At 48.7% G+C, this 204,330-nt stretch overlaps 3 protein-coding genes and 2 long non-coding RNA genes across 18 annotated transcripts; 3 read left to right on the top strand and 2 right to left on the bottom strand.

Annotated features, from left to right (window-relative positions):
- The first annotated feature begins 2,088 nt into the window (after positions 1-2,088).
- LOC141571377 (uncharacterized) lies at positions 2,089-16,950 on the top strand. Its single transcript, XR_012496128.2, has 3 exons — positions 2,089-2,588; positions 2,694-2,797; positions 14,910-16,950. It is a non-coding gene; the product is annotated as an uncharacterized LOC141571377 (long non-coding RNA).
- An 18,831-nt stretch (positions 16,951-35,781) lies between these two features.
- NTNG2 (netrin G2) lies at positions 35,782-104,354 on the top strand. 5 transcript variants are annotated; one of them, XM_088793649.1, is made up of 10 exons: positions 35,782-36,836; positions 40,412-41,474; positions 66,873-67,516; positions 89,505-89,677; positions 93,600-93,626; positions 97,797-97,871; positions 99,339-99,437; positions 100,899-101,066; positions 102,580-102,714; positions 103,343-104,354. In XM_088793649.1, the coding sequence occupies exons 2-10, from the start codon at positions 41,262-41,264 to the stop codon at positions 103,576-103,578; spliced, it is 1,770 nt and encodes a 589-aa protein (XP_088649775.1). In that variant the 5' UTR covers positions 35,782-36,836; positions 40,412-41,261; the 3' UTR covers positions 103,579-104,354. The 5 variants fall into 5 exon arrangements, with proteins under 5 accessions (XP_088649775.1, XP_088649774.1, XP_088649773.1 ...); XM_088793648.1 differs by lacking the exons at positions 97,797-97,871; positions 99,339-99,437 and having other exon boundaries at positions 35,787-36,836; positions 40,412-40,538; positions 41,041-41,474; XM_088793647.1 differs by lacking the exons at positions 97,797-97,871; positions 99,339-99,437 and having other exon boundaries at positions 35,787-36,836; positions 40,412-40,538; positions 40,777-41,474.
- A 5,665-nt stretch (positions 104,355-110,019) lies between these two features.
- Positions 110,020-116,122, top strand: LOC148754937 (uncharacterized). Its single transcript, XR_016019380.1, has 2 exons — positions 110,020-110,161; positions 112,844-116,122. It is a non-coding gene; the product is annotated as an uncharacterized LOC148754937 (long non-coding RNA).
- Positions 115,443-175,336, bottom strand: SETX (senataxin). Of its 8 annotated transcripts, none has more exons than XM_088793272.1 (27): positions 175,078-175,336; positions 174,055-174,151; positions 168,650-168,833; positions 167,454-167,664; positions 165,460-165,569; positions 163,984-164,203; positions 162,445-162,564; positions 160,095-160,266; positions 159,874-159,961; positions 156,561-159,371; positions 155,214-156,203; positions 148,134-148,233; positions 143,624-143,797; positions 142,817-143,049; positions 141,743-141,910; positions 141,051-141,207; positions 135,884-135,985; positions 135,577-135,692; positions 133,813-133,884; positions 131,962-132,111; positions 130,741-130,848; positions 128,874-129,064; positions 128,034-128,126; positions 125,821-125,985; positions 124,686-124,787; positions 123,605-123,692; positions 115,443-118,446 (listed from the first exon to the last, which is right to left on the bottom strand). In XM_088793272.1, the coding sequence occupies exons 3-27, from the start codon at positions 168,824-168,826 to the stop codon at positions 117,712-117,714; spliced, it is 7,653 nt and encodes a 2,550-aa protein (XP_088649398.1). In that variant the 5' UTR covers positions 168,827-168,833; positions 174,055-174,151; positions 175,078-175,336; the 3' UTR covers positions 115,443-117,711. The 8 variants fall into 8 exon arrangements, with proteins under 8 accessions (XP_088649398.1, XP_088649399.1, XP_088649390.1 ...); XM_088793273.1 differs by having other exon boundaries at positions 156,996-159,371; XM_088793264.1 differs by having other exon boundaries at positions 155,214-159,371.
- Positions 175,337-180,142: 4,806 nt separating this feature from the next.
- On the bottom strand, positions 180,143-204,036 carry TTF1 (transcription termination factor 1). 3 transcript variants are annotated; one of them, XR_012495989.2, is made up of 11 exons: positions 203,891-204,036; positions 197,907-198,940; positions 196,467-196,690; positions 194,946-195,131; positions 193,948-194,026; positions 191,656-191,786; positions 189,896-190,123; positions 188,367-188,456; positions 187,140-187,205; positions 183,803-183,888; positions 180,143-182,337 (listed from the first exon to the last, which is right to left on the bottom strand). XR_012495989.2 is itself a non-coding variant. In XM_019728900.3 (11 exons), exons 2-11 carry the CDS (start codon positions 198,920-198,922, stop codon positions 182,156-182,158), a joined length of 2,295 nt encoding a protein of 764 aa, XP_019584459.3. In that variant the 5' UTR covers positions 198,923-198,940; positions 203,891-204,035; the 3' UTR covers positions 180,143-182,155. The 3 variants fall into 3 exon arrangements, 2 of the variants coding, with proteins under 2 accessions (XP_019584459.3, XP_019584462.3); XM_019728900.3 differs by having other exon boundaries at positions 189,889-190,123; positions 203,891-204,035; XM_019728903.3 differs by lacking the exon at positions 203,891-204,036 and adding an exon at positions 203,555-203,876 and having other exon boundaries at positions 189,889-190,123.
- Between the last annotated feature and the right edge of the window lie 294 nt (positions 204,037-204,330).

The following is a 204,330-nucleotide window of genomic DNA, read 5'->3' as shown; positions in this document are numbered from 1 at the left end:
CTTTTGGAGATGGGAGGGATCTTAGAGATTACTGAGCCCCCAGCCCTCTTATTTTACAGCTGGGGAAACTGAGGCCCAGAGAAGGGACGACTTCAACCAACTTGCAAGATCAATGTTTTCCAGATAGTTTGGTCTTTTGGATGTAAGTAAATATAAAATTAAACAAAATGAAGTAAGTCATTAAATTTTATTGGATAGAATAATGCATATTACTTTCACAGTTACGGTCATTTGACAAGAGCTATTAGCTTAACCCATACAGCATAATTCATACATAATACACTGAGCACTTCCCACCAATCAGGAAAAGGGCTTCCCAAGGCAGGTGATTTAACTTATTCAATCCTCACAGCAATCCCTGGAGCACTATTATCCCCATTTCCTGCCTGAGAGGACTGAGGCTCAGAAATGTTAAGTAATTTCTCCACGGTCACACAGCAAACTAGAGGCAGAGCTGGATTTCAAGTCCAGGTCTTTCTAACTCAAATCCCATTACTTCAATCTTGATAATACTTGAGATTGGAAGTCAGGAGAGTGGCAATAAAGCATGAAAAGGCTCAACTTTCAAAGACGGAAGAAGGAAGGCTCAGTGTGGTCTTTGGGGACCAAGCTTCCCGGCCCAGGTCCGAAGGAAATAAAGGGTACAGCAGTTTGTTGTTTCTTTTGCACCAGGAGCATCCTGGGCACAGAGATGTGTCTTATTTATGTCTGTGTCCACAGAGCCTGGCACAGAGAAGGTGCTCAATAAATGTTTGGTGAGTAATAAATGAAGAGTGTGGAAAACGACCTTAGCAAAGGGAAGATTGGGAAAGAAAAGTGCCATACAGAAAACGTACTATATAGTCCATGCCCCTTCGATATAACACACCAGGGAGGATAAGAGTGTGTTGACATCAGCCCAGACAGGCAGAAGCATAAACAAACGGCCGAGATTCTTCCTCCAGACGCTCAGGAAATGCTGGTGTTGCCAATTGTCTTGTGCATAGTAATGAGGCCATAAGAGTTATATTTACTGAATGCTTACCAAGGGACAAACAGAGCACTAAGCACTTAAGTGCATTGTGTCACTTATGCCTCACACCAGCTCCCAAAAATAGATGCTGTTGATATTCCCACTTCACAGGGGAGAAAACTGAGTCTTACAGAGGTTAAGTGATTTGCCAAAGTCACATAACTAGTAAGAGTTGCTGCTTGAACTTGAAACTCGGGCTGCTAACTCCAAACGTCTGTTAACTCAAAGTTAACCCGTTAGCTCAAAATTATTAGCTGGTTGTCCTCACTGAATTGTAGATTTGAGACCCAAACAGCCATCAGCCTGGGAGCCACCACTTAAAAAATACTGTTGTAGCATCAGTGTATCAGAACTTGACAATGATCCGCATCTTCCTCTCTTGTTCTTGTTATTTACCTTCATCTTTGCAGTTCCCTCTCCCCACTTCTTTAATCACTGCTTGTCACCTGATGATCTCCTGGAGTTTCGGGGGGTGGGAGTTGGGCGGAGGTGTTGTGCAATCATCTGGAGGACCCTATCATCCTAGAAAAAACTATAAGCACATTGCCACCATCTTCTCAATCCCTTTAGAGGCAGGAGGCCACGAAACACCAATATAACATTCACCAGCGTCTGAGCTCCAGGAGGTCACGGGCCATGTGTGTTTGGCTGCCTGGCACTGTGGTAGGTACTCACAAAATATTTGTTGAGCAAATGAATTTTATCTCTCTGTTGAGCAGAAATGACACTGGTATCTTCAAGCAGAATAAGATGCCTCTGCAATACACAGCAATCCAACCTCCTACTCCCCAGTCTCTGGGATGGATTTCCAGATGCTGCAATTTCTCTTTCTTTGGTCCAGAAAACCACAAAGAGCTGCCTGCTGGGTCAGCCTTGCTGGCCAGAGTCCACTGGCCTTCCAGGGGCCAAACTTTCCTGGCCCAATGTGCCTTCCCAGAGAATGAAGCTTCTGGGAAACGTGCCTCTCTCGCCTCCATGGAGCCAGGATGACTTCATAATGGAAATTCCCTACAGCCCTGTAAGGACAATTTCTCAAGTAGAGGGGCTGGGGCCCAGTGACCTGTGTGGCCCTGGGTGGAGTCTCTGGGATCTACTACGCTCTGGGGCAGTGGGGGGTATGGAGCTGGGGCTCCCACCATTGCCTCATATATCTCAGTTTTGAATGTCCTCTATAATCTTGACCATTTTTTCCAGCTAAGGTTGCTCTCTGCCTGAACCTCTTTCAGCATTATTCTTGCCTTTTTCTTCTCTCCAGGGAATATCCTGTTTTAGATTTTCCTCCCAATTGAATTTGTCTTTCTCCCTCTGAGCCAAATCTTATTTTGTTATTTTCCATCTACGTCTGTAACCCCCTTCGAGGCATCTGCATTACTTCTCTGCCCTTCCTGGCGTTTGTGACACCTCCCAATTAAGAATCTTATGCAAATTTCATTAGTGCGCTGTTTACTCCATCTTCTAGATCGTTATTAAGGATGTTGAATAAAAGCAGAACAAACGGCAGGTCCACACACCTTCAGCGAGGCTGTGCTCTGTCATTTGTCTTTGCTTTGTGTGTGAGCACTATTCCACGTCCAAGGTAAGGGTTTTCTCCATCCCGGTTTGAGTTTATTTCCTAAGGGACGTTTTCATAATAAATTATGGCAAATGTTTTAATAAGATCTAATCGTGTAACTATCCACAGTACCCCTGCAGATGTGGTCCCAGCAGAAGAATGAATGCTCTTAGAAGAATGGATGACCTTCTTGCTTTCAGTTGCCAGGAAGTCCTTGCTCTTCAGGATGTTAGGTGAGTTTTCCCGAATATCTCTGTATCCCTTGGCCGATCAGCCAAGAACATGGATTCAACACCTACTGGATTCAGCTTCTACCTGTGCTGGGAAACAATAACAAATGGAGGCGGGGTCCTTGTCCTCAGGAATCGTACAGTCTAGCTGAGCGGAGACCTTTCCCACACTGTATCCCCCGCACAGGGAGACCTGAACAGATTAGATTCTGATAAAAGCAACATGCCACCAGGTAGGCTGCGTTTTAAAATCTTTGAGGGTGGCATGTGTTTAAAACTTTAACTTTTTGTTGTGGAACATTTGAAACATGTGCAAGAAGCAAAATGAATATGAGACCCCCCCATGCGCCCACCATCCAGTTTCAACAGCTGCAACATTATGCCGTTCCATCTCTTTGCTCCATTTCTTCTTCCTTCTTTCCTTTCTTCTTTCCTTCCTTCCTTCCTTCCTTCCTTCCTTCCTTCCTTCCTTCCTTTCTTTCTTCTTCCTTTTTCCTTTCTCTCTCTCTCTCTCTCTCACAGACACACGCACACACACACACACACACACACACACACACACACACACTTTAAAGCAAATCCCAGACATCATATCATTGCACCACTAATTACTTCAGAATGCATTTCCAACAGATAAGGATTTAAAAAAACACACATAACCACAACACCATTATCACATCTAACACAATGGAAGATAGTTCCTTATAACATATCATCTAATACCTGCTCCTTGTTCAATTTTGTCCCTAGTTGTCTGAAAAATGTCTTTTTACAGTCGGTTCATTTGAATCAGGACCCAAATAAGGATGATATATTGTATGTGGTGGGCATGCTTCTGAAGTTTCTTAACCTACAACATTTTAAAATGTCATTTATTTGTTGAAGAGACTAAGTCATGTATCTTGCAGAATTCCAAATGTAGTCAGTCTTAAAGGACATATGTTATGTGAAATAGAAACACAGAGAATGATAAACCAGGAGGTAATCTAAGGTGAACGAAAGATAAACCAAGAATGCCAAAGCATATGCAACATGGACCCTCAGAGTTGGAAGGAAGTCTCGCTGTCGCTCGCTCGCACTAACCCAGACCCCACTTATTGGCAATGACCTTGACAGATATCCACCCTCTTCACTCTGCACGGGAATTCACTTTGGGGTTCTTTTGTATGGCAAATCATTCCTCGGCATATAAAAAAATACTATTCAGCTTAGCAACAGTTACAAAATATATTTATATAAATATATCTATTGATCCAAAGGTGCTGGGAGAGGGAGAAAAGGGAATGCAAGGCACAAACGAAAGAAAACAGGGGGCTAGAGATACAAGGAAATCACAGCCAGAAATAGAGATTTTTAGAGGGCTGAGGGTGGGGGATGGTTGGTTAAAAGCAAAAGATGGCTGGAGTGTTGAACTAGAACGTGGCCCTGCTACCTCTAAACTCTTCTGAGACTTGATGGCTTGCTGGGATGGAGAGGGAAGTAAGGCCCCGTGTGTAATGCCCAACCAAGATGGACGGCTGCATACCTGTTATCTGGGCGGGAGTCCTGCCTGGATTTGGAGCAAAGCCTTCAAATTTCTGAGCCCCAGTCTCCTCCTCAGTGACCTGGCTTGACAACTCTCATCTCGGGGGTCGTGCACATGAAGCCAAAGGATGTATGGGGACAGCTGGGCTACCAGGCTCTGGCCCGTGGCCGCCTCCATGGGGGGGGTCTGCGTGTGTGCCTGGCCCGCTCAGCTCAGTCTGTCCCACACCAGCCAGACAACCTGTTCACTTTGCTCAACCATAGGTCGTTGCCTGGGGAAAATCATGTTGATTGGCTCTAGTAACAGGTTGGTTGGGGGCGTAGGGATAACACATTCAGCGAAGGAGAGAAAGGGAGCCGTTCGTCTGTGTGTCTGTGGGGCGATGGCCACGGCTGGCATTCCGAGTTGGGGTGAGGAACTGGGGACCATCCCTCTGACTTTTCTGAGATATTTGTTCCACGCGCTGATCACCCCGCATTTCCGGTCTCTGCTTTATTCTGTATAATTTTCCCAAAATACTAAGTAGGTTAGGTAATTCCTCCAGGGCCCTTGGACGCTCACCTTCCTGATGTGCTGATGGAGCATTTGTTTACCCAGAGGGATCCAGGTGAGGGAGAGCCTGGGCCCCTCCTGCCTCTCAGAACACAGGTACCCCACACCCACAGCACCTTGTGCCTTGCGAACAGGGAAGAGGCCCTCAGCCTGCCCCTCTCACCCCCTCCCGCCCCTCCACAAAGGGATTTGGAGGGAAAGGTTGAAAGTCTGAAGAGAGGATTTGGGGCTGTCACAAGAGAAATACAAGCTGTTATTGGCATCATCTCAGTATTGATCAGGGCTCATAATGCTTAATTCCTCATTTTTATCCAGTCCTTTTTAACTCCCAACACTCTTCAGTCCTTGTTAATTTCAGCCTTCTGTTGAAACGAGGTCAGCGCAGCAGCTGGGCATGAGGGGGGGGGGGTGTCACGTCCCCTCCTCCTTCATTAGCAGACTCTCCACCTCCCTGGTCTTCCCTTCTTAATCGCCAGCCCCCAGCAGATGGTTTGGTTTCTGGAGACCACCAGAGACACAACAAAGCTTTTCTAAGTCCATTAGAAACCCATTCTTTAGGGCGGCCGCCCCTACTTCCTCCCCAATCCCTTTTCCCTGACCGCTAAGATCCCGTATCAGGAAAGTTGGTGTTTGGTTTCCTGAGGGAAAAAGCCCATTTGAATCCAGAAAATGACTCTGTGTGCCGTCCAATGTCAGAGTGAAGGCCGTCCTGTCTGGATGCGGGAGAGCAAGCTGCCGCTTGCACTAGGCACCGTCTCAACTCAAAACTTGCCTGCCTGCCTGCCTGCCTGCCGGCCCAGAGCGCGCCAAACCTTGGCAGGGAAAGCAAGCGAGGAAGGAAGCGATTCCTGAGTCCTCCAAAGCCAGCCATTCAGACAGAACTCTTTACTGTTATCAATTTCCAGCAATCAATAATTTCTTTTCAATAAGCAAGTCTCGCATTCCACCCTGCTCTCCACAGGCCCCCAAAATAAACCCAGCCAGTTATTGCAGAGCCCCCTGCCCCCAGCCTCTTCTCAGTGTTGACTCGAGTTTCTTTTTTAAAGTGGGGATTTCCTCCGTCCTCTGCCAGCGAGCCCCTGTTACTGAAAATATAAAACAGAGAGCAGTAGCAGAGAGCTGATACCTTTGCAATGAATAAAAGCAGGGACAGCCAGCCAGCCCAGGCCCACTGCCTCGCTCAAGGTTTGCAAGTGTGTGTGCTTTCTCTCACAGCAAGGCCCACGGTGGGACTCATTCTAGCTTCTCCAATCACATTGTCATTTTATTAATAATTTAGCCCCCGGATGGGGTTGTCTCTGCTGGTGAGTGGCGTCGGGGCCTCAAGTTATCAAAATACTAATGCTCCCAATTTATCAGCCTAGCGGATGAGGCGTCAGGTTGCTGGTAGTTGTGGGGGAGGGGCACCTGGAATACCAGGGAAGACCGCGGCTGCCAGAAATCTCTGGCCTGTCCTATGCCCCTGGTTTTCCTGGGAGCCTTCAGAGAAGACTGGCTCAGATCATGCTGTCAATTAGAACGCCTGAGACCAAACGCAAAGGGGGGATGGATGGTATAGCAAATCTGGTGGTTTGGAATCCTAAAATCTGGCACAGGGACCCCCAGTGGAGTCTCCTTATGGATTATTTCACCGCCTGCCAACACGTGGGTTGCTGGCCCTGGTGCTAAGTGGAAGGGCTTCAGCGGAACCCGCACGAGGTTGAGTAACGTTAAATCACAGCGAGAATTTCTCCCTTTCCAATTCTCTCCACCTTCACATCACTTAAAGGAAGGTTTCTGACTCCTGCGTCCACCCCAATACCTGCTAACCTCCCTCAACAAGGAGAGCTGTCCTCAGGCTCCCTGGCCTCCAGGGACAGAACCTCTAGAAGTTGACAGCATTGTTTGGCTTTTATTATATTTATTTTTATAGTTACCTTATGTTCACAGCAAGTTGTACTGACTTTCCATTTACCCTCATGATATAAAGTTTCCATTTAAAGCACATACATTGAAGATAAACATCAGATGATTCAAAACAAAAAAAAAATAAATCAGTAATAGTCTGGTTGGTATATGGATATAGCAATACATGTGAAGGTGACATGGGGATGCTTGGAGTTTAGGAAACCTGGGTCTGTTTGCGCTGTCATAGGAGAGAAGGCCCTTGAAAACTGCCCCTAGAGTGGTCCTAGGAGAAGGAATGGTTGTGGGGGGGGGGGGGGGGGCACTGCTCAGGGAGACTGAAAATCACAAGTTATGCCTCCTCTTCGGCTGTTGTTGCCTTCCTTGCTTCCCCTCCCATCACAAGTGTGCGTGGTCGTACTGGACACACAGTACATACTTCTCATCTACCCAGCGCCCTCCTCCTATTCTCCTGGTATCAAAAATTCACATTCCGGGATATAAATGATAAACGTCTAAGTATTACTTTGTTTTGTGCACCTGAAACTAATTAAAAAAAATTCACATTCCCTCAGGGAACAGCAATGATTGGTCCATAAGTGGGCGTGTGACTCAAGCCAGGCCAATAGAAGTCCTTCCCTAAAAGTTTTCTTACTGAATGCAGGGGGAAAGTCCTATTTTTCCCCTTGGTAAAGGATTATAAGAGAAGACATGGCTCCCCCACAGAGAAGAGTTGAGGTGAGAGAGGAAGAGACAGAAAGATCCCTGATCCCGTTTGAGTCCTGGGATCCTGGGAACTCTTCCATCAACCTTTCTTTTTGTGGTTTGCTCACCTAAACCAGTCTGCCAGCTGTTGGTCCTTGACCTAATAGAGGACACTCCAAGACCTCACAGGACATGGCTACCTGGGGTATGGAACCTGGTGACTGTTACCCTTTTGACACAGGTCTTTTATTTTGCATATAATTTAAATATGCAGATTGGGGAAAGGAAGGAAGGGCATCCTAGGCAGGGGGAACAGAACAAGCAAAGGCAGAGAGGCGGGACTTGTGGCTCGTGTACAGAAATAGCAGGCAGTTGAGTTTGGAGTGAGGGGTCTATGGGGGGGGGGCTCCCCAGGGGCAAGGGAGCTACCTTTCTTTTGAGCTCCCCCGCGGCATTCAGCTCATGAAAGTCCTGAGTAGGAACGCGTGGTCATGTCCCAGGGTCTAAATTTAACTCCTAGCAAGACTGGAGTTTTAGCCAGTTGTCCTGCCACCTCTTCTTGTGTCCCCATAAGGAAGCAGAATGGAGTCTCCGTGGGGCTGTGCCTGCGTGCTGCCAACACGTGGGCTGATGTGGTTGACCTAGCAAAAAAAAGAAAACCCTGTTAGATAAACAGAGTCCGACTAGCTGCCTCATTAACTAATAAGAATAATAATTAATAGCTGACATTTATAGGTCCCTCATAATGTGACAGGCTCTCTGCCTCACACACGTACATGCCTCATCTCATTGAATCCCCATACCAACCTATGAGGTGGCAATGATCCTTATTTTATAGATGAGGAAACTGAGGCACAGAGAATTTAAATAAGTCAATTATTAATATGTTAACAGATATATTAATTCTAAACCATCTGCTTGGTGGTCCACTTGTAGGCAGTTTAAACAGAAGGTCGATATGTTGTGTCACTTCCTGTAGAACGCAGATGACAGAGTAGGAAATAATCACAGCTTACCGTTTACTGAGGGCCAGGCACGGTTCCAAGTGCTTCATATGTGTTACCTGGAGGAGTCCTTTGGAGAGGGCTGTGAGGTGGGTTTTCTTACCCACATTTTGCAAATGAAGGATGTGAAACACAATTGAAGCCAGTCCACTGACATGCCTAAGGTCACTGGAAAGCGGCAGGACAAGGGCCAAACCCAGGGCCGTGTAATTCCAGGTTCTACCTCCCTGTGTTGGGCTGCGTGGCACACGGGGCTGCCCACTGCTGACAGTCAGGCACAACTCCTGTGGCCCCTGAACTACCCCGGGCATTGCCCCTGGAGCCTCCTGCAGCTCTCGGTTTCTCCCGCCAGCCTGCGTCTCCATCCCTTTCTTTCCTTGGCACAGAGCAGCACTCTGCCTGCCGGGAGCATGACCACTGCTGGGCTGGGCACAAATCGAGGCCTGGCTTCCCGTGATGCAAGGCCGAGGTGGGGCGGGGTGGGGGGCACAGCACAGGGACCTCCTCACTGGGCGTGCCTACCTAGAAACGGGGTATTTTAGTTACTTCAAGAGCAAATGAGGAAAGCTGGGGGAGTTCTCATAAATGGGGAAAGTACTATAAAAATGTACAGAATGGCTGCGGTTAATGATATCATATACCACATATTCTTTTACAAAATGGCCACACGCACCCCTCTCCCCCAGACCCAACTTCCTCCTAGATGACTGAGATTTAGGAGCAAAGCCCAGCGGGCTAACATTTGTGCCAGGCTCTGTGAAAAAACGACTTTGGACACGTACTCACCTTCTTAGCAACCTGGAAATGAGGGCGGACACTCTCATTCTCAGACGAAGGTAGAGGCTTAGATGGGGAGGTAACTCACCAGGGCTCAGGGCGGTCAGGTAGGGGAGCCCAGCTCCCAGCCCGGGAATCTGACACTGAATCTGCCCTGCCACCCCAACACCCTCCTGCCTGAGCTGAAAACCACACAGGAAGGTACACACTGAGAAGTCTGGCTTCCACCTGCCATCTCCCCCCACCTCCCCAGCACTGCAGGTAAACATCTTATTACCTTCTTTTTTATACTTCTAGGTTTTACACGCAAACACAAACAAATAGGAAGATATATGTTATATATGTATATATTCTAAATATGTATATTCTTTTCTGACTCTCCTTTTCTTATATAAAAGGTAGCATACTATAAGCATTGGCCTATTGGTAATGTTATTGTTTTACCGAGCGATATATCCTGGGGAGGGCCCCATCGTAGTCAATACATGTAGATTGTTCTCCGTTTTCATAGCTGCATAGTATTCCATTGGGTGGGTATAGCATAGTTTATCCAACCAGACACTCACTACTGAACACTAGTCATGTCTGATCTTGTGCTCTTACGAATAGTACAAGGCAAGATGTTTCACCTCATTTCTGACTTGTGCAGCTGGACCTGCAGATAGATTTCCAGATGGGGGGTTTCGGGTCAAAGGGTACATTACTGATGGTGGCAGGATGGCTCAGATCAGTTGTTCTCACATTTGCCTGGGCATCCGAGTTTCCTGTGGGACTTGGTAACAATACAGATTTCAGGGCCCCGCCCCAGGCTACCTGAGGCAGAATCTCCAGAGTTGGAGCCTGGAAACCAGTATTTTCTATGAGGGCATTATCGCAAGCAGTCATGATGTTGTTTATTTGTTTGTGGCTGTATTTTCTGCCTCTCCCCACGGGATGTAAGCTCCCTGTCGCAGGAGCCACATCTGTCTTGTTCACAGCTGGATCCCCAGCACTTAACACAGTGTCTGGCTCATCAACGCTGAATAAATGAGTGGGTGAATGAAGGGCTTTCGAAATGCCCAGCCAGGCCAGGGAACCCCTGGATTTGACTGTGCCCTCCCCCCCAGTAGAAAGGGTCACCTGTGTGGCACCAAGATGTCCAGTTTCTGACAGCAACAGGGGGTGTTGGAGGGAGCTAGGGAGGCAGGGAAAGCACAGCAGTGCTTTGTGTGGTGTGCTCTGGGGTTGGCTGAATGTGGAGAGTCGAGGTCAGCGCCCCAGCATCTGGAAAAGGCTGGGTGAGATGACACCCGCCTGGTGTCTCAATTAAGCCATCCTGCCTGGCCTGTCAAAGTCCTGCATGCAGTGGAGACACCGCTCAATGCCCACGGCCACTCCCAGCTCCCCCCCCACCCTCAGCTGGGAGCCCGGTGGCCTTTCTGACAGCCCACCTCAGGAGCTAAACCAGCCTTAACGTGATAGTGACAGTGAGAGGAACTGCAGTCCCCAATGCTCGCCATGCTGCCCCAAGGTCAATGCTGCACTTGAGCTGACTTTTCCCCACTTTGAGTAGGGAAAGTGGGTTTGCATGGACTCATCCTCAGAAGTGCCCATGTTTCAGGGGGGCTGCCTGGGTTTGGGGTGCAGCTGTAGCCACAGTGCGGTGGAGCAGCATGAGTTAGAGCTTGTGTTTAATCTGCTTGTGACCGTGTGCTGTGACTTAGCCATGCTGGCCCTTTTACAGAAAGTCACAGCGCCCACTGTCGTGGCTGAAGCAGGACAAAGAGCAGAGAAAGAGGTGGGTGGGGCTGGAGGCTGGGTGGGCTGTGGGCTTGTTCAGGACGCCCACTGCAGACTTTGAGAATCTGGGGCAGGTCCTTAACGCACCCCAAACAGCCCAGGAAGAAGTAAGAGTGTGGGAGGGCACGTGACGGGCGCCAGGACAATGCAAAGGGCAGTATTTCCCTGTGCTGGGGGAGGGGCCCTCCCATCCTGCGGCCGCCCTCACTTCTGGGCTTCAGAGCCTTCTAGTGGTTTCAAGGAGCAGAAGGAGCCCTTTGGGCCTTGGAATGGGGTGAATTTATGGGGTGAATTATGTCCCCCACAAATTCATATGTTGAAGTCCTAACCCCCAGGACCTCGGAATGTGACTGTATTTGGAGATAGGATCTTTAAGGAGGTAATCAAGTTAAAATGAGGTCTTTCAGGGTGGCCCTAATCCAATATGGCTGGTGTCTTTGTAAGGAGAGATTAGGACAGCGACATCCCCAGGAAGAAGACACTGGAAAGAGAAGACGGCCATCTACAAGACAAGGAGAGAGGCCTCAGAGGACACCAGCCCTGCCGACACCTTGGTCTTGGACTTCTAGCCTCCGGAACTATGAAACAAAAACATTTCTGTTGTTTGAGCCACTCGGTCTGTGGGACTTGGTTACGGCCGCCCTGGCAGACCGATGTAGGTACTGTCGTGCAGGGTGAGCCAGGCTCGCTGGAGGCGGGGAGATGGTCAAGCTGGGGGGGCACGTGGGAGATTCTGAGCAGAGAGACCCTCCGCAGAAGACACAGCTTCGAGAAGCAGCGCGCTTTCCTTCGAGCCAGCCTGGGAACAGCACTCCACCCTGCTCTCACCCCAGTGGCAGTGGTTTGTGCTAATGTGGCCGGCCTCTGCTCCCTGCTGTCACCCACGCCAACCCGCTCTCTTGCCCCACCCTGGGCATCCACCTCCCCCACTCTTTCCCCACTTTGGGTATTTTTGATCTGCCTTTGGTGATCAAGATGGGCTCACGTCCATCAGTCCTACTTTACTAGAGAGGATGGTGTTTGGGGCACAGACAGACTCGGATTTGCTCAGTCGCTGGTGACCTCAGACGAGTTTCTCAGCCTCTCTGAGTCTTGCTTGCTCATCCGGATCGGGGCTGTGGCAGGGGACGCAGGATTGCTGTGATGATGAAACAAAATGATGTAGGTGGCGTTCCCATAACATGAACTTAACCGTTTTTAAGTGGCATTCAGTGGCTTGTGGTACACCCTCAGTGTTGTGCAGCTACCGCCCTGTCTAGTTGCAAAACACTTTTGTCACTGCAAGGTACAGCTCCTCACCCATTATGCAGTCACTCCCTGTCCCTCGCCCCTCCCCCCAGCCCCCGGCTACTGCCAATCTGTGATCTATTTCTATGAATTTGACTACACCAAGCACCTCTTACAAGCGGAGTCATACAATATTTTTCCTTCTGTGACTGGCTTCTTTCCCTTTTCGTAGTGTTTTCAAGGTTCGTACATATTATAGCGTGTGTCAGCATTCTGTTCCTTTTTAGGGCTGAATAACATTCCATCATGTGCATGGACCACATTTCTCTCCATTCATATTGGTAGACATTGGGGCTGATTCCACCTTTTGGCAGTTGCAAAGAGTGTTGCAGGGAGCATGTATGTACATGGATTTGTTTCATATCTGTTTTCAGTGCCTTTGGGTCTATACCTAGGAGTGCAATTCCTGAGTCATGTGGTTATTCTATGTTTAAGTTTTTGAAAAACCACGCATCCCCACACCTATTCCTGCCTGGTGATACTGAAAACAGAAAATTCCTTGAGTGGCCTCTTCAGTCACATTCCTCGAGTTACACAGATCTGGGTCCTGCCACTTACTGGTATGAAACCCTGAGCTATTCTTTAACTCTGCTGAGCCTCAGTCTGCCCCCCTATAAAATGGGAATAATAATGGAACTTACCTCGTAGGGAGGTAGGGATATGATACATGTCAAGTTCTTTGTCCAGGGCTTGGCCCACGACGCGTTTCCCATAAATGGTCATGGTGGTCACGTGATAATGTTGACAACAGGCCAAAACTGAGAATGGCAGAGCTCGGAGAACTTTGAAGACTATTTCATCCAATGGGGACACAAAGGCTGGAGAAGGCGTCCTATGTGTCAGCGGCAGCACAGGTCTTACTTGCCTCCTTTCCTAGTGGCCTTGACGCAGTGAGGTTCTGGCCAGAAAGAGAGGGTGATGTTGGCGAGAGAGCCTCCCTCCTCCGTTGATCCCAGGAATCCATTTGGGGTGAACCAGCCCTTCTCAGCCACACACACCGTCCACCAGCAGGAGAGGCAGTCGAATTGGGGGGTGGCTGAATTAACTGACCTTGAAAACCCTGAAGCCACAGGAAGAATCGGAAGGCCCCTGCCGCACGACTCCCAAGGACCACACCATGTGCAGCACCTAGGAGCTGGGGCACTGGAGTCTGGGGTGCAGATTGGCCCCAAGGGGCATGACCTTGGGCAGGTCATGAGTACTCTAGGTCTGTTTCCTCCTCTCCAAAATGGGGTGATACTGAGACCAACTTCCTAGTGTCTGGCAGGCTCCCTCCTCGTTGCAGTCACATCAACTCACATAATTCACATAAAATGATAAGCAGCCTGCCAGCCAGAGCAAGCACCCAGGCAATGGTGGGTTTGAGCAGTTAATGGTGGGTTTTAAGATCGCTGGCCTCATTATGGTAATGAAGAAAAGTGAGAGGGATGGGGTTCTTAAGCCATCAAGTGCAAAGTCACCTGTGCTGGGAGACAGAGGCGCAGAACCCTGGGAGGGCAGGATCCTGAGGAGATCTCCAAGGTCCCATCCAGCACTGTGATGTGAAGATCCTAGGATGGGCTCCCATGGACTGTGTGTCCCCAAGTCCCCCAGGGGCGGCTGACCCACCACTTCCGCCCGCCGTGCAAGCTGTGACTCAGGCCCCGAGCCCCAGGCTCTCCTTCTGGTTGGAGAACGTGCTGCTTCCATACTAGGGTCCACACACTCTCTTGCCACTGCTCCCCACTGACAGGGCGCGGGCTTTGTGGAGAGGCTTTTAAACCTTCCTTGTTGTTGCTAGTATTGATTAGCCTTGTTCCTTTAATGGGATTCTTCTGTGCTCTCCGCCCGCCTCCCCTCCTCCAGCCCCCATTACTCTGGGCCATCTCTGCTTCAGACCTTCTCAGCCCTCCACTCTGAGCAACACTCCTCAAAGGAGAGGGGGACCGAGGAGACAAACAAGCCAGACGTTCCTGGGAGGCTGCAAGCCCTGAGCCTCTGCCTGTCATAAAGGATGGCTGATGCTGAGCCCTCTGTCCCTGTCCGAGAAGCTGCTGGCTATTTGGTGGCTGCCCACGTCAAGGTCAAGCCCTGTCCTGAGCCCGGCTAAGCCTCAGCCCCTGAGAGAAGGTTCCTGTCCCCCTTCTTCCTTCTGCCTGGGTCTGACACACCTGGACCTTCGTGTGTGGGTGGTCTTACCACAGTACCTGCGTTTTCCTTCCCTGTTGCCAAAGAACCCCCAGAAATGTCACTTGTGAGCATTCTGCCATTCCTTCCTGGGCTCCTTAGGGTAACGAGGGTGGTTTCGGGCCGTCTGTTGCTATGGAACTCAAACTCAGGCACCTTGATGCCGTTTTCTTGGCCGCCTGCCTTTGGTTCCCTGACTTTCTTTACAATCAAGTCAATAAAAACATCACCTTGCCCTCCTCTCTTTAGCATCTATATTTCAGATCGATGTGAGGCCCGAAGCCCGTCGAATACCCTCCAGTGGGTAGCAAAATGGTACAGTACTGAAAAGGACTCATTTTGAGATGGGTCCAGGACCGTCACTGGCAAACGAGTCGTCTTTTTCACATACAGCGATCTTTTATTTATACGACTGCAATGTCTGCCTTTGTTTTAGCCCTGTTACTTCCCCGTGACGTTAGAGGACTGCATTTCCACGCCTCAGTGCTCTGAGTCCTGACAATTTTGTACCCGTTTGTCACAAGCTCTCCACAGCAGCCTCCGGGCTCCGCCGGGAAACCAGCCCTGAAGAGCAGTGATACCTTCTGCGTAGCACCTTCTGTAACCACCCAGAAGGGGCATCTTGGCAAAAGAGACGGCTTCTGGCAGGTGGTACACAAAGGAAGCTGAAATCACCTGTTCCTGGCCAGTCTGGGATGGGAACATGCTTTAGCTGGGGACATGTAATACTCCTGATGGCCAATCAATACTGAAGTTGCAAGTTACAATGTCAACTGCCTTCGCTCACATTTTCCAATAGCCCGCAGCTCCAGCCATCAATAAAGTGGTAACGATGGTCACCTCCAACTTCGTACTGGCCCCAGGGTTGCTTCCAAGGCTGCCGGCACATCTCCTCCAGGCCCGGAAGGGGACATGCTGTCTGTGAGCTGGACTTACACGTCATCCACACACAGAACACGGCGACGGGGTCCCTGTCGCTGCTCTCGTCCATGTTGTCGGAGGAAGTTGCAATGGGGATAAAATAGATGACCGTCCCAGCTTTCAAAGCAGAGACAAAAGCATCATGAGGACATGGCAAAGGGGGCAGAGTGGGGTCAGGAAAGGAGTCAGGTTTTTTTTTAATCGTTTATAATTTAGGAAGCCACCAAGCATAATGGTTAAGAGCACAGACTTTGGAGCTGAACATGCCTGAATTCAGGCCCTGGTCAGCTACTTCTCAGCTGCGTGATTTTGGGCAAATGACATTTCTGAGCCATTGGTTTCCTTCTCTGTAAATTGGGGATCATACTAGTGCCTGGTTGATAGGCTGGTGGGAGGTTAAATGGGATAATACAGGCAGAATCTGGCCCATGCATCTGGGCCATACAAAGCACATATCCGCCCCTCGGTCCGTGCGAGGCACTTTTCAGCACTTTTCTGTACATTAGCTCAGTGGATCCTCTATAATGGGATAGCTAGCCAGTCCTCACAACAGTTTCTAGAAAATTCCGTGCAAATATGAGAATTGACCAGTATCAATGCTGGGTTTAGAGGCATTTCTCTAAGAGGCAGGTGGGGCAGGGTTATGCCGGTGAGCAGTACTCCTTGCTGGGGGCCACCTGACAGAGACAGGCCAGGCACAGCTTGTGTCTTCTTGCCTGGCTTCTCACACTCTTTTTCTCCCCCTCACTTTTTTTTTTTTTTTTGAGGTGAAATTCACATAACATAAATTAATCATCTTAAAGTGAACAATTCGGAGGCATTTAGCATATTCACAATGTTATCCAACCACCATTCTCTGTAGTTTCCAAACATTTTCACCACTCCAAGGTTAAACCCCAAACCCATCAGCAGCCGTTCCCTACTTCCCCTCCCCCAAGCCCCTGGCAACCACCTTCCGCTCTGTCTCTCTGGGTTTGCCTATTCTGGACATTTCTTTTAAGTGGGATCATGTAATATGTGGCCTTTTGTGTCTGGCTTCTTGCATTTAGCATAATGATGTTGAAGTTCCTCCATGTTGTAGCAGGTAACAGTACTTCATTCCTTTTCGTGGCTGGGTAATATTCCGTCGCACAGATCTAACATATTTCGTTTACCCATCACCCATTGATGGACACTTGGGTGGCTTCCACTTTGACGGCTGTGAATCAGGCTGCTGTGGACATGGGTGTGCAACTCACAAACCTCTGATCTGCACTACAAACAGACGTGCTAGTCTCACACCTGTCACTTGGCAATTCCTGCCTCTGGGACTTTGCATATGCTTGTCATCCCTGGTGTCCCCCTCCCCTCTGTTGACCCCTACCCACCTCAGGGCTCAGCTGCATGCCACTTCCACTTCCTCCAGGAAGCCTCCCTGCTACGCTTGAACAGACTGGTGGTCCCCTTCCTGGAAGATTTCCATAGCACCCAGCCATCTCTAGGTAAGGCCTTCTACATGTGGTTATAATTGCTCCTGCGTCTGTCTTCCTGGATAAAGATGGGGCTGTGTTTGCTGTGACCACCACTGCATCCTCAGAGCCTAGTGAAGGACTGGGTGCACAGTAGGTACTTCTAACATGTTTGTTGAATGAATGCATGACCATCATCTCTGCAATTGCCGTGTCGTTGTGGCAGCCTCATGGGTTTTCTGCTCTGGAAGCAATTGCCAGATTACCAGTTGGACTGGGATTCCTTTGGGGGAGGGAGCTGCCACCTCCAGTCAATATTCTGTGGCGAAAGGCCCTTGGGAGACTTGTTGATTAAAAATACAGTATAAGAATGAGAGCAAAGCTGCCCTTAAAAATGATTAATTAGAGTCCTGCTTATTATTCTATTTGGAATGATGCTTTTAATATTAATGACCCTGAAAAATACTTCACACACAGGCTCTTACTCTATTTCTACACTTCCTACAGTGTGGTCCCATCTTTTATCCAAGCTCTCCAAGGCTTGGATTCTTTCCCAATAGTCCCCTCTGGAGGATACCAGGCCAGAGCCTCTGCCACTCGCTAGTGTCAGGGATTGTCACCATTGTTTTTCCACACCTGGCCACATGTGCCAGGCAGCTCAGAAAGGTCCAAGCCCTCCCACTCCAGCCAGGAAGCAGGTAATAGGTACCTTTTTATGGTTTTATTTTGTAGTGAAGCGCCATGGTGGTTTCTGGGAAGAGGACAATATCTGACCCTGGGGGAGAGAGCTAAGCTTTCCCTAATAAGATGGCAGCCGAGAGATGACACAGACTTCATGAAAGGATGGCTTCAATAGGGGAGCTGAAAGAGAATCATTCACAGGAGGGCAGAGTAAAAAGCCTGTGGGGCAGACCCCTGGGAGCCCGGCTGCTCAACTGGCAGCTCCAGCTGGGGACACTCCACCCCAACCCGAGGGAGCTCCAATTAAAAATATTACTCCGGCCACAGGGCCTGGTCATGGCGGGAGCAGTAGCTTTGTTCTTTGAGGAAGGTTTGCGGGGACATCCTGCAAGAAGTTGGGGGAGGAAGTGGCGAGAACTCAGTCTTGCTCATTGTATTGCCTGTCCTGGTGGAAGCAAAAAATCACTCACTCCCTTGCACTTTGTGCCTGTTTCCTGCCCTGATGAAACCTTTCCCAGCCACCTGCCACGTAGGGCCTCCTCCCCCCGAGACTGAAGGCAAGGGGATGGCATGGACCCGACTGATATGTCTGGAGGGCGAGGTCCCTGCCCACCTTGCTCCCTGGTGCCCAGCACGGAGCCTGCACACAGCCGGTGCTCCATAAATGCTCACTGAATGAGAAAGATAACATTATCACTGGCTGACTTGCCCCTAATTCATTATGAGCAACTCTCAAGTGTCTTCAAAAATGATCAGGAGGAGGGGCAGGGACCATTTAAACATCTATATTTGTCACGGGAGGGTGTTTCTTGAGCTGACATTTCATAATAAATGTATATATGTCAGGAATTTTCTTCTCCTGGTCCAAGATATATTAATTGCTTTTTTTCTTTGCAGACGACTGATGTTCCCTGGGTGCTGGGCATGCACTGGGCCTGTCCTGAGGGCTTCCATGCATGAGTTCCCTAACCTCACACGCGGGGCAGGGAGCATGACGGCGCCCTCCCCCACAGCTAGCTCAGCACACCTTAATCAGTATGTCCCAAAGAACAGTCGGACCCGCTTCCCATGAACACACACACACACAGCATCGTGGCTACTATTAGTAATTGGCTAGTATACAAAGGTTTTACAAAGCATCAAATGTTAAAAGAATCTGTGGGGACAGAGCCCCAGAGAGCAGTTTCCAGGCTCTCGGCCTCATGTGGAAAGGTGCTGGCTCGGTTATTAGATGGCCATTAGCTGTAATCAGATGGACATCCACTGTGCCTGGGTGGCCATCAGCTGTTACCGGTTAGCCATTAGCCACTAATATAACTGCCATGGCTGAGCTAGCAGGCACGGATTGCAGTTAGCAAAGGGTTAGTTGGTTGGTTGGCAGAGAAGCGGAGGGTGAATTGCGGCTAGCAAGTGTGGTTAACAAGTGGATTACATTGCGGATCGTGTGGATACTACTTCCTGTGTCTCGCCCAGCCGCCAGAGATACTGGGGTGCAGGAAGACCCCTCGTTGGGTACTGGTGGATGTTTGCTTTTGTGTCTCGACCAGCCGCCATTGAGAACATAGTGGTATGACTTCCCTATCTATGGCTCCGTGGGTGTTCCTTTTTGGCCTCAGCATATCCTGTGTTCTTGTGTGGGGAGCGAAAGCTGTACCCTGCATGACAGAACCCTTCACTTTACCCAACAGGTACATTCCTCACCTGTGACTGTGATCAAGAGACTGAAGCTCAGAGAGGTTAAGCCACTTCCTGAGGTCACATGTCTAGAAACTGGCAGACTATAGGATACTGTGTTTATTCAAATGCAAATTTATTCAAAATCCAGGCTAAGGATTGTGTTTTGATTTGCTGTGATATGACACACCCCCAGCCCTTCCATGAAGCAAGCTGGTGTTCTCCCCACCCCTGCCCCTTACTCTGGCAGCCACTGTGCTGCCCCTTGGCAGTGTCTGTGTGTGGTCAGAGCTCCTGCGCTCCTCACCTTGTCAGATTGCTGCAGTCTCTCTTGATGATCAGGCTGGTCTTCCCCAGACTCCTAGTTCTGTCTTCAGTCCTCTTTAATTAAACGGCAGCTCTCCCTGGAAAGCAATTGAATTATCCAATTATGTGCTTCTAACCTGATTGTTATCATTAACACAAGGGACTTGGCGACTCAGGTGTGGATGGGGCTCAAACAGGAACCTGTGTGGATAAGCAGCTCTGATGGATGTGACCTCAACAGCCCTTTCCCTCCCCCACTCCCCCACCCCCGCCTCGCTCCACCCTGCTTACCAAGGGTGCCATACGGGGCTGATCAGACATTCTCCTAAATAGTGACCTGTCCAGACCCTATGGCCTCAGCTGCCATTAAACTCTTTCGAGTAGCTGCTTCCCCATTTGTCAATGGCTGCAAAGGACAGGTGGGGTGGCACAGCCCTCCTGGAGTCCCCATCCCTCAGACTGGGCTCCTTGGAACTGCCTGTGGCACTGACAATATTTGGCTCCAGTATCTGTTGATCCCTTTTGTATACTCACCCTGCAGCTCTCCAGCGGGCATGTCCTGTGTGTGTGTGTGTTGGGGGGCACTACTGGGAGCCTGGCAGAGGAGATGAAGCCTGCTGTCCCCCAGCCAGTCCCCAGCGAGGAGAGACTGGGCACCGTCTGATTCACCCCACCTCTGCCAGGGCCCAGCTCAGATCTCCACTCAGAGGAGGGTTCAATAAATAATAACTATTAAGATACAATTCTAGTATTGTGTGCATATATAATAACTCTTTTATTGAATGAGTTTTTTATGTAGTGAACATTAGGTTCTTTTAAATTAAATGTAACTTTTTAATTTTTGCTTTTTGCCCCCCTTCCAACCAGGTTCTGATTCACAGGTTATTTCATTTCTTTAATTAAAAATATTGGGGTGACATTGGTTAATAACTGTATATAAAGTTTCAGGTGTATAATTCTATAATACATCATCTGTCTATTGCATTGTATGTTCACCACCCAAAGTCTAGTATCTTTCTGTCACCATATATTTGACCCCCTTTACCCTCTTCATCCTCCCCATCCCCGTTTTTTGCTTTTTAATTTGAAAAAAGTTTTCAAACCTACGCAAACGTGGTAAAATTAATTCCTGTATACCCTTCACCCAGATCTGCCAGTTGCTAGTTTTGCCACATGCTGTATCTCTTTCTTTCTATACATATGTAATCTATATTATTGTTCTCACTGCTTTGCTGAGTCATTTTAGAGTAACAGAGACGTTTCCTTCCTTCCTTCCTTCCTTCCTTCCTTCCTTCCTTCATTTCTTCCTTCCTTCCTTCCTTCATTTCTTCCTTCCTTCCTTTTAATATATTTTAATATTCATCGATATGAAATTCACATACTATTATAAATTAGCCATTTTAAAGTAAACAATTCAGTGGCATTCAGTACATTCACCACATTGTTTAACCACCTCAATCTTGTTCCAAGCGTTTCCATCATCCTGAAATAAAGGCCATTGCCAGTGAGCAGTTGCTCCCAGCCCCTGGCAACCACCCATCCTCACTCTGATGGACATTCTCTTTCAGGCTTCAGGACAGAGATCAGATTCAAAAATTTAATATTGATATAATATTACCCTATATATAGCCCATGTGCATGTTTTGCTAATTGTCCCAATACTATTCTTTTTGGCAATTTTGTTTTTTCTCTTAACCAGAATCCAGTCCAACACCCCACATCAAATCGAGTTATTCTGCCTCTTTATGGCCCTTTAGTCTGCAACAGTTCCTCTGTCCTTTTCAAATCTGTATATTTATAATTTATAATATAATCGTATTTATTAAAATCTACATAATTTAACATTACTACTTAATTAAATCTAAAAATTAGTAAGAAATTATAAAATTATAATTTATATATATTTATAGTATTTATTATATATAAACCTTTCATTTTGGAAAATTTTTAGGTTTATAGAAGTCGCCGAGAGTACGACGAGTTCTCTATACCCTTCACCCAGTTCTCCCGGCTGTTATCAGCCCATGTAACCATGATACGTGAATCAAAACTAAGAAAGGAACATTAATACAGCACTGTGAACTGAACTGCACGCTTTGGAGTGCATCTGCTTTTCCGTTAGTGTCCTTTTGCTCTTCGAGGACCGCACTCTGCATTTCGCCGTGGCCGTTGCTAGTCTTTCCCGAGGCTGATCGACGTCAGGTTCCTTGTGCGCAGGTGTCATTTTAATTTCCTCAACAGCTCCGTGATGCAGTGCCTCGTCACTGTTCCGGAGAGGAGAGGACACAGGTCGGGGCCAAGTGACTTGGCCAAGGTCATTCCATAAACGAGGAGGCAGAACGCATACCCATCAGTCTGGCTCCAAGTTTATTCTCTGTCATCTGCATCATGAATGTCACATACACATTCTCTGTCACACACAAGCTCACACCCACATCACACTCAACACACAGCTTTATGGCCATATTTAGCAATTGGCTAGTATAGAAAGTTTTCACAAAGCGTCAAATGTTAAAAGAAGCTCTCACTTTACCCAACAGGTGCGTTCCTGAAAAGTTAACTGTAGTTCTCTAGAAGGATGCACTCGAAAGTTGGCAGTATTGATTGCTATCTAAGTGCCAAGTACTTTTCATGTATTTCTTCATTGGCTCAGTATACAGCCCTTGGTGGGATGTTGTACCCATTTTATAGATGTGGAAATTGAGTCATGGAGAGAAGTGACTCGTGCCAGGTCTTAGCAGAGCTGGGATTCGAATACAGTTCTTTTTGCCCCCATTACCCCAGTCCTTAACCACCAGGCTTGACTCACTTTCAGGTCCTGTGCATCCTACTCCACAGAAAAGAATGCTGAGTGGGATGGCCAGAGAAGTTCTGGAGTCTGGTGGAGCCAGGCTGCTCCCTATTCCACCTCTGGTGCTCCTGTGCCTCAAGAAGCGGGTGCCACTTTGTCACTCACATAGAATATGCTAATTCTGGGGCTCCACTTTAATAACGGGTCCAGCTGGTAGGAGCTTTTATCTCAGCGAAGTGTGAATGCTGTTGCCATGGAATGCAGCCTTATACCCAGGGAGCAGGAATTGCCGACAGGAGAAGCCGCCCTGGGTTGTTTTTCCCTTTATCCAAATTTCATTTTCCTCTGTGTGTTTCACCACTGATTTTCATTTTAGTCTGCATGGAAAACTGGCACACAAATGATAATTTGAATCAAGGCGCTCACTGCTTTATCTTCCCCAGTCCCCATATGTTTACAAGCCACCTTTTCTGGGATGGGTGGGGGAATGAAATAGTTATTTTTTCCCACCATGTGTAAAAATAGGATCTGAGTAGAGAGTGGAACAGGATTGGTCCAACACGCCAAACATCCACGCCTCCTTTTCAATAGGATGGTGGTAACAAACTGCTCCTCTGCCACCCCTTAGTTCCTGTTAAAACTTGGTTTTAAAAGTCACTTACACGAAAGATGGGTTGGGGTCCCCAGTGGTGTTTGGCTGGCGTGTGCACGTAGGAGTGTCCCTCTCTAACCGCGCTCTGGGCTTGAGCCCTGCCTCACACTCAGCAGTCCTAGGTTCGCCTCCCACTAGCTGGGTGACCTTGGGCCAGTGACTTACCTACTCTGAACCTCAGTTTTCTCATTTGTAAACAAGGGGGAACAAATGGTGACAGCACAGAGCAGGGGGTATAAAAATGATGGTTGTAAAGCATGGTGCCTGGCGCAAACCAACTGCTTGGTGATGGGGTTGGTAATAGTATCACCTTTTCTTTCTATCTTCCTTCCTTCCTCCTCCCTTCCCCCATTTCTCCTTCCCTTCCTTCCTTGACAAAGGGGTGAGGTATGAGGTTGGGGAGGTAGGGGATGGAATAAAAGACTAAAATGAGTCATAAGGGGTCCCTGCTTTCAAGTTCTTCACAGCCTAGGAGAGGACTCGAGCCATATGTCCAAACAGTGACAATGCAAGTCAGACTGTGATCGTGACACTCGGGGCCAGTGTTCACTGAGCACATACGATATGTTATATACAGTTTTAAAGTGTGTTTTGTACATGATCTCTTCTAATCCTCAGAGCAATCCCCTGGGGGAGGAGCGATTCTTATTCCCATTTTGCAGATGAGGAGACTGAGGTTCAGGGAGATTAGTTAACATGTCCAAAGTCATGCATCTCCCCAGGGCAGGGCGCCGGTCATCTGCAGAGCCATGGGTTTCATCACCACACTGTGCTATGTCCCCACAGGAGCGGTGTGGGGGCCTCGGGGTTCTTCCAGACGGAAGGTCAGCGACAGCTTCTCAGAGGAGAGTGTGACAGTGCCAGCCTCTAAAGCCATGTGAGACATCCTGGAGACTGGTAGAGGCAGAAGACCTGGGCTCGAGGCTCAAATCCGTCATTTAAGTCCCACAACTTTGTTCCCCATGGAAGACAGATCTGGGCAGAGGATATTTCAGGCATGTTTGGGGAACAGCCTGGCTCCCACTCACTGAAGCGAGTGGGGCAAGTGGGGTGCCATGAAAGGGACGATGGAGGTAAGCTGGGCTAGCATTTAAGTGTCACTTTGATCCCTTATTTCCTAGGTGGTGAGAAGCTCAGTGTGGCCAGCTAAGCAATACAAGGCTGAAGGCGGGGCCTGGGGTGACTGTGTCAAAGGTAGGTGTCAGGAATCACCTGTCTTCAGAAGGTCTTTGCACGCAGCACCAATTTACTTCTCACAGGCATCCTGGAACTGTTCAGTTCTCTTGTTACCTCCCCAACCAAAATATAAGTACACTGAGGTCAAGTGAAGGAACATATTTCTTGGGTCTTATGGAGTCACAATATCCAATGATTAGGGACTATTTGGTGGTGTCAGTACCTCCTGCTGTCCATCAGCTGGCCCTCTGGCCTCCAGCCATTGCTTTTCCTCTTCCTCTTCCTCACCCTCCTGCTGTGCATGTGAAATCACCAGGAATGTCTGGAGGTGAGGAAACCGGGGCTGGGTGGTGGGCAATCAACATGGGCCGTGTGTGGCGGTGTGTTATCTTCTCCATGGTGGGGGTCCTTGGTGTCCGTGATCTGCTGTGGGAATTCCAGCCAGGGTGGGAGAACTCAGACAGGCTGTTTTGATTAGTGTGATGCGAGTAACACACATAGCGATCTCTCTTCTCCATTTCTTCTCAGAACACTGAGAAGACCTTTCAGAGTTGTGGTCGTCAGGGCCTAGTATGTACCTTGGCAGAGCTGACAGTTGAGACAATTCTATTCAGGAGAGAGAGAGAGAGAGAGAGAGAGAGAGAGAGAGAGAGAGAGAGAGAGAGAGAGAGAGAGAGAGACTGAGTGAGGGCACCATCAAGATCTAGGAGAAAATTTGATTTTAATATTCCAGTTAGCAACTATGCTATTAATCCACTAATTACTCAGCTTTACCTGTGTACACAAGAGTCATTTAAATCAACAGCATCACACCCCTCTTCTTACTTGTTGCTTGTCCATTCATTTAGCTACCAAATATTTATTGAGCACCTACTATGGGGCTAGACACTGGGAAGTCTCTGTTGACTCTGACAGCAAAGCCTTCCCAAGTGGAACTTAGAGTCCATGAGGGTGTGGGGTAGAGCACTGGTGACAGGAAATCACAGTACCGTGTGGGAGGGCTCCGTATGACGGGCAGCATAGGGTCTGGTGGAAGCTGCAGGGTCGTGGGTCCCCCATCACAGGCCCCACATGACCTCTGCTTCCCAACCCGCCTGAGTTTCATGAGGATAGGACTGCACCATTCGGGTTCTTGGTCATTCCCCAGACAAGGCACAAGGAATGGTCCCAGTGGCTACTTGGATGAACAGCCATCACCTTTAACACCTACTAGGGGCAGCCCCTGGCATTCACAGCTGGCTTAAGCTTAATGCTACAGCTCCTGTCTGATCTCCTTCGTGCAGATGAGGGGACTTAGAGAGGTGACATTCCTCACCGTGGGCTAATGAGTGGCCAAGTAGGGATTTGAACCTGGTCTCTCCCAGGGTCTTATTTCCCCCCACAGACACCTCTTTCTTCCTAAACCAGACCTCTTTTTATCAGCACCTTCTGCCTTCTTGACAGCCTGGGGCCGGTAGAGGCTGGGGAAGGCAGGGCCAGGGGGAAGGAGGAGGAGGGAGAGGGCAGTTAGGAGTCAAGAATATCTAACATCTTGTGATGCTGAAACTCAAGAGCCCCCTGACTCAGCAGGATATTAATAACCTAGCTGGTCCTCGGAGGGCAGCTCTGCCAGGGAGAACAGCAGGGCCGTCTCTATCCACGCCCCGCTGCCTATGGCAGCACACGCACCACCTGTGCTCACCTTGTCTGTCTCCTCACACCGGGATGGAACCTTCCTACAGCAGATGCTCGTCTGCCCCCCCAGCCCCAACACAGAGCTTGGCATGCAGTAGGCACTCAATAAATAACTGGGGGAGAACTAATGAATGGATGGACAGGCACATAAGTTGACCCTCGAATATCCCAGAAACATTGCTCCCTACTCTATCATCTGGGTAACTGCTTGTAGTACGTGTTCAATAATGTGGGTCCCTTGGTTCTTGTTTAACATCACCCTCAATTAGAAGCAGTTCCCAAGCACCTATTTGTGTCTGGTATGATTCTGGGCTCTCGATGGGGCAGACAGAAACTTATCCCCACCCTCTAGAACGGGGGAAACAAGGAGAGGTCCACCATGGCTTTCCCCTGTCCTAGACAGACATGATGAATCTATTGCCAGACAGGCCTGACTAATCAACAGTGGCACTGTGTCCTGATAACCCGGGATCCACTCAGCCCAGCCCTCTGGAACCGGTCCCTTCTCTCTTCCCCCTACACTTCTCCATCCCAGCTCTGTTTAAGAGAGCACTGCTAGGGCAGCCACTAGTTGTGGCTAAGAACTCCCTCCTCCGTAAACAGAAGCCACTAGTTTCTTTAGTTATAAAATGTGGGGTGGTAGGTGGGCTTGGCTGGGTAAAGGCTTATGGTGACAGGAAATCCCAAGTCTTGGGAGGCCACCGCAACTCAGTGGGTGGGTGCTGCCCTCTGAGGCACCTGTAGGACCTTCCTACCCTGCTGTGGAGAGACCCCAAGGAGACCAAGACAATGAGCTGGTTCCTGACGAATGCCTGGGAGTGGGGTTTCCCTGAAGCAACAACACATAGGGGACAATATGGGACACACATAACCCCACTACCCCAAACTCTGGGCTCCATGTGTATGCAGCGGTGTGTGTGCTATCAGCAGTGGTGATTAGAATAATTAGCATAATAACCTGTGGACATGGGCTGACCAATCCACGCCGGTGCCAGGTGAGTGCAGGGGTGAGGCCTGGAGCTGCTGTGCCAGGTGCTAGCCCAAGCAGCTGCTGGGTTGTCAAGGTCTGGAGGGTCCCAAGGAAGGGTCCTGGGTAGCTCGGGAAACGGGGTGGTGAGGATCCTCTGGGGGCTCAGGGAGGTGGCTCCTTAGTAACCATAAATGCATGAAGCATTTCACTATTTCAACAAACAGGGGGGCGTGATACTTGTACAGACCAGTGGAATAGGGGCCGCCCTGCATGTGAATGCCTCATGCCAAGAGGTCCTTTCTGGAAAGGGTCCCATGCATTTGGCTAAGGAGTGGCAGTCTCACTCTCAGTGCCCCCGACCCCACAGGCACGCAGTAGTCTTTCGGTGCACATTAGGCCACGTAACTACAAAAGGCGAGCTCCCGCTGTGTGCTGTGAAGGCATTTCTGGAACCATTTCAGGCCTGTTTACACGGCTGCTGCGTCTGCATGCCCCATGGCCATGCTGCCGCTGCTCAGGGTCTCACCTGTGCGTGCGTGTGGCGTGTTAATGTCAGGCTTGTAATAAGCCTGCTCTCGACACGTGTCTCTCTTCTCCTTAGGGAGTTGTCATCCTGTTGATCGTTCAAAGAAACATTTGTTCTGGGCGAGCTCAGATGCCGGCATCAGGAGAGGACCTGGGAGGCCGGCAGTTCATCTGGAAATGTTCCCATTTGAAGGACCCTCAGGAAGCTCCAGCTCAGCCCACTCACATGGCGGATGAGATCCTGCGGCCTGAAGAGTGGGATGCAGGGCTCAGTCAGGGCCCCAAAGCTCACAGGGGACAGAACTGGGGTGAGAATCTCTGAGCCTGCGAGGTGGGGGTCAAGGGCACTGGCTTGGGTCAGGCAGGTCTGGGACTGCCTCCTGGTGTAGGACTTGCAGAAAGTCATTCCAGTTCTCTGAGCCTCGGTGGCGTCCTCATCTGCAAAGCAGAGCCTCATAAGGACACCTCCCCCAGGCTCTGGCACAGGGTCTGTTACCCGTGTATACTGAACTCTGTGGTCGAGAGTCAGGCTGCTTGTAAGGGCCGACAGCAAGCCCAGGTAATCATGGGGAGGGGTTGGAAGAGAGAGGGGCCGTGCTTCTGCTTCACAGAGGACGGTAATGCAAGCTGGCCTCGGAGAATGAATTACTTTGGATAGGAGCACAGGGGTACATCACCCAACATGACCTGAAATTATACTCCTTTTGGCTTCTGGCGGCATTTTCCCTTTCAGACAGGCTGAGCACATCCTGTTGCCAGAGGCCCAAAGGGCTTCTCTAGGGTCAAAGGTTACCCTGCTCTTGGCAGCCTGATCACACCGGGGGCTCCTCTCACCCCTCTGAGCACCCTGCAGCCATGATTTCATTATTAAATCCTCACAACAACAACCCTGAGAGGTGGGTACTATTATTGTCCCCATTGTACAGATGGAAAATTGAGGTGTAGAGAAGGGCCCAAGGAAACAAGTGGCAGCGTGGGTATTCTAACACGAGCTGTCAGGTTTGGCGTCCCCTGCTCGTCAACGCCAGGCTAACTGCAAATGTGGCCAAAGACACTCAGGCAGGGTCCAAAGACGGCCCGGTGTGGGGGAGGGGGGGCATGACCACTTTCTCAGCAACCTCCCCACAGACACCTGGCCCAGGACCCTGTGGCCCCCACAGAGCTGTGCGGGGTGACAGGGTGGAGGGGGTCTCGGATGAGACACTAGGCAGGGGCACAGACGGGGTGAGTCCCGATTCACTCAAAGTGCCACGTGCCGGCAAATTCAGATTTGGGAATTAGCAGCGTCGAGACAAGAGGAAGTTGGAGCCAGAGCATTTGTTTTCCAGATTTCAAAAACACCTCTGTGAGTACTCCATTGGGTGGGAGGTCAGAAGCCATGTCCCTCGGACTCTCAGATGACACGCAAAGCAAAGCACGAGGTGAGACAGGCAGCTGGCTCACCCTTCTCAGTCCTGCACACCTGCATTTACTGGACCCATAGTGAAGAAGGGGTGAGGGGTGAGCCCAGCATGAAAACAGAGGCTCATTAGGACCCTGGGGAGCTGGAGGAACCCCTGGGAGCGGGGGCAGCATGGGGTAAGCCCTGACATCCTAGAGGTCGTGGTGACAGTCAGCAAAGTCAATTGAGCAGAGAGAGTGGCAGCCGTGAGCTGTCTCCATCCATTAGGCCAAGGGGGTTCCGTGAGAAACCAACGTGGGTTCCCAAGATGAAGAGATGAACTTCATGAGCGATGGTATCTGCAATGTTCTAGGGCCCCTGATTCTGAGACCCTCCTTTGGGCAGAAAGTAACCAGGAGTAAGGGGGAGAGAGGGGCGTAGTCTTACACCCAGGAGTGCCTGAAAGCACAGAGGTGGGTTTCGGAGCAGCGTCCCTGTGTGCCCTTGGGCAGGACCCCGGACAGGGGCCAGGGGCCAGGAGCAGGGCTCTTAGAATCCAGCGATTTGACCGCGAGGAGTTTTCCGGGCAGCCTCGAAATCCATTATTTAATGAGGAAATTGTTGCATATACCATGACATGTATGACCAGGAACAGGCGAGTCAGAGGGAATGGCTTTCTGTTTACTTATTTCTCTCACTGTGGGTTGTCCTGCAGAATATCCAGCTGCCTCTGGTGACAGGGGCTCTTGCTCTCAGCCTGCCCACGCCAGGACACTCTGCCCAGGAATTCGCATGGCTGCACGTGGGTGCCTTTGGGTGGGGGCCACGGGGGGCTCTTTTCACATGATGCTAATGAGCAGGGGACCATGAGTGGGGGCCTGAGTGGTGGTGCGTGCTCAGAGGCCACCCTATCCCTTAGCTCACCGGGGGGCAGGAGGGCAAGGGCAGACGTGGTGGAGCGGTATTTCTCTAACTGGCTGAATTGTTTTGTGATTAGCACACGGCAGAGAGGAAGACCACATCTCAGGCGCCAAGCCGGAGGCCCAGATCATCTGCTCGGTGGGGAAGACAAGCGTTTGCCCCTGGATGAGGAGTCACGGGGTGGGAGCGGGCTGCAGGAACAGAGGCAGCTGTCTTCTCCCTTCAGATTGCTACCTTTCCTCACCTGCCCCCCACCCCAGCCCCTTTAGCAGCCTGCACACCTGGCTGGCAGATAGGGAAGACGAAGGTGAAGGTTTCCACGTGTGAGGGTGAGTGTGACTCCTTCCACAGCTCCCCCAACACAGCTGCCCCCCATGGTGAGACCTGGGAGAAACATTCCCCAAATTCCGAGAGGAATGGGTGGGGCTGGGGCGGTTCACCCTCCCAGGAGTGAATTCCCAGTTGGTGTTTTGTGAGAGGAGACATCTCAGCCCGGAGGACAGCTGGGGCTGTACCCCGTGTTTCCCAGATGTGATGAACCCCATTATTCTTCTGACACAGAGCAGTCTGCTCTGCTGGGCCACAGGCCTTTGGAGCGTCCCTGGTCGTGGAATGGAGGGCCACCCCAGAGGAGACACTCAGCCGGGGCAATTAACCAGGGCTGATGAATCAAGCCAACATTTACTGAGAGCTTCCTATCTGCCGATGGGGAATAACCCCTACACGGGTCTCCATGGATCCTCCCAACAACCCCAGGAAGTAGGTGCTATAATTATCCCCATTTAACAGATGAGGAAACTGAGGCTCAGAGAGATGGCAGTCGAAGTCTGGGTCTTCATGGAGCCTGGATTTTATTGTTCTTGGCTCTCATCGTTTGAACTTTCCTCTCTCCCATCCTGAGAGTTAGGACTTACCTCTGCAGTTGACTTTGAGGCATCCAGTGTTTTTTTGCAATGCTGCCAAGCTGACATACTCACCCTGGCCCTGCACACGTGTGTGTGTACATGTACATGCAGGTGCACGCACACACACACACACACACACACACACACACACACACACACGCTCGTACTTCCCCAGACTCAGCCGCCTCCCTCGCTTGGCCTGACAGTGTCTGGCACATAGTAGGTGCTTAGTAAATCTTGGTGAGGTGCACCGGCAACTTGGTGCCTGTGGCATGGATTATCCTGATCGATTTGCCGCACTCTGAGGCAGGACCCAGTTGATTTCTTGTCATTTGCATCCCCCGGGCCCACACAGTAGGTGCACAGTGGGTAACCCAGAGTGTCCTGCAGGGAGATATCCCCTGAGATCTAAGCTGGCAGGGCTCCCGCTGAGAGAGGGAGGCAATTGCTCCTTTGCATCCCCCAGCTCCCAGGCCTGAGGGACCCCAGAGACTCTGAATCCACGGACGTGAGCAACAGTTACTTCTGCTTGTGGGACCTTTGGATCAGGGACCAGCTGTCTGCCGAACGCACTCTGGGCACCCACTGGGCTAAAACCCCAACTGTCTGCTGATCCCCTGGGGACTGGGGCTTCCTCCTGGCAGCAGCCACCCTTCCCAAAGGAGAAGAACTACTTTGTCAGGAGGAGCCCAGCTCTTCCTGGGCTGAGCCCTCTCCCTGCCGTGCTGCCTGGGGCTCAGGAACAGGGCAGTCCCATGTGGAGAGGGAAGGAAATACAGCTGGCTTGGGGGTGGGGCTGGGGGTGGGCGGAGACTCAGCAGGCAAAGGCAGGTGGCCCAGTGGCACTTCCACTTGTTCCACAGAACCCATTCTGATGCCTCAGGCGATCACCTGCTGTGTGTCCTAGAGAAGGCAGCAAACTGCTCAGGGTCCCCAGGTTTTCTGCTAACAAGTGGGAATTGCATTGCCAGTTCCCTCCCAAAATCGTTGGGATGAAAACAACCTTGAAATAATAAGCTTAGTTCAGGGAGCATATACATCAATGATCCCAGCCGTGAGGCCTGGGTCTAAATACTGACCCTGCCCTAACCCCTAACTGAATCATCCAGGACCGACTCCACCTCAGTAGTCTCATCTGAACAGTGGGGATGATAATAGCGTCTTTCACAGGATGGTGGTAAAGCAGAAATGTGAGAACATCCATACACTGCTGTGCGTCATGCCTGGTATGGAATACCGGAGCCACCTGGTGTCAAGCATGTTCTAGAGCCAAACAGGTTTCCAGCATTAGCTCATTAAATTCTTACACCCAGCCTAGGCATTGGACACTGTTGTTATCCCCATTTTCCAGAGGTGTCAACTGAGGCTTGGCAAGGTGAGTCCTTTGCCCAAAGTCACACAACTAGGAAATGGTGAGCAGGAGTGTGAGCCCAGGGCTGCTTGACTCTGAAGCCCCAAATCCCAACCATCACTATAGGAAGCACTCGTTTAAGATCTGGAAGGAATCCTTGAAGTTGATCAGTCATCCCATTTTACAGCTGAGAAAATTGAGGCCCAGACATGGGAAGCGATTAGCATAGTCATCACAGATTAGCTGCTGTTGCTGCTGGAACCAAGCCTCCGACTCCCACAGTTGCTGCTCACATTTACTGAGCACTTACTATATGCCAGATTTGAAGCTCTTTATGTGCATCATTGCATGTAAATTTTACAACAACCCTAGGAAGAGAGAGACTTTTATTAGTCCCATTTTTCATTTGGGTAAACTGAGGCAGAAAGGGACAGCAGCTTACTCATGTTCACATAGCCAATGAACAGGAGAGGTAGGACTCACGCCCAGAAAGTCAAGTTCTAGAGCCCTGGTCCAGTGCCACCTGTGGCACTGCCTCCTGGCAGAGCCCAAGCTGGCCTTGCCCAGCAGCCAGGAAGACTTGCCTGCCAAGGAAATGGAGTCTGCAGGGTTCCCAGGGCACGGCCACCACCAGGCAGGGCAGGCACAGCGGGAGCCCCTGGCTGGGTAGGTGCTGCCTGAGCCGCACCACCCAGGGAGACGGGCACAGAGCTGGGGCTGGCAAGCCCAGTCTGCCCGAAAACCATTAGCCCCCTGCCTTTGTGAAGGGAAGTTTATCCAACAAAATGCAGGCGAGCAAAGAACACGTCTTGCTGTATGTCTCTTGTTGTAGGCAGTGCACATCTTGGGAGATGCGTGGATGAAAGGCGCCATATAAAATGCAATCAATTATGAATCACCATTACTGAATTAATTACATGTATGATTAATATAGTAATAATAATTAATGGGGGTATGGTCTGGAGATTAGAATGAAGAACTGGCAGGGAGGAGTTGGGGTGCTTCCTGCAGCCTCTGCCACTGACTGGAGATGTCACCTTGGGGAAAGCCTGGGGCTTGGGGCTTGGCCTCTCGCCCCATGCCCCTGCCTTGGCTGTGGAAGTAAGGGACCCAGGGATGCCTGGAGACCCCTAGATGGTCCTGGACTAGTTCCCAGGATCTTACCACCTACTTACAGCTGCATCTCAACTGCTCAAGGTCAAGGGGACAAATCAAAATCTTGGTCTGGCATAACAGAACGGAGCGAACAAAGCGAAGGATGAGAATATGTAAGGGGTGGGTTTTGAGCTTGCACTTGACTTTCATCAGGGATATGAACTCATTTTGTCTGTCTGTCCTTATGTCTGTCTGCATCAGGATTTTCCGTCTCTCAGAAATTCCCAGAGGGCCTGGACCTCATCTGTTACCTCTCATTGCAAAACTAGTGGATCATTTTTGTGTGTGACTTTATAATTTCCTGTTACTCGTTTGTCCCATTTATGCATATTTCCTCATTGTAAAGGAGTCAAGCAACACAGAAATAATATAGATGTATATACAGAGGGTACCCAAAAAAATGTATACACATTTTAAGAAAGGAAAAAACTGTATTAAAATTCTAATACTCAACATATACAGATAACAAAAGATAAATACCAGTCATGTGTATACATTTTTTTGGCACCCCCAGTATATAAAAGCAAGCATGTCATTGACCCCATTTCCACTGTTCATACTTTGGTGTATATATCTTTTTACATATATATACATGTATATATACACATATAGCTCCTTTTTAAAAACACAGGTGAAATAGAATTCAATGCATTGTTCTGCAGATGCTTTTTGATAGTAGATTCCACATACACCATTCAAATTAAAACTGTGCAGTGGAGCTAAAATCCCACCAATGATGAGAATGATTAGGCTGCTTGTGAGAGGGGGGCCAAAGATTGTTTTTTGGGAGAGTCATTAACACTTTCCTGCCCCCAGTGCACAGCTTCTTTTCATTGCTGGGAAAGGCTATTTGTCATAAGGTACCATAATGAAATTTAAAAATGAAGTTCTCTTGACCACCTGGTCCCTATATAGCTGGAATCTTATTTGTTTCCCATCCTGGAAAATAAGCACTTTATTGTTCACTTGAGAAGAATGCAGTCTCCTGGAAGCGGCGATGGCCTGCGTTCAACCCAGGACCTTCACACAGAGACCCCCTTCCTGGGTAAATCCCCTCCTTATGTGGATGGCGAAAGAGCAGGGAAGTGATGACCCCAGGCCACAAAGCTAGTCAGGGGCCGAACCGAACAAACTCCATTATCCTGACTTTCGGGTCAGTGCTCTTCCACTAACTATCCCATAATTCTCAGGGTCTGGAAATGGGAAGACGGAAGACGGACGGGTTCTGGAATGGGTCCCCGAAAACGCCTGTTGGCTGCAGCTTGTTGGAGGGCAGGGAGTACTGGGCAGAGGGCTGGAGAGGTGTTGTAAACATTGTTTCCAGAGACACACAGCTTTCATACGGGTCACTTAAACCAGCTGGACAATAACGGGAGGAACTTCCACCGTGTTTAGATGAACCACAAATAAGAAGCATCCTTCTCCATGTCTTGTTGGTTGTCCTGGCAGCATCCAGTCTCGGTGATGAGGGAAGAGAAGGGTGTTTCCCAGGGGGACAGCAGGCTGAGGGCTGACCGGGTCATCACTCACCCTGCTGGCGTGGTAGCCCCACCCAGTGCCTGCCACTGCTGCTTGCAGGCCAAATGCTTAAACATCAAATTGAGATGTGTTCTCCTTGGTGGAGGAGCTTCCTCCTGCTGGACGCCTTGAGGCCTGGGAGCAGGTGACCAGGGGCTGGCGTCCACCTGTTCTCCAGGACAGCTCTGTGGGGTGGGACCCACCCCGGTGCATGGGATCTGAGCCCACACACAGGAGGAGGCACTGGACAGCCTTGTTTTGACCTTCCTTGGAAAAGGAAAGACTCACGATTCACATCTCACAGATGAGGAAACTGAGGCCCAGAAGTACTCTGAGTCATGCCCCAAGTTAACCAGCCAGTCAGGCAGTGGCAGAGTACCACCTGGGGGCCTGAGAACCCTGCCCCCCAGGCCAGAGACTTAAGCTGTGTGACCCTGGGCAACTTACTTAACATCTCTAAGCTTCTTCTGTACCTTGGGACTTGGCTAATAGGAGTTAAGTCACAGCGCTGTTGGGAAGAATCAGTGGATGATGCATACGCTGGTTTGCATAGTCTGGCATAAAGCAGGTGTGCAATAAATGTCATTACTATTATTAATATTATTAAAGCACATGACAGTCTTTAATTCTGCATCCTCTGTCTGCTCTGTGACAACAGTCTAAACGTTATTCAGCAGTTCAGGCCGCTCTCCAAGCTTGGAGGAGCCAAGAGCAGGGAAGGGTTAAGGCGGAGGTAGGGGAGGGCAGAGGGGTGGAGCCCTGAGGGGCCACCTCTGGCTCCTAGTCCTGACACCCTTTGTGACCTTGGACCAGTTCCTCGCTTTCTCTCTTTCCCTGTCCTCAGGCTCTTTGTTCTTGATGCATCCTGCTTGTGCGCTGCAGTGAGAACCCACCCTGGAGGGGGCCAGCAGCTCCTGAAAACCACTTGTGCCCCTGGGAGAAGAGGAAGCTCTCCCACCGCCCAGGGAGCCAGCCTGGCAGGAACTCTCCAGGGGGTGGGCGAGCCCAAGGCTGCCCAGTGTTGCCAAGTCCGTGGCCTCTGCCCTGGCCCCTGCAGGAGCCCTCCCACACCCTCCTGCCCAGCTTACCACCGAGTGAGGCCCCTCCTGCCCCGTCTGCACTCCCTTCAGAGCCGGCTTGGCTTCGTCAAAAGCAGGGCCCATCAGGGTGGAGGCGGCGATGTGTCAGCTGGTATTCAGGCTCTGGTTGTGAGCTCAGATCGCTCCCCCTCCCCATCTCCCCAAATCCACCCACCCACACCCCTTTACCCACTGCTTGGGGCCTTCTGGGTGGCAGCACTTCACAGAGGGAGACAGAGCAGAAGCCTTGAGCCCTTGGCTGTTGGGGTGGGCGGACTGACTCACTTAGCCCCCTCCCTAGTACCGATGGGGCAGCCCCCACGCCCATGGGCGCTGGCACCCGGTCAGGCCCCTGGGTTTCGGGAAAGGAAGCTGCAGCCTCGCGGCGCCTGACCTGAGCTGGCTGAGGATGCGCTCTGCGCGCTGGGACCCGCTGGCCCCGGGGCGGGGAGGAGATGTTTAGGCAGCGAGCCCCCAGAGCAGGCTTGCTCCCGCGGCCGCCTGCTGGGGCCACCCTGACCGCGGGCCCGCCAGGACGCCCCTGTTCGCGGCGCCCCTCCCCGGGCGGTGGCGCGTCCCCCGAGTCTCGCAATATTTCCTTCCTGCACCTTTAAGAAGACCGTTGCTCCGTGGTGGGATGGTGTGTTAAAGCCACACAGAGGAAGTTACGCAGCCCGGATCAGACCGAGAGATAAAAGCCCCGATGGTGATCGTGAGTGATGGCAAGAGGATTTGGCCTCGGCATTAACTTGGAGCTGAGTGCAGGGGGGCAGTGAAGCGCCCAGCCATCTGGCCCGCGCCGCGCGGGGGGATGCCCCGGCGCCCCGACGAGCAGCCGCGAAGCCCACCCAGGCCGGGGGCTGCCCGGTGCCCGAGCACGGGTCCTCTCCGAGCCGCCCAGGGGGGCCAAAAAGTTTGCACTTGTTAGCGCCGACCTCCCGCTCGCCCGCGGCGGGCGATGCAGGCGGTGCGGGTGGCCCCCTCCCCCTGCCCGTGTCTCCGGGACGGCTGCGGGCGGCCCCCCCGGCGGCCGGAGGGCTCCCCAACCCCACTCTGACGGCCGCAGCGGCGGCGGCCACAGCGGCGGCGGGAGCGGCGCGAGGAGGGAGCACCGGCTCGCAGCCCTCCGGCCCTCGCCCCCACCCAGCGCCAGCCCGAGGGGGAAGGCGGAGCGCCAGAGGGTGGCGGTTCTCGGCCTCCCAGGTCCCCGCTCCGGGAAGCTGCTCCGAGCCGGGGTAAGGCGGACGGGGAGAGCCCGGGAGGCGAGCGGGGGGAGAGATGCTGCAGCTTTGCCAGCTTGGTTTCATTTTTAAAGGGCTTCGGTGACCATGCAGGCTTTCCCGGGCCCAGGAGCCACTTAAAGCAGCCCAGCAAAGGCTTGGATGCAAAAGTTATTTGGTAGCGTCTGTTACTAGCGGAGGACTGGAGTCGCCAGAGAGGGGTGTGTGTGTGTGCATTTGTAGCAGCATCTTAAAGGAGTAGCTTGTCTTTCTGGCTGGCTTTTTCCCACCAGGGTCTTTTTCCATCGCGTATGTGGTGGGGATGGATGTTGCAAGAATGCCTGGATGTGTTTGTGAAAAGGAAATTAACCCTTCTCTCGCGCCACTTTCCCACCCTAATTTAATTGCTACCATCTGGAGCCCCTCCCCCACCCCTGCCCATCTCTCCGAAAAGTGGGTATGTGCGAGTTGCACAGAGAAACTCTTGGCCAGCCGGGACTGGAACATTTCTTTCGGTGCTGCGGAGGGGTGGGCTAGTGGGAAGGGAGGTTGCGCAGGGACCGGCTTGGGGCCAATGTGGAGTCGAACCTCGACCTGCGTGGCTCACAGATGGGGGAGCAGAAGCGGCAGGAAGGCGGGAAGAGGACCGTAGGCTCGTAGGGTCGCCCGCTCCGGAGTAAGTTGTCTGCCTGGGCGGGGGACGGCGGCAGGGTCGCTGCTGGCAGCAGCCCTGGGAAAAAGGATGCAACTAATTTCTGGCTCTTCGCTCGGTGTCTTCTAATTAAGAGAGGCAGTGCCAAATGAGGGGGCACCCTCGGTGCCGGCCAGGCCTTTATTAAAGGCGTGATTATTAATTGCTCCGGTGGCTTGCACTCAACTTCGGAAGACAAAAAGCAGCTGCGGGATTGCCCGGCCAGTCCACGTGCTGCGCACGCCGTCTGCGGCCCACCCCGAGCCGGACTCGACCCGGACCCCTGGGCGCGCTCGCGGAGCCGAGGCCTCTTCCTTGCGCCCCACCCCCGCGCTCAACTTTTCTGGGCTCTCTGGCCGCGCAGAGGGCGTGGGGGTTGCCGAGAGCTGGAGAAGGCTCCTGTTCCGGGGCTGGGGCACGAGAGCCGCCAGAACCCGGATGCTCGCTAAGCCGGCGGTGAGCCGGGCACCTACTGGACCCGGCCCGGGGCCAGGTGGGGAGATGGGGTGGGGGGGACGGGAAGGTGACCTCGGCGGGAGCTGCTCCCCTTTCTTTCCTGGCCACTGGCACCACCCTCTGCAGGCAGCTTCACCTTTTTCGGCTGCGTCTGCTGGGAAGGAACAGGGGACCTCGGGGTGCGCTGGGCTCCAGGAGAAGCCCCCAGCACCCCCCTCCAGTGAGCCCAGGGGCTCCGCGCCCTCGGCGGCAAGTTTCCCACGAGGCGAGGGCACAGCGGCAAGTCCGGGGGGAGCCAGCTCCGAGAAGCGCTAATTCAATAAGACAGAGAAATCTGAGTTCAGAAATCCTGGTAAAATCTAATTTTCGGGTTTTAATACCCTGGCCATCAGCCCCCCTCGGCTCCTCAGGACTCTTAAAAGAAAATAAAGCGCATCGATCCCATTTGTTTCGGGAGCTGCAGTTTCTTAATAATATCAGGTGAAGATTTATTTTCCAGGGAGAAAACGACCCACGGGATGCAACCTTACTCTGAAATTTCCCTGCTGGCTTCGCCCTCCCTCCGCTTTCCGCCTCCTTATTCCAGGGACTCTCGCGTCTCTCCCCGGCCTCCTTTTTTTCCTTTTTGGCAAAAACCGACTGTAATATTCGCATGCTGAGTTTACAATTCCCCTACGACGGCAGCAGCAACGCCCAATTGATTGATTAGTTGTAAACACATTTATTACCCTCCTGCCGGATTTTGTTGTTGCTGCTCCCCCCCCTCCCCATTTTCCAGGGAATGCGTGGCACTTAAGCCAACAGAGCTGCAAAGCAATTAATAGATTTGCGAGTGTCCCCGAGCGCCGCTCGCGCCGGCCTCCCGGCCTCCGGGCCTCGCTGCCTCCCCGCGCCGGCAGATCCAGCGCCCCGAGCAGCCGCCGGTCCTGCAGACGAAGGAAGCCCGCAGCCCGGCGCCCTGGTGCCCCCGCCGTCAGGAATGCCCTGTTAGTGAACAGTTGGGACTCAGCGGCTGGAAGAATTAATTAGGGACCTGCTGTTTTTCTGGGCCGCACGAAGCTCGCTCGGGTAGAGGCATCCAAACCTTTGCCGGCCGCGCTATTTTATTTTTACTACATTTTCTCAGGTTGTAAAAATAGTCGCCAGGCGGGTTCTTTCTGAGAGTTTTCTAGCCAGGAGCGCATTCAAGGCCGGGCAGACTCTATAACAGGTTTCTCTTTAAACAGCCAGAGGTGAGACGTGAAAATGTGGTGCCCTTGCTTCTCATTCATCTCCATCAAGAGCCCTTCAGCCAGAGAGAGGGGCAGGGGCCTCTTTAATGCAGATTTACAATTCAGGCCTGGAGCGCAGGGCACTGGGGGGACTTCTCCTGGGGGGTGCTGGGCCACCAGCCGCCTCTGGACTACCAGCACCCCTCCCCTCCGATGTGTCATTTTTGGCAGGAGGGTTTGTGTCTGGGTGGAGAATGGGGTTTCATGGAAATACAGCCAACTGTTCAGGGTCCTTCTATGTGCAGTGGCGGAAGAGGATGTCAGGTGAGTCAGGGTGAGGTGAGCACCCAGCCCGCTGCGGTTGGGGAATTGAGATGCTATCACAGGCATGATACCCAGAGTAATTAATAACAGACACTGCTACTGTGACTCATTGCGGTAACCTTTGCCCTATTGGCTAATATTTTTGGCCGGGATCCCACACTGGCTGGACTCAGATTCTCCTAGTGGTGTATCCAGTGTCTGGGGGGACACAACACATGACTGGAGTTGTGTTTTTCACAATATAACATTCGTCTTAGTTATATCTCTTTGGGCTTTTAAATAATTACCAGTAGCTTAAAATAGTAAAGCAATAACCATAATAGCGATCCATTTATAAACATACCCTTTAAAAGATGATTGCAAAATTTGGCCTTGATCAGAAAATCTAATATGACAAATCATTGTCACTTCTGTCGAAGTCTCAGCATCCCTAGTTTCTTAGAATTAAACATTAAATTCAGTGTTTCAGAGTTTGGAGAACTATTTATCAGCATCTGGCTCCTAACTACCAGCGCCTGTGTGGACCCCTCTTTCCCTGTACCTGTGACACAGCCTCACCTACGCCTACAGTTACCATCTCGGGTCTGCCATTCACAGCTGACATTTGGACTTGTTAGTCGTGGTATTTTCAAGCAACCATTCGATCTTGGCTGCTGGGGATGTTTTAGAGAGTCACCGACCCCAAGCAGGGGCACTTCTGCTGACCTAGCACCCCCATTAGTGGGGAGAAAATGCACCACCTTTTTACTAATGTGCCCAATCTCCAAATGTGCAACTCCAATATTAATAAAAATAACCCAGTTTTCTCGGGAGACCTCGCTAATGCGGCCTCAATTTTTGCACATTTTGCCAGAGAGCTTTTGTTCTTACACATCTTTATCCCCCCTTCTCTTTTTAATTTGTTGCAGGTGTTGTTGCTAATGAGCTCCCCTCCCTTCTTACAATGAAAGGCAAGCCAGACCCCGGGTATCTGGATGGATGGAGAGCTGAAGTCCCAGAAACTTCACAATAAGTTGCTGATGGCTACCAGCCAAGGTCAGCTGGCCCCCATTAGTGCCTGTCCCCACCAAAACAGAGCCAAATAAGCTTCTCCCCAGTTAACACCTCAGTAGCTTTTTATGTTTTGGTCCAGCCACACAATTGTTGTCACTTTAAGCCCATATGAAAAGAAATCTCTTTTATGGGTCTGAGATGCCAAGTCCGGTCCCAGAGAGGGAACATGTTTCCAGCTAACACATCCACCTCCTGGTTTTATTCTATCTTTACAACGCAGGCCAGAGGCTTGTTTTGCAGTAGTGGTGAGCACATCACACACGAAGGGCCTTTTAAAGACCTGGATTGATTGGAAGGACAAAAATTACAGGCAATGTGATCCGGCCCCATGCCAGAGCCCTGTGGATTTCCTCCCTATCCCATTTCCACCCACTGTCACAATTTGAGAGTCTGCCTGATTTGATCAGATTCACCTCTGGGAGAGGTACAATGCCAAGGTCAGGAGGACGCCAAGTTATGGGCAACTTTTTGATCTGCCTATCAGCAGTCTGAGAAACGCTGGCTCTGAGTTTTCCATCTTGGCCTTTTGGAAAAAACAAGTTCCTCGCCGTCTGCAACCCGGTGGTACTCGAGTCCCTGGGACATCCGGCCTCCGTCGCCTGGTAGATGTGGCATTTCCATGCTGAGGCTGAGAGCCCCGCCTGACCCCGTCGTCGCTGACTGCCCTGGGCCCCTCTGGGCTGCGCCCCTGCAGACCGCACAGCCATGCTGCACCTCCTGGCACTTTTCCTGCACTGCCTCCCACTGGCTGCTGGGGACTATGACATCTGCAAATCCTGGGTGACCTCAGACGAGGGCCCCACCTGGGAGTTCTATGCCTGCCAGCCCAAGGTGATGCGCCTGAAGGACTATGTCAAGGTGAAGATGGAGCCCCCGGGCATCACATGCGGAGACCCCCCTGAGAGATTCTGCTCCCACGTAAGTCCGCCCACTGCTGTTCTCTTGGCTCAGGCCAAGTGGGAGGGGTTCTGGGACAGACCCTTGGGATGGGTGAGCAGAGTGGGAGGACTAAGATACCAGGTTTGATTCTCCTGCATCTGGGATTGGGACCAAGTCACTGTCCCACCTTGGAAATGTGCCAAAGCAAAGCTACCCTGAGAACTCTGGGGTCACGTGACATTGTTCTCTGGGGTGGGGAAATTCTTGGCAAGCTGGCCGCCAGATCATTTCTTCTCAGTAGTCATAATTCCAGCCTTGAAAATAAGCCCCGCCTCCATTGTAGGAAGTCAGCATGCTGGGCGAGTGAGTGTGGTACTATTTGCAAATGCTACAGTCTGACCAGCTGCTGCTCATCCTTTCAGCCTCGAAACCTCCTAGCCCACCCCATCCAATCCAGCAAACAGTTTACCAGGCCAGGGTATGCCACACACTGAGCTCGCACTTTGCAGGGGAAGGTCTGATGGAAGTGCAGAGGGTATTCGTAAGGGAGGAAGGAGGTCGACCAGGATGGATCGTGTGGCTGGCGCCTTTTCCAGTTCCATCCCTGTGTTCCACGGAGTACTTCAGTACTCGAGTAATGTCAACAACAACAAGAGTACCAGCAGGGATCATTTATGCGAGCTCCTTGAGTGAGTGGGCTAAGAGCTTGATCTGTGATATTCCATGGAGTCCTCCCCTCAGCTCAGCATGGGTGATTCTGCGTTGTATAAAGTAGGAGTTTTAGGGAATGGGCTCTGGACCAGTGGCATCTCTGGGCCTCTGCTCCATCATCTGTAAAATGGGCACATAATAAGCTGTTGTAAGGAGTGAGCGGATGCATATGTATGAAGTGCTCAGAATAGAGTCTGGCACAGAGCAAGTGTCCCTAAATGTTAGCTGTCGTCATTCCCATGGTACAGATGGAGAAACTGAGGTCCAAAGTCACATACCAGGAAGTGGTAAAGCTGTGATTCAATGTCTAGCTCCAAAGTCACTGAGCTGAGAGGTATCTTCTCTCCTGGGCCATGCTCTGGAGACCCCGTGCCTGTCAGGAGGTTAGGCAGGGCAGCCAGGCTGCAGGAGCTGACGGGAAGGTCTCGGTGTCATCTCGGGTGGCTGCTGCCTCTGTGTCCTTCAGGGAGCCTCTGGGTCTCTGGGTTTATGGCTGGACTGAGCAGGTATCCCCACTGGGCTCCTGAAGAAGCCTCAATCCATGGGACACTTGAGTCCTATCACAGAGCAGTCAGCCCAGGAAGGTAGGTTCCCACTTGGATAGTCAGCTGTCCTGAGGCTGTCACTGTGGATGGTGGCTGGGCTGAGAGAGAGGGAGGGAGGGCAGGAGAAAGCAGCACAGGGTTGGGAGCCAGGGGCTGGGCACTCTGTGGGGACCACTGCACAGAACTTCACTGGCTCAGGGATAGGCAAGGGGGCCAGGCCCTGCAGATCAAGGGCAAAGCCAAGGGGAAGCCCAGCTCTGAGTCCACATCTCCGTCTGGCTGCCCCTCCCCCGCTCTGCCCCCTCAGCTCATGTGAGGACGTCTCCACACACTCCCTGAGCAGAGTCAACCGCTGTCTCTCATGTTAGAGTCTTGACTATATTTCTTCTCTTAAATATTAATCATCGCCTTAATGTGCTGGGGGTGGGGCCATGGGGCAGGGAAGCTAAATCATAATTCACTGCACCAGCTTCCAGTCAAGGTCTGGAGGGGTGGAAATGACCATCAGACACAAGTCCAAGGCCCTCTCCTGGCCAACACCGGCTCAGGAAGCCCTTGGCCTTGGACCTTTGCCCTGCCCCCACTCTCACACAGACAACCCATTGCAGCTTCCAGGGTGGGCTCGTCTGGTCACCCCCATAGTCCTAATGCCACCCAGCCTGAGCCCAGGCAGGTGTTCTCGACCCTTCAGCTCTGGAACAGGCTTTTGTCCCCTCCTTCTCCTCTCCTGGGAAGACAGGTGAGAAGGCAGGGGAAGAAGATGAGTGTCTCTACCAACTCCCACATAGGTGGGTCCTCAGTGTCTTGACACCTGTCTGATGGAATTAAATATTTCATTATGGGCTGCCATCCGGCTCTGCCTTTGATTACAAATGTGCGGCTGACGAGGCTGGGGGCACTGCCTTGACAGGCGGAGGGCGGCCTTTCTTGGGTGGCGGGGCTGGCTTCTGTGGGGAGGAAGGGGTCACATCCAGATAGCTTCAAACCCCACGCCACCATTTATGGCAGTTTCACCTGAGCAGGTCCTGTGAGTGTCTCACTGAATCATCTCTAAGATGCTCTGAGGAGGGTGCCATTCTAATCTGGGTTCGGGATTAGCAGGTGCTGCCTAAATCCTGCCAGGGTCACTCGGTCTGGAAGGCAGGCTGGGAACTTACTCATCGGGCAGCTCGGCCTCCTCACTCTGAGCTTCAGTGTCTTCCTCTGTAAAGTAGAGATAATGCTGTCACAGTGCTGGTGGGAGGATGCACCCACGCGGTGCTGACACATAGTAGGTGCTCTGTGAGTGGTAGCTGTTATTCGCTTATTATTGCTGTTATTACGCCCTCGATGGTGTCCCTGCCTTTCCTTCTTTGCCTCTCTCCAGCCTTAAAGACGCCACGCCCTGTATTTGTAGTCTCAGGGCTGCAGGCAGACGACAATTCGTGCTCAGGCAGCTTCAACTCCTCCAGCCACGTCAGGTGGTAACTGGCCACGAGGGGGCGCCCTAACGGCAGCCGGCGGCTCACTTTCCCTGTAGCCTAGCAATCGCCAAGTGGGTCCCTATTCCGGGCACCCCTCCTGCAGCAGGTGCTGGGCTGTCCCAACATCCAACCAACTGGAGCGTGAGCCCAGGAGCACCCTGACGGTGCAAGCGGGACTAAGGGGTGGTTGCCCTTGTCAGGGTTCATGGTGCAGACCCCTTCTCCCCCCAAGCTTCTGTCCTTCAGCAAGACCACCTGAGAATTGTAAATTCCACCCTGGTGAGGAGGGGGAGGGGAAGGAAGACCAAGATAAATGAATAAATAAAAACCTATTCGCTCTAAATGCACACTGAGAATTAATAGGGATGAGCTCTCAACCGAGGACTCTTGGGCAAGGACAGAATTTCAGCGAGGGCTGGAGGAGAAGAGGGGCGCCCCTCCACCCCTCTATTTCCAGGGCCTGGTCCCGGAGGGCCAGCCTGGTGAGGTTGCAGGGCCAAGGACGAGGAGGGAAAGGCAGTGCCCAGAAAAGCTTCTCAGTCGCTTGCAGGGCAACTGCCACTCCCAGGATCCCTTGTGATGGGGGAGGGGGCCACCGCTAGGTATAAGGAGCAGACTGGTAGTGCTCCAGGAGGGAGGTGGCAGCTGCCGTGAACCATGGACCGAAGGGGAAACCCTTTCCTTGTGCCTCTGAGACAAAAGCTCACCCTGGAGCTTCAGGAGAGATGGTGAAGAAGGAGAGAAGAGTGAGAGAGAGAGAGAGAGAGAGAGAGAGAGAGAGAGAGAGAGAGAGAGCGCCAGCACCAGGCAGGTGGTGTTCGCAGCGATCCTACAGCTACCCACTTGCTACCCAAGGAGCACAGCCTCACCTTGTTAGAAATGCAGAGTGCCAGGCCCCGCCCCAGACCTGCTGAGCCAGAAGCTGCATTTTCACCAGAAAACCAGGGGATGTGGATGCAGGCAGGGTATGGTCTGAGAACGCTGCTTCACCTAATGCTCAGTGGTGGTGATCCCTATTGTTGATGTTCCCAGGGGGTCTTTGCAGACTAAGGGGGGGATGGGTTGCTGCTGAGGGAGAAAGAGAGCAGGAGGCGTGCAGGGGTCCTGAGAGTGAGGGGATGGAGCTGGGGGCTGAGATCCCTAAATGTGGGCCTCGTGGGGCAAGGTTCCAGAGAGAAGAGGCACGATAGACCAGCAAGAGCCACAGGCCTGGGACCTGAAGACCTGAGCTCGCATCCCAGCTTTGCCACTCCACTCACGGGCTTGGTGATCTGGGCAAGTCTTTAAACTGTCTGAGCCTCAGTTTCCCCATCTGTAGTGGGGGATGATGGTGACTGCCTTGCCTACCCCACCACCTGGAAGAAATGGAAATGCCTCTCTCTTAATACACCCTGTGCTTAAAGATAGTAAGCTCTGTTCTGGCGTGAGGCTGTGGGACTAGCGTTTATCCACTCTTGATAATCTTGCTTTTCCCACAGTGAAATAGATGAATGTTAAATGTATCTAGGACACTTTAGCTCACAGGTCCTTGGTCTTGGTAGATAGGAAAATCAAGAGAAGGCCGTGAAAGGAAGATGTGTGCATCTTTAAGCACACGTCTTCCTTAGAAGCCGCTTTACCTTCTCTGTGCCTCAGTTTATCCAGATGCAGAGCAAATGGCCCCATCCCTTCCCCACGGGGTCTGCCCAGCTGATTAATACAAATGGCAGGTGGGTCCTGGAGCCCTCAAGCCCCTCCCCTCCATGACATTGACAACCTCGTCACAGATGCCCTACCTCCTGCTAGACTTCCATGTTCAGAAAATGTTTCCATCCAGCTGCACTGAGCTGACCAGCCCCCAGGCTCAGGGACCCTCCCCCCTCTGCGTTCTGGCCCCCAAACCCATAGAGGACAGCATGAGGACACGTCTCCCAGCCTCTCTCCTTTCTCCATTACACCCCTCCCATCTGACCTCATGCCAGGCACGGTTGGGATGGGACAGTAAGATAACTCTTGCAAATCCAGGTCGACAACAAGAGAAACACAACAGATGTTAAGGACCATATACAACTAACAAGTGTGTGTGACAGACCTGATGTGGCAGGAGCTCGAGAAGGTGAAGGCCCGTCTCTCCCCGTTAGTCCTCAGTGCTCCAGCTCACCCAACATTTCCCCCTCCTTGCCTGCGTCCATGCTCTCGCCTCTACCCACAATGCCTCCCTTTGCTCTCTTCATTTCTGAAGTTTTCACGTTTACCTGAATAACCCCAGCTCCTATTTTGAGGTTCAGGTTGGACCCCACCTTCTCCCGAAAGCTTTCCCTGACTCCCTAGCTCAGGTGGGTTACGACATCCCTGTCATTATGCTCATTGATGTGGCCTAATAGTTTGGAGCTGAGGCCTGGGGGTAGAGAGAGAGAGGATGACATCCCATGCTGTGTGACCTTTGGCATGAAGCTTAACCTCTCTGAGCCTTATTCCCCTAAATTGAGGCTATTACTAGAATCCACATCTGGGACTGTCATGAGCACAGTGCCTGGCACATAGCAGATGCTCAGTTCATGCTAGTTATTGTGCTCCTGGTGCTTGCTGCCTTCTTGGATTGTGAGCTCCTCAAAGGCAGGGCTCTCTTGTTCATCTTTGCATCCCCCCTTCTTGGCTCAGTCAGTGCTCACTCAGTGTTTAATGGATGGGTGGGTAGGAGAGTGTGATACAGGAAGGCTTCTCGGAGGAGGAGAGCTCAGGGCTGAGTCTTGTAGGAAGAACTAGGGTTTTGATCAGGACAGAGGAGGCGCCAAAGCCTCCGCTTCTCTCCATTAGCTCCCTGTGCTGTGGGGACTTGCGATCAGATGACACCCAGAGGTCTGCACAGCTCTGTCCTTAAGCAGGAAGTGATTTTGGAACTTGAGCTTCATCCAACCCTTCGTTAAAGCCGCTCAATCTCTTGAAACGCCTGAGGCAGGGCCCAGCCTAGGACAAGAATAGTTCACGCATGCCATCTTGTTGCACAGTGAAGTCTCCTTCCTGGGGAGCAGACAAGTGACAGGACGGAGGCAATGCTGCAGTGAGGTCTGGGGCTCACATGAGTGAAATCTTTGTCCCTTACTTTTCTTAAGAATGTGGGTTTGGGGCCAGACATCCCACGGAAGGTGGGGGGAGGGTACCTGGAGTGCAGTGGGGAACGGAAAGGGCCTGGAGGGGACATCTTCCCAAAGAATGTCAGAGACTTGGAGGTTCTAGAACTTTCCAGTTTACATAGCCCCGCTTCCCCAGGCTCATCTTCCTCTTCGTTCTCTACATGTCCCAGCCCTGATTTTTAATATATTTTCATTTTCTCCGCTATTGCATGTATTGTCACGGGCTGTCTCAAATCTTGCATGTGACGAGTCAGGGTTGGACAAGGGGGGCACAGGCAGGCTGCACCACCTGTGGACAAAAATGTGGGGCTTGGGATGAGGCTACCAGGGGCTCGTGCTTCTCTGGCCCTCTGGGTTTGGGACTTTGGATGAGTCCCTGAAGGTCCCCGAGCTTCAGTTTTCTGACCTGAACATGGGGATGAGATGACACAACCTCAAAGGACGGCGGTCTGAACAAGGCGAGATGGGCATGTAAAGGCTTCTGCTGGGTAACTGACACCAAGTGAATGTTCCAAAAAGGGGTTTTTTTTTTCATCCTAGAATTTGACTTGAGAGACAAAAGGAGTAAAAGTAGAAAATACAGACAGAACATGCTCCCATGGGCCAAGCATGTAACACGGGGTGTAGTCAGCGTGGGCTGTGGCAGTTCAGAGGGCTGGGTGCTGGGGTGGTTGCGTGTGGTCTGTGGCCGTGAAGGGTTAGAAGGATTCAGAGGAGGGATGGTAGGGGCCGAAGAAATGACATGTGCAAAGATGCAGAGGAAAGGGGTAGAGGTGACATGAGGGGACAGTGTGTGGGTGGCGGAGGGACAAGCCACTCCACCTCCTCGTTGCATTGAAGCCCCCAGAGGCCTGTGGGGCGGGGATGTTATTGTGCCATTTGATGGATGAATAAACGGAGGCTTCCCAAGGTCCACTAAATGGGGCAGCTGGGTCAACCTTGCTCTGGCCAAGGGTGTGGGGGGAGGGAGAGGAGGAGGGAACAGTGGGCAGGCAGAGGCCTGAGGGAGCCCACAGGGCATGGAAGGCCCAAGCCATGGGGCTGGAACAGAGGTTGGCAGGCTCAAAGGAGCAGGTGCCAAGCTGCGCCCCTCACCCTCACAGCAGGGCCCGGGCTGCAAAGCTCTGTTCCTGTCGCACAGCCTGTGACCCAGGCTCTCCTGCCTCGGACCTGGCCAGGGCCCATCGTGTCCACAAGGGCGCCCAGCTCCTTCCCAGAGTGACGAGGACAGTGGGAGATGGCAGACGAGGCAGAAACCCGTTCTGTTCGGCTTTGGTTTGCAGGTTCTGATTTGTTTTTCATCAGCAGCAGATTTGCTTAAATATATGAAAATGTGTTTCTAATTCCCTGAGCACACACCAACTGCTGGCGGGGGGCGGCGTGTTAGAGCAGAATGACCGCTGGCTGGGAGCCGGCAGCTCTGAGCCCCGGCAGAGTCTCCTCACTGCTGGCACACCATGCCAAGCCCCTTAGCCTCAGTTTCCCCAACTGTGCGACGATGGGGTTTGGCTCTATTAACCAGTTCATCCAGCATTCCTGGGTGATTGCCAGATACATGGAATTTGGGGAAATCTAGGTTGGGGTTCAGCCTTGGTCACAAACAGATAGCACAGGGGACTCCAGTGCAGAAAGAAGGGTTCCGGCGTGTATCCTATGCCCAACCCAGCACCAGGCTTTTTATTTTTTATTTTTTAAATTCTAATCCCTTTAGTATAGTAGTCTCATAAATTAAAATCAAAACAAAAACAAAGCCAAGAGCTAAAAATATAATGGTACACCACATAATTTGACTCTGGTTTCTGCTTTGAAATTATTTGTTTTAATTTTTAAATTGAGACATAATTGACATATAACATTGTATTCATTATAGGTGTTCAACATAATGATTTGATGTGTATGTAGCTATTATGAAAGGATTAGCATAAGAAGCTCAGTTAGCGTCCATCGCCACATGTAGTTACAATTTATTTTCTTGTGATGAGGGCATTTAAAACATTACTCTTCAATTGTTAAACTGAGGTGAAATTCATATAACATGAAATTAACCACTAAAAATTTTATCGTGGTAAAATATATACAACATTAAAATTTACTTCAGTGGCATTTAGCATATTCACAATGTGCAATCACCACCTCTATCCAGTGCCAATCATTTCATCCCCCCAAAAGGACACCCGGTACCATTAGCTGTCACTCCCCGTTCCTCCCTCCCCGTGATCCTTGGCAATCACTTGTCTGCCTTCTGTCTCGGTGGATTTGCTTATTCTGGACATTTCCTATAAATGGACTCGCACAATGTGTGACTTTCTGTATCTGGCTCCTTTCACTCTGCGTAATGTTTTCAGGGTCCATCCAGGCTGCAGTAGGTGCCCGTGCCTCATGCCTTTTTTATGGCTGAGTCATATTCCTTGGTGAGCTCTCCCACACTGTTTATCCGCTCATCAGTTGATGGATATTTGGGTTGTTTCCACTTTGGGGCTATTATGAATAATGCTGTTATGCAGATTTGTGTGCAAGTTGTTGTGTGGACATACGTTTTCATTTTTCCTGGGCACACCTAAGAGTGGATTGGCTGGGTCATATGGGCATTTTTATATTAAGTGTTTCAGGACCTGCCAAAATGTTTTCCACAGCAGCCGCACCATTTTACAATCTCATCAGCGCTGTACGAGGGTTCTAATTTCTCCACATCCTTGCCAACACTTGTTACTTTCCATTTTTGTTTTTATTATTATGGCCATCCTAGTGGGGTGAAGTTGTATCTCACTGTGGTTTTGATTGGCGTTTCCCTAATGACAAATGATGCTGGGCATCGTGTGCTTTATTGGCCATTTGTGTATCTTCTTTGGAGAAATGTCTGTTCAAATCCTTTGCCCGTGTTTAAATTGAGTTGTTTGTCTTTTCATTGTTGAGTCGTACATGTGTTTTATATATTCTGGATAGTAGATCCTTGTCAGATATACAATTTGAAAACATTGCCCCCATTCTATAGGTAGTCTTTTACTTTCTTGATTGTGTCTTTTGATGCACAAAACTTTTTTATTTTAGTAAAGTCTAATTTATCTATTTTGTTGTTGTTGTTTGTGCTTTTTTATTGTTATTTTCAGGTGTACAAAGCAACATACAAGTTAGACATTTATAACCCCCCTACCCCAAGCTACTACCCCTCTGCTATCTGACATCTTATATAGCAGTTACAATACCATTGACTATCTTCCTATGCTATATTCCACCTCCCGTGACTGCATATATACCATATATATATACTCTTTTTCTTATAGTTGACCTACAATTTTATTCTACTTCAGCTTCAGGTGTACAGTACATTGGTCAGGCATCTACACAGTCTATGAAGTGATCCCCTTGATAAGTCTAGTGCCCATCTGGCACCCTACATTATCTTTACAACATTGTTGATTATATTCCCCGTTCTGTATTTCATATCCCGTTGCTTGTGGTTTTGATGTCGCATCTAGGAATCCACTGCAAAATCCAAGGTTATAAATGTTTACCCCTATTTTTTCTTCTGAGACTTTTATATTTTCAGCTCTTATATTTAGGTCTTCCACCCGTTCCGAGTTAATTTTTGTATGTGGTGTAAGATAAGCGTCCAGCTTCATTCTTTTGCATGTGGGTCTCCATTTCCCCTGGGCACCACTTGTTGGAGAAACTGTCCTTTTCCCCATCAAATGTTCTTGGTACCCTTCTTGAAAATCAGTTGACCATAGATGTGAGGGTTTGTTTCTGGACTCTTAAAAATTATTCCACGGAGGCACTGAGCATGCCCTGTGCAGTACTTTGCCAAGTCCTCCCAAATATCCTGTGTGGTAGGAACTGCTTTTATCTTTTTATCTCCATTTCACAGAGAAGAAACGGAGACCCCAATGCTGAGTGGCAGAGTCTGGGCTCACACTTAAACCCTAGTCGTTTAACAACTCTGGCATGGTGAGGCCTGGGGAGGGGGAAAGCCCAAGTGCTCACCCCTTCCTCCCTCCCTCCCTCTCTCACCTCCCTTCTTTCCTCTTTTTCTCTAACATATATCTTTTAGGATGTTAACTTTGATTCTCACAGGAGGGTAATTGGAGAGGGGACGTTATCACCTGTGACTTCTCGCTGGTCTCCAAATACCTCCTCTTTAGCTTGCAGTTCACTTCCCACACTCCCAGGGTACCAGAGTCCGTGTCCCCACCTTTGCTATGCAGTAGCACAGGTGATAAAAAAATGCTGATGGTAATTATCCCACATCTCAAATAGAGAGTGCAATTTGGAAGGGCTCCTAGAGACTGCCTAAAACCAGAGAAACCCCAATATCTACAAGCACATTACAGAGAAACTAACTGCTCAAGGGAAAGTGGGTGCCTGGAACCTGCCCCTGAGCCCCCTCCCACACCCCACAGTCCTAGGGCTCTGTGAACACATATGCAACTGCCAGTGGAGACCAACCACCGCCCTCCATTTCCTACGTGGGGAAACAAAGGCCCAGCAGGATGGAATGACTTCCTTGGGCTCCCTGTGAGGGAGCAGCAGACCCAGGAGTTCCAGCTGTAGGCCATGGTCCTCCCAAAAGAGCCCTGGGGACAGGAGGCATTACACACCAGGTATCCATCCAGCCACTCATATGGCTTTGACCTCACATGGTGGCATTTGGCGGGGAAGTGGGATGCCTGTCTGAAAGCCACCTGTAGCTGGCAGGGTGCCTGCCAGAGCTGTGCCTTCAGGGTAGGTGTGGCCATAAGGTTAACACGGTTGCCCTCTGGCCTGCTCAGGTGAGCTCTCATACCTGCGCGGAGCCCTAGTGACTGGGCACTGCTCCTGAGTGTTCCAGCCCACCCATGACATGGTTCTTTCGGTGTGACAACGCCTTGAAAGGTGGGCAGGAAGGGGACGTTTGTGGCAGGCGGACAAGGCCAAGTGTGAGGCGCGATGGTGGGCAGAACGTTAGCAATCACTGCAAAGTCAGCATCCGTGAGGACCCTCCGATGTCGCGCGTGGGCTGCGTGCCGGTCCAACCCCAGCCCTCGGCTGGGAGCTTCCGGAAGTAGGAGCCAGGGGATTTCGCTCATGCGCACTGCCCAGCACTGGTGCTTCTTCACGGCCATTTCTCGGGATTCAGCTGGGGTTTCCCGAGGTCCCCTGCGACGCACTTTCTGTGCAGTTTTGTGTCCTCTCCCAACACTGAGGCAGCTAATATTACAGAATAGGAGAGGGAGGCTCAGAGAGGTGGAGAGACTTGCCCAGGTTTGCACAGCCAGGGACAAAGCCAGGATCTGTCTCTAGAGCCTTGACCACTGTCCCATCCTGCCTTGTTCTGTGACACCAAAGTCTGAATAGCTCTCCTGAGGTTGGCAGTTAGAAGGGACCCAGGATCTCAAGATGCAGCCACAGAGAAATCACCTCACCTCTCAACATCTTGTTGGTAGAAAGGAATTAAACTAATCCATGTTTATGGATCTGTCCAGACCTAAACTTGGGGGTGTCTAGAGATGCCCCTCCCGTGAAAGGGACCCAGGCCCCGTCTTCAAGGATCTGGCACCCTTCTCTCCCAGCAGTTTGTCCTGTGTGCTTTGGGACCGTGTGGACCCCCTCAGTCCCTCGTTCCAGCTCCTCCTGCTGCCCGAGTCATTTGTCCACTTGACTCCAAGCATCGACCAGGGAAATAAAAGGAAATGAAACACGACCAGAAGACTGTTGTTGGGCAAAAGGTGAAAAGGAGGCCAGTGACAGACGGAGCCAGCAGGTAACCCCAGAGCTCCCATCAGCTGAGGCACTGCCTCCCCTCTGCCTCCAGCCCACAGAAAGTGGACAGTGCCCACTGGGGGACCCCGATTCTTGGATTGTCCCCTCCGTCTGGGGAATCGAGATAGCGAAGGACAAGGCAGCTGTGCAAAGGGCATGTTGTTCTGTCCCTGTCGCCAGCCCAGGTGCCATCCGAAACCCTTGGCAGCAGCTCTGGAGCTGGCATTGTGCTGGGTCTTGGCTCCTGGGACCAAGCTCCCCACTGAATTGGCTGCTAGGAGCTGGTGACAGGGGCAAGTCTCACCTCCCTTTGGGATGTAGATTTCCTGCCTGGGCCCTGAGGGGATCTGTGTATTTAACCTCTGAACCCCACTGTACTCCCAGATTCTGCCTCTGGCTTTTGGGGCTTTCAAATTTGGAGGGAGAGGAGGAGGCCTGGAGAAGAGCAATAATCTCCCAGGCACCAGGAGGACCCCGCCCCCACATCTGCAGCAAGACCCCAGAGTAGGGCTCCACCTTTGGGGGGTGGGGTTCACGGTGCTCTCCTTAGAACAGCACACACGCACACACGCACACACAGGACTTCCCAGACCACCCTGAGTCTACCAGTGGGCCCCTATAGTCCTTAAGCTCAGAAAAATCCGCGTTTGTCTTCATGTAATTGACTGGTCCTACTGTCTGAGGATTTTCTTGATTCCACATCTTCAGCCTCCTCCTTCTGTTCCTCAGACCAACAACAGTTTACATTTATTGAGTGCCTACTGCATACCAAGCATTTGACCTAAACTAGCTCATTGAACTCTCACAGAACACTTATAATAGATTACATATTTATACCCATTTGAATATGAGGAACCTGAGGTTCAGAGAGGGTAAGCCACTTGCCAAAAGTCACATAGCTTCTAAGTAGTGGAGACTGGCACTTCCGTCCCGGGCTGCCTGGACCCAGGACCAGCTCCTAACCAAGCTGCATAGCTGACTTGAAGTGCTCCAAGTATCTCAGAAAATGCCTGGTAGATTGAGGCTGGGGTGTGTGTGTGTGCGCACGCATGTGTGTGCACACACACGCGGCCATTTGTGCTGAACAGCATACTGTTCTGTGAGCCTCTCCTCCCCCGAAACTCCCTGACAGCCCGAGGAAAGAGGGTGGGAGAGGAGTGACAGTGGCGTTTACCCACCCCCTCTGCCCTTTGAGACATGACAGAATCTGCTAATCTACTTATTTGATAATTCACTTATTTCATGTCTATTTGGCAGTGTGTGTGCTCCCACGCACCAGCTCTGGGAAGGCGAGATGGCTTTGCCTGGGGGAACCTGATCTGTTTTGCTGGGGAAGGAGTGGGGAAAAAATACACCAACAATGCACAATAATGGACCTAAAAATAGAGGGTGGAGGGAGCAGTGGGAAGGGGGTCCTGGTGTCTGCTTTCCATGGGCCTGTCTGCCTGGCCCCTCCCACTTGGGTTCCCCGAGGGTCTGGCTGCCTCGCAGCCTCAGGGAGAGACCTGGGAAAGGGGAGGAGTAGGAAAGGGCGCCAGGAGGCCAGGCGCCACCCCAAGATGGAGCGACCTACCCCAAGGGTCTGATGCAGTTGTCCTGGGGTGTCCTGCACTGACTCAAACATGAGAGCGCTGTAAGGGGTGTGTCGGCAGTGGGAAAGGGGGTTCACATTTTGTGGCTCTGTCCTCCATTAGCCCCACGTCTTCTAACTCTTGGGGCAGCCTTCTCCAAAGGCCCTAAACCCAGATGGCAAGTGGGATTCCAGAAAGAGCCGGGCAGGCAGGCCCTGCTGTGCAGACTCTTGAGTGTTTCTCAGCTGGGCTACACAGTGGAGTCACGGGGTGCTCCTAACTCCCCCATCCCAGACTGCAGCTCCCACCCGCTGCCTGCCGCAGGGTCTCAGGTGGGCCTGGGCATCAGGAGTTATTAAAGCTTCCCGGGTGATCCCAGGTAGCAGCCAAGTTTGAGAAGCATCATGCAGTCTTTCCCGGGATTGCACTGGGTCCCTCCCAGCCTTAAGCATGTTGTTTTTTAAATTCAAAGTCCAGACAGGGCGAGAATTTGCTCTTGGAACCTTCCTTATATCTGAGCTGCAGGCATTCCATCCTTGCTCTAGCTTCCTGGGGCCTGAGGGGTGCCAGCTCCCCACTCTTTTGTTCCCAGGTTCTTAACCTCTCTTCCTGGGAGGAGGCTGACTGGCCAGGATCAGGACCTTCCTGCAGCTGCTAAATGTCAAGGCTGCCGCCTGGCTCCAGACCTCTCCCGTGATCCCCACCAGGCTCCTGGCCCAGCCAAATGCATTAACCCCTCCCTCCCTGCAGCCTTTTGCAGGTCTGGTCTAGCCCTGCGCTTGGTCCCTCTACATGGGGAATCCTCCTCACCTGGTCAATCTCCCTCTTCCTGTCCACATCCAGATCACCCACCCTTCTGAGCCTGTCCTTCTGAAATCTCACCTCCTCCAGGAAGCCTTCCTGACCATCCCAGCCAGTTCCCCTCCAGGCTTGTCATCCCTGCCATTCACAGGACCAAGTCACGGGCGACTTCCTGGTGGTCACAACAGAGTGGCCAGCACTCCCATAAGGGGTCAATGTGCCCGGCTGACCAGAAGTGTGACTTTGAGTCAGTGCCTGGCCTCTGGGGGCCTCAGTTCCCTCACCTATAAAGTGGGGATGATGGGGATGGCAGGGTTGATGTCATGGCATGGTGCCCGTCCTTGGATCAGCCATACCAGGCTCCCAAACCTGGCCAAGTCACTACAGACGGTTCTGCTTGGTTGGTTGCTTTCAATCTGGAGCAGACTTTCTGGCCTCAGGGCCAGAAATGTTTTCATTCTGCTCCCCTTCCCAGGGACTTTGATGGGCAGGTCTGATTGTTGCTTCTCCGGTGCTATTTTGCACCCAGAGGACAATCAGAAATAAGTGACGAATAAGTAAATGAATGAATGAACGAGGCCTTACTCACTCAGCCTTGCCACTCCCACCCCCACCAAGGGCTTCGTTCACAGAATGATGCACCTGTCCAGGTGTGCCCAGGTGTGCCCAGGTGTGGGGCAGGCACAAGAACTTCTTCCTCTTCCTCTGCCCCACCACTTCTTACATCTCAGAAACCAACAAGAAGAAACCCTTGAAGGTCTTGGCTTGCGGCTGTTGGCATGGATACATCCCATCCGACTGGGTGCTATGTCCTGAGACCAACTTTCAAATGCAGAGAACCCAGAGAGGGGACCCACTGAAGAGGGGGAGTCACTCTGCAACCCTTAATTAAGCACCTTGCATGTGCCAGACTCTGCCCCTGCTTTCATGGAGCACTCAGTGTGGAGGGGACCTACACACGTAATTAAAAAGGAAGTCACTAAGGAAACTGATCAAATGCTCATCTGGGGGTGGGGGATAGGATGGCCAGGCACCTGCTCCTGGAGGAGGGAAGTTTAAGGTGACACCTCAAAAGGATGGAGGGGAGGAATTCCAGACAGACTGTGCCCCATCCTGAAAGCCCAGGGTGGGTTGAGGGCTGGGCATCAGGAAAGGGAGGAGAGACTAGAGTCGAAAACGAGGCAGGAAAATGTCTCCAATAGGATCATAAAATAATCTGCAAAACTTTTGTATATGTTGCAGAAAAAGACATCTGTGGCACAGAAATCCATTACGTTATCCCTGAAGCAAGGAATGACTGTACAGTAAGAGGCAGTGGGACCTGGTGGGCATGTACGAGGGTGCTTCTAGCACCTGTTCCACCCTTTGCTCAGCGAAGTGGTGGGCAAGGTGCCTCACCTGTGCCTCAGTCTCTCCATTTTCAAAATGAGATTAGGAGCTGTATCATACCTCACAGGACTGTTGTGAATAGAGAAAATGACATTTCACATGAAGAATCATCCTCTCAAGGTCTGATGCACGTAGAATTCTCAATGTGGAGGTTTGAGAAAAGAAAGGTGACAAGGCGTGAGGTGGGTGGGAGAGACGGGCAACACAAGGCTGGTTTGGGCTTGGCCTTTATCCAAAGGGGGGTGGCTCTGGGGTTCAGCAGGGGAGCTGGAAACACACTGGAGTTTTTATAAAGGGCGTCTGGTGGCAAGTGGGGGTGGGGAGGCTGGAGGGGTTGGTGGTGGCAGGGCAGGGGGTGGACAGGGGCCAAGGTTAGGGGAGGGGGCTGCTGGGATCACCTGCAACCTCACTCCCTCTTGGACCCTCCCCTTTTAGTGACCACCACCACCACCACCACCATCACCACCACCATCACCACCATCACCACCACCATCACCACCATCACCACCATCACCACCACCACCATCACCACCATCACCACCATCACCACCACCATCACCACCATCACCACCATCACCACCACCACCATCACCACCATCACCACCATCACCACCACCACCATCACCACCACCATCACCACCACCACAACCACCACCACCACCATCACCACCACCACCATCACCACCACCACCACCACCACCATCACCACCACCACCATCACCACCATCACCACCACCATCACCACCATCACCACCATCACCACCACCACCACCACCACCACCACCACCACCACCATCACCACCACCACCAGTCCTGTACCTCTTTCAGGACCCTGGGAGGCCCCAGTGTTCTGTAATACTGTAAGAAAGCCAGGTGCGCCTCTCAGAGAAAGGGAGGCAGGGCTCTGCAAAGGCCAGGATCTGGGGACAGGCAGCTGCCCTGAGTGCTCTAGCCAGACCCTTGGAGGGGGCCACTCACTGCCCTGCCCCTCCTCCCCACCCCACCCCAGCATTTAAATCCTCCAAGGCACTTTTTTTCCTCCATGATAAAATATTCATGTCAGCAGAGCAGGCCCTCTCTGGGAAGGCTGCATGTGTCTGGCTCATGCTTAGCACAAGCTTTTAAAGAGCAGGACGCTTTTCCTACTCTCTAAGCATTTTCTGAGTCCTGAATCAATAATGCACTTTACCGGGCTTCTCTGGATGTCGCTTTTCTCTTTCTCGGCACCCTTCCCCCACCCTGCTCTGTTTCTCTCTCTCCCTTTCTTTCCCTCCTTCTTTCTTCCATTCTCCTAATTTCTTTTATTTACTTTTCTAAAAAAAAGTAAATGAAAGTGTGGAGCTGGTTGAGTAGGGAGCCTCTAATGGGGGTGGGGAGGGGGTTGGGCTGGAAGGGAGAGGGAGGAGGCTGGGGCAGCTGCCAGGCAGGAGAGCTCCGGGTGAACAGGTTGAGTCTGTGGCTGGGAGGAGGTGGGCAGGCGGTGAGGAGGAGGGGCAGCTGAGCTTTCCCGCTGGCCTTTATCCAAAGGGGGGGTGGCTCTGGGGTTCAGCAGGGGAGCTGTGGCACAGGGGAGGAGGAGGTCTTGGGCTAACCCAGCCTCTCGCTCTCCTTTTTCTAATCAATTAGAAAATGTTTGCAGCACAACCAGAGAAAACTGGATCAACACGTAAAAGAAAGGGGGCCTCACGCAAAGAAAATATGTGGAGCGTGAGCCAAAATAGAGCACCAAACTTTCTAAGGCGTGAACAGTTCAGTTTGGCCTGTTTTTTTGTAGTAATGAATTCCCTGACACTGGGGGTATGTAAATAGAAGGGAAGCCATTCCTTCTCTGAGATGGATGCCCATGTGTGTCTGATCAGTTATGTGGTACTTAGTGAGGGGCTGGGGTGTGAAAGTCACCTGGGGGAGGACACATGATCAGCCAGGAGAGAATTTCCTACTGCGAACATTCCTAGAAATCTGGCTGTGGGAAGAATCCACATATGCCCAGGGCCAAACAGAATGTATCTTTTTTTTTTTTTAAGAAGAAAATTTTAAATTCTTGAAGAGAATAACCCTTGTCTAACCAGAGCCTTAGCAAGATCCCACCCCGCCTCCTTGGACTGTTCAGCTGATGGGGGAAATCAGCCATCCTGGGTGGTGGCAACCAGTGCTGGGCATTCTATTCTTGTCCCTCTGACCTCCACTCCCAGCCGTCCCTGCCCTGAACATCAGGGCATGGGAAAGACTTGCTGGCTGCCTCTGGTGGGGAAACTGGAGTTGGGGTGAGGTGGACTGAGGGTCCCTGCCCAATCTGCTGTTTCCCACTGCCCTCAGTAGCCACGTGGTCCTAAGGGTGATGCCAGGCAGGTCGCGGACCCTCTCTGAGCCGCAGCAGAGCAGTGAGATTCAGTGAGAGGAGCGGAAAGCACATGCTGAGTAGGTGGTCCACAAATGACCACTGGATCCGGTGGTTGAGGGGCCTCACTCAGTATGAAAATGTTGATCAAATGCCACCTATGTGCAAACAACTGTGGGGGGTGGGGGTAAGCGTGGGTCAGGCCTGGCCCTGCTGTCCTAGAGTTCAGCTCAGCCACAGAAGCTTCCGGAAGGAGGTAAATTGTGGGCAGGGTCGCAATGAAAGGCCTCCTTTTCCTGCCAAACAATTGGGGGAACTGGAGCAGAGCGGAAAGGTGCCATGGGCAACCAAAGAACTGAGAGGCATTTCCTAGAGTTATGACCAGGTCAGAAGAGGCCGTCTGAGATTGTGGGTCCCTTTTGGCAGGGGATGCCCACTGTGGCTGGGTCAGGGTCAGGGTCAGGGTCAGGGTCTAGGGGTAGGTTGGGGGCTGTCGCTGTGGCGTCTGGAGGCTCATCGCCAGAATGGATGGGTCCCAGGAAGACTGGCCTGGCTCCTGGCCCTTTCCGGCCTGAGCAATGGCTGGGCTGGGAAGACATGGCTCCAAAGAGAAACTAAATCCAAAACAAGAGAAGCTCCCTGGCCGGCAGCAGCTCCTGCCCTGAAATGCCATACGGGTTGGTTTCGCTGATTCACGGGCGGGGAGGGGTGACCTTGCTGCTGTCCAGAGCTTTTGCTAGAAAAGAAACTGAAAAGGGAAGGGGGGAGAAGCCTGTGGGTGGGGGAGGGAGTTAGAGGCCAGAGGGACTGGGATCAATAAAACCACAGAAGGAGAATATGGGGGAGGGAGGGAGAGAGAGAGAGAGAGAGAGAGAGAGAGAGAGAGAGAGAGAGAGAGAGAGAGAGAGAGAGACACTGTTAGGGGAGGGAGGAGAAAATTAGAGACAGAGACCGGCACATAGAATTAGAATCTGCTCCCAACAGAATCTCCGCCTCTGCTTGGTTAATAATTTGTCCCCATTGCAACTTTTCTTACCAATAAAAAGGAAATCATTTGTCAGGGAGAATTCCCCCCCCCCCCCCCCCGCCCCGCTCTTTCTTCCTGGATAGGGGAGGTAGGGATGTTTCTCAGCTCCCTTCCTCCCAAGTAAGTGGCCTGGGGGACTGAGGAACTTAGACTTTGGGATGTCAGTGTCAGAGATTGATCATTCCATGAATGGGGAAACTGAGGCACAGGTAGGGCAAAGCCCCGCCCAGGGTCACACATGGGGTTAGGGACAGTCTCTGAATGCCAACTCCACGCCCCCATGCGGCAAGTTTCTGATTATTGATTTACACTCCTGCCCAGGCTGGAAGAGTTTCCCCAAAGTTCCAGAAGCATCGTGCAGGGTGGAGGGGGGGCAAGCGGACTGCCTTGTGGCTTCCTCCCTCCCACCTATACTCCTCCCTAAATCCTGTTCTGTAAGATGGAACTGGTGCTGCCTCGGTGTCCCCCCCATCCCGGTGATGGCCATGCTCCCCGTCCCACCCCACCCTCTCCGCACCCCTCCCCAGGGCTGTCCTTGGCAGCCTCCCACCTCCCGCAAGGCAGATGCTTCCAGCCCAGTTGAGGTTGATGGGGCTGAGGGTGAGACGACAGACAGGTTCAAAAAAATCTGTCAGCTGCTAAACTGTTCCCTGCCCACACGCCTCGGTGGCAGAGCGATGGGCTGTCTGCCTCCTGGTGAAACGGAGTCTCAGGAGAGTGGCACAGGGTTGGGGGTGGCAGTGTCCTTTCCCTTCTGGGCGAAGGGCACCATTTCCTGACTCGTCTCTGAGCTTGACACCCTGGCATCTGGTCCCACCTCTGCCCTGGTGTGACCTTGAGAACCTGCTCAGCCTCCCCTCACTTGCAGGATGTAAATAAGAGGACCCCCCCCTCCAGGTAATGCAGTGCTTAGAACTGGCTAGGTCAGGACGCTCTCTGGACATATAGGTGCTGGCCGTGTGGCACCTGCTGTAATTCCCATGACTGCCCTATGAGGTCAGAGTTCTCCACCTCCCTCAACATCCAGTCCCCCCCAGAGTGCCAGGGTCTGGCTGGAAGGAGGCAGGTGAGGCCACTGGCCTCATGGTGCTTCCCCTCCAGGCGAGAGGCTGAGACTCAAGGAAGTGGAGTGACTCTCCCGGGCTCACCTGGCTGCAAATTGCAAAGCCCTCCCCACCACGCTCTGGCACGCTGCTGTGAGCGACTGTGAGATTTTGTCCCAAGGCAGGCTTAGATTGCAAGGCCAGTCTGCACAAAGGTGTTTATTCCTCTTCCTGAGACTTTGTTACAGTTCCGGTGACTGCCCCTCCATGGGCTCCTTGATCAGGGGTGCAGAGGTCCAAACAGCCAGACTTCCCTGGGGGACGGTTACCTCTGTCCCTGCTAGCACTTGGCTTCCCCACTCAATTATAGGTTTTGCCCGCAGCTCGCCTACAGTGTTTACAACCTCGCCTCTGACTCCAACTGTACCCTCTGCACAGAAAATAACATAAAAGCAAAAACATTTAAGAGACCGTTGCAAGGTTTGAAAGACGTGGTTGTTATGAAATGATTTCTCCATAGAATTGCTCATGCCGGCGTCTCGGACTTTGTGTCCATGTAAGAGAGTTGTTCCCACCCCATTCTCGGGTGCTCTTGTGCAGGTTGGCTGCCTTCACCCCTCCCTCCAGCTGGGCTGCCTGACCTTCAGGGAGACTTGCCTTTGTATGTCTGTAGAGGCAGGAGGATCGCAGATGTGATGGGCTCGGTTTCCCCGAGACTTCCTTGGTGGGACCCGCAGAGACCAGAGGAAGTGAGGAGGGCCAGGAAGTTCTCAGTTTCTCCTCCGTGAAATGGGGGGACTCGAGCACCTCACTCCCTGGGGGCTGCTGGGAGAAGGCCCAGCCCAGCCCTGGCACGTGGCGGGCACTCAATAAATGTCATGCTCATCATTACGCTCTTGTGAGTCAGCAGTACAAGGCTCACTGGGCCATGTGTGAAGTCCCCAGCTTTCCTGTGAAGGAGGCTCAGCTAGTGTCTGTGAAGCTGCTGTTTAATAATCATTGCTACTGATTGGGGACATTTCCTGGGCATTTCATACACATTATCTCACAAGATATTGGACGAGGAAGTAAAGACTCAGAAAGATAAAGCAACTTTCTCAAGGGACAGAGCTGAGATTGAACCTAGGGCTCTCAGACCCCCAAACCAGTTTCCTTAATTGCTCCTGACTCCAGAACAGGGGTTCTCAACTGGGGAGATGGGGCTCCATGAACCCCCCAAATCTGCATGGAAAATATGGTATGTTACATTTTTCTTGAGAAAGTTCCAAGGCTTTTTAATCAAGAGTATGATTTTTTTGGGTAATATTCATGAAATGTCTAAAGAAACAGTTTCTGCTTTCGATAATGTCAAAGGCTGGCTTTGGTGTATCACCCTAACAGGTTAAAGGTGTGCCTCAAACGTCCCCAATTCTCTCCCTGGTGTCAGGTCACTTTTTTGGACTGTTTGTTTCATCATGAACCTGATCTCACAAAGACAAGTGGAAACGTGCAAACCAAGAAGATGGCCAAGGCTGGCCCTCCAGTTTGGCCCCCCCACACTCGCTCTCATCAGCCGTCAGATGCAGCAGCACTGGGCGCTGGGTGTGGGGGTGGCGGGTGAGCCCCGCTTCTAATCCCAGGCTCCCTTCTCAGAATCTTCCCCGGGGAAGAATGGAAAGGAAACGAGAGCCAGAGCCGGCCAGGGGTGTGTTTGGAGAGGATGGTGGGCTCAGCACTGACAGTGCGACAGTGTGCTCCTAAACGGTTAATGGAATCCCGAGATCGTGGAGGGGCTGGTCATGAAGGAAGAAGAGAAACAGGAGAGAGAGCGATGTTGGCAATGGCTTGGGATTTATTTATTGTACTCGCTGTTGATGAAGCCTGCTCTGCAGCAGGCGCGGGCTGTAAATACACAGGCTGATTCATTAGTTTCTGACCATCTGCTTCCCGGGTCGGGGCGGGGGTGGGGGGCCAGCGGGCCCTGCAGGTTAGGACAGCACGGCTGGCAGCCAGGTTGGAGCCCCCGTCCCCTGGCAGAGCCAGCTGTGTCAGTCTTCCTGATGACAGACAGGCTGGGAGAAGCTGGGGGCTGTGAGGGATCCAGCGTTCCCCCTTCTCGCCCCCGCCCCTCTGTGGGGCCCACCAGGAGGCTGGGCGGGGTGAGGGAAGGTAAGGCAGGGGACGAAGAAGGACCAGGGAAAAATGATGAGGTGTGGGTGCCACATAGCAGTTGGGGCTTGATGGGAATGATATCAACACTCAATATGAGATATATTAATATTAACCTAATTATTATTATATTAAAAGCTAATACGACAATAATAACTACAATTTAGTGAGCGGTTACTGAAATCCAGCCCATCTATGAAAGCTTTACTGCACTGTCCCAGATAAGCACACTAACAACCCCACGATGGATGACGAGGGAACTGGCTTCAAATACTGAGTCAGGCATGGAGGGCTGCCTGGAAGAGGTGCATGAAAGAGGGCTCTGAAAACCGGAAGGAGGGAGAGTGGCTGCAGGAACACAAGCCCAGAGGTGAAAGGGGACAGGCAGCCAGGGAACAGGCACAGCCTTCAGGGCTGTGTTGCTACAGAGCTTTCCAGGTGGACAAAGAAGAATGACGCCACCTGGTGCCAGTGTGCTGAGAAATTATACTTATGGAGGAGGGTCCTAGAAAGAGCTTCTACGGAAATCATCAAACACTCACAATTCAGTCCCGCCCCTCTGAGCCATCCTTTCCACCCTGACCCTCTTTTGCTTACTTGGAATGAGGCATGTATTAGTTTGCTAGGGCCTGGCTGGCTTAAACAACAGAAATGAGTTTTCTCAGGTTCTGGAGGCTTGCAGTCCAACATTAAGGTTTGTTTGACCTTTAAGATCAAAGCAGGGTTGGTTTCTCCTGAGGCCTCTTCTCGGCTTGCAGATGACCCAGGAGCACCTGCATGCTGCCTCTTCACGTGGTCTTTTCTCCGGGCACAGGTACCTCTGATGTGTCTCTGTGTGTCCAGATTCCCTCTTCTTATAAGGACACCAGTCAGATTGGATCAGGGCCCACCGTAAGGGCCCCGTGTTAATTTGATAACCTCTTTAAAGGCTCTATCTCCAAATACAGTCACATTCTGAGGAACTGGGGTTAGGGCTTCCACCTGTGGATTTTGAGGGAGACACAATTTAGCCCTTGACAAGGTGCCAGGGGCAGTAGGAAAAGGAAGAACTGGGGCGGAGGAAAGAAGGCAATGGCTGGGTGTGGGGACAAAAGGGGAAGACGCTGACCTGCTTGCAAACTGTATCCTCCTGCCCCTGATGTCCGGGTGTGAACTCTGGGGCATCTGTCACTGCTCTCCGCCCCAAACGGTACAACCAGAGTCCATTCTGCCTGTGGGCTCAGCGCTCCTTGCCCTGTGTGGGCCGGCCAAATGATGGGGAGGGGGTGCGCCCTCACAGGCAGACTGCCTCCCCCAGCCCAGTTGAGGCCTTGCCTCCATAGGCCATTGAGCCACCCCCACGGGGCCTCTCAGCCTCCCCCTGCCCCATTCAGGGCGACAGCCCAAGGCCACCTAGCTGGTGCCTGAGGAAGCACAGGCCTCCAGGAGCTGAACCTGTCCCCGTCCTGCTGTGTTGCATGTGAGGACACAAGCGTTTCAGGACACCCCTGAGCTTGTCCAGGACAGGAGCAGGCTCATCCCCCAAAACACTGCCCATTCTCAAGGAGGCCTGGGTCAGTCCTGCTCTGCACTGGGCCTCAGTTTCCCCATCTGCTCAATGAGGGGTTGGACTCAATAGTGCACCCCTTCCACCCCGGGGTTTGCAGGTCCCATGAATCAGCATGGCTGGCCAGGGCGGGTGGACAGTGGCAGCACAGGGGGCACCAAGCACAGAGCTATTTTGGTCAAGGAGGTCTTTGTGGAACCTGCCTCAGTAAACCCCAGGGCTAGCATGCCCACCGAGGAACCCTGGGTGGCCTGAGAACTCATCCTTCTCTAAAGGGGATCAAAAGTGATAGCCTGAGGCCACTGCAGTGATGGGGGTGCCGGCTCTGCCCTTCAGGAGGCAGCGCCCCACTCCCCCATGGGAGCTGAATGGCTCACTAGAGTGAGAGGCTTTAACACAGATCCAAGCCATTTGTCACAGAGCAAACGAGAAAACTGAAATATTCATCAAAAAGGGCTGCAAGTGGTCTGGCCACTGTGCGGTTCTTAGTGACAGTTGTTTTGTTTTTTTAAAATTAATACATTTTATTTGTTAGAGCAGATTTAGGTTTACAGAAAAGTATAGAAGACAGTATAGAAAGTTCCTAACACCCGGTATCTTGTACGCAGCTTCCCCTCCCGTGAACATCTCGCGTTAGTTGGGACATTTGTTACAGTTGAGGACCCAACACTGACTGATACATTATTAACTAAAGCCCACAGTTGACATTGGGGTTCACTGCTGGTGCTGTGCATTCTGTGGGTTTGGACAAATGCATAATGTCACATGTCCACCACGACAGTGTCATACAGAATCGCTTTCCTGCCCTAAAACTCCCGTGCCCCACCTATGCGTCCCTCTGATCCTGGTCAACCACTATGTTAGTGGCATTTTCTGACCTCCCCGGGTGAGTTCACACAGTAGACCAGACACGGGGAATGGCTTTGAGCTGCCATGGAAGGGAGCCACAGCTGGTACCTGCTGGGCCCAGGAGTGGGCTGCCAGCCTTCCGGAGGCAGAGTGGGAGGAGAGTAAGCGAGTAGGGGCCGTGCCCTACCTTTCTCAGCCAGTGTCCGCCTCTGGGCCTGCCGGGCACGTGCCAAGGACCTGGAAACGACTTGCCACAAAGATGCACCCCCTTGAGAGGAACCCATAAATACTCAGCATCCTTTCTGTGTGCCCAGGATGTGCATGTGTTAGACACATGCTGCGCCAGAGACAGCCGTGACTGCCATATTCTGACCCACAGCCCAGGGTATGGCTCCTAGCCCTTCCTGGCAGGGGCCTTGGGCAAGAGGCACCACCTTCCCGAGGCCAGGTTTCTTCCTCCGGGGCACGAAGATAATACTCCCATTCTGAGTTTGGAGGTGAGACATTAAACAGGAGAGGAACGGGATGGCCCTGTACATGAGATAGTGTGTCTGGCACTGAACTGCAGTTCAACAAATGTTTGCAATGAGTTTGACTTTTCTCACTGCCACCCCTGTTGCAGCTACCAATTGTAGTTTAAAGGGTCAGGAAGGCGTCTCATGTAGGATGTGTTGAAAGCGTCAAGAATGTGGGTAGGAGTTTTCGAGGCAGAGAGTGGAATGCCATTGCAAAGGCTCAGAGGTCCAGACAAGAGGGGCTTGGAGGACAGGGGCGCTTAGTGGGCTGAGCCTCAGGACGTGGGGGCCAGTGGCTCCAGGTGGAAGGAGGTCAGGGGCCAATGTGTTAAAGAGTCAGAACTTTATCCTCTATGTAAGGGGGAGCCATGGGGGACCTCGGAGCAGGTGACTACACCCACCCTTCTAGATTGTCTGTACTGAGAGTAGGAATAGTGTGCGTTTTCTTGGGCAGCCCATAGAGTTGCATGCCTTTAAGAGCTTTGGGGAAATGGGTACAGATTACCCACCCAGGAGATGCTCCCTGGTGCCTGGACGTGGGAAGAAACACAGGCTCTGTGACCTCCCGGCAGAGGCCTGGGCACGCGCGGGGGCCCCGCTGAGCAGCCAGCGCCCACCCTCGCCTCTCCTCTCCCCCTGCAGGAGAACCCCTACCTGTGCAGCAACGAGTGTGACGCCTCCAACCCAGACCTGGCGCACCCGCCGCGGCTCATGCTCGACAAGGAGGAGGAGGGGCTGGCCACGTACTGGCAGAGCGTCACGTGGAGCCGCTACCCGAGCCCGCTGGAAGCCAACATCACCCTCTCGTGGAACAAGAGTGTGGAGCTGACGGACGACGTGGTGGTGACCTTCGAATACGGCCGGCCCACGGTCATGGTCCTCGAGAAGTCCCTGGACAACGGGCGCACGTGGCAGCCCTACCAGTTCTACGCGGAGGACTGCGTGGAGGCCTTCGGCATGCCCGCGCGCCGCGCCCGCGACCTGGCGGCGTCCGGCGCCCACCGCGTGCTGTGCACCGAGGAGTACTCGCGCTGGGCGGGCTCCAAGAAGGAGAAGCACGTGCGCTTCGAGGTGCGGGACCGCTTCGCCATCTTCGCGGGCCCCGACATGCGCAACATGGACAACCTGTACACGCGGATGGAGAGCGCCAAGGGCCTCAAGGAGTTCTTCACCCTCACCGACCTGCGCATGCGGCTGCTGCGCCCCGCGCTGGGCGGCACCTACGTGCAGCGGGAGAACCTGTACAAGTACTTCTACGCCATCTCCAACATCGAGGTCGTCGGCAGGTAAGACCTGGGGGGCACCGGGATGTTACCTGGTTCCTCAGATGGTACCTGATTCCTGGGATGTTACCTGGTTCCTGAGATGGTATCTAGTTCCTGGAATGTTACCTGGTACCAAGGATGTTACTTGGTTCCTAGGACATTATCTTGTTCCCAGGACATTGCCTGGTTCTTGGGAAGGTACCTAGTATCCAGGATGTTACCTAGTTCCTGGGATGTTACCTGGTACCTGGGATATTACCTGGTTTCTGGAATGTTACTTGGTACCCAGGATGTTACCTAGTATCCAGGATGTTACCTGATACCTGGACTCTTACCTGGTACTCAGGATGTCACTTGGTTTCTGGGACATTACCTGATACCTGGGATGTTACCTGCTTCCTGGGATGTTACCTGGTGTTACGTCAAAGGAACTGCCTGTGATGGGCAGGGCTACACAGACAACATGCCTGGGTTTTTCCATGGAGGGATGTGAATGGTGGATGGTAAAGGTCCTATGTCGAGCCCAGGCCACTTCTGATGATGGGGTTGGGAGGTCTGGAGAGGATGAATGGAGCTGGGCAGTGTGGGCACGGCTTGGGCTAAAGCTGGGGCCTCAGAAGGTGCTCCGTAACTGTCCACTGACGCAACGAGTGGGTGCTTGTGTCTTGGAGTCCTCAAGACCACCCTCAGGCTCCATGATTTGCTAGAAGGACTCACAGAACCAAGCAAAGCTATTACACCAGCGATTACACTTTAAGATAATGAAAAGATACAGATTAAAATCAGCAACAGAAAAAGGTGCACATGCAGGCCCCAGGAGACACCAGTGCGAGCTCCCAGTTTCCTCTCCTGGTGCCGTCGTGCCGTCAGCACTTGGTTCTCCCAGCAACGATGTGTGACAACGTGTGTGGAGCAGTGCCAGCCAGGGAAGCTTGCCCAAGCCTGGCATCCAGGGTTTTTATTGGGAATTGATCATGTAGGCATGGCTGACTGGCCCCGCAGTTAACCTTCGTCTCCAGTCCCTTGACCCAGAGGTCAAGCTGATACTATGTGGCCCAAGGCCCCAGGTAAACAAAGACACTCTTACCAGGGAAAAGGAGCCAGTCAAGGGCCAAACTTTTCTTTACAAAATACAGAGTGTGGGCAACCCAGACTTGAGGGGTTCATCCTTTATTCACAGCTTTGGAGAGAATGTGTTTGGAGGACACATGGGGGGGAGGTACAGACCTCCGTCGGAGGTAAAAGCAGCCTTTGATTGCCAGGAACTGTTTACATTGTGCATGATTAAGTGGTGCCGGATAACGTGCTGGTGTGTCCGGGCCAGGACTTTATCTCAGAACCAACTTGGTCTGCACTCAGGAGAGAGGCATGGAGGCCCCATCTCTGGGTACCAAGGGGCAGCAGTGTGGAATGCAGAACCCCATGCCAGACCTGCTAAATCATGAACTCCAGGAGTGGGCCCAGCAATCTGGGTTTTTCACAAGCCCCCGGGGGTTCTGGTGCACCCTCGAGTCTGAGAACTGCTGGTGTGTATGGACCCTTGAGCCAGAAGGCCTGGGTTGGATCCCTGGGTCTGCCATTCACTGGCTGTGAGACGCTGGAGAAGGGCCACTCTGTGCCTCAGTTTCCCCGTAGAATGGGGATAACAAGCATGCTTCTCTCATTGAGTCGTGGTGAGAGTTAAATGAGTTAAAGTTGATGGAACTTTCGGAACCATTATGTGCCTCACACATAATGCATGCTAAAAAATTTTTATTTTGTTTGTTGAATAAAATCAACAGTGATCAAAATAATGGTGTCAGAGAGCTGGGGCAGGCAGAGGAAGGCCTAAATTGAGACCCAGTGGTACTGGGACAGATCAGGGCAGAAGCATGGCTCAGGCCAGTGCGGGCAGGGCTGCCCCAGAACCCAGCTGGGACAATATACCTGGCATCATTCCACGGCAGGCTCTGAAGGCTGCCCAAGTGTGTAATCACTGATAAGTGGAACAGGCAATTTGCCACGTGGTGTGTATAGTATAATCCCGTTTTTGTAAAACGTACAATATGCCTGTACGCATCATTTCTGTCTCCTGAGTAGACAATGGAAAGCTGTCCGGCAGGCACAGGAAGACCTCACGGATCCGGGGAAAGGCTGGAAGCGACCGCTGTGGTTCCACCTGCCGAGTGGGGCTGGGCAGGGGCTGTGTGGGGCTTGTGTTTCAGCTTGTGTTTGCACTTTATTTTGCTTTGACTGTGTGTGGATTCCAGGTGGGCCAAGGGAAGGTGCGGTCAGGTTCAAGGCCGGCAGGTGGGCGTGAGGCAGCTGCACAGGCAGGGGCCTGTGGTTCTGACACCCTGACCTCTAACATCTCTGCCCCCCCCCCCCCCGAGCTGGATATTTTACATCAGAAATGTTCTGGAAACCTGCTGTGGATACCGGGGGTCACGGATCAAGCTCTGTGTCCATTTCTCGGGTCCGTGTCCAGCTTTGGGTCTCTGCTCATCTCGGTGACCTCTGCCTGCCCTCGGGATGCAATGATCTGCTTTGTTTAAGACCCTCTTCACCCACAGTCCCCCAGGCTTAGCAGCTTGGAGGTGGGAACCAGATCCCCATGCCTTTTGGGGGTTGTGGCCCCTTTCCTGACCTGCCTTGGGCTGGTACAGGGGTACCCCCCTCTTCAGGAGTCTGGTCAAGGGCCCACCTGCCACTTTATTAGGTGGCTCAGGCAGGGTGCTGATGTCTGGGCAGGTTGCAGGGTCCAGACTAGAGGGTAACAGTCAGGGCCTGTGGTGCCCCCGTAAGCCCTAGGAAGTGAAGGTCGTCTCTCTTGTTGGAGGGACGCTGAGATGCAGAAGTGGGGCTGAGCGTACGCAAGAGAGTCCAGAGGGGCAAGAAAGGGCCTCAGTCCTTCAGCCCCATTCAAATTAAGAGCACCCTGCTCGTGCTGGGTGACCTGGGGGCTGGGCGAGCTGGGTGCCAGCCCTGCCCCTCAGCACCCCTCTCTGTGCCTTGGTTTGTAACATGAGGACCAGGGCCTCTAGAGCCCACATCTCCCTGGCAAGGTGGCAGGGTGGTCCCTGCCCGGCGGCTCCCAGCTCCCCTTGGCACCCAGCCTCTGCGGGCGGCAGGCATTAGCCATAGTGGTGGCGAAAGTACGGTAATCAATTCACAGATAGAGTAAGTACTCTTCAGGTGGCTGGTTGGCAGGAAAGCAGCAGCTTGGCTTATCGATTAATTAGGTCTGGTTAGACGGTTCAGCAAAGGGCTGTGACTTCCTCTGCTTTTCCCTTTTAAATTCCTGGTGGGAAAGGTCCGCTGGGCCAGGGAGCCAGAGAGGCCCAGAGAGATAGGATGAAGTGCCAAACGCAGACATAGGGCCTGCTCGGATGATGCCCTTGATATTCCTGAGTGGGTATCAGGGGGTACTCAGGTTCTGGGATCCTTCAGACATTCATGACCCCGAGTTATCGGTGCCTCCCTGTGGCCTGCTAACAATAGCAGCTGACATTTATTAAGCATCTGCTACAGGCTCATTTCCTATTGAGCACTGAGCTAAGGGCTTCATGTACATTTTCTTATGTAATCAATAGTCATTCAATTCCCCCATGGTTCCTGAATCCCCAAGACCCCACAAGCTGAGGATATGGCATTGAGCAAGCCGGACCTGATTCCTGCCCCATGGAGCTTTCCCCACGGGGATAGTGTTCCCCTCCACCTCGTGTTTCCAGATGGGGAAGCTGAGGTCAGGGTGTGTAAGGAGGTCACACAGCTAAGCTACACACCAGATCACAAGACCCAACCCACGCATGTCCAAGCTGAAGTCCATCTCTATATGGTACCATGTCACCCGCTTCCCTTTCGAGTCCAAAGGTCTTTGATACTATAGCTGTTCCCAGCCCTGTCACTAATGTCAGCTATTTCCAACTTCAAGGGGGACCCAGCTGGGATGGGGAGGCAGAAGACAGAGGGCAGAGGCACCTGGCTCTAGGGGGGAGGGGGGAGCTGGAGAAGCCCAGAGCTCTGGGTAACGAGGAACTAGTACAAATCAGGGGTGAGTACAAATCAAGGGTTGCATCCTTGCCGCCTTTTTGCCAAGCAGCAGGATGGAGCCCTTGGAGAGAGAGGAGACCTGCTAGGTCCCAGAGGCCCATGGGCCTGGGCGGGCATATCTGACCCGGGCTGGCCGAGCCGGCCACTTCCCCAGATTCTGCTGGGGTCCAGCGCCTCTTCCGAGTGGGTGGCTCCTCCGACCCTGCCTGGGTTTCTCTTTCCTTGACCCCGCCCCCTTCCTTGACTTCTTGTCTTCTTCCCTAAACATCCTGTTCCTATTGGTCACCCGTAACTGGAGATGGACAGAACTTGGGACAAGAATAGAAACCGCAGGAGGGAAGAAGACCTTGGCTTTGTGCACATGTGTGGAGGGCAGGAGGGGGGAATCAGAGAGGAGATGCCTTCTCACTTACTGTATGTGCCCAGCCCTCCTCCTAGTCTCCTCCTCAGCCGTTTGACAGGGAAAACGGGCAAGAAGGGAGCGTGCGATATTATTCTGCCTGTACTGATTCCTCTGTGATCCCCTCTCGAGGTTGGAGAGGGCAGGGCTTCCTCCGTCAGTAATATTAACTGTCATTTACTCAACAATTCTTATGGGCTAAATGGCATTCTAAGTCCTCTTTGTGTGTTTCCTCATTGAGTCCTGCCCTGTGACAATCATTGTCCCCAGTACACAGATGAGGAAACTGAGGCTTAGAGGTTAAGAAAAGGGTGGATGTATCCATTAGGATGGCTATTGTCAGAAAAACAGAAGATAAAAGGTGTTGGCGAGGATGTGGAGAAATTGGAACCCTTGTGCCCTGTAGTGGGAATGTAAAGTGGTACAGCCCCTGTGGAAAGGCGTTTGTTAGCTCCTCAAAAACAAAATACAGCATTACTATATGATCCAGTGATTCCTTTCCTGGGTATGTACCCCAAAGACCTGAACGCAGGGACTTGAGCAAAGGTTTGCACACCCATGTTCCCAGCAGCTTTACTCACTGTAGCCAAAGGCAGAAGCCACCCAAGTGTCCATCAATGGATGACAACTAGACCAAACGTGGTCCATCCACACCACGGAATATTATTCAGCCCTAACAAGGCAGGAAAATCCTGCTATAACATGGATGGACCTTGAAGACATGCGGAGTGAAATAAGGCAGTCACAAAAGGACAGATACTCTGTGATCCCACCAGTATGAAATACCTAAGAGTAATCAAATTCATTCCTTGGCTATAGAGACAGAAAGTATTAGGTTGGTGCAAAAGTGATCGTGATTTAAAAGGTTAAAAATAACGGCAAAAACCGCAATTACTTTTGCACCAACCTTACCAGGGCCTGGGGGGCAGGGAGAATAGAGAGCTGTTGTTTAGTGGGTATGAAAGCTTCTGTTTGGGATCATGTAAAAGCTCTGGACATGGGTAATTATGGTGGGTGTACAATAACGTGAATATACTTAATGTCACTGAACTATACCCTTAAAATGGTAAATAGTAAGACTTATGCTATGTGCATTTTATTACAATTTAAAAAAAAGAAAGAAGAAATAGATGGGTAGATGGTTTCCATGTCAGACTGTCCAGGTGTAAATCCTGGCTCAGGTGTGACCCTGGGCAAGTCACTTAACCTGTCTTTGGCTCCTTTCCTACCGTGTTTCCCTGAAAATAAGACCTAGCCAGACAATCAGCTCTAATGCATCTTTTGGAGCAAAAATTAATATAAGACCCAGTCTTATAGTAAAATAAGACCAGATATTATTTTATATTATATTATACTATACTATATTATATTATGTTATGTTATGTTAAAGTATATTATATTATATTAAAGACCCAGTCTTATAGTAAAGTAAGACTGTGTCTTATATTAATTTTTGCTCCAAAAGACGCATTAGAGCTGATTGTCCAGCTAGGTCTTCTTTTGAGGGAAACACGGTAGCTCCAACAAAATTGAGATGATAACCATGGATTTAAATGAGATAATCCACAAAGAGTGTTGGGAGCTGTGGCTGGGCCTTCGTAAGCATGCAGCAAGCACTAGTGTCACCATTGAGTCAATAAAACACCAGGATCGCAGGGTCCATCCTGGAGGTCCTTCTATCAGCCTTTTAGAATCCTGGGCTCCCCGAGATCTGTGCTAAGTGTTGTGTGTGGTGTGAGTAGTCGGTCGGGGGTGGCGGTGAAGGCAGGGAGGGAAGGGCCAGTTTTCATTCCATTCCTAAAGGGGGCCCATGATCTCAAAACATTTGGGGTCAGTTTTGCGATCTGCTTTTTATTTTTTCAACCCAACATGTATGAGCCGAGCTTGTTGGGGACAGAGTTTTCATTAGGTGCAGCTCACAACCCATTAACCGTCAAGCTTGCTGAACCATTGCTCCCCACCAAAGAGCAGACGTGCTCAATGACAAACAATGCTGTCATCTGCTGAGAAATGGAGGTGGGGAGGGCAGAGCTGTGCTGAGGTGGAGGGGATCTGCTGCCCAGTGTGCCCCAGGGTGCCTCACCCAGGAGGTGTTGCCCTACCCTTCAAGGGAGGGGGCAGGAGGCGGGTCCTGGGTTGGCCAGGTCCCAGATGTGGGGAGCCCTGCTGGTGAGTGGAGATGGTACTAATAGTAGTGCTTTCCCCACGGTGCAGGGGAGAGTCTGTGCCCCCGTTTCTCTTGCTGAGTGAGAAGGATTTCCCTCTGAGAGTTTTCTCACTATTGCATGAATTCATTCAAAAGTATTTTTAGTAATAGGCACTTGTATTAGTTTCCTAGGGCTGCCATAGCAAAGTCCCATAAACTAGGTGGGCTTGAAACAGCCCAAGTTGATTTTCTTACAGTTCTGGAGGCTTGGAGTCTGACCTCACGGCGTGGGCTGGGCTGTGCTCGCTCTGAAGCTTGGAGCGAGTCTCCATTCCATGCCTCTCCCAGCTCCTGGCGGTGCCCGGGGGGCGTGGCATTCCATGGCAGTAGACCATCAGCCATCTCTGCTTCTGGCTTCTCCTGGCGGTCTTCTCTCTGTTCTTCTGTCTCTGTTTGGTCTTTTCTTGAAAAGACAGCGGTCATTGGATTAGGGCCTGTCCTACCAAGGCAGGACCTCATCTTTACTTTTATCTTAGTCACATTTGCAAAGACCTCCTTCCATGCAAAGTCAGTGTTGTGCGGGGAGTCATGCGGGAAACCCTGCTCGTCCCCTCTGACTGGGTACCTTGGCCCCACCCCTAATCGAGCTGAAAGGAGTCGCATGAAGTCCTGGAGGGACACAGGTCACGCTTTCCCAGACTTCTCCTTTAGGCTTCTCGTGAATTGCTGTTCCGGACGCAACTGTTTCCAAAGTTCCAACAACAGTGCATTGGGTTGTCGGTCTATTATTTCCCTATCAACCCCTGCTGCCACGAGATCACGCCACATCTGTGCGTGTGTTACTCTCTGAGGCCCGCGACCTTGCCCCTTTACTTTTGATTTGGGTTTCCAAGTTTCAACTGCGCAGACGTCCTGTCTTAACTTCCTTTGCCTCCGGCTTTCAACATCCCCTAGGGTGGCCATTGCAGTTGTAACTTCATGGATCCGTCGCCTACATAGGGTGTAAGAATAGCAACCAAGGATCCAAAAGCACTCACAGATGCAGTATCCAAAACCAGATCTCTCATGCTGGCAGTAAAAAGCTCGTCATCTGGGCCCTGCATGTTGAGGTTAAAAATAGCATGTCTCATACCCATTTCACGGATTATTTGCATAAGTTCTGTATATGACTGCCATTGACTCACAGTGTCTGGCAGCTCGCCAGCCTGTTCCCATACGGTGCGTACCGCAGCCGTGAGCCACGCCATTAGAGAATGGTTGCCCTGGTTGTTGGCCAACCTATGGCAGTTTTGTAACCTTTGTCGCAGGGACGGATGCACTGTCACGAAGGCTAGCTTTTCCATCTCGCCTGGGGAGCAGAGAATGCTGTCTGCTCCCTCATCCCATAAACGTAATAGCCAAGCCGAGACTGGCTCTCCAGGGCGCTGTCTGTACTGCCTCCCTAGCTCCTGCAACTCAGTGGGAGTGTAAGGGGTGTAGGTTGTGAACTCAGTCACAGCTGGGTTGCCTGCAGCAACGTCCCTGGGGCCCAAATGTTGCTCACGTTTTACCCTTTGCTCCAAGATTGGCTGGGCTTGGGGGTTGGGAGCTACATTGTCTCCACTCGCTTCCTCCGCCTCTGCCTCAGAGTCTTCACTGTGGGGCCCCTCTTCCAACAGGCGGACCCGAGCTTCCAGCGCCTCCAACGGGGACACTTGGTCTGGCACCTGGGCCATTTCATTAAGTGCACTTTCCGTGTTGCGACTCAAGGCCGTGAGGAACATCCAGCCCACACGGCCGGCTGTAGCCTTCGCCTCCTCCGGCAACCGCTCAGCCAGAGCCTGCAGGGCCCTCTCCACACTGGCCAGAGAGCCGTCCATGTGCTCCCACCCCTCCTTGGGGGTCCAACTCCTGAGAACAGTGGCCACCGAACACCATATATTGTGTGGGGGCCACACGTCCTTCTGCCCAGAGTCAGACTCCATTCCTACCTGGCCGGAATCTTGCTCACTGTGCCAGGTGTCTGAGTGGGTGGAGGCCTCAGTGCAAGATGTCCGCAAGCCTCGGACCCTACAGCAGCAGCACATAACTAAAAGGAAGGTGACGCCTTCTATGGCCAGGAGGGAGGTGTACCATCGGGAGGTTCGAGTCTTCCAGGCAGACCGCACCTCCCATTCGTGGCGCAACTATTCTCGGGCCTCCCGAAGCTGGGCTCTCACACGCACAAACCGCTCCACCATGCTTCGGTAGGTTTTGGCCGGCACATACCCTGCACACTGCACCATTTGTCTTGCGGGGCGGCCTGCAGGGTCTCAGCTCCCGCTCCCCACATAAGAACGCAGGATATGGTGAGGCCAAAAAGGAACACCCACTGAGCCATAGGTAGGGGAGTCATACCACTATATTCTCTCCAGTGGCTGGGCGAGACACACGCAGTAGTAGCCACACGATCCACAGTCTGCCATTCACTTCTCTGCCTGCCAACCAACCACCCAATCAACGCAGCCCCGCAGTTACATCAGTAGCCAATTGGCTAACCAGTTACAGCTGATGGCCAACCAATCACAGCTGATGGCCATTCACTACCTGAGCCAGCACCTCCCCACGCGAGGCCGAGAGCCTGGAAACTGCTCTCTGGGACTCTGTTCCCACAGTCAGTCACAGGACCAGGAGTTAGAACTTCAATGTATCTTTTCGGGAGACACAATTCAACCCCTACTAAGCACCTACTATGTGCCCGACACAGCTAGGTGCTACCACATCCAAAAGCCTCCTGGGGAGATAGGAACAAACCTATAGGAATAAACAAATGACTAAAAGTATCAGGGAGGAAGCCCACCAAGGGGAACTGGAGGGGGTGCTGGGAGGACCAACCGACACTGGGACCCAGGTGGTCCGGGAAGGTCCTTGGAGGATGCAGCTGTGAAGGTGAAACCTGAAGGGTGAATGGGAGCAGGCGTGTTGCATTCTGGGCAGGGGAACAGCAGGTATAAAGGCCCTGGGATCAACACCCGTGGGTCCCTCTAAGAACTTAACGTGGCTGACCTGGGTGTGGTGTGCAGACAAAGCAGAGTGGTCGGCCCGCGGCCAAGGGCGGGAGCTGACTTTAATCTACGTCCAGGGACAGTCACGGCAGGATTTTAGGCAGGGAAGTGACATGGTCTGATTTCTGATGCTTGGAAATTGGAGTTGGGAGGGTTCTTCCAGGACCAGCAAGGCCTGGACGGGGTTCTGGTGGTGGTCACCTGGGGACGGCCTTAGGCAGGAGGGTTGGCAGAGTGGCTGGTGGGCAGGGAGCAGGCGGCATCCAGGGGACTCCCAGGGTTCTGGCTTGAGACACTGGATGGATGGAGATTTTCCCTGGTCACATGGGGACAACCGTGGGGAAAGAAGTTTCTGGAAGACTTATTTTTTTTACATTTAAAAATGTTATATATTATCCTACAGTAAAATTGACCGTCAGGGGTGTAATTCTGTGAAGTTTAACAAAGTGTAGGTTCATATAACCATTGCTACACAGACACAGAACAGTTTCATCTCCCGTAAAACTCCCTCCCTAACCCCAGCTCCCAGGCGACCACCTCTCTGCTCTCTGTCACTACAGTTTTGTCTTTTTGAAAATGTCCCATAAATGGAGTCGTCGAGCCGATAAGTGTGTAGACTGGCTTCTTTCACTCACTGAGCGCCTCTGAGGTTCGGCATTTTGTTGCCCGTCCAGCGCCGTCCTTTTCATCCCTGAGTGGTGACCCATGTGTGGCTGGTGTGCCCAGGTGTGTGTCCATTCATCAGAGGGAATTTCAGTTGCTTCCAGTTTGGGGCACTTACGAATAGAGCTGCTGTGAACATTTGTGTTAAGGTTTTGGGGTGAAATAAGCTCTCTTTTCTCCTGAGTAAATACCTGGGTGTGGGATGCAGGGGCCACATGAAAGTGTGTTTAACTTTGTAAGAAACTGCAGAACCGTTTTCTAGAGCGGCTGTCCGCTGGAGGAAGAAGGAGTTATTTTGTACCTGTTGTTCTGATGCGCTTGAGGCATTGGGGCATTTGGACATCTAAGTCCAAAGTGCAGGAGAGACTGGGCACCAGGGATTCCTGGGCTTGGAGATGACCCTTAATGCCACGGGAGTGTGGGAGACCCCCTGAGAAGGAGGGGAGATGGAGGCCGCACTGAGCCCTGGATGGAGCCGGAGAAGTGGGATTGTGACTGCAGGACACAGAGGAGCAGCCAGTGAGGGGAGAAAAGCCAGGACAGTGCCCCAAAGCCAAGCGGAAGGAGTATGTCCAGGGGCAGCGGGCACCTGTGTTCCGGGGGAGCGGGCATCTGTGTCCAGGGGCAGCGGGCACCTCTGTCCAGGGGAAGTGGGCCCTGTGTCCGATACTGCTGGGGGGTCCAGACAGAGGAGGGCAAGGCAGGGCCATGCACTTAGCTACGTGGAGTTCAAAGGCGACCTCCTCAAGGGCCGATTTGGGAGAGTCAGGGACGAAGGCGGTCTTGGGGTGGATTCCAGGGTGAATGCAAAACAAAATTTTAAAGAATAACGGGTGAGAAAGAGGGGGCATAGATAAGGCTTTTAGGAAGTTTGACTCTAAAAGGGAGCAGGGACACCAGGCATGAGATGGTGGGGCGTGTAGGGGGAGAAGAGGATTCTTCCTGAAAAGGAGGAGGCACCACAGCACCGGAATAATCTGGAAGGACTGAGATGTAGAGAGCAGAAAGTGCTGGACGGAGCCGTCAGGGTGGGATGGAGCGTGTGAGAGGACGGAGGGCGACCTCCCCGATGTGTAAGGAGAACAGAACAGATTTAATCTGTAGGTCAGAAACTCTACTTCTCAGGACTCCCCCCCCCCCATCAGTCCTGGCTCCAAGAGGTCTCTCTGTAATGAGTCAGTAGCCCCAAGTCTTGGTGTCAAAAAGAAGCCTGCGTTTGAATTCTGATTCTTTCATTTGCTAGCTTACGGCCCAGAGCAAGTCTCTTCAAGTTCCCCAGCCTCAGTTTCCCCACCTGTAAAATGGGGTCCCATTATGAGGACTGCCTGAGAACTTGCAGGTCAGCTCAAGGCCCGACATACAGTAAGTAGGTGCTCAGGAGATGGGAGCCCTTGTTACTTGTGAGGAGTCGGCATTGAGGCACCTGAACACACACACCATTTCCGGGGGTGTGACTGCCCACGTGGACCACAGGCTTTGCCTCCCACCTCCCTCGGCAGCCTCCCTGAGTCCTCACAGACCAGCTATCCTGACGGTGGGTCCCTCTGACTTGCCTTTGGTTTGCCCCTTCTGCCTGGTACAACCCAGCCTTGCTGTCTGGCAAACCCCTCGTTCCCCAGGGCTTGGCGCAGACAGCCCCTCTCAGGGGCTCCCGAAGGCTGGACACCTGGGCAGCCATACCACTGTCCCCTTCTGTGGCCTTCAAGGAGAGTAACACTGACAGTTGCGTTGTGATGGTTACGGTAGCCACATACGTACACGTCTGACCCCACCCCCACCTCACCCCAGGCTCTGAGCTCTGAGCCAGCAGGGTCTGGGTCTGGCTTGTTCGCCCTGTAGAGCCAGCACCAGGAACCAGGTGGGCAGGCTGTGTATTTCTTGAATTCGTTCACTCATTCATTCATGAACAAATGAACTTACATGAATGAATGAGTCTTAACTGCTAGTAAGGGGCTAGACTGTAGGAGCTGGGAGGCAGGGAGGAAAAATCAGCCAGGCTTGCTAACACCCACGCCCACTGCTGCCCACGCTTCCACCGTCACACCCAGCAACTCCTCACGTTTTCCCTGGCCCATCACCTGGGCCCATCACCTGGGCCCGTCATCTGGGCCTGTCACCTGGGCCCGTCACCTAGGCCTGGCCCTTCCCTCAAGGGTGTTGGGACCTCCCACAGGGGAAGAAGTGATTCTGCTTAAGTTAGTCAGCCTGGTCACACCTGTCATGTCACACCGGAGCCACATTCCAAGCCCACCAGCCCCCGCACCCCCAATCAGGCTCTCTCCTGTTCACTGGGAAGCCGCCTCTGGCTTTGTAATGGGTAATAGGATTTATCAATAGACTGGAGGAGGTGATGTATGTTAAAGCACTTAATATAAAAGGACTTCGCACAGCAGCCCAAATCTGATTTGGCCAATGAACTCAATTGCCGGCCTGATTACGTGCCGGGAGGAGCCCCAGCCAGCATTTTTCCACATTACCCTGGAAAAGCCAGGTCGCATCAGGCCTCCCAGACCCTGCCCCCTAACAGCTCTGCTCTTAGTGCCCCCATCTCGGGAAAGCAGGCCTTGCTTGCTGGTTCAAGTTCTCCGGCACCCACGTGGAATGCCCATCTCTTCCCTCTAATACCCAGCCCTGCCACCATGCCACTAATTAGCTGGAAGTCCATTTTTATTACGAGGTTCCCCTTACCGTGATCCCCAGCTGTGTTCCTTTGGCCCTTTGTCACCTCTTGATCCAGCCAGGCTTTTCTCCTGACCATTGCTTGGTTCTCTGACTGCTGCCGGTATCTCCACACGGCTGTGCCCCAGCCAAGGACACAGTCTCTCCATTAACCCCCCAGAGAAGCTCTCGGACCCTCAGGCCATGGTGTTCTATCATAACTTGCCTCAGGCCTGGAGACAGTGGATGGGAATTATCCCAGAGGGTGGCCATTAGCCAGCACTGACCTTGAGATCCAGCCAATGGCTGCGGCCACCGTTGGACTGGCAGTGGAAGCCCCTACGCCACCTCTCCCTGCAGCCCTCAGCCCCCTCCTTTGCCACATCCTTCCTCCTTGGAGCCCAAGCCCCCAACCCCAGGTGCACAAGCCCCTCCAGGAAGGAGGTGCTGTTAGTGACCTCACCCCTCTCCCTCATCCTGCAGAGCATATCCATACTCGTGTGCAAACGTGTCCAGACCAGCGTAGGTTTGGGGTTTGCTGACCCATAACCTAAAAGTCCATTAAAAAGCTTTTCCCAAAACAAAAGAACAGTCTTTACCCAAAGATAAATGCTCTATCTGGCAAGAGAAATGGGAAGACACTGCTGGCTGCTTTAAAATAGTCTGTTTCTAACAACTCTAGCCTCCGAGGTGTCAGAAATATGCATTCTGCTCTCAGCGTGCCTATGCGTAATACTGTACAGACAACGGTGGAAGAAGTGGGGAGACACCAGACAGAGATGACCAATTACCAAGAGCCCCCAGGGTCCTGGACTGTCCCCTGAACCCAGCTGTGCACCCCATGTCTGAGGGTGGGTGTCAGTACCCTGAAGTCCTGGCGGGGAGCCAGCCTGGCCCCCTCCTCCCCGGCACCGGCTCCCTGTTTACCCAGCGCACCCCTCCCTCGCTTCCCTGGTTTTCCCCCACGGAGGGAATGACATCACTCTTTCCGGCAGCCAGGAGTTGACCTACATCCCTCCCGCCCTCCTGTCTGGGAGGCGCTCCAAACACCCTCTCCTCTCACCCTGTGGAGGGAAGGGCCCCGCTCACGATTTTCACGGAGCTCTGGTGCCAGGCCCATGTCCAGATGGCGCTTCCACTGGCAGCTCCCAGGCACTGCCTGCCCCTCCCCGCTGGGCAGGGCACGCTCTGGCCTGGCACTGGCCGATGCCCCTGCCGTCCTGACGATGGCTTCGTGTGTCTGTTGGGCACCCCATCGGGCTTGGCGGGTGCACAGGATGGGGTGAAGTCAGCGTGGCCAGTCACCCCTGATGGGGCAGAGCAAGTATCCCGAGAACTTGGGGTGTCTGGGATGGCCTTCCCCTGGAGGTGAGGCCTGGGCTGCCTCCAAACTGTTGTGGTCTCCTGGGGCTCGCTAGGAACTCATCAATTTGAGAAAAAGGAACAACTGATTGGAGCGCATGGCTGCGGCCATCTGCCAGGTAGGCAGTCAGCAGGGCCAGCTTGCAGTGGGGAGTGGGTGCACCCCATGCCAAGCCTCGTGAGAGGTCAGGGGTTGGGCCAAGGGCCTTGACTCAGCCACGTGGGTGAGCAGGAATGGCAGGTGGGGCTGCCAGATCAAATGCAGAATGCATTTAATTTTGTATCTCAGATAAAGAACACATGATTTTTTTAAGTATAAGTATGTCCCAAATATTTCATGGGATGTACTTATCCTAAAAATAGTATTCGCTGTTTACCTGAAACTCAAACTTAACCAGGCATCCTATATTTTTGTTTGCTCAACCTGGCAACCATAGTGGCAGGAGACTCTTCAGGGAAGTGAACTTAAGTACCAGCGAGTGTGTCCTCCTTGTGGGGTCCCCTGGGGCCTAGAGAACATGTCAGTCGTGTCTGCTTTAGATGTTTCTGGCTGCTGAGAGAGGGGACAAGGGGACATATCCCTTGGGGCTGGGCACCTGGGCGCTGCCCTCTAAGGCCAATCTTTTTCCTAGGAACCCCCACACTCCCACCGTTGTCACTTGCTGGCCATTAACAGTTGTGACAGTGATAATGGCTGGCATGTATGGAAGGCTCGCTATGTGCCAGGCTTTGTGTGAAGCACTCCCCACGTAACAGCTCATCTCAGCCTCCCAATAGCCCTATTTCCCTGTTTTACAGGCCAGGAGACATAGACCCTGAGGCTGGTCAGCAGCCAGCACGCGCTGCCCCAGCCCCGCCTTGACCCTCACTGGCCTTTAACCGAGCATTTGTGCTGTGCAGAAACCTTCTGTGCATCGTCGCACAAACTAAGAGCCCACTGTGTGCCAGGCAGTATGGTACGCACTTACGAACAAGTAAATAACTAAGGTGAAAATCTGGTGTAATTCAACCCTTCCAATTTGCAAATGAAAGGTGTGAGACCCAGAGAAGTGACTTGCTCAAGGTCACCCAGCAAATCAGTAGTAGGACCTGGGCAAGGGTCTGGCTGCTGACTCAGCACCCCCTCAGCCTCCCCTTTCTCTCTCTCCTCCCCCCTTTCCTTTCTCTCTCTCTCCCTTCCTCTCTCTTTCTCCCAGCCTCCCCCCTGTAGAGCTACTGCTATTGCCTTCCAAAGAGTTAAAGGAGGGGTGGCGAGCGGGTAGGCAGCAGGGCTGGTGGGCTGGCAGGCCTCGCACTGTCCCTCTGTTCATTATTAAATAATGCTTCCTGATGGATGAGCCGAAAAGTGCTGTGTCGCGGGGTCAGGCGGCTCAGGTGATGGTTTTCTGGTGAGATTGATGGTTCTCGAAGGTCAAATTCAGAAAGCAATTCCTTGGGAAAATTGATCCCATGGATGCAGGGGAGAGATTTGAGCTCGAGGTGGAGCCGGGAGTCTGGACCACCCCCCAGGTCTGGAAGTGGGCAGAAGCTGGTGTTGGGAGGGAAGGTGGGAAAGGGGGCCTCTTTCTTCTGTGGCTGCATTTCCTTGGCCAAGGCCAGGCCTCAGAATTGGTAAGCAGGGCCGTAGGCAGCGGGCATGGAGAAGGTCCGGCCTCAGTGCCCCGACCCGGTCTTCATTATCAGCGTAAGGTAAGGGGAGTACCTTACGCCAAGAGCGACGCGGGTGGTAGAGTGGCCATGAGGTCCCACTCTAGCACCCGACATCCCTGGGTGAAACCCCACCTCTTCCACCCACAGCCTGGCTGTGAGTTACTGGCACTTGACCTACCAGAATCTTTCATCCTCACCTGTAAAATGGGGAGAGAGGTGCCTTCTGGGTTTTCACAGGGATCTCATTAATTATGCACGTTGCATAGCACCTGCCCAGTAAGTTATTTTATATTCTTGCTCATTTATATTATTTATTCTATCTCCCAAGGGCCTCCTAGAAATATAGACGAGAAATCACAGGCTAGCAACCTGAAGGAGGGAAGGGGAGAACGGTGTTTGGGGGAACCGTGGGCTGGTTGGGCTTTCTGAGCCTATGTCCTTCTGAGAACCAGCCCTGAGGGCTCTCCAGGCCTCTGCCCAGCTGCCTGCTTGAGACGCTTCCTAACGTGGGGTCCAGCAGCTGTGTGGCCTCGGGCAACTTAACATCTCTGTGCCTTGTTTCCTTGTCTGTGCAGTGGAAATGACATATACTCTTCATAAGGCTCTTGTGAAGAATTGATGCATTCATTCAGGGAAAGCTCAGGACCCCCCTACACCCTCCATCTCTAGAAGCTCTAAGTATGAGAAATGAGCAAACCCACGAGAGCCTAACAATTGTCAAGCACTCACACACTCTAAGCAAGTGCTTTGCTGGCTGTGTCTCCCTTGCTCCTTACAAGCCTGTGACGTAGGTGCCACTGCCATCCCTAGTGTGTAGGTTAGGAAACTGAGGCCGAGGGCGGTCCAGCAGTCAGTGGCCGAACACCTCAGGCTGGTGGGACCAGGGGCCAGGGCTCCCATCTCACAGTCACCAGAAAAGGCAAAAGGAGGGGCCACAAGCCCTGAGTAGACGCAGGGGCTTTGTCTCATCTCAGCCCTATGTGTGTGGTGGGTGACCTGGCCTTGAGCCTGACACTTCCTCTAGGTGTTAGCTTTAGCAGGAGTGGGCAGAGCCTGGCAGCATGTTCCAGGCACAGGAAACAGCATGTGCAAAGGTCCAGAGGAAAGCAAGGGCAGAACACATGCTGGACCAAACCAGGAGAGGGAGAGACACACACACAGAGACATCGAGAGACACAGAGAGAGGGACACAAAGAGAGACCCAGAACGGTCAGGCCCCGTTCACAAACACCACACACACACACACACACACACTCACACACACACACACTCACACACGCACACACACACACACCACACACAGACATGCACACACTGACAGCATCACCCAAAGCTTCCTGCAAAAGTCAGGAAGACAAAGAAGCACCTCCACTGAGTGAGTTGTTTCTGTGCCAGCCCCCGCCAGGCTTCCCTATCCTGTGGGTCCTCCTGGCAGCCCTGCCTGGCAGGGAAGGTCTCCTTGGTAGAGGAGGTTTCATGCTGTGCTCATGGCTGGGCTCAGCCAGGGAGGCTGGAGAAGCACCTGGGGCTGGTGGGCGGGGCTGGCCAGCAGGGGGCGGGGCAGCCAGGGTTAGGGCGGGGCATCTGGATTTGGGTCAGGAGCAGCCGACCGCGTGACCTTGGGCAGGCATCGCCCCCACCTGTACCACAGGGCCTGTCCAGCTCTGACATCCTGTGACTCCCTACTATCAGCATTACAATATGCTTCTCAGATTCAGCTGGTCTTTTGCGCATTTTTAACAAGCCAAGGTCAACGTTATCACCCAAAGTTGAGAGGCGATCTTTTCTTTATGTAGCTGATATCTAAAAATATCCCGTCCTCAGGCCAGAGGCATGGAGTACATTCCTGGTTCCGCACAGCTGGATGTTCCTCCCTAGCTAGCTCAGTGGGATATTAAATAGGAACTGAGAAGAAGAAGAAAAAAATTAAAACCTTTCACGGTCAATACATTTTGCAAACTGTTGTTAAAGTCAGACAGGTTTCTTTCCTGCAGGACTCGTCAGAGCCTTTAATATGCTAATGTGCGCTGTGACACTGGGTGTAGGGGGAGGCCAGGGTGCAGGGTGTGAGGGCATTAGTAGAGCATCGTCTGTGTCAACCAGTAAGGTTTAAGCAGGACCTTTCTTTGCCAAGGACCATCTCTGGGGTACCGAGAAAAAAGAGTCCCCACTGCCAACAGGCGCCTGTCCAGCCCCCTCTGTTCCTTTCCCAGAGCAGATCACATAGTAGGCCCACAGTCTATATGTGGTCGTGGATTGGAACTCTAGAGAAACAGTGAACTGGCTTTCTCAAGTGCCACTAATTTCAGCTCTGTGTCACAGTGAAATCTTCACCGGGCAGCATCCAGGCTGTAGGCGGAAACTGGAGTTAAAATAACACCGACTTCAGCACCGGCTAACGCGGAGAGCAGGGCCTTTGCTCTGCGTAGAATTCTGTTCCAGAGAATTCAGGAGACATCCTTGGACCAGGGACTTGAGAGCAGGTGGTATGTACATGGAGCAGTGGTTTCCCAAACAGCTCCCCACCCAGGCCTGAAGGACACTCTCCTCCTCAGACAGGAGGTGTGCATGAGCTGCCCAGCCAGTCGCCTTCCCCACCCAGGCCTGACTTTATTTCTAAAAAGCAGTTTTTATCTGCTTATAAAAGTGATAGCTGCTCACTACAGAGAACGTAGAAAACATGAAGTGACCGAGAAGACCGTACTCGGTCAGCATGGTCTTTCACACTTGTACTAACACTCCCCAGGGCTTGAAGTAGCCTCTGACAACGTCATACTAGCTTTATAATATTCCATCGCACGGATGTACCTGATTTCCGTAGCCATTCTGCACGGTAATCTGAGGGCAGAGAGAAACTCCGGGAAGAACAGCAGGCCTGGCGATTCTGAAGCCAGCAGGCAGTGGGGTAGCTCAGACCCACAGACCTCCTGGAAATGGGCAGCCAGTGTCTCTGGCTGGGATCCTTGTCCTGGAAAGTCCTGCAGGGTGCTGCCATCAGAAGGAGACAGAGGGCACAAAAGAGGTAGCCAGAGCCAAGGGGAAGGGTCCGCAGGCCTGATGAACCAACGAGGAGGCAACATCATGACTTAAAGGGTCCTTGTATGGCTGAGACCAGGCTAAGGGAGAGGAGGGTTTCAGGACTGGAAGGGGGGAGACTGAAAAGCAAACCTCAGCCCAGTGGAAGGTGGGGGATGAAGGTGGGGGAAATTCAGAGCTAGAGAAGAAATGCTGGGAACAATGAGGGGGAAATGCCACACACACCAGGCGTCACTGGTGGCCGTCGCTGACTCCCCCCTAGTCCAGGCCATTGTCCTCTGTAGTTGGCCAGGGCACAGCTTTCTCACTGCTCTCCCTACCCTGGCTCTTGTCCCCCAGATGAACCATTCTCCATGGGGCAGCCACACTGATATAAAATGTGAGCCAGAGCAGGACATGTGCCACCTCCATCCTGTGTCAGTCTGTGCTCTTCCGAGACTCAGACCTCACAGGGTGAGCTCTTCTTAGCCCTGGTGTCCTCCCTCATGCTCCCACCTCCTTCCAGAAGGTCCTCCCCTCCTTGCCTGAGTAACTCTTGATCCTCCTTCAGGTCAGAGCTTAAAGCTGTTCTTCCTGGAAGCTTATCCTGCTCCCCTGTGACTAAGTTAGGATGCCCAGCGTACCCTCTCCTTTGTATAACACTGGGCACCCATAACAGTCGACATTAATTAAAGATTTGCTTGATTATTGTTACAAAATGAATCGTCTTTATTCATTTTTAGGTTTTATGTTTACAGAAAATTGGGCAGATTATACAGAGAATTCCCAATACCCCGTATGCTATACACAGCTTCCCCTCCCGTGAACATCTCTCGTTACTTGGTACATTTGTTACAGTTGAGGGCGCAACACTGATAACGTTGTTATTAACTAAAGCCCACAGTTGACTTTAGGGTTCACTGTTGGTGCTGTGCATTCTGTGGGTTTGGACAAATGCATAATGTCACGTGTCCACCACGACAGTGTCGTACAGAATCGCTTTCCTGCCCTAAAACTCCCCTGTGCCCCCAGCTATGCGTCTCGCCTACCCTCCTCCAATCACTGATTTTTTTAAATATACTTTTTTTAACTTTTTATTTATTTTCAGTGTATTTTTCCAGGACCCATCAGCTCCAAGTCAAGTAGTTGTTTCAATCTAGTTGTGAAGGGCGCAGCTCACAGTGGCCCATGTGGGGCTCGAACCGGCAACCTTGTTGTTAAGAGCACCGCGCTCTAACCGACTGAGATAACTGGCTGCCCCCAATCACTGATTGTTTTTCATTGTCACTCTGCTAGACCCTATACCTCATCAGAGTAGGGACCCGTCTCCTTTGTTGACCATTATACTCACTGTCCCCAGCTCAGAGCCTGGCCATAACAGGTACCCTATAAATATTTCTCTTTGCATATTTTAATAAAAATAGGGTTCTATTAAACACATCATTCTGCAATTTGCTTTTGACTAATATTGACAGTATATCTTGGAAGTCTTCCGTATCAGAATATACAGCTCTCTCTCTCCTTAACTTTTTATTATGGAAGATTTCCAACATACACACAAAAAATAGAATCTACTGCAATGAGAAACCATATATCTGTCACCCAACTTCGGCAGTTATCAACAATTACCAACCTTTCTTGTTTCATGTGCCCATGTTCTCCCTTTTTGTGTTATTCTGAAGCAAATCCCAGACGTCAGATTGCATCTGTAAATATTTCAGTGTGTATCTATCTCTAAAACACAAGGACCTTTAAAAACATAACCTTGATCCCATCACCGCACCCAATAAATGTTCATTTGATTCGTCAAATAGAGTCAGTGTTCACATTTCCAGCTTTCTCATGAATATACATTCCGTTTGTGTCGTTGAGTGTAGAGGTTGTTTGACTCGAGATGCAGATGAGGCCCACACCCTGCAATTGGTTGATTTGCCTTTGAGGTTTCTCTGGAGCTGGGTCCCTCCTCCGTCCATAGCAAATTTTGTCCCTTGCTGGTCATCTGTTAAAGAAACTGGGTCAGCGCTTCTGGAGTGTCCCTCAGTCTGGATTTTGCTGATTGTGTCCCCCTGGTGTTGTTTAGTATGTGTCTCTGTCCTCTGTAGTTCCTGTAAATTCGTATCTGGATCCAGAGGCTTGATCATGTTCAAGTTCAGTTTGTTTTGACCACACTGCTTCGGTGGGGGGGGTGGTGTGTCTTTCTCTGGTCTGTCTCAGGGATGTTCCAGGTTGTTGATACTCAGAGCCCAGAGCAGTTCATTCAGTGGGGGCTGCTCAATGGAGACCTTCTAATTCTATCATTCCTTCAATTATTAGCTGGACTGTGTCTATAAAAAGAAACATCCCCTCGGGGAACATTTGGAGTTGCTCCCTGCCTCAAATAAACTTATAAAAATTCAAAAAAGAAAATAAACATCCCTTCATCAACTATTGGTTACCCAGAGGTACAGTTTATACAGCACGGGCAGGAAATGCTGGATTCTTTCTCTTTATTTACCGGTTTTCAGAATAATGAGTTGCCTATAAATATTTGAATGAATGAATGAATAATGCACGTGTGGATGAATTGACAGGCGTTTGGGAGTCAGGGTTCTTTCCGTTGCCTTCAAGGGCGTGGGCGTGGCCACAGCTGTGAGCAGAGGGGCAGCCTGGGGCTGGGCCAGTCTACACAGCACAGCGCTGGGGAGCAACTCTTGACATCTATCGACCCACCCTGGTCAAGAGCAAAGGTGATCAGAAGCTGCGTTGCTACAAATACAGCATCTGGGACAAGGGCACCTTGTCACCATGCACCCCCAACCGAGATGTAGGAAACTCTTGAAACCATGATCAAAAAGGAGAGTAGACCAGCAGCAGCGAGTCCAGGGGAAAGGACTGAAATGGGGTTCCCTTGATGGGAGGGAGATAGGGGATTTTTTTGTCCTGAAGGAGGATTGTGGCAGGCTGGACTGGGGGCCTCTTGGGTCCCTTCCAGGCCAGCCCCAACACCCTCCCAGGCCCTTCCCTCAGGGACCCAGCCGGCTGCCCAAAGATGCTGATGTCTCTGACCCTGTGTCCCCATAGGTGCAAGTGCAACCTGCACGCCAACCTGTGCTCTGTGCGTGAGGGCAGCCTGCAGTGCGAGTGTGAGCACAACACCACCGGCCCCGACTGTGGCAAGTGCAAGAAGAACTTCCGTGCCCGGTCCTGGCGGGCCGGCTCCTACCTGCCGCTGCCCCACGGCTCTCCCAACGCGTGTACGTATGGCAGAGGGGCCGCTGTGTCCTGGCCACTGTGTCCTGGCCACTGTGCCCCATCCCCCCAGCAGGGCTATGGTCTCCCCCACCCTTCAACCCTAGGAGTTGTGGATCACACACACATACCATACACACATGCATGCACGCACTCACACAGAACATGTGCACACACACAAGCAAACATGCACGCATAAACACATACACACAAGCACACGTGCACACATGTGCAAACATGCATGCACACAAACATACATGCATGCACACATGCACAAACACATGCTCACACACACACAAATACACACATACATGTGCACACACACACTCACACCCCTTGTTAGGCAGTTCCCAAGCGCCAGTCTCATAATAAGACCCTCTGGCACACCTGCATTCTGCCAAAAGCTTCCGGATGGGGGGACCAAGCTGAGCTGCTCAGCATCTTCTCTGCTGTCCCCCCTTCTCCACCCCAAGGCTGGAGAGAAGGCCCCGCGGATTAGCTGCAGCCTCCCTCACAACCAGCGTTTCTGGGGCATTTACAGCCTGCCACGTGCAGCTAAGAGCTGCTGCTCACCACCCCGTCGACCCTCAGAGGGCCCTTGGAAGCAAGTGTCCTGTTATCCCATTTACAGAGGGGTCCTCAGAGGCCCTCGCCCGTGTCCCCTGCCCCCCAAGTCCCTGCTGTGCTCTCCACACAGCCTTCTCCTCTTGGACTCCACCCAGCCTTCCCACACCAGAGAAACAACCTTGAGGTGTGCCTACATACCGTGTTTCCCCCAAAATAAGACCTAGTCGGACAATCAGCTCTAATGCGTCTTTTGGAGCAAAACTTAATATAAGACCCAGTCTTATTTTACTATAATATAAGACCGGGTCTTTATAATATAATATAATTAATATAATATAATACCGGGTATAATATATATAATATAATATAATATAATATAATATAATATAATATAATATAATACTAGGTCATATTAATTTTTGCTCCAAAAGACGCATTAGAGCTGATTGTCTGGCTAGGTCTTATTTTCGAGGAAACAGCATTTGCCTGAATACCCATTCATGGAGACCCCCAGCATGGTCCACAGTGTCTCCCAGGGTGTCCCGAGCTGCAGGGAAGGGCCTGGGCTGGCTCTAGGGTGGGCTCTTCCAGACCCACCCCGAGTGATTTCAGGGATGTCTGACATTTGCCGAGTGCTGTGACAGAGGCTGCAGCTGGCCCTTCATGCAGAGCTTCTCACGGAGCCCTCACAGCGACCCCACAGGGTGGGGTCATTATTACCACCCCACTCCAGACGAGCAAACTGAGGCCTGGCACCGCACTGCCCTCCTAGGTTTAACTGCGAGTAATGTGGCAGCACTGGCACTCAGGGCCAGTCACTGTTCCTGGTTCCAAAGCCCAGCTGGGCAGTGGCTTTCTGCACCCACCCGCCCCGCCCACCTGAGCACAGTGGCAGGAGCCCCTCCATCGGCGCCGCCCCCTCCACCGACTAACCAGTGAAAGATTTATGTGACTTTAGCTGATCAAAGCTGAAAGCCTCACAGCGAGGCACTTCCTGCGTGTGCTGGGCTGCTCTGTGACAGGCCTTTGAAGGGGTGACTTGCCAGGCCTTCAAAGGCACAGAGAAGCTCTGGGCGTGACAAGCCGCCCCTCCTGCTCCCTCCGCCCCAGGTGCCCATCCTGATCTCTTTGTTTCCTGAACCATCTCTTGAACCCTTTCTTTAGTCCCTGTCATTTCCCTCTCTGACTGGCAGGCTCGCCTCCCTTCACCTGTCCTGCTGGCCTCCCCCCTCCGTCCCTCCTCCATGCCTCCTCTCCTTCTCTCTGGGCCCCATTCTCCTCCTGGAAGGATCCTGCAAGGTCTCAGGCACCCACAGACAGAGACCCCGACCTGCAGGTCACACACCGTGGGGACCCAGGCTAGAGGCCATGTCCTGTCAACCAGCGGCAGACAGACAGGCCAGGCCATTGCCTCTGACACTCTCCTCCCCTCCATCCTGTAGGGGCACCTGGAGGTTCCTTGTTTGGGGGAGCTTCACCCCCCATCTCCCTGCTTCCCCAGAGTCTCCGAGCCCTGGGAGTAGGGGTGAGGCTGGCAGTGCTACGTGTCCTTAGCCTAAAGCTTTCTCACCCAGGCCCCCACCTGCTCTGGGACAACCAGGAGAAAGGAGCCCAGAGACATGGAGTGAAACAAGCCAGGTTCATATTGCCCCGCCCCCATGTGCCCGTCTCAGCCAGTGGTACCAGCACCCTGGGAGCCAACCTGCAAGTCTGGGAGTGACTGTCCAGTCCAGCCCCATCACCACCTGTTCCCATCTCTTCCCTCAGCCCTGCGGTGGCAACCTCCCCTCGGGGGGCCCTTCAGCCTCTCCTCCCCTGAGGGGGTGGCCTTCGGCCTCTCCTCCCCTCTATAAACAAGGTCTTTCCTCACCTGGGTGCTCATGGCTTCAGAACCTTTGGTGCCCGCTCCCCACCTGTGCCCTCAGAATGAAATCTAACTCATCAAGCACCCCCCCACACAAGGCCCTCATTCACCCCCACATACTTCCCACCACTTCCCACCTCCACCTCTGAATCCAACTCCCCCAGGTCCCCTTTCCTGAAACCCGCTCCCCACCCCAAATGTCTCTGCGCCTGGATCTTCATGGTGCGGTGGCTTGGGACACTCCCCTCACCCCTCTGATCCTCTCCTGGCCTGTTCCCTCACCCTTGAGGTGCAGCTTAGAGGTCACCTTGGCCCTGTGTGCCTGCCCCCAGCCTTCTGCCTGCCCCCCACCCCCAGCCGTCACCCCACACCCTTCCTTGGTAACGTAACTGTCGTGTCTTTGCCTGCCCCTCCCTCACGGGTCAGTTCTGAGCGTCAGCCTCCCCTGGGGACCTGTGTCTAACCAGTACCCTCCCTGAAGGCTGGAGGGAGTGTCCGGTGGGCTCATCCTCCCAGGGGAGGTCCATGCACCACATGTCCCCCTGCCCACACCAGTGTCCCCAAGGGCCTCCCGGACGTGAAGGGTATCCTCACTCCCACCCTTCCTTAGGAACACCTGGAGGGAAGGCCATGACCTGGGCTCCTTGCTTCAGGGACGGTGCCATTTCTTACCCTGGTAAGAGGGTAAGAACCACGAGACCTGGCCAAACCACAGCCTTAGGCCTCCCGTGGCCCCCAGTGGACACACACAGATAGAAAGTCCAGATTGGAGTCAGGCCTCTGCCACTCACAGCTATGTGGCCCTGGACAGGCCATTTCTTTCCCAGAGCTGTTTCCTCGCCTGTAGAAGCAGGAGCACACTGCCACTGTGGGGTTGTTGTGTGGACTGAATGGCTCGCGTGGGACCAGTGCTTGGTGAGCACAGTGCCTGGCATGTGAACACTCAACGTGGGGTGGCCACTGCGATAATGTTTCAGTGACTTATCGAGCCGTCCCTGCATTTCCCCAGATGAGAACACACGCGTGGTTTCTCTGTGGTGGCAACTTCCATCAGAGCCTCCGGTAGACTAGTCTGTCCCGTGGCTGTGACCTTCATGTTCTCGGACATCCTATTGCCCCCTCCCACGCCCAGAACAGCCTCCCTCCTTTGTCCTGCCCCGGAGGACTGGAGAGTCTAAAATCAAACAAGAGGGGCATGTGTGAAGCCCCAGCGAGTGTTTGATACGTTTCGGCAGGTCCCCTGATAGCATAAGTCATGGCTCTGAGACTCAGTTTCTCCATCTACAAAATGGGTTAATAGTGGCCCCTCCCTGTCAGGGCGGTGGTGACATGCATCCCAGTCCCTGCACAGTGAGGGCTCAGAATTGCCCGTGACATCCAAGTTTCCTTCTCCCCACCCCCACCCCCTGGCCCTGCCCACCCCTCTGCAGAGAGGTGGTGACTAGGGCTCCTTGCTCCTCTGGCCACCACTCTGTGACCCTAATCTCTTCCCACAGGTGCCGCTGCAGGCTCCTCTGTCGGCAGTAAGTACACAGCTGAGTCCCTGCCCTGGGGAAGCTGCTGGGGCCCCCAATGCACGAGCCTCTTTGCATGTCCTGGAAGGAGCAGGAGAGAAAAGGAGGGGCTGTCCTGTCCCAGCTGGGCCCTCAACCGCCCCACTGCCCCTTCTAACTGTATCCACGTGCATCTCACCTTTCACTGCTCCTTCCCGTGTTTCCTGCCGCTGGCACCTGCAGCCCCCTCTCAGTTTCTCCCCCCTTTCAGCTGCTTGGTTACTGCTGCTTTGGAAAGGTCCCATTGGCCCCTGGGTGAATCCCGGCCCCCTTCCCTCTCCTGCTAGGCAAGAGTGGGAGTCACCTTCTCCCCCCTCCCAGCCCTTCCGCAGGGTTCTGCCTCCCTCCTGGCAGCCTGCAGCTATCATCTCTGGGGACGCTGGGGGAGGTAAGCCCGGAACCTGGTGCATCCAGGTCAACTCAGGCCCCAGAGCAGTCAGACCATCTGAAGGAGGGTCAGGGAGTCCTGAGAACTCAGTGGGCACGGGTGCCCGGCTGACTATCATGATGCCATCGTCACGCCCTCGTGTTTCATGCACTCACAGAGGCAGGCAGCGGCGGAGCAGGACACTCAGTATCGTATTTAATCCTTGCACCCAGGTGGGTGTTGCCATCTGCTCTGAGAGTCATCAGGAGAGGACTTGCCAGTTCAAGCATCCAGCTGGTGGCAGATCCCAAATCTCGGACATGCTTTTGGGGGGCACTGCCTCCCTCTGCCAGGGCTCTTTGGGGCCACACCCCACCCCGGACTGTACCCTGCTGGGACACCAGTGAGCGGAGAGGGTGCCAAAGGGAGCTGGATCTGGAGAGGACTCAGGTCTACTCAGTGGGGTTCTAAGTAGCTGCTCTGCGTTGCCCCACACTCGCCAACTCCCCCACACTCTTGCTTGTCTCTTCTCTCACTAGGCATCAGCAGGTCCCGGAAGGACCCTGTCCCCAAAGCCCCGTGGTTACTGTGGCCACAAGGGGGGACCCCACCACTCCTGCCCCCTCTATATCCATTGCTGGGGCCCCCATGGCCTCCAGCACCCCACAGCCCACAGGTGGGTGCCCAGGTGCAGCCCTGGCCACCCCGCCCTCTCCCACTTCTTGCCAAGTCCCTGTGTGATGCTGTGGGGTGACAGCCCTGGGGAAGGCGGGGACTTGGCTCTTAGAGTAGAGAACGCTAGAACCCTAGAGCCACAGAGTGTGGGGCCAAGGGGCCTCCAAGTCATCTGGACCCACCTGTCACTAGGCCCCAGCCAGGGGATCCAGGGCTCCCTTCCAGCTGAAAACCCAGCTCAAAGGCTCCCTTCCCCGCCAAGGCACTGCTCGGGAGGGCACCGAGACCAGCATGGCCAGAAGGACAGGGTGAGCTAGGAGGAGGGGGCCTTGTGGCAGGGAGGCTACACAGAGTTCACCCAAAGACAGGGCCTGTGTCCCAGCGGGGCCCCTGCTTTGCCCCTAGCCCCTCAGCAGCCCACCCCTGGGAATGGACACTCGGGGTCAGCCAAGAAGGCCAGGACAGAAGGGAGCCTTTGAGCTGGGTTTTCAGAACGCAGACTGCTGGGCATTTGGGGCTGAGTGTGTGGGCAGGGCCAGGCCAGGAGCCCGCCTCCTGCCTGTGTCAATCAGGGTGGCCACTCCCAGGGGTCTGTAGCTACAGACAGGTGTGGAAACACCTGCCACTGCATCTTATTCCCCTCCAAAGCGGGACTGCTGTGTTCTCGAGGCTTGGGGTGCTGGAATGCCCCTCTAGACCCTGCCCACTGCAAGTGCCAGGTGTCCTAAAGGACCTGTCCTTCCCAGAAGGCGCCAGGAAGTTGTGGCCAAGGGAATTCTTCCTGGTCCCAGCCGGGACCCAGAGGATGGCACACCACAGCTCTTTTTCTTTCTGCCTTCCTCCTCCCCCACAGGAAGAATTTGCAGGAAGCAGGGGCTAGCCAGGAGATTCAAGGATTTCTGGGGATCCTCTTGATCCAGAAATCCTCTTTGGGGTGGAGAACAGGGGGTCACTCTGGGAATTCGGACACAAGTTGGCGCAGCTGCCTGAGATTTGTGCTCTTTTTGCTGAGCCTGTGATGGGCAGATGGGAACCAGAACAATCATGGTGGATGCTGTGTCTGCCTGCACTCGGTGGTCTATCTGGATGGGAGGCCAGACGCTCACACACACACACACACACACACACACTCTGAGGAACCTTGACTCCTTTTTCCAAGCTACTTCTGATTTCTGATCTAGAGCAAGGGGTGCAGGGCAAACTGCAAAGCTGAGAAGTCAGGAGACAGAGGCTGGGCAGTGAGCTGAGACGAGGTAAGGTTGGAATTGTGGGAGTCGTGAGGGTTCCCAGGACCTGAGTGCTGAGAAGGAGGCATGCCTGCTTCCGGGCTGGACTGTTCGATGAGCTCATGGTCGGCTTTGCATCCTGAGCCCAGCAAGGCAGTAGGCAAAAGGCAGTTCCAGGGTGACAGCCAATGACCTGAGGTGCTCATGTCCAGGGACATCATCGCTCCTCTTTAGCAACTGAAGCCCATGCTTGGGGCCCCCATTGTACCTGAACCCCGACTAATAACGACAATCACTACAGTTGGTGGAGAGTGGACTCCTGGGCTCACAGCTCTGACGTGAGGGCTGCTGTTTCCCCAATCCCACAGGTGAGGGTGTTAAGGCTGAGGAAGAGGCAGCTGGGTTTTATGGTATGTAAATTACACTTCAATGAAGGAAGAAACGGAAGGAGCCGCTGCTCAAGGTAACAGGATCGCCAGAGCAGGACTGGAACTCAGGGCTCACTGACTGCAGATGCTACCTGCCCACTCAGCCGCCCAGTGCTACCTCCCTGAGGCCTCGGGGGGTTGTGAGGTGCTGCCGTCTTTAAGACCTGGCTTGCACAGTTCCCTGATTCCGAAGGAACAGACGGGGCCTCCATCTGGTCTTGGCACAGGACACAGGCTGCCGTGAGAACGTTCTTCCCGCACACCTGAGCATGTCCCTGCAGAGCCCGGCGGGAGTGTTCCCTGCCCCCAGATCCCAGAACCCAGAAAGGTCCTGAGTCTTTCCAGGCACTCCCCCCAGGTGCTTTAGGCGCCTTGGCCAGAATCCAGCTGGGCCTGTGAAGCCCTGGCCCAGATGTTTCTCCCTCCTGCCAGTGTCAAGCTGTCTGAAGGGCAGGGGCTGCTGGGTGGGAAAAGCTGCTCAAGACCACTAATCCTGTCCCCTGCAGAGGGCGGTGGGAGGAAGGCTCCAGAGCCAAAAGCCTTCGGGCGAGTTTTAGTGCAGCTCTAATTAAGCCCTTGCCAATTTGGGCCTGGCAGCCTCTCATCATTGAACACCATGGTGATGTCAATTTGATGTCCAAAGGTTCCCAGCCAGAAAGTCTCCCACACTTTTTCAGCCGGTAGATTTTCTTTCCCCACCAACCAGCATCGTGTGTAATCCCTTTAGAAGCGGGAAGAATTACTTTCTCCTGTCCCTCTGGGTTTGTCCTTTGAAATTCGGTGCAGAGCGATGCCCTGTCTTTGGCAGCCTGCTGCCTCCCCAGCTGTGTGTTCAGTTGGTCTTGGAGACTGTGCTGTGGCATTTGGAGGTTGACTCGCATTGGAGTCTCTGGTGAAAATGGGCCCAAACCAGCGGTCGGGCAGGTGAGAATGGTGGTGGCCAGGGACGCAGGCCAGACGTTGGAGGGCGCCCCGTCCCTGCATTGGTTTGGACATGAAGCCTTCGAGGACCCTTCTAGACACGTTTGATGTCTTGGCCAGAACACCCCCCCCCCCTTTACAGCCATTAGCCAGAGACTTCAGCACAGAGAGGTCTGGACCCAGATTTGGGACTCGATTCAGTGGGAATAGAGTAGGAGAGGGGAGGGTAGAAGAGTTCCAAAATCAGTGTCCTCCTGAAGCAAGGACTGCCCGAAGCACGCAGATCCGCAGGCAAGGGGGCCCCTCTCCCATCTGGCTTCAAGTCCACGTGTGCCCTCCACAAGCTGCAGTAGTGTAGACGCTGCCTCTCCAGTAGATTTTGACCCAGTTCCATTTGGCCAGTGTAGACAGAGCCCCTTCTTACAGTGCTGCTTCCGATAAGGGGCCTGTGGGGAGTGATGCCTCAGTAGGTCCCAGCCCCACCCCCTTGCACGACTTAGTTTCTTCTCTTCTTTCCCCTAAGAGTGGATCAGACCATGTACAGCGGCCCCTCTCAGGGGGAGCCCCTCCTGGCGTCAGGTGTCCTCCAGTGCAGAAGGTATGGGGGAGGGGGAAGCTCCTTAGACCCACAGACCCCTCCCTCTTAGTGGAGATAGCAGGTGTACCTGGTGAGGTTCGGGGGTGGGAGGAGGCCCAAGGGAGCTGAGTGGGGGGGACTTGGAGCTCTACATGTCTCACCCCCACCTCTCACCTACTCAGGGCCAGTGTGACATCACCAAACCCAACCCCTTTTAATTCCCCCCAAGGGCTTCGGAGCCAGTGGACTCTGCCTTGATAACAGTGCTCTCTCTCCTGCCACTGGGGTTCACAGGGCACGCTGGGCAGTGATGGAGCTCAGAGACTGGGGGAGGGCGTCCTGCAGGGGGTGACTATGGTAGATGAAGGGAGAAGAAAGTGCGTTCCAGGCGGCAGGACCAGTGGGGCAAGGTCTTGGAGGTGGATGGCAGTGAGCAGCTGACCTGACAGAGGGAAGATGTATTGGTTAAAGGAGAGCTGGAAGGTGGTGAAGGCACTGAAACCCAGCTGAGAGCCTCATTCTCTGACACAGTGGGCTCATTTGTAGCCATAGGTTGACACACACAGGAGGCACACATGAGACCTGCCCATATCTCCAAGAAGGGAACTGTCCCCATCCCAGCTCACCTGTTCCCTGAACCTTAGGCCCTAATGGCCCGTTTAGGCAGCAACCCCACCCCTCCCATACCTCAATCCCCCTTCCAGAACCAGCTCTGGGCAGCAAGAAGGGCTTTGAGCGCCCTCTGCTGGCAGGAGGTTCCGAAGCCAGAACCACAACGGGTGAGGGAGGGTCTGCAGTTCCCAGCCACCTGGAGGTTCCTGAGCCTGGCATCCTCCCCAGTGACGGAGACAGGCTGGCTGGAGCCATCACTTCCTTGCCCTGGCCTGGCTGGGGCATCACAGACTCCCAGAGGGAAGCGAGGGGGTGATGCTCCCGGCACCCTGCAGGCTCACCCACAAATGTGGGGCGGGTTCTGGACAGCAGTGGAAGGCAGGTGCTGTCTGTGCTCGTGGCTCTACAACGCCAGCAAGTGGGAAGCCCGTGGGCAGTAAAGGACACACTCTGGCCGCAGCAGGGAGATTGCTTCAGGCAGGAAGGGAACTGCCAAAGTCTTGAATGCCTAGTTCAGACCCTGGATTTAGTGCTCAGGGGAGTTTGGAGAGGGGAGGGCAGGCAAGAGGAGAAGCAATGTTTTCAGTCACAGGATTGTCCAGCTCCAGCAAAGCGCCCGGCGTGGTGGGGGGTGCTGGAGGCAGGGGAGCGATTTGGGAGGATCAATCCAGCTGGATGTGTGGATGGTCTCCAACGGGGGGACCAACGGCAGGGCTGGTCCTGCATGTTCCTGGATGTGCTGTGTCACCTCAAACCTGAGGAGATGACAGAGCTGCCCCCGAGCTTGCCAGAGCCCCTTGGGAGCCTTTGTGGGCTTTTCCTGAGCTCCGACAGACCTCCCCAATTGTGGAAGAGTTTGTTTCTCATCTCTCCAAGCTATGGGCACCTCCACTGCTGCCCGTGCTCCCAAGGCCTCCAAACCTTTCCAGCTCAGGCCCAAATCTCTTCAAATGATACCTATTGAAAAATTCCAAAGTAAGAGAAAGGGCTGGGGACCAGGTCAGCCCTTCTCCAAAACCTCTCCCCCCACCTCCACTGGAAAAAGAACGATCCAGGATGAAGGCCAATACCAGGCTCAGAAAAGCCTCCTGGAGTAGCTGGGTCAAGGTGAAACTGAGTCTCTCGCCTGCAGCCCTCCCTCCCCAAGGGACCTGGGAGCCAGTGTGAGTCAGGCACAGTGGGCAGCACCCGGCAGGCAGAGCAGCTGCCAGAAATAGCCTGTCCCAGCTCCCCTGGGAGGCGTGGCCCAGGGGCTCATCTTGGTTGGAGCAAGATCTGGGACACAGGGGTCACTGACTCCTTGGGACACTAGGAGGACGCCTCACCCTCTCATCCCTGCACAGACAAGGTGAAGGGAACAGGCCCAGGAGGCCCATGGTGTGGGCATGCCCACTGTCTCCTCCTGGGCACATCCCAGAGGCTCATTTCTCCAAGGTCTCTCATGCCCTTGACCCCTGACACCCCGGTCAGTTCCTCCCTCTTCGATCACAGGAGGTTGGGTCCTTTAGAGACACACAGATGGTGTTTCAAAGAGTCTGGCTGGCACCCTTCCTTGTCCAGGGGTAGCCACAATGGCTTTCTTGTTCAAGGGGGTTGAGCCCCATAGGAGGGACACCAAGAAATGGTGTCAGGGAAGGTGACCCTTAGCAACCCCACCCCTTTCAGTCCCTGGGGCAGGGCCTTGCCCCAGGTGGTCACAGGGCTTTCTGGGCCCCTGGAGCAGACATAGGACTGGAGCAGGATGCTGTGGAGATGGCTGTCCTCCAGGTATAGTCAGAAGCCAGGCCAGGCCTAAGGGGAAGCAAAGTAACAAGGCCCTCTGGTGTCAATCAGATTTGCAGAATAGCTCAGGCTGCTAAGACAGGGCCCTGCAGGTGGCATTTTTCCTTCCAACCATCTTCCAAAGCAGCATGGGGAGGGAGCTCTGGCCCTTTCCATTCCATCCAGCGTTCATGCATGCACCTACATCGAATGGCTGGGGACACAGTGGTGAACACCATGAACCCAAGCATCGCCCTTCCTGAGCTCACAGTCTGGCGGCATGACCCATCCTCCCTGCATGAATCATTTCTAGTCACCCCGGCATCCCTTCCAAGAGCCCCTCGCCCTGGCACCCAGCCAGGCCTTAGGCAGGTGCTGCCCACTGGCCATCCCTGGATCCTGGCCATAGGGCCAGGTGGGAATTTGTGGGCTGGGCCTATACTGGTATTCCTCTGGGCCCAAAGCTGCCAGGCCCGTCTCTGCCTCAGTGGTACAGAAGTGTTGGGAGGCCCAGGTCACTTTCCCATGCCAGATCCTGCACCCCTGCGTGTCCTGGGGCCGGTCCTTCCTCTCCCTGTGCCTATTTTCCCGAACGCACAGGGGAGGGGGCAGCAGGAAGGCACAGTCTCCCTTTGCTCACTGACCTGTGGTGTTTCTCACGCTCGGCCGGCCCAGACTGCGAGTGCTATGGCCACTCCAATCGCTGCAGCTACATCGACTTCCTCAATGTGGTGACCTGCGTCAGCTGCAAGCACAACACGCGAGGCCAGCACTGCCAGCACTGCCGTCTGGGCTTCTACCGCAATGGCTCTGCCGAGCTGGACGATGAGAACGTGTGCATCGGTGAGCTGGGCACGGCGGGGCTGGCACGGCCGCGGGGATGTGCTGAGTGGGGTGCAGGGTGCATGGACAGTGAGGCAGTGTGCGGTGGCTCTGAAGACCCAAGCGTCGGAATGCCTTGGGGAGGCTGGGAAATTCCCATTCCAGGGCCCACTCCAGCTGGCCTCTCTAAAGACAAAAGCTTCCAGAATCTGCTCTATCAATTAGCTCCCCATGCGGTTCTCCCCTCGGGCAGTGGAATTTCAGACCCACTAGTTAGAGTCAAAGGCTGGTTCTCAGGCTTGCCTTGCTGTATGCGTTTGGGCAATTCCCTTCCCCTCTCTGGGCCTCAATTTCCCCGTCTGTAAAATCAGGAGGTGGATCAAATCAAAGGTTTTCAACCATTTTTTGTGGCTGAAGTCACAAAATTCTTCAAATGAGATTCTTCAAATGCTTTATAAGCAGAGCCCAGCTGATAAAGCTGCCCTCTACCTGCAGTGGGCACCTCGAGATAGAGACGTAACTCTGCTCCAGGACTGGCTTCGAGGTAGAGAAGGAAATCTGTAGGGACCCTGGGCCTGGGCGGGGACAGGCCATCCCAAAAGGCCAAGGCCATGGCCCCCAACCAACACCCACCAGCCTGGAAAGGCTGCTCACCACCCCTCCCCCTGTCTCCAGTAGAGGCCAGGTTTAGGCCCTGGTGCCCAACCCCCAAGGGACCCCATTGCCCATCCCCACCCACCAGGCCAGCTCTGGCTGCACAGAGGAGAAGCTGCCCACAACCTGGAGCTGTCAGCCTGAATTACAGCAGCAGCCTTCAGATAATTCCATCAACTCTAAAGTGATCCAAACAGAATTGTGCTGCCGATGTTACATAGCCAGCTGCAGGGACAAGCCTGGGCCTCTGGATCCGATTAGAGGCGCCCCTCCTCCCTCAGCCTCTGCCTCCACCCCCAGGCCCAGCACTGGGCTTCTTCAAGGACTCCCAGACTGGGGACGTTTGCAACCTCTCACAGAGCTTTGCCCAGGAAACCAACTGGGAGCGGCAGGGGGAGCCTGGGGGCCTCTGGGGCTGCGCCTCCACCCACCCTAGACAGGAACTACAGGTGCAGACTACACGACCCCCCCCCACACACACACCCACCATAGCCCCCAGGACAGAGGCCCCATGGCTTCCTCTGAGGCTGCTCCCACCTGTCAGTCATAGCTCTTTGGAGTTGGGAGGGATCGGCGCCTGCTCCAGTCACAGATGCAGAGACAGACCCAGAGAGGAAAAGGGGCTGGCCTAGGCCACACAGCACCAGGGCCAGAAAGGGGCAGGGGGTAATGAATGCCGGGGAACGGAGTCGGTCTTTCCTTGAGATTTGGACACCCCAGCGGCTCCGGTCGCCGTCCAGCCGCGCGCTCTCACGGACACGGTGTGGGGAGCATCACTTGGAGACCCGGCTAGGAAGGATATGGGGTCAGGAGAGGTGGGGTCCCTGCAGACAGCGCCTACATGTCTCCCTGACCGCACGCCGTGCACTTATCCGTCCAGAATGTAACTGCAACCAGATCGGCTCCGTGCACGATCGGTGCAACGAGACCGGTTTCTGCGAGTGCCGGGAGGGTGCGGCGGGGCCCAAGTGCGACGACTGCCTCCCCACACACTACTGGCGCCAGGGCTGCTACCGTGAGTGGGCGGGGCCTGGTGCTTTGGGGGCGGGGCTGAGACGGGGCGCGGGGCAGGCGGGTTGGCAGGGTTCATGCTGCCAAAGGTGGGTCTGGGGACCGTGGACGGGGCCAGGTGGGTGGGGTGGCCTTGATGCGACTGAGGAGAGTCAGTGTCAGGTGGGAACCACGAGAGGCCGGACTGGGAAAGGAGTTGGAGGCAAAGTGGAGCTGGGGTTTGGTTGGAGTTGGCTGCAGGATGGAGGGAATGAGGTTGTCCGTGGAAATGATGGCCTGGCAGAGACCCGCGTTAGAATAAGGAAGAGGTTGGAAGAGCACTCCAGGCACATGGAACAGCATGTGCAAAGCTCTGGAGGCAAAAGAGCAGGCGCGGCCGAAGCTCCGCACCAAGGCCAGTGCCCGGAGCGGGGAGAGCCAGGAACAGTGGTGGGAGAGAGGCAGGGGCCAGGTCTCGCCCAGCCATTGTTACCCTCCACGCAGGGTCGTTTTGCAGCAAGTGCTCCCTGAGCCTTCAACAGCCCCCTAGTCCAGGCCGCGCCCCCAGGGGTTCGCACATCCCAGTCGCAGAAGCTCCAACGTGGGGGGTGGACCGGGCCACCACCCGAGCTAACTGCCCCTCCGCCCCGCAGCCAACGTGTGCGACGACGACCAGCTTCTCTGCCAGAACGGCGGCACCTGCTTGCAGAACCAGCGCTGCGCCTGCCCGCGCGGCTACACCGGCGTGCACTGCGAGCAACCCCGCTGCGACTCCGCCGACGACGACGGCAGCCTGGACTGCGACCGCGCGCCGGGGGCCGCGCCGCACCCCGCCACCCTGCTCGGCTGCCTGCTGCTGCTGGGGCTGGCCGCCTGCCTAGGCTGCTGAGCCCTGCCGGAGGACCCGCGGCCGGTGAGAGCGGGTCCGCGCGCCCTGCGCCCTGCGCCCAGGGGCCCGAGGCTCCGGGGACCCGGGGGCCGGCCTCCGAGGCGGGGCGGCGAGAAGGGTGCAGCAGGAGCTGCTCCCAGGTGCTACTCAGCAGAATCCTCTGCCCTCCTCCCGCCCCGCTCCGTGGCACCTGCCCAGCCCTGGCTCTACAGCAGGGGGCGCTGTGGGGCCTGGGCCCCAGCGGCCTGCGATTTTTGGTCTTAGTTTTTCTATTATCCTTCGTCCTTTTCCTATTTTTTTTTATTTTTTGCTGGCGGTGAGACCGGGTGGGGAGAAACGCTGCTCACCCAACACCCCCAGTTTCACACACACACACACACACACACACACACACACACACACACACACACACACACTCACTCACTGTTGCAGACCCCCTGCGCCTATCCCTGGCTTACCATCAGCCAGCGGACTCGGAACTCCAGTTGCCTACAACTCTAGTCGCTGACTTGATTCTCTTTTATATTCTTTCTCAGTTTTATTTTGCAACCCACCAGACCTCAGGCCCCTCCAGAGGCTGGTGACCAAGGAACTCACCGTCTGGGGGAGGGAGTTAGGAAGGAGGGTTGGGAGGGCTGGAAACTTTGTTTTGTAGAGAACTATTTTTGTTTGTATTAACCATCCCCTGTAAGAAGGGACACGACTGGGACGCTGGTCACCACGGGGTGCTTGATGGTGTATAATCCGACGGAGTAAAACATCTGCTCACTGCTGCCTCCAGGGCCTGTTTTCTTTCTGTGTTCATTTGGGATTTAAAGAGGCGCCCCAATATCACCTTAAAGAAACTATTTCACTTTCAGACTACCATCCCCCAGGCTCTCTCACCACTCGTCCAGGTGTGGCCATGCCAGTGACCCACATGCTCCCCAAACTTGGGAGCCTGTCGCCCTCCTTTCCCAAAACAAACAAACAAACAAAAACAGAGTTTATTGCACTTTTCCTCAGCTGTCCTCAAATTTGAAAGCACTCGGTGGACACTAATATAGCTGCTGAGAAGTCCGAGGGATAGGACTGGCCTGCGTTCTGCTGGAGCGTGACTTCCAGGCCCCGGTTTCTAAATCAGAGGGGCTGTGTGGTCTCAGACCTGCCAGACTCCAGGCCTCAGGCCCAGTGTCTGCGGCCGCTGCCTCTTTCCAGAGGCCCCTGCTGGCCAGAGAGTCCCAAGGAGGTATGGCCAAGGCGACGCAGGGACAGCGTGGGAGTTGTGAGAGGACGCTCTGAAGAATGGGGCCCATCAGCTGAGGCCCTTGGCTAGGGAGGGTACCCTGGGTCTGTCCAGCCCTTGGGGGTTGTGCTCCGGGTTTCCCTCCCTACGTACGTATGTACTTCCTCAAAGCCTCAAAGACACCCAGGGCCACAGATCTGGTTCTGGTTCCTCGTTGCTCCTGTAGCCCCCACCTGTGGTCACCCTTTGACACCTGCTCTGCCAGCAACTGCCACTCGTTCCAGGCTGGGAAATTTAGACCTGCCACACTCCCTCAAGTCCCCAAGGCAATGCTAAGACTGAGTTTAACAAAACTTGACCTTGAGGATGAGATTACAATACAGCAAAGGAAGGGGAGCTACAACTCACATTAAATATGACTGACTAGCTGCATCTCAAGGCCAAACAACCCCAGCTCCCATCCCCAAAGCCAGGTTGCAGGGTCAGCTCCCAGGTCCCTGTGGCTTTATCACTTCCTTACTGACAGAACCCCACTCAGCCCCGCTGAACTAAAACGTCTCTGGGGCTCCTTGTGCTTGTGTGTAGGAGTGGCCATGTGACACAGTTCTGGCCAATGAGATGTAAGCAGGAGTGATGGGTGGGGCTTCCAGAAAGTTCCCTAGAAATCTCCCCTACCCCAACTCCCAACCAAGCCTCGGTTGGCCAAGTTTTGGGCCCTGGCTTTTGTCTCTCAAGTCTCCCCCATCCCCAGTGCTGAGTAAACAGGGCTGTAGGGAGAAAGGATGGTAGAGCCAAGAAGGTAGATGCTGCTTTTCTGAGGAACTGGCAGAGCCAGGGACCAGATTGCTGACCTCCACACTTCTTCTTTTTTTTAATTGATGTGTTAGAATTTCTTTTATTTATTTATTTATTTATTTATTTATTTATTTATTTATTTACTTATTTATTTAAATTTGGGGATGGGGAACAGGACTTTATTGGGGAACGGTGTGTAGTTCCAGGACTTTTTTCCAAGTCAAGTTGTTGTCCTTTCAGTCTTAGTTGCAGGGGGCACAGCCCAGCATCCCTTGCGGGAGTCAAACTGGCAACCTTGTGGTTGAGAGCCCACACTCCAACCAACTGAGCCATCCGGGAGCTCAGTGGCAGCTCAGCTCAAGGTGCCATGTTCAATCTTAGTTGCAGGGGCCGGAGCCCACCATCCCTTGCAGGAATCGAGCAGTCAAACCGGCAACCTTGGAACTGAGAGCCTGCGCTCCAACCACCTGAGCCACTGGGCTGGCCTCGCACTTCTTAATGTGTGAGAAAAAATAAAGCTTGATGTGCAAAACACTGGAATTTGGATTTTCTGTTACATGCAGGCTTACCAATTCCTAAATTATAGGCCCCTCCAGCCACTGCCCACTGCAAAGACGATGGCTTTCAGCAGCATTGGGCCAGGGAGTCAGGGCCTGGCCGTTTCCAGCCACTGTTTCCAGAACAGAGCTGCCTCTACCCTCCACCTGTAAATGAGTCCAGAGGGGCAGCTGACCAACATCTACTTTGAGGTAACCACCTATGCCGGCTGCAACTTGTAAACAACAATCGCCTTCCTCCTAATCATTACGGTATTACTACATAAGGGAAACACAATAATTTGTGTGCGTGGCGCACACACACACACACACACAGGCTTGGGGCCTGGTCCCTCCACAGATGCAGAACTTAGGGATGGGGTGCAGGGTTTGTTGAGGGAAGTAGGATGGGAGGGGGAGGGGGTCTGCTCCCCCCGCCCCCGCAGTGCTCTGGAGCATCAATCACATCTTGAGGTGGCTACTAGTTGTTGGCTTCGTGCTGGTGTGGGGGCCGCAGTGGAAACCCCCCAGTAGAGAAGGTGAGTGGCTGTGAGCTGTTAACAGGCCAACAGAGCAGTGGGGTGGGGGACTCCTACAGAGGGGCTCTGGGCCAGACCCCAACAGCTTCTGCACACACACACACACACACACACACCCCTTTGGGTCACTCTGGGTGTGTCCCCAGAAGACTCCAGAAGAGTCTGGGGGGAGAAGGGCCTCTGGGCGCTCTGCTCTGTCCTCCCAGACCTCTCTCAGCCAGACTAGCGCTGTGTCAGCTTCCCGGGGACTTGTCTTTGCGCCGCCAGGGCCGGGGAGGTGGAGCAGGTCATATATCAGAGTGGCAGCCCGTCCCTGAGGACGAGGCTCAGCCCTGACCTCTGCCGGAGGCTGGAGGGAAAGTTGCCAGTGGCCATTTGGAAAAATCTGACACCTTCCAGGCAGTGGGGAAAAGGAGAAAACAAGGTTAGCGGAGCCCAAAGTCATCGCCCAGCTTCTTAGACGGTGTATTCTTGTCCCCAGAGCCTGCTTTGACTTCCAGTTTTGAGAGGTGAAGAAGAGAAGGCGCCCATTTCACAGCTTGGATAACACAGCCGCTGTCCGCAGCTGCTGTGGATGCCTGGTTACACTTCACCTTCACCTTCACTCGCGGGCACGTTTCTCAGCCTTGGTGCCATCGGCATTTAGGGCTGGACAATTCTTGGGGGAGGGGCCTGTGGTGTGCATTGTAGGAGGTTGAGCAGCACCCCTGGCCTTGAGCTACTAGGTGCCAGGAGCACCTCCTTCCTTCCCCGTTGTGACAACCCAAAGTGCCCCCAGGCATTGCAAACTGGGGGCAAACTTGCCCCAGGCTGAGAACCACTGACCTCAGCCGAAGGGATGGCCATACTCTACAGAGGGGAAGTGGAGATTAAGAGTGTGGACAGAACTTGCTCGAAGTCACATTTGCTGAGAAGCAGGGGCAGGAGTTGACTCCAGAGCCCAGAATTTAACCAGATCATGGGCTCCAGGCAGGAGGCATCCACTCAGGGCTGGGCCGCAGCTGCTTCTACCCCCGTCCCCTTCCCCTTCTCCCCTCCCCACTGCTGCTTCTCCTCCCTTCTCCCCCCTCCCCACTGCAGCAAGGAGCCCTGGGGAGCCAGGCTTCATTCGAAAGGCTTTGCTGGCAGGGGAAATGCCCCCCACCCATCCACCCCTCTGGGCAGCTTCTGCCTCTGCCTCCACCTGTCCCCGCTAACACAGGACTGCTGTGTCGGTAGTTCCTGTGCCTGTGCCATGCGTTAGTGATGAGGCATTTATGGGCACCAGGGGAGCAGCTGTGGCCATCTCTCAGCAGGCCAGGCTGGAGCAGGCAAAGATGGGAGGGGGCTCACCCATGCCTGCACCCCTTCCCTGGGCCCCACACTTCCCTCCGGGCCAGTCTCCCCCAGTCATCCATCCAGGGACCCAAAGCACGTCCCAGAAAACTTTGGGCCAGATGAGTGTAGGCAAAAGGCCCAGGGAAGAAAAGCTTTACTTGCTAATTTTCCCTTTTTAAGACACAAATCACGACAGTAGGGAAGTTAGAAAAAACGGAATGATGGTAATTTTTAAATTAAAATCACCCACCATCCTCCATCCAGAGCTAATAACTGTTAATATTTTCTGATTTACACTTCTAGTACTTTTCCATAAAACAAGCCCACACGCAGACAATCTCCTCAGCATTTGTTAAACCCTGTGCTAAGCTCTGTGCTGAGGTTTGACATCTTTGTTTCAAGGATGCTGGCAGGGAGGTGGGAGTGACTCCATTCGTGTTGCTAAGAACTCGCTACTGCACAGCTGAGAACACTGAGGACCCAACAAGTTCCCGGTCAGAGCTTAGGCACGGCTGCAAAGGCAATGCTAGGTGATGTAAGCAGAAAAGGAGGTTATTGGGAAGCTTTCAGGACCCCAAACATACGTCAGAGGACCTAGATGCATGGGGAGGGCTCTTGAAGCCAGAGCAGTGCCCAGTATCTTGCCACAGTGGCCGGAGAGCCCTTGCTGCTGTGCCTGTGGGCCCAGATGCTGCCTCGGGCACTGCCCTCGTCCCCAGGCCTGCCTCCAGCTGGTAACTCCGCCTGGACACCCACCATGTGCCCACACTCCCGTGTCCAGCATTTCCTACTCCATCAAGGGAGGTGGACTGTCTTTCCCCAACCAGAGGAAGGACACAAAGAAGCAATGACATCCAGCACAGAGAGGGTGGGCAAGTTGCCCAAGGTCACACAGCCAGGAAGAAGTAGAGTCCAGATGCAAATCCCAAGCTTATAACATTGAGCTGCACAGCTGCCCCCTTTTCTCTCTATCTGATTGATTTTTAATAATGACCCCTTGTCTTATATACACCCTTCTTTGGCCTGCTTTATGACATTTAACAATACGTCCTGAATATCAAAGGAGGTCTTTTAAGATAAAAAAGAAATGCAACACCCCATCCCTTCACTTTCTGCCCCTCCTATTGTCCTCTTTCCCATCCAGAGCCTGGGGTCTGCTGGCAACAGGACTCCAGCTCCTGGCACAGTTGCCACTGCCTCGCCCATGCACCCCTCGGCGTGACAGGGTCTGGTCAGGCCCCCAGAGTCACCATGCCAGTGATCCTGGTGACACAGAAGAAGTTGCTGTCCTGCAAGCGTGGGCCCGAGGCTGGAAGGCCAGGTGGGTGCATGTCGGTGGCAGCTGCCTTCTGGCCAGAGGACTCCTCCTTTGCTGACTGAGCAGGTGGCCCTTGGGACCCAGCCAGGAGCTGGAATGGAGCCTGGAGTCTTGGGAGCTCCAGGAGGTGTGCCCTGAAGCTGATGCCGAAGGCCTGGGTCTGTCCTGCACTGCACATGTCACAGCTGACCAAGAGCGAACATTTCTGCCCTGAAGGGGAAGGTGGGTCCAAAGGCAGAAAGGCTGGTGGTTAAGGCCACAGACTCTGAAGTCCGACCACCTGGGTTTGAAGCTGTCCCTCCATCACCCGGATGACCTTGGGCAAGTTACTCAATCTCTCGGGGCCTCAGTCTCCTTGACTATGAAATGGGGGTGTTAAAAATAGTTAAAACATCAGAGGCTATTGTAAGGATTAAACATGTTAAAACAGGTAATGCCCAGAACAGTGCTTGGCACATAGTGTCAATAATGTCAGCTGTTATTATCCATTTCCTGCATCTCCCCTGTGGGGACAGAGCCAGGAGTGCAGTTTCCAGGCTCCCGGCCTCACCATTTATTACCCAAGGTGCTGGCTTGGGTAATAAATGGCTATCAACTGTGATCGGATGGCTATCAGCTGCGGCTAGTTGGCCGTCAGCTGTAACCAGTGAGCCATTGGCCACTAATGCAATTGCCGTGGTTACGCTTGCAGTGGATGGTGGGTGGCAAGTGTGGATTGGTTGGCACGGCGGACTGCAGTTAGCAAGGTGTTGGCTGGTTGGTTGTTGGTTGGCAGAGAAGCGGCCGGTGGATTGCTGATCATGTGGCTCCTGCTTCCTGCGTCTCCATCCCAGCCGCCAGCGAGACTATAGTGGTATGACTCCCCTATCTATGGCTCTGTGGGTGTTCCTTTTTGGCCTCACCATGTCCTGTGTTCTTATGCGGGGAGTGGGAGCTGAGACCCCGCATGACATCCCCCCATGGCCAAAAAAAAAACAACGCCCCTGCCAAGTGGGTACAGTATCCTTACTCTCTACAGAATTCAGGGTGGTGGTTACAACTACCAGGTGGGAGGGTGAGGGCGGAGTGTCAGCAAGAGGCACGACTGGCCTTTCCAGCCAGGCGCTAGTGAAGTCCCATTTCTCATGCCGGGTGGCGAGTGCACTGGTGTTGATTTCATGGTTAGCCTTCCATCCTGTACATTCTGATAGATATGACTTATTTCACTGGAAGTTTACGAGTTGGGTCCGTGCCCTCCAGGGACCTGAGGATCACTGTGGGCACACAGTCCTCGGGTCACAAACTGCTTGGGCTGCTAACTGTACCTTCATTCACTAGGGAAGAGCAGATCTTCCCCTAGTGGCTACTTTCTAACTTTGGGAAGGTTGAAAATTAAGCTTGAGATGATGTGGTAAGTTAAAACCATGTAAAGCACTCATGCTTTTATATCAAATTATATTTGTTAAAGAGCATTTGATAGTTAAGGTGTTTTTAACACCTTTTAAGAGGATGTGGCATATTAAGATTAGTTTTGTTGTTTCAATTTAAAACCTACTGAATAACTCGGTTTAGAATTCAACTAGAAAGTTTATTTCATTGAATGGGATTTTTACAAGAACTTGGGACTCAACATGTTTACAAGTTTAATTTATGAGATTGCCTAGAGCAGCTTAAAGACGAGAAGAGGTCAGACATTTGAAGGGTTTCAAAAGAAAATTAAATAGATTTCACGTATAAATGCAATTTTAAAAGGAAGAAGTGATATCCTGGCAAATGGCAGAGCAGGAAGCGCCAGGGGTCTGTCCCCAAGTGACGAGGAAAACACAGCATCAACTATGTCAGAATCTGCCGGTAACTGCTGTGCCCAGGGGTGTTTGGTAATGGACCCCAGGGGGGACCAGGAAGAGGCCCCTGTGAGCCGGGGCCTGGGGCTGGTGGGAGAATCCCTGCTTATTCGGCTGGTTTTCTTTTCTCCTTGAAGCCCCAAGGCCTGATGCAATCAGGGGGCTGCACTACGAGCTGACAGCAGCCTGGGGTCCCCAAAATCCTCAGAGGAAACCCATCCCCCAGCCAGAGGAAACAGGATGAGATGTTCCTGTGGTCTGAACAGTGATGGTGGCAGTGGAGGGAAAGTAGCCCTGTTCTTTTTTTTTTTAAATGAAACTTTTTTTTTTTAAACTTTTATTTATTTGTGTTTTTCCAGGACCCCTCAGCTCCAAGTCAAGTAGTTGTTTCAATCTACTGTATTTCCCCCCAAATAAGACCGGGTCTTATATTAATTTTTGCTCCAAAACACGCATTAGGGCTCATTTTCAGGGGACGTCTTATTTTTTTCATGTACAACAATCTACATTTATTCAAATACAGTCATGTCATCTTCTTCTGGAACATCGTCATAACCTACTAAATGCGTCTGTCTGGCTGACAATCTTAACTGGGGCTTATTTTCGGGGTAACACGGTAGTTTTGGAGGGCACAGCTCACAGTGGCCCATGTGGGAATCGAACTGGCAACCTTGTTATTAAGAGCACAGAGCTCTAACCAATTTAGTTACTGGCTGCCCCTGCCCTGTTCTTTTTTTTCCTCTTAAGCAGAACTCTGCTACAGAGCAGAGGACTCAAACGTAGGGTTGAAGAGCGAAGACCTGGGAACACGAGTTTTTGCACTATCTGTCGCTTGTCATCATCTAGTTATTATTATAGAACCCAAGTAACTGGAAATAAAACCTTTCATGACCTACGCCACCAAGACGGGGCAATGCAGGCGCAACCGCAATCTGCAGGCTCCTGTCCGGCTGTGTGTTTGGGTGATTCTGCGCCAACCCGATACGCAGGCAGCAGGGCCTCTGAGCAGCGCTGGAGGAGCTCAGAAACACCGGAGACCCTGGGCAGGGGGGCCCACTGGCCACTTCTCACATCCCCCGGCATATATTGGTCAACTACACTTGTCGCTGGGCTTTCAGTGCTCATTATGACTTTTGCTTGGAGTCTCAACCTCTTCTCTCTCTTGTTGGCACTTTCAGGGGCTCCCTACTGTCTTTAGGACAAGACTCCATTTCTGTCGAGCCTCAAAGGCGCTGCAGGATCTGCCTTCCTCAGCCACTGGCCTCGGCCTCATTTCTACCCCCACTAGTGGGTTCTCAGACTTAGCTGAGCTCTTTCTTCATCAGAGCTTCCAGGTTTTGTCTGAAATGCCAACTTCTGCTCCTCCCTACGCTCTCAGCCTCCTCTGACTCTCAGGCTAGAACGTCCACTTACGTGCCCAGCGTGGCACCTGTACAACCACCTGCACTGACCGGGTGGTCTTGGGCCCCATCATTTGCTCATGCGGGTTCTGTGCCAGGAATTGCAGTGCAGCTTAGCTCAGTGGTTCTGCCTTGGTCTCACAGTTCCAGTCAAGGTGTCGGCCGGGGCTGCAGCATCTGAAGGCTGGACTGGGGCCGGAGGGCCACTTCCAAGATGGCGCACGCACTGCCCATGCTGGTGCTGGCTGGCTGTTGGCGGGGGCCTCAGGCCGCCCCATGTGGATCTCTCCTTACACGGACCTCTCCCCACAGAGATTCCTGAGTGTCCTCCAGCGTGGCAGCTGGCTTCCTCAGAGCAAATGATCCGAGAGAGCACATCTGGCCTCCGCAATCACTCACGCCATCACCTCCACGCTACCCACATGGTCACATGTCGGCCCTGTTCACTGTAGGAGGGGACTACGTGAGTATGAGACTACTAGGAGGGACCAGTGTACCCCATGTCCGTGAGAGTTCGGTCAATGAAACAGAACCACTGCAAACAATAAATATATTGGTTTCGGGCAGTGGAGTTGGTTAAACGCCGGTAGTCTGTCATCGTCACGTCTCATGTTGGAGCTTGAAGTCGGCAGGCAGTTGGGGAAGGAAGATGGATGTAAAGAGGGAGAGCAGGGACAAGCTGGACCCTGTGGGGTGGCTGGAACCATGCCAGCCTGCCTGCACCTTTGCAGATGTGGGTGACCTGCCGTGAAGCCAAACATCCACTTGGCCAGGGCATGGGAGAAGCTGCAGAATGAGATGGGAAGGAGGCCCCTGCTGCGGGCCTGGCTGCAGCCCCACGCCAACAAGCAGCAGGGAAGTGACAACCGGCGTCAGCTCTAAGTACCTGGTGCCTCTGGCCCAACCTGCAGAGCCTGTGAACAATGGGGCTGCTGCTTTCGTTTCTGGCCTCCAAGTCTCAGTCTCTCTTATGGCCCATCCTGAAGAAAACACAAGGGAACTCTGGGAAGGCAGCCTACCCAAGGTGACAACTTACAAACTGCAATGGGACTGGATGTTTCTGTGTGTCCCCCGACCGTTTGGTATGTTGAAATCCTACCCCCCAAGGTGATGTTATTTGGGGCCTTCGAGAGGTGATGAGGGTGTAGCCCCATGAACGGGGTCAGTGCCCTCGTACAAGAGGCCCCCGAGAGCTCCCTCGCCCCTTCTGCCCTGTGAGCACACAGGAGACGTCTGTTAGCAGACGCTGAAGCTGCTGGCGCCCTGATCTGGGACTCCAGCCTCCAGAAGTGAGAGATAGGACTTGCCATTTATAAGCTGCTGTCTCTGGTCTTCTGTTGTAGCAGCCGGAACAGGTTAAGACTTGTAGCCTCTTCCTCTCCAGAACCTCAGGGATTGGGGCCTGGAATTTTAGAATTTATTGGTGGAATCAGAAGAGAATTCAAACCCCAAATAGGGTTTTCAGGAAAAGAAAGTGCGGCCGATAGGGGTTGTGAACTGTCCATGGCCAACAGCAAAGGCGGAGCTAAGGTGGACCTGCTTCCTTTCCGGTTAATACCAGCTCCCTCCCTTGTCCCATTTCTGCGGCTGCGTGGCTCTCGCTGGCACCTAGTGTAGTGGTTCTAAGCAGGGGTCTGGGTCACGAGAACTGCGCCTTTCCTAGTTCTTAGCTTCATCACCAGGGCAAGTCACGTCAGCGATACGTCCCTGTCTTCTAACATCTATACAATGGTGACGGTGCCCGTCTGTACATCATGGGCTTCGGGGGAGAACTCAAGACACCATGGATGGGAGTCCAGAGGCCAGCAGGTTCACACCAGGTATTGTGACGAACGCCAGCACGCACAGGGGACCGCCTCCCACGGCTGTGAACACCCCATTTGTGGGCACTGTATGCTATGTGACTTGGCAAGTGCCTTCTGCACAGGACAGCGACAGTAACTCAGGTCCTTGAAGAGTGATGGAGCTGTGCCCTGTGCACAGACTGTCTCTATGGTGCTGCACGACGCTGTCAATTCTTACACTGAAGCTAAATTTTAGTTTGCTCCTTGAATTATTTATTCTGCAAACAATGAATGGTGAAACCCAGGAGGGGGTGGTGGCTGCATGTGTTGAGTAGGTCAGCAGGGACTTAAAAAACCATTGCTACAGTGGCAGCAGCAGTGAATCCCACAGAGGAAACGGCCGTTGCAGAACACGCATCTCTCCTCAGGTCACCGGCGGATTTATCAGGCACCTAACTCCCGGACACGTCCTTTTACCCTCCCGGGACATTTGTGTCCGGAAAGAGCAAGCGTTCGGTGCTGTCTGCCCGCTCACCTGAGGCCTGCGAACATGCCAGCATGGCAAAGGTGCACGCCACCCTGGAGGCACTGCTTCCAGAGTCACCTTCCACATGTGTATCCATCAGCAGTTAGCCCGGCCCGGACATCTACACTCTGCCCCTGGGGGCTCCTTTCATGCGTCACCATTCACTTGTCCCTTCTCCGTCAGCCCTCCCCAGTTGCAGCCTAATGGTGAACACGTATTTCTGTTGGACCAAATTCCACCATCTAACACCACCATGGTTGGCAACAAAGCACCTGATTTACCTTATAGATAAGATTCCAAAGAGCTGGGAAGCAAGGAGAGGTGGGGTGGGGGCTGGATAGTAAGCCCGATAAAAGCAAACCCCCAAAACAAATCAAATGGCTGACAAAATGGGTAACCTGGTAAATATACTGCACCTTAGGTTTAATAACAGGACTCCGAACCCATGTCAGGTTTGTTTCCACTTTGTAGTTCTGCCATTTTTTCTTAAAATTTAGGTTTTAACAAAGACAATAGACCTACTGTTTGCCAAATCCCAGCTATGAATTATTCAGAGCATAGAAAGAGTCAAGCTACAGCAAAAAATTATCAATGTACACGATTAATTTTAGAAAATAGTTTAGTTATTTTTGTTACAAAACATTTGCAGAATGTTCACATGTATGTATCTAATGTGCTCCTGATTATACATGAAAACAGCTAAATAAACCGTACACAATAAATCCAAGGCAAATCATATACAAAGAAGCAAAAATAAGTAGAATATATTTGTGTTGGAAGAACTAATATTCAAAGAAGACAGGGCACTTTTCTCCAATGCCACGGCACGGATGAAGCCAACTGCCATTTGTCACCTTGCAGCAGGATTAACTACCAATCAACGACACTGCTATGACAGCCACGTCAAGAAATGCCACATTTATGTATGCAATGCTTTATGTAAATACTTTTACCAACCGGAACAACAGTTTCAAATGCAAGGTCAGATATGCCTGAATTCTATGGGAGAGGCTGTGGGGACAGGCCTGCGCCTGAGCAAGGGCTATGCAGGGCTCCTAATTCTTGCATAATCAGACCAGGTGAGCAGAACCAGTGAGAATGGGCATGGAACTTAACTGGCAACAGGACTGCGCGGGTGCTGTATGAGCAGAGTGGGAGGAAGGCCTGACTCCACTGCTTTTGTCACGCCTCCTTCACAGACTTAAGAGTTTTTAGACTACACTGTCACCACTCCAAGTATCTGCTAAACTGAGCATTTTACCGAGGGAGCAGGAAAGAAAACTGAAAGTAACAATGAATGAGCTTTCCTGCCCAAGGCACATGCAGGAAGCTTGTGGGACCTTGACCCCTGTACTTCCTCAGATAACGTGGCCAAGGACCAAGTCTCCACCCACCAACAGGAGTGACACACGTGTTCCCTCAGCGTCAGTGAGAGGGACGTGGGCACTGAAGAAGTAGGATGTTTAAACACTTGGCCACCAGACACTGTTTTCACGAGCTCTTCCTCATCCACTTCCATTAGGGTTTCTGACTAACACAAGCCCTTTTTGCTCAAAAAGCGAAGGACAAAGGAAATTTCAAATGGCGCATGTTCAGCTTCGGGGGAGCTCGTGGGCTGGGCTGCACAGCCTTCACCACAGAGCTGGTTCTGCCAACTGCCCCTCGCGTGCGTGCACACCCATCACCCCTGGCATACACTGTGCGCGCGTCTGGAGAACTGGACTCTGCGATGGCAGCGCCCCCCTTGTCCACATCTGAAAGCCGCGCTCAGCACCGTCGTGCTCCCTTCACACAAGCACAGGCCCCTCGAGAACAGCACTGTTCCCATCAGGTAAGATGGTTTCCAGATCACAGGGACCTGTCGGCTCTCTCCCAGGTGCTGAGCTCTAAGCGCTCGCCCTTCTCTTTTCCAAAGGTGTTTCTTTCCTGCCTATAATCCTACGTCCGCCTGCCCTCCTGGTTCCCAAGCTGCCTGGTGACCAGAATCCCTTGGGAAGGTGTTAACGTGGCACTGACCAGGCTCTACCTAGAACTAATGGATGAGCTGGGTCCCCCTGCCAGGGGGCAGCTTGCACAAGCAAACCGAGGTGGTTCGTACACAGCCAGCAGGGGCAACCGCTGGGCTGCTCAGTCACCCGCCAGTTACAGGAAGCTCCCAGCTTGCTGGGGGCATGAGTGAGAATTCAAGGGCTACTCCTTCATTTCACAGCCCCTGTTTTAAGAGGGAGAAGTGTAGCTAGAGAGCGACACGCTAGAGAACAGGTAGACGGACACGCTAGCCGTCGCCAAGGTGCCTTGTCTAACAGACCTGCAGAACTTGACCTAAACCTAACTGCTTCCTACTCCCCGGGACACTCCGTTGTTTTCTTAAATGGAAATAGAGACGTCTGAGCCGCCCGGTGACTGGGCTGTCAGAGATCTGTCTCGCCGTAACAATGGCTGGAAGGACCTGTCTTCCTCCTAGTTTTGTCTTTTTAAATATAAAGTTTGTTCTGGTGAAAGTGATTAATATTTTAAGGAGGGGAAAGAATAGCAGTTTACCAGATTAAATTTGAAAAGGATTTTGTTATGTGCTATACAAATATACACTCCAACTTTTAAACATTCACTTGGGTCTGATCTGCCACAGGAGAACGAGAGAGCCACAGCATTTGTCTGGCTCTCCAGGCCGTTATGCCCCTGAGTTTTTGCAACTGATTTAAGGGGAAAAAAATACTTAAGACGACCAACAGGCCCAGGGATTTGGACACATTTCCCATGTTTCCCAGCAGCACACAAACTCCTTTAAGAAGAAAATCATCTTATCTGGACAGTGCTAGTAGCCGGTCAGCTTCATTTGCACAATGCTTGTGGCTGACAGGCCACGTCACCTACAAAAGCTTTCTTTTCTTTGAACTACTGCTGTCCTCCTCGGCCGGAGCCTCGCTGTCCCAGCCCGAGTTCCTCTTGCGGGGCTGGCTCCACTGCTCCCGGTCCCCCTCACTGAGAGCCCTAGTGTCTCTTCGGTGGCTGAGCTCCCCTGCCTGGTCACATTTTCTTGGGTCTGTGGCGGCCTCCGTGCTAACAGCTGGAGGTTCACACGGCCCGGGAGGCCTGTGGCTGCTCCCTGGGGCAGGGGGCGGCTCCACGAGGCTGCCCAGAGCCTGGGGGCTCACGGGGAAGCCCGGCTCTCCCGAGGGCAGTGGTGCTGCGGGACACTGGGGGCTCGAGGGCTGTGGCTCCCGGAGGCACTTGGCTGGGGCTTCGAGGCTCAGGGCCAGCCTCCGCAGCAGCCGTGGGTCCCGGAGCTGGTCCTTCCCAGGAGGCCTTTCTGGGTCCTTTACAGCAGCAGTGACGGCGGCTTCCTTGAAGTCTGGGGGCGTGTGGCACAGGGAAGGAGTAACAGATGCCTTGGCAAGTTCGGCGTCTGGCTTGTTGCCGGGCAGGCCACCCGGGGACCTGGGCCCCCCTGGGGGCGTGGGTGGGGGGTGAGTCAGGCTCCTCTGCAGCGCGGGCTTCAGCTTCAGGATCTTCACCGCGTCGTGTTTATAGCTTTTGTCGCAGGTCCTGACGATGGCCCCGCGCCGCTGCGCGTCCTGAATCAGGTGGTTCCAATGCTGATTCTCCTTGGAACAAGAAGGGAGAAACAATTATACCCCACAGAAACACTCGGGTGCTTGGGCAGCAGGAAGCTTCAGCTTCATTTCTGAACAAACGAGACACATACATTCACGAGTAGGTTCTCGAGAATCTGGTACCTCGTCAGGCCGGGCTGAGAGGAAAAGTAAGACAGAATGACAAAGCCACGGCACTAGGAAAGTCACCAGCTGTATGGAAGCCGCTGATGCAACCTCGTGTCACTCCTTACATTCCAATTAATAACAATGAAACAGAGTTAACAATTCAGTTGCACCAGCCACACCACACTGCTCAGCCACAGGTAACCGGAGGTGAGTGTCCTGGGCAGCACAGACCACAACAGCTCCGTCATCCCAGAACGTTCCCTGGGTGTCGCTCTTCTAGAGTCTTGCCTGTCTCTTGGAAGTCTAACCTTCTGGAACAGGAAGGCTTGGCTTCAGAAAGGCCTAACTTTTAAGTGCATGTGACTGTTCCAAAAAAAGGTTCATAGCTTTCTTTCCTCAAATTCCCAGCGGCCTCCCAAATGTCAAAGGGCTAAATCACCTTAATCCACTGAAATACGACTCCAGATACAGTGCCGCGTTCTGTCTTTTCTAGAGGAGCTGAAGGTACAGACAGCACTTCTGAGGAAAAGACACCAACCCAACTGCACACACCTCTCCTCTCTTCCCTTTCCTAGTTTCCTCAACAATAAATTGCTTCTTTATAACCTTCAGAACCTGGGACGCTTTAGAAAGAAAAAAGAATGAGCATGAGGGAGAGAGAAAAAGTAAGACACACATCAAAGGAAAGAGAAGGAAGAGGACGGCCCCCGCGCTGGGCTGCCATCCCCCAGGGTGGGTGAGGTGGGGGGAGGCCGCCCACGAGCACCTCCTTGCTGTGTGACCAAGTCACCTGACCGTTCTGAGCCTGGTTCCTCATCCATAAAATAGGAAAGTTTCATTTAATTGATTCTGAATGCACACCGGCTTCCCATCTTCCCATCTCTGAATGTGGGGTGGCTCTTGGCTGGGAAGCAGTTCGTGACCTTAATCCTGGGGATTTCACAGCCAGGCAACTACACTATACGCCCCTGACTTTTAGCCAATAAACCATTAAAAAAAAATGCATCCCGGCTCTTGCCTGAAAACCTGTCCCCAGACATCTTCTGATGAGACAAGAGAAGTACTAGCATTAAGGCTTGGCGAATGGAGGCAGGGGTTGGAAGAAAACCCAGGAGACAGACCATGCTGGGGCACCAACCCTTCTGCCTGCACAGGGGACGTACATGTATGAACAGGGACACGTGCCCTTGAACTGGGCAATAATTCAGCAGTGCTAGATACTGAAATTGGAATACTTTTAGCAGTATCTTAACCTATTCGTTTTATCTGTATTTTCTTTTATGTATGAACGCAAGTGACAGGATGGAATCTGTCTAAACAAGCCTAAAAGAGTTCTTTCAATAAATATAAAACAAAAATTCTAGGTGAAAATAAAGTGTCATGTCACTGTTTAACAGTAGTATATAAAATGATGATGCACGTTATAATTAATGGCTTCTTGAATTTGACAAGCTATGGTGACTTCACGGGGTTTTTGTGAGGCTTAAAGGAAGCCACGTAAATAAAGTGCAGTGACTGGCACACACCAGCCAGGCCCACGGAAGCAGCCCCAGCTGCACGGCCTGGATCTCCACCTCCCTCAGGAAAGCTCGAGAGATTCCTACCCTGAGGCTGAAACACAGAAGGGAAGCAGACGGCCCTGCTGCCATTTCTGCCACATCCACTGCACCTGAACTTGGTATTGAACCCAATCCTGAGATCACACACAAACAGCTTTGAAAGCGCTGTGAGTCTTGGTTTCTCAGAGGAAACCAAATGCCTTAACCATTAATTCCATTTCCTAAGGGAAACTGAACTAAAGAAACCCCCGCCCCCCAAAAAACCCCAAGGACAACAAAAGTAAGTGTGACAGCCCAAATGATAAATCGGGAGTTTTCTATTCTATTCTTTCTGTCTCTTTTTGGAGCCTGGGTTCCTAGAGTGAAGACAGTGTCACAACTACAGGCCCGTGGTTTTCAAATTTGTGTCATTGTGGCCTGGGGACTCACAAAGACTTTCTAAGAAGGATGCAGAACGGCGAACGGAAATCAATTCTCAACTTCCAAACTCAGCTTCCTATGCCCTCCTGGGGCTTTCTTGCCCCTTTTCTTCATCCTTCAGTCACAAGGACTCTCGTCCATCTCAAATCTGACCACAGGGGCACTGTCAGAGCATGTCAAAACTGGGAGCCAAATGAAGAGAGCAGTAAAAATAGGGGCGCCCACAAGGACTCCTGTAATCAGGGTGCCTCTGAGAAACACGGCTCTAATAACATTCTACTTTCCAGGTTTAAACATTATCAAAATTCAACTGTATAAAAATAGTAACTGTAATAGATTATTCAAGTGACAAGAAATCATTTTTTAATACTCAGATCCTTATGGTCACAGGAAAACTAACTTTTTAAAAAAAAACTTTTATTTTGAGGTAACTATAGATTGACAGGAAGTTGCAAAAAAAGTTCTGAGAGGTTCCCCTCACACAATCTCCCCAATTCGTTACGGAAAACATTTAGAACTTTCAATTTATACATAAATTTTTGTAGCAGAGAAGCATAATAGTGAGGTTAACAGGAAGGCTTTCAATTATAAAAATATATTACCCCACTGAATTTTATCCTCAAGTACGAATGGAAGTTTTATTTCAAAGAACAGAAAGAATAACAGTGATCTCTATTCCATTGGATGCATTTAAGAGTGATGTAATAATTTATTTTTAAAAGCTTTATTTTATGGATTCAAGACTTAAATGTAAAACCTGAAACCAAAAAAGCCCTACAAGAAAACACAGGCAGTAAACTCTCTGACACTACTCTTAGTAACATTTTTTTCTGATCTATCTCCTTGGGCAAGGGAAAAATAAAAAAAAATTGAACTACATCAAGCTAAGAAGTTTTTTCACAGCAAAGGAAACCAACAAAATGGAAAGACAGCCTACTGAATAGGAGAAGATATTCACCAATGACACATCCAGTAAGGGGTTAATATCCAAAATCTATAAAGAACTCATGCAACTTAACACCCAAAAAACTAACAATCCAATTTAAAAATGGGCAGAGGACCTGAATACACATTTCTCCAAAGAAGACCGATTGCCAACAGATATATAAAAAAATCCTCAACTTCACTAATCACCAGAAAAATGCAAATTAAAACCACAATGAGATGTCACTTCACACCTGTCAGAATGGCCATCACCAATAAATCAATAAACAACAAGTGATGGCGAGGCTGTGGAGAAAAGGGAACCCCAGCGCACTGTTGGTGAGATTGTAAATTGGTGCAGTCACTATGGAAAACAGTATGGAGGTTCCCCCAAAAATTAAAAATAGAACTACCTCATGACCCAGCAATTCCACTCCTGGATATTAATCCAAGGAAATCCAAAGCACTAATTCAAAAAGATACATGCACCCCTATGTTCATTGCAGCATTATTTACAACAGCCAAGATGTGGAAGCAACCTAAGTGTCCATCAATAGACGACTGTATAAAGAAGTGGTACATGTACAATGGAATATTACTCGGCCATAAAAAAGAATGAAATCTTACCATCTGTGACAACATGGATGGACTCATAGAGAGTATAATGCTAAGTGAAACAAGTCAGACAGAGAAAGACAAATACCATACAATCTCAATTATATGTGGAATCTAAAGAACAAAGTAAATGAACAAACAAAACAGAAACAGACTCACAGATGGAGGGAACAAAGTGATGATTGCCAGACGGGGGGGGGGGGGGGGGCTGGGGGCAGGATGACAAAAGGGATTAAGAAGTACAAACTGGTAGTTACAAAACCGTCATGGGGATGTAAAGTAAAGCATAGGGAATACAGTCAATAATACTGTAATTAGTATGTATGGTGCCAGGTGGGTACTAGACTAGTCAGGGCGAGAACTTCGTAAATTACATAAATGTCTATCTAACCACTATGCTGTACACCTGAAACTAATACAAAACAATACTGAATGTCAGTATTTACAAAGTGGTCCTGATAACGACTCCATTTGCATATGAAGACTAACTCTCCCTTAAAAAGCTGAGGGAGAAAAAAAATACCTATCCTGACCAGTTGTAGAAACAATCCTGAATAAGCTAATTACCTTTATACTTACATTCTCCTAGTATGTAACTTCGAGATACATAAAATTTTATTCCTTCTAAAAACTCAAAATAAAAATAAAAGCTCTATTTTAAAGGTCAGTATTTATAATACATTAGAAACAAAGTCTTCAGCAATACTTAAACTTAAAAATTGGGGGTACACAGCTTTTAAAATTCCTCCCAAGGGGCACACAAACAAAACTGAAGACCACAGACCTCCTGAGAGCTGAAAGAGGAAGACTGCACTTGGACGCCCCCTGGTGGTACTAAGACCAAAGGGAAAGGTCTACCAAGCCTGACTCCTCTCCTAAGATAACCCATGACGTTGTTAGGTAGAGAAATGAGAAAAACTGCAAGCTACTGCCTAAATGAGACAAGTAGCAAATACATGCTTTACGTAGTTGTAGTAACACCACATTAAGCTGGACCACTGTCTAACGAAGAGGGACCCTGGCCATGTCTTCTGGAGGAGCATCTGTCCTGACAGGAGCTCTGACGCCACTCGCTTCCGAGTGACAGGCACAGCACTGCTCTGAGTGCCGAAACAGAGACAATCACGCACACTCCCGCACACTCCCTCGCTGAGGCGTGAGGCCGGGCCAACAGCAGCATAGTTACTAGTGTTCACACAGTGCCAGGCACTGTTCGAGCACTTTACCCGTGTGGACTTACACATCATCTGCACAATCCAGGATGCACACAAATTCTTTTAAAGGTCACCTTGAGAGCACACGGGGGACACTTGGGCCCGGGGCTGACACAAGGTGAGAGGTTTCCCTGTATAAAAGCTCCAGGAAGAAGTTGCTGGAGGACACACAACTGGGGGAAGAGGCTTATTATTTAGTGGATCCCCGAAACCACTTCCATGTTGATGGAAAATAAAAACCAAACCTCGGCCCAGTATCAGTAACAATGAGCACACTTGTGAGCTCTCTGGTCGCCAAGAATTACCTACCATCAGGGTCCTCAAATGTCCAAGGATGAAGAGGCTGTACTTGGCCCGTGTAATGGTGACATTCAATCTCTGTAAACTTGCCAGAAATCTAGACAATAAAAAGGGGAAAGACAGAAAAAGAAGTTACTTCTTTCTACAGAATGACTGAGCGCAGGAGTGTGGGTGAGACACAGGCAGCCGCCTGAGGTTTCCTTGGGCTCCTGCTACCTCCTCAGTCACACGCTTTCTCCCGCTCTTCCCAGCACAGGGGACCTGGCACAAAAGCGGTTCCCATTAAAAACAGTAAAGAAAACACCAGTGCTTTCAAGTCGTGACTGCGGGGCATGATTACTATCAAAGGGACACAAGTGTCTGTCCATTTCCTATTTTGACTTGAATGAGATACTGGAAATATTAGCAGTATGATTTCTAAGCCTTCAGACATCCTAAAAAGATGATACTAGACGAATTAGTCTTAAATTTAAATATATTTGAGGTTATTAAAAATATTGTGGAACAAGTACAGAAATACACAACATCAGACAGATGTAACAACAGATCAGAAATACTAGAATTGGTGTATGATAACGCTGAAATGGCAAATGAGCTGGAAAAGAAATGACTATTTACAAAGTGGTCCTGATAACTGGACCCCATTTGCATATGCAGACTAACTAGGGAGGGGCAGAGACAACTAAATCACCATTACCTTTTAAGAACAATGAAACATATGTACAGTCTGTAAATTCCATCTGCTATTCCTGAGAGAAAAAACTCTGAGGGTCCTGAGACTCAGGGGAGTTTTCTGTCACCCACTCCAGTGTCCCTGGCATCTTCAGTCAATAAACTGACAATAGTTAAGGTGAATAAACTTAGCCAAAGCAGAAAACAGAGAAAGAAGAGGAAAAACCACTTTATGACACATCCCACAGGAGAGTAAGAGGCCCCTGCAAAGTACGCTTGATCCAATGATTTATTTCCCTCTTATTAAATAAAAGAACAGATTTACACTGTGACATGGGTTAACATACAAGGTATCAAGAAAAGCAAACCTAACAGTGGATCAATTTCACAACTTAAAAAATCAATGACAGTATCTCACCCGATTGAGCCTTGCATGGCGTTTGCTCTGACACACGTAACAATGACACAATCTTTCTGACGACCCTGGAATGCATCCACAGTGTCTACTTCTGCTAACCTGCTTACAAAAGAGACACATTTACTGGAAAAAGTCAGAGAATCACAAAATATACATATTTACATAGTACTGTTTTTCAGAACTTTTTTCACGGGCATCTTTACTTACTGAAATACAATTCACGTAACACAAAACTCACCATCGTACAGTGTGTACCGTTCAGTGGTTCCTGTGCCTTCACTATGTTGTGCAGCCATCACCATTATCGAATTTCACAACATGTCAGTCACCCAAAAGAGAAACCCCGTGCCCCTCCGCCGTCAGTCTCAATCTCCCCCCTCCCCAGGCCCTGACAACCACTCATCTACTTTCTGGAAATTTCATATACATGGAATCACAATACATGTGGCCTTTTGTGTTTGGCTTCTCTCACTCGGTAGTGTTTTCAAGGTTCATCTATGTTGCAGCGTGGCTCAGCACTGCATTCCTTTTACGACTGAATACATGATGGTACAGGTGTATCGACATCCAGGTATCCAGTTACAAAACCTGGTCTTGAGTTCTTTGTCGGGAAGTGTTTGATTACTACTTTTTATAGGTCGGTTCAAATTTTCTATTCTTTTCTAGAGTCAATTTTGGTCGTTTGTGTGTTTCTGAGTTAATGGATTTCCAATACTTAAACTTTAATTTTACTGTTGAGGTAAAAAGAAGATAAAAACATGATCTTCACCCTATAAAGACACTCAAAGGGTTAAATTATTCTAAATGAAAAAATGACTTCTCGCTAGAGTTAGAATTCAGATTACTAAGTCATGGAGCTAAAGGGAAAGGCCTGGAGTTTCTCCATCAATTCCACTGTCAAGTGTAACGGTGACGACATTGCAATTGGCAGGAGGCACTCTGTCCACAAGCGCTGTAAGTGCACCCATTCCCTACCCAGCTCCCATCTACGGAACCCAACATCCTGGACTCCTTGTGCTGTCGGGCCATAGCTTCCAACCACTCCCCACAGAGTTTCCTTTTTCTTCTTTCCTTCTATCCCCGTTTTCTTCTCTGTAATTCACCAGAAACAGCTATAAAAATATAGATGCCTTACCTTTTCCCATCAAATTCTTTGTCCAACTCCTTCTGAATCATCATCTTCTGAGCCTTATAATGGGTAATTATACCAATGTTTCGGAAAGTAGTATCCTTTTTTTTTTCTTTAATAAGTTTAATTATCTCCATTACCAGTTTTATTTCTTGAACGTTTACATATGAGCTAAAGAAGATGGAAAAAAGAAAACACATCAAAACTAACAGCAGTCTGGGCCGGCCCGGTGGCTCAGGTGGTTAGAGCTCCGTGCTCCTAACTCCGAAGGCTGCCGGTTCGATTCCCACATGGGCCAGTGGGCCCTCAACCACAAGGTTGCCAGTTCAATTCCTCAAGTCCCGCAAGGGATGGTGGTCTCCGCCCCCTGCAACTAAGACTGAACACAGCACCTTCAGCTGACCTGCCGCTGAGCTCCCGGATGGCTCAGTTGGTTGGAGTGTGTCCTCTCAACCACAAGGTTGCCAGTTCGACTCCTGCAAGGGATGGTGGGCTGCGCCCCCTGCAACTAGCGGCGGCAACTGGACCTGGAGCTGAGCTGCGCCCTCCACAACTAAGACTGAAAGGACAACTTGAAGCTGAACAGCATCCTCCATAGCTGGGATTGAAGGGACAGCAACTTGACTTGGAAAAAAGTCCTGGAAGTACACTGTTCCCCAATAAAGTCCCGTTCCCCTTCCCCAATAAAATCACAAAACAAAACAAAACAAAAAACAAAAAAAAACTAACAGCAGTCTAGTTGCTTGCTTAAGTCCCACTTCGTTTTCCATTAAAGGGCAGGTAGGTTCCATCATTACTCAATCAGCAGTGATTCAAAGAGGCTGTTACGCTGACCATTAACATCGTACTCATATAGAAATATACGAATATAGAAATACAGAATACAGAAATAACTGCCTGGTGAAACAGGAAGCTGTGTTGTGTGAGAGAAAAAAATTTCGGAGTCAGCTAAAGTGTAAGCACTAGTGTCTTAAACATCTGTTAAAACAGGGACAGCAGTTGTAAGAACAAAGTGTAACAATGGAGATATGAGTAATAAATAGCTACCATCAAGGATTTGCTATCTCCCAAACACTGAGGAAAGTGCTCGAGATGGATTATCTTTCTTAATCCCCCACCACAGCCGAGTTGTTCACACACCACACAACCGACGAGATGCCACCCACACAGGCTAACGTGCTGCAGGTCTGAGAGGAACAACAGGAGATCCTGCAGCAGGCCCAGGTCCCATCCTGCACCAAGTCCCCTCCCAAACCACATGTGTCATCACCCGCAGCATGCCACATGCACTGGGGCTGCACTGCTGCAGCTTCACTTTAAGAATCGTAAGGACCCACCATCCTAACTTCAAGTCTTACCATACAGACCACAGAGAGCCCAGTTAGCTAGCGCTCTCTTCCCTCCTCGGAATCTTTATTTTGCTTGCTCACCTCTCAGGTCGCTATTCCTCGTGACCCTCCACCCCCGTCTCAATGCCCTGCTCCATTCCGGCAGGCCCCACTGCAGCCTGGACAAGCCTCTGTCATGGCGACCCCCCAGCCTGCTGCTGCTTTGTATTTCTAACTTCTCCACCTCTACTAATGTCTGATCCTGAGGACACGACCTGCTGTGCAGCCACCTCACCACACAGGTGGAATCTGTGTTGACTCGCACTTCACGATACACAGGTGCTAACAAATACAGCTTCCAGACCAGGGCTCCTCTTCCCTCACAAGCAGCCCTGGCTCCTCGCAGGTGTTTCCTAACTAGTAACAACCACTCCCCTTTGTTGTCATTCAAGGCCACCTGAACAATCCAACACACTGCCAGTAATGCCCGCCCTGTCTCACACTTCCTTCAGCTGAATCTACACTTACCCTTCACAACACAGCCGCCGCAGTAAGTCCATTGGCGACTACTTGGTCGAAGTCTGCCTTCCCTGTTAGACCAGATAATCTTGCGGTGGGGCCATGTGTTTTACTCAGTGCATACCTACTCAGGCACCTACCAAATGCTAGTTACTGTGATCCCCATTACACACGTTAAGAAGAATTGAAAGGCTGAAATAGAGAATGATAAAAAAGGAGAAGCTATCAACCCAGTGAAGTAAAAAAGATCGTGCCCTGGCCCTAAGCAAAGAGATGTGTTATAATGCAAAGTGTTTTTGAATATAAATATGACCACAAATCATATATAATCATTCTGGGCCCATCATTGGGGATCGAAGAAAGAGAACGTACTCATTATCCCGTCTTTCTGAACCGTCTTCAACATCAAACACAAGGTAGGGTTGAAACAGCCAATTTGATGAACACCGACTGGTCTCAGTCATCCTACAAAAAAGGAGCCAACATTCAGAATCCAAGTCAAGTTATCAGAAAACATTTTAAATTATTATTACCATTTTTTTTGTAGGGGAGGGAGCTGGGAAAGTAAAGGGGCACGAAGAACCTTCTTTTATTAAAATGTGCTTTAATGAAAGGTACAAAACAAATTCTATTTCTATTGTAGTGCTGGGGGGATGATCTATGTACTTAAGATGTAACAATTAGGACTGGAAAGTTCTTCATAATAGAAGAAGTGAAAAGAGCAAGCCATAAAATACTATGTAGACTATGGTGTAATTTTTTTTTTTAATTAAAAAAAGAAAACGTGTCAAATATATGGTGATGGAAGGAGAACTGACTCTGGGTGGTGAACACACAATGGGATTTATAGATGATGTAATACAGAACTGTACACCTGAAATCTATGTAATTTTACTAACAATTGTCACCCCAATAAATTTAAAGAAAAAAGAAAAACTAAAAAAGATATGCATAGTGCAAGGGCTGGTAGAATATACACCAAAATGCTACCAGCAATTACTTCTGGGTGGTATAAGTATGGGTGGCTTTCCCCCCTTCTTTTTTGCTTACCTACATTTGCTGCCATCAACATGACTTTTATAATTAGAGAAAATTATCAAACCTTTGCTTTATGCTTCTTATGGTAAGATTTAAGAACACAGTAAAATAGCTATTCTTCCTAGGCAGCTAACCGACCAACAAAACCAGCTAACCAGCAACGACTAGACCCACCTGTTGGTTTTCAGGCTTTTGTTATAAATGTAAGTAGAAGGGAAGAGACAGATGTCCGGGTGCATCCGGTACTGGATGCTCAGCTGGATCACAGGCAGCCGGCCGCTCATACTGTGCTCGACGTTGTCTTCCAGCAGCTTGTAGAAGCGGGCCATCATCGACTGGTCATAGCCGTATTCCTGTGCCCTCTGCTAGGGGAAAAATAAAGCAGCCATCGCTAAGAATGTGCTTCTCCCACTATTATAAAAACAATTGCTGCGCCCTGACATGTACATGGCAAGGTTTAGGTGCCATCACCAACGACCAAGGACTCAGAGAAAGAAGCTGTTTGTGACCCTGGCCCTTGAGAAGCCACGCAGCTTGACCGTAAAAGGTGTGGCATTTTCTCCTTGTTTAGAAAACCCACATACTGCTTATGAAAGAGATGTGACCTTGTGAATGACCATAACCGAAGCTATTTTGATGCTGTCAGAGGTCACCCGACTCAATGATGAAAGAAGCAAAAGAATGTGACATAGATTTTTAACAATTACTTCTGGGGTACGCTCTCAACAAACAGAAATATTCAATGTCATTGTACACAAGCCCTTTTGAAGACTAATTGCTTTATCCATCCCTCTTGTACATACTGACTTCTAAAATCTGCGGTGTTGGGACTAAGGTGAGTGAGATCAAGTCTCACAGAACTTACATTCTAGTGGAGGAAACAGACAGCTGACTCAGTAAGTTCATTTCATAAACCCCAAAATGGATTACAACCTGCAATCTCAAAAAACAGTCACCTAACTGACGAAGAAAACTCTCGTAATGTTACCATGGCTGTGCCTTCAGATATACTTTCCAATGTCAGCATCACACAAAGATCCAAAAAGCATGACATCAACTAATCTAGAAGCAATAATGTGCTCTGAAAAGTACACGAAGATGATGGAATCTTCTCGAGTGATGCTGAGGACGTGTGCAAAATTTGAATAAACCTGTTTCACAAACTGTGCGAGTGGGGAAAAGAAGGCATTACTTCTTCAGTAATGCATTATGTATGTATGTGATTTGAAATAGGTTTGTGCAACTAAATAAAATAAATATTAGCAACATTTGATGATTTCATTTACATCTCCAAAAGTTCATCTATTCAGGTTAGCCAAAACCTCATTTTGAATCTTCTCTTGTGGGAGAGAGAAAAAGGACTTCTATGAGGTAATGTATCTACTTCCAGAAGAAAGTTGAGACCACTGACATGGAAGGACATTCCTGATCTAGTCACTGACTTTTGGCCCAGAATGATTCTGCCACCTTTAAACAAAGTCAAGCGTCTTCAGTGAGATCACAAAGGACGCAGGTGCTGCTCTGCCCACAAGCAGAGTTCACAACTGCTCTCTCTTCGTGTCCCCTGCACTTTCGGAGGGTGGGCGGACCACAGGCACTGTGTGCACGAAAGGACGGAGTCCTAAAAGGGGAAACAGACTCTTTTTAACGTTGTCCCCAAACGTGTACACATTGAAATGCCAATCAGTCGGTTGGGATTCTTTTCGTCGCTTTTGAAGATTTTCTTTTATTATTGTTTTGGTGTTTATGATATTAAAATAAATCAGATATGGCCCTTAAAAATAGCTGTACACTGCCTTTCCCAAAAAAAGGCCCCAATGCACACAGAACAGGCTCCTTCTAGTCCTGTCACACATCTACGCACAACTACGAACAAAGGGACATTTCAGAGACACTATGAAGACTCCAATAGTGGTTCTCTTTTCTCAGCCTTCCCCATTTTCCCTTGCAAGCAACATGATGATTCAAGAAAGACACCCCCCCCCATCCAAAAAACAACCCCAAAGACCCTTCTACTTTAAAGAATCAGGAAAAAACTCACCAGAGAAATGACTGTGGGAGGGAGCTGCTTGGGGTCTCCTACCAGGACAAGCTTGTTACAACGATGGATGAGTGGGGTAAGAGTTTCAACTTCACAAGACTGCCCGGCCTTATTAAGAAAGTACAGGATGAAGAAACAGTCTGAATTAGCACTGCGATTTAGTTGTCCATGTACAGTTTATCTAATTCACAAAAACTCTAACCATTCAGAAAACCACCACACTTTCTCCTTCTGTACCAAGTATCAAAAGAAGGCTTTTATTTAGTTAGGAAAAGAAACAAATAACAAAAACACTCAAAAAAACCCCTAAAAACCACACACGTGCTGGGAAGTCAGCTACCCCTCTGGTGACACTGCTGCTTGGGAACCAGCCACAAGCTAGAAAGCCATGTAATGTCCCAGGTTTGTGCTCTGAGGACATGCATGCCAGGGTTCCCGCCCCCGACCCCCTCTCGTCCTCGGTCCTCGGTAGGCCTTTCAGTTCCAAGGCTCACGCGTCTCTTCAATTCAGTGACATTTTCTCTCATCACTGCATCGCCTCCACATCTTGTACTCTTTTATTTTGGTGAGCACTGGACTGGGAGCTCCAGATCGATTCTCGGCCCCTCCCTTGCCATCTCTTTTGTGCTCTGGCTCCACATTCTAGCAAACAGTGGGTGCCTAATAAATGTCTAACGAACGAACTAGGAATAAAGGATGTTAGCTGAAAACACTGCGGCTCAGAGCTGTCCAAAGTTATATTCAGAATGCTTCACGAGGTCAAGAGACATTCCAAGCAGAAGCTAGCTAGGTAACCCTCGGGAGGAATTCTGTGAGCAGCCAGCAGGTTTCCTGCAGACTGTACCCCCACTACTGGAGAAACAACTGTAACTGTGGTGAGTCATTAGCAGCCTATTTCAACATACGAGACACACACACATGCAATGGCAGGTAAGAATCAGATGGGGGTGGGTGGGGTGGCCAGTTGGCTCAGTTGGTTAGAACGTGGTGCTAATAACACCAAGGTTGCCGGTTTGATCCCCACATGGGCCACTGTGAGCTGCCCCTCCTTAAAATAAATAAATAAATAAATAAATAAATAAATAAATAAATAAATAAATAAAAAGTTACTTTAAAAAAATTAAAACAAAACAGAATCAGACATGAAGAGACCACTTTGTCAACATTCAGCGGCCACTGCTCATCTCAGACTTACAGCCCCAGTCGGAGTGGCTTACTGACCTCATCGACAACGACACAACTGAAGGGGACACCTCCTTGCCCCCGAAAAGCAGACTCAAGCAGTAAACCGCCACTCGTGCTCAATGTGCAACAGATGACGTGGGACTCTAAGATGATGATGTTCTGTGTTTTCTGCGGGCGTCCTTGAACCTAAGGCAACAAATAAAGGTTAATCAGTATTCAGTTGTATATAAATTCTCGACTACGACAGGCCTAGTTCTACTATAAACATCCACCATTTATTATGTGACAGAATAATACTTAGTAAATGTTAGGGGAGAACCTCAAATTGAGCAAAAGCAGAAATATCCAGGTGAATCAGAAACCACCAGAAAGAACACTGCTTTGCAGTACAGTCTAAGCTTAGAATATGACTTAAGCATGCAAAGAAAAATTTATTCGGGGTCTGATTTGGTCAAAGTAGATTACAATTCTTACAGCCAGATGTATGTTGGCAGGTTATCAAAAAAAGTAGATTCAATCATTCTACAGAGTTGTGAAGCAATTATTTGAGTAAAACCAAGGTCAGAACTAAGCTTGAATGTATGTTTTTCTGTTAGTTTTACATATATAATGTCATTCTCTCTTCTTTAAAGGCTAGTACCAACCATAATGCCTGTAAAACTGACAGCGTTCTACTTCTATACTAAGAAAACAGTCTTGGTCTATTCTTGCAATGCAGACAGCGGACCCGTGGACAACTCAGGGGTGAGGGGTGCCGACCACCCAACCATGAGTCCAAAATCCTCATACACTGAAGTCAGGCCTCTGCATATGCGGAGTCTCAACCTTGGATCAAAAACACAAGTGCACTGTGGTCGAAGCAGACGGTGTGAGTGACACTTCACAGTGTATACCATTTAGTGTTCCACTTAATAAACTCGTGTTTTTTATCAAAGGTTCAGCCAGCCCGTTTGTGCTCCTGGAGAGCAGGACTTCCGTCCCTGCATGTGATACACGCACCCACGGGCACCACGACCTGTGTGGGGGCTCTGGGAAGACGGTGGAGCCACGGCTCTGCAGCCCTCACACGGTGAAGCACTGTTACATGCATCAGGAAGTAAAGCCACCACATGTGACCAGTTAGGCGGCCCACAGAGCAATGTGCTGGGCAGCGAAGAGCAGCACACCCATGAAGATGGACTTCATCGTTAACCATGGAAAGATTGACGTCGGGCTCAGTTTAAAATTTTAATGAAAAGTTTCCACATAGTTTTTAACTTAAGTAAACAAACTGCCAATGCAACTATGCATTAAATTCAACTGCATTTCTTTAGCCACAGAGAGAAGGCTCGTAATATATTCAAAATAAAAAATTCATAAAAAATACTAACAATTACCAGTTGATATTATGTCTTCTGACCCCCAACTGAAATACTGTATTATTTAAAGAAATGCAACACTGAGTTGCCACTGTCACGCTACTTGAATTAAGACACATGTGATTTTCTTTCTCTTTTAATAGGGGAAATACCCATAAACCTATTTTTATTAACTATTCATCTGATTACAATTATCATAACTGATTTTGCAGTTTGGGAAAGGGGGAGAGTAGAGTACCTAACAAGAGTTTTTAATACTTACCCAGACCTAGAAAAGGAAAAGATATTTTATAATCACCTTTCTTAGAAATCTCAGGTAGTGGTAAGAATTCATTCTTAGGCTAAAGAAAAAAATGTAAATGTACATGTAATTACACCACTTTCTCCACTCTTGAATTTGTCTGAAATTTTTCATAATTAAAAATTTTGTAAATGCAATTGATAAAAGCCCACAGGTTGTCTGAACTATTTCATAATTAAATTTTAAAGAGAAAAAGAAAAAAACAGGAAAATGCTATAGGCAAATTACCTCTTTAATTTTAGAAGCAAGTTCCTGCCTTTCTTTTGAAACTTCGGCAATTTTTTCATCGAATTCTTGCCTCTAGGAAAAATGAGAATGCCAGCATTAAAACTGAACTAAGCATTTAAAAATATTTTACAATGGACCGCTTCACATTTCAAAAGGGTGAGCCTGTACTTTACCAATGAAAAACATTCGCCCAGTTTGCTTTCTTTCCCAGTCAAGTCCTGACTCTTTCTTTCATGCTACGTATCAACAGCTGCGTCCGCATCCATCCTGTTTGGCCCAGCAGCCTGCACTGGCCTGAAACTTACCCCTTCAGACCAGCACATGCCCCAGGTAGCAGCCCGGGGCACGAGCACAGGTCAGCTCCTGACAGGATGTCTCCAACAGCCCTTGAGATCAGCAGTCTCCCTGCCCCCAAACCCATATGCCTTGTGCGTCCCTTAGATAAGACCCCCGAGTTGTTACAGCACAAAAGCAGCAGTAGATACACACAAACTTACCAAACTCCACTCGTTGGGTTTGAACTGACCAATCCGGCTCTAGCCCGGGAACCCACAGACTCTAGCAAAGGCATGTGCCCTGGGTTCTGCCTGTCTGTGCTCTGCCTTGACCTTCACGGGTGGCCCCTCCAGGCGTACTTCCTCCAGGATATGTGAGTAATACATTTCTCTGTTTCAGTTTCTCCTGTGCTCTGCTGTTGAACAGCGGCTCACCATCCAGTAACTCCCCCATCTCCCTCAAATCCAGCACCCTGTGCTCAACTTAGTGTTAATTTGATAAATTCTTAACGCTATGCAAGATTCAGTTATGTCCAGTGTATGGCACGTATGCTATTTCTGTCTGCTTAGTATTCCAACTCTTGGGGCATCATTCCTTCACTCATTTCTACTGTGTTTCCCCGAAAATAAGACCGGGTCTTATATTAATTTTTGCTCCAAAAGACGCATTAGGGCGACTTTTCAGGGGATGGTCTTATTTTTTCATGTACAACAATCTACATTTATTCAAATACAGTCATGTCATCTTCTTCTGGAACATCGTCATAACGTACTAAAAGCGTCCGTCTGGCTGATGATCTTAACTGGGGCTTATTTTTGGGGTAGGTCTTATTTTCGGGGCAACACGGTAGGGGGTTCAAACGTGGTGAGCAATCACACCCCAATCTTTCCTCTGAGCAGCGACAGGCACATCCCATCCCTGGTCAATCACGGCACCTATTCCCATGAGAACAGGGATCAGCCCTGCTCTGGAACTAATCCGAGTCCTCCCTTGGAACTGACGCACAGACAATGGGAACGAGACCTTCCCTACCTCGGTGTTTCTAAGCTGGGATGCCACAGCCCAGAGACGGTGGCACTCGTCTTCTCCTGCAGAAGAAATGGCTGACACGTCAAGTGTGGATAAATAATGTCATCTGAGCCTCTGGATCCAGCCACTCCCAGATTCCCAGGCCTACGAGCCAGCGAATTCCCTTTGTGTCTAACTTAACTTGAAATAGAGCCACATCCCTGTTTATGGCGACCTACAGCTTTTGTGCTGTAGCAGCAGAGTTGAGGAGCTGCAACAGAGACTTGCAAAGTCAAAAACAGTGACTACCTTGTCCTTTCCAAATCAAGTTGGTTAACCTCTGACGTAAGCCATAGCACTATTGTACACATTTTTGTATGCAAATTATGCTATTCCACCATGAAACCATGGCATCAAATTCTCAACTAGTTTGTGTACCTATGATTTATTAAAAAACATAAATCAAGAAATGTCAGATACCTGTATTTCCCTTCCCCCTCGGCATAGAGCACGCTGGCGGGAAAGTTCATCTAGTTGGTGGTCTAAATATTCCTTTCTTCTATGCATCTCTTGAACATGAGAAGGTAATTCTTTTTCTAAAAAGAAAAAGATAAAGAATTATATGCCAATTCTAACACACACACGCATAAAAAGGAGAAGAAAGGCCAGCTCTCAAAGCTAGACAGACTACCCCAGGGCTGCCAAATGACCTTTAATGCTCAGGCTACTTCCTACCACACAAAAGGAAGCAGAACCAGCCTTAGTATGTACCTTATTCTGTACTTACTCATTCTGTGGTCTACTTGGTGGTCCAAACTGAATTTTAGGACTTCATTATTAATAGACTTTTCTGCACCCAGACGTACTAAGTTTATATCTCCACAGTTTCCTGTTGATCAAAATCACAGAGATTAATAAGGACCCTGCAACCTCTGTGCATAATATCTATTTCTAAGCAAATATTTTAACAATCAGAGAAGAGAGCTAACATGAACTGTCAATCAACTAGATTCCTGGAGCTCCACTAGAGGCTTCATACACAGTATTTTACAGATGCTTCGTAACAACCCTATAAAGCAAGTACTTATTATGTCTAACTAATACAAGCTAGCAAAGTTGCATAAACACTACATTAGAGAGTTGAGATTCTATTAATGTTTCTCAAATTACGTTTTGTCCAACATTCCATGGTAAAATATGTTTGGGAAATGGTGAATTAAAATAAAACAGATTTCTTACCTACAGGATATTTCATATATATATAAAGACTTTCATATATAAACACATACTTGAATTTCAAGAACAGAATCTCACTAGACCATCAATCATTTTCTGCAGGCTACTCAGAACAAAGTTTTGTTTTTTTCTGGGGAGAAGGGGAACAGGACTTTATTGGGGAACAGTGTGTGCTTCCAGGACTTTTTTTCCCCCCAAGTCAAGTTGTTGTCCTTTCAGTCTTAGTTGTGGAGGGTGCAGCTCAGCTCCAGGTCCAGTTGCCATTGCTAGTTGGAGGGGGCACAGCCGACCATCCCTGGCGGGAGTCGAACTGGCAACCTTGTGGTTGAGAGGACACACTCCAACCAACTGAGTCATCCCGGAGCTCAGCGGCAGCTCAGCTCAAGGTGCCGTGTTCAATTTTAGTTGCAGGGGGCGCTGCCCACCATCCCTTAAGGGACTCGAGGAATTGAACCGGCAACCTTGTGGTTGAGAGCCCACTGGCCCATGTGGGAACTGAACCGGCAGCCTTCAGAGTTAGGAGCACGGAGCTCCAACCACCTGAGCCACCGGGCCGGCCCCCAGAACAAAGCTTTCGCAACTCTGCTCCACTTCACATGCTACTCCAGAAATTCTGGAGTGAGATAATTCTAAAACCTGTAAACATCATTTGGCTGGTTTACTGACCACATTTTGATTTTAGGTTACCACATTTTAGTTATTAATCTAAAAATCTCCCACTGCATTATTGGGCTAACCTATAGCAGTCATGCAGTTTGTCAACACTCATCCCAATGGGACACACACATCACATACTTGTTTTACTATCCATTGCATTTCCTTCCACTGAATCGAGGCCCGGTAAGAATAGGGTTTTGCTTTGGTAACTGCCCACAACAGTGGCTGGCACACAATAAATACAGTAAATACCCGCTGAATGACTGAGTGACTTACTACACACTTGTCTACAACTTATTGTTGTTCCTCATTCAGCTCTTTCTTCACATCGGAAGCCATCTTCTCTGGCCTGCATTTACTTGAAGGTTTCAAAACGGCTAACTTACTTGTCTTTCCACCAGAAAGGTGGATGAAATTACCTAGTAGCTCACGCTCTATAAACACCTAGAAATGCTCCACAAATTGTAACAGACATCCTTTAAATTGCAGGGAAATTCCTAAGCATGTAAGACAAATTCCTCAGAGCCAAAAACAGAAAGTGGAAAACCAGAGTTGAAAGCTTTGAGCTGTTGTGCTTCCCTAAGGGAAAGAGTGAGGGGTGAGCGAGCGCTGGTCTGGTCTCAGTGCTTACGTGTTTTTTAAGTTACATTCAATAAAATCCAGAGATTTAAAAATCTTTAGTTCCACAGAGTTTGACAAACGTCTACATTGGCAAAACTACCATTCTAATCAAGATATACAAGTTTTTTAACAGAAGCTTGTATTTTAAAGCCCACTAGAAAGCAAACGGGCCTAAAAGAGGTGGCAGGATGAGAAACAAGTGAACCTATCCTGGCCTGGGCTTGGCTAGGAAAAAAAACGAATTCTCTTTTGGGACTGTCCAATCACAGATCCATGCCAAGTGTGAACTTAGAGACTAAATACGTAATACAGGGAATGACAAAGGTGACCCTTAGAAACACAGTTGAGATTTTTTAAATGAGAATACAATGAACAACTTTATGTCAATATATCTGAAAACCTAAGATGAAGTGGAATTTTTTTCTTGAAAAATGTGAATTGGTAAAACTCACTCAAATCTAGAAAATTTGCATAGACATATAGCAATTAAACATATTCAGATAGTAGATAAAAACTTACTTTTCTGTCAAAAAAACCAACCAACCAATAGATAAAAAAACAACAGAAAACCAACCAAACAACAAACCAACCAACCAACCAACCAAACAACACTAAAACCAAATTAACATTCAAGAGATCATCTCTGTGTGATAAAAAAAACACAGAATAAATAAAAGAATTGTCCCCAACTCCATTTTTAAAGTCTATGTAACCCCAATACTAAAACTAGACAAAAATATGATGAAGAAAAATTACAGGCTAGCTTCACTTATGAATAGTCATTTTAAAAATCCTCAGTAAAACATTAGCAATCCAGCACTGTGTTAAAAAAATAGTGATACATGACCAAGTTGGCTTTACTCTAGCAAGCAAAGGTATTTTAACATTAGAAAAACATAATTTACCACATCAAAATTTTAAGAAAAAAAACTTACCATTTCAACAAATGCAAAAAAAAAAACAAACCCAAAAAATGCATGCAATAAAATTCAACACCCATTCATGATAAAAACTCTGAGAAGGGAACTTTTTTAACCTGATAAAGGTATATATGGAAACCTACAAATGAACATCATACGTCATGGTGAGATGTTATTTCCTTAAAGGGCACTGAGGACCACTGGGAGTAGTGAAAAGAAGTGAAAAAGTACTGAAAAAGAAAAAAGCTCCTTACTAACAGAAAATTTATTTTCTAAGAAAAAAAATTAACCCACCCCCCCACCCAAGCTGCCTCACGTGCCTGCCCTGTGCCTACCTGGCCGGCCACAGTGTCATCAGTATACACCTGACAAGTTAGGGAAAGGCAAGCTCCAACTGCACCCAGCACCCAGCACGGGAGCCAGCTGCTCTGGGACACGTGGGACGACCACTTTCGAGAAGAATCTGGCACCATGTAGAAACTGAAGATGCACGAATCTCTTCCAGGCATACAGGCACTAGATCAGTGTTCTCATAAGCTCTCTGAAACTTGCCCTATAGCCTGAGGTATACTCTACCCCTCAGCAATGAAAGCGGCATCACGGAACAATGCTTATCCTCACTACCTACACTCTTCTCTCTTCTCTTCTCCTCTGCTCTACCTTGGTTACGGAGGCTGCTTCTGGCCTCCCTGAACTGACCTGAGAGCCCACCTAACGGCCACAGGCCCCAGTGTGAAAAGCACTGCTCCAGGCAGCTGCATGGAGACACAGGAGACACGGGGAGGAGTCCACGCTCGCTTCACTCAGTGCGCTCCCTTTCACTGCTCTGCAGTGCAACACAGTCCAATTCATTTATTCGCTGTGGTAATAAATGTCATTTCTGTACCTGCCTGGAGAAACACGCACGGGTATAGGGCTGCTCACTACAATAAAATCTGAAATAACAAAAACTGGAAAAGAAACCCAGTTTCTGTCAATGGACAATGAATACACTGTGCGCACATACAATGAAACAGCCTATAGCAGGCGAGATACATGGCTGTTGATACATGCAGTGACATGTAAAACCATTAATCTCACAAATGTTATGGTGGGTGGGCAAGTTGCAGACTGACAATATAAGTTTTAAGATCAAAGGAATTCTGTCTGTGGGGAACATGTACGTAGTAAAAAGGAAACCGTGTGCGCCTCTCAGAACAGAGGTGACCAGTCCCAGGTTCCCGAGCTGGGTGCAGCCCTGTGAGTAAGTCCCGCCCCGAGGAAATGAGCACAGCACTACCAGCAGTGTCTGGAACTGTCCTGCAGGTAGGACTAGTGTGCTCCCTGAGCCTGTCCTCATGTCCGCTTCACACTTGCTGCTGGACGTGATTACTGGCGCTGGAGCAGCCCCCGCTGACCCTGGCGCACTAAGGAACAAGGCCACACACACTGGAGCAAGACAGAAAGAGCCCGGCTGTCTGCACATGTGCTGAAGCACAGCCATCACGCCAGCACCAGTGCTGAGCTGCCCGTCTCGGGGCTTCTGAGTAAGAAAGACACTTCTCATACTGAAGTCACTGTATCTGCAGCCGAAGCAAATCCTAACTGGTAAAAGGCACTGGCAGATAACCTCAAGAAACACACAATGTGGTTGGAGCTTGACAACCCAGTCGAATGCAGAGCCATAACCACACCACTCAAAGTGGGTGCTCCGAGGGCAGGTGTTAAGTGAACAGAAAGTCTTTTACGTCTTCACTCAAGCGTCCTGAACCCTCTGTGGTGATGCTCTTCACCCATCCTTCAACTGAATTCAAAAAAGGTTCCCCTGTGGGCACTTCACACGTCTACTCTTCAGTCTCTCCTCCTATAAGACGTAGGTAGGAGGGGGACTGAGACTTAGCTGTCAGGATTATTCTGAGGATTACTGACACGGAAGCATTCGATAACGATAAACAGTGACAGGTCTAGCTTTTCAGTCACTAAGTATCTACTAAGCCCTCACCGAGTGCCAAGCACTGGCCTAGGCACTGGGGACCAATGAACAAATCCCAAACGCTGGCCTTCGTGGGGCCTGTGACAGCCTAACCACACTGAACTACAGGAGGTTCTCTCGCCTCCGGAAACTTCCGCTACGGTTCCCCCCCCCCATGGCCGACTCCTAATTACGCTTCGGCCTCGTCTTAGCCATCACTTCCTCCACGAGCCGCCCCTAACCGTCCTGACTGAATCAAGAGCCATGCGAAGCTGTGTAAAAGCAGCCCCATTCCACTCCTACCACAGAACTTACGGCTTTACCTTCTAGTTGCCCAATGATCCACCCACTTCCTCATCGGACTGTCTTCTGAGGATTCGCTGCTGACACCTCAGTACCCAGCACAGAGCCGGGCAGAGTGAATGCGCAGAACTACTTGTTAAAAGAATCGCTGAGGATGTGCGAGCCACGGCCCCGGGGAGAAGTCCATACCAGAATCTGCTTCCTCTCGGTCAAGCTGCCCACATGAAACTCTGAAAACGAACAAATCAAGCCACACAAGTACATACCCAGAGGATGATTCTTGTCTTTGCATTTTTCTTTGAATTCAAGGATGATCTTTTTCATAAGCTCATCAACGGCTGCGTTGGACGGCGCACACACCAGGACGCGGTTCTGCTTGATCTTGGCGTTGGAGTTTTCATCGGAATGCCCCTTCCTCGGGTTCTACGGTTTGACACACACACCAAACAAATAGAAACCACGATGAGGTCCAGGATGCAGTTTTGTAAGTTTTTTCTACTTCCACGTATGTTTGCAAGTTCCCCTTGTAAAGAATTAAAAATAAAAGCATCTACATCTTACAGTGACACTCAAATTACTCTGGCATGAAAATCTTCTCATAACTTCTTTGAGCCTGACCTTACTATCCACTTTTTTTACTCAATACTCAATCCAATCAAAATGTAGCCCAGGAAGCCATTCCACACAGCCTCCCGGTATTCGATGTGACCTAGAATAACCTATAATAAAGCCAGGAGACCACCGTGCTGGCCTCTGGGTTTAGTTTCACCCAAGACAGCATTTCCTGCTCTTTTTACTTCTTATAACTTTCTCACCCTCTGCCACCCACTTCGCCGATCAAGTTCCACACACCACCAAAGAGATACACAGAAGTGAAAGGAAAAGGCACATTAGTACTTATTGCCACGCCAGTTAGTTCAAGTTCACGGATGCACTGAGGCACTCACACACACTCTACCTCTGTCAGGAGGCGGTAAAGGAGGCCAACAATAGTTTTCGATTTTCCTGTTCCAGGTGGTCCATGAATCAGACAGATCTTGGCAACTGATGGGGAGTGTTTCACCATAGCATATGCAGTTTCTATCGCTTTCTTTTGGTCTTCATTGAAATCTTTCAAGTAGGCAGTCTACACAGAAGACATTACGGAGAATGAGGTATTCTTCCTGTAAGGATCAGGCAAGATCCCACAGCAACCTTTAATCTAAAAACCACTTTCCACGACTGGAAAGAAAGTGACTTACACCATATGTGCATGTTGACTTCAGCCCACCTACAAATACTATAACTGTATTTTTATTTGTGAGCCTTATAAAGATGATAGCAATAAACTGTCTACACTTTTCTTCTATTTATTCTTTGGTTCTTTCCATTTTAGTCAATTCTCTCCTTAGTAAAAACCTTCAAAGACTTTCTTCCCTCCCACACAATATAATGGAAAGAGCATGACTTTGGGTCAGATGAGTCGAAACCTCAGTTTCACGCACAAGCTAGGTCTCTTAAATCCTAACCTCCCTTAGCCTCAGCTTTGTCATCCGTTAAATCTGGGACGGGTGAGAATTGACTGAGATAATACACGAAAACCCTAGCACACAGCAGGGGTTCAAAAATATTCCTTTTGCCTTTCTCTGGGTTAACTTGCTGGCACTTACACACAGCACTAACAGTGAGATAAACGTGTCACACAGAATGACAACTTCATCTTCAGACTTGCCACAATACCACTCGATTATCCTCCTCCTGAATTTTAATGACCTAACCTTAACTAGGCTGGTCGGCCAACATTTGACGGTTGCTCTTCAAGCACATTTTCAATTCTGTACTATTACCTTCCTCCTCGTGAGGTAAGCTAGCTACGCTAATCTACCTCCGCAATATGGAAGAAAACCAAGCACTAACAACATGCCTGGGCGCACAGTGAATATGTCTTTGTGGCAGACACCCAGGAATACGGAGCAGATAAGCACAGCACAGTGCTTTAACATCCCGCCAGGAAGTTTCTGACCTTCCCTGGTAGCATACAATCATCACTCACAATTCTCTCCGACGCCGTATTCAGTAAATCTTTCGTACAGAAGTCCATGGGGTTTGGATTCAGGATAGCTCTGGCCAGCTGGTTCCGACCACTCAACAAACACATGGCTTTTAACTTCCTTTGTGTAGTTACCAGAGAACTGATTACAATACATTTCACAAATTCATTTAAATTGACTGGCAAATTATCTTGACTCTGGATGAAAAGGGAACACTCAGACTTTCCATTGCGCACTATTACCAAGAAAGAGAAAAGCAATTTCAGTTACCAGTGAATAACAGCATCCAGTTAAAAACGTTATTCAGAATTAGGTATAACTGTCTTTGGTATGACATGTGATTTAAATAATTCAATAAATATTTACTAAGTGCCTCCTAAGAACCAGGCAATGTTCCTGTGCTCAAGAGGCTTACTTTTCCGGAGAGGGAGACAGGTGCTAAGTAGGTGCTACAAAGAAAGCAGACAAAGGGGGTGGGGAAAGGATGAGGGATGTGAGGGGGGTACAAATAGCTTACTGTTGACCAGAAGCATTACCAGTAATATAGTCGATTAACACCTATTTTGTATGTTATATGTACTATACACTGTATTCTTACAATACGTTAGCTAGAGAAAAGATGTCATTAAAAACATCGTAAGGAAGAAAAAACACATTTACGGTATTTATTGAAATAATCCACCTATATGTGGACCCACACAGTTCAAACCCATGCCATTTAAGGGTTGGCTGTGGACAAACACATGGCTGGGAAACTAAAAGATGAGCTGACCCGACAGCCTCTCTGCGACGTCTCACTACTGACTTACTGACTGAAGTGCGGCGGAACTTGTGAATATAACCACAGTGATAGGCCTGGGACTCCTTCAGGGGATTTCTCCCCATGTCCTTCTTCTCTCCATTCAGTCTTTCAGGAACCAAAAACACCAAATCATTCTCCTTTGGATGAAGCTGTTTAGCTAGTTCAGATTCGTCAAGATAAACTATGAAACAATAAGAAGTCAGCATTTAGTATAACAGAATTATTTTAAATAAGATTAACTTAAAGGAAACTAAACCCTGTACTAAGTTCAAGCACTGGTACAGCAGCACTAAAGGACGTTGCATATACTTCAGAACGGAAATCGAAGACAGTCAATATTTTCAAATGTTGATTATACAATATTATAAAATGTTTCTTAAAAACTGCTAAAAAGCCAAAATAGACATTTGAAATATCTATTGAAACTACAGAACTTGACAAATCAAGGATGCACATTGTAAGTTTAAATCTAACTACTAAAATAGCAAACCAAGTATAAACTAAGGTATAGTTTCCAAAACAGAAGAAAAAATGAAAAGTTGTTTTTAAAAATGGAAAAAAATTTTAGTATTCAATCAAAACAAAAGAAGGTAATAAATTTAATATACGCGTGTAATTAGACTCCTTTGTTTCTATTTTTCATTTTACACGTTGCTTTTTTATTCACCTCCATTGATTTAATAGCTTGAGTCCCATATACGGAGAGCTCTTCAAGACTTGTAGGTTCCTTGCTAAGCAGCTCAGGAGCTAACACGAAGGAGCCAGTTACAATGGATTGAAAGAAAAGTGTATTTCAGTCAATGCATTTGAAATAATTTTTAAAAAGTTCACTGGTCAACATCACTGCTTGAAGTGAATAACTCATTATTTCGAAAACTGGTCCAGAGTCAACTACTTCTTCTACCTTTATTTATGAAATAAAACACTGAGTAACCAAACAACAGGGAGAAATTTCTCTTTATAGAACTAGTCCAGCTAATAAGTGAAGAAATGAACAAATAAAAATATCACCATTTTGTGTCCTTTAGTAAATTAATTAGCCAAAACATTAAGCATCAACAGCTGTAAATGTTACAAAAAGAGAAATCGGACATCATGAACCTCCTGATGAAAGAAAATACCACCACTTATGAAATAGTTTGGGGCCAGAAATAATAAATCAAACTTGAATCTGATCAGACCTCTAGATCCAATTACCAATTTACAGGAAATGCAGAGGATAGAAAAACATACTATAACACAGGGGGACTCAATCAGCAAAATCCAGACAGTGGGTAACGCTACAGGATCAATGACCTAATTTCCTCAACAAATAAATTACAAAGAAAAAAAATTGAGAGCATTATAGTTAAAAAAAGATATAACAACCAGTGTCAATTAGTGAACCTAATTTGGAAATTAAATCAAACAGGATGAAAAATTTTATGAGGAAAGGGGAAATTTAAACAGTGACTAGCTATCTGATACTAAGGAATTGTTAATATTTTAGCAATAAAAATTATTTTATTATGAACTTTTTAGGTCTGTATCCTTTAGATATATTCACTGAAATAAAATTAAACATGACCAAAAGAAAATTTAACCAAAGATAATCTGCAAAACCGCTCCATTACTGAAAGTAAATACAAATAATTGAAGACACATACCTTACGCATTAAAAAATCAATACTGTATTAGAAAGATGTCAATTCTTAACAAATTTTCACTTTTTTCCTCTAAAATTTATATGGGATTACAAAGGACTCTAATAACCAAGGCATTTTTAAGACAAAACACGGTAGGAGGGCTTGTTTGATGGATAGTAAAACGTATTACAAAGCTACACTAAGTGACCAAGCAATGTGACACGGGCACAAGGCAAACGGCCCAATAAGAAACGAGTCCTGAGGAAGGTCCACGCGTTAAATGCCACTAGATTTATGACAAATACGGCATCGCAGAGCACGGAGAAAAAATGGTCTTCTCAATAAACAGCATTGGAATAACTTCATCTTCATCTGGAAAAAAATTCAACACGACCCCTACATCTCACTCATGCACAAAAATCGACTGCAGGTTGATAAAATAATCAATGATCCAGAAAAAGGGTCGGCAAATGTTTTCTGTAAAGAGCCAAAGCTTTTCTCTACAGGCCACGTACGGTGTGTGTAGTATGTTCACCGCATCTTTTTTTCGCAGCCCTTTACCAATGTAAAAACCTTCCTGTAGGGCAATACAAAACAGGATATGGGGCAGATCTGCCAACTGGGTTTGCTGACACCTCTTCTAGATGTTAAGATAATATATTTACAACCTGCAACAGGGAACAAAGGTTTCTTAAATGAGTCACAGAGCACTAACCACAAAAAAAAGAACACCCCCACACACACACACACAAAACAAGACATTTAACAGAAAATCAACAAGAGCCTTCAACAGGCACTTTCCCCAAAGAGGTTACTGAAGCATTTTCTAAATGTATGAAAAGGTGCTCAACCCCACTGATTATTACAAAGGCTATTACAAAATAAAACCACAAAAGGCCATCAATACACACACACCAATCACCGCAATTCACATGACAGTCAATACAAATGTGTGGGTGAAGACATGGAGCAGTGTGACTTGTCACACACTGCGGGTGGGGGACATGCTTTGTACAACAGGCTTGGCATTACCCACCCAAGGTGAATCAGCCAATCCACTCTGGGTATGAGTAGACTCAAGCAAAAAGCCCTCACGAGAACACTAAGAGACACGAGAATGCCCAGTGGCGTTACCCATAAAACGCTGGAAGAGCTGACACAGCAGGTCCTCCTAGCGCATCCTCCATCCTGGGGATGGACTTGGGGGGAGCCCTTACAGAGGACAAAACTGCTGAAAAAAGTGTCTATGAGCAGCAAAACTGTGCGATATTCACACAATGACGTATTACCACAGCAATGAAAAAAACAAATATGCGCACAAAACTGATGAGCTACAGACATGTTAAATGAGAGAAGCCAGACACAAGAGTGATAAATGCTAAGTGATTCTATCATATGATCAAGAGAAATGCCAGATAAATTAGTGATTTAAATATTTAAAAATATAAAAATAGTGCAAGAAAATGTAAAAGTATTTATATGATTTCTAAGACCAAAGTCAGAACTATAAAGAAATAAATATGGTAGTTTTGAATATGTGAAGATAAAAACTGTCTGTGCCTCAAAAACTACATGTGAAATTAAATGAAAAAATACGACAATGAATACAAATTAAGAAGAAAACAACCCCCCTAATAGGACAAAGGACGAAGGGCATGGACAATTATCCTTATCCCCCAAACTCAATAATACAAGTGACCAGTAAAGACCCGGGACAAAAACCACAACCTCAAAGATACACATTTCCATATAATAAAATTGAAAAAAAAGTTTAAACTAACAAATGAGGGCGACGTACACTCTTACATCCAATGTTAGAAGTGAAACTGATATTCCTTCTTATATGAATCAAAAGTCTGAAAATGTGTATCTGTTTGACGTAGCAAACAGATTTACTCAGAGTGTTTCTAATAGTGAAAAACTGTAAACAATGTACAGGTCTAACTAGAAATGACTGGATAAATGGACTATGAAATACGCTTACAATGGAATAACAAAAATATTAAATATACTGTCATTATTTAATACCTCTGAAAAGACATCTACAATATTTTAAATGAAATTAAGTCAAATGTAAGCTTCATGAAGGCAGGCGTTTTGTTTTCTTTATAGCTAGGCACCCAGCATCTAGAGTCATACAGTATCAGACAGTATATAAATAAAGCCAGTAAATGTTTGCTGAATAAATGAATGGCCACAAAATAGGCAAAATGACCCCCGTCCACCCCCACCTGCCACACACACAATTCACACAGGCCAACAGAAGCCTGACAGTAACATACACGCTATGCTCATAGCGTTACCTCTGCGTAACGGGAATTGTGGGTGATGTTTATTTTACTGCTGGCTAATATTATCTGAATGTTCTACATTGAATATATACTACCTTTCCCCAAAAATATATACACATGCTTCTTTTCTTAGCAAAGAAAAAACATGGAGTAGGATGTTTTTTGGGGGGTGCGGGGTGGATTTATACTTTTTATTTTAAAGAGTTCTGAATGGTGGTTTATTTATAACTAATACATAAATGAGATAGTGTTTCACATATCAGGAAGATTTACGCAGAATCTATAACCACTATTATTATAACCCCCCACCCCTCCCTGATCAAGCCCCCTTCACTCAGCCTCTCTCCCATGTCCAGCTTCCATGGACACTTTGGCCTGTGGTTTTCTAATTACAGAATGGTTAAGCTAAATACTTCTTATATTTATAACCGTCCTGGTAACTACCCGCATTAATTAACACTATAAACACTCTTTGTTAGAGCTTACAAATTTAGCTTAGGAAACCGATGTCCCAGAAAAGTCAAACGATGATAATGTTTCTGCAAACAGCAATCTCCGATTATTATACGATATGTTCCAAGTTACATAAGAAAGGACTTACCCACAAACTCCCAGTATTTTTTATAATCTGCAGGGAATTTTCGTAAACGCAGCTGATGGAGTTTGTCTTTATTTGGAGAGCTGCCCCACTCCTGTGCCACCTATACAAAGCAGTAAAAGCAAATTAAGAAAGCAAGCACATTCTGGAGAGTCAATACTAAAGCGCAAAGTTTCCAAAGTAAGCAATAGTAAAATCCAGAACTTAGAATCTCAGGTGACAGAAACACTCCAAATTAATTTGGGACTTCCAGCTTTCAGTTCCGCATGTAAGGAACTAGGAAGTCGCCACTCCATCCTAACAACAACTAAAAATCTGAACAAGCTGCAAATCAACAACTCTTCTTAGATTCAACCAGAGAACTGAGGTCACAGGGCAAATCGCTGCCCACAACCTGGACAGACAGGTGGGTACAGACAATCACAACTTACCTGAGCAGAACCGTTAAGTAGAAACCTGTGTCAGGACAAGAAAACCTGAAGTGTAACTGTCAAAGTGCTGGACACTCAGCATGGACAATTCCAAGTGTTAAAAACTCGGGGGACACAGTCATAAGGGCGCCCCACACTTTGGTGAGTTTTACCTCTAGGAGCTCTACCAGGACCTCACTGAATATGGGGAGAAAAATCCCTTTGCTTCCAGCAGGGAGAGGAGAAAAGAAACCATTCTGAAATACACCAGAGCCTTCGGAGCTTCTTAACAAGGCTTGCTCTATGGGGAAATACCAGAGCCTCACTGCTGGCGTTTTATCAGTACCTGATACACTTGGGGGAAGAGAGATAATCAACTTGGGCCCATTCCAGCCATCCTGTCCCACCTAAGGAGGTGGGGGAACCGACAAACGCACAAGGTTCACAGTGCAGAGGCACAGGCTCATTAAATGACAGAGCCCTTAACATAGGACAACAGAACACGTCCCCCTTCCCCACAGCTCACATTACTAAAGGCCTATTTACTGCTGTTCCTTTTAACCAGTATATCATGTCTACCTTTCAACAAAAATTACAAGGTGTACTCAAAGGCAGGACTCACAGTCTGAAGAGAGGGAGCAAGCAATAGAACCAGAGTCAGATATGGCAGGGGTGTTGGAATTATCAGACCAGAAATTTTCAAAACTGTAACATGTGAAGAGTTTAATGGAAAAAGTAGACTATGCAAGAATAGATGAATAATGTAAGTGGAGAGATATAAATTCTAAGAAAGAATAAAAAAGAAATACTAGAGATAAAAAACATTGGAACAGAAATGAAGAATAAGAACGCCTCTGATGGACTCATTAGTAGACTGGACATGGGTGAGGAAAGACTCTCCGAGCTTCAGGCTACAGCAATTGAAACTACCAAAGCTGAAAAGCAGAGAGAAAAAAACAAAAAACAAAAACCTAGGTGAAAAACAACAGAATATCCGAGAACTGTGAGGCAACTGCAAAAGGTACAACGTGCATATAATGGGAACACAAGAAGAAAGAGAGGAAGGAACAGAAGCAATATTTGAAGCAATAATGACTGAGTTTCCCCAAATTAATGTCAGACACCCAATCACAGATCCAGGAAGCTCAAAAAACACAGAGCAGAATAAATGCCAAAAAACCACACCAAGGCATATCATAGTCAAAAGTCAGGAATATGACATATCAAAAATAAAGAAAAATCTTGAAAGAAGCCAATAGGAAAAACAACAACACCTTACCAATAGAGGACAGAAGATAAGGATTACACCGGACTTCTCAACAACCATTCAAACAAGAAGTGAGTGGAGTGAAATATTTAAACTGTTGAGAGAAAAAAAACACCAGCCTAGAATGCTGAACCCTGCAAAATTACCCTTCAAAAGAGGAGAATTACTCTCTCAGACAAACTAAAATTGAGAAAATTTGTCACCATTAAATTTATCTTGCAAGAAATGTTAAAAGACCTTTAGGGAGAAGGAAAATTTTATAGGTCAGAAACTTGGATCTAGATAAACAAAGGAAGAGCACGGAAGGAGGAGCAAGTGACGGTAAAACTTCTGTTACTTATACTTAGTTGATCCAATAGACAGTTTATTCAAAGTAGCAACAATGTATTCAATTACGTATGCTTATGTATACATATACATGCTTATTATGCTTACGTATAAGTGAAATAAATGATAGTAATGATACAAGGGATGGGAAGGAAGAATTAGAAATCTTTTGTTGTTATAAGGTACTCACACTGCCCATGAAAGTGGACATGGATTATTTGTAAATATATATTGCAAGCTCTAGGGAAACCACTAAATGAAGTTAAGTGCTAAGGAAAAAGAGAAAATAGATAAAACACTCAATTGAAAACCACAAAAGAGGGTGGCTGATTGACTCAGTGGTTAGAGCACAGCAGCTTCTAACACCAGTTCAACTTCCACATGGGCCAGTGAGCTGTGCCCTCCACAACTAGATGGAAAACAACTTGACTTGGGAGCTGAGCTTCCCCAACAACTAGACTGAAAACAACTTGACATGGAGCTGATGGGTCCTAGAAAAAAAATCACACTGTTCCTCAATATTCCCCAGTAAAAAGATAAGAGGGGGAGGGGGAGGGGGAGGGGGAGAAAAGAAGAGAAAGAAAGAAATCCCAAAGGCAGAGAAAGCATGGAAGACAAATACAGGAGAAAGGAACAAGAGCAATAAATAGAAAGTAGTAACAAATATGGCAAAAATTAATCTACTGGTATCAGGAATCACCTTAAATGTCAATGGTCTAAATATACCAAATAAAAGATTATCAGAATAGATTAAAAAAATAACACCCAATTATATGCTGTCTACAAGAAACTCACTTTAAATATAGACACATTTATAGGTTAAAGGGATGGAGAAAGATAAAACACGCTAATGGTAATCAAAAAGAAGTGGGATAGTATCACACAGGGCAATTTACACGTTTCTTAACACCTCTACACCCTGTTAGCAGATACTGTTGCCAGTAGAAGAAACTGAGAGCATTCCAGTAACATGCCCAAGGCAATAAAGCTAGTGACTGACAGCTAAAGCCAGATAGGATTTTGAAAAAACTTCTCATTGTCTACATTTCAACCGTGCACAAGAGAAGAAGCAATTTTAAAAAAAGAAAGGGGAGTAGCTATATTAATTTGTGACAGAGCAGACCTCAGGGCAAGGCAAGTGATCAGGGATAAAAAGGGGCATCACAAAATGACAAATGGGTCAATATTCCAGGAAGTCATGATAAGCCTTCATATGCATGTGCCTAATAACAGCATCAAACTAAGGGAGGCAAAAACTGATGGACCTGCAAAAAGAAATAGATCAACCCAGTGTTTTAGTTGGAGACTAACACTCTATCAGAAATGGACTGGTCCAGCAGGCAGAAAATTAGTAGACATAGTTAAATTCAAAAGCACCCTCCACCAGCCTGATATAAATGCCATCTATAGGCTACTTCAACCAACAACAGCAGATTAAATATGCAGATTAAATATGCATTCTTCTAAAGCTCACACCGGACATTCACCAAAACAGACCCCCCCTCCCCCCGGTCATAAAACACATCTTAACCAATTTAAAAGGACAGCAAATAACGCAATGTCTGCCTTCGGACAGAGAGCTGGGCACAAACTCCATCCCTCAGTCTCACCAGCCACATTCCCAGGCCCAGCAGCCCCCTGGGGCCACTAAACGGCACACTGCAGCTAGAAAGCATCTCCAGTAAGCGTGAGCACTGGTGGGCAGCACTGAGAACAGCACTCCCGGCAAGTCCAAATGACCCAGACTGGTGCAAATTCTCACCAGCACGTCATCCTGCCAACTTCTAAACCTCTGCACCCATTTCCCAAAACCTCAAATTCAGAAGCACCCGTGAGGATCTTCTGAGAAAGAAAGGGGACAATCCCAAATTTAGAAAGAAGACTACTTGTGTAAATAAGTCGTTCTGGTTTTCAATTAGGAAAAAAACTAACATAAATTACCTTTTGGGCTTGAGTGTTTTATCTAAATGTAACAGTTTAGTTGTTAAGTATTTAAATCTACAACTGGGGGGCCGGCCTGGTGGCTCAGGCAGTTACAGTTCCATGCTCCTAACTCCGAAGGCTGCCGGTTCGATTCCCACATGGGCCAGTGGGCTCTCAACCACAAGGTTGCCGGTTCAACTCCTCGAGTCCCACAAGGGATGGTGGGCTCCACCCCCTGCAACTAAGATTGAACACGGCACCTTGAGCCGAGCTGCCGCTGAGCTCCCGGATGGCTCAGTTGGTTGGAGCGAGTCCTCTCAACCACAAGGTTGCTGGTTCAACTCTCGCAAGGGATGGTGGGCTGTGCCCCTTGCAACTAGCAACGGCAACTGGACCTGGAGCTGAGCTGCGCCCTCCACAAGTAAGATTGAAAGGACAACAACTTGACTTGGAGAAAAGGCCTGGAAGTACACACCATTCCCCAATAAAGTCCTGTTCCCCTTCCCCAATAAAATCTTTTTTAAAAAAAAATCTACAACTGGCCTTCATCAATGATGAAACTTATTATCCAAGACTACCGGTGCCATGATGGAAAATACAAACAAAATTAAAGCAAATGTGGTGACTACATTTTAAGACACACAAGGTTTCAAAAATGTCCCTCCCACACATCCTTTTCTCAGAAAGTTTGAAGGATATGCCTTACTACACTGAGGGCTCATGCAAGGAAGACACCTGGGGTACAGGAGACCGATCCAACACAGGAAAGGAAATGCAACCCCAGGATGAGGATGGCATTTCAGGATAACCACGGTAAATCCAGATTACTGGATGTGTCTGATCATAACGACCGTTAAAACATCCAAAAGAGTCTGAAGCTAATTTAGCAATAAGTATACAGGAAACTAAGTAAATGAAACAAATCCAGAGAAAACAAAGAGTTGGGAAGGAAAGGAAAAGTAGTTATAATATACTACTTGACTTAGCTGTGCACAACTTTTATATAGTCAAAACAATAACAAACACTGACCTAAAATTCCAAGACAACTCCATTGTGAGAATGAGGGAACAGGAAAGGTGTGTGAGTGAAGGTAGGGCTGGGAGAGAGCGGACTTCCTGTAGCAGAAACTAACAGAAAATGTCTAAAGCTGAAAAATGAACAAGTCACAATAGTGGCATGTTATTCAGAAATATAGAAGTATCAAAAGGATCCATTAAGAATCAAAAATGGTTACTTGGGGGGGGGGGTGCCTGCTGTTTTTTATAATGGGCCTTACAGAAGTATTTGACTATTTTAAACTTTGTACAAATGAAACTTGCGCTCATTACTTTGAAAAGACTAGGGCTACAAAAATGTCCTGAAAGGAAGAAATCTTAAAAAGGAATATAGAGTGGGGCGGCCGGTTAGTTCAGTTGATTAGAGCATGAGCTCTTAACAACAAGGTTGCTGGTTCGATCCCCACATGGGCCACTGTGAGCTGCGCCCTCCACAACTAGATTGAAACAACTACTTGACTTGGAACAGATGGGTCCCGGAAAAACACAAACAAATAAAAGTTTAAAAAATAATTTAAAAAGGAATATAGAAATACCTCTACATGCAGAGAAAAATAAAATCAGAAATGTGTCTGTCCTAAACATATGGGCTATGAATGACGTCTAAGCAATTTAGTGCTTTCCAGCAAGAGCAAAAGGTTAAAGAAAAAAATAAGCTTCAAAATGAATAACATTTCCCCCAGCTTATTTTACTGTACGTACTGCTCACTGAGCTAACAATTGTTCTCTGAGAAGAAAATTCTTCTAATACAAATATTTCACTTTGTGTTACAGACAGAGATTGAGGATTGTCAATGAGGTGTTTCTAAGGCTTCAGAAAACACTAGTAAATAATTAAGTCTTAAAAACAATGGCTAAAATTTGGGGCATGAATTGATATGAGAGATTCAAGGGCACCCTCCAGATGTACTGATATGCTGTCTAGAAGGCACTGACCTTGACAAGGGTCACCAATACCCTGGACCACCTCCTACTGCAGCAGGTGTGCCCCTTTGGGCCGTACATTTCTTTTGTCAACACACTTGACCTTAGTGTCTTTGCACTCCCTCTGCCTGGAAACTTGACCTTCGTGTCTTTGCACTCCCTCTGCCTGGAATCTACTTCCCATGGCCGAGTCCTTCTGCTCTCGGTGTAAACACGCTGCTCACAGCAGCTGTCTGACTTCTCAGTCTAAAGTGCCCTCTCTCCCGATCACACGACAGCCCTCATCCCGATCGGAGAGGACCACTCCCAGATGGCACAGGCCGCGTCTGTCTCGCTCCCTTTACCTCCCAGGCCTGTACAGCACGCGGCGGGTATCAGGCACCCAAATACCTGTCAAGTGAGTGAACACATGAATACTGACTTCAGTGTGCTTGGTTTTGTTTTTAAGTCTTACCACATACTTGGGTTTGGGTTTTTTTGCTTTTTAAAAAATTTGAAAAAGTAAAAATCCCTTACTGTTTTGAGAACACCAAAACACCCTTCAAAATGCTGTTGGATGCTGACACTAAGGAATTATGAGCTGTGTTTCTGAGGTGAAGACCTCAGTGGGAATCCTGTATTTTATTTGGCACTCGTCAGGGAGGACGAGACAAGGACCGGACGTGGTGGGAGGGGGGACAGCTACAGGGAAAAAGCAGGTGCTACGATGAGTAAGAAATGGGAAGGACAGAGCGTTAGGAGAAATTCAGGATATATTGCTTTGTTCTGTTCATTGTAATTTACCCTTTGCCAACCTCCTCAAGAAAACTTGAGTAAAGGTCTACATTACTTTTCAAAAAATAAAATAAAATGGATGTGGGAGACTGTCTCCTCTGAGAAGTCTTCCCCTCCCTTTGCACTGAAAACCATTTCCTCCTGGGCTACCCCTGAACTTGGTGCATTAGCACTCTGAATTGTCTGTAAGCTCCAGAGAGCAGAGGTTAAGAAAATGTTTCCCCTGTACCACCACCAGCTTCTAGAACAGTGTCTGGCACAAATGTCTGTTCAACGTGAAACCTACAAGCTACATCTCAATCACAGTGAGGTCCGTATTGGCCCCTGGACTCTATCACTCAGCATGGGAAAGAGAAGCGACTTCCAAGTCTGTACAGGTACAGAATTAAAACACATACTTACGGTTTCAAACGTATTCAGTATCAACAAAGGGAAAAACACATCCAAATAATCTCCATAATCTTGAAATCTGACAGGCACGGGTCTTGAGATGGCCTGACAAAGACCTGCTGGGGGCCCACACTGATCGAAGTTCACGAACATTTCGTATTTCCATTTTAAGATCTCTTTAAGGAAGGCGTCAGAGATGGACTGTGACGAAAAGAGAATATTTACTGGAGAGGCCGAGAAAGGTTTCCTCTCACCCAGCGGGAGTTTATAACCTTGCCTGTTGGAGTTGCTTGGAGTTGGAGAGCGAAGGACGTTGCACGAACTCTTCGCTTCCCCCACTGGTTTCTGAGACACCATACAGGCTGGCAGTGGCGCTTTCAAAATGGACTGGACCCCATTTGCCTTATTTTTTATAGCTGGGGCATTTTCCAAAGACCTGGAAAGATGAGCAGTTCGTGAGGTGGTACTTGAGCTAAAAATCTTCGTTGTGGAAGGTCTCAATGGTTTCAATGCAGACAGAGGCAAGGCAGGTTTTCGAAACACGTCTTCATCGGCTGCTTTAGTTTCAGTGTGTTTTGGGCAGTACTCGCCCTGGTTTTTCATAGTTTCGAGACAATCTTTGTACTTACATGTTGTGCCACTCAAAGACTCCAACTGGGGCCGACTGAGAAAATCTTCAACCTGAACCGTCTCTTGTCCATGAACTACTTCGATGAGTTCATCCTCATTCTGCATTTGTGAACACAAATCCATGTCTTCAGGGTCACACTGTGTCAAAAATATTTTATCTTCCTCCATGTCACTACTGGGCTCAGGCTCTCCCTTTTGCAAAGCTGCCACCTCTAAGTGGACAGTTAGGTCACCTCCACCCGAAGGGTCCTCTGAAGTAGAGAGAGTTGTTTCATTCGTTGGTGTTCTCCCATTTAGCACCACAGAATTACACTGGTTCAAATGGTGAGGACTGCCAGTCACCTGAGAAACGTACTTTGCTTTCATAGGTTCCTGTTCAAAAGAAACACGTTTTGGTAATTTAGCAATTACCTCAGCTCCTCCTTTACTACTGGAACCTGACCGGTCTGATCTGGGCACAGAAATGTCAGCACTCGATGCTGCATGTGGCCCTGCTCCTGTAGTAACCTTCCTCTCATCAGAAAGTCCTGGTCTATTTTGCTGTGATTTGGGTCGCACCTGCCTCTGCAACTGAAAACCCTGACTCTTAAGCAGTTTCTTATTTTTGCCAGGAAGAGTCTGAGGAGAAATTAGCTTAGTCTTTTTTCGGGTATCAACTACTCCAACAGTTTTGCCGTGGTCACGTAACTGACCTATACAGTCTAAAGATCGCTGAGACAACTCACATACCTTACGAGGACGCTTTTTCAGACCAAGTTTCTCAGCTTTGGAAGCTGGTTCCGGACACTGGCGAAACTTCTTTGGTGGCACGATAGCAGGAGTTGTCCTACAACTTATGTAATTTGAACTTTTATTGTGCCCTTTTTTGGTATCTGAATGTGTTTTCTTAGGAGTTTTAGAAGCTGGGACTCTCCTACTGCTTCTAGAATAACCGTGAAGCTTTGGAGACGACTTCTCTAGGGGAACTGTGGTGCTTCTCTGAATACTTGATCTGGCAGTTGTGGTCCTTAAGTCTATACCTTTACGATCATTTCTGGTCAGCTGTCCCTTATCAGACTGATCCTCCTTTCTGTCATAAGATGAAGGCCTTAAAGGAAAACCCTCGTCCTTAGGTTTTTCACATTGTTTTCGCTTTGGTTTTTTTACCTCAATTCCACAAAATACCTCAACAGACATCCGACTGCTCTGTGGTCCTGCATGCTCTTCAACACCCTCTGCTCCTTCTGTAGTAACTTCTTCGGACATAGGATAATCTGTGTCATAACCCCAATCATTTGTGATATCAACCATATGGGTCAACCATGAGTTTTTTCCATCCCCTTGCACTGAATTCTTATTGTCTGGTTTCTGATCTTGCCACACTGAAAACACATCCTGTTGGCTTTCAAACTCAAAAAGCTGAGATTCACATTCATCAAACAGTGAAGGGGAATTTGTATTTTCTTTCTTTATTAGTTTCCTATCCACATTCATATTAGCTATTGAAGTATGCTGCTGTGGACATTCTTTCTTAATGCATATTTTATCTTGTTTAATAATGTGTTTCTCAAAATCAAGAATTCTTTCATCATCATCACCATCATCATCAGAATCTGAAATAATAATAATTTGTCCATGGCAGGTTTCTCCGACATTCTTTCGGTTGGCTGTGAAACTTCTTTTGTCTTTTACTTTTCTTTGCAGCTGGGATGAGCGTTTTTGAGGTGAATCTGATGGAAACTTATTAACACCGGCTTGAGCTCCTAAAGATAATTTGTGGAGGTCTATCTGAGCATCTGTTAAGGTATCAGACTTGGGACAGCTGCTAAGGGTCTGTTCTCTCGACTTAGAAGAAACCCGATCGGTACTCTTGCTCATTTCTTTATCTCTTGATTCAAGTACAGTCACAGGATCTTTAAAGGAAGATGTTTCATGCACGAAAGTACTGGTCATTTCTGTAAATGAGATCAAATCTTTATCAGTATGACATTCCTGTATTTGACAATCGTATTCATGGGAAGAGAAAACATCTAACTCTTCATTCTTCAATTGTTTCTTTTTCAGCAACAAACTGTTATGAGATTTTTGTTCTCCATTTTTATCATCCAGAATACCATCACGGTCTAAAGAGAGATTGTGGAGGAAGCTATCCCCTTTCTGACCTCCTGTAGTTTTCCTGGAATAGAAATTCTCCATGTCAGATACAGTCAGGTTTCCCTCTGATTTCATAGCATTATCAACCGAGGTACTTTTCCTGTATTGCTTTATTACATGTGATAACTTAGCACAGATTTCATCTTTCTGGGCCTCACTTTTTGCTTTTGAGGTTTCACCAATATCATTCTTTGAAGAGAAATCCTCATTTGATGTGGACACCTTTTCCAGAGAGTCAGTGCTAGAATCAGTCAACAAACATGGTGACATCATTATTCCTCTTCCCCTGTCACATCTCCTTTCTGGACCATTTCTTAAAGGGCAGTTCTGTGGTATATATGAGGAATTGTTATTTACAGACTCCTGCTTCACTGTATGTCTTTTAACTTGATCGTGAGATCCTTCAGTGAAAAGGTTTTTACTACTCTGCTTTAAGCATGACTCAGCTGAGAGATGGTCTTCTAGCTTTGAATCTTTTATATAATTTTGCTCATTATTCTCTTTCACAGTACTACTTGCTTTGCTCGACCCACTCTCTTGCACTTGATATGCATCAGCTTTCATTGGTTCCTTAGAAAATGTTGGGCTAGAACTTTCCAGACAGTACACGTTTTTATACTTCTTCCCAATGTGTTCACTTTCTTCTTTACAGCTACATGCAGGAGCGGGTTTGCACAGAGTCAGATCCACAAAAGCGTTACACTGTGGAACTTTGAATTTTATGTTTTCAATAATTTGCGTTAAACAAGTTTGTAACTCTTGGGTTTCCTGACTAGTCAGCTGCCAACCTAGAGATAAATTTCCTCGCAGGAATAAGTTGAGCTTATCCCAGAATTGCTTACAAAGAGTCTGCTGCCCAAGCTGATAACCTTCTTTAAGGAGACTTCGAATCAGCTGCACACAGGCAAGCTGTACAGAATTTGACGGCATCGAGTGCAGCGACACAGAGGACACCATCGGTGTTCCTTTGGAGCCACTGCTGAACGACTTCTCAGAGCTCCGTGCAAAGGCGCTGGTCGGCAGCTTGGCGCATTTAACCACAGCTTCCACCCACTTCTGGGCGCTAACCCACAGCAGATGCAAACATTTTTTATTTCTGTGGAGTTCAATCACTGACACCAAAATTAGAAAAAAGAATTCGGTGACTTTGTCACACACGACTACTTCCTCATTGAGAACACCTTTGACCTCGGAGTGCAGATGATGGATGACCAATACTATGTAAGCCACGCCCAAGTCCTTAAGGTCCATGAGGGACTGCACGAAAGGGATGAACCACAGAAACGTGCTATTATGAACACGCATGTCTTGACCAATATCTGACTGAAGCACACTGGCTAACGTTTCCATTTCTTCATACATGTTAGGACAATAGTCGGGGCAAATGGCTGATCTCCACCCTGAATCCTACAAGGAAAGAAATACTGACATTCAGATAAACAAGCATCATTCATGACAGGTTTAGCACACAAGTTGTAAAGAAGAAAATCTATGGCTCAATGTTCCTATTTTGGTTTACACATACACATAGCCCCCTTCCCCAGTAAAGTGAAAAATAGTTCAATTCTGAGGTTAAGGTTTCAGGAAAAGGTAAATTTACAGAGGCTCCATGTACTCTGACCTTACTTAGCTGGCTTCGCTTTCTAGTCACGTCACTTAGCTCCCCATCCTATACACTTTCCACTCTTCCTAACTGCACTTAAAAAAATGAATTTTCCAAAGTGGGCACATGGTAGTTAAAGTCCATTTTCCCCCATGCACAAGCCATCTGTTCAGTGAGACAGCCTGTAGGCAGAGGTGATTCAGAATAGCTACCTATCACAAAATCGGCAATTCAACTCACTGTGTAAAACGCTGTCTTACAATACAAAGGCAATACAATGTCATCTGAATTCTCAAAGTTTTATACCTTTTTGGTCTTTTCAGGATTGTAATTGTATACAATCTGGCTGCAAGTCACCATATCATCCAGATAGGACTCCGGTTCTAACTTGGTCCTTAAACATTAAGAATAAATAGAAATTACGGAAATGAAGAGGAAAAAAAAGAGAAAACCCTATTGTTCAGTAAGTTACAACAAACAGACTTCCTTATGGAGTTTTTACATCCTGACACACGAACGGAACTAACCTTACAGAGCTTTTCCGTATATTCTGGATCTCTCTTTTGTAGCTCACGTTGTTGATAATGGTTCGAAATGCCTCAAAAGGATCAATAAGTTGACCCCAGACCTTAGATCCAAGGCGATCCAGAATCACCATGAAACAGTGTAATGCTGGCCAGAAAGGATCCCCCCTCTCATCTGAAATACAATGAAGTCATTGCCCAATTACAAAACAATTAGAAGATACTAAACTATATTGAGAATGAAGCATTCTTTATCTCACTAGCAACAAAAACCAGAGCAACAAGTAATTTAACACAAAGCATTGCCAACTACAAGTTTTAAAAAGCTGGCAAATTTTTAAGTTGTTTTACATTTTTTTCAAGCACACTATATGCCTCTAAGAAATTTTTAAACAGGGAGCAAATTGAGACAGTTTAGGGAAACAACTTTCTCAGCATTTGCCACACCTGAAACGATCTTTCCTACTCAGCTCAACTTTTCCTACAACTTTTTACCCCCTTCCTTCAATAAATAACAAAAGTAGAGAGAAAAAGGGAAAAAAGAAAGAAAACCTTGGTATTTACAGATCTAAACAAAGCTCACATTACCAGAGAGTCTGGTTTACCATGACCTTGAGCTGTGTGTGACATCTGGCTGATGTAAAGGTCTGAATCCCTTCGCTAATGGGTAAGCAGAAATACACAGCCTTCATCCATCCATCTCAACATGGCTTTGTTGGTATCTACTTTTAGGAATTCCCATTACTCACAAGCTCTAACCTCCAGTCCTTTCCCTCTTTTCTATCAGATATGCAGTGGCAAGATACTGCTCTACTCAAAGACCTTCAATTGATGTCTTCCAAGAAAATTGAAAGCCCTTACAAGGTCAAGCACTTGTAAGAGTCCCTCTATTGTTTCCTTCCAGCTTTAGCTGTCACACTTCTGTAATCATTCCCTACCTATAGCAAAAACAGAGGGCTGGCTTTTTCCCAGATGAGAACCAGAATGCCTTCACTATTAGTACCACCAATCAAAATCCTATCTATCCTTCAAGCACAGCTCAAAAGCTTCCTCCGACATCAAACATTCCCAGCAATATAATCTCCAGTACTCCTCTGAGGTAAGTGCCTTAACTCTGTTACTGTAATGCTATTTAGTCACCCTAGAACTTTATGCTTCCTTTTCCTCAAGGCTTTTAGACTCTGCTTTTTTATCATACAGTCATTCGTGGAGACCTTCTCATATACTTTCTTAGCCTCTACTGCAGCTGACACACCACATTGTCTGGTAAGCTCTCAAATTAAGGAAAAATGCCATCAGTTAGGTGAAGACAATTAAGAAAGGTTTCTTAAAGACGTAATTCAAATTCTGAAGGTTAGGGGAGCTGGGTTAACAGAGGGAACCAAATGTTTTGTGCAAGGCACACAGAAAGAAATGAACAATTTATGTAGTAAATGCTGGTAAACTAATTAGTAATAACCTGAATCAGGAATAATCTAGCAAGAAAATACATGCCACCAGAAAGAACAACATTTTCTTATCTTAGAATCTCCCACAAAAGAGTTTATATCCATACTGCAGTTGCCTAAAGAAAAGTCAAAGTGGGAAAAAGTATATTCATTGTTTTCATAGGATCTGACATGCTTGGTGTTCACTGATTCATTCCCTCATAAAAAAGATTAGAAACACTTAAGCATAATTCCTCCCTTATCAGCTTGACACAACCACGAGCAAAAGAAAGTTGGAAGCCTAATAACCAACACGACTACAAGTTTTAGGCCCTATTTTCTAGCCTAGCCGAGCAGCACTATCCAAGAGGACTCGCCATGACGATGGGAATGTTCCTAATCTGCACTGTCTAATCTAGAAGCCACCAGGCACAGGTGGTGACTGAGCTCGTGAAGAACTAAAAAATGTAGCTGTTTATTTGATTTGATTTTAGTTAATTTCAACAAATAGCCACGTTTGGCTAGCAGTCACCGGGTTGGACAGTGAAACCAGAAAGAAATGAAAAACCAGGAAAAAGGGTGACGGTAGGACAAGGGAGGCTTTCTCCACAATTTTCACTGCCAGGTCTTCAGAAATTTATCTCCTGTAGGTTCTAGTCTTGATTCTATCACTAACTAGATGTTTCAACACGTAACTGTAAGTTGACTTCTAGGGCTTCAGCTTCTCCTCTTTTATAAAAGTAAAGTGTTAAATTAAACTCTAAAGTTCCCTTCCAATTTAGAATTCTGAACCTGTGACCTAAACCATAAAATGTTCATTGTTCTTTTCTCCACACCATATACCCAACTCTTGCAGGGACATCAGTATCTTAAAAATGCATCATCATCACAGTATTCAAAAGCATTCAGCAAATAAAGTTCATTACCATCCGATTGCTTCTCCATGGTGTGAAGGATTAGCTGCATAAAATCATTCTCTTTGTCTGAGCCCAACAACAGTGACTCCATGGCTTGCTCTTCAAGAATGGTGAGCAACATGCAAATACCTGGAAGATCAGTTACAGTTTTCTTGAATTGATTTAAGTCACACCATCCTAATACCTTCTCTGGTTGAGTTGATACAAGAATAACAAGGCAGAAAGATGAAGCAAAACAGTCTCCAGTTCCTTCAACAGTTAACTGATGTTTTCATATACAACTGCTCCTAAGTAACAAGACTTCAGACTGATTTGAGAATGAAAAGGGAACATGATATGAACTTAGTTAGAAAACAGTTTCTAAGATAATTACCACACAATTTATACTTCATCAAACCTAAGACGGCTTCAATTTTAAGATCACCACATCTCAAGTACCAATCGCTGCCAAATGACACCCGGCTGTAAGACTTAGAATCAATCAAGTAGGGTGGATTTATTTTGAGGCAGTGCAGAACTTGCTGAAAACCAAAGTTCGTATCTCTTTCTATCAGGAAATACTTCACGGATGGGAAAAGAGGGATTAAACCTCTTTTTTTTTTTTTTTTTTTTTTTTTTTTTTTTTTTTTAAAGATTTTATTGGGGAAGGGGAACAGGATTTTATTGGGGAACAATGGTCAAATTGTTGTCCTTTCAATCTTAGTTGTGGAGGGTTCTGTTCAGCTTCAAGTTCTTGTTCTTGCAGTCTTAGTTGTGGAGGGCACAGCTCAGCTCCAGGTCCAGTTGCCGTTGCTAGTTGCAGGGGGCACAGCCCACCATCCCTTGCGGGAGTCGAACCGGCAACCTTGTGGTTGAGAGGACAGGCTCCAACCAACTGAGCCATCCGGGAGCTCAGCGGCAGCTCAGCTCAAGGTGCCGTGTTCAATTTTTTAGTTGCAGGGGGCGCTGCCCACCATCACTTGTGGGAGTCGAGGAATTGAACTGGCAACCTTGTGGTTGAGAGCCCGCGCTCCAACCAACAACTGAGCCATCCGGGAGGCAGCTCAGCTCAAGGTGCCGTGTTCAATCTTAGTTGCAGGGGGCAGAGCCCACCATCCCTTGCGGGACTCGAGGAATTGAACTGGCAACCTTGTGGTTGAGAGCCCACTGGCCCATGTGGGAATCGAACCGGCAGCCTTCAGAGTTAGGAGCACGGAGCTCTAACTGCCTGAGCCACCGGGCCGGCCCTAAACCTCTTTTTTAAATAGATCAAACCCTATTAAAACCAACTGTTCTTTTAATATTTTGTTACATTGAATACTGCTTTAAATAAAAGATCTATTTGCCATACTTGAAAACGTACCTCTTACACAGATGGTTTCTAAGATAAATAATGTTTAAAAACAGTATGTGTAATGGTTCTGTCAATTTAATGACAGAAGAGCTGGAAACTATGAAATCCTGTATTTAGCAAATTTTCAAAAGATTACCAAAAGAGATCAATTCCTTTGCAGGATACTCCTAACTATAGGAAAATACTAATAATACTTGTGTAGGGACAATACTCACCTAACCAATAGTTTTTGTAGTTTGTAGCATCATACATGTGTGAGGGCAGAAGAATCAGTTTACCCTTCTCAAGGACAGAAGAAGTATAAATGTCTGGACTTTCTAAAAGTCCCAACTCAATGACTTTGAAAAGGCAAGTCAAAACCTCCTGTAAGTCATAATAATCATCTCTGTCCACTTTTCCCAAGCCTTTTGCGGTTAAGATGGCCCAACGCCGAACCTAAAAGCATAACACACTCATTACTTCATTCAACAAACAATTATTGACATACAGCAAAAACCTAGTTAAGAAAATACGGTTCCCTACAGATTTTAAAAGACATACAATGCTAATTAATGCAATATGTGGACCTTATCTGACCCAGATTTAAATTAGCTCACCCTAAGAAGGCGTTTATGAGATAATCATTTCCATTCATCTAAACACTGACTAGAAACATGACATTAAAAAAGTATTATTTTAGGTGTGGTGATAGTACTGTTTTGTTTAAAAAGTCCTTATCAACTTCCAGTCAAGATGACAGAGCAGGTAAATGCTGTGCTCGCCCCACTCTCATGACCACATCAAAATTACAACTAAATTACAGAGCCACCCTTGAGAAGTATCTGAAAACTAGCTCAACAGAACTCCTGTAACTAAGGATATAAAACAGGAGCCACACCCAGACTGCAAAAGTAAGTAAATCAATAAATCAATAAATCAGTCGAGCAAGCCAGCACTTATCTTCTAGAGACACATATTTTATAGATGAAATGCTCTGGTGTCTCAGATTTGCTCTAACTAATCCAAAAGGGGAGCAGAATATTGACCATGTATTACTGATAATCGATGAAGCTCAGTGATGAATATATGGGGGTTCATTATATCATTTTACTTTTTTATGTTTGTAATTTTCCATCATAGGAAATTTGAAAAAGGAAAAGAAGGACCCTCAAAGGAGAAACCCATGCAACCAGCGCAAGGTCAGGTTCCAGCCCTCCGGTGCTGCTCTCTGCTTCTGCTCCTGCCTACTGTTCCGATTCTCACGTCCCTCTTCATTTCTAGCACCTAGGAACTCAATTCCCTCCCCACCCCTCACTCCCCTCCCCACCCACACTTTTAAAAATCTCATCTATTAGCAAAATAATTTTTTCAAGTATTTTAACTAGTATTTCCACATGCTTGGAGTGGGGCAGGCGGGCAATGAAAACAAGAGACCTGCCCTTCATTGCTTCAGGTTAACATACTGAGAGAAGTTCAAATTATCCCCTCATTTGTCTTTTAAATAGAAGCATCACCTGTCAGAAGTCTTCCCTTACCCCCTTGGATCTCTTCCTTCTTTGATCCCACAGCACCCTCTACTTAACTGCAGTAATTTTACAAAGAGAGAAGAATTTTGACAAACTTTTTAAACAAAATACACACCCAAACCCTCCCCGATAGCTCACTCTATGTGCAAAAATAAAATACGTCCTTCCGTTGCCTACCACACTTACCATTTCATTGGGATGGACCAGAAACAAATAGACCCCGGGATGTTTCTCAAACACCTGGAAGGAGCAATTGGCCTGTTCCATCCGACAAAGGGCTTCAACACACAACTCATCTACACAGAAGAAACACCGCAGGAAACACGAGGTGAGTATCACCGCTTATCAAGAGTCCCTAAGCCTGGCTCCTTCAGAGGTTTTGTAAGTAAATGAAAACTGGTTCCTTTTTTTTTAAGTGAGGCATAAACTGCCAGTAGTGTACATGTAGGAACAGTATTTACCTATCTGCAAGACTGTTTGGTCACAGTGTGGCTCCTATGAATTATTCTGACTTTACTAGTATATACATCTCTGTTTTACTCTCGGCATGAGTATCTCCATAAGGTATCTTACAAGTGGTTACAGGTCCAATTCCATTAGCACTTTACATTTTGATTCACGTGGACTTTATTTGGTACTGAGGTGATAAAGAAAGTCCACAGCTATTTTGTCCTACGCTCATTTACTGAATAATCCACTTCCCCCACTGGTTTGAAATGCCACCATCATCAAACACTAAATTCTCCAAATACATCTGGTTTACTACTGAACTCTCTACACTGTTCCACTAGACTATCTATGCCAGCACTGTTCTAATTCCTGTTGTTTTATGCAAATTTCTTCATTCCTTTTTCAAAAATGTCTTGAATAGACTCAGACATTTACCCTATCAGCTGAATCAATTTTAGTTTTTCAAGCTTCAAAGAATATTGTTAGTGACAGTGGTTGGCTTTGGGGAGGAGGGGTAACGACTAGAAAAACATGAGGGGGACTCCTGGGGTGTTGATATCATTTCATTACCAGGGTGGTGGCTACAGAAGTGTGTTTAGTTTCAGAAAAATCATCAAGCTTATATGCTTTTCTGGCTATAGTATTCTTTAGCAAATGTTTGAAAAAATGACTTGTTAAAATTTTAAAATCTAATTATTTTTAACTTATTTAGAGAGAATTATTTAATCAAATCTTTAGGTCAACTTGACAATTTACTGAAAATATAGAGGACAGAGACACACATTAAATAACATCACAAGAAAGCAATCAGAAAAATCCCCAGAAAAGTTCATTATTCTATAGAGCAACCATATAGTCTCAATAAGTCAGTTAAGGGGGGAAAAATGTGTTACGTATAAATACACTGTTTTGGATTAAAAGAGCTGTAAGAAATATGAACCAAATGCAATGTATGATCCTTGATTTGACTCTAATTTAAACAAATCAGTCAAAAACTGTCTTTTCTAATTACTGGGAAAATGCTAATATGGGCGAGATATTAGATGCCTTACAGGTATTGTTAGATTTGACAGAGCAGGAAAATGTTTTTTAAGAGATTCACATTGAGAAACACAAATATAAATGACCAAAATCTAGGCAGCCCTTAAAAGGCCATGCCATAGTGAGGAATGAAAAGTACTGCAGACCAGCAATTCTCAACCAGAGGTGGCCTGTGCCTTTCCCCAGCCCTGCCCCCAACTCCCAAGGGACACCTGGCAATGTCTGGAGAAATGTGTGGTTTTCACAACTAGGGTGGGGGTAGAGCAGGGTGCTAGGGCACCTAGTGGACAGAGACCAGGGATGCTGGTAACCATCCTACGATGGATAGCACCGCCCCCACAACACAGAACCAACCAGTCTAAAATGTCCCAGTGCCCAAGTTGAGAAACTCTGCTATAGACAAATGACAAGAATGAAAATTAACTGAATAGACAGATAAATCAATATGTGATAAAGCAAATATAGCAAGATGTCAGCAACTGTAGAATCTATGTGGTGGGTACATGGCGCTCACTACATAACGTGCTGTTCATGTTTAGAGACTTTGATAACAGAATGTCGGGAGAAATATTATTAGGTATCCTAATTATATGTTTAACAAACAGATTTTCAATACAGATAAACCTAAATTCTTACGATTCTTGAAACAATAAAACTGATATAACGTGCAGAACACCCAAGATACTCACTAACACGCTCATGCAAAAGCAGATAAGGATATTTCAGCATTTCAAGCAGAGGAACGCGAAGCTTATTTTCAAAGTCTTGGCCGGTCGAGTCGAACAGCGGCTCCTCTCCATTGATGTCCACTATGTATAACTCATCGTCATCTTCAATTTCTGCCCTCATGGACTTTTCAAAGTGATTTATGAGACGTAAGGTTTCTAATTCCCATAAAATCTACAGGAAGAGAAAAACGGGCAGTGTGCTTTTTATCTTATTATCCTTTTCCTAAGTACAAAAATTCAGAAATTTAAAAAAGTACTAGACGGCACATATTAGAGTGATGTGAAGGGAACAGTCACTAAGCATGGCCCCTCTCATGCTACATGAACATGATGAGTCCACAGAGCATGAGATGTGGGGTTTTGCTACAAATATCAACACCCCTAACTATACTCTATTAAAAAGAAAATGAGAAGCAGGAGCTTCTTTATCAAATGCACGAGCTAGGCCAGCTGTGTCCCTCCTTTGTGTCTCAGTCGTAGGTACCTACCTTACAATGTCAGCTTTAGCGTGAAGACACTGTTAGCTTCATAACTATGAAACTTTGTGAATGCAAAAATCTCAACAGGTTCGTAACCCATCATTCCCTCCTTTCTAGACTGTACATATCTTTATGGTCTGTGTTCTCTTCGTCAAATATAATAAACCAAATATTCAAAGTCACGTACTTAAAATGGCACCTTTTTGTTTCACTTTGGCTACTGTGACTGGAAAATATACTAGCCCTTAGAGGTTTGTACCATTTAATGGTTCCAAAGGACCCATTAAAAGATGAAGAGGAAAAAAAAAAAAACCTATCAAGCAATAAAACAATAATCCAAGCCACTCAGACACAGGGATGTAACACTGTCAAATATACTGACATAAAAACATGAGCCAAAAAACAGAAACCCCATCCATCACTTCATTTCCTAAAATTGTTTGATATCAAAATGACTAATAGTACGAGGTCATAAAATTCTGCTTCAGATTTCAATTCAATTCCATCAGTCAATGAGTACTCACTTAGTACCTACTATATACCAGGCAACAAATTAAGTACTAGAAGTGTATTCAAAGTTTAAATTATCCGTTTCTTGAATGCTTCCCACCGAGTTCAAATGTATTCTCTTCCTAGTTATCAAGCTCTGAAAAATATTACCCATCCAATGCGAATTACCTCGTGTAAAAATGGCAATTCATCCCTTGCTTTGTGGTATTCAGTCACACACTCCAAGCAGTAGCAGAGGTCTTCATCAGCTGTTTGAAATTCATTGGGCTGGGTCCTGGACGCATAGAGCTTTAGGAACTCAATGGTGGAAACACCACCCGGCGTACACCAACAACACGTGCTCATTCTGTACCTGTATCCAGAAAAGACGACAAAGACGAAAGAAAGAAAACAAAACAATACTTCAGGCCTATTCTCTGTGAACAATGGGTGCACTTCCTACTAATAACCCTCACCCTCAACTTAAAATGTGCCTCCACCACATCCAGAACCATCTGCTAGCCAGCTTGTCAATTACTGCCTAAACGCAAATCTGAGCCTGCTCTTAACAACAGTACCATGTGAAAAGTATAACGAAATGAAAGCATTTTGTTAGTTTCAAACATAAGGCAATACACACTTGTGCAATGTAATATTAACGGAAAATACACTGGGATAGAATTATCAGTGTTTCCAAAGGACAGATTTTGGGGTGTTCTAATGATATACCAAAGGAGAGTCAAAAGCTCAGGAAACCTTTCACATTCCCAGAGGCCATGTTCCCGAAATCCCTGGAAACACAGAAATTCCTAAATACTAATCCATGCCAGTAATGAAAACTCAGAGAGGGATTTCCCCTTGCTTAGAAGTACATATACAATGAATTTCATATACATGAATTTGTCAGAGTGAACTGCTGCCTAAGGCTCACTGCTCAGCAATACACTGTAACAGCTACAAATGTTAACCTACTGCTACCAAGTCTGATACAGTTTTTTACTGTCTCCAACTTTTTGTTTTCTAATACCATCAGAGCCTCCACCATGCAAACTCAAGTGAAAAGGTTAAGATTCAATCATTTTCCAAATCCTAGCAGTCTCGAGGAGGGCAAAGTAGCAAGGTGGTACCAGGAAGTCCCAAAACCAAATGTGTCAAAGATGTGAATGAGAATACATGAGGCAGGTTTATCAGAACTGCAGATGGCATGACACAGAGAGGACTAGCAAATAGGATGGAAGCCAAAATCCAAGGCGATCTCCAACTCTAATGAGGTGTAATGAAAATAAGATGTTGTATTTTTATCCCTAAAATGCATATAAAAGCAAAACAAGATGCTCATTGTCAGTAAGCAGCATATTGTGGCTAAACAAAAAGCAAATGTTTGCATTAAAATAAACAAGTAAATGACAGCAGGAGACCAAGAGGGAGGAGTTGGGGCAGGGAAAATACAAGGTGAGCCTGGAGCATTTTACAGAGCCAGAAAGCCCTCGAAACAGAAAAGGATGGGGGCAAGTCAAAGGGACACAGGAGCCAGCCTGATAAAGAGCTCCCAACGGCCAAAGCTCAAACACTCTGAACAAAATAGATGTGATACTGGATGATAACCCACAGTATAAAGTAAATACACATGAATCCATACTGGTATAAATAAACGACTGAATGAATAAACCCATGTGGGAGAAGGGGCGAATCTTCCTTATAGAAGAATTCCAAATAATACATATCAATACTCCCCAGCCCAGCGGGCAGCACTTAATCCCACCCCATCTTGAGTGTGGGCCAGACCTGGTGCATTCCCTCCAAAGAAGAGCACGGAAAGGGAAAACAATAATTTTACAGGCGACAACTGGCAAACACAACCTTAACCAAATGATCAAGGTTAACATAACCAGTGTTGTCATGCTGATAATATAATCCTGACATAACGTGCTGAGGAAGCCACTTCCCCTCTGCAGTATGCTTCTCCAAAATCTGTAACACCCAGTCTACTAATGAGAAAAACTTCACACAAACCCAAAGCAGGTATTATCTAAACAGCTATCAGCCAATGTGAAACAAGAAGGAAGAAAACCACACACAAAAGGAATTGGAGCAAGTGTTATCTTGCGAAACTAAGGATTTATTGGGAATTGGGCCAGGAAATTATCTGACAAACCTCATCCTGAGAAACCTGACCTTAACTATTAAAATAGACTAACGGAAAAAAAAAAAAGGCACAAACCCAAGTGTTGACCCAACTAAGTTCACTTCATAAACTAGAAGGACCTAACCCATGCATTCTCATACAGGGATGACATCTTCTTCAAAGAGATGAAACTGCCTAAGTAAGACGTGAAAAAATCCTACTCTCTTTATGTATAAAGCCCTGATATACATACAGTACATAGAGAGGTATGTAATATGTTACTAGTACTAAAATTCATGGGAAATTCATTGTAAAAAATGTCTAAAATGTTTCCCTTCAGGGAGGGAGAAGGGACAATAAAAGGTGAAGAAACATGACCCAAATCACAGAATATTTGGGTATGCAAACTTGGCAGTAAGGTTTCTGAATGCAGATCACCCTAAAATTCAGGGTGCGTAATCTCTGCTAATGACATCTTGACAGAAATTGTATTTTACTGCTGAAGCTATTGTGGCATAATGCCAGTTCTTTAAAATAAACTGATTTTTTTGAAAAAATTCCTTATTTTCTTCTCACACCCATGACTAAAGAATTATATATAAATGCATAAGCGTAATCAAATACATGTATTTGTCTCATGAATTGACTTTTATAAATTTATCAAATATTGTGTACTTTCTTCATGCTCCTAAAAGAATTCAGCGCAGCTTTCAACATTAAATTATGACATATAGAAAAGGACATTTAAAAAGATTACAAAAGTGAGAGCAATCCAAACTTCCTTAGAAAAATTTAATTTCACTGAGTCCTAAATTAGGAGCTTCCTGAAAAGCAGAGCAAAAAGGTAACATGATGAGGTACATAGCTGTCATCCGAAAAACAAAAACTATGAGTTCAGCTGGAGAGCCCTGACCTTTCCTGACACTAATTCTTATTCAATTACATTTGCCTACCTTGTCCAAGGCTGCTGCAAACCAGGGACTACCAAGTAACATGGTAGTAGTTACTAGCAGTTATTGCAGAATGTAAAATTATTTTATTCAAAGAAGAAATGTCTTATACCTAAAAGGCCAATACTGTAAGACCAGGAAGCTAAAAGTCTGCAGAGCCATTTTTTTCCAATGATGTAATTTACTGTGGGGGGTGAGCTCAGATCTAGGAATAGAAAGTGAAACTTACTCGATTTTTCAAACATCAATTGTTTTGAGCTTGATCTGGCAAGTAACAGACTGCAGTCAATTGGAACTCTAAAAAATGGACTGAAGTACAAATCGTAACTTGAAAGTATTCAACATCTTAACAGAGCAATTAGCCAAAGAAATCTTCCATTAAGAAAATCAGTCTGCTTTTTATTTCACTCACTCTGGGAGATAGCCTACTTCCACCGTCCAAAACGCAGGACTAAATTTTCTCACAGACGGGAGGTACTGCCACCTAACAGATAAGCCCCAGGGAATCGAGAAACAAAGAGAACTGTACTACAGGGCACATCGACCACAGAAACACGTTCCTCTGATTCCTCTCAAGTGGCCATAATGTGTGTGGTGTGTCCCAAAATCTAAAATCATCACTGGCTTGACAGCTAAGCCCAACGAATTCTAAATAGGGTATACTGTAATTTTTCTTTTTAGGGAAAATTGTTGGTAGATGTCTGTGAATCCTGTATGTTTTTGCACAACTCAGTTCTTCTGGTGAAATTAGTTTTGCTAATTTCATCAGATTTTAATTGCTTGGAACCATTACTGGACCATAGATGGGGTGTCTAGGGGATCCTCAGGCTGCAGGACAGAAATAAGAACCACTCCCCAAGCACCAAAATGAGCTGGTTTTACTAATGCCGACCACGTACAAGGGAGCTGATGTGTCAGTAACACAAGGATGCTTCATCAGAGGTACAGCTGTAACTTTCAGTAGGCTTACAATGGCGACATCTTTTCTCAGTATTAGCTAGCCAGAAAGTTCAAATAACCATCACTTTCCTCTATCCTTCCCAGCTAAACTTCTTGAAAAAGTAATCTAGATTCACTTCTTCAGCTCCTGTGCACTCGTTTCCACCCTTACATTTCACTGAATGTGTTCACAAAAGTCCTTAATAATCTCTGTATTAATAAATCCAATAGGTTCTTTACTGGACTCCTTCAAAGTATATGGAAGTGCTGACCATGTATTCCTTAACTAAGACAACACACCATTCTCCTTTAGGTTCCTCTACTCAATCACCTTTGTAATCACCTCTTCCTTTTTTCACCCTCTAAATATCAAAGTTTCCAAAGGCTTGTCCTCAGGACTCCAACCTCTTCACTCAACAGCCTCTTTCTGGGTGATCCAATTCAAACCAGTGCTTCAACTACTACTGACACTGAGGCTTCCCACAGACTGAGAATGTAGGTAAAACTTGTAATGCAATGCTTAACTATTTTTCAGCTACTCAATAAATGACAGCCCAGCCTAGACTTCCACAAAAACATATCCAACTGTACACTCAATCTCTCCTCACCTGGTAGGCGCCTCAAAGGAAACACAATTAAGTCCTTCCCTTCGTTATGGTATTTTCTGCACCCATGGCATGGTCACCCCTTCAGTTTTCAAACCAGTAATCGAGGAATTATCCTATACTCTCCTTCTCCCTTAGCCCCCCATCTCTCCGAGTTTCACAGTCTACTTCCTCCATTACCTCTGTACTTTATTCTCAAGTGAGCTGCCACTGCCTTACTTGAATAATTTTCATTGTTTGTATAGATTACAGATGAAACCCACATGAAACTCTTCTACCTCTTTTTGATCTGCCACCAATTCTTCCTCCAAAATGCTGCCAAAGGGCAAAGAAAAAACTGGACTTCAAAAGCACAAATGACTCCTCCAGTCAGGGATAAAATTCACTTTTGAGCTCACCCCCCAAGCCCTCCATGATCTGGCTTCAGCATCATCTCTTGCCATGCCCCTCACGCTCTTCCTAAAATGCTTCCCTGGCACTCCCTGCCTCTATGGAAGTTCTGCCGTCTGCCTTGAACACCCACCCTACCCTTCCTACTTCTGCCTGGCCCTTAACCATGAAGGTGCATTAAACTCACCAAAGAAACCAAACAAAGAAAAAAAGGTGAGATACTGCTAAAATTCAGATTCAATTTTTTTTTATAAGAACCCCAGCAGTGATTCTGATAAAAAGCTAGATTTGGGAACTACCCATATGCAGCCCATCCGAGTGTCATCATGTATGGGGGCTTGTCTGACCCATCCTCTCCCTTCCAGTCTGTCTCTATCATCCCAGGACTCTGTATATGTTTCCACCATTGCACTTACCATGCTGGGCTGGGCTGCTTATGTATTTCCCAGCCCTAGCACCTACCTGCTCCATCCTCAGCGATTCTGAAACGGTTGGGCAAGGATCTGTTTTATGCATCATTTTTACTCCAGTGATTGAAAAAAATGTCTTAAAATGTTTAAAACAAATTACCTGGCTAATACTTACAGAGAAGTGATCCTCTTAGTGGATTCCCGGGTTTATTTGTGAATGGGTGAGGATTTGCATTCATATGTACCCAGACTCTGGCCCCAAAAGAACATTTCTGAAATAAGAAAGAAACTGATGAAGTGGTTTTTATACTCCATCGCATCTGAGTTTGCCATCAATGCTATTAAGTAGAGCCAAATGTTACCATTTGATGAAAAAGCTCACGCTTACAGAGAGTAGATAACTTGCCTGCCGGCACACAAAAAAGAAGAAACGGCGCAACTGGGATTCAGACTCGACAGGGACGACTAGTTCCCAAGGGAACGGCCCCACTCAGGCGCTTCGTCACAACTTCCCCAAACGAGCAAACGCAGGTAAAATCAGCCCTACGGTCGTCAGGCAGTGAACTCATCTGTCACTTTTAACGGCAAACTCTTCCTCCTAACCGTGGGGTTCTCTTCCTTTCAAGCCCCGTGCCCGGTTCCTTCCGGACCGTGGCAGCCTTTGCCTTTGGCAACTCGTAGCTCCTGGAAGGCGGGGAGGGCGGACAAAGCCCCTTTGGCTGGTTGTCAGGGCTCCATTACCTTCAGGTGGAGCAGGAAGGGCTCAGGTGGCCATTGCGGAGAAACACCCTCTCCGAAGGGAGAGACCCCGGGGCAGGACGAGGGAAGGGGCGTCGAGAGGTCGAAGACTTTCTACAGCGAGACCCCCCACACACACACACACACTCACCCCCAAACACTACGCAGTGCCCAGACCACAAATAGCTCACACGACACCGCAGTGTAGACCAGCAGGCAGGAGAAGGGGGTCCCAGCGCCCGGGACCGGGTGGAGGCACCGGAGAACTGCCCACCGGACGGGACGCGGAAAGCCCCGCCGGCCGCGCTGCGACCCTCCAACCCTCCAGCGGAAAGCGGCCGAGCTCGCGCCGCCCCTCCCCCCCCCGCCCGGACCTCACGCGCCGCGACGGTTACTCCACGCAGCCGCGCGAGCGCTCACGCCCGCCGGGCCTACGGCCTCCAGCCCCTGCTCTCCTTACCCAAATGGGCCTCGCGTCGGCCACTAGCCCACCTCCACGCCTTCGCTCAGCAGCCGGCCACAAGCGAAAGTGCGGGTCCGCACCCCGCCAGCCAACCCAAGGGCGCCGCGAGCGCCGGCCCCGCCCCCAGCGCGCCCTCGGCCCCCCGCAGGCCCCGCCCCAGCCGCCCAGTTCGTGTTTTGGTGCGCCGAGGGGCGGGGCGTGGGAAGAGCGGCACCCTCGCCCCGCCGGGAGGCCGCGGCCGAGAGGCCGAACGCTGCCATCATTTCCGGGCTGCCGGGCCCGACCAATCAGGAGCGCCCGCGCGATGAGAGGGTGGGGTTTGCCGCCGAGGCGTGACGCGGCCCCGCCCAGGACTTCCTTCTGGTGGGGGCCGCTCCCCCACGTGTCTATCTCGGGTGACTTAGGCGCCTACCTTGTGTTTTCCGTCCGGTCCTTGTCTGTTTTCAGGGCCTCAGGTGTCTCACGAGGCTGTCTCACGGACTGCGAAGGAATATCTTTTTCCCTTTATATATCCTTTAAAGACCTAAAATATATGTAATCAACATGTAATTGGAAGAATATAATTTGTATCAAAGGGATACGTTATTGTAAAGAAAAGCAATACAGAAGATAACAGTAAAACTATCATTGGAGACAGCCTACCAATTTTTTTTAACACCTACTACTAACTTTGATGATGAAGCATCACCACTAGTTTTGACACTTCTAATCTAATAGAGAAGGCAGAAAAACAGAGTAACTCGTAGTATTGATCAGTGCCCTAAAGGAAAGAAGAGGTGAAATGGGCGGATCCAGACCGGTTGGTCAGCGAAGGTCTTACCCAGGAGAACCTCAACCGAGGAATGAGGAGCAAGCAAGGAAGGGTGGGTGTAGGGCTCTGGTGCGGGAACGTTCCATCCCAGGAAGGGTGCGTGGCCGATTGGGCAGTTGGGTGACCGTTATGGTAATTTAACGATTCCGGGCTTGCAGTTACAGCAGTTAGAGCAGTTGGAGCACGAGGCGAAAGCCGTTAGTCCACTCCTCGCTTCTAGATTTTTCTACCCTGTGAAATAGGCCCGATTCAAACTGTTTAAATAAAGCTACGAAACTGAAACTTAATTGCATTATAAATTGTATATGTACCCTTTTAAAAATAATACTGTTACGTAATAGTTTTTAATATAAAGATCTGGATGGATGTTGAAAACACAATTTTTAAAGAGAGATAAACAAGATGGCAAAAATCACCTGAATTTCTGTTTTCCTGAGATAACCATTTTTGTGTATATCCTTGAAGAGTTGATTATACGTTTTAATTCAAGTAGATATGAAAATAGATAATAAAATGCCAAGCTACTCCCTATAGTGTAAGAAACAGAATATTGCCCTGAATACTGAACAAAGGAATTTCTCCATTAGACACAGTAGCTTTGGCTAGGGACACGTTTTAACTTCCTATAAAAATCGGAAAAAAGTGAAATTTTAGGTTGAAAATCTTTTAATACTTAACAAAAGATTTGTCTTTATAACAACGTGGTCGTAAAATATGACTTTTGATATTTTTAAGGAGGAAAGTGCCCACTAAAGTCTTAATTTCATCTTGCTTTGAGCCCTCTGTGGGTCTTTCCTTATACTTTTACCAAATTTGGTCTTAATCTGTAAGCAATGTATTAAGTTTTGCATGCTTTTAAACTTTATGAAATTATACTGAACACATTTTTCTTCAAGTTGCTTTTTACATTCACCATTATGTCCCAAGTTTGATCCGAGGTAGTATAGTCAAGTCCAAAGCTTACACAATACGAAGGGTGTTCTTAAAATTTTCACACTAAAAATTTATAAATACAAAATTGGGAATAAAATTAATATTTATTTGGAATGAATGGCACAAATTACAATTTTTTTTTTAATGGACAAAAGCACAAATATAAAAAAATCCAGAAAAAATAACCGAAATATTTAAGCTGCAAACACAATTCTGTAAAAGTTATGTGTTTCGGCTTCATAAATTTTAATTACCTCAACAATGAGGTTGAAGATCGTTTTCTGTACAGACAACACCAAGATAATTCAGTCTTTTCCCTAGCAAGTTTGATTACATTTTATTAAGAGTTTATAAAAGTTTCTTTCAAATTAATGATTTCATTTGATATCATGTTAAAATTTTAGGATTACCAAATTAAAGAAAATTGAGATCAAGCTTTTTCTCACATATGAGCTATAACATGGAGAGATTGAACCTAAAGACTACAAATTGGTGACACCTTATTACAAGGTTGTCATAGATTTTGCCATTTTTAGATCCATATTGTGAGTTTTATATGTCAGTATTTTATGTAAAAATTTCAGTGCTTTTTCCAGTTTGATCATGTGACTCATTTATCATCATTACTTGGATTATCAACTATCCAAAAATGTATTACTCATTATTTCTATTTGAAATGGATCTCTTTTAATGAATTACAGAATGTTTAAATAACTTATCTTGATTTCATCATCATTCATCCTCCCTTTTTTCTCACTGCATCATGAAAGGGCAGAAGAGGGGTACGGGAAGACTGAATGTATAAAACAGCTGATGTGGAGAAAAGAAAAGCAAGCTTACTAGAGACTTAAAGTAGGATCCTTTGGTAATATTGTGAGTCCAGTTGAGGTTTACAATCATCAAAGTGAAACCAGCCAGCTCAGTCGTGTGATTTTCTTCTAGGAATATTCAGGTATAGGTAGGAGGCGGATGGAAGGGCTCACCCATGTTTGGGGTCTTGAACTGGGAAGTACCACAAAGGGAGAGAGTGAACTGCTGAGGGTGTCCAGGGATTATAATCATGGAGCTCTGTGGCAGCTTGGATAGGCTAAGGCTGGCTATGGACTGATATGACAGACTGTTTGACGAGGCCGAAGAATTGTGACTGTGGTGTGGATTTCAGGGAATGCTGTTCAGAGAGTGTTGCATTGTGTAGCCTTCAAGAAAACAGCACCAAATCTGTACCGTTCACGCTTGCATCTTTAGCCTCCAACACTACCCGGCTCACTGCGTGTGGTCAAAGACGCTTGTTGAACTGAGAGTAGGGGTGTGACCAGAATCATGTCTTGGTGTGGTTACAAGGCTCATTTTTTTTAACCTCCTCTCTGCTGCAGAGTCCTGGGCCTCTTTGTTGGGTAATGAAGTTTACGAGTGAAGAAACATGCTTATCGAAAAGTGCAAAATGACCGTGAACTGAAATAGTGCAGTCAAGCCTGTTGGAAAATAATTTTGTTCCTTGGTTTTGTTTCTTGTGAGATAAGTATTCTTTTTTGCTCTTTACCTTGTTCACTTCCTGTGTCTCTTCCTCTTCCACTTCCTCCCAAATACAGACACTGAGGTTCTTACTCTGTCTTTTTCTTGCTCTAAACGGGGGTTGTCCATTTCACGGCTTCACCTCTCGTCTGCAGGGAGCCGACAGACAAATCCACACGTCTTAGCGTGGTGTTTCTTCTGGCTACCCTCCTCATAGCAGACTGGGGGTACACGTGCCCCGTCAGTGCAGCAGTCTGTATAGCCCAAACCAAACCCAGGCTCCCCTTACAACTTCTCCTCTCCTGGACCTGCATCTGACATAACCAATCTACTCTGCACTTTTTTTCCTTCCAAACTCCTGGATTCTTAGATGTAAAAAGGGTGTTTGGTCAAGATTTGTATGGTATACTTTTTTTTTTCACCCATGGGGGGGGGCGTGTGGGAGATACAGTGAGAAAAAGTGATAAAAATCAAACTTTTACAAAATACACAAGTTTTGGGGGTAAAATTCATAGCATAGGTGACCACCCACCGTCATCTTCATTTGTGGTTTGATTCCTCAGTCCATTCACCTCTTCTGCTGCTAAGGGGACCCTGATTTTCTATTGGGGTATTTATCCTCTCAGCCATTCAAGGGATGCTGAGCTAAATCTGAGAGGAGCCCAAATTGGATGAAGCCAATCCTATCTTCGTGGCTACAGCGATGGTTCAGAGTTAGGCACAGGCTCTAATCTGGGCGTTAGGAGCAAAACCCAGGGCTTAAGCAAGAACAATGGAATGGGCAGACCCTTTTCTTCCACTGAATGGGGAACAGGACTGCTGAGACATGTGGCTGTATGAAGGGCCCTGTGGTCACACAGCAGCCTAGCCGCCTGTCCCCTCCAATCTTTCCTTAGGGAAAGAAGACTGCGGGACTGTCCCTTTGGGGTTGAGTTCATGTATCCTAAGTCTCCCTATTTGGTCCTTGTAAACAGGGTCTGCAGTCAAAGACGAGTAAGTTTCCTCATGGGAGGAACGACTTAAGCCAGACGGGACCCCATTGGGACCCCCATGAGTTAACACAATAAAAGTCAGGAGGTAGCCATACCCCTCCTCCTCACCATTATGGGAAGCTGCTGATGCAGCCCCAGTTGTTGTCCTGCACCCTGCTGTGCAAAGGACCTATTAGAGCGATAAGATATCTGCTCTTCCTGCTTAGCTCATGGGATGGTTTTACCTTGTGAGACTTGCTCCCCCAGGGGGTTGTACACACACCCACCTTAGTCGCCTGGGGACAATGTGCATCGGTTGCTTTGGGACAAATATCTGGGAATTGGAAGAATTTTTATTATGGTGTGGTGTAAGAGTTTCGCGGACCCTGCCTCTAATCATGTGATGCTTATTGTAAGAAATCAATAAATACCCACGACGACCCGATTCGGGGCTCCAGTCCCTTGAGGCTGCGAGTCCCTCGGTCCTCTGTGATTTAACTGTATGTGAGTCTCTGTCTCTTTATTATAGTTTAACCCTCGCCGCCTCCCTCGCCTTCCCACGGCTTGTGTAGTGCAGGTCGCAACAGGGCCCCTTGTGTGTGGACTAAAGATGAAGTGGACTCTGGAGAAGGGAACAGAATCAGCAAGGAACCACATCTTGGAGACTGAGTAGCGGGATTAGCCCTTCCCTAAAATGAGCTCTCCCACTGGACTTTCAGTCTTGAGTCCCCAGATTCCTCCGATCTGAGTCGGATTTTTTGGCACTTGCAAATCCAGAGTTCTAACCTATTAACTCATAATCCCATGGCCCAGAGAAAACCATCAACATTTTGGGTTTAATTCCTTCCACACATTTTAATGCATTGATATACACACCATTTCCTTTATTTTTTTTACTTTTAAAAATTGAGAAAATATACATACTTTTCTGAAATATTTCAGTTGATAATACCGTTCACCTCTTTTTATGTGTACCAAATCTATCATCATTTTTAATTATTGCATAATATTCCATTCTAGGAATATACTGTTATTTAACAAATTTCCTATTAAGGAACATTTACATTTTTTCTATTTTTCAAATTATAAATGTGCCATTCTTATGCACTAGTTTTATTATTTCTTGAGGTCCTAGAAGCGAAATTGCTGGCTCACAGAATATGTACATTCTTAAGGCTTAGATGTATTTTACCAGATTGTCCTCCAAAAGGAACATACAATTTACATTTCCATCAGCATGGAGAAGGAGGGGACTAAAGGCAAAATGCTTGCTGAAAAGAAAATATTCATTTGTTTACTGAACATTTATTGAGCGTCTATTATTTGCACAACAGTGTTTTGAGCACTAGGGGTACACTGGTGACCAAGGACTCTTAAATTTGTTTCTCCATATTCTTGCTTCTCCAATAATGGCAGGTTTGGGAAAATGTCTAGCTTAGTAGATGAACTAACCAACATGACACATGATGTGACACAAATGACCTGAGAGAGACACTCAGGGGACAGTGGAGTTGCACCTCGGTGCAGATGGTGACATCACTGTACATGGGATAATGTTCCCCCACACTTTGCTTCCTATGCGCTCCCCTGTGCCTAGAAGCCTGGACACTTTATTTCCCTTGCCAGCTGGGTCCTGTGAAGGGGCTGCCGTGGGAGGGACTTGTGACAGATTAGAAGGCAAGCGGGAGGCAGAAGCCACTGTGTTTCAAGGAGTCACAGGTTCCTGCTGAGGCTGAAGGGCCGCGAAGGGACACAGCTGCACAGGCTGTTGCCAGGGCAGCAGCAGCAGACAACCCAGAGTTTGAGGAGGGAGGCACGTTAGTGCAGGCCACGGTGGGGGTGGGGTGGCCATTAGCGCAGGCCATGGCAGGCGGGTGGGGTGGGGACACACGTTAGTGGACATCACAGTGCGGGGCACGCAGCAGGCCATAGGGGGCTACAACAGCTTCCCCTCAGGTCCCCACTGGTGGGTGATTCAGCCTTTCCTGTTTGCCCCTTCATCCTTTATGGCAATTTTGTAACCTAAATCCTTATGTTAGATCCTTCTGTTTGAAATATCTGGAGTGTTTTTGCTTTTCTGACTGATGGGACAGCCCTATGTTAAAAAATGACCCTTGAAATTCCATTAGGCATGAGTTGTGCCTGAGACCCACACAGCATTGTTAAATAAGTCTAACAGAGCCAGTTTTTCTAGAAGCAATGGAAGAGAGGGCTGTTGCTCCCCACCCCCATGGAACACCAGATGAATTCAGTGACTGTCTTTGAGAGGGCATCTGTATGAAGCAAATATATCTTTAAACACTCGAATTGCACTCTGGAAGATGGGATATGCACACTTTGACACATACATGGGAACAGAAACCAGGTGGAGGGAACAGAAGATGCACAACCTTCCTCTGACATTTTCCTAATACTTATATTCACTGAGAACATAGATATGAACAACTGAAAAGCAGGAAGCAAAACAGCGTGTGTCAGGGAAACTGTTAACATTCTCCGTTTGCTGGGAGCATGTACTGAAATGTTCCCAGGACACGACTCTCCCCTCTTCTGCTTTACAGGGGCTTGGGATACTATTGTTTTCTAAAAACCGTTAGTTGTAACTCTTCTCTATATAATGGTACAGAAATATTAAATCAACTCCTATGCTCCTCTTTCTTTTCACATTTAAACGAACTTGAATGTGATTATGTCAGTCAATTTTTAATACTCCACAATAAAGGCTGTCATTTTAATGCCTTTCCTTTGATCATTGGATCTTAACAAACAGAAACACTGGAAATCGCTCTACCGCCACATGTGCATAAATACGACCAAAGCTGGAAAACGGACAGGGAGTGTCATCCGCTTAACTTTTCTCGTTTCCGTCTTCTCCCTCACTGTCGTTGTCAGAGTAAAAGATGTCTCTAAACAGGAAGACACGCTTGGGGGCTGCAGGAGTCTGGATCTCAGTGCCCGTTTTCTCCATCTTCTTCTCTAGCTTTTCTTTGAGCAAAGGTAGACTCGTCTCATAGAGGTAGTCTATTATCTCTAAAGAAAAACATTTCATGTCGGAATGATTTGTACAAAGCCTCTTCCCAAGGTCAAGGGACAGAGGGCGCTGCTGTTGGTCGGACCCTGTGCTAGCATCACACGTGCAAGACCCTGTTCTTACTGCTTTACTATACTCACTCACTCCACCCTCCCCGAATCCTAGAAGCAAGCACCCAGTTGTCAAATGAGGAAACCAAGGCATGATGAAACATGATGAAACTTGCACAAAGTCATGGACTTAGTCGGCACAGAGCCAGGATTCAAACCCAGGAAGTGATGTCTGCTGCGTGCAAGAGGTATTTCATGACACACTCCAGGGCAGAGTGTCACCTGCACATGGTCCCCAAATACTGGTGCTGGGCCGGCCACTGCAGCCCCTCCTGTAAGCTTGTTAGAGAAAATCTAGCCTCTCAACCCAGCCTGGAGATTAGCATTCGAAATGTCTGGGATAAGGCCCAGGTATGTGTATTTTGAACAAATCCTCCACATGACTCTGGTGATCAGAGTTTGGGAATTATATATCTAACCACCCACAAATGGCTGCAAAGAAGGAACTGGGCATCGATGTTGTTTCTGGAGCGGCGTGTGTGCGTGCATGTGTGAATGTGTGTGATAGGGCAGGTAGAAAGTAGACACGAGCAGGAGAAGGAGGGAACTAGCCCCGGTTAGGAGGCCCTTCCAGCTGCTCCTACTTACCAAGAAAGTATGTTGTAAGAAGAAGGGAGAAAAAAAAAGGCCAGAGAGGGAGGGAAAGCATACCACTTATCCGAATAGATATCCTGCTTCTCAGGACCACACAATTAGTTTGTCACTTTTTAATGAGCTTCTCAAATAAATCTTGGGAAATTGACGGGTTCACACTTACGCCCTGAGAAACAGCCTTGGGAGCAGAAAAGGAGTATGAGGCATGCCAGCTGGGAAAAGGAGAGATACTGGAGAGGGAGCGGGGGAGACAATCACCCATAGAAGTGAAAGCTGTCACACAACAGAAGGAGGCGGTTTCTCCCTCTCTTGGGTCAGCCCGCTCCATAATCTTTGGAGTGTATCTGCTTTTCTAATAAACTTCTTACTATCCTATGCTTACTATCCTATCCTAGCCTAGCCTATGCACAAACTGTCTCTTGACTGAGGTACAGGAAAATAAGAGCTGAGGTACAATCATTACACATGGTGACGTGTACCTGAGCGTGTGTTGTGCGTGCATGTGTGTGCATGCTGGTATTAAGGGTTATTGAATAGAATGCTTGCTAAGTGCCGAGCACCTGGTGACCGTATTTTGCATGTTCATTACCTCATTTAGTACTTCTGAAAGTCCTGTCAGGTAGGGATTATAATTTGCCAATTTTCACCATTTTGTGACTAAAGAAACTGAGGCTCCCAGTTTGTCACTTGCCCAAAGTCACTACCAGTGGGAGGCACCATACACCATGTTCTTAACTATTCAAATGTTGAAAATACTGACCTGGAAAAGTCTTCTTCTGCCAAAGGGGAACACAGGTAGCTTTCAGTTTATAAAATTTAGTCTGAACATAAGATGGAGGAACATCACTTTAGAAAGGGAAAGAGAAAGAAAAAGGTAGTGTCAGTTTAAAAACTGGTCATTTCAGTACTGTGTAAAGTACATTGATTAAGGTGAGAGCCATAGACATTACGTAACTTTCTTAATCCTGAACACAAAATCACCATGTCCATATACGTGTGATTAAAAATAAGACACATATGAAACGCTACTGTCATTTGGTTAAAAAAAACACGCAAAAAAAGAAGCAAGTCAATAGTACATGATGGATTCTGTTTAAAGCAGAAGTTTTCCGTTACAAGACAAATAAATTCTGGGGATCCAATGTACAGCATGGTGACTAGTTAACAATACTGTATTGCATATGTGAAATTTGCTAAAAGAGTAGATCTGACGTGTGCTCACCATAAAAAAGAAGGGCTACTATGTGAGGTGCTGTATGTGTTCATTATAACCTGACTGGTCTTTCACAATGTATACATTTATCAAATCATGTTGTAGACTTCAAATATATATAGAATTTTATTTGTCAGTTATAACTCAAAAAACCCTGGGGCTGGGGGTGAAAAACTTAATTAGAATAATCTAAATTACTGGTCGGGAAGACAAAGCACAACGCCCACTAATGTGCTGATGCTGACCTTGGACTTGGCCCTGCCTTCAGGGCTCTCCACGTAGCAAGAAACAGTCCTCACGACCACTTGCTAAGGGAGCTGCTACTCTTACCCTTCATTTTGGAGATGGGGAAACTGAGGCAGAGAGCAGTTGTCCAGGATCTTACAGCTGCTAAGGGGTAGAGCTGGGATAACTGGGAGGTCTGACTGCTGATCCAACACTCTTAGCCACTTACACTCAGGATAGACACGTATTTGTTACAATTCAAAAGCAGATGTCTCCTGATGTTTTATTTTACAAAGCTAAAAAAAGCAGATGCTGATAATGTTTCAGTGAATCAAATACACTTTCGATTCACAGCAAGACTGATACCACCAACTCTTAAATTGTTTTTAAAGTGAAAATCACTAACTTCACGTCATGCACATTTTTTCTTAAACAATAAAGCATGACTTGTTTGTTTCAATAACTCACTAATCTAGCAGTTAAAGATTAGAGTGGGTAATTTTTCTGTTAAGTAGGTAGAGGTACAAGATGACTGGGCTCCTTCAGCGTCTTCATCACAGCAGCCACACCATGTGCCAGGCACGGGGCTAAGAGTCTTTCCTGCATTATCTCCTTAGGTCCTCACTATGGTCCCGCCAAACCATTGTTTAGATGCGCAAACCGAGACAAGCGAGGGAACAACCTGCCCAAGGACGGCTAAATAATGAGCACCAGGACTCAGGGCCAGGTCAGTGTGCCAAGCCCAGGTTCTAAGGCCTGTGCCACCCCCTTCCCACAATGCCTTGTGCCCAGCGTCATGTTCTGCAGCCCCAAGCTCAGGCATGGAGAAGAGGCAACATTTGATCTGGGCATTTTCAAACTAAGTAGGTGTTACATCTCATTAGGTGAAAACGCTGACTTTAAATCATGCCTAAGTAATCCACAAGGGAGGCTTTAAGAACCTGAAGACATTGGACTTTTTAAACTCTTTTTCACTGTTTTAATTCACTATTAAAACTTTGAGAATGTATTATTTCAAACAGCGTTTGACTAGATTCCATAATCTCTATTTTACAGCTTTGAGGTTTGTAAATCTTAATTAGAACAATCCATTTTTAAATATGCATATAATTTTTACTGAAAATCATTAAATCATTTGAATTTAAGAAACCATGTGATCTGAAAAAATGTCACACAATACACAAAAATTTATTGGAAAAGTCAGATTTTTAAAAAGTGGTTTGATAACATAAAGGGAGGGATTTGTCGACATAAATACTTCTCAGGATGGGAGTTGGTGGCGTGCAAAGCAGGGTCCCCTTCCTTCAAAGCACCTGATAGCGTCACCTCTCAGGGACCCAGAACACTGAAGAGTAAATGAGTCCCCCACTCCTCAGGGGAGCTAGTAAAGGAAAGGGTTTGCAATAATGGGCCTGTGTCTGGGACTCCTGGCAGGGCCTCCTGGCACGGCCTGGCACTAAAAATTCCAGTTCTCCAAGTTACAGAAAAAAAATGAATTGTTCTCTGGCCACATCCCAAGGTGTACATAACTAAGCACCAGAACCAGGTTAAATGCGGCTTCACACCAGCAGCCATGCTTCTGAAAGTCAGCCAGGTTGCAGCAGTCTCACTCCACCATCCACACTCCCAAAACTGAAGGCCAACCAAGCCCCCTAAAATCCCCCCTTCCAAAGGCAACCAATCCCTGTACCCCGCACTCAACAATGTGCTCTGCTCAGAGGGACTGTGCTCTGCAGGCTAGCTTCCCCTTGGTCACCAAGGAGAGACTCCAAATACTGCGAGTGGTGGCCTCCCTCCTCAGTAGCAGGAACTGATTCAAAATGCAAAGGTAAACAGAGATTATACACACAGGAAAGTTCAAACTCACTGCTCAGATGAGAAATGCAAATGAACAGCACAGCGAAACTAGGCGGAAGCAGGAAGAGGAACAGGATCTCAAATTAGCTCTGCACAGCCTTCTGACCGGCAAGAGAAACACATCACCACAAGTAACTATATATAAAATGCAGTGGGGACGCGTGGCCCACGCCACCAGAGCCAAAGGACCAAAATCAGAATCACGTGCCTCATAGTGTGACGTGATGTGTGATGACGATACAGCCTCACCTATGTCACGGGGCTGCCTGAAACACAAAACCCTAATCTAACCGGAAGGAAGCATCAGACAAACTCCAACCGAGGGAGCCTCGACAAAACAACCAGCCTATGCGCTCCCACAATTTCAATGTCATCAAAGACAAAGGCAGAAGAACTTTAGACTGAAAGCCAGTAAGGAGACAGGACCGTTAAGAGCAGTGTGATCCTAGATGGGTCTTAAATCGGGGAACTGCTATATAAAGGGCATTATCGAGACAAGTCGTGAAATTCGAATGCTGACTGTTTCATACAATAGAATTGTAACAATGTCAAATGTCCTCAGTGCTAATTGTACTGGGATTATGTGGAATAACATTGTTGTTTAGGATTTGTCATCCGTCACCAGGTCTCAGATGGTTAAGGGAAAAAACTTCATTCCCTTGGAGAAGGGAACGGGAGAGGGAGGGAGGAGTGATAAAACAAACGTGGCTGAACGGTTGGCTATGGGCAAAGGGGTATGTGGGTGGGGTTAGAAGTCCCCTCTTACCTTTTAATTAGCTTAATAGTAAACACGTGGTCTTACCCTATGGTACTAGCGAGATCTTCCCAGTCTATTTCGTTAGCATCTTCCACATTTATTTCATACAATCTATGAGAAAACATAAAAATTAAGTTTTCAAGCAAAGATCAGCATGATGGACACCTTCACGGACTCACAGAGGTGAAGGGCTCGAAGGCACCAGCACGTTCACCTCTGCGCCAGCTCCCTTGTTACACAGGCCCTGCGAAGTCAGCCTGCTAACCCAAGGTTAGCCCAAGGTCACTGAGTTAATGAGCTACAGACCAAAAGGCCATCTCTCTTCCTCCTGACCCCTGTGCATCTCCCAGCAAACCATGTTGCTTTCTCATAATACAAACACAACTTTGCCATTCAGGGTAGACACATGGTCATAGCTACATGTGTACTCAGCACTTACTATGCGGCAGACACTGTGTCCATTTCCCCTCAACACCCCCGACGAGGTGGGGGATCATCTCCATTCCACAGACCAGGAAGTGGGGCTGAGAGCCCGAGTCACTGGCTCAAGGTTCCGTGACGAACACGCGGTGCCAACCCTGGGACCCGGACTTGAGATGCCCTCCTCAACTCTGCTAGTCTATGCTGTCTCTCTGGTAGGCGAAAAAAGGGGGAGAGGCACACCCCACCAGACCGGTATGGAAAAAGAGGAAGCATGTCAACGAAGTTAGAGCAGGTGCATGATGGAGCAGGGAGAATGGAGCTGGAGCCGGTGGCCAGAACCCAGAGGTTTCTTCTGCTCTGTGCTGTTCCTCATTTGACATGCGCCCAGGTGCATTAGACTCGTGGGTTTTCTAAAGTAGCCTCACATCTCCCCTTCCTTCAGGAAGGAGGACTCTGCATAGACAAGGAACTCAAAGACAGAGTGGCACCAAGTAATGTGTGCTGGAGAGCAATGGGGCTGGGACTGAATATTTACCTCCATTTTCCAATGGACGGAAACAACTAACATCCACACGAAAACCTTCAAAGACTAAAATAACTACATTTGTGGAGTGCACAGTCCACGTTACACACACTATTTCATTTCTTCTCCCAATAACACTAAGAGGAGATACTGTTAGGATCACCCTCATTTAAGGTGAACAACCTAGAAAGACCTAGAAAGGAAGGAAACATGCCCAAGGTCATACATGGGCAAAGTGCTGGAAGAGGGATGTGACTGCTATTTAACAACTACGCTCCGGCTGGAGAGAAAAACAGCTCCAACAGCCTCCCTTGATATTTCGCTACCTTTCAATAAGGTTGATTTTGGCCTGTAGTCCGTTCACTCCTCGGGATATGTCCCGACCATTCGTCATCCTCTTGGTTAGAATTTCCGTCCTACGTTAAAAGAAAGAAAAATGTAGTTCACTTTCAGGAGTAACGTTTCTATTAAAATTTCCTATGTTTTTTTCTTCTTCAGAAGCACTATCTAACTTTTGCAATTCATCAGTTCTAACATTTACCACCTCCCTTACATAATACACCTATTTTTTTTAAATAGTGGGAACGAATAAGAAAATGGGCGAAAGATGATGGTTATTGAAACTGGATGATAGATACAAGGAGTTCCAAGTTTGTGTGTGTTATAAAACTTCCATAATAAAAAGTTTTTAAAAAGGGAGTAGAAGAAGGAGCCTGTTAGCAGGTACCAAAGGACACTATAAACTCAATCTGATTGTTTATAAAAACATAGACATCGTCCTCACTACCATTACCAGCTGTGGGAACACCAAAGAAGCCCAATTTAGTAAAGTGATGTACGATTTGATGATTCCTCTAAGGCACAAAGCTAATGGATGAAGGAAACATTGGCTGAAGTTCCTGATGAGAACAGCCACCCAATTAAAAACATTTTATGTATTTTATATATAAAAACACAAAAGTGCTCCTTCTTTTTTGGTCTAAAATGTAGGGGTGAAAGGGCTCTGGTTCCTCCATCTTACACCCCCCCCCCCCAAAACATGATCTGTTCTTGGGAACTGATTTCCTTGAGTGTGGTCTTCTATCAACATAACCAAATACCCTACAACGGGATTATAAGGTACATAAACAATCAGCAGTACCATCTAAGAGTTTGCTCTTGACATAAAATGTGCCTCCTCTGGATTTCATTCTTGTTTGCTATTGAAGATGACCGAGCTCCCTTTGTGCACGAGGGACAGGTGCGGAGCTACAGGATCCCTGCTGCAAGGCCCAGCTCAGGGCTGGGAAAAGCTACGTCAGGCAGAGAACACGCAGCAAGATCAGGACTGAAAATACTTGTATGTGGCAGATGTACCTAAAGAAGGTCGAAGATGAGGAGCACGACTGCCTCACTTTAGATGCAGACAGAAGAAAGGCAGAATTCGAAAGCGGAGGTTAGAAGACTGATCTCTATATTTGTGATTTCTCTCCTGCATGTTAGCTTTGGATTTTGTTTTGAATGCGGCAAACAGATAACTACCTTGTTGTACTGAAGACTTAGAAACGGACAAACGGACAGAGTGAAGAAATCAGAAGTCAATATTCAGTGTTAAAAAGGTTCAAGTTCGTATGAGGAAGCCATACAATGAATCAGGGTTAGTTAAGTGCTAACTTAAATCAGACATTGATATTGGGTTAGTTGGAGCAGTGAACTAGTGGTCATTCTTGACATGGAACCTTCCCACATGGTGGTCACACAGATATTCTTAGTAACCTCACCAATCTACCCACTCTGTAGAAATTGTGGGGGGGAGGGAGATGGGAGGAATAGCTTGTTGAAATTTATATAAGAAGCCTTAAAACTTACCACTTACTTTTACACTGCATCCAATTTCTGGTTTCAACTTTAGCTTCCACCTCTACCCAAGATATGCCCTTGTAGAGTTTTTCCCGGACGATGGACAGGCGGCCTTCGGGATTCTCCTGGAGTTCAGAATCCACCTCTTTTAAATCCTGGGGAGACATTTTCCTTAGAATCACTTCTTCCACCGCCTTGATCAGTTTCTGGGTTTCCGTCTTACTCCAAGCACCATGATTTCTTTCTAGAGACATAAAAGGATGGTCTTATAATTGCTAATCCTTTTGCTTGCAAACACAATACTAAAAATGAAATCATAATGATGAATATATGTCACTCCACAATGGTCCCAATCCATAGAATGCACACCACCAAGATGACGCCAGATGTCAACTATGGGCCCTGGGGGATTAGGACGTGTGGTGTGGGTTCAGTCACAAACGTACCCTTCTGGTGGGGGTTGCTGATAGTGGGTGAGGCTGTGCATGCATTGGGGTGGGGGGCATATGGGAATCTCTGTACCATCCTCTCAATTTTACTGTGAACCCAAAACTGCTCTAAAAAAATAGTCTTAAAAAAAAAGATACATCAGAGACTTTTCAGAAGACAGTGGGCAACATCTCAATTACACAAACCTAAACTATCAGTTACATGCAAATTATAATGAAATACTAAAGTGGCCACGGATTCTTCACAGAACCAATGTTCAGACAAGTTAAGGAACAGACCTCAAACCAGCAGCCTACAAATACCTTTGGTTTGGCCCACAGTGTTGTTGTTACTTGTCCCCAATAGCAGTTTGGATAAATATGTACATCAAGAGAGTTTCAAGGGAAAAAAACATCTAGGGCAGCTGGTTGGCTCAGTGGTTAGAGTATGGTGCTCATAACACCAAGGTTGCCGGTTCGAGTCCCACATGGGCCAGTGAGCTGCGCCCTCCAGTAGATTTAAAATGACTTGACTTGGAGCTGAGCTGCGCTACCCCCACAACTAGACTGAAAAACGACGACTTGACATCCTGGAAAAACACACTGTTCCCCAATATTCCCCAATTAAAAAAAAAAGAGAGGAAAAAAAGAAAAAAAATCTAGATTTCACACACACATAAAAATCCAGATTTTTGCTTTACTTCTTAGAAACTGGAAGAACTGGCAACACTGAGTCTTCACATGGCATCAGTGGCTGGAGTTGGTGGCACAAAAGGCATGGTGCCCAACTCACCCCAGGGTCTCCCCCGCGCTGGCCACAGACACCCGGTTGCTGCACTGCTCTGCCCGCGTGGTGGGAGCACATGAGCCGCCCACGTGCTAACCGCAACACTGACTAAAGACTGTCTTCTTAAAGCAGCTGGGGACTTTTTAATAGAATCAAGAAAACTTTTTATGAAAGAAAGAGACAGGAGCTCACCAAGACTGGTTTTGGGGGATGATCCCGGCCTAACAGGCCCGCTGAACTGCACCCCACCCTCCCATCCTGGGGAAGGGACTCCCCCACCGGCCTCCTTAGGTACTGGTCCACTTGGCAGCTACAGCCACGCTGAAAGCTACTGAGCTGACGTATAGTGGCAAGCAGTCTTGTGAACAAAGGTTGCACGGTTTCATCAATACACGCGAGGAAATGAAGCAGTGCAGAGAATGGCTTAGAAAATGATGGCTCTCTCAGAAGACGGGCCCACAATGACTCCTGGGCACTGGCTTGTGGGGGCTAACGGCCTGCAGGGCTTATTCACTCCCCGAGGTGGGCTCACCCAGGTGGGCGCTAGAGACCCCGACTTACCACTGCTGATCTGGGAGAACTTCAGGGCAACGGAGAGGCTACTTCGAGCCACCATCTCCCCGATCTTTTTCCAATCGTTCCCATGGAGGGAATGGTATATCTTTAACTTCTCGGTATCTCCTTTGCTATACCTAAGAGAAAGGGGAAGGGGAAACACTACAATTTCGCATTAACTCCAAGATTAAAAACTGTTCTCATCGCAGTCTGCTGTGGTCCTGGGAAAGCTGCATGGGGTAGGCTGTCAGGAACCGGTTCTGCGTCAGGCCGACCCATGACCAGAGCGCCCGTCACTTCCTGTCCCAGCATCTCAACTGTGCTCACCCAATAAATCGCTCACATAGGCCCGGGCCTGGCTCAGGACACAGAGCTGAGCCAGCAATCGGATCAGGTCATTCCCCATCCAAACCCCTACGGGCTCCGCATTTCACACACCGTAAGACACAAACTTCTTCCTGTGCCTACAAAGCCCTGCGCTCCCTGCAGCCCAGCCCCGGGGTCACCTGAGAGCCTGTGCACCTGCGGTGGGAACGGCCTTCCTACAAGGGCAAGAAAACCCTGTCGGCTTTCTACACTGTGGAACCCACAATGCTTAACAAACAACAGACATTCAGTAAAGGTGACAAATGGTTTGACACAATACGGAACGATTGAAGGAATTTAAAGTACATTAATCCCACGTAAAAACAAATATATTAAAGAACTAAAAAGAAAAACACTACACTATAAGTGAATGTTGAGATACACACCTTAAATATTTAAGTGAAGCAAAAGCAATCTTTAGGACATTGTGTAATTCCTGACTGTGGGCGGGGAGTGGTGGTTTACGGTATTATTAATATAACACAGACGCAGCCCGCGTGGAATACTGTTTCTGACCACAGTGACCCAGACTGTCTCAGGACATAAGATCCTAGTTGGTCTCAGAAACTCATCTATACCCACAGAGACTCATAATCCTTCACTATTTTGAACTGTACTTTCTAGTGGTTTCCTTCTCAAGGCAATCAAGATCTTTCCGAGGTCTGAAAAACAACTTAAAGGACCCCGGAAGCCACAGAAAAGAGCATGTCCGAGAGAACCCGAGTGTACAAAAATGAGGAAACAGCTGCAGAACCTCCACAGGTCCTCGGAGCCTGACAATTCTTTGATTTTTCTACGTTTTTTTTCAGTTAAGAATTCCTTACATTGGAAAAATATTCTATGTGTAAATGGTCACCACAACACAAATAATATGGTACAAACAAATGAACTTTATCACTAGAACGACAGACTTAACATTATTCTAAAAATTTCATTCCCACATTTACATCATAGGTAGGAAAAAATGTTATCTTAGCTGCCCCCATTCCTTTCCAAAAAGCTTTCTTTAGGCTCCATTTACAATGTCATCTTTAGTGAATTTCCTTCAAGTTCTGTCCTCAGTGGTCTAACACTGGGGCTTGGGGGAGAGGGCAGGTGTCAGTCTGTGGGGGACCTTTCCTCTACTTAAGGTTTCTTTTGGTAACAATTTTATAAAAGACCCCAAGGTCATGTCAGTGTTTGAAGTTCAGATAATACACGTGTCTTGGTTTTAAAACACGTAGCGAAGTAGAACGCAGCGGGTCTTGCTCGATTTACTTCAGTTGTCTCCCTGACAGAGCTGGAGTCCTCGAGCCACTGGCTGCCGTCGGGGCCTGCAGAGGGGGGGCTGCCGCTCTCGTGCTCGTCCCTTTGTCCTGGAGCAGAGAGCTGACCCACAGCCAACACTTCACCTACATTTGTTTTATTTAGAATGTTGGGATCAAACTATAATTGGGTATTTTATTTGGGACAGAAGGGAAGAGAGAATGACCATCACTCAGTGTTGAATCAGCTACTGAATCACGCTTAACGGACGTCACGCTGGTGCTCATCGCCACCTTCAGATAGCTACTGAGCACCCAGAGAACTGGGCTAAGTGCTGAAGGGAACCCCACTGACAAGGGATGCTGGGGTTCACAGGAGTTTACAGGGGAGCAGAGAAAACTTCCCAAGGAACGGTGGGAGAAGCAGAGCATGCTGGGTGTTGAAATGAAAGTATCAAGAAAAAGCTGAGGGACCTGGAAAGGGGAAGATACCGGAAGATTAAAGAGGTGGAAACTGTAATGACCCTCGAAGACATCCACCTGACAAGAGATACATGCCCTGGTTTCACACACAGAAATCTTTAAGCCTTTTTTTACTTCTAATCTGTGGCTGTGGCTATTCTGATATAAAGCATCAGCAAAGACTAGAAAAATGTCGTGTGTCAGGCTGCTAAGACTCCGTCCTTACCTGCCTTTGTAATTATTGATATCGAACATCTTCTTTGCTCGATAGTACACGAGTTTCCAGGGCCGGGCAATGCCCTTACCTAAAGTGAGAAGAAAGGTGGTCAGAGGGGCACACAGCGTGGCATCAAGTGCAGTCTTGACCATCAAAGGAGCCCAGAACAGCCCCTTTTGACAACACTAACTATGCTAGGCCCACAGGAAGGCTGGGATTTCGGGTGCGCTGCAGGAAGCTGTCTTGGGGAGCAGATGTACAAAATCACCAGTTTCCTTGGAGATCTCTGAAAACTGGATGCTTAGTCTGTAGAGGCGCCAGCTTCTGGTCTCTGAAACTCATGGCTTCCTAAGCAAAGCGATTTTAACATGCTCTGAATGAAGGGGAAGGGAGGCTGAGGTGGGGACACACGCCAACCGTTCTCCGTAAGGTAACGAAGCACCGTTCCCAAAGCACCTTTCCTTGCCTTCCCACCGTAGAGATGGAACCAGCCCTCCACGGGGCTCACTGTGCTGCTTCCCTTGGTGCATCCCAGAGAACACCTAAGCAACCACCCTCTTTAAATTCAGAGATTTTGTTTCCCCAGTCCAATCCTGTACTGCTGCCTGACCTCCTGCCTGTGCAAGCATCACACCCAGGAGGAGGCTTCCACTCCAAAGCACCTACATGGCTACACTTAGCACACTGAAGAGACCCTGGTGCATATAAGGACGTGCTGTGTACAATAAATGCAAAAACTACAGCATGAAGAACAGGGAGAGAAACCAAAGCCATTATGAGCACCCACAGGAAAGCGAGAAGTTGATCATCTAATTCTGCCTAAAATCTGTAAAGCACTACGTGTGGGAGACGTGAACACATTCCAAATTGCTGGAGATGCAGGCTGCCAGCGAGAATCCGGTTAACCACAGCGGCACTCAGCATGCACCGGGCCACAGACTTACCACGGGTTTCCCGTTTCACGATGGAAGGCTGTGGCTGGGCAGACTGAACAGCTCTCCACTTACCGATGTGCAGTCTAAATGCATATTTTCTTTTTAAGTCGGTGATCACAGCTTTCTCCTCTGGGTATCTGTCTGTGTACAGCAGCTTGTCTGCATTCTCGATTCCAGTCAGGGACAGAAATTCTTGCACGTTTCTCTCTAACTGCTTATTTTCCTTCGCAGAAAACTTGCCAAATCGAATGGCGACACCTAGGATTCCGGGCAGGAGGAAAAGTATCGTCAATAATAAATAAAAGCAAACCTGCCACTTGCTCCTCAGCCATACAATACACGGCCGGGCCGCCGGCTCCTGCCCACCTGGGAGCAGCCCCGGCCTGTGCACTTGACGTTCGCTCGCCCAGGCCCCACTGTGGAACTAGCTTTCCTTCAGCATTCAGCTCAAGCCACACTCTTCTCCCAAGGTTTTCCCTGGTCATCCCATTCCAAAGAGACCTGACCTGATTCATCACTCCTTTTTAAAAGTTGTATTTTTGTATGAAAAAGGAACACACATTCATTAAAAATTCAAACTGTATTGAAATTAAGTTTAAAAGGAGCCCCGCTTTACCCTCCTCCGCCATGCTACTCCCCTAAGCAGTGTTGTGAGTTGGCTGGCGTGAGCCTGAATACTTAACATATATTCTCTGCGCATATATATTGGGGATGGGGTGACAATATCATTGCACTTGACATTCTATTTCTCTTAGTAACTCAAAGCCGTCAAGTTTCATTATGTACTTACTGCGTTATACAGTATATTTTTCTATGCTTAGACTTATTTTTAAAATATCTCTTATAAAATACATACTCATAAAAATCTCAACGCAGAATACAAATAAAATGGGATTGTTCTATAGACACCGCTCTACAAATTGTTTCTCTCTCTTAATTTCTCTATTTCTTAAAGCTCATCTCTTCAACATGGTGAATTCCGTAAGGCTAAAACCCCTCTTTTTACTTTGTCAATGGCCAGTGGGCCTCCCACAGCAGGCACTGGGTAAATATCGCTCATTTGTGGAATGCAGCCTGCCCTTTGTGGTGTCTTCTTAAATCGATAAGCTTTCTGGGAGGTTCTTTTAACACGGTGACATCAAGGAGACCAAGTTGGGTCTCCCGTGAAACCACGCCATTCACCCAGCTCACCCTCAGATTAGTATCTCGAGGAAGGAAAATGCACCTCATTGAAGTTAATGATGTGAAAGTGTTTCGATTTTCTTTTCACTTCTGTACCCTTCCCAGTGCTGCAGCCAATCGGCCCCTCCTTCTCCCCAGCTTCCAGGACGGAGCTTCTAGTGTGGGGATTATCTGTTCCTGCAGCCCCACCCTCCTTGCCTCCTCTACCGGAAGTTGGGCAAAGAAAGGAAACGCAGCACGCTTCATTTGGCTAATTTTACAGCTCGGACAACAATTCTGGACGGAGATAAAGCTGAAAGCAGCTAAAGGATGCTGCTGGGGAATCCAAAAATCCAAATCATTCACAAAAGAAAGTCGGGGCTAGCTACACATACAGGAAAGCTCAACAAACATCCGAGTGCCACAGCTCACCCTGTGCTTTAAATTCCTTAAACCGCCCCAAGTCGTCTCGGTACATGCGCTTAATTGTCGTGGCGGCCCTTTCCTTGATGCCAGGGATGAACTCTTGGAGCTGCCTCACGGCGGAGTCCAGATCCACGTCTGGGTCATCGGACTCTCTCGAATCTTCCGACAAATACTTTGTCCCAGACTCTTTAGCCGATTCCACGTGGCTTTCGTCATTTGCAGGTTCTAACCTAAGGGGGGAAAGTGGATTGATTACCATTACGCATCACTTAGATGAGACCTGATTCCGTCTGGGACGTCTGCTCACTTTAATGTAACTTGGCCAACGTGGACAGACGGCAGAGGCCGCCTTGAAGGGAGACGACCGGCCCTAAGCCCTGTTTCCACCAGATGTTATCCCATATTACTATTTCCCAATTGTTTTTGTTTTAGATATTGACTTCCTCATAAACCGAGCACTTTTCTACCCCCATGGACACTAAGACATCTCTCCCCCACCCTCCTGACGAGTTAAGTTTTATAATAATGGTTACTAATTAGTTAAATCAATATTCAGGGTTTCTATGGTTACGGCTGTTTTTGCTGTAGTTAATAACGGCCACACGTTCCCCTTTGCCGTTTTCTATGCACCTATCACCAAACCTTCTGCCAGATGTCCACATCTGCTCTTAGTATTAGCTCACCACTCAACACTTAGACAGGAAACTGAAAAAACCCCAAAAGCTGTGCATTTGTCTAAGCAAAGGGTCAACAGCTTTCAGAGGCCCACAGTCCAATACAGATTAAGAACCAATGTTCTAGAACATTCCTGCCTCATGATCAGTGTTCCGCACCTGTCCCAGATATGATGGCACAGTGGATGACGTGAGGGGGGCCACAACCATTATCAATACCACACAAAGTGGGGCCCTCTCTCCTTTAACTTCTGTGTGAAATTATTTTAGGCCAGGACCACCTAACACATGTAAGGAAGCCATTGAGTGAAAAAGGGGGCAAAAATATGTCCCAAGTCCCAGAACTGAAATAAAGTAGTTAAAAAAAATTCCTTCATTTATTCATTAGACAGTATACTTAAACGATAATTATGCAAATAATGATATCAAAATTTCTTTTCTTTGTGAGAACCCTAGTTCAAGTTTTTTTCCTGCTCTGTAGCATTCTAAGTTATCTCCTTCTATCTAGATGCATATAGACAAACAAAGGTAATCTAGGGGTCTAAAAGCCTTTTAAGCCTATTCGTAGATTTTCAAGGCTAGAGTAGTTCTTAGTGAAAATCTAAAGTGTTACGCATGAAGAAAGGAGCAAGTCACTGGGTTAAATGTGCATATCATCCTGTACATTGCGTGATCTCTCTTTATGATTTCTGCCAGTCACTATGGACGTGCGAATAGAGGCAGAATTCACACAACCGGCGGGCACCCACAGAAGGCACACCACCCCCGTTACCTCTGCATCTCGTCCGAACACGCCCGGCTTTCCTCCTCTTGCGGCCTGGGTTCCGCCATTGCTTCAATCGAGGTACCACTACCTTCCAGTGAACCCAAGGGCGGGTCCCCGAAGCCCGTGGTGAGCACTGAGAGGTCACCATCAGCCATTAAGGCACTTTCAGCAGAAGACCTGTGCCTTCTTTTCTTAGCCCTTTTCTTTGTTCTGCCGGCTTCCTTCCTACCTTCTGCAGCCCCCACCTCACAGACCACGTGGGATCCATCAGAGTTCACGCTCTCAAGACTCTCGGGCACGGCCAATACCTCACATTCCTGGTCACTCGAGAATTTTCTCTTTTTTTTCTTAGACTTCTTTCTATGGGCAGAGCCTGGCAATTGTGTGACTTCGCCTCCCAGGCCCCCAGGACGCAGGGATTCCGGCTGGGGCAGGGTGACGTGTGCATTGGGGCCGCGCTGCCCAGGACCCCAGGATGCCGCTTCTGCTTCTGCTTCCAGCCGACGCTTCTTTTTCTTTTTCTCCCTAACTTTATGGTGCAGTTCTTCTGACTCAGTTTTACGTCGCTTAGCAACTGAATGCACTGCATCTGCTTCAGGCTCTTCGGCCGACTTTTGTTCCTTGCTCATATCTACGTAAACAACGTCGACATCCCTTCTAAAATTCTTCGGCATGTTCTCAATATTTTCTTTGTCCACCATGACGTATACAACACCTGTTTCGTCCTCTACCCCCAAAGCACTGTCTCTTCTCTTTTTTTTCTTTCTGGTGGTAGAAGTGGCCTCTTCTGTCTCATCACAGATTTCTGATTTTTTCTGAGAAGAAACGAGATGCTGGAAATCCTTTCTCTTTTTTTCACTCTTTGTTTGGTCAGACAGTTCACTTGTCAAGGGGGAGTCGCTGAAACTTTCATGGGAATGCCTCCGACGTTTTTCCTCATGTACAGCATACTTTCTCTTTTTTTTCTTCTTCTTGTCAAAAACTGGAGTGTGAATTTCAAGTCTGCTCATTTCTCCTTCCATGTTATTCCTACAGGGAAACTTGACAAGAACGGTTTATTTGTGCAAAGTATTTTAAACATTAGCCTCAGAAGGGAAAAAAAATCACAGAAAAATGAAGCGTGTGGCCCATGACAAGCCTGAGGTCATGATTAGAAACGTTACGTTGTTCTAAAGGCACGGGAGCCGTGCTGTAATTGACTGTCTGGTCCCACTGCCTTCATGATACAGAAAACAACAGTCACCAGACAACAGTGCCCAGCACTCAGGCCCCTGCTGCCCTCGCGTCATCTTTTGTCTTCTTTCCAACTCTGTGCTCCAGCCACACAGGCCTTTCTGGGTTCCCCAAACACGCCACGAGGCTGTCCCTGGCCCAAGGCCTCACAGCACACGGTTTCCTCTCTCTGGGACACGCCCCGCTGCCTCCCCACCGTCCTTCCCTCCTGCTTCCTTTCCTCCTTTAGAGCTTGGCTTGAATGTCACCTCTTCAAGAAGGCTTTCGCTAGTTAAAGGATGTATATATTATGGTACCATGTATACTAAGTTTAAAACACACAAACAATTTTATGTATCTTTTCTGAATACATACGAGGTCTGACAATTAAGTTCGCGAACTTGCTACCATGCGCTTACATTGGCAGCCCTGTACAAACAGCTCAGGAAGGTTTCATAATCCTGGTAGATCAGTGTCTCACAGGTATGTTCGTGTCAACGTGTGGCAGTGTCTTGCTGAGTGGCGTTCATTATTATTGTTGCGTGTTTTTGTGTGCCATCACGAGAATGTCTGAGCTTGTATTAGAGCAACGAAGAAACATTAAATTTCTTGTTAAACTTGGCAAGAGTGGAAGCGAAATCAGGGACATGTTAGTCCAAGTTTATGAGGATAACGCCATGAAGAAAACGGCAGTGTACAAATGGATTAATTGTTTTTCTGACGAAGAGCGGTCAGGACGGCCAGTAACGAGCAGAATTGATTAAACCATTGCAAAAATTCATCAAATTGTGCGTCAAAATCATTGGCTGACTGTGAGAAGCACAGCAGACCAAGTAAACATCAATAGAGAAACAGTTTGGAAAATCTTAACTGGAAATCTTGGCATAAGAAAGGTGTGTACAAAAATGGTCCTGAAGGAGCTCACCAATGAACAAAAGCAAAGGAGAGTCAAGGTTTGCTAAGACCTTTTGGAGAGGCAAGATGATGTTTTGGACCTTGTTATCACTGGTGACGAAACATGGGTGTACCAATACGGCCCTGAAACAAAGCCTCAAGGTGTACAATGGACGTCAGCCAATTCTCCACGGCCAAAAAGTTCCATCAGTCCAAATCAGGAGTCAAAACGATGTTGCTAACTCTTTTTGATATCAGAGCAATTATTATGAATTTGTACGAACTGGACAAACAGTTAACCAAGTTTACTATTTGGAAGTGCTGAAAAGGCTGTGTGAAAAAGTTAGATGAAAGTGAGCTGAACTTTTCACCAACAATTCATGGCTCTTGCATCACGACAATGCACCAGCTCACAGGGCACTGTCTGTGAGGGAGTTTTTAACCAGTAAACAAATAACTATATTGGAACACCCTCCCTACTCACCTGATCTGGCCCCCAATGACTTCTTTCTTTACCCGAAGATAAAGGAAATATTGAAAGGAAACATTTTGATGGCATTCAGGACATCAAGGGTAACATGACGACAGCTCTGATGGCCATTCCAGAGAAAGAATTCCAGAATTGCTTTGAAGGGTGCTGGCACTGGCACCGGTGTATAGCTTCACAAGGAGAGTACTTCAAAGGTGACCGTAGATATTCAGCAATGAGGTATGTTGCACTTTTTCTAGCATGAGTTCACGAACTTAATTGTCAGAGCAACCTGTATTTCTCTTTTGTAGCATTTTGCCCAACTGCAGTTTAAAAAATAAAGTTATTTACTTAGTCATTTAACGTCTGTCTTGGCTAAGAAAGGAAACCTCAAGAAGGAGGGCAGTTTGTCTGTATTTCCACCACGTAGAAGCCATGTCCGAGAACTATATCATTACAGCACAGGGCCCACCAGGGTCTAAACAGTGTGGACATCAAGTATCCACTGACCTCACCTCTTTGAGAAAGAGACTGAATGTGCCTGTGAGTGTCCAGCAAAGAGTCAAGATTCTGCAATAACTTGGTCTGAAGTTAAATAAGCCTCACAGGTCAACACTCATATCCAGCACATGCAACTCTGCAGCTGAAGCTCAGTAACATTAATGTCCTTTACATAAGAGACGGTGAAAAGTATAATTCCACAAACACGTCTTAATAACTCTCTTGTTCTGTATTGCTTCTGGGTTTCAATTTTTAAGATTTCATTTCTCTTTGACTAGGCAATACATTCACATGGTTCAAACATCAAAACAATCTGCTCCCATTTCCCCTCCTTTCTTACACAGAATGTAGCATCCAAATACTCTGATCCACATTTTTCACTTTAACAATGGATCCCGGAGAGCTCTCTGTATCAGTGGACTTTCAAGTCTGAATGGTAAGCACATTTTCTACAAAAGGCACCCTGGGTAGAAAACAACCTGTAAGAATTGTGTGGCTGGAGGGAGGGGGATATGAATGAACATTGAGACTTATACGTACAAGACAAATCCCCCAGCCTCATGGTCGCACCTTCAATGGAGGCACCTAGAGCTTTGGTTGAGGTCTTTTTCCCTGATGTCACCCAGAGATGCACAGAAACCCATCAATGACTGCTCCGAGGTCTCAGCTACAGGAAGGGTGGGTGAGTCCTGCAAGCTGATTCCCTGTCCTGAAAGTCTAGCAGACTTTGTCGTTCACACTCCTGCAGCCCCGGCGTCTAGCATAGTTCCTGGCTCATAGGAGGAGCCCCATAAGTAATTCTTTTGGAATGAATTAATGCCTTCTCTTTGGCTGCCCTCGAACTGCTTGGGACGGACGGAGAAAACACTCAGCACTGGGCAGATGGGCACGACTCTAAACACCTGGTAACTAACTATAACTGGGATCTGAACATAGCTAGACAATCGGACTATTTCCCTCTGGATCTGTGCTGTCCAACACAGAAGCCACTGGCCACACAGGGTAGCTGAGCACTTGAAATGTGGCGAGGCCAACCTGTGCTCTCAGTGCAAAACTCACACTAGATTTCAAAGATTTAGGACAATAAGAGCAAAATAATCTCTCATAATTTCTGTATGTTGCTTTCATATTGAAATAATCGTTTAAACAGTGTTAAGTAAAATACATTCTTAATTCCACCTTTTCCTTTTTATGTTTTTTTATTTTTATTTTTTAAATTGTGGCTCCTAGCAAATACTAAATTACATACGTGGCTTGCATTCTATTTTTTTTCAGACAGCACTGCTCCAGACAGCTCACTCACCCACTCTTCTTGAAATTATTTCAAATCTCCTTACCTCTCAACAAACTTCTAATTCCATTCTTCCTTCTCAGTGCAGCAGACTAACCTGCCTACGACCTCACAGTCACACACATTAGACAAGAAATACGTTACTCTCCAAATCTAGCATGTCTGCCTGCATCTGCCCCCTTCTCTCTTCCCCTCCTGCTGCCACAAAGGAAGTGTCCCTTCTCCTGTCAAAGGCCATTTACTGCACGTGTGTGCTGGACCCCACCTCTTCCTGCCTTCTCAGACATGTCAGGATCCATCAGGTAACCCATTGCTCTCCTGTACCTTCAGCCTCTCCCATCTACGCTGGCTCCCTTCCAGCGCCATTCCAACAATCTTTACACTCATTTAACTTAAAAAAAAAAAAAAAACAAGGATGCAACCCTCCTCCAACCCTGAAGTCATAGCTAGCTGTTTGGTTTTCTTCCCGTCACAGCACCATTTCTCAAGTGAGAAATTGCTCTCTCCATTCCCTCACCTTCCACCCACTTCTTAACCCACATCTTGGTAGCTTTCATTGTAGCTTCCACCCCACTACTCCCGAGACTGCTCCAGTGAGAGTGCCGATGACCTTCAAGCTGCTAAACTCAAAAGACACTTTCCTGGCCCATCTTTCAGGACCTCTTCATAACAATGAGCAGAGACGATTCCTTTAAATACTCTTCTACTTTACATCAGTTTCTTTCTTTTTTGGTAAATACCTCTTAAACTTCTCCTTTTGGTTTCTTGAACTCAGCACAGCCTTTTAAATATAGTCACTTCCCACTATAAATTTTGGATGGTTTCCCTGTTTTTCTTCAGATCAAGAATCAAACTCTGCAGACCTGCCAGGCCCTGCATGATCTCGTGTGTTCCACGCCTACCCCTCGAGCTCTCATTTCTCTCTGGGTTTCAGGCACCTGCCTTCTTTCAGTTCCTAGAATACACCATGCTCCCTTTCATTCTCAGGGGCTTTGCAAAAGCAGCTTATTCTCTCCCAGGAAAGCTTCTCCTACGCGTTACCTTTCTGCGCTATAACTGGTCTGTTTGAAAGTCAGTTCAAGGCCTCGCTAGTGGCTTAACTGGGGCCTGTCTCCCCCGTACGCAGTGTTTCCCCACAGTCCGCTCCCTACTGCGCTTAGCTCGGACGTGACATGCCCGGCCTCGGAAGGGCTGGGATCCTGTCCGTCTGGCTCCCAAATAGTTCCCAGTGCTCGATGAATACGGAACGAATGGCTATGCATTTATCGCCACTTATTCGGAACCTACCACTTCCCGCCCCGCACGGATGCGCCCGAGCCTCGTCCCAGATTCTCTCGCCACCTTTGGAGCGCGACTGAGACCCTGCTCTGCTCCGGGGTGGGCGTCCGGGGCTGAGAAGGGAGGAACTAATCACACGTCCGACTCTCGACCCTCTGGTGCCCGAAGACCCACGCGGGGGGGCCTGGAGCGGCCGCGGAGCAAAGAGACGCCACCCCCGCCCCCGGACACCGCAGGCCAAAGGCGGGCTCCCCGAGGAGGAAGACAGCGACCACCCACCGCCGTATTTACACATGCGCATCTGAAAAAAAAACCTGGAACGACAAAGAAGCGTTTTCTACCTACCTTCCTAAAGCGTCCCCACCTTTCTTCTAATCCGGAAGTGCCGCCGTTGTGGAAGCGGAAGTAGTCGTGCGTAGCTTCCGGTCCCCCCTCGGCATCCCGCTGCCATAGTAACAGGCCAGCTGCTCGGATTGTGACCCGTGGTTGCCTGACCGTTTTGTTCATGGGTGGTTGGGAGTGGAGTAGGGTAGAGCGCGATCCTAAAACTAAGGAAGTGAGACAGAATTCCTCCTTCCACTGATTTGCTAATTCATGCGTGCATTCTATTTGTTCCAACAATTTTTTGCTGCGCTCCGTCTATAGTACTGGAAGGAACAAGCTGGTGAGGTCCCTGACCTGAGGAAGACAGATAACAAACAAATCAACCAAGATAATTTCAGATTATCCTATAAGGAAAATAAAACAGGGTAATGTGATGGAGAGTGACTGGGGACAGCGAGTGC

The sequence above is a fragment of the Rhinolophus sinicus genome, chromosome 16 (assembly GCF_057876585.1).
Source record: "Rhinolophus sinicus isolate RSI-liver-muscle chromosome 16, RSI-T2T, whole genome shotgun sequence".
NCBI lineage: Eukaryota > Metazoa > Chordata > Mammalia > Chiroptera > Rhinolophidae > Rhinolophus > Rhinolophus sinicus.
The sequence above is the reverse complement of the archived record's forward strand: the minus strand, read 5'-3'. Positions and strand labels throughout refer to the sequence as shown.

Excerpts from the sequence above, each read along its gene's own strand:
- NTNG2 (XM_088793649.1), top strand. The coding sequence starts at position 41,262 with ATGCTGCACCTCCTGGCACTTTTCCTGCACTGCCTCCCACTGGCTGCT. Across the intron at positions 99,438-100,898 it reads ACCTATTGAAAAATTCCAAA|ACTGCGAGTGCTATGGCCAC; the intron begins GTAAGAGAAAGG and ends CGGCCGGCCCAG. Across the intron at positions 101,067-102,579 it reads CGATGAGAACGTGTGCATCG|AATGTAACTGCAACCAGATC; the intron begins GTGAGCTGGGCA and ends TTATCCGTCCAG.
- SETX (XM_088793264.1), bottom strand. The coding sequence starts at position 168,826 with ATGAGCACGTGTTGTTGGTGTACGCCGGGTGGTGTTTCCACCATTGAG. Across the intron at positions 141,208-141,742 it reads TTTACCGCCTCCTGACAGAG|AACCCGAGGAAGGGGCATTC; the intron begins GTAGAGTGTGTG and ends GTCAAACCGTAG. Across the intron at positions 118,447-123,604 it reads GACATTTGAGGACCCTGATG|GAGAATCAGCATTGGAACCA; the intron begins GTAGGTAATTCT and ends TCTTGTTCCAAG.
- TTF1 (XM_019728900.3), bottom strand. The coding sequence starts at position 198,922 with ATGGAAGGAGAAATGAGCAGACTTGAAATTCACACTCCAGTTTTTGAC. Across the intron at positions 191,787-193,947 it reads ATCAATAATTACAAAGGCAG|GTATAGCAAAGGAGATACCG; the intron begins GTAAGGACGGAG and ends CCTTTCTCTTAG. Across the intron at positions 190,124-191,655 it reads GTTCTCCCAGATCAGCAGTG|AAAGAAATCATGGTGCTTGG; the intron begins GTAAGTCGGGGT and ends TTATGTCTCTAG.